Source organism: Papio anubis, chromosome 3 (assembly GCF_008728515.1).
Source record: "Papio anubis isolate 15944 chromosome 3, Panubis1.0, whole genome shotgun sequence".
NCBI classification, from domain to species: Eukaryota; Metazoa; Chordata; class Mammalia; order Primates; family Cercopithecidae; genus Papio; species Papio anubis.
The window spans coordinates 160,787,168-161,059,840 of record NC_044978.1 but is presented as its reverse complement, the minus strand read 5'-3'; the positions used below and the strand labels follow the sequence as shown (position 1 = coordinate 161,059,840).

General features: G+C 44.0%; 2 protein-coding genes and 1 long non-coding RNA gene across 3 annotated transcripts; 1 reads left to right on the top strand and 2 right to left on the bottom strand.

Annotated features, from left to right (window-relative positions):
• Positions 1-53,519: 53,519 nt before the first annotated feature.
• On the bottom strand, positions 53,520-169,917 carry SEL1L3 (SEL1L family member 3). Its single transcript, XM_031664828.1, is given in 26 exon segments — positions 53,520-54,660; positions 62,975-63,047; positions 63,129-63,231; positions 64,432-64,559; positions 70,981-71,090; positions 73,199-73,283; positions 73,415-73,505; positions 81,801-81,884; positions 84,622-84,749; positions 87,814-87,990; positions 89,801-89,863; positions 93,807-93,947; positions 96,297-96,416; positions 108,325-108,504; positions 110,592-110,803; positions 124,196-124,336; positions 125,877-126,009; positions 128,050-128,182; positions 136,518-136,576; positions 139,390-139,505; positions 139,844-139,965; positions 141,607-141,733; positions 153,686-153,796; positions 153,799-153,947; positions 169,026-169,381; positions 169,633-169,917. Coding segments are annotated over 26 exon segments (3,447 nt in total). The 5' UTR covers positions 169,798-169,917; the 3' UTR covers positions 53,520-54,520.
• A 43,367-nt stretch (positions 169,918-213,284) lies between these two features.
• On the bottom strand, positions 213,285-221,181 carry LOC116274210. The gene is made up of 3 exons (XR_004182828.1): positions 221,099-221,181; positions 219,843-220,178; positions 213,285-213,868 (listed from the first exon to the last, which is right to left on the bottom strand). It is a non-coding gene; the product is annotated as an uncharacterized LOC116274210 (long non-coding RNA).
• Positions 221,182-221,218: 37 nt separating this feature from the next.
• On the top strand, positions 221,219-236,287 carry SMIM20 (small integral membrane protein 20; the record flags this gene model as incomplete). The annotated part of the gene is made up of 3 exons (XM_009206627.4): positions 221,219-221,513; positions 234,791-234,847; positions 235,632-236,287. Coding segments are annotated over 3 exons (390 nt in total), but the record flags the coding sequence as incomplete, so codon positions are not given.
• Between the last annotated feature and the right edge of the window lie 36,386 nt (positions 236,288-272,673).

Below are 272,673 nucleotides of genomic sequence, written 5' to 3'. Positions count from 1 at the left end.
CTCTCAGCTTTGCAGAACCTCAGGCCCCATCCCACAGGCTGTAATTCGGTAGGCTGAGGGCCAGGAATCTACATTTTTAGAAAATGCCCCAGATTTCACAAGTTCTCAGGTTTTGGAAAATAAAAATAAAAATAAATTAAGGCTGAGTGCGATGGCTAATGCCTGTAATCTTAACATTTCGGGAGGCCAAGGCGGGTGGATCACCTGAGGTCAAGAGTTCAGGACCAGCCTGGCCAACATGGTGAAACTCCATCTCTGCTAAAAATACAAAAAAAATTAGCCAGGCGTGGCGGCACATGCCTGTAATCCCAGCTCCTCAGGAGGCTAAGGCAGGAGAATCTAGGGGGTGGAAGTTGCGGTGAGCCGAGATTGCACCACTTCACTCCAGCCTGGGAGAAAGAGCAAATCTCCATCTAAAAAAAAAAAAAAATTAGATTTAAAAAAAGAAAATGCCCTTGCGTAATTCTAATGCAGGTGATTCTCAAACCATACTTCCAAAAACCCTGACTCCAGCAAAGGGCAAAAACCAAGACCTTTTTTTTTTTTTTTGAGATGGAGTCTTGCTCTGTCGCCCAGGCTGGAGTGCAGTGGCGTGATCTCAGCTCACTGCAAGCTCCTTCTCCCAGGTTCACGCCATTCTCCTGCCTCAGCCTCCTGAGCAGCTGGGACTACAGGTGCCTGCCACCACGCCTGGCTAATTTTTTGTATGTTTAGTAGAGACGGGGTTTCACGGGTTAGCCAGCATGGTCTTGATCTCCTGACCTCGTGATCTGCCGGCCTCGGCCTCCCAAAGTGCTGGGATTACAGGCGTGAGTAACTGTGCCTGGCCAACCAAGACCTTTTTGAAAACACAATTTACCAGGCCTTCTCTTCTCCTTTCCTATCTTTCCCTCTCTTCCTCCCTTCCTGCCTTCCTTGTCTTTTCTTTCTTTTTCTCTTTCTACTTTCTTTTTCCTCTTCCTCCTCTTCTTCTCCCCTCTCTTCCTCTCTTCCTCCTTCTCTTCTACTTTTTTCTTTTTTCTTTTTTTGAGACGGAGTCTTGCTCCATTGTCCAGGCTGGAGTGCAGTGGCGTGATCTCGGCTCACTGCAACCTCTGCTTCCCGGATTCAAGTGATTCTCCTGCCTCAGCCTCCCAAGTAGCTGGGATTACAGGCACGCACCACCACACCCAGCTAATTTTTGTGTTTTTAGTAGAGACAGGGTTTCACCATGTTGGCCAGGTTGGTCTGGAACTCCTGTCCACATGTGATCCACCTGCTTCGGCCTTCCACAGTGCTGGGATTATTGGCATGAACCCCGTGCCCAGCCTGTTATAGGTCATTTTAATTTTTGCATTTAATTTTTCTACCCTCTTACCATTTTTTTCCACCGTGAACTTCTATTATTTTGTCATTAGCAAGACAATATAATGAAGCATAAAAAAATTTTGAAATGATACTGGATTAGGGTGGGCACTAAATTTTCTTTAAAAAATGAAAAAGAAAAGAAAAAGAAAACCTAGGCTGGGTGCGGTGACTCATGCCTGCAATCCCAGCACTTTGGGAGCCTGAGGCAGGCAGATCACCTGAGGTCAGGAGATTGAGACCAGCCTGGGCAACATGGCAAAACCCCATCTGCACTAAAAATACAAAAATTAGCCAGGCATGGTGGTGCACGACTGTAATCCCAGCCAGTCAGGAAGCTGAAGCACAAAAATTGCTTGAACTTGGGAGGCAGAGGTTGCAGTGAGCCAAGATTGTGCCCCTGCACTCCAGCCAGGGCAACAGAGTAAGACTGTGTCTAAAACAAAACAAAACAAACAAACAAACAAAAATAGCTGGGTATGTGGCAGGTGCCTGTAATTCCATCTACTCAAGAGGCTGAAGCATAAGAATCGCTTGAACTCTGGAGGCAGAGGTTGCAGTGAACCAAGATTGTGCCACTGCACTCCAGCCTGGACAACAGAGTGAGACTCTGTTTCAAAAAAAAAAGAAGAAAGAAGAAGAAGGAGAGAAAGAAAATCTTGCATGACTCCCAGGAAGCATGTCAACTGGGAAGCTGGATTTTGCTCAGAAGCATCCTTTGCTCATCTCCTTATACCTTATCTCAATAAAGGACATGTTTCTAGGAATCCAAAGAAACATCCCAAGTGATAGTGTGTACTCAGGACAGGAAGTTCCTGTGGTTTGGGGCTGCTGAGGTCAGAGCCTAGAAAGAGAAAGGGTACTAGAGGTTAAATCCGCCTCCCAGGTCTGCAGAGTGGATAATTTTCTTATTATTCTCTGTCCTTCCCTCTCTATCTCCCACCCTCCTACCCTCTCCTGCCCCACCCTCCAACACATCTCTGGGGCCTTTCTGGTCTCCTGTCAGTTTGATCCTACAGTGCTTTTCTCTTAGCGTGAAGGCCAGAGTCATTATCAGTGCTCTCTCCTGTGAAACAGAGAAGAGGAATAATCATATTTTCTACAGAAGGGTGTTGGAAGAATTAAATAGAAATGCTTGTGTGGCTGGGAACAGTGGCTCACACCTGTAATCCCAGCACTTTGGGAGGCTGAGGTGGGAGAAATGCTTGAGCCCAGGAGTTCGAGACTAGCCTGGGTAACAAAGGAGACACCGTCTCTACAAAAAAATTTTTAAAAGAAATTAATCAGGTGTGCAGCGCATACCTGCAATCTCAGCTACTGGAGAGGCTCAGGTAGGAAGATCACTTGAGCCCATGACATCTAAGGCTACAGTGAGCTGTGATCACACTATTGCACTCCAGCCTGGGTGACAGAGCAAAACCCTGTCTTAAAATAAATAAATAAATAAAATAAACAAACAAAGAAATAAATAAAGGCCAGGCACGATGGCCCACACCTGTAATCCCAGCACTTTGGGAGGCCAAGGCGGGCAGATCACCTGAAGTCAGGAGTTCGGGACTAGCCTGGGCAACACAGCAAAACCCCGTCTGCACTAAAAATACAAAAATTAGCCGGGCGTGGTGCCACGCTCCTGTAGTTCCAGCTACTCAGGGAGGCTGAGGCAGGAGAATCGCTTGAACTTGGGAGGCAGAGGTTGCAGTGAGCCGAGATGGTGCCACGCACTCCAACCTTGGTGACAGAGCAAGACTCAAAAAAAAAAAAAAAAAAAGCTTGTGAAAGTGCTTTGTAAATTGTGCGCAGACAAGCCACTGGTCCCTCCCCCTTGCAGTCATTCATTCTCTCTACAGAATCCTAGTAAGTGTGACTGTGTTCCAGCAAGTACTCCAAGCACTAGGAATCCCACGAGTCATGAGATGTACTGACAAGGCACATTCTAGGGAGAAAGACAGAGAAGTAGACAGTTCCCAGGGGGTAAGTTTTGCTAGGAGGCTGGGCAGAAGAAGTCACCTCAACTGCAGATCTGATTTATACCCGCCACTTCATCATTCTGTATGTTTAGGAGAGTTATTTCACCTTTCTGATCCTTGGGTTTCTATCTCAACAATGTGAACAAGATTTCTATTTCACAAAGTTATTGTAAGGATTAAATGAGATTTCCCGAAATCTCAGGTATTAGCATTCTCCCTTTGAATGCTTGCTCCATCTCCCTGCAGCCTCTACAATTGATTAACATTGCCACCTACTTTTGCTTCATCCTGAGTAATATGTGTGAATCGTGGAGTTAGTGTGCAAGTCCTATTGTTTTCCTAATAAACAGTAAAGCAAATGCTTAGCTGTTAGCATTTTAACAGTTCAATAGGGTTCCACCTAGAAATAGCTCGTGTGCCCCAAGGGTATAAGTACTGAGATCCATAATTAAAGCACGATCCCATTGCATGGCTTGGTGTTGGTAAGGCTTAAACACACACAATTTTATTGATTCTAAGAAGTAAGAATGGAGTAGATGAGAGGACTCAATGCATAGAAGGAAGGATGAGGGGAGGGAAGAAAGAAAGACTTCCATCGGGGGTTGGGAGGTGGCATCGGAGGATAGCCCTGGAGCCTGCAGATCACCAGCCAAGTAGAAAGCGGTTGAGGACTGAAATGGGGGAAAAGGAAGTGCTTTTTAAGGAAAGAACAAAGATCAACTGGGCTTGGTGGCTCAGGCCTGTAATCCCAGCACTTTGGGTGAAGGATGAGCCTGGGGCTATAGATAAGCTGAGGTCTGATGAAGAAGCCTTGCATGCTGTCTGGGAAATTTGGACTTGATCCTGATAGATATGGTGAAAATCAGCAGGCGTTTGAGGCCTGAATGCCACGTGTTCCAATTATAGCCCAAGAAGATCTCAGGAAAATTATTTAGAGTTGGTCAGCACAAGAGGTACGCAAGGATGCGTGTACCAAGGTTTCGAGCCTGATGCATTTGTAAAAATACCTCTTGTGCTTCTGATTCTCACTTCTTTGTGTTTTTCCTCTTTGTTCTTTAACAGAGGCTTTCAAATAAATCAGTCCGTATGGAGGTATACATTTATTTCAGCAGAAATAAGCAGTATGTTTCTGATATAAGCAACTACTATCTTAAACAGCCACAGCTCTTTGAGAAATCAGAGGCTGATGAAAGTCAGAAATCTAGGATCTGTCTTCAGTTCCTCCTGCTGCCCCACCCTCCTGGGGGAGACCAGGGTCAACAGGCCTATCCCCTGCCCCTCTCTTTTTTATTTTTATTTTTTCTATTTTGAGACGGAGTCTCACTCTGTCACCCAGGCTGGAGTGCAGTGGCACGATCTCGGCTCACTGCAATCTCTGCCTCCCAGGTTCAAGTGATTCTCCTGCCTCAGTCTCCCGAGTAGCTGAGATTAGAGGTGCGCACTACCACACCTGGCTAATTTTTGTGTTTTTTTTAGAGATGGGGTTTCGCCATGTTGGCCAGGCTGATCTCAAACTTCTGACCTCAAGTGATCCTCCTGCACTGGCCTCCCAAAGTGCTGGGATTACAGGTGTGAGCCACCGTACTCGGCCTCAACTGCCCCTTTCAATACCCATCAGTTCTAGTCCTTCCTCGCTGCTCACTACTCCTGCAGTTCCTACCCTTATTGTCTCTTATCTCAATGCTTTGTAATGGTCTATGAACCAGTCTCAATGCTGGTTTTATCTCAGTTCCTTGACTTAGTAGCTAAGAATTCTGAGTAGCTAAAGGATCCTAAGCAAAACCTTCAATCCTACTGTCTCAGTTTCCTTGTCTGTCAAATAGAGATAATAAATGAATATATCTGCCTCATGGGTTATTGTGGGGATTATGTGAGCTACTGAGTTGAAACACTTATTATACTACATGGCACACAGTAGAAGTTCAGTAAAGGCTTAGTATTAATATTATCACTCCACTCCCACCTCCCCTTTTGTTCATTAGAATGCCTAAAAAAATCAAATAAAATAATTGCCAGGCATGGTGGCTCATACCTGTAAATCCCAGTGCTCTGAGAGCCCAAGGCAGGCTTACCTGAGGCCAGGAGTTTGAGACCAGCCTGGACAACACAGCAATAACCTGTCTCTATAAGAAATAAAAAATTTTTTAAAAAGTTGGGTGTGGTAGCATGAGCCTGTAGTCCCAGCTACATGGGAGGCTGAGGCAGGAAGATTACCGAGCCCAGTTCGAGGCTGCAGTTAGCTATAATTGTGCGACTGCACTACAACCTGGGTGACAGAGCAAGACCCTGTGTCTGGAAAAAAAAAAGAAAAAAATAGAACCAGTAAGCCAGTAGTATTATTAATTGGGCATGTGGGGGCTCGCACCGTAATCCCAACTCTTTGGGAAGTCGAGGCCAGAGGATCACTTGAATCTAAAAGTTTGAGACCAGTCTGGGCAACATGATGAGACCCTACCTCTACCAAAAGAAAACAAAATTTAAGGGCTTAAAACAACAACGATCATTGAATATTATTATCTCTCAGGGCTCTGAAAGTTGACTGGGCTTAGCTTGGTTGTTCTGTCAGGGTCTCAAGAAGTTTCCAGTCAGACGGTGGCTGGGATTGGAGTCAGTGAGTAGGCGAGTCAGTCTTGCTTACTCACATGTCTTGTAGCTGATGTTGGCTGCTGACGTCCTAGGACCTTCGCTGAGGCTGTTATTCAGAAGTGCATGTGGCCTCTCCTTCTGGCCTGGACTTCTTCACTGCATGGTGCCTGGGTTTCAACAGACAGTGTCCCAAGAAAGAGAGTCAGATGGAAGTTGTATCACCTTTTATGACCTAGCCTCAGAAGTCACACAATGCCTTTTCTATTACTTTTGAAGACTGAGTTCTGATTTTTTATCTTGCCCAAATTCCTACCTAAGGGGTCTAAGGAGTCATGCCTTATAAACCATAAATTCTCATCAGAGGGGTTATTTGACCCTATATATCGTGACTTAGTTTTCAATCTGACTCTGGCATAACATTATGACACAAGGAAAAATATTTAACCCCAAAATATATTTCCATGCCATACCTTGCAATTGCCCTGCAAAGTCTCTTGGGGGAAAAATCCACATTCCATAGAGAATCACCTTTCCCCTTTGTTTTTCTTCCTTTCTTTCCAGATCCAGGCGATAATCAACTAAGAGCCAGGCACCCTTTTAGGTCCCATAAGAAATATTTTATGGCTGGGCACAGTGGCTCACTCCTGTAAGCAGACTTCAGAGAGAAAGCAGGTTGTAAAAACATTTCTTTTGCCAGGTGCAGTGGCTCACGCCGGTAATCCAAGCACTTTGGGAGGTTGAGGTGGGTAGATCACAAAATCAGGAGTTTGAGACCAGCCTGGTCAACATGGTGAAACCCGGTCTGTACTAAAAATACAAAAATTAGCCGGGTGTGGTGGTGGGTGCCTGTAACCCCAGCTACTTGGGAGGCTGAGGCAGGAGAATCACTTGAACCCGGGAGGCAGAGGTTGCAGTGAGCCGATATTGCGCCACTGCACTCCAGCACCCTGGTAGCTGGGACTACAGGCATGCACCACCATGCCCAGTTAATTTTTGTAGTTTTAGTAGAGACGGTGTTTCACTGAGTTGGCCAAGATGGTCTCGATCTCTTGACCTCATTATCCGCCTGCCTCCGCCTCCCAAAGTGCTGGGATTACAGGCATGAGCCACTGCACCCAGGCAAAAGAAACATTTTACAACCTGCTTTCTCTCTGAAGTCTGATATCTGAGAGATTCCTCTGCACAATAAAACTTGGTCTCCACTCTCCACAATCCTTTATCTTAACCTGAACATTCCTTTCCATTGATCCCAGGTCTTCAGATAAACTCAACCAATTGTCAACCAGAAAATGTTTAAATTTACCTATAGCCTGGAAGCCTCTGCTTTGAGTTGTCCCACCTTTCTGAACCAAATCAATGTATTTCTTAAATGTATTTGATTGCTGTCTTACGCCTCCCTAAAATATATAAAACCAAACTGTGCTCCGACCACCTTGGGCACATGTTCTCAGGACCTCCTGAGGGCTGTGTCATGGGCCATGGTCACTCATATTTGACTCAGAATAAATCTCTTCAAATATTTTACAGAGTTTGACTCTTTTTGTAGACATTTTCTTTCTTTCTCTCTCTTTTTTTTTTTTTTAATTGAGATGGAAGTCTCACGCTGTTGCCCAGGCTGGAGTGTAGTGGCATGATCTCGGCTCACTGCAACCTCTGCCTCCTGGGTTCAAGCGATTCTGCTGCCTCAGCCTCCTGAGTAGCTGGGACTACAGGTGTGCACCACCACACCTAGCTAATTTTTTGTAGTTTTAGTAGAGATGGAGTTTCACCATGTTGTCCAGGCTTGTGTCGAACTCCTGACTTCAAATGATCTGCCCACCTCAGCCTCCCAAAGTGCTGGGATTACAGATGTGAGCCACCACGCCCCGCCTTCATTGACACTTTCTATTCACTGGTGGGTAAATCACTAAAGCCAGCCCTTATTCAAGCGGAGTGGAAGTAAACTCTACTGCTTGATACAAGACTATCAACAAATTTGCAAATATGTTTTAAAACCACCCACGTTCACCCTCTGGTCACAATTTATTTACATTCCTCCCACATGCAAAATACACTCATGTCCTTTCAAGACCTCCGTAAGACGCTTGTACTACAACATCAGGCCAAGGTATATAGTTCAGGATCTTGTTAACTAAACTGGGACCAGGTGTGGATGCAGCTCCTTGGGTGTGATTTCTTGGGTGTAGCTCCTTGCGTATCACTCCTCTCAATCTGAAGTCCTGTGAGCTAAAAAAACAAGTTGTCTGCCCTTTACACACCCAACATACAATGACAACACAGGCATAAATTTATTTTATTTTATTTGTTGAGATGGAGTCTGACTCTGTCACCCAGGCCAGAGTGCAATGGTATGGTCTCGGTTCCCTGCAACCTCCGCCTCCCAGGTTTAAGTGATTCTCCCGCCTCAGCCTCCCGACTAGCTGGGACTACAGGCACGTGCCACCACACCTGGCTAATTTTTGTATTTTTAGTGGAAACTGGGTTTCACTATGTTGACCCAGGCTGGTCTTGAACTCTTGACCTCGTGATCCGCCTGCCTCGGCCTCCGAAAGTGCTGGGATTACAGGCGTGAGCCACTGCGCCCAGCCAACACAGGCATAAATTAATAGATCCTCCCTTTGGAAATGAAGAAAACAGGAAGCACACACAGTCACTGATCCATAGTAACTCTGAAATTCGGCTGGTTTCATGCTGCCAACTTGTTGATCAGGGTGCAATCCCCCTGCTTGGGTGTAATTCTCCATAGGTCTTGGCTCCACTTTCTGAACTCATGCTTCTGTCCTCTGAATTAGTTTGCCTTTTCTTTTTCTTTTTTCTTTTTGAGACCGAGTCTCAGTCTGTTGCCCAAGGTATAGTGCAGTGGTGTGATCTCGGCTCACTGCAATCTCTGCCTCCCGGTTCACACGATTTTTGTGTCTCAGCCTCCTGAGTAGCTGGGACTACAGGCTATGCCCAGCTAATTTTTGTATTTTCAGTAGAGACAGGGTTTCACCATGTTGGCCAGGCTGGTCTCAAACTCCTGACCTCAGGCGATCCGCCTGCCTCAGCCTCCCAAAGTGCTGGGATTACAGGCCTGAGCCACCATGCCTGGACTAGTTTTTCTTTTCTATAAAACATAGCTTTGGGTTGAGAGCAGTGGCTCACACCTGTAATCCCAACACTTTGTGAGGCTGAAGTGGGAGGATCACATAAGGCCAAGAGTTCGAGGCTGCAGTGAGCTATGATAGTGCCATGATCTCCATTCTGGGCTATAGCAAAGATCATATCTCTAAAAACAATAACAACCATAAATAAAACATAGCTCATTTTTGCAACGGAGTATGCTTCCTCCCTGAAGACATTTGAGAGCCCATAGTTTTCTCTCTTTTTTTTTTGAGACAGAGTCTCACTCTGTCACCCAGACTGGAGTGCAGTGGTGTGAGCTCAGCTCACTGCAACCTCCACCTCCCTGGTTCAAGCGATTCTCATGCCTCCGCCTCCCAAGTAGCTGGGATTATAGGTGCGTGCCACGATGCCCAGCTAATTTTTTGTATTTTAGTAGAGGTGGGGTTTCACCATGTTGCCCAGACTGGTCTTAAACTCCTGAGCTCAGTCAATCCACCCACCTCAGTCTCCCAAAGTCTTGGGATTATAGGCGTGAGCCAACATGCCCGGCTTTCTCTTTTCATTCCCAAAGTGGGAGAATTGCTTGAGCCCAAAAGTTCGAGATCAGCCTAGGCAACATAGTACGACCTTGCCTCTCTCTCTCTATATATATAACAATATGTGTATGTGTGTGTATATATATGTATATAACTATATATATATATATAAAACAATAAAAACCAAATTTCTTCTTTTTATAAGGACATCAGTCATATTGAATTAGGCCCAGCCTAATGACTTCATTTCAACTTGATTGCTTTTATGAGGACATTATCTCCAAATAATGTCACATTTTGAGATACTGGGGGTTCGAAGTTCAACATAGCTTTTTTTTTGGTCGGGGGGTGAGCAGAGAGGTGGATAAAATTCAACCCATGACAGCTACGCTCAGTTAGGTGGTTCTCACTCAGAATCTCTCAAGCAATTACTGTCAGATGCTGGCTTCAGCTGGCATCATCTCAAAGGCTTGCTTACTCACATGGCTCGTGGTTGATTCTGGCTGTTGGCTGGGATCTTGGCTGGGCTTTCAACCAGAATTCTTACATGTGATCTCTCCACATGGTCCGGACTTTTTCAGAGCAATGCAGCCAGTGACAAACAATCAGACCCTGCCCCTTGAGGGGAGAAATGTCAATAAATTTGCAGAGAGATTTTAAAATCACCACATCCTCCATCTCCTAATCCTTTCACAGTGCTGCTGACAGCAAGAGCGTGATTTTTCTGAAATGCAAATCTGACCATGCTATTTTCTTTCTCATAACTCTTTAATAGTGCCTGATTTCTTTCTTTTTCTTTTCAGATGGAGTCTCACTCTGTTGCCCAGGTTGAGTGCACAGGCGCAGTCTCGGCTCACTGCAGTCTTTACCTCCTGGATTCAAGTGATTCACCTGCCTCAGGTTCCTGAGTAGCTGGGATTACAGGCATGCACCACCACATCTGGCTAATTTTTGTAGTTTTAGTAGAGACGGGGTTTCACCATGTTGGCCAGGCTGGTCTCCATCCACTTGCCTCGGCCTCCCAAATAGCTGGGATTACAGGTGTGAGCCACCGCCCCAGGCCTCGTTTCTAATGAGATAGAGGCCAACCCCCTCAGCATGACCTTCAAGGTCTTCATTTCTGCTGTCCTCTCTACCAAGAACCACATTGATACCTGGGAGCCTGTCAACATGAGGCCTCCTTTCAGGGCATTGGAAGTCATGGAATATGATTGCTGTTCAAGAAAGGTAAATTTGCAGATAAATACAAAATGAAATTGAAGCAGAGATATGCAGTCACCCAAAAGAGACATAATGGTTTCCAGGCCCAAATACTTGGCTGTAAAACCAACTGAAAGGGCTGTCATGTCCAAATTGAGATTGTGCTTATCAGAAGCGGAGCTGGGCAGCCACAGAGGCTGGCAGCATCCACTCCAGCTTTGTCAGCAGACAGGGAGCCCTGGCCCAAGGGCCTGGCCTGATCATTCTGAAATTTCTACTATGGAAATAAACTATTTGAATACCCTAACTCATTGGGACTAACTTACTTGTTCCAAAGATGCATGTAGCCACTCTGATTATGATCTGGCTTCCCATGTATGGGAGAGAATTAGACTGCTATGATGGTCCACATACTTCTATAAATGAATAAACTAGCCTTCTGGAGTTAGTCATCAGCTTCCGAGATTGCATTAATGGGAGTCTGTCATGCTCTGCGTGCTCAGCTGTTTTCTGAGCTCATGTGGCTAAGGATAAACAAGGGTGAATGTAGGCTGGGGCAAAAGAGGCATCTTGGACACAAATTTAAGGAAGCAATCATTCTCAGGGTCTTGCAAGTGTGTTTTACTCTGTTTCCTGTTGCTGTGACATAATACCTGAAACTGGATAATTTATAAAGGAAAGAGATTTTTTTAGCTCATGGTTCTGGAGGCTGGGAAGTCCAAGATGAGGCACCCACATCTGGTGAGGGCCTCATGCTGCTTCATTGCATGGTAGAAAGCAGAAGGGGAGAGAGGGCGTGTGCTAGGGAAAACAGGGCTGAACTCCCCGTAACTAAACCCATTTCCTTGAGAAAGGCATGAATCCCTCTTAATGACCTAAGTACCTCATAAAAGCCCCACCTTCCAGCACTGCCACAGGGGCAATCAAATTTCTACATGAGTTTCAGAGGTGACAAACCATATTTAAACCATAGTAAATTGCTTTCTGAAACTTTGTGCCCTAGGTGCCTCTCTTGCCTCACCCTAGTCTCAGCTTGATACATTCAGCAAAGCAGGTGCCATGTTAGGGAATCACCATTCTCTAATCAGAGCCTAAGTTCCTAGTCCCAAAGGTGAGATTATAATCTGCTTGCTTTTCCTCTAGGCAAGTGGTCCTTTCTTTTTTTTTTTTTCTTTTCTTTTTTTTTGAGACTGTCTTGCTGTGTTGCCCAGGCTGGAGTGCACTGGTGTAGTCTCAGCTCACTGCAATCTTTGCCTCCTGGATTCAAGGGATTCTCCTGTTTCAGCCTCCTGAGTATCTGGGATTGCAGGCGTGCACCACCACATCCAGCTAACTTTTGTAGTTTTAGTAGAGACGAGTTTCACTGTGTTGGTCAGGCTGGTCTCGAACTCCTGACCTCAAGTCAGGTGTGAGCCATCACACCTGCTGGGTGGTCCTTTTGACAGAGAACTAGATTTTCCAGCTGTGAGTAAAATGCAAGCAAGCTCTAAGACAGCCTCCCAGGGACATGAGACCCAAGGAGATAGGAGGAGTAGGGGAAAGTGTAAGGGAGGTTTAGGGTAACAGTAACACTACTTTAGAGGAGTAGGGTTTATGCTGATTGGGGAAGAGATTAGTATCAATGTCCTAGGCATTCTAGGACAGTGTCCCTGTGGAGGACACTGTCCAAGGATATGGATTGGCCCTCAATCCCACAGACACAGGCTGGCTAATAGACTGGTACCTTTCAGTACCAAATATGTATCATACTTTCTCCCACCTCCAGCTCAATCTTCTATTAATAGCAAGCAAGTAACCCCTCCCTCTCACCCCTTAGTTAGCCCTGGCCCTAAGCAACTAAAGCATACGTTGGGTAACTAAGGTCATTTCTTCTGTTCCCTGGCCAGCTTTACATTGCTAATTACACAGGTAACTCCAGATCCCACTGGACAAGATATTGGGATCTGGGGGGTTATCAGAGAGCAGGGACAAGGCATCATCCTATCAGTGGTAAGACAGCCACCTCTGTCTTGAACGCCTCACATCCAGTGTAAATAGCATCCTCTTAGGCAGTGCTGGAGATGTTGCAAGCATGAGTTAGGAGTGGGATGAAAGTAAAGGACAGAGTGAGGTCTTAGATTTCCTATGCATCTGCGCTGGCCAATATTTTAGAACTCCTTTCAAATCAGTGGGTTAATGTAGTGAGGCGAGACCACATCAGGTTGGTCCCAGGCTGGTACTTGGGATTAATGTATCATGAAAGGAATAAGGGATGTGGCTGTGGTCAATTAGAAAGCCAATGGTGTTGGGAATACTAGTTGGCAGAGTTCGCACTCCCAGCAAGCGGGGCTTTCCCTTTGTCCTGCAGTTTTCCTTCTGTCTTCACCTCTCACCCTTGGCACCCTCCGATGGGCTTGGCCTAGAAAGTTACTTTGTACAGAGAAAGCAATGCAGTAGAGTGAGAAACTCTTCAGTTTTGGCAAAAGTCAGATCTGGCTTTGAATTCTCAATCTACTACTGACCATCTGTGAGGTATTGGTCAAGTTAGTTAACTTCTCTGAGCCTCAGTTTCCCCAGCTGCAAAATGAGGACTGTATACCTACCCACAAATGTGGTTGTATTTGCAAAGTATCTGACAGGTAGTAGATTCCAGTGATACTAGTAATACTGAGGTTAGTTCTTTCGCATCTTTTTTTTTTGAAATGAAAAAATCATTTGAAAAAAAGATTTCATTTTTTTATTGATTTTTACAATCTTAATAGGATTGAAGGGGAAAAGGATTGTATTAGAATTTTTGGAGAAAGCTTTCTAGTGGATTCTTTGGGCAAGAATTAATAACGATGATAGATAACATAAATGGAGTATTCACCATATGTATGGCCCTCTTCTAAGTACATTGCATGGGCCAGGCACAGTGGTTCACGCCTGTAATCCCAGCACTTTGGGAGGCCGAGGTGGACTGGTTACTGGAGGTCAGGAGTTTGAGACCAGCCCAGCCAACATGGTGAAACCCCATTTCTACTAAAAATACAAAAATTAGCCAGGTGTGGTGGCGGGTGCCTGTAATCCCAGCTACTCGGGAGGCTGAAGCAGGAGAATCACTTGAACCGAGGAGGCAGAGGTTGCAGTGAGCTGAGATTGTGCCACTGTACTCCAGCCTGGGCAACAGAGTGAGACTCCATCTCAAAAATAGCAATAATGATGATAATAATAATAATAAACTAAGTACATTGCATGAACTAAGTCATTTATTATTCTACCAGATCTGTGAAGTGGGACTACTGTCATCTCTATTTTACAGATAAAACGAAATACCAATGTCTCCTAGACAGTATGTTTACTTTCTGTATTGTTTGTTTGCTAAAGAATAGCTTTGTCCTTTTCCCAATTAAAAAAATATATATATTGAGGGGATGGCCAGGCACAGTGGCTCACGCCTGTAATCCCAACACTTTGGGAGGCAGAGGCAGGCAAATCTCTTGAGATCAGGAGTTTGAGACCAGCCTGGTCAACATGGTGAAACCCATCTCTATGAAAAATACAAAAATTAGCCAGGTGGAGTGGCACACGCCTGTAATCCCAGCTACTCAAGAGGCAGAAGCAGGAGAATTGCTTGAACCCAGGAAGCGGAGGTTGCAGTGAGCTGAGATCATGACACTGCACTCCAGCCTGGGCCACAGAAACTTTGTCTAAAATAATAATAATAATAATAATAATAATAATAAATGAAATTTTGTAACACAAAATTAACCATTTTAAAGTGAAAAACTCAGGGGCATTTAGTACATTCACAATGTTGTACAGCCACCACCTTCATCTAGTTATTTATTTATTTTTTTAGATAAAGTCTCACTCTATTGCCCAGGCTGGAGTGCAGTGATGCAGTCTTGGCTCACTGCTGCTGCAACCTCCTGGGCTCAAGTGATTCTCCCACCTCAGCCTCCCAAGTAGCTGGGACCACAAGTGCGTGCCACCGTGCCTGGCTAATTTTTTTTTTTTTTTTAGATGGAATCTTGCTCTGTCGCCCAGGATGGAGTGCAGTGGCCCGATCTCAGTTCAATGCAACCTCCGCTTCCCAGGTTTAAGTGATTCTCCTGCCTCAGCCTCCTGAGTAGCTGGGATTACAGGCGCCCGCCACCACACCCAGCTAATTTTTGTATTTTCAGTAGAGATGGGGGTTTCACCATGTTGGTCGGGCTGGTCTCAAACTCCTGACCCCGTGATTCACCCACCTCGGCCTCCCAAAGTGCTGAGATTATGGTCATGAGCTACAGCACTCAGTCTATCTAGTTTTAAAACATCTCCATTACTCCAAAGTAAAACCCCTTACCCATTAAGCAGTTTCTCCTTGTTACACACTTCCCCGTCCTCACCCACTGGCAACCACCAATCCATGTCTGTCTCTATGGGTTTATCTATTCTGGATATTGCATGTAAATGAAGTCAAGCAATATATGACTTTTTGTTTCTGACTTTTTTCACTTAGCATGATGTGCCTGTGTTTTTGTTGTTGTGGTGGTTTTTTGAGACAGAGTCTCACTGTCACCCAGGCTGGAGTGCAGTGGCACGATCTCGACTCACTGCAACACCCACCTCCCGGTTCAAGCAATTCTTCTGCCTCAGCCTCTGGAGTCGCGGGGACTACGGGCCCCTGCCACCATGCCCAGCTAACTTAGTGTAATGTTTTTATCTGTATTTGGATAAAAACATTATATTAAGACATACAACTCAATAAAAACATTATATGAAGTGAAAAAAGTTTAATGTTCACCTGGTATCATGTGTTTATCCACATTGCAGCCTGTATCAGTACTTTTTTTTTTGGCTGAATCATACTCCATTGTATGCATATACAACAACTTGTTGAGCCATTCATGGGTTGAGGAACGTTTGGGCTCTTCACACCTTTTGGTTTTTGTGAGTCGTGCTGCTATGAACGTCCATGTTCATGTACTCGTCAGAGTGCCTGTTTTCAATTATTTGGGGTATAGATCTAAAAGTGGAATTGAGAGGGTCGCGCATGGTGACTCATGCCTATAATTCCAGCACTTTGGGAGGCCAAGGCGGGCAGATCACCTGAGGTCAGGGATTCGAGACCAGCCTGGCCAACATGGTGAAACCCCTGTCTCTACTAAAAAGAAAAACATACAAAAATTAGCCAGGCCTGGGGGTGTGCGCCTGTAAGCCCAGCTACGTGGGAGGCCGAGGCAGGAGAATCACTTGAACTTGGGAGGCAGAGGTTGCAGTGAGCCAAGATCGCACCACTGCACTCCAGTCTGGGCGACAGAGTGAGACTCCATTTCAAAATAAATAAATTAATTAAATTAAAAAATAAAAATAAATAAATAAAAGTGGAATTGTGGGGTCGTGTGGTAATTCTGTGTTTAAATTTTTGAAGAACCATCAAACTGTTTTGCATGGTGACTGAGCCACCTGACATTCTCACCAGCAATGTATAGGGGTTCCAATTTCTCCACATCCTCCTCAACACTTGTGAATTTTCTTTCTGTTTTAGCACCATCCTGGTGGTTTGAAGTGGTAACCCTTTGTGGTTTCTATTTGCACTTTTCTAATAATGAATGATGTTGAGTTTCTTTTCATGTGCTTCTTGGCCATTTGCATATATTCTTCAGGGAAATATCTATTCAAGTTCTTTGCCTGTTTTTTAAATTGGGTTGTTTGTCTTTTTAAGTTGTAAGAGTTCTTTGTATATTCTGGATACTAGACTCTTATCACATAAACAATTTGCAAATATTTTATCCCAATCATAGATTATCTTTTCACTTTCTTGATAATGTCCTTTACATTTTTTTTTTTTTTTCTTGAGACAGAGGCTTACTCTGTCTCACAGGCTGGAATGCAGTGGCACAATCTCGCCTCACTGCAAACTCTGCCTCCCTGGTTCAAGTGATTCTCCTGCCTCAGCCTCCCAAGTAGCTGGGATTACAGGCCAGGTCACCATGCCTGTCTAGTTTTTGTATTTGTAGTAGAGATGAGGTTTCACCATGTTGCCCAGGGTTGTCTTGAACTCCTGGCCTCAAGTGATCCAACCGCCTTGGCCTCCCAAATTGCTGGCCTCCCAAAATGCCTGGGATTACAAGCATGAGCTACCATGCCCAGCCATTTTTTGTTTTTAATTTAAAATTTTTTATTTCTTTTTTGAGGCAAGGTCTCACTCCATCACTCAGGCTGGAGTGTAGCGACATGATCACAGCTCACTGCAGCCTCAACTTCCAGGACTCAGGTGATTGTCCCACTTCAGCCTCCCAGGTAGCTAGGACCACAGGCACGCACCACCATCCCCAGCTAATTTTTGGTATTTTTTAAGAGACAGGATCTTGCTATGTTACCCAGGCCAGTCTCAAATTCCTGGGCTCAAGCCATCCACCCACTTCGGCCTCCCAAAGTGTGGGGATTATAGGCATGAGCCACCATGCCTGGCAATTTCTATTTTTTGTAGTGATGAGGTATGGCTTTGCTGCCCAGACTCTTCTTCAACTCCTGGGTTCAAGCCATCCTCTTCACTTGGCCTACCAGAGTGTTGGTGAGGCTGGAGAATAGGGTCTGGAGGCAGGGAACTTGAGGCCAATTTGTGCTGACTTCCTACAGCTAAATCAAGGGAAAACACCAAGGTCTGGGGGCCAGGAATCTAACCCCAATTCATGAAAATTTCCCAAGGTGAAATCAGAGGGGAAACACCTGGGTCTGGGAGCAGGAACCCTAAGGCCAATTGGCAGGAACTTCTTAAAGCTAAACCAAAAGGAAAAACCCAATCTTCCCAAGCCCAAGTAACAAAGGATCAAAGGCTACTTACTCCCCTACAATTTTCCCCCTCCCCCAGGATAGAGAGGGAGAGTGCCCTGGAGTGGTCGAGGACTGAGCAAGCACTACCCCTTCATCTGCACAAGGCATCAATCTGCTCCAGTCTTGGGTTAGCCATGGGCCAATTCACCTCAGCCTTTAATTAGCCATGGGCCAAATCTTTCATCCAGATAAGACGTAGCTGATAGGAACCTCAAACGGACTACTTAACCCCCCAAAAACTTTGTAGACGGGGCCCTTGAGCTGCCTGCTTCATTCCACTCCCACCCTATGGAGTGCTTTTTCTTCTTCTTCTCCTCCTCCTCCTCCTCCTCCTCCTCCTTCTTCTTCTTCTTTTTCTTCTTCTTCTTTTCTCCTTCTCCTTCTCCTTCTTCCTCTTCCTCTTCCTCTCCTTCTTCTTCTCCTTCTCCTTCTTCTTCCTTCTTTCTTCTTTCTTCTTCGTCTTTTTTTTTTGAGATGGAATCTTGCCCTGTTGCCCAGGCTGGACTGCAATGGTACGATCTTGGCTTACTGCAACCTCCACCTCCCGAATTCAAGCGATTCTCCTGCCTCAGCTTCCGAATAGCTGGGATTACACGTGTGCCCCACCACACCCGGCTAATTTTTTGTATCTTTAGTAGAGATGGGGTTTCACCATGTTGGCCAGGCTGGTCTGGAACTCCTGACCTCATGATCTGCCCACCTCAGCCTCCCAAAGTGCTGGGATTACAGGCCTAAATCACTGCTCCCAGCCAGAGTGCTTTCTTGCTTTAATAAATCCCTGCTTTCGCTGGGTGCAGTGGCTCACACCTGTTATCCAAGCACTTTGGGAGGCCGTGGCAGATGGATCACTTGAGGTCACGAGTTCAAGACCAGCCTGAACAATATGGTGAAACCCTATCTCTACTAAAAATATAAAAATTAGCTGGGCCTAGTGGTACCTGCCTGTAGTCCCAGGTACTCAGGAGGCTGAGGCAGGAGAATCGCTTGAACCTGGGAGACAGAGGTTGTAGTGAGCTGAGATCATGCCACTGTACTGCAGCCTGAGTGACAGAACGAGACTCTGTCTCAAAAACAATAAATCAATCCCTGCTTTCGCTGTTTCATTCCTTTGTTACTTTGTTTATGTCCTTTGTTCAATTATTTGTTCAACCTGGACATCTCACAATGAAGGCTGCCTTCCAGTAATACTGGGATTACAGGTGTGAACCACCATGCTCAGCTGATAATATCATTTGATACAAAAAGTTTTTAACTTCCATGAAGTCCAGTTGATCAATTTTGTCGTTTGTGGCTCATGCTTTGGTGTCACATCTAAAACTCCTTTGCCAGCCGGGTTCGTGGTGGCACACACTTATGGTCCCGGTTAACCAGGAGGCTGAGGCAGGAGGATGGCTTAAGCCCAGCTGCAGTGAGCCATGATCACGCATGTACTCCAAGCTGGGCAACAGAGCGAGACTCTGTCTCCAAAAACAAAACAAAATAAAACCATTGCCAAATCCAACGTCATGAAGATTTACTCCAATTTTCTGCCAAGAGTACTATGGCTACTATAATTAGGTAGTTGATCCATTCTGAGATAATTTTTCTTATTTTTTTTTTTTTTTTTTTTGAGACAGAGTCTTGCTCTGTCACCCAGGCTGGAGTGCAGTGGCATGATCTTGGCTCACTGCAACCTCTGCCTCCCGGGTTCAAGAGATTCTGTTGCCTCAGCCTCCTGAGTAGAGTAGCTGGGACTACAGGCGTGTGCCACCTAGCCCAGCTAATTTTTGTATTTTTAGTAGGGATGGGGTTTCACCGTATTGGCCAGGCTGGTCTCGAACTCCTGACCTCAAGTGATCCACCCACCTCGGCCTCCCAAAGTGCTGGGATTATAGGCATGAGCCACTGCACCTGGCCCTGAGATAATTTTTGTATGTGATGTGAGGGAGGGGTTGAATGTAATACTTTTGCACATGGAAATTCAGTTGTCCCAGAACCAATTGTGGAAGAGTCTATTCTTTCCCTACTCGTGGAGAAAGATCCTTACATGATTTTGATCTCTGTGGAATATGCATGGAGGCAGGTAAAGAAAAGTCAGCCACTCCAAACCCTGGTCTGGAAACAAGCAGGGAGGCCAGGATAAGTTGATCAGCATTTCAAACAAAGGACAAGGAAGAGGAAAATTTCTAGAGTCACAGCCCTACGTGTAAGTGGGGGAGCTGTTCTGTGTTTACAGTTTTATCAAATGTAAGTTGAGTGGCACTTTCAAACTGATTTAATTTATAAAATGCAGTCGATAGAATGAATGTTGCAAACCAGGTGGTAACATTCAAATCCCATAGTTGGAGCTCAGTACATTCAACATACCCACACACAAGGCTACTCTTTGTACAAGGGAGCTGTAAAGATTTCTATCATTTAGGTAATTTACTTCTTCTGCTTACTTTTTTTTTTTTTTTTTTTTTTTTGAGACAGTCTCATTCTGTCACCTGGTCTGGACTGCAGCGGCGTGATCTCAGCTCACTGCAACCTCTGCCTCCTGAGTTCAAGCAATTCTTGTGTCTCAGCTTCCTGAGTAGCTAGGAGCATGTCATCATGCCTGGCTAATTTTTGTCTTTTTAGTAGAGACAGGGTTTTGCAAAATTGGCCAGGCTGGTCTCTAACTCCTGACCTCAAGTGATATGCTTGCCTTGGCCTCCCAAAGTGATAGGAGTACAGGTATGAGCCACTGAACCAGGCAACTTAGGAGGGTTTTTATAGAGATAAATTAGTTAAAATATGTGGAGTCCTTAGAATAGTCCTTGGCTCTATAAGTGGTAGCTATTTGCCATGATGATGATCATGATGATGAATGATGATGATTATTATTATTTTATCATCTTCATCATTATGTTCTCCTTACTCTTTAAGCAAGGGGGAAAAAAAGAACAGTTTACAATATCCACAAAACAGCAATATATCAAATAATAGTTTTTTTTTTTTTTTGGAAATGGAGTCTCGCTCTCTCTCCCAGGCTGGAGTGCAGTGGCTTGATCTCGGCTCACTGCGACTTCCGCCTCCTGAGTTCAACAATTCTCCTGCCTCTGCCTCCCGAGTAGCTGTAACTACAAGCACCCACCACCAAGCCTGGCTAATTATTTGTATTTTAGTAGAGACGGGGTTTCACCATGTTGCCCAGGCTGGTCTTGGACTCCTGAGCTCAGGCAATCTGACCGCCTTGGCCCCACAAAGTGCTAGAATTGTAGGCGTGAGACACCGTGCCTGGCCAAAGAATAGATTTAAGAAAATATTTGTTAAACCTTTAGAATAAAAATTATAAAACTTCATTAAAAGCCTTAAAGAAGATGATGATTCAATTTATCTATTTATTTTCCCCCCACCTGCACCACCAATGATGATGCAGTTTAAATGATTTGTCTAATAAGGCAAGTCACTCCTTTTTGTGTTTCTCCAAAGTTGTCTTAAGTACTTTTTGTCCCTTTGCTCTTCAAAAAAAATGTTAAGATCAGGTGAATTTACAGATGAATTTTGGGGGGGGCTTGAAATCTTTATGAGGTTGAGTTCATGCTCATGGATGAGAAGACTTGTTGTCATAAAGTGAGGGGGTCTGGAGTAGCTGAGGCCCCATGGGACCATCAGCCTTTTCCATATACTCCAAAGTACCTTGCAAAGATGATACTTTTTTATGTGAACATGATGTACAAATATTACTAAGCACCGGAAGAGACCAGAGGGCTAAAACAGGGAACTCAGAAATAGAGCCTCATACACATGGAAATTTCATTGTCTCCAAAAGTGCCATTACCAGTCTGTAGCGATGAAAAGGATTATTCAATAAATGGTACAACTACTTATGTTTACGGACAATAAAACAAAATGGCTTTTTTTTTTTTTTTTTTTTTTGGTGAGACAGAGTCTCACTCTGTCACCCAGGCTGGAGTGCAGTGCTGCAAGTTCGGCTCACTGCAACCTCCGTCTTCTGGGTTCAAGTAATTCTCTGCGTCAGCCTCCTGAGCAGCTGGGACTACAGGCATGCACCACCATGTCCAGCTAATGTTTGTATTTTTTAGTAGAGACAGGGTTTCTCCATTGTGCCCAGGCTGGTCTTGAACTCCTGGCCTTAAGTGATCCGCCTGCCTCAGCCTCCCAAAGTGACGAGACTACAGGTGGGAGCCACCGCCCCCTGCCAAAAATGCAAAATATTACAAACTTTTTTGAAATGTAGCATAATATTTTGATGATATCAGATCAGGAAAAAACCTAACAAAAGCAGAGAAAGCTCAAACCATAAAAAACAACAACAGCAACAACAAATAAGTTGAACCATATGCGTGGGAAAAACCACTACGGTTTATATCACTGATAAAGGCCTAATTTCAACAAGAAAGAAGTTTTTCAAATTCATAAAGTAGCAATAATTTGATATAAAGAGATAGATCACAGAAAAGTATACATAAGTGGTCTGAAAAATCTAAAAATACTACATTTTTGCACCCTAAGTTCAACTTCATTAATAATAATAGAAATACAAATCAATGGTCAGGTGTGGTGGCTCACACCTGTCATCCCAGCACATCAAGGCAGGACCATCACTTGGGCCCAGGAGTTGGAGACCAGCCTGGGCAACACAGCAAGACACCCTCTCAATAATTAAAAATTAATTATTTTTTTAAAAGAGAAAGAAATACACATAAAAACTATATTGAGATCCCATTTTTCACCTATCAGGTTGGTAAAAATCCAGAAGTCTGGCTTATGTTATTGTCCATGGTAGAGGAAATGACCCTTTTACAATGCTGTGGGGAGCCAATTTTTACAACCCCTATGGAGGAAATTTGACAATATCTATCAAAATTACAGTTGTACCTACTCTTTGTCCATTTCCATATCTAGGAATGCTTTCCCTAGACATCGACACGCACGTGTGCCATGATAAAAGAACAAGGTTACTCAGTACACCATTGTTGTGACAACAAAATATGGGGAAGAAGTCACTAAATATTAACCTGGTTAAATATAAATTATAGTAAATTCATATTATGAAATAGTATGGAGCTATAAAACAATAAAGAAACTCTTTTAAATATATTGCTGGTGTGGAATAATCTCCAGGTTATATAGTAAAGGAAGAAAAAACCCAAGATGCGTAACAGTGTACACTAATATTTGGATTAAAAAAGTGAAAATATTTGTTGTATTTTGCTTTTATGTGCATAATTCTGGAAGGATACTAAAGGGAATTGGGCGATTTGAAAAGCCAGAGAATAGGCTTTTTACTATATGCTCTTTTGTACCTCTTGAATTTTAAGCTATGCACTGTATGCATTATCTTTCAAAAGAAAGAGCAATATATTAAAATTGAGCACATTTGCTACATTGAAGTTAAAATTTTTGATATAATAAAAGGTATCATAAGAGGTTAAAAGACAGTGGGAGAATATATTTTCAGTACATGTAACTGAGAAAAGATTTGTATCCAGAGTTCCAAATCAATAAAAAAAAAAATCCAATATGAAAATGAACAGAAAATACAAACAAAACACTCACAGAAGAAGACACGTAAATGGCTAATTGACATAATAAGAAAGGCTTAATATAGTGATCAGGAAACTATATATTAAAAGGAGCTATCATTTTACTACAGTTGATTGGAAAATGTTTTAAATTCTGACACATTCAAGTATTGGTGAGGTTACAGAATATAGAGAACACTCATAGCTTGCTGGCAGGAATGTAAATTGGTATTACCACATTGGAGAACTCCATGGCAATAAAGAACATATGCATGCCCTTTGACATTGTAGTTGCACTTTTGGGTACATAATCTAGAAAACTTCTAGAACATTCGCATAAAAAGATACATACAAAATATCCATTGATGTATTATTTGTGTTAACAAAAATCAACAAGAAAATGAATAATGCTATCATTACAAAATGGAATATCATATAGCAATATTCCTATTCCAAGATTCCTGTATGTATCAACAAGAATAAAGTGTAAACACGTAAGGTGGAGTGAAAAGCAAACGGTTTGAAGAATATTACTTAAATAAAATTTTAAAACATTCAAATAATTCTGTGTAATGTTTGTGCTAATCTACGTATGTAGGAAGAGTGTAACAAGTACGCTGGAATTAGAAACATTAAATTCAAGAAAACGCCAGGTGCAGTGGCTCGTGCCTATAATCCCAGCACCTTTGGAGGCCAAGGCAGGTGGGTCGCTTGAGCCCAGGAGTTCGAGACTAGCCTGGCCAACATGATGAAACCTTGTCATTATTAACAATAGAAAAATTAGCTGGGCGTGGTAGTGCATGCCTGTAGTCCCAGCTACTTGGGAGGCTGAAGTGAGGGGATCCTTTGAACCCAGGAGTCAGAGGTTGCAGTGAGCTGGGATCACGCCACTGTTCTCCAACCTGGATGACAGAGTGAGACCCTGTCTTGAAAAGCAAACAAAAACAAAAACAAAACTCATGTAATCCATAAATACATACACCTACTATGTAGCCACAAAAATTAAAAATAAAACAACAACAACAACACTAAATTCAAGTCATGGTTACCTCTGGGCATAGAGGGAGGGTGAAGCTTTTCCTGGTTGTGTGACAAGAACTAGTTTTTTTCCTACCACAATAGGAGTAGGGAAGAATGGTTATGGGATATTTTTTGTGGCTATAATATTTTGTTTTATAAAAACCAATGATTGGGTGAGGTACAGTGGCTCATGCCTGTAATCCCCGCACTTTGGGAGGCTGAGGCGAGTGGATCATCTGAGGTCAGGAGTTTGAGACCAGCCTGGCCAACATGATGAAACCCTGTCTCTACTAATACTACAAAAAATTAGCTGGGCATGCTGGCATGCACCTGTAATCCCAGCTACTCAGGAGGCTGAGACAGGAGAATCGCTTGAATCCACGAGGAGGAGGTTGCAGTGAGCCAAGATCATGCCACTGTACTCCAGCCTGGGCAACAAGAGCAAAAACCCTGTCTCAAAAAAAAAAAAAAAAAAACTGATTGAAAGAAAAAAAGGAAAAGGTAACAGCTGGTTGGTGGGTACACTAGCATTTTTATTTGTTTGTTTGTTTTGAGACAGAGTCTCACTCTATCGCCCAAGCTGGAGTGCAGTGGAGCGATCTTGGCTCACTGCAACCTCTGCCTCCCAGGTTCAAGCGTTTCTCCTGCCTCAGCCTCTGAGTGGCTGGGATTACAGACATGCGCCACCAGGCCTGGTTAACTTTTTTTGTATTTTTAGTACAGACTGGGTTTCACCATGTTGGCCAGGCTGGTCTCAAACTCCCAACCTCAGGTGATCCACCTGCATTGGCCCCCTAAAATGCTGGGATTACAGGCATGAGCCACCGCCTCTGGCCTTTTTCTATACTTTTTGATGTTTGAAATAGTTCTTTAAAAATAAAATGAGGCCAGGCGCCGTGGCTCACGCCTGTAATCCCAGAACTTTGGGAGGCCAAGGCGGGCGGATCACAAGGTCAGGAGTTCAAGACCAGCCTGGCCAATATTGTGAAACCCCATCTCTACTAAAAATACAGAACTTAGCCGAGCATTGTGGAGGATGCCTGTAGTCCCAGCTACTCTGGAGGCTGGGGCAGGAGAATCACTTGAACCCATGAGGCAAAGGTTGCAGTGAGCTGAGATCGGCCCACTGCATTCCAGTCTGGGCAACAGAGCGAGACTCTGTCTCAAAAAAATACAAAAAAATAAAATGAACAGAGGAGGAATTTAGCATAGAATGCTAAGGAGCAAAGATATTTTTGCCAGGGTTTACTTTCAGTTGTACAATTTGTAAGCGCTGTGACCCTGGGCAAGTCACATAATCTCTTTAAGCCTCATTTTCCTCAGCTGCAAGACAGAGATAATTATAATAGCTAGAAGATTAACTAAGATAAACGTTAAACAATCTTATGAATGCATGATCCTTGTACATGGTAAGTGATAAGTCCCTAAGACCAACAGATGACTCTAATCCTTTAAAAGTTGAGAAAACCATGTTATCAGGCATGGGGGCATGAGTTAGCAGTTCCTGCATGCTTTCTCGATAGGAAAGAAGTTGCAGGCTTATATTATTAAGATCCACAATCTAATGTTTTGGTTAAACTATAACTACAGCATGCAAAGCCCATCATATTTTTAGGGTTTAAGGATAATAGGAAGATAGGCACAAGATGTATAAGTATTAATGTATTTTCTCACGTAAAGGAAGGTTTAATACTGTTAATATAATATGCAAGTGTCCCTCTTTGTGTCATGATTAGCATATACAGGGAGTAAAGGGCTGTAATTAGTATATTAAGTCCTATAAGCATAATAGTGACATTTGATGTGGGGAATGAGGCCATAGTCACAAAGAGTTCTCCTGCTAGATTAATGGCAGGGGGTAAGGCAAGGTTAGTAAGATTTGCTAGAAGAGGCTATTAGTGGGAGCACTGTCTGAAGGCCTTGGATAAGTAATATGGTTAGTCTATGGACTCGCTCATAGTTTGAATTTGCTAGGCAGAATAGTAAGAATGAAGTGAGTGCATGAGCAATTATAAGGGTGATTGCACCCGTAAAGCTTTAAGGGGTCTGGATGAGGATAGCCATAATAACAAGTGCTATGTGGCTTATGGAGGAGTAGGCACATGTTGGTTTCTCCAACATGATTTTAGATCGGTTTGTCATAGACAAATAGAGCTGTTCCTCATAGGGACAAGATGAGGAACGGATAGGCTATATATTCTGTTAGGGGGTTGAGGATAAGAGTAAGCTGTATCAAACCGTAACCGCCTAGATTTAGGAGTACTGCTGCAAAAACTATTGGGCTTCCATGTGAGCTTGGAGAAGTCACAGGTGAAGTCCATATAGAGGTATTTTTACTATAAAAGTCATGATACATGCTAGTCATATAAGATTATTGGATCAGGAGGTTAATAACTCTTAGGTAGTAAGTATTATTACTAGGCCAGGCATGGTGGCTCACACCTGTAATCCCAGAACTTTGGGAGACCGAGAAGGGCAGATCACCTGACATCAGGAGTTTGAGACCAGCCTGACCAACATGGATAAACCCTGTCTCTACAAAAAATTCAAAATTAGCCTGGCGTAGTGGCACATGCCTGTAATCCCGGCTACTTGGGAGGCTGAGGCAGGAGAATCACTTGAACCCGGGAGGCGTAGGTTGCGGTCAGTCGAGATTGCACCATTGCACTCTAGCCTGGGCAACAAGAGTGATACGCCGTCTCTTAAAAAAAAAAAGAAGGTATTATTACTAGCATATTTAGTGACCCTGATATCTTTTGAGTATAAATGAATGTTACAAGTAGAGGAAGGGATCCTACTAATGTGTAAAATAAAAAGTATGAGCTTGCATTGAGGCATTCTGGGTGGTTGCCTCAGCGGGTGATGATGATTAGGGTAGGAGTTAGGGTAGCTTCAAAGAGGATATAAAATATAATTAGTTCTGTGGCGGTGAATGCTATGATTAAAAAAGTCTGTAGGGAAATCAATATAGAAATATACAGCATTTTTCGTGGGGGTGATTCATTGGACAGGTGATATTGGCTTGCTAGAATTGTAAGAGGTAGGAGTCAGGCTGTTAAGATTAGAAGGGGTGATGTCAGCGGAACAGAAGAGAAGATGAATGAGAAGTTGGATGAGTTATTGTTGAACTGGTTAAAAAACAGGCTGATGAGGCTGATGAGTAGGCTATGGATAACCATGTTAATTCAGATTATAGAATTTTTAGAGAATCATGTCATTGGTAACAGTGTAATTGTTGGAATAATAATATTTAGCATTGAAGTAAACTTAGATTTTGTACGTAATCTAGGCCATATGTTTCATTATGAGATTCAATGAGATTTCAATATGAGATTGAAACTAGTAAGGCAAGGCCCACTGCAGCTTTGCAGACAGCAAATACTACGAGGATAATGGCTATTATGGATGCTAGAGTGAAATGTATAAAGTTATGAGAGTGTTTATAATAAATACTGATAGTATTATGCCTTCTAGGCATAATTGGGATGATATTAGGTGGAATTGATAGAAAATACTCCTAGTAGTGATATGGTGTATGCTAATATAATATCGATGTAAATCAAGGGCATTTGGTAAACATGGTCTATCATTATCTAATGAGTCAAAGTCATTTATTTTGACTTAAACTATTGACCAATTCAACTCAGTCTAACCCTTTTTGGGCTCATTCATAAGTCAAGCCTGGGATTAAAATGGTAACTAATAGAAGGGCTGTGCTGATTATTAGTGTCGGGTTGGTTGTTTGAAGGGCTCGTGGCAGGGGTAGTAGTAGAGCGATCTCTAAGTCGAAGAAGAGGAATTTGGTGGCTACTGGGAAGAATTTTATAGAGAAGGGGAGGGAGGTGGCAGTTACTGGGTCCAATCCTCATAGGAGTTGGATTTTTCTATATAAATATTTAGTGTGGGAGCCAAAACGCTATTAGTAGTAGTAATAGGGCCAGTGAGGTGTCGGTTACTAGGGCTAGTGTCAGGTTGATTACTCTCTTTCGGATAGTATCAAAACTAATTGATTGGAAGTCAATGGTACTGCTTATACTAAAAGAGTAGGATCCTCATCAGTAGATAGAGACGTATAATAATAGTTATACTACATCTACAAAGTGTCAATACAAGGTGGCGGCTTCAAAGGCAAAGCAGTGGTTGGATGCAAAGTGGAATTTTAATTGGTAGAGGAGACAGTGAGAAATGTTGATCCAACAATAACGTGAAGTCCATGAAAGCCTGTGGCTGTAAAGAATGTTGAGCCATAGAGTCCATCAGAAATAGTAAAGGGGGCCTCAAAATATTCCTAGACTTGTAGAAAGTTAAAGTAAATGCCTAAGGCAATTGTGATGGACAGTGCTCGAAGTATCTGCTTTCAACTACTTCTATCAGTCTGTGGTGAGCCCAAGTAATTGAAACTCCTGATGTAAGAAGTACAGGTGTATTTAGAAGAGGGACTTGTAAGGAGTTGAGGGGAAAATGCCTTTTGGGGGTCAGTGTCCCCCTAATTCTGCAGCTGGGGCTAGACTAGAGTGGTAGAATGCCCAGAAGAAACCAGCAAAAAAGAATACTTCTGAGATCATGAATAGAATTATTCCATATTGGAGGTTCCATATTAATCAGCATTAGTATAATCTTCATTTGACCAGGAAAAGGACATTTTTGAATCACTTTGACTCTCATCTCTTGACTCTCTTTAGAAGGTGAGATTTTGGTCTCAGATTTGCATGAGAAGTAACTGAACATAAAGATATAAGCTTGGCCGGGCGCGGTGGCTCAAGCCTGTAATCCCAGCACTTTGGGAGGCCGAGACGGGTGGATCACGAGGTCAGGAGATCGAGACCATCCTGGCTAACACGGTGAAACCCCGTCTCTACTAAAAAATACAAAAAACTAGCCGGGCGTGGTGGCGGGTGCCTGTAGTCCCAGCTACTTGGGAGGCTGAGGCAGGAGAATGGCGGGAACCCGGGAGGCGGAGCTTGCAGTGAGCTGAGATCCGGCCACTGCACTCCAGCCTGGGCGACAGAGCGAGACTCCGTCTCAAAAAAAAAAAAAAAGAAAAAAGATATAAGCTTGGAACTTTTAATTTTTTTTTAAATGCCTGGTATTAAGAAGCTGAGTTCTGATAAGGAGCTGCTAATTAAGTCTGCAAGGATATGGTGCTGATTAATCCAGCTGTACCTGCTGGTAGAAATCCTCTGAAATAATGAAGAGCTGTCAAATTCCTCCAGCAATGTGGGGCCACAGGTACAAGCTCAGCTCTTTTGTGTTTGTTTTCATGTAATCTGCCAGGATACCCACAGCGGCACTTACTACAGGCTTCTCAGTAGAAAGACAGAAAAAAATACACCTGACCAGTCCTTCCACAATGACTTACTGTGTACTTTCTCTGTGTCAGCATTGTACGAATGCTGGGGGTGTCTCAGAATTGACCTTGACTTAATATTGTAAAAATTCTATTGGGGAGACAAAGCAAATACCAAAGAACTAAGACTTGGACAAGATGACAAAAGTACATAACTGTTTCATGGAGTGGTCAAGTCAATGAGCCAGGGAAATTTACAGGAGGAAGGCTTCAGTGAAGGCTGAAAGGCGGCAGCTCCAGCTTTGGTGTGGACAAATGGAGGTTGAAAACAACCCACCTCCCACTTCCATGGGAAGCCTACACTTCTCTGCCCCTTGACTTTGACTTACCCACGTGACTTGCTTTCGCCCGTTGGACCTCAGTGGAAGTGACGCGATGGACATCTTCAAATGTGTTTGCACGGTTGTGCTTTCAAGCCTTTTTGCCATGAGATTGCTGGAGAGGACAAACTTTTACACTACCCTGTTATGTTTTGTTCCTGGGGGTCTGCGAATTAAAGTAACAAAAGACAGGGGAATGGGAGAAAAGGCATACAATTTTTATTAATGTTTGTATGCACATGAGTTTACAGAAAAAAATGTAAAACTGAAGCAGTTAGACTCAGGGTTTTATATACCATTTTAACAAAGGAAAGGGGCTTTGGGCTTTGAGAAGTGATGAATCATGGGGAAAAAAGTGACTAGGAAATATATGGGGAAGGTAATAGAAGACGAGTTATTTTAGCAAAGTTTGTTTATGCAGACTCATTTAGGTGCTATCCCTGATGATAAGAATCTCTCTCCTCTTGGTACAAAAGAGGAGGTTAACTTTACATGATAAATTTATATCCTACTTTTAGGCAGAAAAGGGGAGAGTAAGAATTCTTTTGCAACTACTGACTCTTAATCATCCTTATGCCAAGGTGCATTTTTTGGTGTGGCATACTCTGATCCCATTTAAGATGAACATGCCTCACTTGCCCACTGATCCCAGAAGAATAAAAATACATAGAGCAAGTGTAGATGTTGTGAGCTATGCAAAGTCAGACATAACCAGGTTCACACAAGTCTGTGTCTTTCCACAAGGTAAGACTTTTACTGATGCCATTTCGATTATAAGAGCCACAAGATATATGGAGTTCCAAAGGAGGCATTTTTTTTTAATATATATATAAATAGGGTCTTGCTATGTTGCCCAGGCTGGTCTCCAACTCCTGGACACAAGCAATCTTCCTGCCTCAGAATCCCAAAATGCTAGGATTACAGACATGAGCCACCGTGCCTGGCCAACAATTCTCTTGAGTATCATCTGTTTAATCGGTAGTCAGAGTCATAGGCACGCAGGCTCAAGTTACTCCATAGTCAGTCAATATTGCAAACCATAAATAATAATTGTATGCCTAATCAATACATAAATGTTCTAGATTAATATTTCACACAAAACAGAGTAACTTTTTTTTCTTTTTTTTAAATCATACTTTAAGTTCTAGGGTACATGTGCACAAGGTGCAGATTTGTTACATATGTATACATATGCCATGTTGGTGTGCTGCACCCATTAACTCGTCATTTACATTAGGTATATCTCCCAATGCTATCCCTCCCCCCTCCCCCACCCCACGACAGGCCCCGGTGTGTGATGTTCCCCTTCTTGTGTCCAAGTGTTCTCATTGTTCAATTCCCACCTATGAGTGAGAACATGCGGTGTTTGGTTTTTTGTCCTTGTGATAGTTTGCTGAGAATGATGGTTTCCAGCTGCATCCATGTTCCTACAAAGGACATGATCTCATCCTTTTTTATGGCTGCATAGTATTCCATGGTGTATATGTGCCACATTTTCTTAATCCAGTCTATCATTGATGGACATTTGGGTTGGTTCCAAGTCTTTGCTATTGTGAATAGTGCCACAATAAACATACAATATACAATAAACATACAATATACAATAAACATACAATAAACATACAATACAAACATACAAAAAATACACATATAAAGCATGTGTCTTTATAGCAGCATGATTTATAATCCTTTGGGTATATACCTAGTAATGGGATGGCTGGGTCAAATGGTATTTCTAGTTCTAGATCCTTGAGGAATCGCCACACTGTCTTCCACAATGGTTGAACTAGTTTACAGTCCCACCAACAGTGTAAAAGTGTTCCTATTTCTCCACATCCTCTCCAGCACCTGTTGTTTCCTGACTTTTTAATGATTGCCATTCTAACTGGTGAGAGATGGTATCTCATTGTGGTTTTGATTTGCATTTCTCTGATGGTCAGCGATGATGAGCATTTTTTTATGTGTCTGTTGGCTGCATAAATATCTTCTTTTGAGAAGTGTCTGTTCATATCCTTTGCCCACTTTTTGATGGGGTTGTTTGTTTTTTTCTTGTAAATGTGTTTGAGTTCTTTGTAGGTTCTGGATATTAGCCCTTTGTCAGATGAGTAGATTGCAAAAATTTTCTCCCATTCTGTAGATTGCCTGTTCACTCTCACGGTAGTTTCTTTGGCTATGCAGAAGCTCTTTAGTTTAATTAGATCCCATTTGTCAATTTTGGCTTTTGTTGCCATTGCATTTGGTGTTTTAGACATGAAGTCCTTGCCCATGCCTATGTCCTGAATGGCATTGCCTAGGTTTTCTTCTAGGGTTTTTATGGTTTTAGGTCTGACATTTAAGTCTTTAATCCATCTTGAATTAATTTTTGTATAAGGTGTAAGGAAGGGATCCAGTTTCAGCTTTCTACATGTGGCTAGCCAGTTTTCCCAGCACCATTTATTAAATAGGGAATCCTTTCCCCATTTCTTGTTTTTGTCAGATTTGTCAAAGATCACATGGTTGTAGATGTGTGGTATTATTTCTGAGTGCTCAAAACAGAGTAACATTTAACATGAAGAGAAAAAGGAACAGGAGAAGGGGTTAATGAACCAGTCCAAGGAGAGTTATGTGGACAAGGAGAGTGCCCTGGCCTGAGCCCAACAGTCATCAATGTCTTGCAAGAAGAGTCCTTAATGTGGGAAGAGCCTTCAGCAGCAGATGCCAGGTGCTGACAATGAGTGAAAGCAAGACAGAGTCTGTCAAGAAGTCCATTTGCAGCTGGTGACGTTCTGCTCATTTTATGGCCCTGGAGTCCTCTGCTGAGGACTGATAGTAAAGGGTTATGCCCTTAACTTGTTGGGTGTTATCTCTGTTGATTAGGACAACATATGAGCCCAGCTGGCTTGATGCCTTTTGAAATGTAAGTTAAAGTATTTTTCTAAGTTGGAATTACTTACATCAAGGGTGCTGTATACACTAGACCTACCGCAGAGCCTGGAACCCAGCCCAGCTGAGTCCAGCTTAGATGAGCTAAATCACAGCCAACCTACAGGTGCCCAAGTGAAAGACAAATGTTTGTGTCTCTGAGATTTTGTGGTTGCTTGTTCAACAGTATTATTGTAACAGTAGTTTATTCATCCATAAAATGGGGAAATGTATACCTCAATTGCAGTGGTATTATAAGAATTCAGTGAAATAGAAGCCTAAGGTCTCAGATTTCAATACCCTAAGAATGCAACTGATGCAACTGTGGTCACGTCAGTATTGCTACCTGATTTGCAATGATTCTTGTACTCATGAGGAAATTCCCATCCCAGAAGAGGGTTTGTATATAATCCTGATGTTGCTTAGTTATGGCATGCCCCTCATCACCACCACCAGCTGCTGGTCCTCACAGCTCTGCCAGGGCCCCACTCTAAGTTCAGGCTCAGCACCTATTGATCGACTCAGGCTGGTCATCTGGGGAACTGCAGTGGAGATTCACCAATAAATAATAGTGAACTTGAACTTCATGACGCAGGACAGCTTGACTCATTTATTCATATAGCAAATATCTATCATGTTCCTATTACTCGCCGAGCAGTGTATTTAGTGTACTAAGCCAGATTCAGGACTTACAGCAGTTGCTTTGACAAGGGGAATGAGGATAGAAAATATTCTCTCCCTCAATTATACTCAATTAGTGAACTCCACAGCCCGGTAGGGCCCCAGAGAGTCACAATTTAGTGAAACAGTTCTTTCAGTTTTGAAACGTTTTTAGAATGGCAGGCTCAAGAAAAGATCCTCTGGACTGGGTGCGGTGGCTCACACTTGTAATCCCAGCACTTTGGGAGGGGGAAGAGGGTGGATCACTTGAAGTCAGGAGTTCAAGACCAGCCTAGGCAACATGGTGAGACCCCATCTCTACAAAAAATACAAGAATTAACGAGGCATGGTGGAGAATGCCTGTAGTCCCAGCTACTTGGGGGAGCTGAGGTGGGAGGACTGCTTGAGCCCAGGAGGTTGAGGCTGCAGTGAGCTGTGACTGTGTCTGCACTCCAGCCTGGGTGACAGAGTGAGACCTTGTCTCAAAGAAAAGAAAAGAAAAGAAAAGAAAAGAAAAGAAAAGAAAAGGCAAAAGAAAAGAAAAAAAGGCCAGGCATGGGGGCTCTCTTCTGTAATCCCAGCACTTTGGGAGGCCGAGGTGGGTGGATCCCGAGGTCAGGAGATCGAGACCATCCTGGCTAACACGGTGAAACCCCGTCTCTACTAAAAATACAAAAAATTAGCCAGGTGTGGTGGCGGATGCCTGTAGTCCCAGCTACTCGGGAAGTTGAGGCAGGAGAATGGCATGAACCTGGGAGGTGGAGCTTGCAGTGAGCCGAGATGGCGCCACTGCATTCCAGCCTGGGCGATAGAGCCAGACTCCGTCTCAAAAAAACAAAACAAAACAAAAAAAAACACAGAAAAAAAACAGAAAGAAAAAGAAAAGATCCTCTGGTAGTTAAAACAGTAAACCCAAAACAGTTCTCCCCTGCAGCCCTCAGGGCCGGTGGTTCAGCCTGGGTCACAGCTCCCTAGGGTCAATATCCTCCCCAGCCCCTGTAAACCCTTCCCCACCAGTGGTCCTCAAATCTATCAGGCATGTCTGTGCATGAGTCCCACTGAGCAGCAGTCAGGATATCTTCCCAGAGGACATTTCAGCCCCTGTGCACATGCTAGTCTGCAAATGGCTTTCTGGGAGGTGGAGTATTCTTCGACTATTTGCAGTGCATGGATGGGGACTTGCTAGGATCCCTGCTTACAGAATAACAAGGAAAGTGTTAGCAGAAAGGAGTCCCAATCCTGACTCTAAGACAGGGTTCTTGGATCTTGCACAAGAAAGAATGCAGAGCGAGTCCACAGATTAAAGTGAAAGAAGTTTGTTAAGAAAGTAAAGAAATAAAAGAATGGCTACTCCATAGGCAGAGCAGCAGCCCCAGCGCCCTGAGGACTGCTGGTTGGCTTTTTTTTTGAGACAGTGTCTCACTCTGTTGCCCAGGCTGGAGTGCAGTGGCACGATCTCAGCTCACTGCAATCTCAGCCTCCCAGGATCAAGCAATTCTCCTGCCTCAGTCTCCTGAGTAGCTGGGATTACAGGCACGTCCCACCACGGCTGGCTAATTTTTGTATTTTTGGTAGAGGCGGGGTTTCACCCTGTTGACCAGGCTGGTCTTGAACTCTTGGCCTCAAGTGATTCGCCTGCCTCGGCCTCCCAAAGTGTGGGATTACAGGCGTGAGACACCGCGCCCGACCCTGATTGGCTATTTTTATGGTTATTTCCTGATTATATGCTACACCGGGGTGGATTTTTCATGAATTTTCTGTGAAAGGGCCAGGGAATTCCTGAAACTGAGGATTTCTCTTCCTTTTAGACTCTCTTAGGCCTCTCTTTCTTTTAGTTCCATATGGGGTAACTTCTGGAGTTGCCATGGCATTTGTAAACTGTCATGGCACTGACAGGAGTGTCTTTTAGCATGCTAATGTATTGTAATTAGTGTATAATGCACGATGAGGACCACCAGAGGTCACTTTCATTGCATCTTAGATTTGGTGGGTTCTGACCAGCTTTTCTACTGCATCGTGTTTTATCAGCGGGGTCTTTGTGACCTGTATCTTGTGAACTCCTATCTCATCCTGTGGCTAAGAATGCCCAACCTCCTAGGGATGCAGCCCAACAGGTCTCAGCCTCATTTTACCCAGCACCTATTCAAGATGGAGTCCCCCTGGTTTGAACACCTCTGATAAAAGTACCAGGTCAGAGAGTATCAGTTGTCCACTTCCTGAAGGAGAGGAAACCTGAGCTGGGGTTTGGATCATTTGGAATAGAAAGGGAAGGGGCAGAAGTTTCTGTGCCCATCTTGGGTTTAAAAAAAAAAAAAAAAACACTGACTGGGCATGATGGCTCACACCTGTAATCCCAGCACTTTGGGAGGCTGAGGCGGGCAGATCACGAGGTCAGGAGTTCAAGACCAGCCTGACCAACATGACAAAACTCCCTCTCTACTAAAAATACAAAAATTAGCTGGGCTTGGTGGCGCACGCCTGTAATCCCAGCTACTTAGGAGCTTGAGGCAGGAGAATCGCTTGAACCCGGGAGACGGAGGTTGCAGCGAGCCGAGGTCATGCCACTGCACTCCAGCCTGTGCGACAGAGCGAGACTTGGTCTCAAACAAACAAGCAAACAAACAAAAAATTGTTATACTTCAGACTCTGAAGACAGCCTGAGATGACAGAGTTAGGCCAGTGAAGTGAGTCTGGCTTCTGAGAGTTACATGATGTGGGGAACGGACCGGGATTCCCTGCTCTGGGGGCTTTCAGACTTACAAGTCCAAGATACCCTTTGGGTGGTGAAATTATTAAAACAAGCCTTCACGGAATTGCTAGAAACACTCCCTAAGTCCTAATAAATACTATTTTTTCCCCTACATTTGTGACTCTGTTATTCGTTTGCGAGGTGTGCTGTAACAAAATACCACAGACTGGGTGGCTTTTCCATGGCAACAGAAATTAATTTCCTCACAGTTCAGGAACAGATCTTTCTCTCTGTGTTCTCATGTGGTTGTCCCCGTGTGCCCTTGGTGTCTCTCTGTGTGTCCAAATGTCCTCTTTATTTTTATTTTTATTTTTTTTGGGACAGAGTCTTGCTCTGTCACCAGGCTGGAGTGCAGTGGCACAATCTCAGCTCACTGCAACCTCTGCCTCCCAGGTTCAATCGATTCGCCTGCCTCAGCCTCCCAAGTAGCTGGGACTACAGGTGTGTGCCACCATGCCCAGCTAATTTTTGTATTTTTAGTAGAGACGGAATTTCACCATGTTGGCCAGGATGGTCTCCATCTCTTGACCTCGTGATCCCCCCACCTTGGCCTCCCAAAGTGCTGGGATTACAGGTGTGAGCCATCGCACCCAGCCCAAATTTCCTCTTCTTGTAGGCCATCCTGTTGGAATAGGGCCCACCCTAAAAGTCTCATTTTATAATAAATTAAGCACATCTTTGAAGGCGTTGTCTCCAATGTAGCCCATCATACTCTTCACATGTTAATCGACATTATTCTTCCAAAATGGTTACTGATCCCTTACTAGCTTTTTGTCATCGTGTTTTAATTTGAGGGTGCAGGCAGGATCCTCATACATAACCAGTGTGGAAAACCTCCTTGCAGGCACCTGGACTTGACCTGGCTGCCTTTGTCTGTGATCCTGCCCAAACTTTCCCTTTCCTACTCTTGAAAGCTGCAAGTCTGGCATCCACAATGCCTGTCTCATGGAGGGGGAAGAATAGGACAGGGGCTTCACAAACCAGCATTCCCCTGAGACACGCTGGCACTACAGGTGCAGACAGGACGCCTGGGGTGCATCCCAGCATGGTAGGCCAGAGTCAGAGGGGAGAGATTGGGTGCCTGTCATGGCTAATTAATTAAAAACAGTGTCAGGAAACAGGCTGTGCCCATGCATCACAGCCCGCTGATTAACACCCTTCCTGATTCTGTGGGCCCTCAGCAAGATGTTCTGCCTGGCTGAGCAGCTTGGCCGTAGGAGTTGACATGGAATATGAACCAGGCCAGTTCTCAGAGCTCAATCCAGTATGTAGTCTTCATGGAAAGAACAGACACTGGAAAATAGGAGCTCTCCTTACGGGGTGCCAGCCAGCTTTTGTTTGAAGTCCCTGGTTTTCTTATGTTGACCACAACGGGAATGACCATTAGTGTTTCTAAGGCCCCAGGCTTGTCCCCTGAAGAATAATCTGGGTTTCCCTAAGTGATGCTCAAGCTGTTTACTGCTCTGCAAGCTATCAGATGGCCACTTTCAGTTTCTTGACCCATGGAGATATCAACTGACATTCGTTCTGGTGCCCACATTCTCTGGCTTTCTGTTTGCAAAGTTTCCAGAAGGCAAGTCTAGGCCTGTAGAGAGGCTGCCTCTTCCAAGCTCATTCACAGACGAGTTCCTGGGTATGCTGACCACCTGGGCACCCACGGGCCATTCTCATCAACAGCAGCCCTCTGCTCCTTTCTGTCTCCCACTGTTCCCTGAAGCACCGTAGGCACATCCTCACCCCCATGCCCTTGCTCATCAGTTCTTCCCACCTGGCATGCCCTTTCCTACCTACCGGTCCAAAATCCTGCCCGTCCATCAAGGCTCAGCCCCCACACCTATGGCTATCTTGCACTTAATATTACCAGTCATTCCCCTTGTGAAATAAAAGTAAGATCCAGCCAGGCACGGTGGCTCATGCCTGTAATCCCAGCACTTTGGGAGGCCGAGGTGGGCGGATCACCTGAGGTCAGGAGTTCAAGACCAGCCTGGCCAACATGGCGAAACCCTATCTCTGCTAAAAATACAAAAATTAGCCGCGTGTGGTGGTACATGCCCCTGTAATCCCAGCTACACAGGAGGCTGAGACAGGAGAATCACTTGTGCCTGGGAGGTGGAGGTTACAGTGAGGAAAGGTCATGCCACTGCACTCCAGCCTGAGCAACAGAGCGAGACTCTGTCTCAAAAAATAAAATGAAGTCAGGTAACAGCTCTTTTCAGTTCTCTGGTTATAAGCATCAGGGCTGTCTCCATGAAAGCTGCAAAGGAACATGAGTTTGAAGGGAAATTAAAACACATTGCTTTAGTATTTACAAATATCCTCCGTTTCATCTTGTTTAACACTTGTGCTTTTATTTAGCTTTTAGATTTGTTGGTCCTATCTCCCTAAGTGAGTAAGATGTTTGTTTTGCTGGCCACGCAGTTTCACAAACTATTGTATACATAGTAACATTACAAATAAAATTTGTACAGTTTATATCTTAGGATACAAGAACATTACAAATAAAATTGTACAGCTTCATTAAGGTACAATTGACCTATCATAAGCTGCACATATTTGAAAAATATGATTTGATGAGTTTTGGCATAGGTCTACGCCTGTAAAATCCTCACCACAATCAAGATGATAAGTGTATCCATCACACCCAGAAGTTTAAAGAGCATCCTTCCCTCCCTGCCTTCTATGAACCCCACACTTGGCCCAGGCAATCATTGGTCAGCTTTCTGTCACTATAGGTTAGTTTGCATTTTCTAGAATTATATTTAAACAGAATCATTCGATAGGTACTGTTTTTGGTCTGGCTTCTTTCACTCAGCATAATTATTCATCCATGTTATGTGTGTATTAGTAGCTCATTCCTTCTTATTGCTGAATAGTATGCCATTGTATGGATATACCATAATTTGTTTATCCAGACTCCTTGTTCATAGGCATTTGGGTTGGTTCCAGTTTGGGACATATTACAAAGAGGACTGATATGGGCCAGGTACAGGCTCATCAATTGTCCAGCAGCAGGGTGGGACGAGGGTGATCCCACCTGAGGTCAGGGGTTTGCAGGAGACCAACCTGCCCAACATGGCCATCTCTACTAAAAATAATACAAAAAAGGATTAGCTGGGCATGGTGGTGGGGTGTCTGCCAATCCCACTACTTCAGGCTGGGCAGAATCACCAGACAGGAAGTGGGAGGTTCTTGTGGTTGAGGAAATGCACCACTACCAGCCTGAGCAACCGGGTGGGGATCTGAAAGAAAAAGAAAAGGAAAAGGAGGAAGAAAGAAAGGGAAGGAAGAGGAAGGAAGGAAGAGGAAGGAAGGAAGGAAGGAAGGAAGGGAAGGAAGGAGAAAGAAAGAGAAAGAGAGAAAGGCTGCTGTGACCTTTGGTGTACAGGGGGCTATAGTTTTAATTCTCTTGGATAATTACATGGAGGTGAAATGTCACAGGTTTGTATGGAAGTGATTTGCTTAGATTTAGTAAAATAAAACACAAGGCATCCGGCTCAGCTGATTTCAAGATCAAACCAGAAACAGTTTTTAGGGATACATATAGCCCATGCAATATTTAGAGACTATATTGACAAATTATTCACTATTTGTCTAAAATTTAAATTTCATTAGTGTCCCTTATCTGACAATCCTAACTTGGGAAGTGTATGCATAACATTTAAGAAACTGTCAAACTGTATTTTCCAAAGTAGTTGTGCCATTTTACATTTCCACCAACAGTAATGAGAGTTTCAGTTGTTTTAAGTCATTGTCAACACTAGTCTTTTTAGCTTTAGCTATGATAATGGATATGTAGTGGTATGTCAATGTGGTTTTAATTTTCATTGAATAATGACGTTCAGCCTACTTTCAATGTACTTTTTCTTGCCATCCTTACAGCTAGTTTCGTGAAGAGGCTTCAGTTTATTTGCCCCCCACCCCACCACATTTTCTTTTTTTTTTAAGTATTGGATTGGGTTTTTGGTCTTTTATTATTGAGTTTTAAGTGTTCTGTGTGTGTGTGTGTGTGTGTGTGTGTGTGTGTGTGTGGTGGGGGCACAGAGTCTTGCTCTGTTGCCCAGGCTGGGGTGCAGTGGTGCCACCTTGGCTCACTGGAAGACTTACCTCCACCTCCCAGGTTCAAGAAATTATCCTGCCTCAGCCTCCCAAGTAGCTGGAATTACAGGTGCACACCACCAAGCCAGGCTAATTTTTATATTTTCAGTAAATATGATGTTTCACCATGTTCGCCAGTATGGTCTCAAACTCCTGACCTCAAGTGATCTGTCCTCCTCTGCCTCCCAAAGTGCTGGGATTACAGGCATGAGCCACTGCACCTGGCCAGTCCTCCAACTTTGTTCTTTTTTCCCCCAACATGGCTTTAGCTATTCTAGGTCCTTTGTATTTCCATATAAATTTTAGAATCAGCTTGAAAATTTCTACAAAATAGAAAAATTTTGCCAGATTTTGACTGGTATTGCATTGAATCTATAACACCAATTTGGGGAGAATTTACATCTTGAAAATATTAAGTATTTTGATTTATGCAGATGATATACCTCTCCATTTTATTTAGGTTTTCTTTAATTTTTCTCAGTAATACTCTCAGTTTTTAGAATACCAGTCTTGTAAGCCTTTTGTTAAATTTATCCCTCAGTATTTCTTACTGAGTGATGGTCTAGTAAATAGTTGTATTCTTAATTTTTCCATTCAATACTTTATTGCTAACATATCAAAACATAATTTTTTTAATGTTGACTTTGGATTTACAACACTGATAAGATCATGTAATTGTTATGGTATTTTTTTCTTTTTGTATATGCTTAGCTTTTTTTTTTTTTTTTTTTTTTTTTTTTGAGGTGGAGTCTCACTCTGTCGCCCAACTGGAGTGCAATGACGTGGTCTTGGCTCACTGCAACCTCTGCCTCCCATGTTCAAGTGATTCTCTCACCTCAGCCTCCCCAGTAGCTGGGACTACAGGCGCACACCACCACACCAACTAATTATTGTATTTTTAGTAGAGATGGGGTTTCACTATTACTGGTCTCGAACTCCTGACCCTATGATTTGCCCGCCCCGGCCTCCCAAAGTTCTGGGATTACCGATGGGAGCCCCCACGCCAGGCCAGTTTGTTTGTTTTTACAAAGGACTTCCAGTACAATGTTGAACAGGACTGACCATAGCAGACATCCTTGCTTTGTTCCAAATCTTAGGGAGAAAGTGTTCAGTTTGTTGCCATTAAGTATAGTGTCGCTGTAGGTTTTGTTATAGATATTTTTTATCAGATTGAGGAAATCCCTTAAGTCCCTTTCTCTTCCTAATTTGCTGGGGTTTTGTTTTTTGTTTTTTGCTTTTTTTTTTTTTTGAGACAGAGTCTCACTCCAGCTGTCGCCCAGGCTGGAGTGCAGTGGCGCGATCTTGGCTCGCTGCAACCTCCATCTCCCAGGTTCAAGCCATTCTCCTGCCTCAGCCTCCTGAGTAGCTGGGATTACAGGCATCCACCACCACGCCCAGCTAATTTTTTTTTTTTTTGTATTTTTAGTAGAGACCGGGTTTCATCGTGTTGGCCAGGCTGGTCTCGAACTCCTGACCTCAGGTGATCTGCCTACCTCAGCCTCCCAAAGTGCTGGAATGATAGACATGAACCACTGTGCCCAGCCTGCTATGTGTTCTCAATATAAAGGGACACTGGATATTGTCAAATGCTTTATCTGCATCTATTGAGATGAGGTTTTATCCTTTTTTAGTCTGTTAATACAACTAATTATATTGATTGGTTTTAAATGTTAGACAACCTTCATTCCTGAGATAAACTACACTAGATCATAATGTCTTCTTGTTTTCATTAATTGCTTGCTTCAATTTGGTAATATTTGGTTAAGGATTTTTGTATCTTTTTTTTTTTTTGAGATGGTCTCACTCTGTCTCCCAGGCTGGAGTGCAGTGGCCCAATCTCGGCTCACTGCAACCTCTGCCTCCCGGGTTCAGGTGATTCTCCTGCCTCAGCCTCCTGAGTAGCTGAGATTACAGGTGCCCACCACCATGCCTGGCTAATTTTTGTGTTTTTAGTAGAGACGAGGTTTCACCATGTTGGTCAGCATGGTCTTGAACTCCTGACCTCAGGTGATCCACCCGCCTCAGCCTCCCAAAATGCTAGCATTATAGGCGTGCACCACCACGCCCAGCCTTTTGTATCTATGTTTATGAGGAATATTGATCTGAGTTTTGTTTACTAATTTTGCGATATTTTGTCTGATTTTGACCTTAAGGTAACACTAACTTAATAAAAAAGTTCAGAAGTTTTTTCTCTATTTTTCTGAAAGATATTGTCAATTTTGGCGAGCATTCCATGTGACCTTGAAAAGAAAGTATATTTTCAATTGTTGGGTGTGATATTTTATAAATGTTAGTTAGGTTAAGGACGTTAATAGTGTCTTTCAGATCTTCTGTAAACCTATCTTTTTTTTTTTTTTTTTTAGTTGTTCTATTACTGAGAGAAGTGTGTGAAAATCTCTAACTTTGTAGATTTGTCTATTTCTTTTTATTTCTATCAAGTTCTGCTTTATACATTTGTCATACTTTGTTACTGGATATATATATATATTCCATCCTACTGACCTTTTTGTCTCTTGTAATACTCCTCATCTTGAAGTCTATTTTATCTAATATTAATAGCCACTGTAGCTTTCTAATTCACTACCTGTACCTTTTAATAATATGCGACTCTTTTTTCTTTTTTCTTTTTTTTTTTGAGACAGAGTCTCACTGTCACCCAGGCTGGAGTACAATGATGTGGTCTTGACTCACTGCAACCTCCGCCTCCCGGATTCAAGCGATTCTCCCGCCTCAGCCTCCTGAGTAGCTGGGACTGTAGGCGCCCACCACCATGCTGGGACTTTTTGTATTTTTTGTAGAGACGGGATTTCACCATGTTGGCCAGGATGGTCTCGAACTCCTAACCTTGTGATCCGCCGGTCTCAGCCTCTGAAAGTGCTGGGATTACCAGTGTGAGCAACTGAGCCTGGCCTCAGACTAGGTTTAAACAACAAAACTTTATTTCTTACACTTCTAGAGAATTGGAAGTCCAAAATCAAAGTGCTAGCAAGGTACATTTTATCCTGAAGCCTTTTTTCTTGGTTTCTAGGTGGCCGTCATCTTGCTGTGAGCTTGCATGGCCCCTCCTTGATGCATATGTGGGAGACAGCGCAAGCTCTCCAGTATCTCTTTTTATAAGGGCATTAATCCTATCATAAGGGCTTGACCCTCATGAACTCATCCGATCCCAATCACCTCCCAAAGGCCCTAGCTTCAAATGCTATCCCATTGGAAGTTAGGGATTCTACATTTGAATTTTGGGAGGACATAAACGTTCAGTCCATAGCAAAAATACAGTAGTCCCTCTGTATCTGTGGGGACTGGTTCCAGGACCTCCCTCAAATCCTTGCATGCTCAAGTCCCTGATATAAAATGGCATAGTATTTACACACAATCTATGCACATGCTCCCATATACCTTAAATCATCTCTAGATTACTTATAATACTTAATACAGTGTAAATGCTGTGTAAATAGTTGTTACCCTGTATTGCTTAGGAAATAATGATCAATAAAAGTTCATACAGTTGCAATACTTTTTTTTTCTTTTTTTCTTTTTTTTTTTTTTTTTAGACAAGAGTCTCGCTCTGTCACCCAGGCTGGAGAGCAATAGCATGATCTTGGCTCACTGTAGCTTCCGCCTCCTGGGTTCAAGTGGTTCTCCTGCCTCAGTCTCCCGAGTAGCTGGGATTACAGGCACATGCCACCACACCTGGCTAATTTTGTATTTTTAGTAGAGACAGGGTTTCACCATTTTGACCAGACTGATCTTGAATTCCTGATCTCAAGTAATCCACCCGCCTTGGCCTCCCAAAGTGCTGGGATTAAAGGCATGAGCCACTGCACCCAGCTTGCCATTTTTAAAAGTAGTATTTTTGACCCAAGGCTGGTTGAGTCCACAGATGCGGAACCCATGGGTATGGAGAGGACAACTGTACTATTTATTTTTAAAGGCTTCTTTCTGGCTGGTTTCTTACTGCAAAATCCAGGTAAGTCCATTGGGGCTTATCTTGTTTTCTAGCTGTGTTTGTTGTCTGCTTTAGTTAACGCTTCTGTACAGGTTTTGTCTGTCTGTTTGTTAATCCAACACAGTCTTCCTGACACTAAAGCTTTTGCACCCTTCAAAAATTGCTTTCGTACATCTCATTAAAGAAACACCAAGGCGTCTTCACTCTGTCTAAAGTGACAGCGAAAGCCAAAATGCAAAAGATTATATCGTGCACTACATTTCTTTGCCTTCAAAGACACTCAGGTTGTGGCTGATTGAATACCAATAAACACACACCAATTCAGAGGAGCAAGGCCAACTTTCGTTTGTTTTTCTTTACTTCTTGTATTTGGACCTCAGCTACCCATAGTTGAGGTAATCATTCTCCTCAGTTCACGGCACATCATAACCATTGTGTGCAAGACTCTGCTCTTGTTTTATTTTAGTATTTTTTCCTTTCCTCACACAGTCCCTCTCACAACCCGTGCCTCTGAGAACCTAAGTGGTCACACTAATGCATTTGACATATGGTTTAGATGCGTGGTTCTTAGCCAGGGCAGTTAGGCTCCCTCTACCACAGGAGACATTTAACAATGTCTGGAGGCATTTTTGGTTGTCACAACTGAGTGGGTGCTACTGGCATCAGCTAGAGAGAGGTCACAGAGATACTGCTAAACATCCTACAATGTACACACAGCTTCTCACAACAAAGAACTATCTGGTCCAAAATGTGAATAGCACCAAGATGGAGACACGATGATTTAAAACCATATGCGTATTAGAATACACCACCAGAAGTGGTGGTTCACGCCTGTAATCCCAGCACCTTGGGAGGTCAAGGAAGGCAGATCACGAGGTCAAGAGATCAAGACCATCCTGGCCAACATGGTGAAACGCCATCGCTACTAAATATACAAAAATCAGCTGGATGCGGTGGCGCATGCCTGTAGTCCCAGCTACTGGGGAGCTGAGGCAGGAGAATCGCTTGAATCCTGGAGGTGGAGGTTGCAGTGACCCAAGATTACACCAACTGCACTCCAGCCTAGTGACAGACAGAGACTCCATCAAAACAAAAACAAAAACAAAAACAAGAACAAAAAAAAGTGCGTATTCTGAAAGAAAAAATTGTGTGTGTACAGACACACAAATCTGTATATATACATATAAGCGTACATTCACACATGTACATATATAATATCCTTTAGAGGGTTGATTTTTAACTTATACAACTAGTATTGAGATATAGCTCTGATTCAGTTTCTTATTTTTTTCATTCATCAATGTATTTTTAACTTAATTAATTTATTTAATAGAGATGAGGTCTCACTATGTTGTCCAGGCTGGTCTCAAACTCCTGAGCTCAAGTGATCCTCCCACCTCAGCCCTCCGCCTCCTACTAAGTGCTAGAATTACAGGCGTGAGCCACCAAGTCTGGCTATTTCTAACCTTTTCAACATATCTGTTGCTGTGCATAAATCTAGTTCCTAGTGGCCGGGTATGGTGGCTCATGTCTGTAATATCAGCACTTTGGGAGGCCGAGGTGGGCGGATTACTTGAGTTCAGGAGTTCAAGACAAGCCTAGCCATCATGGTGAAACCTCATCTCTACTAAAAATACAAAAATTAGCTGGGCATGGTGGCGCACACCTACAAGCCCAGCTACTTGGCAGGCGGAGATAGGAGAACTGCTTGAACCCAGGAGGTGGATGTTGCAGTGAGCCGAAATGGTGCCATTGCATTCTAGCCTGAGCTAGAGTGAGACTCCATCTTAAAAAAAAAAAAAAAAAAAAATCTAGCTCCTAACTTTTTTACTGGTGCATGGTTTTCTATGACAACCATCAAGCACATCCATTCCCTTACGGATGGACACATCCAGGATCCCGGCTGCTCCAGCTTGCTCTCTCAAACAATGCTGTGTGCATCACCCTCCTTCATCCATAGCCCCTACTGGACCTGTGCAGGGTTTGGGAAGCTCATACTTGGGAATGGGTTTTCTGAGCCCTAAACGCTTTTCCTGCCATATTGTTCACCTGTTTACTCAGCCACCAGTACAATGAGACTGGAGAATTTGTTTCCCCACATTCTCAGGGTATTACCTGCATTTTTTTTTTTTTTTTTCTCCTGAGAGAGAGTCCTGCTCTGTTGCCCAGGCTGGAGTGCAGTGGTGCAAACTCAGCTTACTGTCACTGTGTCCGGAATTGGTTCCTTCTGGTGGGTTCTTGGTCTCGCTGACTTCAAGAATGAAGCCACAGACCTTTGCGGTGAGTGTTAACAGTTCTTATACTGTGACCAGAGTTTGTTCCTTGAGATGTGTGTGCAGTTTTTTTCCTTCCGGTGCGTTTGTGGTCTCACTTGACTTCAGGAGTGAAACCACAGACCTTCACAGTGAGTGCTACAGCTCTTAAAGGTGGTGCGCCCCGAGTTGTTTGTTCTGCCCGGTGGGTTTGTGGTCTTGTTGACTTCAGGAGTGAAACTGCAAACTTTTGCAGTGAGTGTTATAGCTCATAAAAGTGGCGTGGACCCAGAGTGAGCAGCAGCAAGATTTGTCGTGAAGGGCAAAACAACATAGACTTCACGGGGTAGAAGGGGGCCCCCAGCGGGTCGCGGATGCTGGCGCAGGTGACCAGCTTTTATTCCCTTATTTGACCCCTCCCACATCCTGCTGATTGGTCCACTTTACAGAGCACTGATTCGTCCATTTTACAGAGTGCTGGTTGGTCCATTTTTGCAGAGTGCTGACTGGTGCGTTTACAAATCTTTAGCTAGACACAGAGCGCTGATTGGTGCATTTTTACAGAGTTCTGATTGGTATGTTTACAAACCTTTAGCTAGACACAGAGAGCTGATTGGTGTGTTTACAATCCTTTAGCTAGACAGAAAAGTTCTCCAAGTCCCCACGTAACTCAGAAGCCCAGCTGTCTTCACCTCTCACAACCTCTGCCTCCCAGGTTCAAGGGATTCTCTTGCCTCAGCTTCCCCAGTAGCTAGAATTAACAGGTGCCCCCCCACCACGCCTGGATAATTTTTGTATTTTTAGTGGAGATGGCCAGGCTGGTCTCGAACCCCTGACATCAAGTGATCTGCCCACCTTGTTCTTTCAAGGTGCTGGGATTACAGACATGAGCCACTGTGCCTGGCCGTGTTACCTATATTGCTTTTTTTTTTTTAGACGGAGTTTTGCTCTTGTCACCCAGGCTGGAGTGTAGTGGCGTGATCTTAGCTCACTGCAACCTCCGCATCCCGGGTTCAAGGGATTCTCCTGTCTCAGTCTCCTGAATACCTGGGATTACAGGCAGCTGCCAGCACGCTCAGCTAATTTTTGTATTTTTAGTAGAGACGGGGTTTCACTGCTCCCAGGATGGTCTCAAACTCCTGACCTCAAGTAATCTGCCTGCCTCTCAGCCTCCCAAAGTGCTGGGATTACAGAGGTGAGCCACCGCGGCTGGCCATATTACCTATATTTCTAATGTTTACGATGGGTGTGAAGTGATATATTTGTATTTTAATTTGTATTTCTTTGACTTCAAGTTAGGTTGAGCAGCTCTTCATCTACTTTAAGGCATTAGATTTTCTCCTTCCATGGACTGTCTGTTCTCGTGCTTTGAATATTTTTTCTACAAGGTTCTGCCTCCTAGTTGTGGTTGATTAACATACACTCCGCACATTCTAGATGTTGATACTTTAGGTGTGGGATGTTGCAAATCTCACACCTTAATACACCAACTTTGTCAGTGGTGTTCTTTCTTGAACAGAAATTCTTTATTTTTGAAGAAGAGAAATCTGTATTTTTATGTACTGTTTAAGAAATCTTTTGTCATTCAAAATGTGTAAAATCTTCTTACATTTTCTTTTATTTATTATTATTATTTTTTTGAGATGGAGTTTCACTCTCGTTGCCCAGGCTAGATTGCAGTGGTATGATCTTGACTCACTGCAACCTCTACCTCCTGGGTTTGAGCGATTCTCCTGCCTCAGTCCCCCAAGTAGCTGGGATTACAGGCACCCACCACCATGCCTGGCAAATTTTTTTTGTAGTTTTAGTAGGGACAGCATTTCACCATGTTGGCCAAGCTGGTCTCGAACTCCTGTCCTCAAGGGATCTGCCTGCCTCGGCCTCCCAAAGTGCTGGGATTACAAGTGTGAGCCACCACGCCTGGCCAAATCTTACGTTTTCTATTACTAGCCTTGTAGTTCTGCCTTTCACAGTTAAGTCTTTAATTCATTTGAAGTATTTATTTATTTATTTAGATACAGTGTGTTACTCTGTTGCTCAGGCTGGGGTGAAATGGCACGATCTTGGCTCATTGCAGCCTCGATATTCTGGGCTCAAGCAATCCTTCCACCTCAGCCTCCCAAGTATCTAGGACCACAGGCATGCACCACCACACCTGGCTAATTTTTGTATTTTTTGTAGAGATGGGGTTTCACCATGTTGCCCTGGCTGGGCTCCAACTCCTGCACTCAAGCAATCTTGGTGCAATCAGGTGCAATCAGGTGCATACCACCACACCCAGCTAATTTTTCTATTTTTAGTAGAGATGGGGTTTCACCATATTGGCCAGGCTGGTCTCAAACTCCTGATCTCGTGATCTGCCTGACTCAGCCTCTCAAAGTGCTGGGACTATAGGCGTGAGCCAATGTGCCCGGCCAAGGAGTAGACTTTTTAAATTTCCTTGATAAACATCTAATGAGTTCATAGTTTGGTTAATTTCTAGATACTTTACGACTGTGTCACTACTGTAAATGAAATCTTATTTACATTTAATATTACTTAGTATTTAATTTTCTAGTTATTGCTGGTGTAGGAAAACACTAATATTTTTTTAATTGGCATTTTGTCTTGCAACTTTGTCGGACACTTTATTGAAACTCCAAATGACCTACAGCTTGGCATCTCCCTCAATCAGGGAGCAGAAAGAAAGACTACCAGAGTACCACTTCCCCAGCTCCCAAAAGCTGGGAAATGATTAAGCAGTAAATGAATTTGGAGCTCTCGCTCAGACTTTTCACAGCGAAGTCATTAAGAATGAAGAGAAGGAGATTCAAACCATTAGTTATGAACCCAAATGCCTGCATAAAGGAATAAACGGACTAGGTGTAAAGCAACAGGGAATGGTAGGGACTGTGGCAAATCAGAAAGGACAGACTCTAACTAAAAAGGGAAGACCTAGTTAGCCTCAGCTAATTCTTGCCATGCAACAATGAAAGCCCAGTTTTTTCACATCATTAGAGTTTTTAGGAGAAGCCCCAAATCCTTGATTTTACAATATTAGAAATTAATTGAAAAATTTAAAAATACTGAGTGGGCCAAAAAAATTGTATCTGTGGGTTGGATTTGTTTCAACCTACTGGTTGGCAACCTATGGTCTAAGAATGTCCCAAGTGGTGGGGACGATAGGGAAGTAACTGAATATCACTTCTGTACCCTACCCTCTGTTAACCCAAAATATCTGAGACAGGTCTCAGTCCATTTAGGAAGTTTATTTTGCTAAAGTCACGGATGTGTGCCTGTCACACAGTCTCAGAAAGTCATGATGACATGTGCCCAAGGTGGCCAGGGCACAGCTTGATTTTATACATTTCAGGGAGACGTGAGGCATCAATCAATATATGTAAGATGAACACTGGTTCAGTCCAGAAAGGCAGGACCACTCAAAGCCGGCAGGGGGCTTCAAGGTCACAGATAGGTGAGAGACAAACAGTTGCAATCTTTTGAGATTCTCATTAGCTTTTCCAAAGGAGGCAATCAGATACGCATTTATCTCAGTGAGCAGAGGGATGACTTTGAATAGACTGGGAGGCAGGTTTGCCCTAAGCCATTCCCAGCTTGACTTTTCCTTTTAGCTTATGATTTGGGAGTCCTGATATTTATTTTTCCTTCACACCTCCTATTTCCTTTTTCCTTCCCTCCTACCCCACATTGCCTTTATTGTGCAGGGTTCTATTCCAGCCAGCTTGGACACTAGGCTTGTGGAAATTCAGTTTAGAATTTAAGGACAGAAGAGGAAGGTTGGGGCTTGAGAAGGTGTGTGCTGGATCCAGATCATACAGCCTTGAGAAATCCCCGGAGGACAGATGTCTAAGGTGGGACACGAATTGACAATTAGCTTACCAGCTTCACCTGAACCCAGGTTTGACCCCAGAACCATGCCAGCATTTCCCAACCGCATTTGGAGCTGAGCAGACCAGGATGGATCCCATGAATGAGTCCATATGCTGGGCTGGAACCAACCTTCCATGGTGTAAGGGCTGTTGGTGGTAAGGGCTGAATTGTGTCCTGCCACCAAATTCTCATGTTGAAGTCCTAACCCCAAGTACCTCAGAATCTGACAGTATTTGAAGATATGGCCTTTTGTTTTGTTTTGTTTTGTTTTGTTTTGAGACTGAGTCTCACTCTGGCACCCAGCCTGGAGTGCAATGGCACGGCACGATCTCAGCTCACTGCAACCTCCACCTCCCAGGTTCAAGCGATGTGCATGCTTCAGCCTCCCGAGTAGCTGGGATTAGGGGCATGCACCACCACACCCAGCTAATTTTTGTATTTTTATTAGAGACAAGGTTTCACCATGTTGGCCAGGCTGGTCTCAAATTCCTGACCTCAAGTGATCCAGCCGCCTCTGCCTCCCAAAGTGCTGGGATTACAGGTGTGAGTCACTGCATTGGTGGCGCCCACTGCAGGCATTCATTAATTAGAGGCCAGGGGTGCTGTTTAACATTCTACAATGTACAGGACAACCCTGCTCCCCAACAAATGTGTGTGGGTCTTAATCCAATATGGCTGGTGTCCTTATGAGAAGAGACTAAGACACAGACACACGCAGAGGAGAGACCATGTGAAGACCCCGAAAGATGACCATCTACGAGCCAAGGAGAGAGGACTTAGAAGGAATCAGTCCTGCTGACGCCTTGATCTTGGACTTCCAGCCTCCAAAACTGTGAGAAAATAAATTTCTGTTGTTCAAGTACCCAGTATTTGGTACTTAGATATGGCAGCCCCAGCAAACTAATACATTAGGGTTTTTTTTTTTTTTTTTTTTAGAAATTGAAGTACAGAGTTGGGTGTGAAGATTTCTGGGGATCAGTGTTGGAAAATCCTATAAGAACACGAGGAAAGGCCAGGCATGGTGGCTCACACCTGTAATCCCAGCACTTTGGGAGGCTGCGGCAGGTGGATCACTTGAGGTCAGATTTCGAGACCTGCTTAGCCAAAACATGGCAAAACCCAAAATCGTAGAGGTCTATGAAAAATACAAAAATTAGGTGGGCATGGTGGCAGGGGCCTGTAATCCCAGCTACTCAGGAGGCTGGGGCTGGGAAATCCCTTGAGCCTGGGAGGTGGAGGATGCAGTGAGCCAAGATCACGCCACTGTCCTGCAGCTTGGGTGGCAGAGCAAGACTCAGTCTCAAAAAAAAAAAAAAAAAAAGGAACATGAGGAAGGCAGACTAGGGCAGAGTGAGAAGTTGCATTCAGTGAGGTTGCAACCAACATGGAGTTTTGGAGCTGGGATGCCCTGCCCTTCAGCACTGTTCCAAATTGAGGCAAGGGACCTCTGTTTTCCTACATCAGTCATTCTCAAGGTGAAGGGAGTGTGATTTTGCTCCTAAGGAGGTGTTTGGCTGTCACACTGGGAAGCAGGGGTGGCGAGTGTCCACTGCAGCATTCATTAATTAGAGGCCAGAGGTGCTGTTTAACATTCAACAATGCACAAGATAACCCTGCCCCCCAACAAAGAACCATCCAGCTCAAATGTCAATAGTGCTGAGATTGAGAAACTCTGTCTACATCAAGGAGCCACTGGCCATGGGCTGCTCTTGCAAGGGTATGCCTTTGGGCAGATCCCAGCAGCTTAGGGCAATTCCCAGTGTGGCGTGTAGCTGTGAGCTCATGTTCCCAACAGATTGGAAATGCGTGTGTTTGCCATGAAGAGAGGATCTCAGCAGAGCAGAGTCACTCTCTGGCCCCTCAGACTGCTCTTTCTTATGTTATAAAAATAATGACCTACCATAATTAGGACCTGATATAGTTTGGATACTTGCTTTGCTCAAATCTCAGTATTGAAATGTAATCCCCCATGTTGGAGGCGAGCCCTGGCAGGAGGTGATTGGATAATGGGGATGAATTTCTCATGAATGGTTTAGCACCATCCCATTGATGCTGTCCTCATGATAGTGAGTTCTCGTGAGAGCAGGTTGTTTAAAAGTGTGTGGCAAAAAATATAAAAAATAAAAATAAAAAAGTATGTAACAGGCTGGGCGTGGTAGCTCATGCCTATAATCCCAGCACTTTGGGAGGCCAAGGCAGGTGGGTTGCCTGAGCTCAGGAGTTCAAGACCAGCCTGGGCAACATGGCAAAACACTGTTTCTACTAAAAATACAAAAAAATTAGCTAAGCATGGTGGCACATGCTTGCAGTCCCAGCTACTCAGAAGCTGAGGCACCAGAACCTAGGAAGGGGAGGTTGCAGTGAGCCAAGATCGTGCCACTGTACTCCAGCCTGGGTGGCATTGAGATTACCTCAAAAAAAAAAGCTATATATATAAATGTATATATATTCAAATATATATTTAAATACATATATTCTCTCTCTATATATATAGATAGATATAGAGCTCTATCTATCTGTAGAGAGAAACAAAAATAAAATAAATAAAAGTCTGTGGCACCTGCCTCGGTCTCTCTTGCTCGTGCTCTGGCCATGTAAGACATGTCTGCTCCGCCTTCGCCTTCTGCCATGATTGAAAGTTTCCTGAGGCCTTCCTGGAAGTCAAATTGCTATCAGCACCTTGTTTCCTGTACAGTCTGCAGGACTCTGAGCTAATTAAACCTCTTTTCTTTATAAATTACCCTGTCTCAAGTATTTAGTTAACAGCAATGCAAGAACGACCTAATACAAGACCATATCCTGTAGGCTTTACATATATTATCTCTCTTAGGCCTCATAAAAAGCCCAAGAGGTGGTTTTCATCGCCCCATTTTATAGCACAGGAATCTGAGACTCAGAGAAGGTTAATCACTCACCTAAGGTTACTGAGCTTGTCAGTTACAGGACCAGAATTTGAATCCAGGACTGTCAGCCTTCAACCTCTGGCTTTTTTGCAAATAGGAGAGACAACATTTGCTAAAACAAGAGCAGCACTCATAGGAGGAGGAGGATGAACTGCAAGCTTAGCCTGGAATGAACATAGAGCCCAGATTCAGAGCAGCACGAAGCCCTGAAACAATGTCTGATACTGTGCGAACATTCCAAGGCCAGGCCTGAGCTCAGGATTCCTGGGGAGAAGCCTCCTGCCACCTTCCTATCTGCAAACGTTCATGGGTTATGAAAACTAAGCCCTCTCATCAGGAGGACTTTTCTTTTTTCCCTCCTGAAGGAGAATGCATGGACCTTTAGACTTTGTATGGTAACAGTAATTATAAAAAAAGGAAAAAAAAAAAAACACTTTCTGGTAGTCAATTGTATAAAAATAATTTTATTTACTACTGTAAATAAAGTAGTGCAAAGAGTAGTTTGGACCCACAATATTGCATTACTGATTTATTTACTACCTTAGCAGCATGTAGTATACAGACATTCTGCTCTTTCTCTTCCTCTCTAACACACACATACACAAACACACACGCACACACACACATCCCTGTACAGACTCGGGCAGGCATAAGGGGTAGGGATGAAACTATAAGCTAAAGGCTTACTTTCTGCATATTCCGTTGCTGCCAGTCTATTCTAATGGGTAATTCATGGAGAAGACTACAGTTTAGTACTAAGAATCTTCTAAATGTAATTTCATGGATTGCAATTGAAATGTAAAAGATATCCGACAATGTCATTAAATGATTCGGAAGCGCTGCGACCCTAGACAAATTCAAGGAGAAAAATGTAAACCAATTTACAAAGCTATCGCCCTCCCTGCATTTCCAGGCATAAACAATTTACTTCAAGGTGCCTTATAACTGCTAGGTCTTGGAAGTCAAAGAGAAATCTATCACTTCAGCTTTGAGGAACAGGGCTGTGGCAAACACAGGTACCAAAACATTATCTACCCTGTAGAGTAGTCATAACTTTCTGTTCTTTGACAAAGGAATGAACCACGCACTACGATTCTTAAGACACATCTTAGTGTATAAGAATCCAGATCTGCCACACGGCAAGCTGTGACTCCTAATACATACAATCACTGGAACAAAGGCTGTGATGACCCAGTAGCCCTCCCCACATGCCCTGTGATCAAGATGTTCCTTGTATGTGTTTGATGACCTTTGGGATTACCACTGCCTGATCTGGGTACTTCCTTGTAAGTTGACTTTAAAAAAAAAGGACACCAATTGCAAAATTTGCATCCAGTTGACAAGACATTTAAGGTGTTTATCAGGATCTTGCCCTGGCCCCAGCTTCCCAATATCAGCTGTTGAAAGGATTCTCTCTCATCCGAAGAGAACCGGAGTGCACAGTTCACCCACGTGGCTCCAGGTTATTAGTGACTGTGGGCTGGTCTTGGTCAGAGGCATCTGCAGCTGGAGTCACAGCTGGACTTGCAGTGGACGTGGCAGTGTCTGGGGAGGCCCGGGATGGTCTTGGAGGGGGATCGCTCGCTGCAGAGACACAGGCACAGCAGGTGCTGAATACTCAAAACAGTGCATTCAGGACGTACAACCACACCTAGACTGGCAAGCCAGGAGAGATGCATCTAGTCTAATGACTCTAACACTAACTAGCCAGGCAACTCTGGACCCATTATCTAAGTTTAAGAAGATGCCACCACATGCTGACAATCTGATTTCTAAATAAAAACCCTTCAAGAGTTTCACCTCCAACTGCCAATGCTCATCTCCCAGGGGGCATTCTAGGAAGTTCAAGAATGGGTCCCCAAACTTCTGGCTTTTCCGGATATATGCAGGAATTCTCCTTCGGGCCCCTTCCAGTACCTACAGAAGAGGTCGTGGATTCCAACACTCTTCTGAAAGAATAGGAGAGTGATGGGGAGGGGCAGGGTGTTGTAGAATGATGTGCCCTTTCTAAGGTCATTAAAGCCACTACTCTGGCAGGTGATCTAGTGATTAGAGCCCTAATGATGAGGTACAAAGACCATTTTGCAACAGTCAGGAGAACTGGTCTGGGCAAGTCTCATTTATCTGCTGCTAACAAGTGACCTTGGGATAGATACAGACGGCAGACATTTTGGTTGTAGAATGTTTGAGTCTCCTGGGCCTCGGTTTCGTCACTTGTGAACTCAGAGTCTTGGATTAGATGATCTTGAAACCCACTTTGATCCTAAGACTTACCTTCCTGATGATCTCTGAGGAAGTTAATGAAGTACTAAGGCATGTATTTTCAAGCTCAGGGAAATGTTTAAATCACCATGGTAACAAGATAAATCAGCAATCAGTTTTTTGATTTTTTTTTTAAAAAGTGCCAATGTGTAAATGTAGAAAGAATGTATAATTAGCATTGCCACCGTTTAAATCTTTGGTAAGAGCGTAGTAAAAATGTTCGACGTCTCTACAGGAAGTTAGTCATTATCTGTGTGAGGACTCCCCCTCTTCCACTGGGGGGTTTGCAATCACTGCACAAGACCCCCACAGCCCAGCCTAATTTTAAAGGGGCCTCTTTGTCTGTGCTCACCTGGAATGTGCGCTAATTTTATTACTGGCCTAGAATCAAGGTAACCAGGACAATAAGCATGCTGTTTAAAAAATTACAGAGTATATTCCAGAGCCAAATAGGAGTGATTTGTGAATTATTTGCTTCCTGGGGGACCATTTTCTGTACATTAGTGAGAATTATCAAGAACTGGCCCAAACTGCAGCCCATGGGCCAAACGTAGTCATTGCTTGTTTTTGTGTGGCTCATGGTTTAAAAACAGTTTCTACACGGTTGAACAGAAGAAGAGTAATATTTCATGACACGTGAAAAATATATGAAATTCAAATTTTGCATCCATAGTAAAGATTTATTAGAAACCCAGCCACAGGCTTTGCACCGTGGCTCATGCCTGTAATCCCAGCACTTTGGGAGGCCCAGGCAGGCAGATAACCCAAGGTCAGGAGTTTGAGACCAGCCTGGCCAACATGGTGAAACCCCGTCTCTATAAAAAATACAAAAATTAGCTGGGCGTGGTGGCACGTGCCTGTCATCCCAGCTACTCGGGTGGCTAAAGCAGGAGAATTGCTTGAACCTGGGAGTCGGAGGTTGCAGTGAGCCGAGATTGGGCCACTGCACTCCAGCCTGGGCGACAGAGCGAGATTCCGTCTCAAAAAAAAAAAAAGAAAGAAAGAAAAAGAAAAAAGAAACCCAGCCACAATGGCTGCTTTTCGGCTACAGCGGCAGAGTGGAGTAGTTGTGACCAAGACAGCTCTGAGGGCCCAAAATGTTTATTATCTGGTCCTTTACAGAAAAAGTTTGCTGATCTCTGCTGTTGTTAGGAAGAACATCTGCTTGCCGACTGACCAGATGGAAGCAAAAAGGAAAGAATATGTGGGACTATGTTGAATTCATCCTGAAATGAGAGAATGTTTGCACAAAGGCGGTATAAAGGGGAAAGCCCTAGAAATTGTATGCTATAAGTAAGATCATGCCGACTTCATCTGGGCCTCTGGATCTAGCAGAGACCAGATTCATGTCACTGAAACACTTTTCAGGAGTGGAGATACTGGTAAGATGTGAAACTAATGAGATAGGACAGGAGTACAACCTCCTCATGAAATCTCTCTGACTATAAGGCTACTGCTTTCTTCATAAGCACGACTTTGTGACATTTTACTATAATTTTAGTAGAAACCTCATTAGCTGGAAATGTAGATGACAGGAAACAGTAGGAAAAGGTTTAATTAATCTTATACATATCACCTTACTCTTTTTAAAAGAACATTAGGCTAACCACTTAGCCGGAAGGAATGAGTTGTCTTAAGTTATAAATGTATTGAATAGGTTGACGTTGGTTTAAAAGGTTACCTAGTTGTACCGAGGAACTAGTAGTTCTACAAATCTTGCTCTATATGGTGTATTCTATTGAGACATAAAGTTGGCATGATATTAGTAAGACAGGGTTCTTTCTTTGAAATAGTGACTTCTATTTTCCCCTTCTGTTCTTGCCTTTAGCTTCCTTCAGGCAGCTGGCCAGGCTCCATGATTTTTTGGTCTCAGGGGAGGTTTGTGGCCGGGCAGAAGTGGAGATGGCTCCAGACATAGACTTTACTTTAGGATTTTTTGTTTTTCAAAAGCCTGATCCATTAAGGCAATTATGCTTGGTGAACCCTCCCAAAGAGTGGACAAAGGAGAACCCTTTTGAGATGCAACAGGTGAGGAAAGGAGCTTCTTGGAGTCCTTGGGTTGTACCCACAGCAGGGCCTCTACCTTGCCCCATCAGCAATCAGAAATGAAGACTTGGGAGAAGAAAGGCTAATGACACTTGGCTTTGGCAAAGATGATGGAGTGCCCAGGGGACCCAGAAGCTGCAAAGCCAATGGACCTGGGGGAACAGTGTAGGCCCAGGGTGATGTGTGTCCTACTATCAGACTGGTGACTATCTGAGTGACCCTAGGACCACCCAAACCCAGGGACCTTTCCACTACTGTGGGAGGCATAAGCCGCAAGAAAGACTGAGCTGCCTGGTGGGATGTGAGCCAGGAGTCAAACACAAGTTCCCTTGAAGGAAAGAATATATATATTTATCTATAAATATACATGTATTCTTTATATATATATATATATATATAAAGAAATATATATTCGTTATATATAAATATATGTATTCTTTTTATATATAAATATATATGATGAAGATCAAGACATTGACTAATCTATTGAAAGTACCAATTGAGCTATCTTGGTATTTTTGATAGATTAGTCAATGTCTTTGTTGAAATGCTTTAAAAAATAGTTGAATGGGCCGGGTGTGGTGGCTCACGCCTGTAATCCCAGCACTTTGGGAGGCCGGGGCAGGCAGATCACGAGGTCATGAGTTCGAGACCAGCCTGACCAACATGGTGAAACCCTGTCTCTACTAAAAATATAAAAATTAGCTGGGTGTGGTGGTGCGCACCTGTAATCCCAGCTACTCAGGAGGCTGAGGCAGAAGAATTGCTTAAATCCAGGAGGCAGAGGTTACAGTGATCTGAGATCATGCCACTGTACTCCAGCCTGGATGACAGAGTAAGACTCCATCTCAAAAAAAAAAAAAAATAGTTGAATGGGCCAGGTGTGGTGGCTCATGTCTGTAATCCCAATACTTTGGGAGGCTGAGGTGGGTGGATCACTTGAGATCAGGAGTTCAAGACCAGCCCAGCCAACATGGTGAAACCGCATCTCTACTAAAAATACAAAAATTAGCTGGGCATGGTGGCGCACACCTGTAGTCCCAGTTACTTGGGAGGCTGAGGCAGGAGAATCGCTTGAACTCAGGAGGCGGTGGTTGCAGTGAGCTGAGATCTCACCACTGCACTCCAGCCTGGGCAATAGGGTGAGACTCCATCTCCAAAAAAAAAAAAAAAAAAAAAAAAGGTTGAATGTTTTAGAAAGAGTCTAATAGCAAAGAAAAGCATACTAAGCTTTGGTCATTATGTCTGTTTCTGAGGTAAATCAAGCTATTTATGTGTAGGTGTTACCTAGTGTCAGCATGCTTTAATTGCAGGTAAAGTGCCCCAGAGGACATACTCCTTGAGAACTAGCAGCTAACATTTGTGGTTTTGCTTTTGTTTTGTTTTGTTTTTGAGATGGAGTTTCATTCTTGTTGCCGAGGCTGGAGTGCAATGGCGTGATCTCGGCTCTCTGCAGCCTCTGCCTCCCAGCTTCAGGTGATTCTCCTGCCTCAGCCTCCCAAGTAGCTGGAATTACAGGCATGCCCACCATGCCCAGCTAATTTTTGTATTATTAGTAGAGATGGGGTTTCACCATGTTGGTCAGATTGGTCTCAAACTCCTGACCTCAGGTGATCTACCTGCCTTGGCCTCCCAAACTGCTAGGTGTGAGCCACTGTGCCCAGCCCATTTGTGGAGTTTTAAACACTTTACATGTGTTACCTCATTTGGTTATCTCAACTACAACAGGCAGTGGGTGTACTACTATTTCTACTACTTACAGAAGAGGGAACTGAGGCACAGATAGGCTCCTTCCTTTGCCCAAGGTCACATAGTTAGCTAGTGGTAGGGCCAGAATCTTAGCAGCATGACTTCCACACCAATGCTGTTAACTACCGTCCTGCACTGCTAGCCTTCTGAATGCAGGGCAATTTAATGTGGCAAATGCCATGACGTGTCAACTATATATCACAGAGCATATAAACTCAGGAGGAAAATGAAGGTAGTTGGAGCTGAACGCAAAATGGATGGACAGCTCAACTGCAAGTCTTGACTATAAATCATTACTTTTTAAAAACAACTGACTGAAAAAAATGCAAATCACAAAATGACAAAACTCTCTAACTTATAACAACAATCCTCACCCAAAGCTGCTGACGGGAGGCTCCTAACTCTCAAATCCGTTTCCTCTTTTTCACACTGTCCGTCAGCACCCATAGTTCATTATTAAGTTTGTTTCACAACACCATGGCTGCTACATGCACCCATCCCTGTCTTCCCCCAGCTGTGGGGCAGCTCTCAGGACCTTGTGCCAGCTCATCAGGGAGACACCAAGTGGTAGAAACTTGGTCTCTGAGCAGCATCACCTTTGCGGTGGCTTCTCCTCACCTCCTCCGTGCCTCGATTTCCCTGCCCCATCATCCCATCAGCTCCACTGTGCCGCTGGAGTACCTTCTTACTTAAAAAGTATTGAAAGGCCAGTCGCAGTGGCTTAGGCCTGTAGTCCCAGCACTTTGGGAGCCCAAGGCAGGTAGATCACTTGAGGTCAGGAGTTCGAGACCTGCCTGGCCAACATGACGAAACCCCGAAACCCCGCCTGTACTAAAAGTACAAAAATCAGCTGGGGGTGGTGGCGCGCACCTGTAATTCCATCTACTCAGTCGGCTGAGGCAGGAGAATCACCTGAGTCCGAGAGGTGGAGGTTGCAGTGAGCCGAGACTGTACCACTGTACTCCAGCCTAGGCGACAGTGAGACTCCGTCTCAACATAAATAAATAAATAAATAAGGTCAGGTGTGGTGGCTCACACCTGTAATCCCAGCACTTTGGGAGGCTGAGGTGGGTAGATCACCTGAGGTTGGGATTTTGAGACCAGATACTAAAAACAGAAAATTAGCCAGGCATGGTGGCACATGCCTGTATTCCCAGCTACTTGGGAGGCTGAGGCAGGAGAATCGCTTGAACCCAGAAGGCGGAGGTTGTGGTGAGCCGAAATCATTCCATTAGACTCCAGCCTGGGCAACAAGAGTGAAACTCAATCTCAAAAATAAATAAATAAAATAAATAAATAAATACAAAAATTATTGACAAATTTGCACTTTGATGAGGACTTTTTAAAATGCAAAAATAATGTACTACAACTTTTTTTTTTTTTTTTTTTTTTTTTTTTTTAGACAGGGTCTCATTCTGTTGCCCAGGCTGGAGTGCCATGGTGTGATCATAGCTCACTGCAGCCTTGAACTCCTGGGTGCAAAAGATTCTCCTGCCTCAGCCTCCCCAGTAGCTGGGACTGCAGGCATATGCAACCACATCTGGATAATTTTTATTTTATTTTATTTTATTTTATTTTAGAGACAGGGTCTCGCTATGTTGCCCAGGTTGGTCTCAAACTCCTGAGCTCAAGTGATCCTCCCTCCTGGGCCTGTCAAAGTGTTGGAATTATAGGAGTGAGTCACTGTGCTTGGCCTCCTGGTCTTTATTTCCTTATCTGGGCAAGCTACTTCACCTCTCTGCCTCAGTTTCCTCATCTGTAAAATAAAGGGCATAGAATTAAATAATTTTTATGATCTTATCCAAACATAGCCTTCTTTAGACTGCTCAAGCAAGAAGTAGGTATGTGCTGGAGAAAGCAATTGAAAAAGTTTGAGAAAAACGATGAAAATGTATGAAAGAACTATGGGGATATAGGAAAAGCAAAACATCACAGGACAGGAGAGACACGGAGACAAGAATGTGAAGAGACTAATAATGAAGGCATGGAGACAGAAAAAAGAGATGACTTCTGATCAAAGCAATTCCACCCGCCCATGAATTTTCATGGCTACCAGCTGGCATAAAATCATAAAGACAAATTTCAGTTCCTCTAACGGAATTGCATTTGTAATAATCATCACAATATTTCTACAGAGTAAAAATGACAAAGATAATTTGAAATGGAAAACACTGACAAGATGCAAAATAAATGACTATACCTGGCAACAAATTTAGGGACGGGACAGAATTTGCATGAGTGAAGTTTATTAACTGGCAGACCACGGGGCATCAAGCCCGGAAGGTTTTGATGGGTCCCTGTTAACCTCCTCAGGTAAATCAGAGAGAAATGATTTCGCAGTAGCTCCTTGCAACAGTGACTTCCTTCCCACCGTGGAAGAGACGGTGACGTGCACCCCTTTCACTTTTCATTATCTGCTACACAAATAACAGCTATGCAAATGCTCCAATGCCATGTCCAGTCCTAATCTACACATTTGCAAATGTCTCTGTTTGTCTCCATGAGTTATTATATCCTTTTGTAGCCGTCTGAGATGGTAAAAAATCAGTTTTCTTTCTCTCGAGAGACCAGAGACGTCTGTGGGTGTGAGTACCTACTATGCATGAGTTATCGCAAATGACACGACGGGGGCCTTCCTCTTACTCAGCTTATGGTCTAGTAGAGGAGATAAATGTAAGAGCTAACATTTATTGGGAAGGTTTTATATGCCAGATAAATGTAACAGCTAATGTTTAACTACAGTTGTCATTTTGATAAGTGTCTTGTGTGTATTTTTTTTTCACTTAAGATTTTTTTCATTTTATGTTCCTGGGAAGTAGCTACTCTCATAACCTCATTGTATTGATGAGAAATTTGGGGATCAGAAAGGTTAAATAACTTGTCATAAGTCACACAGCTAATGAGTAGCCAGGCCTGGACTCTAAGCCCAAATAGAAGCAAGTAAGGCTTGCTTGTCCTTAACTGCTATTCTATACTAGCTCAGAAAAATAACAATGATTAGTGGAAACCATGCTCAACTAAATGTCCACTTTACGATTCCTGCTCAGTCCCTCCCTCTGAGTCCGTGTGGCCGAGGATTTTATTCATTATGAGTGTTTGTTTATCCTCTTACACATTTGATTGCTTGACTGAAATGGAAGGGAAGACTTCATGCTGCCAGGGGCTTTGGGGCTGTGTTTTCAGGCACACAGAGGCAGAATTCTGACGGATGTATTTTCAATGGAAGAAGCTGTATTAGGTCAGTTTCTTAAGCTTTTTAAAGAAAATCCTTATTTTGAGGCTTGGTGCGGTAGCCCACGCCTGTAATCCCAGCACTTTGGGAGGCCGAGGCAGCCAGATCACCTGAGGTCAGGAATTCGGGACCAGCCTGGTCAACACGGTGAAATCCTGTCTCTACTAAAAATACAAAAATTAGCCGGGTGTGGTGGTGCACGCCTGTGATCCCAGCTACTTGGGAGGGTGAGGCAGGAGAATTCCTTGAGCCCAGAAGGCAGAGGTTGCAGTGAGCTGAGATCACACCACTGCACTCCAGCCTGGGTGACAGAACGAGACTCCATCTCAAAATAAAATAAAATAAAATAAAATAAAATAAAATAAAATAAAATAAAATAAAATCCTTATTTTGAAAAATACAATAGTAACTTTGTGGCCTCCCAACAGCCAGGAATTTCATATACCTCTAGAAGGATTCCCATCCTGTGAAAGACGACCCTAGGGATAGGAGATAGCATGACCAAGGGCACCAGGAGGGAAAACACAATTTTTCTGGTAGACCAAAAAAAGAAAAAAAAAAAACCCTGCTTTTTTTTACATATTGCTTTCGCTTTTTATAAATCTTTACCTGAGACAGACTGGAAATACTGCACAGTCCAGGCGATCAATATGGACAGCAGAAAGGTTCCCAGAAAGTAGATCTGCAAACATCAGAAGCATGAATTAGTGACTGACAAAGGCCAGAGGCCACAAGGGCGGGGCCGGTGGGAGATGAAACCTACCAGGGCTGAGTGCAGGACAGCACCCCAGAGAAGCCGCAAATGCAGGTAAAGCCAGGCCAAGGAGCAGGGGCTGAAGGATTCCTCATTACTGTGGCTCCAGCACCTGCAGACAAAGCCCAGGGCATCTTGACGTGTCAGCCAACTTTGGTGGCACGACCCAGGACTGGCATTTTCAGATCCACAAACCTACATTCTTCTGCTTTTGGACAAATGAGCACACTCAACTGACAAAGATGAGAGACAAAGAAATAAAGCCAGTGGCCAAATAAGTGGTTTGGCCTGATCTGACATTCTAGAATCCCAGTAGAAAGTTTAGAAAAAGGTCAGTTTTGTCCTTAATTAAGAGTCAAGTCTGTTCTGCTGTGGTGACAGCAAAAATTTAAAAATAAATAAAATAAAAGTCAAGCAAGACGCTGAAGCACAGGACCCACTAGAACAGTATTTCTCTTTAAAGCGCAGATGTAGGAATGCCTCCTTATCTTTCAAAAAAGCATCAGCTAATTAGGCCAGGCACGGTGGCTCACACCTGTAATCCCAGCACTTTGGGAGGCTGAGGCAGGTGGATCACTTGAGGCCAGGAGTTCGAGACCAGCCTGGCCAACATGGCGAAACCCTGTCTCTATTAAAAACACAAAAATTAGCCTGGTGTGATGGTGCACGCCTGTAATCCCAGCTACTTAGGAGGCTGAGGCATGAGAATCACTTGAACCCAAGAAGTGGAGGTTGCAGTGAGCTGAGATCACACCACTGCGCTCCAGCCTGAGTGACAGAGCGAGGCCCTGTCTCAAAACAAACAAGAGGCAAGCATGGGCTGATCAGATTGTTATTCTTTCCATTCTCGTGGAAATTTTTGGTCAGCCCTTAAACTTCAGATCAAGTACCTTCTATATCTTAAACTTCAGATACTTGAAAAGAGAAATACACTCAGATCTGGCTGAATGTTTTCTAGTAGAAGCAAACCCTGGGTTTTTTCTTTCTTTTCTCTCTCTCTCTCTCTTTTTTCTTTTTCTTTCTTTTTTTTTTTTTTTTTTTTTTTTTTTTGTTCTTTTAGTAGAGATGAGGCTCCGTCATGTTGGCCAGGCTGGTCTTGAACTCTTGACCTCAAGTGATCTGCCCGCCTCAGCCTCCCACAGTGCTGCGATTACAAGTATGAGCTACAGTGCCCTGCCTTTTGTTTTTGTTTGTTTGTTTTTTTAAATACAATTTACATTACAAAATAAGGGTAAAGCTAACTTTAACCAAGAAGCAAACATCATCTACTTGGATTTCTCAGATTCCACAGTTCTAGAGGCTCTGAGCTCACCTTTCGTACAGTTCCTGGAGAATGGAGATGTTATTAGAGTGGAGAGTTGAGTCAATTTCCAAGAAATCCAAGATATGGTGCGGGATTACAGTACCTTCCTCGATTAGCAGGGCCAGGTTAAAAAATCCCTAAAAACAAACCACAAACCAAACTCATCAACTCCTTGAAATAAAACCTAGACACACACTCTTCATCAGAATGTAAATGTTTACAACCTCTAAAATTTTTTTTAGTCTCTAGAGCCAGATGGTTTTGTCATTTTCATTGATGAATTGTTTCCCTAAATATATGCATCTGAGAAATTTATTTGCAGGAGAACCAGGAGGCTTTCAGAAGCTGCTGTGTCCCATCTGCTCCGAAGCCAGTCAACTGGGAGATCTGTCCTTTCTCGCTTACTCTCTCAAAACAGAACTTACTGGAAAACGTGCCCTTGTATCATAAATGAAACAAGAATACCGAGTCGAATGCCATGTCCATTGCCTACAGACTATGCCCTCGGTTGCCATAGCCCTGTCTGAAATCTGACAAAATGTTTCTGTGGCTAGGGCGGCTTCCCATGACTGACATCCCAAGGTGGTGCCTGCCTTGCACAGGATCACCTAAGGGCACTCATCTCAACTTTCCTAGGCTGGTGCAGAAACCTCTTCTCATGACTCTTCTTGGCACAGATCTCCACTACGGTATATTTTCCTACCTCTTCCTCTGACATCTTGTTCTTGATCCTTAAAGGTAGGACCCGCCTTATTGGGCTGTATGGATCCAATAAAATAAGCACAGTGAGATGGCCCGACCATAGACATGCTTCATAAAGGATGGGTACTATTACGCTACCTGGAGAATGCACACCCTCCATCACAAGCCGAACAGGTGGCCAGATTAAGAAACAAGCAGAAAACGATGTGGTACTTACCATTAGAACTTGACCAATTAAACTGGATTGTTGCCCTTGAAAGAACTCCGGATCGTGTTTTTTGTGTTTTGTTTTTAACTTCTATTTCAACTTTAGGGGTACATGCACAGGTTCGTCATATAGATTATTTTGTTATGTGTTACAGGGGTTTGTTGTACACATTATTTTGTCACCCAGGTACTAAGCCTAGCACCTATTTGTTATTTTTCCTGATCCTCTCCCTCCTTCCAACCTCCACCCTTAGTGTAGTGTTTATTGTTCCCTTCTATGTGCCCATGTGTTCTCATCATTTAGCTCCCACTAAGTGAGAACATGTGGTGTTTGGTTTTCTGCTCCTGCACAGTTTGCTGTGGATAATGGCTTCCAGCTCCATCCATGTTCCTGCAAAGGACGTGATCTCATTCTTTTTTATGGCTGCATAGTATTCCATGGTGTATATGTACCCCATTTTCTTTATCCAGTCTACCGTTGATGGGTATTTAGGTTGATTCTATATCTTTGCTATTGTGAATAGTGCTGCAATGAACATACATGTGCATGTGTCTGCATAACAGAACAATTTATAATCCTTTGGGTATATACAATCTCATTACTGGGTCAAATGGGAGTTCTGTTTTTAGGTCTTTGAGGAATTGCTAGTGTTTTCCACAATGGCTGAACTAATTTACACTCCCACCAACACTGCATAAGTGTTCTTTCTCTTTGCAACCTCACCGGCACCTGTTCTTTTTTGACTTTTTAATAATAACCATTCTGACTGGTGTGAGATGGTGTCTCACTGTGATTTTGATTTGCGCTTCTCTAATGACATGATCACATCGAATGGCTTTATATCTTCCCTCTGACCTTGCCTCTTAGTTGCCTCTGACAACAATCTAAATGAAAATCATCATTTACCATGTTGCATACTCCAGGACTTTCACAACCATCATATGTAGCAATCACGATAAAAATACCAGCAGGTCACATTTTGAGTGCCTGCCATATGCAAGGCATTGTTCTGTTTTTTATATTTATTCATTTAACCCTCATAACAATAAACTGATATAGGCGGTATTATCCTCCCTATTTTATAGATGAGGAAACTGAGGCACAGAGTGGTTAAACAACTTGCCCAAGGTTACACAGCTGGAAAGTGGAAGAGCTGGGGCGTCAAACACAAGAGGACAGGGTGCAGAGTCTCAAATCTTAAACTCCCCCAAGGTGCCAAAAATAACCTCTAAATAGATGAAGCGTTAAGTATCTTTAAGATGCACACACACACTCACACAACAGCAGAAAATAGACTACTTCTGCACTCTTTGAAAGGAAGGCACTCTTACAATTTGAGGTATTAAGAGAAAAGAAAAAAATGGCTTTATGAATTTTTTTTTCTTTTTTTTTGAGTGCAATGGTGTGATCTCGGCTCAGTGCATCCTCTGCCTCCCGGGTTCAAATGATTATCCTGCCTCAGCCTCCTGAGTAGCTGGGATTACAGATGCCCACTACCACGCATGGCTAATTTTTGTATTTTTAGTAGAGACGGGGTTTCTCCATGTCAGCCAGGCTGGTCTCGACCTTCTGACCTCAGGTGATCCGCCCACCTCGGCCTCCCAAAGTGCTGGGACTACAGGGTTGAGCCACTGCGCCAGGCAGGCTTTATGCAATTTTAAAGTCTCTAATCAATGGAATAATACCAAGATTAAAATAAGTGGGAAAACAGAGTAGGGGAATAGTTGTATGCAATGTAATAGCTTAAGGTTCGTTATCTACTAGATACATAAATAAAGAACTAATTATAGTTTAAATTTTTTAAAGTGTCAACATCCCAATAGATAAACAGGCAAAGAATAAGAATAGAGAATTTACAGAAAAGAAAATATGAAAAGTAAGTTATCATAAACAAGTATATGTAAAAGTGTCCATCATCACTAGTAATTAAGTAAATGCATGTTAAAAACAGTAAGAAAGTATCAACATATCATTATTCAATTAGCAAAATTAAATCATGAAAGCATCCAGTTGCTGGTAAGACTTCAGTCATCCTTCTCTACTTAACCACTGATCGGTGAGGTATTAAATGGAAAGCCCTTTCAGAAAGCAAAATGGCAGCGTGCTATCATGTAGTCATAAAACCATTTATTTATGTTTTTATTTTTACTTTTATTTTTTGAGATGGAGTCTCACTCTGTTGCCCAGGCTGGAGTGCAGTGATCTTGGCTCACTGTAACCTCTACCTTCCGGGTTCAAGAGATTCTCTTGCCTCAGCCTCCCAAGTGGCTGGGACTGCTGGTGTGCACCACCACACCTAGCTAATTTTTGTATTTTTAGTAGAGATGGGGTTTCACCATATTGGCCAGGCTGGTCTCAAACTGCTGACCTCAAGTGATCCGCCTGCCTCGGCTTCCCAAAGAACCGGGAATACAGGCATAAGACACTGTGCCTAGCCTCATAAAACCCTTTAGAATGTCTAACTCAATACTACTATTTCTCAGATTATAAGGAAAGTGTTCAAACTAAGAGAAAAGACGGAAATGTAAAAATATTCATTGTAGCACTAGCTAGAATTCCAACACAAGAGGAAACCACCTCCAAGTCTTCCTTGGTAGACTATAAATCCCATATAGGCAAGAGTATGATCTATCTTTTTATCTTCTGTCCCCACCACTAATCATTGTCTAAGACATGGTAGGACTAGATAGATATGTGTCGAATCAATGAATAAGTTAGTAAACAAAAGTATAAGCATCCACCAATAAGGTAAAGCTTAAGAAATTATAATGTATCAGTTCAACAGAATATGGGGCAGCTATTAGAGGTAATAATTAGAGACTACGTAATAAAACGCACACAGTCCTACAATGAATGATAAGACAGATTTTAAAAGTGACAGGTGGCCAGGTGCGGTGGCTCGTGCCTCTAATCCTAGCACTTTGGGAGGCCGAGGTGGGCGAATCACGAGGTCAAGAGATCGAGACCATCCTGCCCAACATGGTGAAACCCCGTCTCTACTAAAAATACAAAAATTAGCTGGGTGTGGTGGCACATGCCGGTAGTCCCAGCTACTCGGGACACTGAAGCAGGAGAATCGCTTGAACCTGGGATGCAGAGGTTGCAGTAAGCCAAAGATTGTGCTACTGCACTCCAGCCTGGCAACAGAGCAAGACTCCTTCTCAAAGGAAAAAAAAAAAAAAAAGTGACAGGCACACTATAGATAACATGACAGATGCATTTGCTTGCGGGCAGGGACTGCAAGGAAACATGAAGACATAAAGGAGTAAAACCCCTGCCATAGAATTATCTGTGCATTCTTTCGTTTATTTTTCTTGAAAAAACATCCTTCTTTGTTTTTGTAACATTGGCTTTCCAAAAAGTAAAAATAAAAATTGAAAAAAAAATCCAGGCCCAATTTTAAGTGACAGGAAATATGACCTAAGGGAGTTTATTTCTATAGCAAATGACTTTAGCAGCAACTCCTTCTTTTCAGAGGAAATGATAACAGAATAGATCATGTCCACTGAGTGTATTTGGCATTTGGCTTAGAGCTTTACACTGAACATCTCATTTAATCCTCACGACCTATGAGGCAGATGCTCTTATTACTTCCATTTACACATGAGCAAATAGAGATTCAGAGATTTAGTGACTCGTCAGGGACAAAGAGCTATGGAGTGAGAGAGATGTGGGATTTTAACCCAGGTACATGACCACTGTGATGTTGTACCTCCACTTAAAAAAAAAAAAAAGACTGGCCAGGCACAGTGGCTCATGCCTGTAATCCCAGCACCTGGGGAGGCCAAGGTGGGCAGATCACTTGAGCCCAGAAGTTCAAGCCCAGCCTGGGCAACAGGGCAAAACCCCATCTCTACAAAAAATTAGCCGGACATGCATTTGTAGTCCCAGCTACTTAGGAGGCTGAGGTAGGAGGATCGCTTGAGCCTGGGGGATCAAGGCTGCAGTGAGCTGAGATTGTGCCACTGCATTCCAGCCTGGGTTACAGAGTGAGACCCTGTCTCAAAAAACCCCACAAAACAGCAACAACAAAGAACTCCCACCAAAGATTGATACAGGGATGAGTTTCCAATTTTTGTTTTGTGGTCAGACTGTAAAGCACAGCACCAGAAATCCGTTGCAGCAGAGGGTAACAACTATCCAAACCTCCATCATGAAAATGATTCTGAGCTCCTCACAAGAGGATTCCAAGTAGCAAATGTAGAGGGAATAAGGGAAATTGAGAATCATCGTTGGAACAGCATGGTAATAATCATAACAGGCAAAATTCCTGCCCAAAATATATAACCTCAATCTACTCAAGAGAAAACAGAAGACAGACCCAAATCAACAGACATTCTACAAGCTACCTAACAAGCATTCTTCAAGTATCAAGAGTCATGAAGAGGAGAAAAGACTAAGGAACTGTAATAGATTGGAGAAGATTGGAAAGAAATATACAGCTCAATCTAATGTGGGATCCTGGATTGAATTCTGGAACAGAAGAAGGATATTAGTGGAAAAATTGGTGAAATCTACATGAAGTCTGAAGTGTAGTTAATAATACTGTCCCAACATTAATATCTTAGTTTGACAATGGCATTGCGGTTATGTCAGATGTGAACATTAGGGGAAGTCGAACGAAGGGTATACAGAACTCTCACTTATTTTTGCAACATTTCTGTAAATCTAACATTATTTTCAAATAAGAAGTTTACAAAAAAATCATTTATGGAAAAACTCTGTCACTGAAGCACAGCCCAACAGTACAAGCAAACCGCTTCCTATTGTGGACGCACTTCTAATTTCTTGAGTTTCTACCTGGTGAGTGAGTTTGATGTAATTTGGTAGAAATACCCTTTGATGTCTTTGATGTTTGGAGCCAAAGATCCAGTTTTAGGAGCTGGGCGCTTTGCTTACCATCTGATTACTTGGCCTTGAACAATTCATTACCTTTTTCTCTCTCTTTTTTTTTTTTTCCTGAGACGGAGTCTCGCTCTGTCGCCCAGGTTGGAGTGCAGTGGCACGATCTCGGCTCACTGCAAGCTCCACCTCCTGGGTTCACGCCATTCTCCTGCCTCAGCCTCCCAATTAATTACCTTTGACTATAAATAGGGTATAATAATCTCCACTCCCAAGGGATTATGTGAGAATGGCACAGGGGACACAGTAGGTGTTTAATAAAGGCTCACCTTTACGGTTAGTGTCCTCATAGAGTTGTTTGATGGGCGTGTGAAAATGGATGAACAATGCCTTTGTAAATGGTGCAGTGTATGCACACATAAAGGACTGTTAGGAAGAATTCTGGTTTTGCAAGTTCACAAATGGATGTCACCAAGAACTGGGTTTTTTTTCTGAGACAGGGGCTCGCTCTTTCACCCAGGCTGGAGTGCAATGGTGTGATCACGGCTTGCTGCAGCTTTGACTTGCCAGGCTCAAGCAATCCTCCTGCCTCAGTCTCCCAAGTAGCTGGGAGTACAAGGGAGCATCACCACATCCAGCTAATTTTTTTATTTTTGTAGAGACGGGGTTTTGCCATGTTGCTGAGGCTGGTCCCGAATTCCTGACCTCAAGCCACCCACCCCTGTCGGCCTCCCAAAGTGCTGGTATTATAGGCGTGAGCCACTGCGCCTGGCCAAGAGCTGGTTTTTATTGTGGCTGCTGTTTACCTGGGAGTCTCCATCCAGGGCGGCTTGGGCGTACATCTGCACAGACAACTCCAGGTCCTGTGACTGGTTTTGGTGGCCATAGTAGTAAAGGTCTCCCATCTTCAAATATGCTGCAGGAAATAAAGCACAGATCCATTTGTCAAGTGTTTTTTTTTTTTTTTCACACCAACATTTTAGATTAATTGGCCCATTCACATGAATGAAAGGTTTTCCTATTAGTATCTGAAGAACATCTTTATGTTTCCCTGATATGTCAAGAGAGAAACAAGCAAGAAGGCTTTTTACCCAGAGCATCCCTATATCTAGACATATTTTGCTTTCCTTTTTTTCTAAATTTTTTGTGATAGGGTCTCCACCATCCAGGCTGGAGTACAGTGGTGAGATCAGGGCTCACTGTAGCCTTGACTTCCTGAGCTCAAGTGATCCTTCCACCTCAGCCTCCCAAGTAGCTGGGATTACAGGCGTATGCCACCACACCTGGCTATTTTTTGTATTTTTTTTTTTTTATAGAGATGGGGTTTCACCACGTTGTCCTGGCTGGTCTCGAACTCCTGGACTCAAGCAATCCTCCCACCTCAGCCTCCCAAGGTGCTGGGATTACAGGCGTGAGCCACCGCACCTGGCCCCTAGACAGATTCTTCTTTGGCCAGGTAGCTCTCCTGAATAGCTCTGCACATCTCAGTCTACGACTTTGCTGCCCAATCAGCCAAGGTTGTTCTAGGTGCTTTACCTCACATCTGACATTTTGCTGTTCATCTTTGATGTCTGTTGTTGGTAATTCTTTGCTTTAGCCATGTATTTTATTTTTCCTCTGAAGAAAAACTTATGTTTAAGAGTGTATGTATCGGCTGGGTGCCGTAGCTCACACCTATAATCCCAGCATTTTCGGAGGCTGAGGTGGGCAGATCACTGGAGGTCAGGAGTTCAAGACCAGCCTGGCTAACATGGTGAAACCCCATCTCTACTAAAAAACACAGCAATTAGCCAGGTGTGGTGGTGCATTCCTGTAATCCCATGTACCCAGGAGGCTGAGAGGAGAATCGCTTGAACCTGAGAGGCAGAGGTTGCAGTGAGCCGAGATAGCGCCATTGCACTCCAGCCTGGGCAACAGAGCAAGACTCCATCTCAAAAAAAAAAAAAAAAAGAGGATATGTATTAGTCAATGTCCAAGAAGGAAAACAGAATCCATTTCAGCTGGTTCAAAAGAGGAATTTCATCATGGGGAAGCAGTTACTAGGGTGTTGGGAGAGCTGAAAAGGCAAAGGGAAAACAATAGGCAGCTGAGATCAGCAGTGAGAAGGCTAGTATTATCCCCAGGACGTGGGGGCCACAGGGTGCCTGTAATGTTACCAGAGACCCAGAGCCTGGTGCTGAGATCAAAGAGGGTGGAGCTGCCAGGCAGGGGCTGGAACCGTGGAAACGTAGCCCCTGCCAGAGACACAGTTCAAAGCAGAGAGAGAAGGGGAGAAGTACTTGGGCTTCTTCTCCCATCCTGCAATCTTCTGCCAGTGCCTCTTACTGCCTGAAAGGAATCAGAAGCCCGTGGGTAGAGGAGTCTAGGAACTGTAATTCCTGGAGGCCAGTCCCCTACCATGCAGAGCAGAGCAGAGGAATCCACACAAATGACTGGCCCAGAGAATCACTCCGTAATAGCGTTCTCTTTTACATTTTCATTGACTCAGAAGAAATGTCGGGGGCCAGGTGCAGTGGCTCATACCTGTAATCCCAGCATTCTGGGAGGCCAAGGCGGGTGGATCACCTGAGGTCAGGAGTTTGAGACGAGCCTGGCCAACATGGTGAAACCCTGTGTCTACTTAAAAATACAAAAATTAGCTGGGCGTGGTCGTGTGCGCCTGAAATCCCAGCTACTCGGGAGGCTCGGGCAGGAGAATCACCTGAACCTGGGAGGTGGAGGTTGCACTGAGCCCATATCACGCCACTGCACTCCAGCCTGGGGAACAGAGCGAGACTGTCTCAAAACATAAAAATAAAAAATAAGAGATGTTGGGTCCAAGCACTCCATGGGACAATCGGCGAGGAGCAGTGCATTGTGTGAGGCTGAGAGCAGAGTTCAGCGATCTTAATAGCAGAGATTTTTCATGTTCTTTTCTAATTATTTAGAAATACCTCACTTCACACAAAGCTGTCAGAAATTCCCTGTTACTAAAGATGAAAAACGTCTAATGCTTCAATTATGCCCCTGTTTTTCTATACATACCAAAGGAAGGTGCATCGATTTGAAAAACAGAGAAATTATAGTATCTCCAAACACAGTTAACACCCAAGTATCTCCTGGCCAGGTCCTAAGGGGTAAAGGGAAGAAAAAGTTAATTCATTAATATTTCAGCCAAGCGATCAAGGTTGCCTCCATAAAACCCAATTCATTATCCTTAACCTCAGAGCTTCTACTCTGAGAAGAATACATTTTACTTACTGGCCTCTCCTCACAGATGTGTGCTAAATTTGTCTGTGACACTTCAATTCCAGTTTCTGCTGCTAAAACATAATACAGCAAAGCTTCATGCCTAAAAATAGATGATTAATAATAAATTTCATATAGTGGTTCTTACTAATATTCACAGAGAGCTTTATATTCAAACATAAGAGGGCACAAAATAAGCAGTTTTTTTAAAAACCACAAAATCATGAGTTTTTTTTTTTAAATAAATATTGTTAAAAATACTGCATGCACTGATTTATTTTCTGTCTTAAAGGCTGAACTCACAGATAAGGCTGGGGAGCTAGTTGATGCAACAGCTACCTCTACTGGCTGAAGGGCATGTCGGATGTTGGCTTGGGAGTTGTCTACTAGCCTTCAGTCCTTGAATCCTTCTTCCATCCTCGCTTAGAGGAGATAAATGGTGTTAAGAAAAACCCCTGTGCTTTGGAGTCCTCTGTTTTATGAAAGGCTTTATAGGGCTTAGGATTCTGAATGAGTTTAATTAAAGCTGAGCTTTTGTTGTGCCTTAGAAGCTTGGCAAAGGAGAGGCAGTTTACAAGGGACTTGATATCAATGGCCAACAGACATAAGAGAAAAGAAACGTTTGACACCACTAGCAATCGAATAATTGCAAAACAATGAGTGACCACTTTCATCTGTTGAAAGATTGGTACAAGATTCATATTTGGAATAATGGCAAAGGCTTGGGGAAATGGACATACTCTACAACTACTGCTAGCTTGAGGGCCAATAAATTCAACGGTTCTGGAAGGACAGGCCGAAGGAGTCTTGAGAATGTACATACCACGTGGCCCTACAGTTCTCCCTTGTGGGGGTTTATTCTAAAGAAACAATCAGAGATATGTGCAAAGATTCTGTTGCCACAGAGTTCATGGTAGAGCTCTTTATGTGAACAACAACAAAAAACTGGAAACACAGGTCTGAACATCAGAGACTAGTGAAATTAACCCACAGTGTAGCTACTTTCAGACGTGGCCATTAAAATGATGTGTGGAAGGGTATTCAAAAACATAGCAAAATATTTATGCAAAATTTTCCATTCCGTGAAAAAAAAGCAGGGTATATAAAACGATGCACCCTATTTTTGCAAAACAAAAATATAACCGAACACACACATGTACACACATACACATGCAGATACAAATAGGCAGAGGAAAAAAAAAAACCCTAAAAATTATCACCAAAATGCTAACAACACTTATTTCTGGGTGGTGAGAATGCATGTCATTTTTATTCTATTCTTTTTACTTATTTGATTTCCTCAATTTTTTATACGTTACCCAGCTTAAGAGTAGAACTCTATTTTAACCATAAGTAGTTTCTCAAAGCTTATTTTTCATTTTAAGGAGTTGATATTAATAGCTCTTTCTTAATTTTAGCTCCACCTAGGAACTGGTTTAGGAAACGGTGGGGGAAGGTTGGGTGAGGGGGAGTAAGGGAAGCAGATTCTGAAATCATCTTTTCTAAACTGCTAAAAGCAGCTTTTGGCAGGCAATCCCTTGGAGACTGAGAGGTGCTGGGGGATCAAATTAGGATAGTTAGACCTTCAGTCAGACATGCTGCAGGTCACAAGTCACGTGGCTGCTGAGTGAGCCAATTCGCAGGCTCTGAGATACCTAAGGCAGCTGACCAATTAGCCATGACTCAGGCTAAAGAGGGACAAGGTCAGCTGAGCAGTGTCCCTTGCAGAGGCAAGCCAGATAACAAGCCCCCAAGTGCAGCTGCAACAACATCCCGAAAGAAGCTTGGGGATTAGCTAACATAGCCTGCAAAATCTATGTTTGGCGACAAGAATCCTCAGAGCAGACCCAAGGCCCCAGACAGAGGGCATGCAAGGGAGGCCCAGCAGAAAGTCCCCCTCATTCTGACACAAGGTCCTCTTCCTAAGGTCTTAGAATTGTCAAGTTTCTTCAGAGACACTTCAGCCTGCACTGGTGTCTCAGTTTCCACCAGGGATTGATGAGGAAAGGAGACAGCGCAGGCCTGCAAACTAAGGTCCAATATTGGGCCAGTGCTCTCTGTGACCATAACTGACTGAGATGTGGCTCGTGTTTACTAAAATGTAACAGCATGAGGTTTTTTCTGGCCAGGCGTGCGGTGGCTCATGCCTGTAAACCCAGAAGTTTGGGAGGGTGAGGCGGGAGGATCGCTTGAGCTCTGGAGTTCAAGACCAGCCTAGGCAACAGTAGAAACCCTGTCTCTACTAAAACACAAAAAAATGAGCTCGGCATGATGGTGCATGCCTGTAATCCCAGCTACTCGGGAGGCTGAAGCGGGAGAATCGCTTGAACATGAAAGGCGGAGGTTGCAGTGAGCCGAGATTGCGCCACTGCACTGCAGCCTGGGCGATAGAGCCAGACTCTGTCTCTAAAAAAAAAAAAAAAAAGAATTTTTTCTTAACAGCAGAAACCAATAGGCTGGTTGTCAGAATGGGTGGGGGAAATGGAGGTTGATACTCCCTGCAAGAACATTCACAATGATAAGCTTTATAGAGATAATATCTTGTGTCTAAAGTGATCTGGTGGTGGGGAAGGAAGGCAGGAACGAGTTTTATAGAAGACTTCTATCGTCCAATCACTGTGTAAACCAGGAGGAAATGTCATCGAATTCTCAAGCATTTCCACTGAGGAAACACTGAAATTCATCAGAAAGAGATGTCTAAAAAGGTATGTGATATCCGTAGAAGCACTGAACAGAAATCTACCTCTGGGCCTAGCACAGTGGCTCACGCGTATAATCCTAGCACTTTGGGAGGCCGAGGCAGGTAGATCACTTGAGGTCAGGAGTTCAAGACCAGCCTGGCCAACATTGTGAAACCCCGTCTCTACTAAAAATACAAAAATTAGCTGGGCATGTAAAATGTAACCTGCCACTTGGATATGTGGCAGGAGAATCACGAACCCGTGAGGCAGGAGGCTGGTCATTGCCACTGTACTCCAGCCTGGCAATAGAGCGAGACTCTGTCTCAAAAAAAAAAAAAAAAAAAAGGAAAAGAAAAGAAAAAAAGAAATCCACCTCTGTCTTTCATCTTGCACAATCAATCACCCGATGCCTGTACCACCACCATCCATGTTCACATCTACTGAGCAGTAAGCTCTAGGTAGGGGCTGGCCACTCAAGACCAGATTTCCTCAGCTTATTAAAGCTTCTGAGACAATGCCTCTGCAGAAACCCTGTCCACATTTAGCCTTCTAGCACTTTGCTCTTACTGTGTTTCAAAAGATGCCATCTGGCATACCATAGATGCCCTACACTTATATTCATAGAACAAACATTTACTCAGCATTTTTTAATTGCAGGAAACCCAAAGACAAGCTGCAAAACTATTGTCCTTCCTTGAATTTCCTCAAGCTTTAGGAAGTCAACCAGAGCTTCAAGCTTTATTTCCAATGCACGCAAGTAAAATTGTCCCCTAGACAGTCATTTTGACAGGGAGAGGGGATGGGTGCGGAGAGGAAGGGATTGAGAGAAAAGAAAGAATTTAAGGACACATTTGCTATCCTCCTTTCAGACCCAGCACATGCATTTCTAGAACTTTTATAATGATACATCTTAATCATCAATCCTTTGGCTGCTTGCTGTGAATTATAAATTTGAGTACCCCTGAGCAGTTTCTCCACAATTGTATTATTTTTCATGTGCTCTTTTCTGCCAATGCTTGAAGCAGCTCAGACTAGAAGGATGGAAAAAAAAAATCCTGGGGTCTCAGTGGAATTCAGGACCCAGCTTTATTGCAAAAAGGTGAATTTCTTTCACCTGAAGCTATGTGTGCTTACTTGCCTTGCCTCAAGCCCACTATAATCTGGCTAACCTCCTGGGTTAAGTATTTTTGGTATATTTAAGATAAAGGACAATAAAATGCGTAGCTTGCAGATAAAACACATGTAGGGGTAAGGCAGAGAGAAATGAAACATGACAGCTGGTCTTTCCTTGGCTAACTTCTTCGAGTGTCCGAGGACAGCCTCAGGCATGACAACATTATCTTCTGTATTACGCTGATACAGCAAAAAGCCCTTTTCTTAATCATGCTCCTCTTTGAAACTATCCCATATAAATCTTGGAACAACACGGAAAAGCACAAGCTCATCAAACTGACACATGTAATTTGAAAATAACTTCTAGAATAAATTCACTCACACAAAAATGAAAAAAGGGGATGGACTGGGACATTGATGGATGATTTAGTTCTATTACAGCAGAATAGATGGCACCCAAAAATGTCATGTTGGACTGTGAGGAGGCCAACAAACATGTATTTCCTATTTAACCCCTGGGGAGGGCTTGAAAGCTTGGAGAGCAGGAACGGATGGAAGCACTTTGCCCCAAATAGATCTTGAAAAAGATTTCCCCATCGTAATTGATACAAAACATTTCTTCCTGTTGATACTAAGAGGTTTCAAATCCAGACTGAGACATACCTTTAAAAATAATTAGCTTCTGTATCAAGATTAGCAAAGATATGGAGAAATAAAAATTTACGTATGGTGGGCAAGATAATAAATTGCTAAAACCACTTAGGAAAACAATTGACATTGTCTTGTAAGGCTGAATGTGTTCCCCTATGACCCAGAACCCCCACTCCTAAGTTTATATTCTAGAGTGACTCTTTCTATATGCCTTAGGAGATACACAAAAAATGCTCATGGCCGCATTGCTCTTAAAAAACAAAGGAAACAAAAGGCAAGGCAAGGCAGAAGGGAAAAGGAAAGGAAAAGCAAGAAAAAAGAAAGGAAAGAAAAGAAAGGAAGAAAAAGAAAAGAAAAGAAAGAGAACTCAAATATTCATTAACAAGAGAATTGGGAAATAAATTGTGATCTATTACAGCAGTGAATATGAATGACCTACAGGTACATGCATCAAAATGTGTGAATCCTATTTTTATTTTTTTTTGAGAGGGAGTCTTGCTCAGTCATCCAGGCTGGAATGCAGTGGCTCAATCTCAGCTCACTGCAACCTTCACCTCCTGGGTTCAAGTGATTTTCCTGTCTCAGCCTCCCGAGGAGCTGAGATTACAGGTGCACACCATCACACCTGGCTAATTTTTGTATTTTAGTCAAGATGGGGTTTCAGCATGTTGGTCGGGCTGGTCTCAAACTCCTGACCACAAATGATCCGCCCGCCTTGGCCTCCCAAAATGCTGAGATTACAGGCGTGCACCACCACACCCAGCAAGATGTGTGAACCTTAGGAGCATAATGTTAAGTATAAAAAAGCAGTTGAAGAATTATATATTATATAAAACAAAATCATATAAAGGTCAGAAATAAGCCAAACTAAATCCATTTCTTAGGAATATATCCATATATATTAAAAATATAAAGAGGGCAAGGGGCAGACTAACAAGAAGCTAGGATGATGGTTACTTCTGAGTACTGGCGGTAGGATGGGATTTAATCTGGGAGAGACAGCAGGGCCTTCACCAGCACTGGCCATGTTTATTTTTTTAAGTAGAGTGGTAGCTTTATGGCTGTTCATTTTATTGTCATGCTTTGGAGGTTATGTATATATCACACGTATCAATGATTACATGATAAAAGAAGACAGAAGCCACCCTACTGACTCATGCCACGTCTTCCGTACAAATGCTCGGCTCCTTTTGAACTAACCCCTTTCAGGCTCTCCCTTCTATTCACCATACACAGCTGTTTGATTTAGCATCTTAGAAACAGGCTCTGTCACGTCACTACGCTCTCCAAAATGATCAATGGCTCCCCACTGCTTCATAAATTAAATAAAAAACTATTGATGGCTCCCCACTGCTTTACAAATGCATAATCTGCCATTCAAAATTCCATAAAGTAGCACCTCTTTGGTTTCATTATATATCCGTCTCAAGTTTTACCCACATGGCATAATGTTTTGTAGACTCACTTAGAATTTTCCTATCACTTTGCTTTTGTTCCTGTAATTCCCTACATCATATATGCTGTTCCCTGCCTGGCTAAGTGGAAATTCCACCCATCCTTCAAGACCACATCATCCATTACTTCTACCATGAAGGCTGTCCCAAGCTTCCCAAACCAGGCATCTTTTCCTCGTTTGTATCCCCAGTGATCTTTACATACTGCTTATGGCCCTTGAGCTATAATTGTTCCCTCTATTCACCTTAGTTCATTCAATCAGTAGTTTCTGAACACTTTCCGGGCACCCCTGTGTTTAGGGAACTGGGATAGATGTGATCAGGCAATTGACGTGTAAAGAGCAATCATGATCCACAGAAGAACAAAAGGAAATAAGGAGTTAGGTAGGATTCCCGGGCAGAGGGAAAAGTCAGTGCAAGGGCTCAGAGATCAGATAGAATATGGGCCACATGAGAACCTGCCTGCAGAAGAGATGAGGCAGCAAATTTCCCCAAGCCCTACTTAAGGCATCTGTGGAAGCTTGTGGCCAGGCATCCTGCATTTAAGCGTACTCAGTAAAATCTGCGGAACTGAATCCAAACTCACAAAGGGTGCAGGACACACTTCAGGTCTCCTTTCTCCTTCCCCCAACTAACCAAATAACCAACCAACCAAACAGAAAAAAACCATGATGAGGCTGAGTATTCTAAGAAGGAGGGCAAGTCACAGAAATCTTAATTCATCTAGCCCTTCACAGCAGCTTTTAAAATGTGCTAAAGTGCTTTGTGATATTAAATTCAAAAGTAGGACCCAGGCGCGGTGGCTCACGCCTGTAATCCCAACACTTTGGGGAGGCCAAGGTGGGTGAATCACCTGAGGTCAGGAGTTCGAGACCAGCCTGGCCAAAATGGAAAAACCCTGTCTCTACTAAAAACACAAAAATTATCTGGGCATGGTGGTGGACACCTGTAATCCCAGCTACTCGGAACACTGAGGCAGGAGATTTGCTTGACCCCAGGAGGCGGAGGCTGCAGTGAGCCAAGATCGTGCCACTGTACCCCAGCCTGGGTGACAGAGTGAGACTTCATCTCAAAAAAGCTTCAAAACATCAAAAGTAGGCAAGAAAGCTAAGGAACTAACAAAGACTCTATGAGAGAAACAGTGTTAGACGTCTTGGGGGCGGGGTTGGGTTGGGGAGGAGTGTTTACAGGAGTGCTCTTCCTTTGGGAAAACCCCAAAAATAAACACTCCGATATTGAATGTTTAGTTCATCCTAAGAAGTTTGTAGGAAGCAGAGGGTGGGAGGTTGGGAGAGCGAGAAGCAGAGAATGAATTAGAGTCAAATTTGGGAGTTTTATGAACTGAAGTTCACTTGAGAAACAAGATAAAGCATCCCCCCAAAATTGTAAGGTACGTTTATGATGGGGAAACAGTAACTTTCTGAAAAAAAATTCTTTTTGATTGTGCAAAGTGAGGTCACAGGTAATAAACTTTCACAGGATGATGATAATAAAAATTTGCATTTGGTGCTTTCTTCATTGGCCTCATTTCTCCTACATTTTCTAATTTAAGATTCTCACTCATTGAGATGCTATCTGTTGGTTGCATGTGCAGCCATGGACTAAAAGGGAAAATGTCATTCTTTTGAACTTACACTTTAATTTTTAATTAAGGTTCAAATCAGAATGTGATCAATGCTGAGTCTCATCTAATGTCTTTGAGGCAGTGGACCGAGGACTTTTTTTAGTTATTACTGAAATATCCACATCATTTAGGCAATAAACCAGCCAAGAAAATGTGACCCAAGTTAAAACAACAATGGAATGCTAGAACTGAGAGAAAAAAATAAAAGAAAGGAGATTGGTCAAGTTGGGGGAGGGGTCCCTTATTTGTAAAATCTATGAGTAACAGCAAACAGGGAGCATTTGTGGGTCCTCATGCATCACGTTTCATCCCATAAAGAACAAGATGAGATTTGCTAACTCCACCAGAAGGTTAGGAAGAAGGGCATCTGTTTGGTTGTGCCATTGGATACTGGACTTCCAGCAATCCCAGGCTCCTAGTCATGGCAGATGCGGTAAAACATCTATGGAAGAGGTAGCCTGAACCTTAAACACTGATCTCTCTTCTTGCTAGGAACAAGGTAGAAATTCTGGACTTTCTGTGGCCTGGAAATAAAAAGCAGAGGGTCTCACCTAAGATCCCCTATGCTGTCTCCAGACTCTAAAACCAAGAGGGGCAAGCTTAAAGGAAAGAGAAATCAATGTATTTGTATATCTCTCTCAACTTGATGAGTGTGAACAATTCCCCTGGAGAACAAATTTTTGTGTATAATTAAACATGGAAATGCTATGTTTTCTAATCAACAGCCAATCAGTCCATGATACTCTGAATATCATTACTGGGAGCTGTGATTTCCCTGCAAATTGCTTTCTCAGTTGCATTTTAAGACTCCATTTCATAAGACTATACTGACAGGCAAGGAAAAAAGTTTGCTCTAACGTGGATCCCAAGCTTACCATGAACCTTCCAGGTAGGCATTGAGGCCTTTGCGAATGACATGGCCCAAGTAGCCATTTTTCTCAGCTACATGTTTTGCCCATCTGAAAAAAAAAGGGAAGAGAAAATATGCAAACTGTGGCAAATTTAATAAAATGTTTTTCTTCATATGCTCTCAATAAATCCCACTTGGGGAATATTTTGCTAGTTAGAATTTTTATAGAGCAACAAACCAGAACTGAATGTTAAGAAGGTAAAGAAAATGCATTCTGAGCTTTTCATTTAGTGCCCTTTCTTATGAATGATTAGGAGTTGTCTTTTATGGAAACAAAGACATGTAAGATATATAATGAAATATATCCACCAATATGAAAAAATACAATCTCTACCAAGAGTTCTAGTACTCTATTAAGTCACGTTTACTTGCTTATTATTAGCTTTCCCTATTTTGCTTTGTTCCCTAATTTATTAGGAGTTTATTAGTAATGACCTAGTCTGTTATAATCTTTAGACCTATAACTACTAAAGTAATAGTTTAAGAATGCATAACTAGAAAGCTAATAGAAGGGGAAGTAGAATAATTTTTAAAAATACTTGATTAGTACAAAGGAAGAGTAAGAAAAGAGATTTAAAAAAGGCCCCCCACAAAAGTGACCCCTGACAAAATCCCCGACAAAAGTAACAAATAGAAAATAAGCAGGAAAATGGTATATTTAAAACCAAACATATCCATAATTACATTAAATGTAAATGGACAAAATACACTAATTAACAATGAAAATTTAAAAATACAAAAAATAACTAAAAATACAAAATTTTAAAAATTAAAAAAATACAAATACCTAATTATATGCTGCTTACAAGAGACATGCATTGAAATTTAAGAATGAAGAAAAGTTGAAAGTAAAGAAATGGAAAAAGATAAATCATACAAACTCGAACACTAAAATCAGGTATAACTATATGATCATCAGAAAAAATAGACTTTAAGGCAAGAACCATGAACAGAGATAAAGAGGACATTGTAAAATGATAAAGGGATCAACTGCAAAGACAAAACAATTCTAAATCTATGTGATCCAATAACATAGATTCAAGATATATAATGCAAAATGGACAGAACTAAAAGGAGAGGGAAATAAGTTCACAAATATAGTTGGCGATTTTAATATACTTCTTGCAGTCACTGACCTAACAAGCAGAAAAAGAAACATCAGAAAGGACGGGGAAGCTCTGAATAACATAATTAACAAACTTGATGTAACTGATATATGTGTAGATGTTGTACCCAACAAGTTCAGAAAGTACACTCTTTTCAAGAAGCCATAAAACATATACCAAAATTGACCCTATACGAGTCATAAAGCACACTTCGACAAATTTCAAAGGATCGGAATCATTCACAATATATTCTCTCATCACAGTGAAGTTAAGCTAGAAATCAATAACAAGAGGATAACAGAAAAACCACAAAACATGAATATTCATGTCAAATATACTAAATAACAAAGATAAAAAACCAAGTCAGTCTAAGTCAAGTTTATCACCAAGGTCAGGTCAGGTGGGATTTGAACCCAAATGTGCTACGAAGAACAATCTTTCGGAGAGCCAGGGTATCAGTGTGAGGGTGGCTTAAAACAGAGGTCGACAAACTCTTTTTCTGTAAAGAGCAAGATACTAAATACCGTAAACTTCGTGGGCCACATATAGTCTCTGTTGCATATCCTTCTTTATTTGTTTTATAACTCCTCAGGAATGTAAAAGCATTCTTAGCTCCTGGAGTCATACAAAACAGGTACCAAGCTACATTTCATCTATGGGTCATGGTTTGATAACTCCTGTAAAACATTTTCAGGCGTGCAAGACCTCAAAAATGTGCCTCCCATTCACCATACCTCAGGAACCTACTATAGGATGTGCTCTACCAAAATGTAAGTGCAGACCAAAAAAGAGAAAGAAAGGGGTCTGGCAAAGAAGAGAACCAAAAAAGACAGAGATGGAGGGAAAGTAAATATCCATAATAATGACAGTTAATCTCAGCATGACAGCATTGTCCTGAACAAAGACTCCAGGACGGATGTCACCAGGAAGGTTAAATTAATATAATATGTAGATAGGTCTGGACATACCGAGAGGAAATTCAGGCACCTGGAGGAGAATTTGGAGATCAAGTACATAGAAAATGATAAGTATACAGAAAGCTTAGCAAATAAACAATAAAAAATAAGTAACAATCCATAGAAAAGAAAAAGTTGTGCAAGAAAGGAAAAGTAATCATAGTATACTATGGCTCAGTTAGAAATAGCATTTACATGGTCATAATAATGTAAGCCCTGATACTAATGTAACCAAAATGATATACTCATTGGGAAGATGAAAGATGGCAGGAAGTGTGAATGAGCTGAGTAGTGGGAGGTGGCAGAGTCAAAGGAAACTACATCTTTATCGTTCACAGTGGGACATCGTTAGACAATGCCTAGCATGAAAATACCAAGAAATAGTGGTATAAGCATGTTATTTAGAAATAGAGACAAATAAAAAATAAATAAAATCAATAAATAAATCTTTCAAAAAAGATTGAAAGTGATTCATTCTAGGGAGCAGAAAATAGAGTCTGGGGGTGGGATGAAGCGGGGTAGGCAAGGATTTCTTGTTTTGCCTTTGTCAAATTATTTTTAAATTTTTAATTAAAATTTTTAATTTTGTCTTGTCAAATTATGTGGCTTTTAAAACTACATGCATGTATAACTGGTAAAAATAAAAAACTCAATTAAAAAATGCTCAGGCACAGTGAATCTAGGATATGACTTTCCCTTCAAATGCAACGTTTGACAGTCTTACACAACAGCTTTCTCAGGATCTCTAGGGAATGTCTCCAGGTTGCCTGTGATATAGTAGAGAGAACACCACAAGGTTCCTTCCATGTGTCCGCCTTGTGCAGCCTTATGGAAATATTCACCAGCTAAAGTCTGTAATGAGAGATGAACAAACGTTGAGTCATCCTAGCTGGGCTGGTTTCACCGGAGGCTAGGTGGTAAGATGCTTTAAGCCTGATATGATTACAGGCTTATAACTTCTGATAGCTTTAAAACCAGGGCAAGCAACAATTCCAGGAAGATAGCCAATCACAGAAGCCAGCCTCTGAGATGCATGACCTTGCCTCAGCTATTCTGTTGATTAAGTTTACCCAATAAATAAGACAATATGTAATTATGAATACCATTGCCATCTCATTTGATCCTCACATAACCCCCTGCAGGCTAGATAGAAGACTAGATCAGAAGTCATACCAGGTGAAAATCCAGGCATTTGCTTTCCTAACCCTGCTTAAAACCTTTCTTCAAACTCATGTGCAAAAACTGCATTTCCAGTAGGAAGGTGAGAATTAGAATGTGACAATAAGAAAACTTCACTCACAGATGTCTTGGGAGGGTTAGCACACATTTGCTATGCATAAAAATATACAGCCACTTATGTCATCAGAGACAGGTAGAGGGAAAGAATAAGACAAACACATAGATGGGTATATTTCCACTGATTACTCTTATTTTTCTGAGGCAGTTAGCAATTGTTTTTTGAAAGCAAGGGCGTTGAAGTTAGGCAGGCTTGGTTCAAATCCCAGCTCTGCTCCTTACTAGCTGTGTGGACTTGGGCATGTTGGTTAATCTCTCCAAACCTAATTTCCTTCCACTGAAAAATGTGCCTTCAGATAGCACCTACAGTGAAGGGCTTAAATGAGATAACACATTCTCAAGGTTTATCGCAGTGTTTCAAAAAGAATAGTCTTCCAATTCTTCCCCTCCTACCCCCACATCTGCTGCTACCACAATCTTGTTCCTCCCAATAAATGCCACTTCCATTCTTCCAGCGCAACAGATGACAAACGCCCTGGAGTCATCCCTGACTCTTCTCCACCTCTCACACCCCACATTCAATCCACCAGCAAATCCGGCTGCCTCAACCTTCCAAATACACGTAGAACCCAATTTCAGCCCCTCCACTGACACCGCCCTGGTCTCGCCCACTGCCCTCTCTCACTTGGATCCAATGCATGAACCCCCTGCTCCTGTCCATGTCTCCAGTAGGCAGGATCTAGGAGGAACTTTTAAAATATAACCCATCATTGCCCCATTGAACACTGCCCAGTGGTTTCCATTTTGCTCAGAGCAGAAACTAAGTCTCACACTGGTCGGCTTCCTCCCTAGCCCTATCTCCCACCCTCTCCGTCTCTTCTGCTTTCCACTCCACTCCTCTGGCCTCCCTGCTGCTCCTCTAGCACACCAAGCCTGCTACCTTCTCGGGGCCTCTGCACTACCTGTTCCTTCCTTCCAGAATGTTCTCCCAGATATCTGTAAGATTCCTTTAGGAGTCTACACAATATCACCTTATGAAAGAGGCCTTCCCTGGTTCCCTGGTTTCCATTATAAAATAGCATTTCCCAATCTCCACCTCCTCATACTACATATATATATAAAAGATATATAAATAACAATTTATATACACATATAAACTATATAAAAATTAAAAATACATTTTTTGTTTGTTTGTTTGTTTTTTGAGATGGAGTCTCGCTCTGTCGCCCAGGCTGGAGTACAGTGGCGCAATCTTGGCTCACTGCAACCTCTGCCTCCAGGGTTCCAGTGATTCTCCTGCCTCAGCCTCTTGAGTGGCTGGGATTACAAGCATACCTGGCTAATTTTTGCATTTTTAGTGATGAGGGTTTGTGTTTTTAGAGACGGAATTTCACCATGTTGGCCAGGCTGGTCTTGAACTCCTGAGCTCAAGTGATCTGCCTGCCTCAGTCTCCCAAAGTGTGATGGGATTACAGGTGTGAACCACTGTTCTCAGCCCTCCTGAACTTGTTTTAGTTCTCTGCGTAGCACTGATCTTCACCTCCCCTCCTATTATATAGTTATTTGTTTATTTTCTTTTCCATTTGGTGGAATGAAACTTCATAAGAGCAGGGACTGATTTGCCTGCTACTATGTCCTCGGTGTTCAGAAGGGTGCCTGGCACTGGGTAGGTGTTCACCACATTTTGTTAAAAGCTCAGGGCCGGGCACAGTGGCTCATGCCTGTAATCCCAGCACTTTGGGTGGCCGAGGTGGGCAGATCACTTGAGGCCAGAAGTTCAAGACCAGCAAACCTCATCTCTACTAAAAATACAAAAATTAACTAGGCATGGTGGTGCATGCCTGTAATCCCAGCTACTCCGGAGGTTGAGGCATGAGAATCGTTTGAACCCAGAAGGTGGAGGCTGTAGTGAGCTGAGATTGTGCCACTGCACTCTAGCTTGGGTGATAGAGCGAGACTCCGTCTCAGAAAAAAAAAAATAATAATAATAATGTAGCTTAGGTTATGATTACCAACATCAACATTATTATTAATAGAGTGGACTTCCACTGTGCACTAGGGCCAGGTCTTCATACCACGAAGTGTGTGACCCTATGTTACTTAATTTCGCAGAACCTCAGTCACTTATCTGAAAAATGGACATAACCAGAGTATTAAGAGCTATTTCAGAGGAGAATTAGGATTACGTAAGAGAGCACATGGTACGGTGTTTTGCATGGTGCTTGGCACAGAGGAAATGCTTAATCAACACTTAAGATTGCCACTGTATTTTCATTATTATTAAAACTGGTTTCACACCAGGCAGTCATATCTGGACCTAGCTCTCCTTGCTTCTAGCAAGATCAGTCTCTGCTCCATCTCATGCTATTCCTGTCCTGTGTCATCTCCCACTCCTCCCTCTAGCTCAAGACCCCCTCCTCCATGAAGCCTTCCTGGCTGCTTTGGCCTTCACTGTTTCCCGGCTCCAGAGCTTCGCGTCACACCATTTGCCACACACTTGGCACTTGGCCAGATGCCACCCTTTCCTCTTCACTATCTTGTGTTCCTACGAGACGCCCTGAGCTCCTCGAGGACAGGGACTGTGTCTGGGGTTGTGTCTGGGGCACACAGTGTACCTTCAACAAATGCTTCATGATCAAGGGACCGACCAGTTGCAGAGTGGGCCTCAGGTCTTACTCACTTGATTTCTTCCAGGGACTCCAGGGAAGATGCCATCCAAATGCAGGACTCCAAGATTGTATGATGCATCTGGGTTCCCCATTTCTTCTGCTTTTAACCAGTACTTTGCTGCTTTGGCGTAATTTTTCTTGAATTTGTGGTAATACCATCCCAGGCCATTGACTGCCTGATGCAATCCCTAAATTTTGGAACAATAAAGAAATTAACTTTAGAAAAATGAAATCTAAAGAGCTCTGGAAGCATTGTGGAAGCATTCTGCCTAAGCCTGAACAAAACCTTCCCTTTCTCTTATTTTGGAGCAGATGGCATTAAAGAAAACCTAAGTGCTAGAAAACACAAGCCTGCCTCACAGTCTTCCCAGGTGGGTTTCACCCGACTGCTGCTGGGGTTCTGCCTTCCATCTCTGCAGCAATGTTAGCCCCCAAATCATTGTTCTGCTCCTGTGGGCTCTTATGCAACACGCTTGTCTATAAAAGGCCTCTGATTGCCCTGCTGCATCAACAGTGCCCTTGAAATTCATGAACGCTCAACTGAGGCCTGAAACCTGCCCCGACTGGGATGGTTTCTAGGTGATCCGCCTGCCCATCTGTTGATTCCTCTGCCCTGAACACTAACACGCACTCTGTGGGAAGCAGACGCAACATCCTACTTGCACAGCACAGGTGCTCTGTCTCTGCATGGTACCCCCAGTTCTGACAGGGAATTCAGGGTCTGGGAGGGGCAGAAGCAGAAGGGGACGGCAGTGAAGAATGAGAATCATTTAATACTTTTAAGGCCATGACTATTCCAGATCAATAAAACTGTATTTCCTCATTATTTACCTAAGCTCTGTTAAAATTCATTCAGAATAAAGCACACTAGACATCAATTCGCCACTAGGATGGTACAGAGATGCAAATTTCACACCTTCCAAGAAACCACCTCATGGCCCCATTTTATGGTCCTCTGCAACCAATGACTTCCATGACTACTGTTAAGTTATTTTTCTACTCCTGCCCTAGAGTTTCTGTTGTCAGGAGTGGGGTACATATCAGGGGGTTCCCTCTTCCTGGGTCATGTGTCCTCTTGACAACACATAGATGGAGGAACAATCTTTTAGGTCTCTCATTCCATGCTCCAACGTCCTGCTGTATGCAACTTGGAACTCCTCAGGAGACGAGAATGAAGAAGAAAAATCAGCATGGTCATTTTAGGAGTCTTCATCATGAAGGCAAATATTGGTAGCCTTGGAGGCACATCCAGATGCCAAAAGGGCTATAAGGTGCCTTGTCAAGGTGTAGATTTCTAGTAGTTTCTGCAAATCTATTTATTTGGACATCAGTATGCATGCACATATGAGTGTGCACATGTGACTGTGCATGCATTGGGCATGCGTGTGTGTGTGTGTGTGCATGTGTGTGCATGTATGGGTGGGGGCCCCTCAAAAGCAACACTGTATCCTCCATTCTGTAGAGCTGTATAGAAACTAGCCGACTTGATGATACCACTTAAGTGTAAATAGTGACAAAAGCAAAATAATTCCCAATCCTAGCAATAAACTTAATAAACAGCCCTGTTATCAATGCACAGGAACCAAATGGGAAACGGACACCACAGAGTTAACCTTCAAAGGAGTTAGGCTTCTGGTTTCCTGAATTCAGTGGCATTTATACCCATTCAATTTCCAGGGGTCCTGCTGCTTGTTATGAGGGCAGCTCCTGATTATAATTTTAGCCTTCAAACAAAATCAGCCGAATGCTATTGACTGGAAGGTGAATTCAGCTTTTGAATTTTGCTGCCCCTATTGTGGCAAGTTTCTGTATGTATTGTAACTAAAAAGTGACTAATCACTGCAGTGGGGGTGCCGTGCCTGCGACCAACCGCTCACCACCCCATTTCCACCTTAGGGCTTTGTAGGAAGAGGCTGGCCATTTCCTTTTTTTAGACGTGCGAGAGTGTGTGGGTGTGTGTGGTGGAACTGTTTCCCTTTGATAATATGCATGTGTTACCTTGGAAGCTGCTTTCTTCATCAGCTCTAAGGCAAGCCGTCTGTTCTTTTTTACTCCTTGACCCTAAACATTGATAAACAGTGACGATTACAAAGAAAATAAAACCAGACTGCACACATACAGACACATTAGTGTTGGATATAAAATACTTAAACATAAAACCCTAACTTTCTTCATTTAAACCCAAGCTTAGGGATTTCTATAGGCAGTGCTGTTTCATCATCATCATCATTATTATTTCACTTATATTTGTGGAGCACAGGCAACAAACCTCAACTTTGCAGCTTAGCAGTAATCCCTGTATCAACTGCAACCCTGTCAATCCACAGGTACTGTTGGGGGAAGCTATGAATCAGGTTAAATGGGTTTGGTCATCCTGGATGCTTTCCTCTGGGGACTACCTAATTTGCCAGCCAGATAAAGCACTTTATCTGTGTTGGACAGTCAGGAGTTACCAGGCTGTCGCTTGCAGCCTTCATCAGTGCTGGCTGGGGTCTCTGGGGTGGAACATTGTTGCTTCAGAATCAGCTCAAGAACCAGCTCCACAGAAGACAGAATGCAGCAGAATCGGTTGCCTCAGAGGTAACTAACAGAAACTAACAAGGTTCTTCCAGCAAAATCAAGATGTTCCAGGGGAGGTGGTTTGTCCACAACAGAGAGACACGGGCTTTGGGGTTCTTGTCACAAGAGAGAAACTCTGTGGAACACACTGAGATGTCTGGAGGACCACTGGGGAGATGGTGGGCTCAAGGGTAGAATGGAAAGAGGTCCTTGAGTATCTCTTGGTGTAGATCTGAAAGCAAAGATAGCCAGGCAAGGGGGAGGAGGTGGCTGTAAACCACTGCTGCTTCCAAACTCACTTAGAATTACTGATACCCCCAATCCCCATGTGCTACATGGGGTCCTCCTGGACTCAGACAACAGTTGACAGGATCGCCTGTGATTTGAATATGAGAGGGTTTTGCAACAAACACACCTGCAAACGCTATTTAGACGCTTAGCTCTATAGTAAATGGAAACAGCACTAGTTACCATTCCTGTGTTAATTAACGTTGGCCAAGCACTGTCTAAGCGCTTCATTGACCCCACCTGAGGTGCTGCTATTATATTCTCATCTGAGAAATGTGCCCTTAGTCACACAATGGGAAATGCGGGCAGAATTTGAATCTAGACGGGTGGACTCCAGAATCCAAGCTGGTAACTGCCACTCTCTATTTTCTTCTGCCTATTTCAGTTCATAACCTCCTTGTAGGATCTGGGAACCATGCAGGATATACTCGACTGGCTGTCTTTCAGGACCCCAAATAAAACTGTGAATCCAACTAAAGGTTAAATTACATATGCCAAGTTTCTACTCGACTTTAACTTGCTTATTTAATAAAACCAATGAACTGAAGCAAAGTGGAAGATGAAAATATTTTTCAGAATGGCACCACTGCTTCATTTAATTAGGGAGGAAGAGGAGAGGGAAAAGGACATAGAAGGACACTTGGAGTAACTGGACAGGGAGGAGACGAGCTTTCTGGACTTCTGGAAAAGCATCAGAAAGACCAGAATCACAGAACGTTAGTGCCTGGTTGAAGTATAATAAGTCTATCTTCTCCAACTCTTTTTTGTTTTGAAGAAATAAAACAGGGGCCCAGAGTGGTTGACTTAGCCAAAGCCTCAGAGTTAGAGCTGCAATGACAACGCCCACACTCTAGGACAGGGATGTTTATACTGTACCGGCTATCGAGTCCAAACTGGGATAACTTTTCTTGCACAAAGACGATGTACTCTACACGAATCTGAGTAGTATTGGAAGTTATTAAATGAGAGAAATGGGAAGCCTGGTACATCGTAAGTACTCAGTAACTACCCACTGAGTGAATGGATGGAGGACAGCTGCTGCTGTCAAAGTCAAAGCTTTATCCTCATGTGGATGCGAGATAAGATGGACTCGACTACCTGGAATGAACCACAGCCACCATCTTGGTACCATCTTTGCATACAAGCCCGATGCCCCCACACAGCCAAATGCACTTACTGTTCTTTGCATACGGAAAGCCCATTTTCAGCGTGGGGTTCTTTCACACAGAATACACTTCGGGAGATCTTCTAGCCAGACGTGGAAATCTTCCCTGAGCTGCTAATAAAGGGCTTCCTTCCTCCCACCCAGAGAAAACTTAGCAAGAATGCAGAACCCCACCTCTCTGCAAAAAAGCCTGAAGGTGTGAGAACGCAAACCCAGAGAAGGCATTATGTCACTCCCAGAGTCATTTATCTCTGGATTTGCCTCTCCCTGTAGATTGTGAGATCTTGGTGGGCAGAGATAACGTCTGATTTGTGCCTTTATCTTTGGACTCCACTCTGGTGGACAGGTGCTGCTCCTCTGTGCTTACTGATGTGGTCTTCTGCCTTCCTCTCTGTGTATGAGCTCCCTGAGGTCAGGGACGTGACTCATGCATCCATATGTCCCTCCATGTAGCCCAGAGCCTGGCATTGGGTCAGCCCTGAATGGAATGGTTGCTTATTGAACAAATACATGAATGCATTGACATATGGCTCAGATTCAAAGCATTTCCATGTTGATTTGACAACTGGAAAGAGAAGGTCTGAGACCTCAATTTGGAAAACACAACAACCAATAGGTTTTCAGGCTTTGATAGGGTAGGGGGGGTTAGAAATGTAGCCACAGCCATGGTTGTTAATTTCGGAGTGGCCACAGCTGTGTTCTGGAGATGGGCCTGGCCTTGTTTGAAGATCCTTGCTTTTTGGGGGCAGCTGCTTTCTTTGGGTATGGACATAAGTCTGAGAATTTCCTTACCAAAGCCAAAGCTTTTTACTTTTCTAAGATTGATGAATTGATGTCTCTGTGCTTGGGGAGGATGAACACAGACTGTGAAGCCAGACTTCCTAGATCCCAGTTCCAAGTCAGAAATGTACCAGTTGGGTGACCTTGGGCAAGTTACAAAACCTTTCTGTGCCTTTGTCTCCATATAAATGGAGAGTGATCATAATACACCAAGGTATCAACCTTGTAAGTCAGTTGTAAGGATTTAATGCATTAGTCCGTGCAAAGCAGGTAACAACCACTCAGTCAGTGTGAACTATTACTAATTTTTTTTTTTTTTTTTTTTCTGAGATGGATTCTGGCTCTCTCGCCCAGGCTGGAGTGCAGTGGCAGGATCTTGGCTCAGTGCAACCTCTGCCTCCCAGGTTCAATCAATTTTCCTGCCTCAACCTCCAAAGTTGCTGGGATTACAGGCACAGCCACCACACCTAGCTAATTTTTGTAACTTTAGTAGAGATGGGGTTTCACCATGTTGGCCAGGCTTGTCTTGAACTCCTGACCTCAGGAGATCCACCTGCCTTGGCCTCCCAAAGTGCTGGGATTACACGCGTGAGCCACCACGCCAGGCCATACTATTTTGTATAAAGAACTCGGCATTTTACAGTCCCCAAAGTCCATTGGTCCTATGATCTCATTCAATCTGTGGTCATTGCCACTGTCCCATGAGATGAGGTGACTCCAAGGACATACCTGACGGTTACAGAGGTGGGACTTTAATGCTTGTCTGCTAGGCTTTTCCCACCCCTCTCCTGTTGGCTTAAAACCAAGATCTTTATTTTCATCAGCAGGATTGTTGGGATCCAGCCCAATTACACACTATGTTTAAGCTGTAATTAAAAGAGAACTCTGCCTGGTGGCAAACTTGCAGTGCCTGTGGGGGCTGGCAGCTGAGTGCCAATCGATAAAATACGGGTATCTCCTCCAGACTGCCGCGGTTCTTGCAAAAGCACAGAGAATCCAGGTGCCAAACATAAGACTAATGATTAAAAATGAGAACAGGGAATTGCTTCTGACTCTGCCTTTTTAGCCAACATCCCTTTCCATCAAGAGTGACAGGAGCATATACTAAGTTTCTCCAATTATCGACTCCCTGTTTGCCGGCCCGCCCACAGGAAACTGCTCAGGAGTCTGATAAGAATTGCACAATTTCAGCACAAATTAAGTGATTCTTACCTTGAATAGCACAATGGCATAGTCATAGATTAACGCAGGATCCTCCGTCTCCAGGGCGCCCTTGGCATACCACTCAATTGCTGCTTCGGGATTCTTGGCCACACCTTGCTGCCCCCAGAACAGCATCTGGGCCAATCGTTGCTTAAAGACAATAGCAATTTAGAACAATGACTTTTCCTGTGTAATGCTTAACACAAGACTTTGAAAGGTGGGAGGGCAAACCTATTTTACAATGTTTTCAATTGAGAACCAAGGATTAGCTAGATATACTTTGTCTTCCAACTGGAGGCCAGAGCCATGAACGTGGACTTAGGTAAATACAAGCCCTTAATGCAAGCCAGAAATGAATGGTTCGTGTGTGTCTGCGTGTGTGTGTGTATTTACTGTACCCAGGACCAGAGCTAGCTGGAACTTCGTCAATAATCAAACTCCTCAACTGGCACTCTTTTGGGAGGTATTGCCCTTTCTTTTGGCATGTGATTGGCATGGAGGTCTCTGCACATCTGTATCATTAGGGCATCCTTCTATAGCATTGATCTTTTATCATTTGTCTACATGGCTGGGTCCACCATCAGACTGGAGGCTGGAAGCTCTTGGGAGGGAGGAACCTCAAGATGTTACTTATCTTTGCCCCTGTCCATTAGCCCCTTTACCCAGCAGAGCTCAACAGGTCATAGAAGCTGCTCAACAAAGACTTAGTGAACATAGGAAGGAAGAAGTGCCTATTGTTAAAAAAGTTAATGCAAGCTCTGGCATACCCAGGAAATGGCTCTGGCATAGTCATTCCCAGGCTGGAGTGCAGTGGCAGGATCTTGGCTCAGTGCAACTTCTACCTCCCAGGTTCAAGCAATTTTCCTGCCTCAGCCTCCCGAGTAGCTGGGATTACAGGCACAGCCACCACGCCTGGCTAATTTTTGTATTTTTAGTAGAGACGGGGTTTCTCCATGTTGGCCGGGCTTGTCTTGAACCCCTGACCCCAGGTGATCCACAGCACCTTGGCCCCCCAAAGTGCTGGGATTACAGGTGTGAGCCACCGTGCCAGGCCATACTATTTTGTATACATTCCTGTATTTGTATATCCTTCCTGTACTAGAGAGACTGCAGGCTAGGGACAGATGCCCAGGAACAGGGCCAGAGCCATGTGTGTTAACATTCCAGTCCCACATGGGTCGCTTGTTGTCTTTCCTTCTTTCTGCTTCTCCTCTCATCTCATTCTCTTCCCTTTTCCTCCCCAATACTTATAACTTCCAGCAAAGTATTTCCTGAAATGTGGTGAAGACCCCTATAGAGAGGTGGGAGACCTGTTACAAAAGAGCCTCTTGGGCCAGGTGTGGTGGGCCTTAATTCCTGCACTTTGAGAGGCCTAAGCAGGAGAATTGCTTGAGGCTGGGAGTTCAAGACCAGTCTGGGCAACATAGCAAGATCCCATCTCTACAAAATATTTAAAAATTAGCAAGGCACGGCATGGTGGCACATGCCTATAGTCCAGCTACTCGGGAGGCTGAGGCTAGAGGATCCCTTGAGCCCAGGACTTTGAGGCTGCAGTGAGCTATGATCATGCCACTGCGCTCCAGCCTGCCTAACAGAGTGAGACCCTGACTCTAAAAAAAAAAAAGAGCCCCTGTACTATCTGCTCTGTCAATGCCTGTAACTTCTTTCTTTTTTCTTTCCCTTTCCCATCTCTGGGCTTCAGCCTCCTTAGCAGCCCCAGAAGCTCTTCCCGACGCTGCTGCACTCACAGGGAGCATTAAGCCCAAGTTAAATCCTTCCTGTGGGAAGGAGGCTTCCTCCCAGTGCAATCAGCGTTCAAAGGCTCCCACGAAGGGCTCCTCTTCATAGTGAAATCAAAGCAGGGAAGCAGAGAGGGTGTTTCCCCAGCCGTCTGCCCTTTCTCGTACCTCCTAAAAGTCCATCCAAAGAGAAGAGATGTTCAAGAGACAAGGTTGATCCTTGTGGTCCAACAAGCCATAAATGACTTTCTATTGCTCTTCTAGCTGAGTTCATGGTCTTCTGGACACCTAATTTCCCCTGCACCCCAGGATGCATCGTGTTTTTCTATCTGATGGCATGCTCTCAATGCACACTGCAAGCTCCGCCTCCCGGGTATCTGATGGTAGTCTTTAGGGCTGGTCGTAAATATTGTGGCTTTCCCTCCTTCTGGGTGAGTGGCAGAACTTGAAGTCAAGAGGGGCCACGCGATTTACATTGGCCAATGAAATATCCCACTTCTGGGCAGAAGCGGTTAGCCAGTTGGTAGGGCGCTATGGCCATGGCTTGACTGCAATGGTTTTGGAAATCTCTGTCAGCTTGGGCTCTTAAGGGATTGTGACAACCATGGCCTGCCCCTGACAACCTCTATTGGACATGTAGTGTGAGTGAGAAATAGTGGCATTGTTTTAAGCCACTGAGGTTTGAGATGTTTCATTACCACGGTATAACCCAGTCTGTCATGGCAGATAGAATCTCTAAGACAGTAGCCTGCATTTTTACCTGAGCTGCTGCATTGCCTCTGGTAGCTTCATGCTTCAACCACATAAAGACGTCTCCATCTTCTTTGGTTTGTACCTTGAGTATTTCATCATCTTTTAGTCTAATTGTTTCAACATACGCCTGAGAAGGAAGGAAGGAAGGAAGGAAGGAAGGAAGGAAGGAAGGAAGGAAATATCCAAATGATATAAGCATGCAAAAGACATGACATTATTCTTAAACCAGCAATTGCTTAAGAAAAACTATATGAATAATTGAAATATGAGGTGTGCCTATAATGATATAAGGTCAAATTCTTTTTAAAGGAATGTATCACATCTTTTATATCTAAATGGTTGTTTGTTCCTATCAAAGTATTTGCCTTGTGAAGCCGAAATTATTTCCACATCTACTTCTATTGCTCTGGCTTGTTTGGAAGTCCACTTTGTGCCAATGATTTCAGAGCCAGATTATATACATGCAGCATCAAAAAGGCAAATCAATATTTTCTAAGTATAACCTTATTTTTGATTCTAACATATTGCTATCCTGCATGACTAACCTCTTTTTATTTCACAGGTTCTGCTTCAAATATCTTTTGGCTATTTCCGAAAATTAAATCTACCCTGAAAAGAAGAGGGCATGTTAACTCTGAGGATGCGAGAAAAAATGTGCTAGAGGCTTTAAAGAAGAACCCAAAGGGAAAGTTCACAAAATGTTTAGAATTTGCACACAGCCTCCCAGGTATCTGACTCCTTTGAAGAAGATAAAATTCATTTTGATGTATAAACTTTCACTGTTTATTAAAAATCCAGTCCTGTTGTTCCATGGTCTCTCCTTATACATAATGAAGTCGCTCTAACGGTGCCATGAGCGGATACTAGAGAGGGCTCCCCATGCCCAAAGCATGCCACAGGCAGATGGTGAAAAAATTGGGTCTGCACTAGTTTGGAAAAGAAGCCCCAGAGAAGAAGGAGCCAGTCCTGATTTTCTTTGTTAGTTAATTAAGAAGAGTACTGAGCACTTTGGGAGGCCAAGGCAGGAGGATCAGTTGAGGTCAGGAGTTCAAGACCAGCCCGCCCAATGTGGTGAAACCCTGTCTCTACTAAAAATACAAAATTTAATAGGTGTGGTGATACACACCTCTAATCCCAGCTACTTGAGAGGCTGAGGCACGAGAATCGCTTGAACCCCGGAGGCAGAGTTTGCAGTGAGCCAAGATCACGCCACTGCACTCTAGCCTGGGGGACAGAGCAAGACTCAGTCTCAAAAAAAAAAAAAAAAAAAATGGTACTGAGAGTCAAAAACTCATAAACTCGAGTCTGCAGCCCTGTTCCTCAGAAAGTCTCTCAGCTGCCTCCTCTACTGGCCTCGTGAAGTCAGGAGTCCCTTCCAGGGGGACTTGGGGGCTGAGACTTGGGGATCGTGCTAGGCTCAAAACCCAGCCAGTAGCCATTCCTGCTGGATAGCTAACCTGAGGAGGCCACCAAGTTAACAGTAACACTTAGAATAACGACGGCCACTACCTTTTATTGAAACCAACTATATACTCAGTGTTTAAGACATGTGTTTTTTTTTTTCTTTTTTTCTTCCACTTAATCCTCATAATAAAGCTTCCATCCATCCAGGTATCACTGCCCCCAGTTTACAGGCCAAGAAACAGACTCAGAGGGTGAAACCATGAACTCCAGGTGACACTATAGGTTGGCTTGACTCCAAAGACACAGCTCTCTGGTGCTCCCACAGGATGTCGCCCTCTAGTGAGAAGGCCCTGAAATCCAGTCTGGGCACAGACCACTCTATCTGGTCTATGCTTGGCCAAGCTTATGGCCAGTGTGTATGGAGGGCACCCCATGAGCGGGTGTTTCAGCTTAAACTCCAGGGGGCACTGTCCTGGGCGGTGAGCCTGGAATTGTGCTGAAACCTGAGCTGCCCTGATAAGGAGTTCTCAGCTGGAGGCTTTCTGTTCATCTGATTAGCAAATGAGTAGTGGAGCCTAGATTTGAACCTAGGCCTTTCTAGCTTATTGCACTGTAAAAAAGAATGGCCAAAAGATTGGGTGCCTTTGATGCAGCAGGTGCCTTGCTAAACTCCACTTATGGATGCAGAAACTGAGACTCAGATAAAGTAACTGGCCCAAGGCCCACAGGTAGTTAGTGGTAAGTTAGAATTCGGATCCCCTCAGTCTGATACGAAAGGTGCTCTTAATATTTTGTTTTGTTTTGGTTGTTTTTCTTTTTCTCCTTGTTTTGTTTCCTCCTTGAATAAAAGACATAACTCATGAAGACACAGTTCCTTCCCTGCAGTGATTGATATTTTTAGGTGTTTCTGGCAGTGATAATATATCATAAGAACCATCATGGATGATGTGCCAAGCACTGTCCTAATTGTTTTGCCCGGATTGACTCATCAAATCTTTGCAACCTGATAAGACAGTCACCATCAATATCCTCATTTCACATATGCGGAAACAGAGGCCCGGAGAGGTTAAGTAACAAGCCCAACATCAGACAGTTGTTCAAATTGAGGAGTCAAATCCAAGCCGGCTGGTTGCGGGGCCCACACCTTTTACCCAGCCTTATCATCGTGAGAAATACTCATGTATCTGGGTGGTGACGTAAATGGTGACTGTGAAGAAGAAACACGTTTGTCCTTTATTCTGAGACAGGGTCTCACTCTGTCACCCAGACTGGATTGCAGTGGCACGATCATGGCTCACTGCAGGCTTGACCTCCCTGAGCTCAACTGATCCTCCCACTTCAGACTCCTGAGTAGCTGAGACCACAGGCATGCTCCAGCAAGCCTAGCTATTTTTTTGTATTTTTTGTAGAGATGGGGTTTCACCATGTTGCCCAGGCTGGTCTTGAACTCCTGGGCTCAAACGTTTGCCTTTTGTTTCTGTGTCCTAACCTAGCCCTGCCCCACCTCCCTGCTGGAGTCACCGAGCTTTGCAGCAGGGTGGGACCGTTAAGAGCACAATTTTTCATATCAGAGGGAGGGGATCTAAATTTTAACTCACCACTACCTACCTTAGGCCTTGGGCTGGTTACTTTATCTGAGACTCAGTTTCTGCATCCATAAAATGGAGTTTAGCATGGCATCTGCTACATCAAAGGCACTCAACCTACGAGCCATGCTTTTTCACTGTGCAAAGAGCTAGAATGACCTAGGTTCAAATCTAGGCTCCACTACTCATTTGCTGTGTGACTTTGGGCAATTTCTGACCTCATAAGGTTGCTTGAGGATTAAATGAGATTGTTTGTCTGACAAAAGCAAGCAGTGGAGAAAGGATTCCCTATTTAATAAATGGTGCTAGGAGAAATGGCTAGCTATATGCAGAAAATTGAAAATGGACCCCTTCCTTATACAAAAATTCACTCAAGATGGACTAAATACTTAAATATAAAACCCAAAACTACAAAAACTCTAGAAGAAAATCTAGGTAATACCACTCAGGACATAAGCATAGACAAAGATTTCATGTGAAAATGTCGAAAGCAATTGCAACAAAAGCAAACATTAAAAAATGGGATGAATTAAACTAAACAGCTTCTGCACAGCAAAAGAAACTATCATCAGAGCAAACAACCAACCTACAGAATGGGAAACCATTTTTGCAACTTACCTGTCTGACAAAGGTCTAATATCCAGAGTCTACAAGGAACTTAAACAAATTTACAAGAAAAAAAAAAACCAAACTACTTCATTTAAAAGTGGGCAAAGGACATGAACAGACACTTCTCAAAAGAAGACATTTATGCAGCCAACAAACGTAGGAAAAAAAGAGCTCAACATCCCTGGTCATTAGAGAAATGCAAATCAAAACCACAATGAGATACCATCTCATGCTGGGTAAATAGTGGTGAGTTAGAATTCAGACCACGCCAGTCAGAATGATTATTAACAAGTCAAGAAACAACAGATGCTGGTGAGGCTGTGGAGAGATAGGAATACTTTTATACTGTTGGTGGGAATGTAAATTAGTTTCACCATTGTGGAAGACAGTGTGACGATTCCTCAAAGACCTAGAACCAGAAATAACATTTGACCCAGCAATCCCATTACTGGGTATATATTCAAAGGAATATAAATCATTCTATTACGAAGATACATGTGTGCATATGTTCACTGTAGGGATAGCAAAGACAAGGAATCAACGCAAATGCCCATCAATGACAGACTGGATAAAGAAAATGTGGTACATACACACTATGAAATATTGTGCAGCCAAAAAAAGGAATGAGATCATGTCCTTTGAAGGGACATGGATGGAGCTGGAAGCCATAATCCTCACCAAACTAACACAGGAACAGAAAACGAAACACTGCATGTTCTCACTTACAAGTGGGAGCTGAACAATGAGAACACATGGACACAGGGAGAGGAACAAAACACACTGGGACCTCTTGGGGGGTCAGGGGAGGGAGAGGATCAGCAAAAATAGTGAGCGTATGCTGGGCTTAATACCTAGATGATGGGTTGACAGGTGCAGCAAACCACCATGGCACATGTTTACCTGTGTAACAACCTGTACGTCCTGCACATGTACCCCGGAATGTAAAATAAAATATTTCTTTTAAAAGGAGATTGTGAAAGAGCTTAGCAGAGTGCCTGGGTCATGGCAAACTCTCAGTAAATGACAACTCATCATTTTTTAGGACCTTAACTCATACTAAAGTGTAAATGGCTAATTGTTGTTTAGAACGTTAACCCTGTTGGTATTTGCAGTTTAGTACAACTCCAAGCCTTAGGCTGTGGGGAAAAAGATCTAAGAGAATTTTATGCTTTAGAAAACAGAAGGACTAGAACTGGGGGAGGGAGTGTTGGGGCCAGAAACAGTTTAGGGAGCTCATCCTGTGTGCTTGGCTGTACTGGATTGATTTATTTGCTCTGTAACAACATGGCAGGTGCAGACCACCATGCTGTGAGACGGGTGAGAAACAGACAACAGAGGTGAGCAGAATGATCCAAGAGTTCACACCCAGTGAGCAGCAGACCCAGGACTTGAACCCAGGCAAATCTGGCCGTGGAGCCACCACACGCTGCCTGCCCCCGAGGTGGGGGTTGCCTTCTCCATAGTTCTGGGGTCACTACAATAGCAACCAGCATCACATCGTGGTCACATTCCTGAGGCCTTCTGTGAAAGCAGACCACCTATTAATACAAAGACTTCTGGCCGGGCGCGGTGGCTCACGCCTGTAATCCCAGCACTTTGGGAGGCCGAGGCGGGCGGATCACAAGGTCAGGAGATCGAGACCACAGTGAAACCCCGTCTCTACTAAAAATACAAAAAATTAGCCGGGCGCGGTGGTGGGCGCCTGTAGTCCCAGCTACTCAGGAGGCTGAGGCAGGAGAATGGCGTGAACCCGGGAGGCGGAGCTTGCAGTGAGCCGAGATCGCGCCACTGCACTCCAGCCTGGGCGACAGCGCGAGACTCCGTCTCAAAAAAAAAAAAAAAAAAAAAAGACTTCTGAGGCAGGGACGACCTTTAAAAGAATGGTGTTCAGTTGTCCATTCATTCAAACGGTTTTGTGGGCAGGAAAAGCCGAGAAGAAGCTGTGGACTGGGGGAAAAAAAAAAAAAAAAGAAATAACACTAGGCAGTGTGTGGGGTAGAGACAGAGCTGGTGGACACTGGCAGGCACCAAGCGTCCCAACCTGACCAGCTCTGGGATCCTCTGTGGCTTCTGGGTTTTCACTGTGATGGTTGTTGCCGTTTTATAAAATCCACATCTCTAGAATGAGCAGCTCAGAAGTTCTTATCTTAATACTGCTGACCAAGTCACAGGAGGCCCAGTGTCTGGAGACAAGGCAATCTTCAGACCATCTGGGACCAAGCCCTAGAGAAGGCTCCACACTGTCCCGGGGACGCTGACACGCCTTTCATTCCAGTCAGCCTGCAGGCCACAGAGGGCAGTGTTCACAACATATCCTGTCTGTGTGTCGTCAGCTTCAGGAAAGGTGAAGGCCAGGGTGCAGTGGCTCACGCCTGTAATCCTAGCAGTTTGGGAGGCTGAGGCAGGCATACACTTGAGCCCAGGAGTTTGAGACCAGCCTGGGCAACATAGCAAAACCCTGTCTCAAATTACAGAAAAAAACATTGTGTGTGTGTGTGTGTGTGTGTGTGTAACATTTTAAAAAATAAAACAAAGAAAACCTTAATCAATACAGTAAGTGTGGCCAGGTGCTCACACCTATAATCCCAGCACTTTGGGAGGCCGAGGCGGGCAGATCACTTGAGGTCAGGAGTTCGAGGTTAGCCTGGCCAATGTGGCCCATCTCTACTAAAAATGCCCAAAATTAGCCAGGCGTGGTGGTGCTCACCTGTAGTCCCAGCTATCTGGGAGGCTGAGGCCTGAGCCCGGGAGGTGGAGGTTGCAGGGAGCCGGGATCACACCACTGCACTACAGAGGGACTCTATCTCAAAAAAAAAAAAAATACAGTAAGGTCTGTGTTTGTTGGACAATATTTCCTTTCAAGTCCAACAGAGCATAAAGACAAAAAAAAAGAAGAAGAAAGAAGAAGAAAGGAGAAGGAGAAGGAGGAGGAGGAGGAGGAGAAGAAGAGGCAGAAGCAGAAGCAGCAGTAGCAGAAGCGGAAGAAGAAGAAGAAGAGGAAGAGGAAGAGGAGGAGGAGGAGAAGGAGGAGGAAGAAGAAGAGGAAGAGGAAGAGGAAGAAGAAGAAGATCCAGGAAAATGACGTGGGAAGGACAGGGAAAGAAAGAGAGGCAATGAGAGAAAGAAGAAAGAGGGAGAGAGAAGAGGGGGTAGGAAGAGGAAAGAGAGAGGAAGAGAGGGAAAGACGGGGGAATAGACAAGTAGTGGAGAGAGAAAGAGGAGAGGGTGGAGAAAGAGGAATAGAAGAAAGAAAGGAGGTGGGAGAGAGAGAAGGAGGGCAGGTGAGGACGAGAGAGGGAGAGAGATAAAAGAAGGAAGAGAGAAAGACCAAAAAAAAAACCCTCTAGTTTTTGCAGCTGGGGAGCAAAGCCTCTCAGCAGCCCCACATTTTCCAGAAGCCTCTGGCTTCCCCGGAGTTGTGGAATAGAACAGTTCCGCCAGCACCCCTGGGAACTCAGGAGCAGGCTCAGCTGGAGGAATAGGCAGTTGCGGAGCCTGCACTTCAACCTCCCACCTCAGGGCCTGGCAGGACCACCACGAGGAACCTGCCTCCTAGCGTGTTTAAAATCAGCTATAATGTTCGGCTCCCAATAGTGCGTGTGTTTTCTTTGTAGAAATTTAACACTTTAGAGATTGGTAAGTCGGAAGGGGAAATAGCAGCTGTAAGGGTGGAGAGTCAGGGAAGCAAACAGCCAAGATTCCCCAAATATGGGTGTCACATACGATGGTGGTGCTGCATGCAAGAGAGGCAGGGGCTCATGGCAAGGGCTCTGAGTACCTGCTGTCAACAACGAAACATGGGTCCCCTCGAAAAGCACCAGCATCAAGACACTGCAGTGACTTTCTGTTCACCACTGGGTGACCTCTGCACCCACTTCTAGCCATCTTTCCATCAGTAAACACTGAGCACCAACTATGTGTCAGGCACAGCGCTGGGCCCTGGGACACGGAGGTGAACAGATGACGTCCCTGCCTCGGGCAGCTCACAGCCTACTTGGGAGCCAGCTCTGTCCCCCTGCACACAACACCCAGCGTGGGAGCAATGGGAGAGATGTGCCTAGGTGTGACGGTGGCACAGCAAGGAGAGTCCCAGGAAGGATTCCAGAGGGAGTGACATCTGAGCAAGAATCGAAGTGGGAAGAGTCAGAAGGAAACGGGGAGGGGCATGGAGCAAGCAAACCAGTGAGCAGACAGGCAAGGTCAGGAGGTGGGAACAGCCAGGCCTGACCAAAAGTTGGGTGTTGCGAGTTTGGTTGGGGAGGTAGCAAGGAACCAGATCAAAGAACGCCTCATATGGCATCCGATGAGCTAGACTTACTCTTTCGGGTGAGTACTTCTCAACCCTGGCTGCAGGGTACAATCCCCTGAGGACTGTATTTTGTTGTTGTTGTTGTTGCCAGTTTATAAAATCAACATCTCTAGAATGGGCAGCTCAGAAGTTCACCTCTGATACTGCAGAGTTAAAGCCTGCTGACCAGCAGGCTTATTTTAAAATACACACATACATGTATCCGCATATCACATGCATGTGCCTAGGCCACACCCCACGTCACTTTCATGAGACTCTTCATGATGGATTCCGTGCAGAGATGTTCTGTAAGCCCCCAGGTGATTCCAGTGTGCAGTGGTGCACTTGGCCTGAGGAAGAGGATGGGAAGGCTGGTGACAGAAAGACCAGGATGGCTGGGGGGAGGTGGCTCACACCTGTAATCCCAGCACTTTGGGAGGCCAAGGTGGGCGGATCACCTGAGGTCAGAAAATCAAGACCAGCTGGCCAACATGGTGAAACCCCATCTTTGCTAAAAATACAAAAACTAGCTGGGCATGGTGGCACATGCCTGTAGTCTCAGCTACTCTGAGCCTATGCAGGAGGATCGCTTTGAACCCCAGGGAGGTGGTGTAAGCAGGAGCTGAGATCATGCCACTGCACTTCCAGCCTGGGTGGAGTGAGACTCTTGTCTCAAAAGTGGAAAAGAAAGACCGGAAGACCGGGGAGGAGAACCTCCATCCAAGGCTGCCAAGGGTAATAAAAGATCCACAGCCTGGGTGACCTAGAAATTTTCTCATAGTCCTAGAGGCTGGAAGTTCCTGGATGCAGGGGCTGTGCTGAAGGCTTATTTCTTCTGAGACTCCCCTCCTTGCTTCGCAGGATTTACGCCATTTCTGCATCCTCACGTGGTCATCCCTTTGTGTTGCCTGTGTCCTAATCTCACCTTGTTGTTGTTGTCTGAGACAGAGTCTTGCTCTGCAGCCCAGGCTGGAGTGCAGTGGTGTGATCTCGGCTCACTACAGCCTCCGCCTCCTGGGTTCAAGCGACTCTCGTGCCTCAGCCTCCTGAGTAGCTGGGATGACAGATGCACACCACCATGCCTGACTAGTTTTTGTATTTTTAGTAGAGATGGGGTCTCACTATGTTGCCCAGACTGGTCTTAAACTCCTGGCCTCAAGTGATCTGCCAGCCTTGTCCTCCCAAAGTGCTGGGATTACAGGGGTGGCCCACCATACCTGGCCTCTAATCTCTTTTTATAGGGACATCAGTCCTACTGGATTAGAGGTCCACCCTAACAGCCTCATTTTAACTTAATCAACTCTTTAGAGATCTGATTTCCGAGTATGGTTCCATTTTGAGGTACTGGGAATTGGAACCTCAACATACGGATTTTGGCAGGACACAATTCAGCCCATCCGCTGTTGTAGGAGCTCAGAGGGGAGGTGATGAGCAACAAATTCAGGCAGCAGCAGGGCTGCACGTGGGGAGGAGAGAAAAAGCGGCATGGAAAGCTGTTGGGGGTTGTTGACTGGTGGGATGATGGCGGATCCAAGATGACTCCCCAGGTTCTAGCATGAACAACCATGCCATCTGCTGAGGTGTTTGCAGGGAATGGAGATGAGGAGGGATGTGTTTCTTTTGCAGTATGTAACAATGACGGCAGATGGGGATTTGCAAGAAAACAGCCGGAGATTAAGGTCTGAGAATTATCATATGTGGAGGGTAGCTGAAACCAAAGGTGTAGTAGATGAGATCTCCGTCCAGAAAATGTAGAGAGAGAACAGAAGACTGGCAACCAAACCTTGAGGAAGAGCAGCTTTTGATCAGGGGGCAGAATGTGAGGACTAATCATTTGTAATTAAGCCGCAGAAACAAACAGAAGCACTAGCCATCTTCTTTCTGTCTAGCCTGAAGCAGAGTCCCACTAAACCATAAAGAAAGCGATGTGAAGGGAGAACACTAATAAAGATGAAATGATGTGAACCACAAGTTACATAAAAGAGAGAATGAAGCAAGAACCAAGAAAGCAGTTATTGATGGGTCCTTGGTTTGTTAATTAGAGGTCTGGCTTTCTCTGTCTTCTCATTTACTACATTACGCTGGTGAATTAATAGATTTCTCAACAAAAGGACATTTAAATCAACGTATGACACCGGCTTAAATTCTTAAGAAGCCATTAATTACACATTCTTAAGAAAATGAGCTATGACACAACTCTTCTAACTGTATAATTCCTATCTGTGATTCTTAATCAGGCGACTTTTCAGCTGCAAGACGGATCTTTTCTATTCATCTCCTCTGGTTCTGAGAAATTAAACGTTTTCTTTCGTAATCATAACATTTCACATGCCAAATCTTCAAAAGAAAAGGAGCTTGTTAGCAACATACCATTTCCTGTTTGCTAATTTATGCTGAATTTGAATTCTTAAAAGTATAACATACACATGTAGAACATTATTAACACATCCAGGCTTAATTAAAAAAAAAAAAAAGCAATTTTTTTTTTGGCTTGACTTCGTGCAAATTGTTTTAGAACAATTCTTTTTTAAAAAAAAACTTCATCAATTAATAAATCTATTCCTGTAAATTGAGGTTAAATTACACAGACAGAAAATACACATATATATTATAAGGGTGTGTAAGTTTGTTCAGAAGGAATCATTATTTTCTAAAGGAATTAGAATGTCTATATAGACAGCCTTTTGGTGTTTTAAAGCTTGACTCATGTTCAACATTTACTGACAGCATATATCTTCAAGTCATTTACTTCGTAACCACCCAGTAGTCACTCTCGATTTCTTTTCCAGAAACCAACCATTCCCAAACATCAAAGCTTGCATTTTCTGCATTGACGATTTCTGAGCCCAATCCAGGGGCAGAGCTGGGGACCAGTGGTCTGGTTCCCAGTCAGCCACTCAGCCTAAAATTCAACAATCCTAACCTGGCTAGGCCTATCTCTCAGAGCTGCTCACTAAGCAGGGGCAAATCATGAGTTTATGGCACTCGCCAGGCATGATGGCTCACGCCTGTAATCCCAGCACTTGGGGAGGCTGAGGCATGCGGATCACCTGAGGCCAGGAGTTCAAGACCAGCCTGGCCAACATGGTGAAACCCTGTCTCTACAGAAAACACAAAAAATTAGCCGGGCATGGTGGCAGAAACCTATAATCCCAGCCACTCAGGAGGCTGAGGCATGAGAATCACTTGAACCCCGGAGATGGAGGTTGCAGTGAGCTGAGATCACGCCACTGCATTCCAGCCTGGGGGATAGAACGAGACTCTGTCTCAAAAAAACAAAACAAAACAAAAAAAAACTACTTATAAGAAGCAACCACTTCATTGTCTACCACTATTCGATGCAGATCTGTATCAAAGGGCAGCTTTCTTTTATTCTTAGTTATCACCTTTTAGTTGGACCCTATTATTCCCTGTCCTCCAAAAGAAGTCTCGAAACAAACCATCAGTTGGTCTAATGTAATACATTATGGTCTTTTGGGAGATGCGAGTCACTGATTGTTTTGTCCAATGAATCAATAATATTTGGGAGCCTGCAAAACTGGGGGCTGAAGTTAGTGTCCCTCATCTAGTCCTTCATCTGGGATAGGGTGGAGTCTTTAATCATCACATCCTGTTGTCAGTCACCTGGGAGCACTGGGGTAATAAGGCTCATGGCATGGGCCAGACATTTCTCAAGCACCCAGCAGGGGGAACATAGCTGGGTAGGAAGCTTGCCTGTCTCCATTGTAGACATTGCTTGCTCATCACACATTGAAAAGAGCCCTTACAGCTTCCTGCCTTCACTCAATTTGACCCAATCCCACCTAACATCTTCAGACCTCAGCATCTCATAGGGTATTGGCACAAAGACAAGACACCTATGTTTCTTTTTTGCAAAATCAAAATCTGCCCAAGGCCAAATGGACTCTTCACATACCGGTCCTCTCAAGAATGAAAAGCTTTTCATGCATAAATGTAGGGCTGCCCCTGCATTCGTCCTGAGAACACAGCCAGGAAACAGGAATTGGAGAGTGCAAGAAAACTCCTCTCTCCATTCGATTATGTTCATCCTCTGAAGGCCAACGATGAAAGCAGCCACAGGTGCAGACACTCCATGAAAGCAGGTAAACAGGCCCATAACCATTCCCAGCCTTTTTTCTCTCTCATACCTGATCTCCTTGCAGCGTGTGCTGGTCAAGGGGTGTCTTGGTGGCAATATTGCTGTAGTAGGCATACGACAGTTCCCAGTCCAGGGGGTAGCTGTCAATACCCTGGTAGTGTTTGTACCCAAGATTCATTGACGACAGCCTCTCACTCCCCTGGCCTCCAACCAAACTATACAACATGCCCTGTTAGGAAGAAATTTACAAAGTGTTCATGAGATTGTAGATAGGGTCATAAAATCCTAACACTGAGAGGTCATCAGGCCCAATTCCTATATACAATCCTAGCCATTCCAGAAATATGTTAACTTGCCTTTTTTTTTTTTTTTTTTTGAGACAGAGTCTCGCTCTGTCGCCCAGGCTGGAGTGCAGTGGTGCAGTCTCGGCTCACTGCAAGCTCCGCCTCTTGGGTTCACGCCATTCTTCTGCCTCAGTCTCCCGAGTAGCTGAAACTACAGGCGCCCACCACCATGCCCAGCTAATTTTTAGTAGAGACAGGGTTTCACCGTGTTAGTCAGGATGGTCTCGATCTCCTGACCTCGTGATCCGCCTGCCTTGGTCCCTCAAAGTGCTGGGATTTAACTTGCTTTTCAAAAAAATAATAAAATGAAATGAATCTTTAGGAAAAAAGCCAATCCAGCTTTCTATTGGTTTACAAATTTCCAGCTAGCTGCCCTTCCTAACGTTAAACAGCTTAAAACGCCCTGACTTTTGCCTCTTCCTGGTACAAACAGGGATCTTTCGTGACTATTGTAGCACTATTTTGGGCACCAACCAACTGTCCTAAGTCCCCTGTTCTGTTTCAGTGATGTCATCGATGGACACAGGGTCTGGATGGCAGGCCCATGTCCCATCCTCACACTCTCAGAATGTTTGTGCTGGAAGGGTCTTTGGAGATTGACTGGTCTGACCACCTCATTTCATAGGAAAAGAGGGGCCCAGAAAGGGGAAGTCGATTGTCCATGGTCAACCAGCCACTTTGTGGCAGAGATGGGACTAGACTGTTCTCGTTATTCCACCCTTGTGGGGACTGCTTCTGGGGCTCAGGAAAACATGCTGTCATTCAGGAGCATCTGTAAGCCAGAGGTATCATAAGCAAATCACTGGAAGGGAACATGGAACCATTTGGGCACATCTCAACAGTCTGAGCCTCCCTAACCACGGATGCACAATCACCTATGCAAATCTGAAAACGAAAAGCAATCAGGGAACATTTAGCAGTACTTATTGCGATGGTTCATTTTGTGTGTCAACTCGACTGTGCCATCGGGTACCCAGATGAAACATCATTTCTGGATGTGTCTGCGAGAGTGTTTCCGGATGAGATGAATATTTGAACTGGTGAGGTGAACTACGCAGACAGCCCTCTCCACTGTGAGTGGGCATCATCCGATCTCTTGAGGGCCTCCATAGGACAAAAAGGCAGAGGAAAGAGAAATTGGTCCCTTTTTGCTCTCTGCCTGCCTGACTGCCTACTTGAGGCAGGAAGACATCATGTGTTTTTTTGTTTTGTTTCGTTTGTTTTTTTTTTTTTTTTCCTGCCCTCGGACTGGAATTTATGGCATCATCTCTCCTGATTCTCAGGCCTCCAGGCTTAGACTGGAATTACACTACTGGCTTTCCTGGCCCTCAGCTTGCAGACGGCAGACCGTGGGACTTCTCAGCCTCCATAGTTGCATGAGCCAATTGTTCGTAAGAAACCTCTTCCTATATATATCTAATCCCATTGGTTCTGTTTCACTGGAGAACCCTGACTAATGCACCATGAAAATGTAATTCTAAATGTTAGGCAAGTTGCATAATAAATTTGGATTCAAAACCAGAAATGAAGCCGTCTGGTATGGCGTTTATTTTGATGACAGACTGCTGGATGCAGCAATACTTCGCTTCAGGGTCCCAGTGACTTCACTTAGCTAAAAAGTGATGTGGGATAGTGGATAACGGTCTCCCAGCCAGAGTAATTAAAAGAATTTGGTAAGAAGCACCTGTTCTTGAAGAACTGGGGTTCTGGCAAGCCCTGACACTGTTCCTTAGCTGGTACACCAATCATCCCCTCAAGGCCTTGTCTAGAAATGGATGAAGTGCCCTTTTTCACTCACTGAAAGGAAAGGATCCTGTATTTAACACAGCCCCAGGACATTTATCTTGAGTGTAAAGATTTTTAAAGGACTCCAAGGAGCTGCAACATGTCCAGTTCTACCAGGGGCATGAGCGCATTGCGCTCCAAATATAACGCAGGTGACTGATGTTAATGGAGCAATGAAATACTCTACCTGCAACTGATCCCGAGGAACATTTAATCCAGTCTCATAAAAGACTGCGAGGTAGTAGGATGCTTTATGGTATCCACAGCAGCTGGAATCCACCAGAAAGGGGACGACAGAGCTAATTTGGTGAAGACCATCATCGCTAGAGAGTCTCTTTACAGCCTTCTCAAATATCTTCCCACCGATTTCTAATACAGATTCATTCTGGTTCCTTGGCACTGTAAATAACACAATTCAGAGCACACACAATTAATTACCATGGGATTGACATGGCTTTAGAAAAAGAGGAAAAGCCAATTAAAGCACCTGAGTTATTGATATGGTTGGTCCTGCAGTGCCTCAAAATATACCACCTTCTAGGGAGGTAAATTAAACTCTTTGGGGATGCCATGGTGTCATTCTGTAAATAGCTTTTCTTTGGCACTAAATGACAGCCTAGTATCCTGGGGAAATGATGTGCTGTATGTAGCTCAGAAATTGCCTCAAGAGAGTAATTTCCTCAGTGTAACTCATCACCAAACCAGGACCACTGAAACTTCCAGAGAGACTTTTTCCCCCTCTAAGGCTCCCTAAAGAAGATTGTGTTTTGGCCTGGCGTGGTGGCTCAAGCCTGTAATCCCAGCACTTTGGGAGGCTGAGATGGGCAGATCACGAGGTCAGGAGATCGTAGACCATCCTGGCTAACACGGTGAAACCCCGTCTCTACTAAAAAATACAAAAAAACTAGCCGGGCGAGGTGGCGGGGGCCTGTAGTCCCAGCTACTCGGGAGGCTGAGGCAGGAGAATGGCGTAAACCCGGGAGGCGGAGCTTGCAGTGAGCTGAGATCCGGCCACTGCACTCCAGCCCGGGCGACAGAGCGATACCCCGTCTCAAAAAAAAAAGAAGATTGTGTTTTATCTCACAAACAGTTCCTAGGCACTGCTCTAAAAAGTTGAGCAAAAGAACCTTATATTTAGATGCTTTCTAGACATCTTTTGTCCCCAGTTTTTCTCATGGATCTCCAAATAAAAAGAATGTGTCAACTTTTATTGAGAGCTTACAGCAGGCCAAGTACTGGGTTAAGTGTCTTATGTAAATTATGTCATTTAATTGGTACACTTTTATAAGGTCGGTACTATTTCCAGCATCCCCATTTTTCACATGAGGAGACTGAGGCCTGGAGAAGAATAACTTGTCTAAAGTTACAAAGGCTGGCAAGAGGCACAGCCAATCTGTGAGACCCACTTTGAAGGTCACTAAAGCCAGAGTTCACAGTCACCCTGACGCACGTACCCTCAATGAACAGTCAGTCAGTTGCCTTAATAGGTACCTTACCACGCGGATAGAGACTTGTTTACAAACTGCTATATGATGCTTCCTTTTACATAATTCTCCCACGAATCTATAAGCTGATCATCATTTAAGCCCAAACAAGCAAGTTTTATGGCCCTAGATGTCCTGTTAGAATCTTCTAAAGTCTATCTTCATTATTCACATCTCTTGTTAATTCAGCCAACGAATGTTTACTTTCTATTATGTGCAAAGCACTATGCTAGATGCTATGTTACAAAAGGCCATATAGGATTACAAAGATACTATTTACATTTAACTTAAGACTTAACTTTTAACTGAAGACTTATATTTAACTTAGGATGTGAGTTAAATGTAAATGTACATGTAAATAATGTTGATTTAAATGTTAAGTTAAATGTCAACTTGACTAAAATTTCACCTGCCTAAAAACTATGTCCAACATTTTTCTTTCTTTCTTCATTCCATCAAAAATCAAAATGTTATTTTTTTTAAAGCTCAGGAGGCAATGAGAGAGACTCACTCTTATCAGTCCTTCATCAGGATTGAACAGAGAAGAGTCTCCAGTGTGGGAAGGTTGGGGATGGGTTTACTGAAGGGCGATTTCCTTGCAGAGGTCCACGCTAAAAATGGAAGTCGAGATCAGAAGGACCCACAGATGACATTGTGAATGCTGACACGTCGTCAGTGAGTGGGTACTGGTGCCTGGGGACACATGGGTGGGTTGGGTGTCCCTGAGAGGGGACACTGTGCCTGTGCTTGCAGACCCTGAGCTGTGGGGAAGGATGCAGCCACCACCTCCACCAGCTCTAAGGCATCCTCTAGCTACTGGCTCCTGGAACTCCTTCCTGCCTACCTCCTGGCTCTGTTTTTGCTTTTTTGATCCCAAGTACCTGGCACAGTAGGTGCTGAAAAAATTCACTTTACTGAACGAATGGAGTTTGTTCTTTTTTCTGTATTTTTTTAAAACTCCCCAGAGAAATAACAGCTTGTTGTTAAAAAAAAAAAAAAAAATGCAGATTTGTATAAAATAAAAACAGAAATCCCCTCTCCCTCAGTCTTTCTTTAATAATGAAGATTAAAAACTATTAAAAGCTTGGTATGTAGGCTTTGAGACTTTTCTTTCATATATACAATAATTCATATCCACATCTATTTACATATCTACATACACATTTTCTTTACCAAAATGGCGTATTATGCCATTGTAGATTCTGACTCTCGACTTTCTTTTTTAAATTAACTACACATTATGAATAACTCCCTGGGGCTGTCAGAAGCTCATTCTTTCTAATGCTTCAGTAGTATTGCATTCCATAGCTGTACCATTTTCCCTACCAGGCCTCTATTTTTAGACTCCTGGGTTGTTTCCAGTGGTTTTGCTATAACCAACAACGTGGCATTGAACATCCTCGAACATTTCCATTTCCCTCTGCTAATCTGTTAGGATGACATCTGCATGATAACACCCTTTTTCACCAGCAGCCTGCAAAATCTTGTCTTGGATTTTCCCTTTGCATAGTTGAGAGAAGGCCATTCTACCCAGTCTTTAGCTGTGATAAGAACCTGGAATACACTGAATTCAGTAGACACTGTAGCACTCAGAGCTGCAAAATAAATTCCACTGCCACTTATTCATGTGTTTACTTTTAACTATGTGCTCATCTTGGATGCCCCTCTGCACATTCCCAGCAAAGCAACATTAACGTTTGTTAACGATTCATCCCTGCCTCACCTACTCTGCCAAATGCCTAACTAAGATGATGAGTTTTGCCAGAGTACCCATGGACCCACACTTTGTAGGCTCAGAGGAGGAAGAGACTCCAAACCAAATGAAGCTTCGAATGAAACACTTGCCCTGCCGACCGCTGGCACAGAACCCCAGAAATCATTAGCAGGAGCGCCCAGGTAGCTGAGATTGCTGGAGAATAAGGAGCAAAAAGGGAATCCTTCACAAAGCTCAAATCTTTAGCACAAAAAAACTTTGCAGATTGAAACACAGGCAGTTTGAAAGGGCTGTGTTATTTCTTTTGTACATGAAATGCAAAACTGCCCCCGAAATATAATCAAAGAGTATTTTCCCTGAAAAAGAATCTAAATAATTTTCTGCAGTAGTAAATACAATAAAAAATAATAATCCTAAGGTAAAACTGCTCATTTTGCACATTTGGTAAACTTTGAATTCCAACTGTTGCTCCAAAGCAAAGGCATATTGTCTTGGGTGATATTGTGTAACTGGTTATTTTAAAGTCAGTTTAATGAAACTGTTAATTTCACCCATCTGGCTTAGCATATGCATTTTTTTCTAGTCAATCTGTAACTAAAAACATGCCTTGTTTATGGAGATTAATGGTTTAATGAAGAAACAAACAAACAAAATAGAAGAAGCTGTTTTCCCATTTTCTTTCTTTCAGCACCCAAAGCTAAGAAACAAAAGCCACCACCACCATTAATTACCCCTTACTATTTTCCATGTAGCCCAGAATCATTTATTTTGCTTTTTTCCCCCTTTTTCACAGTAATACCATAAGGTCACCGTTTGTGTGCCTATCTTTAGAATAGACAGAAAGCAGAATATGAGAAGGTGGCTACTTGCTGAAGGCCCCGGAGCTGGGACCAGCGTCTGTTTGAGAATTCAGAAGGAGAAAGGCACCTCATTCCTTGTGAGAGGAATGGAGACATCAATAGGAAAGTCATTTTTAGTTTCAAGCTTCTGAAAGGTGTAACGCATCCAAAGCAGAAGTTTGAAAGGGGAAAAAAAGGAAAGGAGAAAATGTCACTTAACTATTAAAAGGAATGATCTACACCAAGTTGACTGGTTTGTAAAAACACAGGGCATTCCTCATTTGCACTCTGACCTGGAGATCCTTATTGGGCTCACGGGCTGTTTTATTTTTCTCTTTCAAAAAAAGCCTATTTGGGCCAGGCGCGGTGGCTCACACCTCTAATCCCAGCCTTTGGGAGGCTGAGGCGGGCGGATCACGAGGTCGGGAAATCCAGACCATCCTGGCTAACACGGTGAAATCCCCGACTCTATTAAAAATACAAAAATATTTAGCAGGGTGTAGTGGCAAGTGCCTGTAGTCCCAGCTACTCGGGAGGCTGAGGCAGGAGAATGGCGTGAACCTGGGAGGCGGAGCTTGCAGTGAGCCAAGATCGTGCCACTGCACTCCAGCCTAGGTGACAGAGTGAGACTTTTGTCTCAAAAAAAAGCCTATTTGTATCTTTCTATATACTGTGTAAATTTTCTTTTCTTTCTTCTTTTTTGTTTTATTTTATCGAGACAGAATCTTGCTCTGTTGCCCAGACTGGAGTGCAGTGGCATGATCTTGGCTCACTGCAACTTCCACCTCCCGAGTTCAAGCAATTCTCCTGCCTCAGCTTCCAAAGTAACTGGGATTACGGGGATGCACACCACACCTGAAAAGCTAATTTTGGTAAAGACAGGGTTTTGCCATGTTGGCCAGGCTGGTCTCGAACCCCTGGCCTCAAGCAATCCACCCACTTCTGCCTACCAAAGTGCTGGGATTACAGGCATGAGCTACAGCGCCCAGCCTTTTTTTTTTTTTTTAAATAGAGACAGGGCTTCGCTATGTTACTCAGGCTGGTCTTGAACTCCTGGTCTCAAGTGATCCTCCTGCATTGGCCTCCCAAAGGGCTGGAATTACAGGTATAAGCCTCCGCTCCCGACCCCTTATAAATTTTCTGATTTTACACATGTCATTTTCCTCCCTGTCTTCTTCCTTTCCTTCCCTCCTTCCTTCGTCTCTCTCTCTCTCTCTCTCTGTCTCTCTCTCTCTCTCCTTTCAGAGCTGTTATTCTCTGAGCAAGAAAAGCATAGCCCATTGTTTGTTTTCTTGGTGTCTGTGTATTTTTTTTAAAAAATTTATAATGTATGCTTTTTAAAAGAAGATAATAAAGATGATGGTTCTTCAACAAACAACAGGGAACACAGTTCTTAAAAGGAAACGGTATCCCGATGTTATTATGTAACATAATTGTATTTCTAACATCTTCACTCTCTGCATTTTAAGGTCTCCAAATAAACATCGCAATTGTTGGCAAAAATAAAGTCAAAAGCAAAGTAGAGCTTCGCTAGTGCAGCCAGTCACTCCTTGGCGTATTGTGTGGGGACACCTCTGCCCCCACACTCAGCACTCCAGAGCCTGGGGGCAAGAGGCAGGCAGTGGTCTTGAAGGGGTGCAGATGGTGTCAACCCAGGGAGCCGAGCCAAACCTTGGACCTGGCCCCATCTCAGAGAACCATTTGTTGGCAGACCTTGGACTTCCTTTAGCCACAGGCACCAACTCCCTTGCTCAGAGGTGCCTAGTGCAGATGAAAGGCAGGAAAGGAATAAATAGGCCTGGCCATGGGGCAGATGTCCCTGGGGGCATGCTGCCCAGTTCCCTCCTCCCCTCTCTACCTTCATGTCACCTGTTCAGTGCCTTTGTGTCCTTCCTCACTGCTCCCCACCACAACCAAGAGCCCGGCCTGCCACTGCCATCTCTGCAGCCTCTCACCAGCCCAGTCCTCATCGCCTCTCTTCTCTGGATGCCAGGGCCCCATTCAAAGGGTTTTTGAATTCAAACGGCTCGGTTTTGACAGGCAAGGTGTGACAGGAAAGTAAAAGAAGGAAATGGCCAGCACAGCTCTTCAATAATGAAAAAACACACATACTAAAACACCACCGCACTAGCATTAGAAAAAACCCAAATGCTAATGGGGCAATTTCTATGCTCTGGCAGGAGCCATTTTCCTAGAGAATTGGAGGTTCCCCAGGAAACAACATAGAGTTTGACCAATCAGAGTCCTCCTCCAGAGTCCTGAACGTGGGGTCTTGTGTTGGATGCCACCCAAGAGTCTAGACGGTGGTGAACTACGAGTCACAGCAGTACAGGAGAATCCCTGTGCCAAGCAAGAAAATCAGGATGCAGAGCAGAGGCCCTGGAATGCCCGAGGCAGCAAGGGGACTCGGCCACATCTATATGCGCTGCAGTTGGGCGCCCCAAGTAGCCCTGCCATGTTTAATTCAAAGGCGTGCCCGCTCCGGCAGGCGAGGAACGGGTCCTGTTATACATCAGAGCGGAAAACACCAGTGGGAACAGCTGCGTCTTATACCAGGTTAGCGCATCAGCTGTCAACTCTCAATAAGCCTCCCTCCTCTGCACTCCCTGGCACCTGGCACAGAGTTGTGTGTGGGCTGGTCCACGATTTTCACTGTGGTCGCCCCAGGGCCTGGCACCATGCTGGGATGCACCCAGTACACGAGTCCTGAACTGGGTTTGCAGGTATCTCGGGGCTGCTTTACATCTTGGAACCTGTATATCTCAGCAACTAGATTACAGATGGTATGAAAGCAAGAACTATGACGGCTACATTTCTGGAATTCTTTTGTAAATGAGTGTGCACAGACCTGAGCAGGATTCTGGTCTACTGCTGTTGACAGCAGAAAGCTGGCAAACAGCGTCCTGGTAGACCTGAGAAACAGAACGATGTTTACAGAAGTGTCTACCGAGAAAGAGCAGTCGCTCCTCAGAGGAAACAGGCTGAGAGAGAGTGGAGGAAATGAGGGAAATGTAGAAAGCAGCAGAGTAAGCCCATAGATCTCTTAGCAGTCTGGATCGGAGCTGCCGCTTGGCTAGCACAAACCTTGAACTTGGGTCTCCTGGAAGTCAAATTCCTCATTCCTTCAGTGATTCGTTGACCCAACAAAGATGTTTTGAGTACTAAGGTGAGATCACTTATTCATTTGGGCTGCCGCCATTCAGTTACTCAACAAACACTTATTGAGGCAAGGGTCTTAAAAAACAAACAAACAAATAAAAAACAAAAACCCCCGAAACCCTAGATACTGTTCCTGTCTTTGAGGAGTTTTTTTTTCCTGGTGTTTTTTTGGTTTTTTGGTTTTTTTTTTGATAATAGCCATCCTCATGGCTGTGAGGTATAATTTACTTTTGTGCAGTCATTTATATATTGGAGAAAGTCTGGTTTAACCGGAATTTAAAATGCAATGCTTTTATAAAGTGACATAATGTCTACGAAAGAACTTAGTGGACAGAAAGATACCATATGGACCTGGGGAATAGGTTCGCCTGAATAAAGCTCATCTTACTCTGCCTTGAGTTTCACCATTTGATCCTACACGTGTCTCCGTCGCTCACTCTGTGGCAAGCTTGTTAAGGGTGGTGCAAGAAGTGGAAGGATCCAACTTATACTTTGAATTCTCGACAGCACCTGCAACAGTGCTAGGCATAAGTTAGCTGCCTATGCCATATGTTAGTGAAGTGATCCTTCTTCTATATGACCACACATGGTGTGTTTGTGCCCCATACTCACCAAGGAACATACCTCATCCGCCCACACTCCTCAGTTTGCCTGCCTGGCAAACAGCTGTTATGTTCCCACTTAGATACCTCTCCTCACGTCATCTCTCCTGTCTCCCCAGGCAGATGGCTCTTCTCCGATGCCCTCCTTGCCACTGTGTAGGCATCCTCTTTATCAGAACTACCAACCTGCATAATGACTGTCGACTTTCCTGATTTCACAGTACAGCTTAGATGTCCTCAAAGACATCCCAAAGGGTTGAGTGCAGGAGCTCACAACTGAAATCCTAGCACTTTGGGAGGCCAAGGCAGGGAGATCAACTGAGGTCAGGAGTTCGAGACCAGCCTGGCCAACATGGCAAAACCCCTGTCTCTACTAAAAATACAGAACATCAGCCAGGTGTGGTGGCGGGCATCTGTAATCCCAGTTACTCAGGAGGCTGAGGCAAGAGAATCGCTTGAATCCAGGAGGCGGAGGTTGCAGTAAGCCAAGATTGCGCCATTGCACTCTAGCTTGGGCAACAAGAGCAAAACTCTGTCTCAGACAAAAAAAAAAAAAAAAAAAAAAAAGGGCTAGGTGCAGTGGCTCATGCCTGTAATCACAGCACTTTGGGAGACTGAGGCAGGCGGATCACTTGAGGTCAGGAGTTCAAGACCAGCCTGGCCAACATGGTGAAACCCCATCTCTACTAAACATACAAAAATTAGCTGGGTGGGGTGGTGCATGCCTGTAATCTCAGCTACTCAGGAGGCTGAGGCAGGAGAATCGCTTGAACCCAGGAGGCAGAAGTTGTGGTGAGCCGAGATCCGTCACTGCACTCCAGCCTGGGCGACAGAGTAAGACTCTGTCTCAAAAAAAACGAGCAAACAACCAAACAAAACAGGAAATAACAAGTGTTTCTGAGGATGTGGAGAAATTGGAACCCTTGTGCACTGTTGGAGGGAATATAAAGCGCGCAGCTGCCGTGGAAGACAGCATGGAGGTTTCTCAAAAAACTAAACGTAGAATTACTATATGACCCAGAAGTTTTGCTTCTGGATACAGTATATCTCCAACAGAAAATGAAAGCATGGTTCTAAAGAGATATTTGTAGACCCATATTCTTAGCAAAGTTATTCACAATAGTCAAGGGGTGGAAGCAACCCAAGTGTCCATCGATGGATGAATGGATAAATAAAGTGTGGTATAAACATGTCATGAAATACCATTCAGCCTTAAGATGAAAGGAAATTCTAACACACACTGCAACAGAGATGAACCTTGAGGACATTATGCTAAGTGAAATAAACCAGTCACCAAAAGACAAATACTGTGTAAGATACCACTTACACGAGGTACCTAAAGCAGTCAAACTCATAGAAAAAAAAGCAGGATGATGGCTCCCAGGGTTTGGGATGGAGGCAATGGGTAGATGTTTACTGAGTATGAATTTTCGGTTTTGCAAGAAAAAAGTTGTGGAACTCTGTGGCACAAGAATGTGAATATCCTTTACACTGCTGAACTGTGTACACCTAAAACTGGTTCAGATGGCAAATTTTGTTATGTGTATTCTAGCACGAATAAGAATTTTAAAAGATAAATCACAGCCCTTAAAGAGGAAAAGTGTAAATATTTGGCGACTCTCTTTTGTAGCAGAAGAATACGGTTATTCTGGACACAACTCAAAGGTGCTGACCTCACTGGACAGGAATGTGGAGGACACTCTTCCACTTCCCACTGACTGTTAATGAAGCCGAAGCCTCCCCACTCTCTACCCCCTGCAATGTTCTCATCTCTGCTTTGAAGTGTGTTGTTGGCTGAGATAGTGAGCAGATGATCCATCTAAAATCACACAGTGTGGGGGGAAGAAACACTTTCAGGTCTGAAACGTGCGTATGTAGCGGCCTGGAAGTGGAGTGCTGGCTGTGTCTATGAAGAAAAGCTGCTGGCAGGGAAGAAGATGACTCTCAGACAGAACCAGAAATTAGAGCCCATTTTCTCTCGCTCCATGATGTCATCTTATTTGTTAAAAACTCCAGAAAAAAAAATTCCACAAATTAAAGCCCTTTGGGGAAACTATGGGAGCTGATGTTTTCTTTTACGTTAGGCTAAATGACTCTCATTCAAAACACAGCCCCATTTTAATGCTATCCTGGCTCGTAGGGGGCATTCAGTCAATGCTTGTTCAGTAAATGAATGAATGAAAGGTTGTGAGTAACTTCAGAACACACCCACTCAGTTAAATTCCTTATCTTTGTTACTGCGCCTATTCAGTTCCCACAGTAAGAATTCCAAGCATCAAACATCTCATGCCTGAATCCATTCTTACAGCTTATCTCAGATATGAAAAATGTAATATGATGAGGATGTTCTAATAAAGTCTATTAATCAACAGGACAGGACAGGTCAGAGCAGCAGCAGAAAATAGAACGCAAACACAGTTCCTATTAACTAGAGTCATCTGAAGCCCGCCGGAGCCAGCTAGGGCCAGACGCTGTGGGCAGGACGAACTTGGAACGAAGGGTATTTGAGGAACTGGGAACGGCAATAGCGTCACACTCGTCTTACTATGGTTCTTTTTATAGGAGATCAGAGTAAAGACGTGCTGGAAATATAAATTCTTTTTTTTTTTTACCCTCAATTTGCAAAATCAAGTTTTTTTTTTTTTTCTCTCAGCCTTGTTAGGAAGCTGGGTGCAATACAAGACACCAGTCTTTCTCCCAGGTTTGCTGGAAGATGTTATGATAGCCCAAGCAAGGGCCCTGTGCCAGGTAGAGAGATGACCTTAAGGAGTATACGCCCTACCTCTACAGAAGGCTCCCCAGTCCTTCCAATGTGACCTAGAAAAAGAGGCGCTGAAGGCGAATGGGTCCCGGGGCTTGGTTCTAGAAATTCACCTAAACTTCCGCTCTCCCTCCCTGCTGGCTCCTAGGCCAGGGAAAGGCCGAGAGAAGAGGAAGGCAGCTGGCCATGTGCCTCTGGAAGCAGAGGATGTGGTGGCAGGGGAGGCTGGCAGGTATGGTCCCTCAGGGGAAGCTCCTTGGGGCTGTTCTAATTTGGCACCAGAAGACCCCAAAGGCAGTTTAAGCACAAACGGTGGGTCCTAAAGTGGCAAATCCAGCTTTGGGTCCCCCTCTCTCCCCACTGATGGGGGCCCCAGACTCCTAACAGAGGTCAGTGGAACAGGCTCACTGCGTGGGAATCTAGTGGTTCTGCAGCACCCATACCCAGGGAGTCTTAAGGTAAGGGGACTTCTGATTGGGATTTTTCATTAGATTTCATTGCCAGACCACCATGGAAAATAAATCATTCTAAATTCTTATAAACAAAATTTTGAGCTGCAACAATAACATGAAAACATTCTCATAGATAGTATTTACTTTTAAAAGAATGTTTTGTAAAAAGGATGTGCTCCTGTTTCCAATCAGCCAAACTATTTTTAAGTAGGATCGGAACTCGCATAAAAACAATGTTGGTGTGGATGTGGTCTTAGCCCATTTAGCCTGAACTGTCCAACATGCATCTCCCTCTCCTGTTTGCGGATCTTGGGGCACGGGGCTTCATCACCTCTGGACAGCCATCCAGCGGAAACCTGCAATTATCTCTGCCCAGTAATAAGAGCGATAACATTGACATAGCAGTGGTTCTCAGCTGGGGGTGATTTGGCCTCCCTACGGACTTGGGAGCATTTGCCAATACCTGGAGATGTTTTTGGAGAGGAGGGATATGGGGAGGGTGCTATCTGTATCTAGTTGTGGAGTCCCGAAATGCTGCTAAACATCCCACAATACACAGGACAGTCCCCAACAAAAAAAATTCTACAGTCCGAAATGTCCATATTGTGAGATTGAAAAACCCTGCTTATGTAAGGCTTACCATGTGCTGAAACTGTTCTAAGTATATTATATATATAAAATACTTATATAATAATATATATTCTATAATAGATAATACTTATATAATATATATTATAATATAACATTTGTATATTATATATTATATTATATTTTATATGTTATATAATGTAATATACATATATTATATATGATATTATATACACATATGCACACACATATACATACATATACCTATATATGTATACATATCTATATGTCTCTCGATTTATTGAAGCCAACACTAGAAGACAGACAGTATTATCATCCCCATTTTGCAGACGAAGAAACTAAGGCTCAGAGAAATTAAGTAACTTGCCCAAATCACACAGCTAGTGAATGTTAAAATTGGACCCAGGCCAGCTGGCTCCAGAGGCTACGCCACTCATTATACAACATGACACAGCCTACTTATCCTTTGTGCCCACATCCAAGCAGCTATGGAGTCCCTCAGAGCCCATCTCTACATCCTTCAGCTCTGTTCCTGTCACCATGTCCCACTCAGGCCTGCATCCTCTCCTCGAGGGACCATGGCAATACATTCCCTTCTTCCAGCTCCATGCCCTTCTAGTTCACCTCCCTGCCGTGACCTCAAAATCCCAGATCTCACTATGCCTCTTCTTGTTGCCTGAAGCCCTTCAACATGTCCCTGTCACCTGAAAGGTAAAGCCCAAACTTCAGGATGGTGTCTGAGCCCTCATTGGAATAATCACTTTGCAGGGCTTCTCCTGCCTCCCCATTGTCACGGCACCATCATGCTACACGCTGTGCTGTTACCACCTCTCAGGATCTGCTCTGCCTGCAATTCCCACCCTCAACTCTCTTATCTGGCAAACACCTGCTGGCCTTTCAAGAATCAGTCCCAGTGTCTCCTCTTACAGGAAGCCTTCCCAGAATGCCTCAGCCCTCCAGGTAGAACTGACCACTCCTTTCTTTGTGTCTCCACCATTAGCTTCTATACCTTTAATAAAATGCATTACTATTTTTCTTTGCTTTCAAGTCCATTCCTCAAGGACAGAAGCATTGTGTTACTTCACGTATCTCTGAAGTCTAGCCAAGGTACTGAGTAGTCACTGAGTGAGCATCAGAAGAATGAATGATAAAATATCCTATATGACTTGAATTCTTTGCAGGAGGGTCACTGTTGGCAAAGGAAATCTATGCTGTTAGACACTGCCATTCTTAGGCAGTGGGTGCAATGTAAGACACCAATCTTACATGAGGCAGAAGTCACTTTCTGCATCGCCCCAACTCAAGATCTGGTTCTATGCCCAGGACTACGTGGAGTTGCCTCCCACCACTAAGACAGTTGGCAACTCCCTGCTAGGATCTTCTTCACCAGGCTGAACATCTCCAGCTGCCTTTCCTCTTCCTAACAGGCACGGTTTTAAGATCCCTCATGGCCCTGGAGGATGCACTGAATTACTAAGCAAACCCAAATTGCAGTGGGCCTACAGAGAAGCTGGTGGCATCTGGGAAGTTTATGCAGATTCCTGAGATGATGCTGAAAGTGTACTTCAAATCAGACGTCCCAAGTTCAAGTGCCTGTGGGCTCACATGGGTCAGATCCATGAATGAAGTAAGCAGGAGGTGACGAAATAGACAGGAGGGGCTGTGGGTGGACGAGGTATGCCTGGTCTGAGCCTCACCTCCACAATTGTTGCCACACAGGAGAAATGCACAGTCTTGCCAGATCTTTGGTTTTTTCTTTTTTTAAAAAAGCTAGAAATTGGCATTTTCATACAAGCTTTTTAGATACACATAACTACTTTTTTTTTTTTTTTTTTTTTTTTTTTTTTAACATATACAACAGGGTATTTTCCAAATCAACTGCATCTGGGGGCTGGCTCTGGCTGCAGGCTGTCCATTTGTGGCCTTGGCTTTAAATAAAGAACTGCTTGAGCAACTCCTAAATTTAAGTTCTTGCATTTAGTGTTGGAAGTGTGCACAGATATATCGAGAGTTGTGGACATACAAGGGCAGAATTTAAATTTGAAATTAAGCTAAAACCTTAGGGTTAAAAATAACTTTAAGGCCTAAATCACCAAAGAGGGTGAGTGAAACAGAGAAAAACAAGGAGCCTTTCTAACCAGTGCCCAAAGCCGAGGCAAAGACTCAATTACCGGTCAGCAAATCCATCTCCAGTAATGCCTGGAACAAGCTGGGATGTTTGTCTTTCAGCTCCTTCTCCCAGGGGAAGGCTCTGCACATCGAGGGTCTCCCATACTTGCGCTGGAGGTCCAGGTAGGAGTTGTGGAGGTGGCCTACACAGAAGAGGAAACAGAAGACATCACACCCTTTAGCAGAAGATAAGACTTACCTCCCTAAAGCCCTTCGTCCTAAGAGGAACTAGAAAGAAGAGGCCAGACTTGCCATTACTGGATGTTGGTTTGGGTCCTTTTGGGATTTGAAATTGGCTATGATGCTTTTGCCTCCAGGTCACAAATTCAGAGCCAAGTCCATGAGAAATGTGCCAAAGTTGCTGATGGCTGTTGACTAATTCTACAGAATGAGCAGCTGGCCTCTGACTGGTCCCCAGGAGGCCAATATCTAGGCCATTTTCTTGGCATTTGAGTTGAGGAGCAAAGCACAAAGACCCCCAGGGAGGCAAGGCAGTTGAAGATGGTAGGAAAATCTTCCTAATGCCACCAAACAGATGGGTGAGCATGCCTGGCCTTCCATCTCAGGGTATGTCTCCTGATAGTACATAAGTTACCCAAGTCAGTTTCTTTCCTCTTTGGGTTATTACTATTCCTATATATCTTCCCCCTCCACTTGACAGCATCATATTTTCCGGATGATTCAGCAGTGAGAGCAGCAGCTGGAGACCAGTATAGCCTATTCTTAAATTGAATTGCAGAAGCACTTTCTTTCCACACTCACCCGTCACCATCTCTAATCACTACATGGGACCATTTCATGTGAACCCTATTGGACCGGGGCATGTCTGAGATGCATCCTTCCCTCCACGACCTGGAATGAGAAGTTCCGCTCTGGAGATGGAGAGGCATATGGGTAGGACTGAAATACTCAATTTGCTTTTGCTGATGGCAAAGGCCCCACAGGAATTTCTCTTCCAGATGGAACATATGTGAGTAACTCTAGTGCCACCATATCAAACAGCAAGATCCGCATCACAGAGAAATGTGTAAGTGCTAGATCCAAGTTGGAACACTGGCGGACCAGACAGGACCAAGTTTTGTAACTGATAAACACCCTGTGTGAGTAAAAGGATGTCTGTGCAAATATGAGCATGCATGAAGCAGTCTATTTGAAATTCATTCCTTCTGTTAAAAATTACCGATGTCTTCAAGAATGAGTCAATTTCAAGGATTTAAAAAATAAAACCGAACTCCAAACAACAAAGTCACCGTTCAACATTTCTGAAAGCTAATATTCAGATATTAATGGCCCAAAACAAAAGTGCACTGATGGGGAAACATTTCTAATGATTAATTTATTTTCCAATTCATTTTTATTTTCTTAGGCTGGCCTTATGGATGGGAATAATGCCATGCGAGGCACAAAACACTCGCTTTCATTTGTACTTGTAAACTAGATTTTTATGGTTGGAGCTATAAGATGTTTTGGTTCTTCTTGACTGTCATTGGTCTTGGTAGAATCCAGGTAGAATGTACAATTTCACCTGTATCCACCAGTGGAGGGCTCAAGGTCACACTTGTCCCGGCTGGTATGCGAGCCAGGTCATATACGTTCAATTTTAATCCCATTATGGAGAAGCCAAACATGTGTTTATGCAAATGCACAGAGCTTAAAACAGCTCCCCTGAAGCTCAACACTTACATGCTTCTTGTCTCTCGCCCCCGCGCAGTGCTGCGGATGCATACACAGATACTATTTCTTGAACCTCAGCACACCTTTCATAATATAACTTGATTTGTTCAGCAAGTTGCTTCTCAAGGAGGGGATTAAAAATCTACAAGAAGGCAAGAAAGTCAAATGAACAACAATTGTCATCAAATGTCCATCCACCTCTAGGAAAATGTGTTCGGGTTGACTTCGTTCTCCCACTGACATCTCTAGGTGGCCTGTTTGTACACATATCATCCAGTCTGGATTTGCAAAGCAAGGCCATTGATATTAATTCAAGGACATGCCAGCTCTGACGGCTTCCCTCCAGCTTCTCTTTGTGTCCAGCTTCTTAAATGTCAGAATTTCCCAGAAACTGGGACTCTTCCCTCTTCTTTTCTCTGGCTGCACTCTGTCCCTAGAAAATCACACTCACCTCCCCCTTCAATTCCCACGAAAAGACGCAAGTACTCATGATGTGCCTGCTGCATCAAAGAGCCCTCCTCCCCTCTTCTGCAGCCTCCAAGGGCTGGGTGCAAGGCCGTGGCTTCAGGACAGGCCCCCCTAGCGACTCACCCCATCTCACTTGCGGGCCGATCTACCCGTTCCTGCCTCAGCACTCCCAAACACATCTGAATTTAAGCATGTATTGTATTCTTTCATGAATTCCTTGTTTAAGATCCCAGAAGGGAGCTCCTCAGGAACAAGGGACTTAACTCTGTGTGCTTCAAAATAGAGGCTGGGACCCATTAGAGGGTCACATAGTTATTTCAGCGGGTGGTAACCTACAGAGTTTTGGTGGTGGTTTTTGTTTTTATAAAGTAGAACACAAAATATCAGCGTGCATTGAATATAGCAAGGGTATGTATTCTTAGAATAATTTTGTTTCCATTTTGTGTTTGAATATATGTATGTATATGTATACGTACTGTTCATGATATTAAGTACGTTTCTTTTTTTTTTTTTTTTTGAGATAGTCTTGCTCTTGTCACCCAGGCTGGAGTGCAGTGGCACAATCTTGGCTCACTGCAACCTCCGCCTTCTGGGTTCAAGTGAGCACATCCAGCTAACTTTTGTATTTTCAGTAGAGACGGGGTTTCACCATGTTGGCTGGTCTCAAACTCCTGACCTCAAGTGATCTGCCTGCCTCGGCCTTCCAAAGCGCTGGGATTACAGGTGTGAGCCACCACGCCTGGTCGATATTAAGCAGATTTCTCATTGTGGACAACCTTCAGATGAATTTTAAACCTACCCATCTTGCTTGCCTCAGCACCTAGTTCAGAGCCTGGCATACAGTAGGTTCTCAATAAGCATTTGTTGCACAAATGACTATTTCATTTTTTCCCCTTTTCACAAAGGTCTCTCACAGAGGCTGTAAGATATCACCCATGGACAGCAGGGCTCCCCATTTTTCCTGATTATGACTTTGTCTAGTGACCCCTGTTTTTCTCAGAATAAACCCCATAGGGTGAAGGGAATGAAAGAATGTTTCCCTTTCAGGTATCAGGTGTGGTCCTTGATCTCCTTAACACAGCCCAGAAAACAAGTGCCCTGAAGACTCCCTCGTGGGGAAACAGCCCTCTCCTCTGACCAGTCCAGCTGCGTTGGCCCAGAGCGTTGGACAGTTCCATTCAGGGGCGGGTTTTGGATGTGGAAGGCACTGTGCAGAGGATTCGGCCCTGAACACAATGCCCTTTGCGATCCATACAACTGCTGCCAACCGACCCCAGCGTGAGCCGAAGGCCTGTGTTTCTGAAGAGAGCAGCCAATGGAACCAAGATTTTAATTTGCTATAGCATCTCTTCTGATACTTTAAATAATAGCATACAAAAGAAGCTTTACCAAATAACTAAGATTCTCTCCTTTCATTAGCTTAATCGCTGGATAGGCAACAGCCTGATGCAAATCTACTCTATAATTAAACTAGTAGTTATTAAAACAGAGGAAGTAAATGGTTTCCATTTTATGAGTACTAAATGAACCAAATGTTAACAGAAATCTATTATTGCCTTTGCTGGGGGAAAAGCCTCAATATTAATGATGTTTGATGACAGAGGCAATGCATGGTCCAGCTTGGGTAAACTTTTATTAACACTGGGCTGCACACCCTGAGGCCCATACCCCTCACCCAGGAGTACTGCAATCTTCCTGATCCCCTGGGACTCACCTGGGCGGGGTGCAGACTGCGAAGGCGATAGTACTTCAGAGGTCCAAAAAACCCTTCAATGCCAGCCACATACCTGCTCCCTCCAATAATGAAGTACCCAGCTGTGTCATTATAATGGAAATCCTCCCGGAAGCTAGAGAAGAGAATGAAGGATTAAGAGAGCTCTGTGCCGGAACTAGATGACTTAAAAGGAGTCTCTTTCCTAGACTCTCCTTGACTTAACCCAAATTGCCCCAAGCTCTTCACTCTGAGTTTTAGCAGATGAGACCAGTGTGGGGCCAGGTGGACCTGGGCTAGGATCCCAATTTTGCTGTTTACCAGCTATAAGACCTCAGCCCAGTCACTTAACCTCCTCTCCAGTGCTGTCTCCTCCTGTGTCAAATGATAGTTCTTCACTTACTGGATGGTTAAGAGGATTAAGTGAAGTATAAAGATGTCAAGCATCTAGCAGAGTGCTTGGCCCACAGTAAATACTCAATATGTACTATTGATAGTGGTGGTATTGTTTGGAATCAATGGAATTGTCTGTCTGGAATTGTTGGTTTTCACTGGAAATATTTTGCTTTAAAAGAAAATAAAAAACCTTGTTGAATGAACAGAAGGTGGCTGTGGGGGAAAGCCAAAAGCATAGACTATTAGATAAGGACTGAGGCAAAATTCAGTTAGGAGGAGGAGGCCACAGCCAGCTCAGAGGATTTGGCCGGAGATGAGAGGTGAGCATAGGTGATGAGTTAGAGGACCACGCTGTCCTGAAGGGATTGAAACATCAGGAAGGAAAGAGAGGACGAAGTGGGTTGGCATTTATAAAACGCATGAAGGTGTTCCTTGCAACATTGTTTATATTCGCCAAAGATGGGAGAACCCCTGTGTCTATCAGCCAGAACTGGCCCATCCATCCAGGAGAACCCCAGTGTCCGCCAGTGGCGACTGGCCCATCCATTCAGTGTACCTTGGACTTGAGCTTTTTCACTATGCAACTAAAAAAGGGACAAAAGAACCTGGAGAGATTGCCAAAATATAGTGTTAAATAAAAATAAATAAATAAAAGTACAGGACACAGAGCATACCTTTTATCTAAGAAAGAGGGGAACAGATTTTTTTCATATTTGCATAAAGAAACTCTGGGTGGAAGTCTATACAGGAAACCAATAGAATTATCTCCCCATGGGGTGCTGGGGGGTTGGGGTGAAGTGCATGAGGGTAGGGTTGGGAGCAAGACATTTAACTGTATTTTTACAAAGTTTTGATTTTTTTAAAAAACCATGTGCATCTATTACCTATTAAGAATTTAAAATAAGGCTGGGCACGGTGGCTCATGCCTGTAATCCCAGCACTCTGGGAGGTCAAGGTGGGAGGATCACCTGAGGTCAGGAGTTCAAGACCAGCCTGGCCAACGTGGTGAAACCCATCTCTACTAAAAATATAAAAATTAGCCAGGCGTGGTGGTGTATGCCTGTAATCCCAGCTACTCAGGGGGTTAATGCAGGAGAATCACTCGAACCCGGGAGTGGAGGTTGCAGTAAGCTGAGATCACGCTACTGCACTCCAGCCTGGGCGACAACAGTGAGACTCATCTCAAAATAATAGTAATAATAATTGATAAATAAATAAAAATAACAAATAAGAATTTAAAGTAAGAATGGGAGGACAAGGTGTGATCAGAGCATACATGAACAGTGAGGGGAGTGAGGGCTAAGACAGGTATCCAGTTAGAGGTCAGGCAACAAGACGGAGCCAGGAACCACGAGGGGCAGATGGAAGCAGAAGGAAAGAAAACAAAGTGGCAGGCAGGCAGGCCGCCAGGAGCCCAGGGAGCCGAGGGAGCGAAAGGCCGGAGTGACGACATGGATGGGGACAGGGCAAGCTACCCACAGTTGGATCAGGGAAACCAGGCAACCCAGGGTTATTTCAGAACGGGGGATGGACTGTCTGTTAGCAAAGAACCCAAGCCCTAGCAGGTGCACCTGGCCAGGGAGGAGGCGTGAGATGGTGAAGCAAAGCACACAGCCTGGCAGCAACAGCCGACAGCAGCAACATCGAATGTCTAGAGATTAGCGTCGTCTAAATGCCACCAAAATGGAAAAGAAGTGCTTTAGCTCCTGATATTATTCTTTTCAGAATCTCAGTCTTGTAGGACTGTGAAGATGATGGTCTCTCCTGCCTATTTATGGAGAGGTCATAAAGTTATTATCTCTAGAGTTGTGAATTGATTCTGTTTTCCAAGATCTTGAAAAGACATGAACATTCCAACAGCCCTCATGAGACAGCACAGGGCGCTCGATGGATACAAAGCAATGCTTCTGCAGTAGGAAGCCCCCTTAACAGAGCTGCAGGTGAACGAACTCCCCAGCTTACCTGACCGTCCTCATGCAAAACCGACTGACTGACGCTCACAGCATCCGGGATGCTCACTGCCTCACTGCCTAGAGCTTACTGTCTAGAGCCTTAGTCTCCCCATTTAAAAAACGGAAATAGCAACAGTACCTGCCTGTCTGGTTGTTATGAAGATGAAATAAACTAATATGTAAACAAAGCATTTCAAACAATGTCAGGCACAGAGCAGACACCATAACCGTTAGCAACAGTGATTATCATTTTTAACCTAATCCTCTGTTGGACTTTGGCTCCCACATTTTGAGTTGCACACTTAGCAAGAATAAGACGTGTATACTCTCAAACCAGTTAATGTTGGCCTGGTGCAGTGGCTCATGCCTGTAATCTCAGCACTTTGGAAGGCCGAGGTGAGGGGATCACTTGAGCCCAAACCAGTTAATACCAATAGTATGTTTACTTTAATCGTACCATTTACTTAAATATGTAATTCAATAAAATATGAGTGGGGAAGAAAGAGTTGTTCTCGGCCGGGTGCGGTGGCTCACGCCTGTAATCCCAGCACTTTGGGAAGCTGAGGCGGGCGGATCACGAGATCAGGAGATCGAGACTATCCTGGCGAACACGGTGAAACCCCGTCTCTACTAAAAATACAAAAAAATTAGCCGGGCGTGATGGCGGGTGCCTGTAGTCTCAGCTACTTGGGAGGCTGAGGCAGGAGAATGGTGTGAACCCAGGAGGCGGTGGAGCTTGCAGTGAGCCGAGATCGCGCCACTGCACTCCAGCCTGGGCGACAGAGTGAGACTCCGTCCCCCCCCCAAAAAAAAGAAAGAGTTGTTCTTTCTATAAAAACTAGTTGATTATTTTGGGTAGACGCAACAGAGGTTACTAAAACCTTGTAACATGTCTTGAAAAAAATTGAGAAAAATCTGGATGGCTTGTGGGCTCTGATTGTTTCCACAACTGTCTTTGTTTTCATTTGGAAGAAACAGAAATTGGGTGTTGTTTACAAGTGTGAAAAAAGCCCACAGGAAACTCTAATCTCTATATTTGTACTCAAAAGAAGGCCCTATCTAGATAGATTGGTAAATGAATATATACATAAATATGTTTTAATTGAAAAAAATGTTTAAGGGAGTTATCTGTTTTAATGGATCCTTACATTAACTGAGTTTTTCAACAAAAAACAAATTACTTGGTCCCTAGGGCACTAAACCATAATTTTAAAATTGTCATTATTGTCAAGCAGTAGGGTATCTGTCCAACTTGGTCTTCGTGTACATTGATGTCTTCGCATTTTTCTCCTGCAGAATTTTCAGTGTCTGCACAAAGATTGCAAGAGATTCCTTGTACTGTGCACTGTTTGATGGTCATCAATTTCACTGACATAAAAGCTGAGCTAGACTCTTCCAAAGCCCAAGTCAGCCCCTTTTGAAAACCTGAGACATGCTGGCAAACTATCTTTACTCTTATCTGGACGTAGGAGAGTGCCCTGGTTTATTACCGCAGAGCACCAGTAGCCTGAAAGAATCACCGACGTAGTGAAACAGGCCTCGCTCAGAATTAGGAAATAGCTCCAGCTTGACGTTTCTGTGGTAGGAGAACTTAGAGCTTCAGATTGGCTGCCCCCATGCCCCATAGAGTAACCATCATCTTACATCATCTTACATGTTACTTCTTCAGGGCCTGGTCTAAATTTTTTTTTTTTTTTTTTTTTTTTTTGGAGACAGAGTCTTGCTCTGTTGCCAGGCTGGAGTGCAGTGGCGCAATCTCGGCTACTGCAACCTCTGCCTCCTGGGTTCAAGCGATTCTCCTGCCTCAGCCTCCCGAGTAGCCTGGACTACAGGTGTGCACCACCACACCCAGCTAATGTTTGTATTTTTAGTAGAGACGGGGTTTCACCATGTTGGCCAGATGGTCTCCATCTCTTGACCTCGTGATCCGCCTGCTTCGGCCTCCCAAAGTGCTAGGATTACAGGCATGAGCCACCACGCCTGGCAGGCCTGGTCTAAATTCTGACCCACTTGTTCTCCTCAAGCTACCTTACCCGTTTCCTTCCTAGCGCTCACCGCAACTTGTAAATTTAAATTTATTTGTGAATTTGTTTTCTGTTTGTCTCACCAGCTTGATATTTTAGCTCCATGAAGGCAGGGTCTGTATTCTTTGTGTTCATCATTTTATTCCCAGAGTTGAGTGCTGTGTCTGGCATGTGACAGGTGTTCAGTGAACAGGTGTTGAATGAGTGAATGAATTTAACACTATAGAGGCCTGAAGCTGTCACCTGTCATGGAGTATTATTGGCAGCCTTTCATTTATGCGTTGCACTGCCATCCCAAGCACTTAATTCCCGATCTTCTCACACTATCTTTGTAGGACAACCATCATTATGTTTACATTACAGGAACAAATAAAAAGGAGGGGTAAGAGCCTTGCTTGGGAACACCTATAACCAGTAAACTGGAAATATCTGATGTTTAGTTCACTGGCTTGGCCCACTCTGAAAATGGGGTTCCTGGCAGGAATGAGATTCCAAATGCTTGACCACAGGAACCCTCGGGGGACTCTGGACAGCTCCCTCTGGGCCTAGCTTTACCTCTGCTTATTTCTCTGAATGGGGAGGTCTCAGGAGTACAGGCAGGGCAGCTGGGGTGGTGGGGAGGGGCACTCCTGGGTCTGAGTACCACTAGCTTTTTTGGTTTGTTTTGGGTTTTTTGTTTTGTTTTGTTGTTGTTTTGTTTGTTTTGTGGCAGGGTCTCACTCTGTTGCCCAGGCTGGAGTGCAGTGGCACAATCTTGGCTCTCTACAACCTTCACCTCAGCCTCCCGAGTAGCTGGGATTAGCCCACCACCACGCCTGGCTAATTTTTGTATTTTTAGTAGAGTCGGGGTTTCACCATGTTGCCCAGCCTGGTCTCAAACTCCTGGACTTAAGTGATCTGCCTGCCTCAGCCTCCCAAAGTGCTGGGATTACAGGCGTGAGCCACTGTGCCAGGCCGGACTACTGCCAGTTTTACTAAGAAATTGCTTCAATGCTTCAATTGGGATGTAGAGTTGGTGTGTACCCCAAAATCAGTCTTGATCCCTTGATTCTTCTATGTCTATGTTTATTATGTCTTTACTCAAAATTTTAATATTTTGTTCATCATAGATTATCTGCATTCATTTTGATTTTTAAAAATATCATATTAATATGTTATTTATCATGATTACAGTTGAGTTAAATTGTGTGCCCCCTCCTCCCACCAAATTCATATGTCAAAGTCCAAATCTCCAGCACCTCAGATTGTGACCTTATTTGGAAATAGGGTCATCGCAGACGTAAGTAGTTAAATTGAGATGACACTGGAGTAGGGTGAGCCCCTAACCCGATATGACTGACATCTTTATAAAAAAGGGAAATTTGGACACAGACGCACCCATGGGGAGGATGCCATGTGAAGACTGAAATTGTGCTGCCATGAGCCAAGGAGCTACCAGAAGCCAGGAGAGACCAGGAGCAAATCTGTCCCTCGCACCTTCACAGGGAGCACGGCCCTGCCAGCCCTACGATCCTGGACCTCCGCCCTCTAAAACTGAGATAATACATTGTTGTTGTTTAAGCCACTTTGTTTTGACACTTGGTTCTGGCAGCCCATAAACGAATGCAATCCCTGAGCTTTCTGGCACCTCCTTAAGTTTTAGGCTCACTTGCCTCACCCCAGACCCAGCCCTGGATCATTCTGTGGCCACTCTGTCTCCCATTCACTCATATAAGCCTCTAGATCTCTAGGATTGAAAAGGAAAGGAAACGAAAAGGGACCTATGAAATTCAACCAGTTGTCGAAAATGTCCTGGACCTGGACGTAGGTTTCAGGGGAGAGAGGGGAAGCTCTTATTTTAGACTTCATGTCCTGAAACCAAACCTTTAATTTCTGGCCAGAGCCCACTTCACAGAACATGGAGATCTGATCTCCAAAGCAGACTCAGGGCATCTGTTTCTCCAAAGACAGCTCCCAGGCTTCGCTGTCCTTGAACTTTTCGGAGCAGATCCCCCTGCCACCAGTTATATAACAACACTCCTATGTGTTGAACGCCTTCTGGCTGATCCGAATCTACCTCGGTGCTCTTGAAGACACGTGCTCTCTCCCTAGGCCTCAGCCGCTGTGTTTCAATGTAGCCCTTAAGCCACCCGCACCCTCTCTTTGCAGGCTAATAACACTTCTTTAGCCTTTCTATGAAACTCTAATCCTTTAATCCAGCCATGAAAATAAGAATTGTTCTATGCGCCCAGGACCTAAAAGAAATCAGTCGGACTTAAATGAAAACAGGAATTTTTGTTTTAATTTTTTTTTAGTTTTTTAATGCAGATTCTGATTTAGAAACTCTGGAGCAAAGTCCAAGATTCTGCATTTCTTTTCTTATCTTTTCTTTTTTTTTTTGTTAAGATAGAGTATCACTCTGTCACCTAGGCTGGAGTGCCATGGTGGGATCTTGGCTCACTGCAACTTCTACCTCTCAGGTTCAAACAATTCTCGTGCCTTAGCCTTAAGTAGCTGGGATTGCAGGTGCACACCACCATGACAGGTGCACACCACCATGACCGGCTACTTTTTAAATTTTTAGTAGAGATGGGAATTTCACTATGTTGGCCAGGCTGATCTTGAACTCCTTGCCTCATGTGATTCACCCACCTCGGCCTCCCGAAGTGCTGGGATTACAGGTGTGAACCACCTGTAAAATGCCCGGCCAGGCCAGGAGTTTTTTTTTTTTTTTTTTTTTTTTAGTAGCATATATGGCCCTCTATTTCTGTCTCTGCCCCTCTTTGCTTCCCTTTCTTTAATAATCAGAATCCAAGAGAATCTGGGTTGTGCGGGACCCTGCATATCCCCAGCCTGTGTGGAGAGGCAGCATTCTGTCTGCTGCGGTGAAATAACAGACTCGAGGAATAAACCACTCCTCATCCCAGACAAAGTGCCTAAAAGTCCTGATACATTTTTTAAAATTATACATTCAAAATTGGTAATTTTTATTTCTGAGCTTTATGCTTATTTTTTATTTTAAGACGGAGTCTTGCTCTGTCTCCAGGCTGGAATGCAGTGGCGCCATCTCGGCTCACTGCAACCTCTGCTTCCCAGGTTCAAGCCATTCTTGTGCCTCAGCCCCCCGAGTAGCTGGGGTTACAGGCATGTGCCACCATGCTCAGCTAATTTTTGTATTTTTAGTAGAGACAGAGTTTCGCCCTGTTGCCCAAGCTGGTCTCAAACTCGTAGCCTCAAGTAATCTACCTGCCTTGGCCTCCCAAGGTGCTGGGATTACAGGCATGAGCCAACACCCCTGGCCTACACTTGCTCTTAAGCCTTCAATTTCAGATGTTCTTCGACATACAATGGGGTTACATCCTAATAAACTCATTGTAAGTTGAAAGTATCATTAGTACGAAATGCATTTATTACCCCGATAAACCCATCGTAAAGTCAAAAAATTGCAAATCAAATCATCATTGGGTCAGGCACCACCTATATACATATATTATCTACTTATGGCAAGGTATCCTGAATTCCTAATGAAGGTTGCCCCATGGTTCTGACACTATAAAATCCACATATGTGGATGTGGAAGTAAATTAAAAAATTATGAAACACAGGCAAGAAACTCAATTCTTAGCTTCTGTAACTCTTGTAGAGAATGGTTATATAAAGATGAAAAGTGACACCAATATCAATAGTTGCATACATTTCAAATCCAGATTATAAACATAAATATGAAGACTGTCTGCTTTTATGTCTTATGTGAGGCCAAAGTTACCAACCATTCTCAATAAGCAACATTAATACTTTGATTTATTTTTCAGAATCCTTCATAGAAGATAATTTTCAAAGAAAAAGAATTATAAAGTGCCATGAAAGGAAGAATTTACAATGAGATCTGGAGAGAGGACTAGTTTTTCTTGCTTAGAAAAAAAGGTTGTGGGGGAAACAGAAAGAGTTTGTGCATGGTAGGAAAAAAAGTACAAAGACTAGCTACAGGGCAGAGAATAATCCATGCTTGGAAAAGCTGAGTGAGGAGATGCGGAATAACGTCAGGGCTGAGGGCTAAAGTATGAAGATTCCTTAACCCGCATGCAGGCAAATGTTGAATAAAAAGAAAAATGGCACTTACCTAATGGTCTGATTGTGGTAGCTTTTCAAATCCTGTCCAATGCTAGTGGTTACTACTATCTATGATGGGAGAGATACACAAGAATCAGTTATGCCTCATCACCCTACATTACCTATACAGTCCTTGGTGTAAATTACTCATAATATGCGTTGGAGAGTCTTTTACCTGATGAGTTTCTGCAAAAATAAAATTAACAGTTTACTAGCCCTGTGCATATTTTAAGATTTCATACATTTAACTTCCCCAAATGTGACTTGATGTGGTTAAAAATATCTACAATGCAGTTTCCACCAAGTTTCTGATACTTCCAAACTCCAAGCCAAAGGCTCATTTGATGTATTTGTCCTTAAAAGCTCGTTGTGTAGAAAGACAAGGAAATATGTATGATACTACAAGGAGTGTTTAAAATCTTGCTCTGATTCCGTGAGAGCCTTAGGGGGAAAACAACATTGGTGTTGTATGTTCTTCACGCACTGCTGTTCCCACCTCCCTTTCCCTAAGCACTTGGAATCATCATTCTCATTTTAACAGGGACACTATTTTTTGTCATGAATGCTGTTAGCTGTCTCATATGGGCTCTTCTCATGTCTTGGACTCCAACATAAGCCTCTGGACTCAAGGGGCCACTTACACTCTGCTAGTGCCACCACAGAGTAAGTGCTAGGGTGCGTCTCAAAGACATGGCTACAACACTTGGTATATGAGAGACAAACTAACCCACCAGAAACCAACCCAGTTCAGGCATACAACATGTTGGTACAGAAAAGAAAATGACTCACGCCACTTGTTGGCCTAAACCAACCGTTTAAGTCATTTATACATTCAGTCAAGGCAGACTATGGTAGTCCTACCACAGAGGTGGATTTTGGGTGGGAAGCATTATGTGTTGTTTGGGACCTATGTATATTAGACCAGATAGAATAGAAAGAAGAAGGACAAATGGGTTAAAGTCTACACACACCAAAAAAAATTTTTTGCCCCCACTTATCTGGTCTTTCTCTCCTGCTTTACTCAACTATGTACTCCACCACTAAATTTATCTCCTTCATTAAAGGACTACTTTTAATCTTCTGCTCAAAAATCTTCTATGGTGCCTTGCAAGTTGATGTCTAAATTCCCTGATATCCAAGATTCTCCACATTCTACTCATAAAGACATATTTTTTTCCCTTCTATTAGCTTTCTATAGTCTACAAATTTCTACTGTAGTCAAACTGGTTTGTCTGCTAACCTCCAATAAAATGCTGAAATACCCTCTTCTCCCTTCTCCATCTAAATCCTGTCCAAACAGAGAAATCTTCTCGTGACACCTTCCCTAAGCATCCCAGCATAAACTGTCATCTCCCTTCTAGGAATCAATACAAATCATCTGGCAATTAATTATTTTTAAATTATTATTATTATTATCGAGACAGAGTCTCACTCTGTTACCCAGGCTGGAGTGCACTGGCGCCATCTCGGCTCACTGCAACCTCCGCCTCCCGGGTTCAAACAAGTCTCCTACCTCAGCCTCCCGAGTAGGTGGGATTATAGGCATGCACACCACGCCCAGTTACTTTTTGTATTTTTACTAGAGACAGGATTTCACCATGTTGGCCAGGCTGGTCTCCTGACGTCAGGTGACCCACCCACATCGGCCTCCCAAAGTGCTGGGATTACAGGCGTGAGCCACCGCAACCAGCTATCATCTGGCAATTAAGCTCACTTTATAACAGTCCTTTACCTCCTTAATGTTACTTCCATAAATAGTCTACGAGCAACTCGAGCATAGTGCCTTGCATACAGCAGGTGCAAAATATGATCGGTGAATCTGCTCTGATGATTTGATACTTGTCTCAGGGACAACGGCACTGAGCTGACCTTCTCCATAGGAGAAAGCAGCAACCAGGCTATTATGGCCACCATAATTCTCACATAGCTAGGAAGCTAAAATGTGGACCACCGCTATGTCACCGAACATTTGTAAGTAAACAAACACACATACCAAGAATCCCAGCTCACATTTTACAGACTCTTCTCAGGAAAGCAGCAAGGACTGACCTGATTTCTTTTCTCTTACAGAAAAAAAAGGAAATGTGATCAACATAAACACCAAGGGAAGACTGTGCATCATCTCATCCACAAGACAAACAAAATGCCTCTTCCACTTTTGTTACAGGAAAATCACAGATCGATAGGAAAAGCTGATGAGAAAACAAAGCAACCAGAAAAAGGTGGCAAACCGGCACTGCGTATATTGAGAAATAGAACTGTCTTCAATTAGAACAAGAGATTTGCCATCATCCATAAAATTCACGTTATGAGAGTTTGAAGCAGTTACGTACAATGCTTTATACTAAAAAGTAGATAAAGACACTGCATCCCACCTGAATTATCACTTATGTGTGTTGGTTATTATGATCTGTTTAATGCCAAACATAAGCAATTGCTTCACTTGCCAAAAGCAGTCAAATCATTTCTTGGCTGAACTAACCAATCCATTTCCTTAAAAAAAATGTTGTAGATCTAAAAAAAAATCACACTATATAAACACGGCCAATTATTGTTTTAACATTTATCTTCACAAAGCCTATCTCCCCAGGAGAAAAGGACTGAATTGCTCAGATCACTAAGGCTATAGAACTGCCTGTATGCTTTATTCATTCACCCTACAGTCAAAAGCAGCACTCTAAAAGTTAATTAAATGGGATGGGATTCTTATGATTTAAACTTCCATCTATAAAAGTTTGATTTAGCAAGTGTGTAGTTGTAAAGAGTCTATCATTTACCACAAATTTGCTTTTGCAGATTTTGTTGCTCCCCGGCTTTATGGCAATGCTTAACTTTAAGCGAAAATGCTCGTATGGCGTGTGATGAAGCATGCATACAGATACCTGGCCTCCGTTGAAAGAGATATCCAGTCGAAACCACTCCTTCAAAGGTACAATGAATTTAGTTTTTACAGCAAGGTCTTCCCCTTTGACAAGATGCATCTGAATATGCAAGTAGCCTAAAAGGAAAATTCGAGCATATGAAAATAACCAAAAAATATCTAAGAGTGAATGAAGTAGCTAGGCCTTTTCAACAACTGTCCTAAGAAACTACAAGACTCCCCCAAATCAAAGCAAAACCCAAACGCTCATTTATAAATGCATTTCTTTGTAAATAAGACATTGGGTTTAAGCTTCCGGGAAAATCAGTTAAATTTGCAGCCCACATTTGGAAGCCATTGCTCTTGCTGGGCTGCCACGTTGACAGTATCTTCCTTATTCTAGACAGACATATCTGTCACTAGGCAGAGCTTCAAAAAATTACAATATCATTTTAAAGGTTCTGTTTTATACTCACCCTCTTCCGTAAGAAATACAGAAGGTGTGCCGTACATCTCATTAGAGTCAACAAAGTACAGAATCCCACAGAGGTTGGCCTTGCAATAATGGAGTAAATAAAGCCACAATGAAACAGTAAACCTATAAGAGTGAGGGGGGAAAAAATTCTGCAGATTGATATCATCCAAGAACAGGTAATTATGGTTAACAATGACCAAGTAAATTGCTTTCTTTCCAATGAAGGGATGAATTTGCCTTCGCGTTCATCATGGGAGATCAGCTTGCAAAGCTTGATTTTTGAAACAAAGGAGGTAGTTATAGTAACTGCAAAAGAGAGGAGTTAGGCTTCATTGTACAGAACTAGCAGACTTTCTACCTTGCACCAAAAACTCTGTTTCTGTGCCTCTTTGAGAATCTCACATGCCTCCTATTTGAATTCTTGATTAAGGCTTACAAAGTCAGACATAGATTTTAAAAATCTGGATTTTAATAAGAGGTGATTTGATAAGAAGCTATTTTAATTTCTATGATTAAAAGAAAAAACATAATTAGAGCCTTTTAAGCAATTTTGTTCCTTTCACGGATAAAAGCCATAAGGTAGAAAAATGTAATCATCTACAAATGGCATCACTACGAGATAACAGGGACACATATATGCTATTTTCATGCTCAGATTACATTATTCAGTATCACGGTCCTGGCTGGCCAATACAGAACAATTAATCTAATTATCCCATTCCTGGACTGGGGCTATTTTAGTCAAAAAAAATATTGTACATCTGTGACTTGTGGAGTGAGGATAAAATAACAGTAGCCAACTTAACTAGGACACATTTAGCCAAGATATGTGATCCATCAATCAGTCAGAAAAGACTTGCTGAACATCCCTTGATACCGCACACAGTGCTACTGACCAGTAGTTCAAAGACGAGGAAGTGGGAATGATTGCATTTTGTATGTGAAACATGGATCGAGGTCAAAATGAATGCATTGATTTCTCTTCATTTACCCCAGTAACCAATTTACAGTTTGGGTTAAAGTGACAGTGACCCCAGGTTCTTTGCAGATACACACAAAGAATTCCTTTCTGGTCTTTATAATCTGGCCTCAAAATCAGTGGTATGATATGCAAACAGATGGTGCCACACAGCTCCCTCCTGACCCCACCCAGCTGAGCCAGCTCATGAAGGTAAGTTATTACAAGGAAGCTTAGCAAGAACATACGCTCGGTAAAGTGACTCAAGATCTTTCTACAGCCAGCAGCATGGGAAGAATTAAATCACTCTGCTAAATCCATCTGGTCTGAGGTGAACCAGGAACCATTTTCAGCATCTTTGATTCAGCAGCAGGAAAAAAAAAAAAACAAAACAAAACATATATCTGGGTCTTGCTGAAATCAATGGAGGAGATCAGAAGTTGTGAGATTTCAAACAGCTCGTCCAATCTTCCAAGACAGAAAGGCAAAGCCAAGGCTGCAATCTGTGCTGGCTTTGGCTGGCTGCACCTGAGACCTTGCAGGGCCTCAGGCTTCAACACCTTGCTGTCTACTCATGTCATGGAAGGAGGCTAAGGCAAATTGAGGATTGTTAAATGCAAGGATAATTCAAGACTCATTTGAGGTTTTCAGGTCCACCAATTCTGTCTAAGCCATGGAGATCTCAACATTTTTGCAAAACACCTTACCATGGTGTGTCCTCCTAAGGAGTTCTTCCACTAGCCTGCCCTGGTCCTCAAATAAAACAAGCACCTCCCAACCAGCTCCCTTCTACTACCCATCCTTACACTGGGTAATCCATCCGCTGGCGTCGAGTGGCCTCCAGCTCTCGGTTTTGAAACCTCGGGAACTTCTTGACAATGCCTGTGTTTTCTCCACTGGAGGCATAAGGAAAGCCAAGCAGGGCAACCACATCTGCAAACAGCAAAACGGCTCCCTTTCAATTATATCCAGAAAAACATTCCTTCCCAAATCGCATTCATCCTGAAAGCCTCTGCTGAGCTCCAATCAAACATTTAAGTGAGATACCCTAAAAATACCAGCAAACATCTGTTGAATATACGCCAAGCACCATGCTAAGCACTTTACAGAGACCATGTCAATTACTGTTCATAACAACTCCGTGAAGTAGATTCTATTATTAGTTCCATTCTGCAGACGAAAAGCCCGAGGCTAAGTTCACAAAGTTAATAAGTGATAGAACCACAATTCAGGTTCTGAACTCAGGCTTCTGTGTTCATAACCATTTCACATCCTGCCCTCCGAATGCTAAGAAAAGCATCTGAATTTGTGTTATAGCAGTAAGTTAACACTTTCGTAGTTCTCACTGTGGTCCTGACATTTCTGTAAACATGCTACATAAATTTGTTCATTTAATTTTCATTATTATCCCCAGTCTACAGATGAGAAAACAGAGGCGTGGTTGCCAAAATAGTAACTAATATTTAGTGTACACCGGCAATATGCTAAGCACGATTCAGGGATAATCTCACTTCATTTCACAACAAACTATGAAATAGGTTCTTTTATTATCCCCATTTAACAGATTAAAAACTGAGCATCGGAGAGGGTTAAATAAGAGATGGAGCTGGCATTCAAACTCAAGCTCTTTGGTTTCAGAATCCATACTCTTAAAATTGCAGGGTTTTTTTCTTCTGTGCAAACTTTTTGCAGTAAATTCAACATACTACCCTACATAAAAATTACTAACCAGATACCTTAACATTAGAAGGTCTTCCATTTTATTTCACAAACACAAAAGAATTCTTCTTTATAACCCAAAAACCATAGGGATGTTCATAACAAATCTTAAAGGGAGAACTGAGTTATTTCATCTATATTTAATACCTACCGCTTTCAACAAGGCTAAGTATGAATTTTTGGTTTTCCATATTCTCCCCAACTGAAGAAAAGAGAATCCACTTAACTCAACCTAGGTATAAGAATACTTTTCTTGGCGGGGCATGGTGCCTCACACCTGTAATTTCAGCACTTTGGGAGGCCAAGGTGGGTGGATCACTTGAGGTCAGGAATTCGAGACCAGTCTGGTCAACATGGTGAAACCCTATCTCTACTAAAAATACAAAAAAAATTAGCAGACCATGGGAGTGTGTGCCTGTAATCCCAGCTACTCGGGAGGCTGAGGCAAGAGAATTGCTTGAAGCCGGAAGGCAGAGGTTGTCGTGAGCTGAGACGGCACCACTGCATTCCAAACTGGACGACAGAGCAAGACTCCGTCTCAAAAAAAAAAAAAAAAAAAAGGGATACTTTTCTTCTGCTTAAAATGCTCCTTAGTTTAGACATTCATGATTAAATGGTGGAAACAGTCTATTTTCCTGCGTTTCTTGGAGAGAGAATCTGAGTTGATTTACGGGCAATTCACCAAATACCAATATTGGCACAAATTTTGGAGGCTTCAGCCTAGGATGCTGGACATCGCAGCTCTCATTTCCCAAAGGAAATAAAAAGTTTTATTATATAGAGAGGTACCTCTGGTTTACAACAATTTGGAAATCGCAAGATCAGTTTTTAGAATCTCAGGCCCTTGTGTATATATTTAATAGGATTAAATAAGCCAATTTCTCCCCAGTAGTCAGAAATCTACATGGTTTGTTACAGGTAGAGATGCATTTGGAAATCCAAAAGAGTGGAGTTATCAGTTTCAACAGAAGCACTTAAAACCTTTGTTTTTCAAAATGAGCTCAATTTGGGCCAACTGGACTTGCTGGTCTGTTATGGGGGTGGTGAGAGGGGTGAGAAGTGGAAGTACCGCAAAGGTTTTCTTTGGAATCTGAAGGAAAAATTCACCAAGGAAGTTGACATCAGCTCAACTTTGGTTTGGCTTCCACTATGTTGAGTGGAGCAGAAGAGACCAGATGGCCACGTTAGACCCCTAGGAAGCCTTCTGCTGGTGATGGCTGTTGAGTGATCTAGTGTGCAGTGGAAACATTTGTCAAAACAAATGGGATTCAGTTCTGCCCAACCTGACTCCAATATAAAGAAGCTTCATAAAGGAGGTTTCTCAAGTGGAAAGAGTTAAAAGTGAATGACAATGAGCTCTCCCTTGTCCAAAGACCAAAATAAAGCAGGTCAAATGGGAGAACTGGCCGCAACAGATTATGAAGGAAAAAGCTCAGACCCAAAGATCTAAAATAATTTTACAAGAACACATACTATTTGTACCCAACAAAACCAAAGTAATGGTAGTTTTCTTTCAAATCTGTAGCTTCACTACATGTATAATTTGGGGTCCTAGGCAGTTTGCCCTCAGTATGATACTGTCTTTCAATTACAATTAGAAGTAATGAACAAGAATGAATTTTGGAGCCGGAGAAAACTTTAAAATTCATCTGAATAACATAAAGGATATGTTATTTATCCCAGGATAACATATAGGTCTATTGTCTAATAACTGATTATGGCTGATGCAATGCTATAATTGACTAGTGATGTCTTGTCATGGGCAGTGGAATGCGGAGAAACAGTACCAGTGCCATCCACCACTAAATAATTAACAGGTAGGAAAACTTAGGTCCAAAGAAGTTTACTGCTTGCCTCTAGAATGTACTCATTAAAGCAGGGGCCTTACTTATTCACTATTCCATTCCCAGAGCCTAGAACAGTGTGCAGTACTTGATAAAGACCCCATAAATATTTGATGAATGAATGAATATAGGTGTGGCCAGGTAAGGATTTGAACCTGTCTCTCTTCCTCCTAGTACTGTTCACAGTTCTATAATGTGCATCACACTGTGTAAGCCAAATAATGACCTTTCTTCTTTCAAATCCTTTCCCCAAATTCATTTCTTTAGCTTATTTTGCATGAAGAGCTGAGGTTAAACAAACAAACAAAAAAAGACATAATTAAGACATAAATGTAGAATGCCAGGAAAACAGTTGATGTTAGGAACACTTTACTATTTTGCTTGTATTATTGCCTCAAATTTTAGAGCAAGAAGAGGCAACAGATATTATATGGTGCAAACCCCTTCATTTGGAGACATGAAAAGTACTGAGTGTCTTATTGAAGATTTCATAGCTGGTAAGAAGCCCTGATATGACTCAAACCTGGCTTTCCCACTGCAAACCAATGGGCTTTTCTTCTCAAAAGTCCTCCCAGAGAGAACCTCGGCTGATATTCAGTAGGTGTGCCCCTGTGCGGATATACTGGTTGCTCAAACACTGAAATATTTCTATTGTGGTTTGATACTTGATGTCACCTGGAACCTCCAAGGACCCACCACCCACCCTGGCCCCTTCTTCAAGTTAGAGCCTGGCCCAGCAGCAGCCTCTGGAGCCAGCTTCAGCACTAAGGCTAGCACCCACTGGGGTTCACCGAGGCCCCCCACCCTCACTGATTGTTAATATTTTAAATCTCATCCCCAGGTCAGGTGAGGTTAAGGGACGACTATGTAGCCCATTCCCTAATTTAGCTGAGTGATCAGAACCCTGATACGGATTCCTTGCTCGGGAAAAGGTAACACTTCCATGCAACAAAACCCCACTCCAGAGGTGCTTCAAACACACAGCAATGAAGCCACTGAGATCATCAGCCCACCCTTGGAGAAGCTGAAGATGGTCTCAATGCAAGGAATCGCAATGACTACCAGTCTGTAAGCAGAATCTGCGGGGAAAGAAGCAAAGACTTCTCAACCTGGAGAAATAAAGCCAAAGCACAGGCAGCTCAGTAACGCTTTCCAAACACAAGACATTCAAAAGCCAGTGGCCAATAAGGTGTTTAATTTTCTTTAAAGCCAAAGCCTGAGAATAAAAACTCAATTTTCTAGCAGATATGATTTAGGTCAGAACTTCCTCCAGAAAGGACACCAGGCAGTGAGGCAGGTTCCTGAGGAAGTCTGTGGAACATTTGATGACAGGAATCTTAAGAATAAAACCAGTTCTACTCCTAGTAATTTATCCTCCAAACATGCTTATAAATGTGCACAAAGATACATGTACAAGGGTGTTCAGTGAAGCCTTGTGGCTAAAAGCAACAGCATGACCATCAGCAAAAGACGGGTTAAATAAATTACGGTCTGTCAGGTGATGCAATGCTAAGGAGCTGCTGAAAAGAATGAGGTCGGCAGCATGTCCTGGTACAGAAAAATCTACTGTATTGTTAATGAGCGCAGGTCCGTTTCTAGAATCCTCTCATTTGTGCAGGAAGAGAATGGGACACAACTTAACGCTTGTATGTGCAGAGAACATTTCTAGAAGGAGACACAAGAAACTGTTGCTAATGAATTTACTTCTGGGAAAAGGACCAGAAGATTCAAGGGGGAGGGGTGTGGAAACTTACTAGTTTCCCTAAACCGTTTCACACTATTTAAATTTTTTTTTTTATTGTTACCGTGTACACGTATTACTTTTTTGTCTATGAAAGAAGAGAACAAAAGCTCTGAGCACTTCCGGGCAGGCAGATAGAAGGAGCCAGCTACATCCCAAGGCCTCCCCACCCTCGGCCTCCGAGGCTGCCCAATCCGCTTCAAAGACACAAAGTCCAGTGGGTGAAGAAAACAGGATGATTCACATCGATAAAAATTCAACTTTAAAAAAAGTATTCTTTCTAATTTAGAACCTGGGTTAGGACTGTATTAGCATATTTCAGAGAGGCGGCATAGCAAAGTCAAAAGAATCAGGAAGTCTGGACTCCAGTTAAACAAACTCCCTGAGCCTCGGTTTTCCTCTTTGTTAAAGAAAGGTTCAGAATAACACTATTTTTCCCACTGAACTATTATGAGGATTAAATGAGACAATGTGCATGAAAAGAAGTGTTTTGAAAATCATAAAGGGGAATGCAGATGCTAGGCATTAATTAGTGTTATTACTGAAAAATTCAGACTACCATGATTAACTGGAAAAAAAGGAATTAGGTCTTTTTTTTTAAATGCCAAATATATAGTTTATAACTACTAAAAGTACTATCATGACATTGACTTGAATAGTCCTGCTGTATAAACCATTTTTTCCACAAAGACAAGTCAAGGCTGGTTCCAACACTTGACTTAACTTTCAATCATTTTGTTGTAATGAAATTTTGTTATAAAAAAAAATCATACTTCCAGTCCATTGGATCTGAAGATGAGAATGCATTTTTAGTGAAAGGAAAAGAGAGTGGAGAAGAAAAAAACTACCATGTTGCCCCAGAGTTTCTTATTTAAGAGGGAAGATCAGAGAAATGTTCATAAAGCTAGACATTAGGGCACTTAAGAACCTTTCAAGAGGGTTCCTAACCTGCTTATCTAGTCTTACTTCTTGAATTGTCCATCTCACACCTGAGATTGTGTCTTGGAAAATAAACTACAGCAAGTATGCTGCTAGTCCACATTTCCACTCCATGGCAGACAGTAACTGATGGACATGGTACTCTTTCTCAGTAAGTGCAGGCTCATCCTCAGAATCCTACTCAACACCATGTTCTAGGCAGCCACCCCCAATCAACACAAGCTAGCCTGTGAGATGAAGCCTTATTGCCATCTTTCCTGTCAAAGAACGAAGGTTTGTCACCATTTCTCCATCAGGAATTTTCTTCTTTGTGTGCCATAGCTTATGCCTTCCCCTCTGCCTGAAAGCTGAATGGCCTTCCCTTCATTGCTTTTTTTTTTTCTCTTCTTTTTTTTTTCTTTTTTTTTTTGAGACAGAGTCTTGCTCTGTTGCCCAGGCTGGAGAGCGGTGGCACCGTTTTGGCTCACTGCAGCCTCCACCTCCCGAATTCAAGCAATTCTCCCACCTCAGCCCCCCGAGTAGCTGGGACCACAGATGCACGCCACCACGCCTGGCTAATTTTTTGTATTTTTAGTAAAGATGGAATTTCACTATGCTGGTCTCTAACTCCTGGCCTCAAGTCATCTGCCTGCCTCAGCCTCCCAAAGTGCTGGGATTATAGGCGTGAGCCACTGCGCCCGGCCCCTCCTTTATGAGCCATGAAAACTCTACTCATCCTTCAAGTCTCTGTCAAAATGTCACCTCCTCTGTGAAGAAGCCACACAAAGTGCTTAACACATACAGGTTGCTCAGGAACTGTTCTTCAGTGAATGAATGACTTAAAATAAATACATAGCTTCATGACATCACCTGATAGTTTAGCCTAATGAATTAAGTGTGGGATTTGGGAACCAAACTACCCAGGTTCAAACTCCAGCATCTTCATTAATAGCTGTGCAAACTTAGACAAGCTACTCTATCTCTCTGAGTCAGTTTTCTGTTTTCCCCTTGGTAAATATCCCAGTGGAATATTGGGCAAATTAAATTAAATAACAATGGGCCAGATGCTGTAGTTCACCCAGCACTTTGTAATCCCAGCACTTTGGGGGCCGATGCAGGCAGATCACTTGAGCACAGGAGTTTGAGACCAGTCTGGCCAACACAGCGAAACACTGTCTCTACTGAAAATACAAAAATTAGCTGGGCATGGTGGCACACATCTGTAACACCAACTACTCAGGAGGTTGAGGCAAGAGAATCGCATGAACCCGGGAGGCAGAGGTTGCAGTGAGCTGAGATCGCGCCACTGCACTCCAGCCTGGATGACAGAGCAAGACCCTGTCTCAAAAAAAAAAAAAAGAAAAAAAATTAGATAACCAGGTAAACCACATAAAGCACTTTGACAGTGCCTGGCACATAGCAAATGCTCTGTAGCAGTAAGTGACTGTAACTATTGGTAGCCACGTTAAAGAGAGTAGCTTTGTCCTCTTCTTTGAGCCTTCACACTCAGTAAAGAAATTGATCCATAATAGGTGCTCAATCTTTGTTTAACTGAATGAATCATGATACATGTCATAGGAGCAGTACCAATAGAGCATTCTAATGGCCAGCAGTTAGGAAGTTAATTTCTGGTTGTGGAAATTTAAAAAAAACTCAACAAAACTTCGGGGTGGGAGCTAGAAAAGTGTTAGAAATTTGAGCCAGTTGTTGAAATAGGGGCATGATTTTGCCAAGCAGGCATGGAAAGTGGCAGTGGGGGGAGGTGTTGCTTCGTGGGCTGGGGGAGTCGGGGCAGAACAGGAGCTATTCTAGGGGAAAGAAACTGCTTTAGCAAAGACATAGGGGTGGGGAATCAAAGACTTAAACCACAAAGGGGAAGCTGAGCTTACCTGTGGCTGCAAAGGAGAATCCCTGAACAGGAGAAGCCTGCAGACTTAACTAGCACAGCCCCGGTGGGTTTGTCTGGGAAGCTGTGGAGTGTGTGCAGTGGCCCTAGGGAAGGAGCACAGCCACCCCCAGCCCCACACACTCCCTCTTGTGACAACACAGCCCTGCAAGGGTATCAGTGTGTGACGTTCACAAACTGTCCTTCCCCCTTGGCTAAGAGCATTCATTCAATCAACAAATAGTCATGAGTGCAGGGCTCTATGCTCACATCAGAACAAAGCAAACAAGTCCCCCGGCCTCGTGGAGCTTGTGCTCCAGTGTGGACCAGGCAATAGGCACATAGGCAACTAAAGATATTCACTGAAACCATCCAGTGGTGATCAGGCTAGGAAGGAAAATGAAGGTGGACAATGACAGGCAGGGCGGTGGGGGTGGGCCTGCTGTCTTAGATAAGGTTGCTGGGGGAGCCATCTTGAGGAGATGGCATTGGAGCAGAGGGGTGAGTGAGGTAAGGAAGTGGCCATGTGGTGATCTGGGAGAAGAGCATCTTAGGTGGAGGGAGCAGTCACACACATGTCCCAAAGTAAGAATGAACTCCGTATGCTCCAGGAGACGCAAGGAGGCCTCCTGTTGCTGGAAGCAGTCAGGAAGGGTGTGCATGGTGGGACACGAGGCTGCAAGGGGACAGGGACAGAGTCCCACAGAGTAAGGGGCATGAGTTGATCTTAACTGGGATCAGTGGGCAATGGGAGGAACTGGGGGGTTTAATCAGGGAGTGATGTGATCAGCTTTCACTGGCTGCTGGTGGGGGATCAAGAGGGTATGATGGGCAAAACTGGGGGGCCACATGCAGGCAGTGCCAGGAGTCCAGACAGGAGGATGACGGCTTAGACCAGGACGATGGCACTCCATGTGGTGAGAAATGCAAGAAGGGACTGAATATGTGACACATACAGTCAGCACTAGGTGACTCTCAAAATAGAGTATGACAGGAAGAGAAGTCCAGGTGGGTCCCCAGGTCTGGGGCCCAAGTCACCAGCCTGCATGGCTGATTCCTTTCTTTCCGTGACTCCAGCGTGAGTCAGGCACACATGTGATTTGGGAGGGACAACAGAAATGCCCACTCCCTTCTCTCAAGGAAATAAGCCACACTAGGTAGATTCACAGTCTGCCTATGGCTACGTATGCCCCCCACACCCAGGATGCAGCAGCAACAGGTGCACCGGGGGCACGGGGCTGAGTCGTGGCACACACATGTTCCCAATGGCTACTGACTTCTCATCCGGGTTAGGTTTTCCCCGCAGGGGTGGGTAAACGTCTGCTGCATCTCCACCAAAAATCAGCCTCATGGCCTGGCTGGGTCTGGCCTGGCAAAGGGGATAAGCTGCTGAAAGCCATGTCTGGACACACGCAGCCCTCGCCTCGGGAGCCTCGGCAAAGCCGGTGGTGGAGGCCCTCCAAGCACACTTCCAGAATACCAGGGCACAGGGACTTTGACTCTTTTTATACATGAAAAGGAAAATGAAAGCAAGTCAGGGAGTACTTCAGTTCAGAGGCAGGGCCATCGTAGGACACCAGGCACTTGACACAGAAAGCCTTCCCTGAAACCCCACATCAGTGCTGGCTGAGACAGGGACCATACATGACGGGCCCCCTGTGGCTCAGCTCGGAGCCTCGCTAATGCCATCTTGTTCTGACTTGATTCTTGTTCATCAAGAAGCCCCTGCTAAAAACAAACCAGAGGCCTGGCCCCCTTCCATCCCCACAGCCCAGATCTGGAACAAAGGTCATGGATGTTTTCCATGGGGCCTCTGCAGACGCTCTTGTGATCCGTCTTTTGGAGAAGGAAGAATGTGTGCCCCTTTTTCAGTAAACAAATCACAGCCTTGTGATCAGAGCTTATTTTGAGGGTGCATGGAGCTCCCCACCATTTTCAGTGACTTTAACTCTTGGGAAAGGGTTTTCTCTGCATTATGGTTTAATTCTCACTCCTGAGGTAATGCTCGGAAGCAGGTGAGGAGAAAAACCCCACTGTGCTGTTCCTAAGCCTTGTGAATATGAGAAGAAACAACAAAAGAAGGAAAAGACGTTTCACATTTTAAGGGCATATTCAGGCACCCTAAGAACTGAGCCAGTTCGTTAAATGATTTCATTTGGAAACTTCCAGCTTGCAATTCAGTCATTCTTCAGTGAGAAATACATGATGTGTCAAATATGAAATGGAATCATTAATCCCTGCCAAAGTCAGAGGTACAGCAAACTGTGGCTGTGTGTGCCCCATGCTCTCTTCCCCTTAACAAATTAGGTAGCCCTGTGGAAGGTATTCCAGACAGATGCCTGCATGGGGCTCTGCCTGGAAGAGGGAGGCACACTGATCATCAAAATGATTGACTTGACTGCTTTCAGACATTTAACTACCCATCCCACCCTCCCCGCTATGTGCACACATGCAGAAAGGGAATTTGCTTTCATCTTCTAGATATCTTTTCATTTAAAGCACCGCACAAACGCAGAATAAGCCAGACAGACAGGGCTATTAAAACGTAGGTTAAAATTGTATAGATTACACAAACACAGGAGCGCCTGTAAAAAATGGTAAAATCTGAATAAGGTCTTGGAGTCCAGTTAACCGTATTAGATCAGCATTACTTCCCCAGTTTCGATTTTGCACTGTAGATATGGAAAATGAGGAAGCTGGGGTGAGGATACACAGGGGACTCTGTAGCCTTTGCAACTTTCTGTGAATCTGTAATTATTTCAAAATAGTTTTAATCCAGCACTTTGGAAGGCCAAGGCAGGAGGACTGCTTGAGCCTAGGAGTTGAAGACCAGCCTGGGCAACACAGGAAGACCCCATCTCTACAAAAAAATTTAAAAATCAGCTGGGTGTGGTGGTGCACGCCTGTGGTCCCAGCTACTCGGGAGGCTGAGGTGGGAGGATTGCTTGAGCCCAGGATGTTGAGGCTATAGTGAGTTATGATCATGCCACTGCACTCCAGCTTGGGTAACAGAGTGAAACCCTGTCTCAAAACAAGAAAAAGTTTTGGAATATGTCATATGTGCCAGTTCTAGGGTAAGTGGCCTCTGAGCAGCTATCATGTATGGTGACACAGGTCCTTTTGGTTTTCATTTGGTGCAGAGCTGTTTTGGGACAGTACCAAGAAATCGCCATAGCCATTATTTCCCCAAAGAGAGCCCACCAGAAATCCCATCCCAGAGGTGACAAGAAGTTGATCACTAGAGGAAAAACTTAGAGAGCATGTCCTTAAGTCCCCTTGTCCTACACCCATCCTGTTGAAGATGAGCTGTCAGGCACTTCCTGCGGAAGGGTCTGCTGCCACAAGCCCATGGATGTCCTCTGCCTGCCAAGCCTGGCTGGGAGTGGGATCATGGGAGCCTTAGCAATCCTAAGTCCAACCAGGTCTGTCCCTGGCCTGCAGGTTCTCAAGTTTTAGGCTGCATCAGAGTCAAGTAGGAAGGTGTTTCTAAAATGCCTGCATTCCAGGGCCTCCCTCCACTCCCCAGGATCCCAACTAAGTAGATGGGGCTGACGGGCCCAGGGGAATCCCAGCAGGCATCTGCACAAACATCGTGATTCTGCCAGGTGGTTCTAGGCTACAGCTGAGGAAACAAACGTGAGGGCCTCCCACTGAGGGGGCAGAAGAAGAGCTGGCAGGCACTCGGCATTCACAGAGCAAGGCGCCCACAATGGAGACACCCCCAGAGGGCGCCCTAAAGTGCACATACCTGAGATCTCCGCCCCAGGGCTTCTAATGGGAAGGGCTGCAGGTGAAGGCCCGGAGCCCCGGGATTGGTCCTGCTGAGGTTGTCACCATGTGGCAATTAGGATAAAACGCAGAATGTGAACTATATCATCATCACAGCTTCTCACTGAGAGCTGATGATGTGCTAAGCAATCACATCTCATTTAGTCCTCACGGTACTGCTCTGAAGGAACTGTTTATTATCCCCATTTTACAGATAGGAAAACTGAGGCTCAGAGAGTTCCAAGGTTACAGAGATAGAAAGTGGCAGGGCAGGAATCCGACCAGCCAGAGGTTACCATTCTGTAATACAACCTCCCTTTCCATCGGAAGTGTTCCTTTAGGTTCTCATCTACTCCAGGATAAAAACACTCTTGCTTAAAATAATAGGTACGGACATAGTGTCTCTCATGCTCAAAATTTCCAGCACTCTGGGGAGGCAGAGGCAGATCACCTGAGGTTGGGGAGTTTGAGTGACTCAGCCCACACATGATGAAACTCTTCTATACTAAAAGTACACAAATTCAGCTTTTCCTGTCATGGTGCTGGGCGCCTGTAATCCCAGCCATCTAGGAGGCTTTGAGGTGCAGAGAATTTGAACTCAGTATGGAGGGTCAGAAAAAGGCTGAGCGAGATCTCGCCACTGCACTCCAGCCTGGGCAAAAAAAAGGAAATTCTCTGAAGGGCTTCATGGGAATGGAAGATTTTTCCAAGTAATTCTGCAACAGCAAAATGCTCCTTTCCAGCTTAAAGCAGATCTAACCCTCTCAAAGTCCATCTTCCTCAGCTCCTTTGTTCTGCTGTTTCATCTTTGGTCCTGCTCTCTACTAATCTTTCTCCTCTCTTCCCATTTTAATTTTTCTCCTTTCATTCTTTCAGACTTCAAAGTTGGCACCAATGTGTCCTCCATTTCTCCCCTGCATCCCCATCACTAATAGAAGAATTTTCTCCTGCCGCTCGGGACGTATGCAGGTGGCTATCTCAAGTGAGGTTTCTAGCAAGAGATGACCTACCATTTTCCAGAGCACACTGTGGAATCCTGTTTGCCTGAAGGTTCCAAATATAACCCATGTTCCACTCATGGCACACTTGATGATCTTTGAAAGGGCGTTCAAAAGGCGGATGGTCTGCAGGAGGGTATAATTCTTTGCTACAGCATGGAGCAAGTTTTCCTCCCATTTAACATTCCAGTCTCCGCCACTGTATTTGTGAGTAATCCAGGCGCGTACTATCACTGCAGATACAGAGATGGAATGTCTGATGAAATAATCATCTCTCAAAAGTTCCCAAGTAACGCTTTAAATTCTACATGTAATTTATTTGTGTCCTGCTGGTGTGAAGATGTTTCTCATTCTTCCACCTTTTTGGTATTAATGGAATGCTATTTGAACCTCGGATGAAAACAACTGCTTCCTTAAATTGATAACATTAAGCAACTGAGAGGAGCATAAATATCAACTGAGATCAGTAGAGACGCTATTAACATTTCCCTTCCAAAGATGTAAAATAAATTGAAGTCTTGTAAGCCACGCCTGTCTAGCTTCTTTGGTATCACTGATGCTCGCTGTAAAGCCCGTCACTCCAAAGACGCGTACAACATCTCCTGAAAAAGAAAGAGCAAGTAATACAGAAAGTTTAAAAATCCTCATCATAACAGATACGTGAATCATTATTTTCCTGGGATAAAAAATATCAGTCTCCATAAAGCAATGAATGAATGCAGGAGATAAAGATGTCAAAACCACTACTGAAGAATTGGGGAAAAACCAACACACAAATACAATGGAAGATGAGGTCACATTAAACTCTCTCCCCAGACCCAGTAACATCTGCGGACTGCACCGTGAATACGCATCTACGTGGCAATAATTCCAGAGTTGGTTTTCAAAGGCAGAAGCTGGTTCACAACAAACCCAATAGCAATGGAATCTGCCTTAGAATAGGTACCAGAGACAACAAATACAGAAGCTCTAGACATTTCTAAATCCATTGTCCGACTTTGGCGGTGGGTCCGATAGTAATTAAGTCAAAGGGTGGCGCAGAGCGCAGCGCACCCTCAAGGAACATAATATGGATGCCAAATTCCCTGGCCCCTTTTCCCATGTTTAGCTGGTGCGCCTCCGCATAATATATGGACAGGCAAGAGGCTCCCATTGCCCCTGGCCAATACCCAGCAAGCCCAGACGCATGGCCACGGTTCAATTTTTCACCATGACTTTATGCTATGGTGCACCTTCGGGCAGCATCGAAATTGAACGTTTGTCATCTGGTCGCGAAATCGAGGCGTTAGTTCTATACGAGGTGCTGATATACGGGTCGCTAAGAGCCTCCCCAAATATGACTTCGGTGGATCGTATCCAAAATATCGATAGAAAAAAGGTCACTTGGACTCATCAGTCCCATTAGGTGGCTATATTATAAAACATACACACAATACACAGAAAATACGTAAGTGTTGGTGAAGATGTGGAGAATCTGGAACCCTTAGGCACTCTTAGTGAGAACGTAAAATGGTGCAGCTACTTGCGGAAAAAGCCGATAGCAGCCTCGGCCAAATTAAACATACAGAATGGACGGCATGATTGCGTCTGTGGCATGGCGACTCCAAGGCCTGTAATCCCAGAACTTTGGGAGGCTGAGGTGGGTGGATCACCTGAGGTCAGGAGTCTGGAGACTCAGCCTGGTAAACATGATGAAACCCTGTCTCTACTAATAATACAAAAACTGCGCCAGGTGTGGTGGGTGCCACTCCGTAATCCATAAAACGCCATGGAGGAACTTGTTTTGAAGCTGAGGTGGATAACAGGAGCTCAAGATCACGCCCCACTGCACTCTTAGCCTGGGGAACAGAGCCGAGACTGCATCCCAAAAAGAATTCATGATAAGGATCAGATCCAGCAACTCCCACTCCTGGATATTTTTTTTTTGATGACCCCAATCTCTTATCTCGAGTCTCTTTCAAGGTCACCAGGCTGGAGTGCAGTGGCCGGATCTCAGCTCCCTGCAAGCTCCACCTCCCGGTCTACGCCATTCTCCTGCCCCAGCCTCCCCTGTAGCTGGGACTACAGGCTTCCGCCACCTCCCAGGCTAGTTTTTGTGCATTTTTAGTAGAGACGGGTGCCCACTGGGGTGTCAGCCAGGACGGTCTCATCTCCTGACCTCGATCCGCCTGGCCCGCTCCTCTTAAAGTGCTGGGACTGCACGAGCCACTGTGGCTCCGCCTTAGCACCCCAGAAATTCTAAAGCAAAGACTTGAAGAGATATTTGTACACTCATGTTCATAACGGCATTACTCACACTAGCCAAAAAAGCAATTCCTAAGGTCCACCCAATGAGATGAAATCGGGCAGAAAAAAATGGTATATACGTGGGATGGAATATTATTCAGCCCATAGAAGGGAATGAAATTCTGATATATGCTGTAAAATGGATGAACTTTGAGGACATGATGCTAAGTAAAACAAGCTAGACACAAAAGAAATGTGGGATATTATAATGATCCACCTACATGGAAGTGCCCAGGAGAAATGTAAACTCACAGAGAGAGAAGGTATAGCCAGAGGCTACTTGTGGGTCTGGAAGGGAAGAGGAGATTGAGGAGTTAGGATGTAATGGTCTGTAGGATTCAGTTTGGGACAGAGGAACATGGAGATAGGAAAGTGGAAAAGCGGAGCAAAGCCAACAATGGGAATGCCCCACACTGCTGAACTATATACACTTACAAATGATTAAAATGGTATATTTTAATGCATGTACATGCACACCACCTAAAAGAAAAAATAATTTGGTCTCCTCTGAGGAAAGAAATAAAAACTCCTTTTTTTCAATTCTGACTTAGAACTGTAGGAGAGGGAAAGATGGACAAGACATGAAATTTGGTATCAGGGAATCGTGTCTATAAATAATGGCAATACAGGCAAAACGTGGTCAGTGTTCCCACCAAACTGTAAACAAGCCCAAGGGTGCATAGCACTGGGAGAGAATAATTTAACTGGAAGGTCTGGGATAGGCTTTATGGAGGAAATGGTATCTCAGTTGGGCTTTGAGGGATGAAGGCAAGTTCTCTGGGTAGGAGATGCTGCAAAGGCACTGCAAGGGTGGAACAGCATGGGTTTACAAGAGGGGCAGGGGAATGCAGGTATACTTAGGGAATAGAAAGTAGTTATGTGAACACGCAGGTATGAGGTTGAAAGAGTAGAGTCAGCCCCGAGAACACTCGAGTCCCAGCCTGGCTGAATGCAACTTTTATCTCTACTGATACAGCAAGAATCAACAAAGGTCTCTGTACAAGGGGGTGGTGTCTCCCTTTTAAAGCAACTGATAGTCAATGTCAATTAGAAACAAGGCTAACAACTATTACAAATGAGCAAATCAATGAAGAATCAATATCATATAAAATGCTCATCCACAGTAAGTAATGCATAAATGCAAACTGAAACTGGCACTTGAGATACTCATTTACCTACTAGATTTGCAAAGATCAAAAAGTCAGATAACGCATTGTACTGACCAGAGTGTAGGAAGCATGCCCTCCTTATGTAATGGTTGGCGCAGCAACTCTAACTCCATGAGGCCAACCGCTAATACCTACTAAATTATAATGTGACTCTACCCTCCGTGTTCAACAATTCTAGGAGCTTGTAGTCCTACAAATACACTCAAAGTTGTGCAAATGATGTCTGTGTAGATTTTCACTTCAGTACAGTTTGTAATTGCAGGACATGGGGTGGTTTTAACAACTACTGCAGGGAGCTGGTTAAATAAAAATAGTACATCCACTGTAGAGTACTACACAGCTATTAAAAGGAAGAAGCTCTCACGTACAGATAACGGAATGATCTCAAAGCTGGCTCTTTGTGTCTGTTTGTCTAGTTTTGTTTGTTTTTGAATTTTCAGGTTTTTTTTGAGATGGAGTCTCACTCTGTCACCCAGGCTGGAGTGCAATGACACAATCTCGGTTCACTGCAACCTCTGCCTCCCGGGTTCAAGTGATTCTCCTGCCTCAGCCTCCCCGGGCGGCTGGGATTACAGACACCTGCCACTACACCTGGCTAATTTTTGTATTTCTCTTTAGTAGGAGATGGGGTTTCACCTGCCAGGCTGGTCTCAAATTCTCTCTAGACTCTCGCAATCCACCCATCTCGGCCTCCCAAAGTGCTGATTACAGGGCGGTTTCACGCGCCCAGCCCTCCAGGTTTTGAAATTCCAGGTTTGCTGTAATGTAATTCACACCACACAATTCACACATTGAAAGTGTAACTTGTAATGTTTTCTAGTAGATTTATAGAGTTAGTCAACAATCAATCATTACAACAATCAATTTTCAAACATTTCATTGCCCCAAAATGAAACCCAGTACCCACTGGCAGTCACTTCCCATTTTTTGACGCTTCTTGCACAGATCCAGAAACAATTACTCTGGATTACAACATACACACACACCACACATACATATATATGTACATGTGCATATTCACTTGAATATACATATCACTGGTTGCTTACACAGAGAAGAATGAGGTGACCAGGAGACAGAATAAGAGAGAGAGATGCTGGGCCAAAGGTGGCTCAATACTGTAATCCCATACCTCTTGGGAGGCTGGCGGTGGATCACGAGGTCAGAGATCGTGAGACCATCCTGGCTACCATAGTGAAACCTCTACCTCTACTTTTTAAAATACAAAAATTAGCTGGGCATGGTGGTGGGCTCTGTGGTCCCAGCTTACTCAGGAGGCTGAGGCAGGAGGAATGGCATGAACCCGAGGTGGGGTTTCTGCAGTGAGCCAAGATTACAATGACTGCACTCGCCCATGACAGAGCAAGACTGGCCCCAAAAAAAGAGGAGGAGAGAGAGAGATGCATTGTATATCCTTCCCTAACTTTGAATCTGTACTGCTACATTTTTTTTTGGCGCAGGTGAGGAGAAAGCAACTGTCCTAAAAGGTCAAAGTGGGCTAGGCGTGGTGGCTCACGCCTGTAATTCCCAGCACTGGGAGGCTGAGGTGGGTGGGTCTACAAAGTCAAGAGATCGAGACCATCCTGGCAATGGTGAAACCCCTGCCTACAAAAAATATAAATATTAGCCGGGCGGTGGCATATGTCTGTAGTCCCAGCTTACTCGGGAGGCTGAGGCAGGAGAATCGCTTGAACTCCGGAGAGGCAGAGCTTGCAGTGAGCTTCTGCTACTCACGCCACTGCATCCAGCCCAGGAAAGAGTAAGTAAGACTCTGTCTCAAAAAAAAGGGTTCACAGTGGAAACTGTATCTTCTGCAAATGGCAGAGAGAATAGGAGAAGGGCTGGCAATTCCTTTTGACCAGTCATGGGAAACCTGTGGGAAGTGATATATAAAGAAGGGGGCACAGTGCAAACTGTCCGTGCCACCCCCCCAGGAGAGGTTTAATTGTTTTATGTTCTCGTTCATACTGCCAGATTACCGGGAGGAAACACATATAAAAACCATCTCATAATTAGAAGCAGAGAACGTTACAATGGATGAGTCTGGTGACAAGCCAGTCTACTCTCTTATTCTGCAGATAAGAAAATGACAATCAAGAGGTGACATTCTCCAACACCACACAGCTGGTGGGTTAGCAAAGGCAAGCCCAGAAACCTGGCTCCTCTTCTAGCCGCCCCCCACTCCCACCTTCCTCACGCCATAGCAAATGATATCAGTGGTGACTAATGGTCACCATTCCATGGCCGCCTGAAAACTCTAGGCTAAATTCTGCTTCCACATGAATAGGGATGCACCCAGCATTTGTCCATGAACACTGGTTTATTCATTCAGCCAGATGTGCCAAGATGTCGCCCCTATCCTCAAGATGCAAATCACAGTGTTAAGTCCACAACAGAGTTTCACCCAAGGCCAGAGATCACTGGTGCTGGTGGAAACCGAATCAGCCGATGGGTGACCAACACGCCTTATTCCAAATCAATGCCCCAAATGTTTGCCTCACTAATCCCACAAATGAGTCAAATGTCAAATAAGACATTTGCTTATTTTGTGAGACAAAAGGCAGCCCAGCGCCCAGGACATGCAGAGGTGTATTAAATATCACACTTTCTTTTTTTCCAAAGAATGACTTGAAACCTCTTCCTTGTACACCTTAAAAACTCACCCAGGCTCAGCTCTCCCACTATGATATTTTTCTGAGTGGGGATGGATGGTGTCAGATTTTTAATGCTGATGGATGCTAGGACCTCCAGTGAAAACCTCTTTTAAATAGAATGCTGGGGGAAAGGCCATTTGATTTTACTAGAAAAGTGCAGTTCATAATAACCATGTTCATTATTTTACATCTCACTGCTAAAAGTGCACCAGTCCACTTTTCTTTATTAATTAGTGCAGCACCCTGAGCATGGTTTCAGTTTTGTTTGATGGTCCATGCTTATAACATTGTGGATAATGGAGGTATATACAAGCCGGGTGCTATGGCTCATGCTGGTAATCCCAGTGCTTTGGGAGGCCAAGGCAGGAAGATCACTTGAGCCTCAAAATTCAAGTTTACAGTGAGCTATGACAGTGCCAATGCACTCCAGCCTGGGCAATAGAGTAAGGCCTTGTCCCTCCAAAAATAAAAATAAAAATAAGAAGGCATATACACATTTCACCACGTACTCTCCACAGAGCCGTCCCTTCAAATTCTGTTTCCAAAAAACTCTCCATATACTCATTTGAAGATTATTTCATTTTCACCTGTTTCAAAGTCTCAGGTACAGTAAAAGTTACCTCAAGGTATACAGGTGCTATATATATGTTATTCAACATGGTAGTCACAGGTCATATTAAGCACTTGTAATGTGGCTGGTCTGATTTGAGATGTGCTGTAAGTGTAAAATATACATTGAATTTCAAAGCCTTCGTATAAAAAAAAAAGGGCTGCAAAATACCTCATTAATAATTTTTATATTAATTATACGTTGACAATATTTGGACACACTGAATTAAATAAAATATATTAATATTCATTATGCCTGCTCTCCTTACTTTTTTATTTTTATTTTTTTTGAGATGAAGTCTCGCCCTCCCATCCAGGCTGGACTACAATGGGGCAATCTTGGCTCACTGCAACCTCTGCCTCCCGGGTTCTAGCGATTCTCCTGCCTCAGTCTCCTGAGCAGCTGAGATCACAGGCATGTGCCACCATGTCCGGCTAATTTTTGTATTTTTAGTAGAGACAGGGCTTTGCCATGTTGGCCAGGCTGGTCTGGAACTCGTGACCTCAGGTGATCCACGTGCCTCGGCCTCCCAAAGTGTTAGGATTACAGGCGTGAGCCACTGTGCCCGGCCTCTCTTTACTTTTTTAACATAGCTACTAGAGAATTTAAAATTATATATGTGGCTTGAAATTTGTGGTTCATATTGTATTTCTACTGGATAGTGCTATTCTAAATTTGAGGTCAGTTGAATTTCTTGGTTAAAAAAAAAAAAAAAAAAAACCAGATGGTAAATATTTTAGGTTTTGCAGGGACACTTTGAAACAGCCATAGGGACAACACATAACTGAATGAGTATGGCCATGGTCCCATACAACTTTGGTTACAGAAACAGGCGGCTGACTGGACAGGCCCACAGGCCTATAGTTTGCCAACTTCTTTTCTAAATTATCAAGCTTTTTTTTTTTTTTGAGACTGAGTCTCGCTCTGTCACCCAGGCTTGAGTGCAGTGGCACAATCTCAGCTTACTGCAACCTCTGCCTCCCAGGTTCAAGTGATTCTCGTACCTCAGCCTCCCAAGTACCTGGGACTACGGGCGCGCACCACCATGCCCGGGTAATTTTTGTATTTTTAGTAGAGACCGAGTTCCACCATGTTGGCCAGACTGGTCTCGAACTTCTGACCTCAGGGGATCCATCCACCTCGGCCTCCCAAAGTGCTGGGATTACAGCATGAGCCACAGTGCCCAGCCAATTATCAAGCTATTATCCCAGATAGAGTTTTGAAGAACAAAAGGTGACAGAAGATATGCTTTGTTAGGAGTTGTCATATAGGAGAAACGGGGTGAATAGCCCAACAGGGCATCATTTTATATGTGTGTAGTTGATGGGACTTGATTCTGTATTTTTCTAAGGTTCCCTGGTGGAGAGTGTTGACATTTTGCTCTTGTTTCTTTCAGAAAAGGTCTAAGTCAGAGGATAACATGAAATTAATCTAGGCAAAGAGATCAGATTTCAAGGACTGAGATGGATTGTTTGACAAGTAGGAGAAGCTTGAATGACAGCTGGAGTACAAGAGAAGAGAAACTTCGGGGTGGGGCAATATTTCCTTAAGTTAATGAGGGTATGTTGGCCCCAAAGAGGGCCTCAAAATCACCCTACGTGGCTTGTGCAGAACATGGTCTAAACCTTTCAAGAAGGTGCTTTGAGGCACCTATGCAATGAAGGAAGCTGGCATCCAGTGGCTTGTAGCAGACCCCGTGGGCAGCTGATTCACCACGAGTCGTGGCTACCTCTGCTATGCACAAAACCAACACTGATTAGCAACACATCACACTCTAAATATTGATTAAGCTGAAGTTGACTTCCTGGCTCAAGTCATGTGTGTGGTTATAAGCTGTTTCCTGCCAGGAAAATAAGGCAATTAACTTGAAGAGTTCCAGCTACAGGCATGACACGTGTCCAGCCTTCATAGGTATTTTCACATGCCAGGTTGCATTAATACAAGCTGAAAATTTATCTGCATATTCCTTTGTTTAGAAATTATGAGTTCAGAGTCTATGTCATTGTTATGTTTCCAGCTTCTAAGATAGAGTCTGACACACAATAAGAATTTGGTAAGTGTTTCTTGCTGAAATAAAGCACTGGGGCTGGGCGCGGTGGCTCATGCCTGTAATCTCAGTACTCTGGGAGGCTGAGGGGGGTGGATAACCTGAGGTCAGGAGTTTGAGACCAGCTTGGTCAACACGGTGAAACCCTGTCTCTGCTAAAAATACAAAACAAAATTAGCCAGGCGTGGTGGCAGGCACCTGTAATCCCAGCTACTCAGGAAGCTAAAGCAGGAGAATAACTTGAAACCGGGAGGCAGAGGTGGCAGTGAGACGAGATTGCGCCACCGCACTCCAGCCTGGGCAACAGAGCGAGATTCCATCTCAGGGAAAAAAAAAGCACTGGGTGTGGGCATTTCTGCCAGATGCCTCAGTGGCCCTGGGGGCACTTGCATATAAACCAAATGACTTGATCAGTTTTGAGTCCCCACTGCCTTCTTCTTATACTCTAAGTTCTCTTGTAAGGGGTCCCCATCGTTTCTCTGTTTTTCTCCCAGCCTCGTTAATTCCTTCCAAATAGCCTTTACCCTTTGGCATCTTATTGGTCCCTGGGGGTCAGGGCTTAGCTGGTGAACTGTGAGGTCAGGGAAGGTGGCACCTTGGCACCCACCTTATCCATTTGGGGCAAACTGCTCCCAGCTATTTTGTCCCTCTAGACCTTTCTGACAGCTGCCCTACATTCTAGAACCGTTTCCATTTCTCCACACCAAAAATACAAATTAATTTTTTAAGATTTCTCATCCCTCGACCCTCTGCTGAGTTCCTGTTTATCTGGCAAGTTCGCCCATGTCACTGTGATAATGAAAAAACACTGAGGTAATGTCACGTATCTGTATTTCTATGCCGGCTTTGCGGAGATAATGCCTTAAAAGCACAGTCTAAATGCACCACAACTCTAAGAAAGATATTTGGGGTGAAGGGGGGCATCTGTGTCCCTCAGATTATGCTGTTTAGGCAGCTACAATAGATGTTCCACCTTGAAAGCAACATACTGATCCATTTTGCACACAACGGAGCTGGGCCCTGAAAGATGCTTGAGACCTCAAACATGTTTATACCAGATGTGAGCCCTCATCAAAGTCAAATTTGACAATGTCATGCGCAGGCACAAAACATAGATTCTCTTATTTCTGTGTAAATGTGCATGTATTGTAAAATTTTTTTTAAAAAAGAAAGAAATGGGCCAGTTAATGTGTGTTCATGATAGAAGACCCCAAATAGGAGATCTAAATGCATTGAATTCTGCCTGGGAATCCAGAAACAGATGAATTTATGTATCTTCTGGATGGAAAACAAAACTATCAATATGACCTAAACTTCTTTTAGGATGACTGCATTTGATTCCTTTAAGCAAAATCAATAAGAAGAGATGCTGTTCACATCACCCTCCCTTGTTCCAAAGAGCTGAGGAAACTTGGCTTTGTTCTCCATCTGGTCTCCACTTGGTATTTAAGGAAGGGACAGAGAGATTGGGAAACTTTAAGTCGTTCACATCTTGCTACGAGTTCATTGGCACGTACACGTGTCTGTGGGTGGGTACGATAAGAAAACAATAACTGTTTTTCTCATTCCTGACCATTCTGCCCCATTCTTTTCCTAAGAAAACTGTGGCTCAGGAGGGCTTCCTCTTCAAACTGGCTGGATCACATTTTCCCTAGGTCAAAAAGGTAAGCAAGCGTCTTGCCTTAAAGCGCCTATGTTTGTAATTTTTGCCTACCAGATATAAGCAAAAATTCTGTTTAAGTCAACAAAGCATGCAATTAAGCAAAATGGAAGATGATGTCAATACAAACTTCAAAATCAGCATGTGCTTAGGGAAGCATTTCCCAGTTGAGTATTGTTGCTTCCTAAGCCTGAGAGCTGGCCAGAGCCACACCATCACAATCATGATCAATAATCCTGGTTGTGTAAGATTCTCCCCCAAACTATTTAATATGCTGTTTCTTCCCAGCTCACATCACACCAAGCTACCTAAAGTTGGTTTGCTCTTATTTCATTGAGTACCTACTGTGTACTGGGCACTGGGATGGGTGTGTTAAACCTTTTTTCTCTCTGGCTTCTAACTTCCTCCTCTCACATGGGACCTCATAGACTTCTCCCTTCTAACCCAATCCTCACAAAAGCCCACAGGGGGAGACAGCATCCCCACTGACATAGCTGAGGCAATGGAATGCCTTCAGAGAGGGTAAGTAACTTGCCCAAGGTCAAGCAGCTACCAAAAAGCAGAACCAAAATTCAAATCCACATCAGCTGACTCCAAAGTCAGTGACGGTGTGCCTCTTGTCTTCTAACAACACCCAAAGATGATGCCCTCAACTCACACCCTTGCCTTTACACACCTGTCACCGCCTTCTGGCTACAGGGTTGGGGAATCTCACGACTTTCCTTATTCTCATCTTAAAAGTGTTGGAGTTAAAATGCCACCATGCTGCCATGCCTTGGGTTTGAAGAAGATAGATATTGCCTTAACCACAAACACACAAACGCCAGACTCAGCCAGTTCCCCAGTATAACTAAGCCCTTCTCCAGGTAGAGATGGGAAACAAGGCCTGCCAAGGCTGAATCCCATCAACCATTCCTCACGGGCTGCACATGCCTCCTGCCCCTTGACTCCTTTCTCAGGGGAATGGCATGAGCCAATAAACAAGGTAACTGAATTCACTTTAGGCTATTTACGGCCTACTCCAGTCTATCCGTCTTCCCAGAGAATTGCCTGGGTTATTCTCTCCTACCTGTCCTCTAGCTCTGACACTTTTGCCAACAGGCAGCCAGAAGAAATAGAAGGCAAGAGGCCAACACCACGGCTTGGGAAATTTTAGCAGCTCTGGTCAGGATGAATATGGAAGCTATTGGTTGATGTGAGGTTTGGGGATGATCTCTGTTTTCAAATATTCATCATCCCTCTCCCTCAGGCTGGATAATTGCAGATCTCTTTACCTCGTTTTGATCTTCTTATGCCCTGTGTTGCACACATAGTGAGGGGTTAATGAATACTCTTAGATGGATGACCGAGGGTATGTGGTCACTTACAGAGAATCCTGTACAAGGCTCTGTCACAGCCACCGTCTGCTAACTGTCCCACATGTGTCTGTGTTGTTTTTTGTTGTTGTTGTTTGTGTTTCCTTTTGAGACAGAGTCTCGCTCTGTCTCCACGCTGGAGCGCAGCGGCGTGATCTCGGCTCACTGTAACCTCTGCCTCCCAGGTTCAAGCGATTCTCCTGTCTCAGCCTCCCGAGTAGCTGGGATTACAGGTGCACACTACCGCACCCAGCTAGTTTTTGTATTTTTAGTAGAGATGGGGTTTCACCATGTTGGCCAGGATGGTCTCAATCTCCTGACCTTGTGATCCACCTGCCTCGGCCTCCCAAATTGCTGGGATTACAGGCATGAGCCACCACACCCGGCCTCTGTGCTGTTAATGTCCTCTTACTTCTTTGTCCTCAATCTGATTGTCTAACAAGTGCAGATATCCACTCTGAACATTTCATCTCGACAGCTGACATCAATACTGGCCATCCTGAGATTTATCTTTTCATATGAGAAAATATTATACACTGGAGACCAGAGCTTAGAATGGACAAAATTGTCTTCTAGAAGTGCCATTATAGGCAGCTGGGGCAGCCTCAGGCTGGTTCTAGCCAAGCTGGAAGAAGGTAAGAGTTAATGGTGTAAGAAAATAGCAAGAGGGCCCGTTGGGCAGGGAAAGTTCTGCGTGGAGCACAGTACTCAGCACCCGCGACCTCAGTGGAAGCAATTTCATTATCCTTTGCTTTCGAGGCCCTCTCCCTCTCTGAGGAGGCTCTCTGCGTCTTGACCTTTGGTGACCTCAGAATTTTCTGGCAGCCACTGGAACCAGGGATCATCTTTTCAGAAATCTGTTTGGCATCGTTCCGTGACTTATCTTTCAGCCCTCATCACCATTATTCATGCTTTGGCAGTATCCTAGCTACAGACACAGTACTCTTCTTGAGCTGATACTGAAGGTTACTCCATCCCAGCCGACGGAGAAGGAAGGCGCCCACTCCTCAGGACCCTGACTCCAGGAAGCATGCTCCCTGTGAGGGCAGGTGCTTAAAGGCATCTATTCAGAAGCTGATCTCAACCTCCAGCCCTTGTGAACAGGCAAATAGGTGACGATAACACAAAACAGGAACTGGTCCCCAAATCACAGGCAATTTGGCTTTGGAATGCATTCCAAGGCACATTTGCTGTACACTTGTATGCACATTCATCCAAACTCAAATGCTAAACTCCACCAGCTGCCTCTGGACTACATAAAAACCCCAAACCTTTATCTCTTCATTAACGATGGCAAATATTTTCTGGCTTTACCTTTCTTCCCCACTTTAACATCCTGCTTCTATTCTGTGGCCTGCGCTTCCTGCTTTGTATATTTTAGATTACTTTAGACATGACCTCACATCCTGGCCAATTGCACAGTAGCTGCTAATTGCTAGAGCTTTGCTAATGGCCTGTACATCGATGAAGAATGAGTTACAAGCAGCAAAATCCAGAAGACAATAAGCTAGTGTGGATTAGAGCTGGGGCTCTGGAGGGAGACAGACTCGGGTTTCAAGCTCAGACTGTGTGGCCTGGGGCAACTAACTTAACCTCTCTGAATCTCTGTTATCTCGTCTAAATGGATATTATAATAGCTCCTACCTCACAGGGTTGTTGCTAAAATAAATACTGGATAATGCCTATAAACGACTTAGCACAATGCAAGCTATTGTTATTACCATGTAGGCTTTCAAATTATGAAGAGCTTTCTTCCTCTAGAGTCTGCATATTCCTGAGATCCTGCCGAGCTATGCTGATCCATCTCTACCCTGCACCTGCCCAGCCCCATTCCCCTGACCAACCACCTCCTCCAGGTAGCATTCCTTGATTGAGCAAAATGCACACAATTATGCATTTGCATTTTCTCTCTATTGTTTTATGTTTTTCAAGGGTTTCATATGGGTATTTACATTTTCCCCAATTCACACACCAAGCTTCTCCAAGATCAAGAAGCCTTACCTTCAGTAGTATCTCAGGTAGTACAAACCCAAGAGCAACATCCCTAGTAAACAGCCAGATCTTCAGAACCAAATGTGGAGACTACCTTTTAAGTCGGCCTTTTGCGTCCTTTGCAAAATGGCTCTCTTGTTTATCAAAGTCTCTTTTGTACAGTAAGCGTATCAGAAGTTCATCTGAAGGAAGTATACAGAGGCAGGAAGCACTGACATTTCCCCCCACCATGAGGTCCCCAAATCCATTCCTTCCCCATCTGCCAAGACATTCATCCATGCTCTAGTTATTTTCTACATCACAGTATTTTCTAAAATTACTCTTTCTGGAGCCCTTCCTCACCCCTTCACTATCTCACTTGAGTCTATCCATGGCATCATTTTTCCCCCTGTTCTCTTAATCCCTCTTGGTGCACACAGAACTTTCACATGAGCGATATTTGCTCCATCATCATCCGTCTCTATTCGCAGAGCCCACTTAGGCCCTCAGGCTTTGCTCTCCGGACTCTGACTTCCTGAACTGTGGTGAAGTAGTCCCCCTCCTTGCCAGGTCTTGAGATGTCCATGTGGAACTTTCCGGCCCGGCCCATTTGTACATGAATGTTTCACGCAACACTCTACAACATCACTTCTGCTTCTATGGGTAGCCAGCAGGGCCCTGTGTACAGGCATCATCTGTTTAAACTGAAATCTTGACATTTGTCATGGCAGTTTTATTTATGATCCTGTGTGCTGTAACCTTGTGGCATAAATATTAAATAATAATATCTCTTGGGTTAAAAAAAAATCATTCATGTTAACTGACAACTTCTTATGAAAATATGAAGTAAGCCCAACCACACAATTTGGTATTGGCTCATTTTGAAGTATGAGTAAAAGCACGGATTGCTCAACAGGTAGATGCACAGGCAGAATTATAATTTCCATTTTTACACCTTCTTGCTTCAAGAAATGAAACATTCAAGAAGTAAAAAACGTTAAAAGAAACGGGCTGGGTGGCAAATTTCTTCAGAATCAAGTTCTAATTCCTGCCAGTATCTCCTAAGTAGTTTTTAGCTTCCAAAAAGGAAGACGCCAAATAATGACAATGCCACATAAGTGAAATGAATTCCGGACAATGACACTGCTCATTTTTTTTTTTTTTTTTTTTTTTGGCATTCTGTGAATTTCCTATTACATCAGTTTCATGATTCAGCATTTTCCATTTCATTTATTTACAGTAATATATGGCGAGATAACCCAAGGTTTCTGCAGGATTTTGGAACATAAGGTACGCTGGGCAGGAAGGGTGTCGCCTTCTGTAAATTTACTATTGTTTAGGAGAACTCAAAACAGAAGCAAGTAAGCCATCAAAGGAACTGAGAAAATTTCTCCCCACCTTGTTCTGAGGGCTCTCAACTACTCTGGTATTTAAAATAAATTGGTTTTGAAAAATAGGTTACTGCCCTTTAGTTGATGACTAAAACAAAAGCCAAGAAGTGTGCAAATTGCAAACTGACATGCATGAGCCAAACATATTCTCTGAAATGACAATGTTCAAGACGCAGCTAAAGTCACCACTCTGGCGGTAAGCGTGTTACAGAGAACTAGATTTCTTTCCGGCATCCGCAACTTGGCTGGAGTGACCAAGGAGGAGTTGAAGAGCGCTGGAGATGCGAGGTGCGTTGGCAGAAAACCGTCCGGGCCGGGAGGACCCGGTGGAAACCAAAAGGAGGGTCGAGGCGGGTGGCGGGCGCCGAGAGAAAGAGGCGAAGTTGGGCACGGGAAGGAAAGGAGCTGAGAGTAGATTGAGAGGGAAGCCCAGAGGGGGGGGGGGGTGGGGGGGGGGGGGGTGCTGGAGACCGCGCGCGGCGAGGCGGAGAGCGAACTCCCGGCGGCGAGGCTCTCGGGTGGAGTCCAGGACAAGAAGGAGTCTCGAGGGGAACCCGACCCGGGTCTAGAGAGAGTCCGGGAGGGAGAGGAATGGGCACGAACGAGAGAGCAGCGCGGCAAGTCCGGTCCACGCGCCCCTCTCCACGCCCGGGGTACCCATCCCAGGTGCCGGGAGCGCCCGGGGCGCAGCGGCTAGGAAGAGAGAAAACTAGCAGCGGCGTCCCCGCCCCGCGTGGCGGGTGTCCCCGGCCGCCCCCACCCGCGTCCCCGGGGCCCCGCGCGGAGAGGAGGACCCGGGCAGGGTCCGGCGCTCACCAGGTAGCAGAGGAGGAGCAGCGTGCAGGCAGGGCGGCCGCCGAGGCCCGGGGGGACGCCGCCACTCGGGGGGGCCATGGCTGCGGCCCGGGGGCAGACCGCGGGCGGCGGGGGTTGCTGCTGCTGCTGCCTCGGCCACCCAAGCCCCGCGCCGCGCCGCTGCATGGCGAGGCCGCCCGGATCCGGGCCGGAACAGGTCACCTGGTGCAGGGACCGGCCCCCGCCCGAGGCGCCACCTTCCCGCCCGCCCCCGGCCGGGCCGGCCGCCGCGCGCGGGGCCACCTGCCACCACCTCCGGACCCGCCGCCGCCGCCGCCACTGCCGCTCCCGCCGTCGCCGCCCCCGCAGCCCCAGCCGAGCGCCGGCTCCTCCCCGCCTCCCAGTCCCCGTCCCCTCCCTCCCCCCTGCCCCCTCTCTTTTTCACTTTCTCCTTTTCCTCCCTTTCCTCTTTCTCCCTTCCCATCCTCTTCCTCGCTCCCGCATTCTCTTTCTCCCACCCACCCTTTTGCTGGTCGCACAGCCCAGTTCCCGCCCGTGCAATGGGTTTTTGTGTGGTTGCTTTTTTGGCCGGGGCGCCATTCCCGCAGGGCGCAGAGCGAGTGTGCCCCCTGGAGTTGTGCTGCGCAGCTGCCCGGCTCCCAGGCCTTCAGGATGGATTTTGACCCCTGCCAACCTCCACCTGTCCACCTGCGGGGTTGGGACCGCCTCCTTCCTGGCACGTTTGCAGCCCGGCTGCGCCCCACCCTGCCGGCTGGTTCGAGGCACGTTCTGGATGTTTCCCGAGGGTTTTGTGTGGTGCCGCCGCCGCCGCCACCACTGCGCTCTTTGTTTTAATTGTCCAGAGTATTGGCACCCAGGACGGGTTTGTATTTGATTTGCATCCCTGTGCTCCAGCTTCCACTTTGGACAGAAAAGAAAATGAATTAATTAGGTCAATACAGTAATACTGGAGCCCCAAATAAAAGGGGTGAGGCCCTAGAAGTGCGCAAACAGCTTTTTAAAAAACCAGGACACATCCTCGGCCTTGGGGACGCAGGTTGAGACTGGCTGCTCGCCTACCCGGGTTCTGCGGCCTGGCGGAGAGGGACCGCCGGCCGGCGGGACCACCAGCTTGCCGCCGGCTTTGGCGTTCAGGGAAGCGCTTGGCTGTGTCTAGCGGCTCCGACAACTATCTGGGCCCGCAGCTGCTGCTCTGAAACAGTTAATCCACCTTCCAAAGTTCGCAGAAGCTTTCCTTTGGCACTGGTAGATTTGTGCGGATTGGAACAATAGCCTGGGAGCCTGAGAGGCCACAGCCCTTTCCCTGTGCCACGAGCATAGGTCAAGTCACAACAGACGTCGGGGAGAGGCTAGTGGTGAGACGGGGTGCCCAGGGTGGTTTGACGGGCGTGGGCATCCCCTGTGCCTGGATGTACCCTCAGCTGCTCAGTACAGGCCTGGTCATACCGGGCATGGCGGCTCCTCAGCTGTCATCCACTTTTTTTTTAGGTCACCTAAGAGCTGTGGACCTGTGTGAGTCCCCTGGCCTTATTCCGCCTTATTCCGCCGGTTCTCAAACTTCAGAATTACCTGGAGGGATTGTTAAAACACAGATTCCTGGACTCCAGCCCTAGAATTTCTGACTCAGTTGGTCCTGGGAGGGACTTCAGAATGTACCTTTCTAACAAGCTCCCGGGTGATGCTTACGCGCTGGTTCAAACAACCCTCCTCCATTTCCAGAACTATTGGCTTTTAGGAAACTGGGCTCCTGCTCCTCCCAGCCAGCTGCCACCACATTAAAGCATTTTGGGGGTTTTGACAGACGTTCCCACTATCTCTGTTCCACTTCAGCAGAAACAAAGCACTTAACATTCTCCTGTGTGACATGGAAAACCATTTATTCTATCGAGTGTCCAAGGGAACAAAAGATTTGGTGGCTTTGTCCCAGATCCTGTCTATATCTTTTCCATCAGGTCAAAATACAGACTATACTTTTAATGTATGTGGAAGGAAAATTGTCGGCCAGTTCAGGGGGAAAGGGGCTTCAACAGGCATTGCAGCATTTCTAGGGTTGCCACCTGTCTTACTGGGCCACTGTCCGGAGTTTCTCTCCTCCCACATTGCACACAGACTCTGTTGGTCTTCAGGGAGCCAAACGGTCCCTTCTGGTGGTTTGTAATTAGGATTCATGGATTTGGGAGTTTTCAAGGCTTTGTGAGCTTTCAGGGTTTGGGTTTACCTAAGTGTAAGTAACAGAGCGCCCCATTGGGGGCTGGGCTGATTCTAACCTGCCATATCCAACCGCTCACTTCTCCCTTCTTACTCATCCCCTGTTGTGTTCCTACTGTGGATTAGGTACCACCAGAGGCCCCAGGATTCCAGAGGTAGGCAGAATGGCTCTATTTCTGCAAGGAGCATCGGGCATGCGGAAAACCTGCCAGAGTTTGGTCTTCTAAGAGGTGTGTGTGAGTTGCTCTCTCATCCTGGGCTAGAGCTGATGGGATTCACTGTTTCATCCTGTATTGGAGAGGGGGAGAGAAAACGTCAGGATTTCTTTTCACAGGGGAGTGGGACATTTTGATCCAGAAGACAGAATCAGCCCTCACTCTTGTGTCTCTCCAGCAGTTTGTGTCAGTCATTGAGAGGGCGGTGTCTGATTTCAGGAGAAAGCCCTTTATTTAAAAAGAAATATATTTTCCCGTTGTCCCATGGAAGGGTTTGAAATCTCACCATTACAATTCATCGGGTTAAATTAAGTTTTAATACTCCACTAAAAGTTGAAGGCCCCAGGGGGAGATTGGCCTCCCTTATTACTGCCTTGGTGTGAGTCAGTTTATCACATGCCCTTGGAAAGGGACCAATTCCACACCTCAACACGGGAAAGGACAAAGGCACAGAGTCCTGAGCTCATCACCGCCCGCCCCTAGGAGGAGACTCCAGAGGCCTGGAGGGAGGGGCTGGAGAAAGCACTGCATCTGCATGCCCAGGCGGCACATCATAGCATTCCAGGCGAGGTGTTCTGAGGCTCTGAATTTTTTTTTTTTTTTTTTTTTCTTTTTTTTTTTTTTTTTTTTTGAGACAGAATCTTACTCTGTTGCCCAGGCTGGAGTGCAGTGGTGTGATCTCGGCTCACTGCAACCTCCACTCCCTGGGTTTGATTCTCCCGCCTCAAGCCTCTTGAGTAGCTGGGATTACAGGCACCTGCCACTATGCCCAGCTAATTTTTGTATTTTTAGTAGAGACAGGGGTTTCACCATGTTGGTCAGGTTGGTCTTGAACTCCTGACCTCGTGATCCACCCACCTAGGCCTCCCAAAGTGCTGGGATTATAGGTGTGAGCCACCGTGCCCGGCCCAAAATGGTTTAAGATCAGTCACGTCTCAGGAACCAATGCACTTGGTCAACGATTACCTTACTGAGCAAAAATAGTTTTTATAAACCAACTGCATATACTATCTTCCGTCAGTATCATTTCACTAAAAAGACAAGGCCTTTTACTATCAAAAAATTACGAAGAGCCTAACATTCTAAGAAAAGACTGGGTTGGGTGCCACGGCTCATACTTGTAATTTCAGCACTTTGGGAGGCCAACGCAAGTAGATCACTTGAGCCCAGAAGTTTGTGACCAGCCTGGTCAACATGGCGAAACCCTGTCTCTACTAAAAATACAAAAATTAGCCAGGTGTAGTGGTGTGTGCCTGCAGTCCCAGCTACTCAGGAAGCTGAGGTGGGAGGATCGCTTGAGCTCAGGAGGTCAAGGCTGTACTGAGCTCTAATCACACTATTGCGCTCCAGCCTGGGCGACAGAGTGAGACCTTGTCTTAAAAAAAAAAAAAATGCTGTTCTTTAATCTGAATATTTTACTTCTGTCTTGTCTTTATGTGTTGTTGCATTTTGCTGTGGATCAGTAAAAACTTACCTTTGGAGTGGCTCTGTCCGTGTCGGCACTTGGAAACCCCATTTCTGTATGCTAAGGATGTCTGGGGCAAAGAGATCTGCCCCTGCAGACACAAATGACCTCCGGATTACAGGAGGTGGGTAGGAAGGCATTTTGCAGGAGTAGAGAGTGTTCCTTCCATCCACTTACCCTTCCACGTAAATCTCTGAGACCCAGGCAAATGCTGCCAGTTTCAGGGAATCTTCCCTCATGGCCTCAGGTCAAAACGCAAATGGGTCGGTTCTCTGTGCCCCCACCAGGCATCGCCTGTAACCCTAAGTGGCCATTGGCTAACTCTCCCTTATATTGGGTATGTTAGTTGGCCTGTTCTCCTCCAGTAGACTATATGCTCCCTGAAAGCAGGGGTTGCTTCTTAACCATTTCTCTGTACCCCCATGCCTTGTACATAGAACATTCTTGAACATATTCACTGAATAAAGTTGAATCCAACATCTTCCTTTTTCATTTTTTCCTCTCTTTCTTCCTCCCTTCCTTCCTTCTTTTCCTTTTTAATTCATTGTTGTCTCCCCAGTCTCTTCCCATTAGAACGTGGCTATTTCCACACTCAAGTTTCTCTGTAATTCTGCAGTCTTCTCCTTTCTTCCCCCTCCCTCCTTCCTGTAATTTCAGTTATTCAGAATGAAAATGAATGAACCGTGACATTTGCCTTTTATATCAAAATAAAAAAGAAGAAAACAAAAATAGAAGAGAGTAAAGCAAAAATAGAAGATTGCTGTCAGGCAACACACTCCCCATCCCAATAGAAATACCATGGCCTTTCTTTCTGCCAAAGGTGACCTCTGGGATCTAGACAAATCCTGCATGCCATTGTTTTATGGGCGGCATTTTCTTGTGGCCCCCAGCCATTACCTTCCCTAAATCTATTTCCTATCTCTGTTTCTCCTTGTTTCAAATTCTCCATGTTTAACAGTTACTTCTTGCTTCTTCCTTCCGTAGTACATCCCATCAGATACCATCCTCATCTCCTGATCCTCAGATCCCATCCTTTGAGCCTCAAATCCCTGACTCTGCAGACTCTCTTCCTATGGGCCACAGAGCCCTTGCCTTGGGAAGTTGTGGTAAAGGAGGAAAAGGAAGCATTTGTGTAAACTGAAAGCTTTTCCGTGTATTTTTATGGGATGCTGAAGGTCTTGGAATCACTCGGTCTGTAGCCCTGGCATGCTCCAAAATGAGCTCTATTTCTGGGCCTGTCAGATGAAATGCTGTTGCTCCTAGTTATTTTTGGCTCTTTGCCCTTCTGAATAGGTGCATATTCAGCTCAATTCTTCCCCCCACCCTGAGCTGGGGGAAAAAGCAGGCAGCTTCCCTTAGCCAAGCCCTCCCCTGTGTCAGGAGCACTTTCCCCCTTAAGCAGCAGCTACTGACATAAGCTCTCTGGACAGCCCACGACTTACTTGTGCAGTGTCCAGGTGGGCGGCAGGGAAATCCATTCTCTGGCCCTCTTGGGCCATTAAGGGAAAGCTTTGTGAGCTGAACATTTCCAGGCAGGTGCAACCAGATGTCCAGGGCCTCCTTATTCATACCCAGGTCTGCATCCTGCCCCACCACCATAGTTGCAGAAACTTCTGCCATCCTTGGGGGTATTGGGATAAGAAGCAGGGATTTCAGGCTCAGTGAGCACAGAAGTCCCTGTGTACTGGGTGTTTGGGGAAGGAAAGTGCACAGGATGTAGAAGATCAAGGGCATGTGTCCATAGATGTAAGGACATCTTTGGGACCAGGTGCAATGGCTCACGCCTGTAATCCCTACACCTTGGGAGGCTGAGGCAGGTGGATCACGAGGTCAGGAGTTTGAGACCAGCCTGGTCAGCATGGTGAAACCTCATATCTACTAAAAATACAAAAAATTAACTGGGAATGGTGGCATGAACTTGTGGTCCCAGCTACTCAGGAGGCTGAGGCAGGAGAATTGCTTGAACCCAGCAGGTGGAGGTTGCAGTGAGCCGAGATCGTGCCACTGCACTCCAGCCTGGGTGACAGAGCGAGACTCTGGAAAAAAAAAAAAAGATGTAAGAACATCTTTGATCTTTGATCTTCGAGTGAGCGTGTTGAGAAGAACATGCGTTTGAAAAATGAATAGAGTAGAGAGAAGTTAAGGGTGAATGTCCAGATCCAGTTGGGACAATGAGTAACAGAAGAGTGAATGGGCACCAAGGGAGAGAATGTCACTATAAATAATTGAAAAGAGAGTGAGTGCACATGAGAGCTTGGGGAAAGGCAGGTTGTGCCTATAATTCATAGGCATATTTTATAACTGCATCCTGCAGCTCCAATCGCAATCTTGGGTAGGCATTAACATTGATTTAGGGCTTTTAGTCCACCTGATAATATGTAATATCAAGCACAATGAAACGTCATGATCAGCTGTGATGCTTAGTAAAGTCCATATAAAATCAAGAAACACACAGAGAAGAGGCAGCTAGAACGGGGTCCTCTTAATAGCCATTTATCTCTACAGCTTTTCATGGAGAGGTTTCTTTTTCAGTTCTTATCAAGTATTACTTTGAGGCCTTCATTCATGTAATTCTCTTGGCAACCCGGAGAGGTAGACACTGTTACTATCATCAGCCTCCTTTTACAAATGAAGAAACAGAGACATAGGAAAGATCTCAGGTCCACAGCCAGGCGGTGGCAGAGCCAGTTTGGATTCTGGTAATTTTGCTCAAGGACTAGTGCCCATGTCACTACACCAAACTCTTGCTACGAAGGGCCAATGGAGAGGCAACCAGGTGCATGCTGGGGAAAAGAGTTCACATCTGGGTTTTAGGTTTAGGCCTCTGCCAGCACTTCACCAGGTGCTTGAGAACATAGATTTCTATGTCAGACACATTTGTCCAGGGCAACCCACCTCATCATAGCTGGGCTAGCTTGGGAAGATCACTAATCCTCAGGCCTCAGTCTCTGTGTCTGTAAAAATGGGACAAAATGAATCTACCTGTTTACACAGTGTTGTGAAGGCCAGGTAAGGTAGCATAGTGAGGGTGGTGGTAAATTGTTGAGCCTTAGACAAGAGTAAAGCATTGTGTGTGTATTATTCATACTTGCTAACTTCCAAAAAAGGGCCACAAGGAAAGATATAGCTCTTATAAGACCATGAAAAATTTTAAAAAGATTTATAAATACCTGTGGTGATATGTGTCTAATGATGACCCCACTCGTGAACCACAACTCCCATTATGACCCCAAGGGAAGTGTTTCCCCAGTTCTTCCCCCCGGAAGTCAGCCACCATACAGCTACCAGCACGTTGTGAGAGGGCCTAAGCTAGCCACATGGATGGAGAGAGAGGTGCTCAGTCAGCCTCCAACCATCCGGGTCAGCCCAGCCCAAACGTGAATGAGCAAACCATCTTGAACATCTGTCCCCGTTGATTCTTCAGATGACTTCAACCCTAGCCACCATCCCACTGAAACTGCATGAGAATTTGCAAGCAAGAAGTGCCCAGCTGAGTCCTGTCAGCTTACGGAACCATGGAAGATAAAAATAAAGTGTTGTTTTGAGCCAGTAAGCTTGAGGGTAGCTTGTTTATAGCAATAGATAACTGAAACAGTGCCCTGAGTATTTAACGGGCCAGTATAATCAGCTCTGAGCTTCTTACCATTCAAAGCAAAAAGGGAAGCAGAATGGATTAAGGCATTTATTATCTTGAGATTCTGTGATTTACCTTAATGCAGGGTTCATCCAACTGTCTCTTTGCAGTCAAATCAGAATGAAAATTAAACTGTCTTCCTTCCATGAGAATTTCTCCTATCTTCACCAAAACTATTTGTGCAAATTCTATAATCCACCTTGCCAGAGCAAAACAAATAATTACAGCTATCACTAATAAGAAAACGTCCCTTGTATCTGGACCAAATCTTTCAAAACTCCAGGTCAAGCCCATTTTCTCCTGTTTGGTTCTCAGCACATCTTCTCCTCTTGCCTCATTCCCATCCCAAATTAAGTCGCAAACGGGCTCGGTGACTCCGGGGTCCTTAGCAGTCAGAATTAATGATTAAAATAGAAATGCTGAAAATAGTTGAAACCGAAGCAGATTGGATGATTTATTCAAACCTTCAGGAAAAATTACTATTCAGGCCAGAATTGAAATTTAGACCTGTGGTTCATAACCAATTAGAATGCAACTCTTCCCTGATGCTACCCGCTCCTCGCCACCCCGCAAAAAAGGAAAAAACTAGATAAAATTCATGCATGACTGTCCGGGTGTCCTTTAGAACCCGCACTCTGAGATGTCAGGAACCTTGTCTGTCTTCTGTGTAGTGTGGTGTTTATGCATTACTGGTGCTTATTAAAGCTTTTTTCATTAACAGCACCTTCACAGTCTATGATAATAAAAGACATAAAAATGAGTGAATCAGTGATTCCCATTCTCTCCAGTGTGGCATCAATAAGCAGGCAAGGCTGGTCTCATTCTAGGACGTCTAAGTTGTCACATGGGGTATTTACGGTCCCCTCCCTCACTTGGGACCCACAGAGGGCACAGGCAACTCTTTGAAGGTAATGAAATTTGTCTTTCATGACTTGACCTCATTTTCTATACTCTTTCTCCCTCATTAGTCTTCACCCCTAAATTGGGCTTTGGAGGCTTCTATGCTGAGAGTCTGCGGGTAGCCTGATCGTTGGGAGACAGGGCCAGACTCAAATCCCAGCTGAGTTCCTTCGCCTACATTTACATAAACACTTTCCAGTCATCAAGACATTTCACATTTCAGTTCATGTTTGCAACAGTTCTGTGAAGGAGGCTGTTATGGGTTGAACTGTGTTCCCTAAAAGGATATGTCGGAGTCCTAATCCTCAATACTTGTGAATGTGACTTTATTTAGAAATAGGGTTCATACAGGTGTCATTAAGTTAAGATAAAGTCAGAAGGTGGGCCGAGCATGGTGGTTCATGCCTGTAATCCCAGCACTTTGGGAGACTGAGGCGGGTGGATCACTTAAGGTCAGGAGTTCAAGACCAGCCTGACCAACACGGTGAAACCCATTTCTACTAAAAATACAAAATTTAGCCAGGCGTGGTGGCACATGCCTGTAATCCCAGCTATTTGGGAAGCTGAGGCAGGAGAAGACTTAAACCTGGAAGGCAGAGGTTGCAGTGAGCTGAGATCGCACCACTGCACTCCAGCCTGGGTGAAAGAGCGCGACTCTGTCTCAGAAAAAAAAAAAAAAAAAAAAAAAGGCAGAAGGTGAACCCTCATGCAATGTGACTGGTATCTTTATAAGAAGATGGAAATTTGGGGCCAGGCATGGTGGCTCATGCCTATAATCCCAACATTTTGGGAGACCGAGGCGGGTGTATCACTTGAGATCAGGAGTTGGAGACCAGCCTGGCCAACATGGTGAAACCTTGTCTCTACTAAAAATACAAAAATTAACCGGTATAGTCACATGTGCCTGTAATCCCAGGTACTCGGGAGGCTGAGGCAGAGGTTGCAGTGAGCCAAAATCGTGCCACTTCACTCCAGCCTGGGTGACAAAGTGAGACTCTGTCTAAAAAAAAAAGAAGAAGAAGAAGAAGAAGAAGAAGAAGGAGGAGGAGGAGGAGGAGGAGGAAATGTGGACGATGTGGATGTGGACATAGACACATACACAGGGTATGACAGTGTGAAGAGCCAGAGAAAAGATGGCCATAGGAGGCAGAGACTGGAGCCAGGATGCCACAAGCCAAGGTGTGCTTGGGGCAACCAGAACCTGGAAGAGGCAGAAGGATGCTCCTCTCAAGGTTTCAGAGAGAGCATGGCCTTGCCAGTACCTCGGTGTTGGGCTCCTACCTTTCAGAACTGAGACAATACATTTCCTTGTTTCAAACTGCCCAGTGTGTGCTCATTTTTGCCAGTAGTCCCAGAAAACGAATACATAGATAGTTGTTATTTTCCCGTCCTTTTCCATCTAATGTTATTGGGCCCCTATTGTGTTCCAGGCTCTGTGCTGAACTCTGGAGCCTAGACCCAAGGCTACAGGCTGATATAAAGCAACTCAAAGTTCCCAAGCTTCTTACAAAATTTCCGTGCTCATTCTGTTGTGTCTCAGGCTCCCACCGTCGTCCTCACATCCAGGCGCCCCCCGACCCATCACCATGGTTGTATCTGTGCCCCTTCCCACAACTATCAGAGATACACAGTGCTGGGAACGGAAGTGACGTTGAACATCTGCTGATCTAACGCCCTGGTTTCCTGGTGTGCACGCTGAGATTCAGAGGAGTGGGGTAGCCAGTAGAAAGGCAGCCTTGCACCCAAGTACATCTTGCCACTCCCTGCCTCTGATCAATGCATGTTATATGTCAATCCAACAAACAACAAATATTTGTACTAAATTACTGATGACTGGTAAGCACAACATATTGTACCTCCCAGAGGTATTTGAATGTGGAACAACGGCTTAACTCAGAGAAGTGAATGTCTAATAGTGGAATGTGGTGCTGCAGGTGGGGTGGGCATGGCAGGGCAGGGAGATTTGAGAGCAAGTGTAGGGTCTTTAGCTCGCCGTTTATCTCATATCCCTAGAGCGACTTCTGTGTCTGCTAAGTATAGGACTGGCTACCCTGGAGAATTGTGGAAGTGGGCCAAGGAGGGACTTGCCCGCTTCTGTACGTTGAGAGGCCATGCAGGCTGTGACCAATGGCCTCCTGGATGCAGAAGGAAGCACTGGCCTCATTACTTGCAGGTATCACGACTGCTGTTTTAAACTCCAATACTGCTGAACCTTTCAGAAATAGATCCATTATAGGTCTGCTTTAGCCCCAGGGCTTTCACACAGGTCACTAGAAAATCCAAGATTGCACAGTAATTCAAACTCTTAGGAAGGAAAGAAACAAATTCTCTTCAGCGCTTCCTCCCTCCCCTCCCTGCTCCTGGCCTAAAAGGAAGCACCTCTTCATTTCTGTAGTGCTTTGGAATAAGTAGCTCTTACATTGAACTTGAAATCTAAATTTTTCTTCAGCTATTAATTGATAAGAGCAGCTCATTTTACTTCTCATGCTCTGAAGTAAGATTACAGTGTAAATAAACTGGGTCAGGTTTAGCAGGATGGACGTGAACTGTTCTCTAATTCCCCTTAATCTCCGGTAAAGGAATAACTAGGATTTGGACACCAACATTCAATAAGCAATTATGCTGCTCCTTCATACTCGATCTAAATTAGTCCACAGTTTCCTCAAAGAGAATCCAACCAACCTCCAAACCAGGCTCTTAAATTGCAATCTCTTTGTATTGTTCTGGCTGATGAGAGACAAGTCGACATTGTGGGAGGGGTTTGATTTGATTTATATTAATTTTTAAACTATCTGGGATCTCTCGTTTTACTTGAAACAGATCAGGGAAAAGGGGTCGGTAAACAAGGGTTTCCTCTACTGCTGATAACCACACCATGCTCAGCATTTCATGAGCCTGGCTTCTCATTTTCATAGCACATTAGAATCATTATCTAATTATTAATCTCACCCTAGAGTTCTTAGGAGCTTATGACGCCTGTTGAAGTTAATGAAGGCTTTTACCTATAGATCTGGCGTTAAATCATTGTGATTGCCTGAGTGCCCACAATATGGTAGGCGCTGACAGAGCTGACAGAAAGGAAAGAGAATTAAGCAGAATTGGAAATTAAGGAGGGGAAGAAGGAGAAGGCATGGGAAAGAAGGAGGGGCGAGATACCAAATCGAGATAGTAACTTCAAAACACCTCATTAGGAAAATGGGGCAGTTAAGAAAGAACTCACCAAGTAATCTGCTTAAACTTTAATTAATAATGCATTTATATATATTTATGTGGCACACTTTCTCTAGGGAACCCAATGTGCTTAGCAAACATATTATATAATTAACTCTCTCATATCTGAGTGAAGTGGAGAGGCAGCAGAGTTACTCCGTAACTGGTTGAGCAGATTGGTGGGTGACAACTAGATGTCTTGCTTGGGAGAGGAAAGCCCATGTGTCACTTACCGGATGCCACAAGCACATGATCTCTCTGGGGGCCTAGTACTGTAAGGCTCTGTCTTAGCACCTTCCTAGAATAAGTAGTTTTTGTTTAGATAGACAGATAATGAGGATACATAGACGGAGATAAATAGGTATGAATGATTGTAGCAATCAAGAATATTTTGAGGGGGGGGTGTTATTTAGAAGAAAGTCAAACAGGGTATATTTAAAAAAAAATACTGCCTTCAAGACAAAAGATAAAAGGAAGTATTTCAAATCAGGAATATTGATTATGGCATTAAATAAAATGAATTTGCAGAGGCCAAATGCCAAATGATGAGACATGACATTTGCTAAGTTGTGTTTAAACGCATTTTGAGTTCCTAAATTGTATCCTCAATGTACTGTTGACAGGATACCATTTAGAAAAAAAAATACCTTTAACACGAATGGTATAAATATCTCTCCAAAAAGTACAAATGCATCTGCCAAACCAGGGGAAGGTAAAAACCAAACAAAACTTAGGAAATTTAAAAATAAAAAACAAGAAGCGAAAGTGGCACCTGCTCAGATGCAGTGAGTGTGGCTTCAGCGTGAGTTAGGTGGTCACGTACTTAAGATTCATGCCTTCATGGCCTACATCCCCTTGATCAACTACGAGAACAGACTTTTGTTCACCACATCCTAAAACCAGTAAATTGGAATCTCCATACACAGAAGGACAGACATAATCCTTGGAGATATCATGGTAATTAAAACCACAACTTGCATTGCTTGGACACACATAGTAGCCTACAGGAAGTTTCAATGCTGGAGAGAGGTTTTTCAAGTCTTTTTTTTTTTTTTTCTCCTTATGAGACTGTCAGCCTGACTGGAATGCAGTGGTATGATCACAGCTCACTGCAGCCTCGAACTCCTGGGCTCGAGTGATCCTCCCACCTCAGCCTCCTGAGTAGCTAGGACTACAAGCACAGCCACCATACCTGGCTAGTTTTTTTTAAAAAAAGAAAAAAACGTGAACACAGGGTTTCACTATGTTGCTCAGGCTGGTCTCAAACTCCTGGGCTCAAGTGATCTTCCCACCTCAGCCTGCTGAGTTGCTAGGATGACAGGCACAGCCACCATGCCAGGCTCCTTATCTTTCTAAAATGAAATATGAACTTACATCAAGACCACTGTCAGGAAAGTATAGAGGGAAGGGTGGTGAGGTGGAAGGGAAGAAGCTTTTTTAAAAGCAAACAAAACCACTCTATTGATTCTTAACTCTCCACCTGATTCCTGACTACTTTCCATATTTATTTTATTCTACCTTTTTAGGGGAATTTTTTTCCCCTTTTTTTTAAGAGAAGGAACTTGGCATGTGGGGTAGATTGGTTCTAGCCAATACTCCACAAATTATCAATCAAAGGCCCTTAAATAAGTTTCTTGACCCATCTGAGCTGGCTTTATTCATCGAAAATAATGGTAGCAACTTTCAGGATTGTCCTGAGGATTATATGAAATGGTGGCTGAGAAAGTGCTTTGCAAATTACACAGATGTGTGGGGTTATTGGTATCAATTTTGGACAGGGATGAAAGTCTTCCAGCTCATTGCACAGACACTTCTGTGAGTCAGGTCTTCATCCCCCTGCCCTCTTCCAGACAGACATCTCATGCTACTGCCACTGGAAAGTTCCCAAATCACACTCCAGTTTAAAAGACGTTGGTCTTATTTTATTACTTTCTTTACCCTTTGGAGTAACCCAAGTTTAGCTGGCTAATTTCAACATTAGTCAGGGATCAGTCTTTAGCCTTAATATAAACCAACCGACATTTTCCTGCTTAATCCTCCTGCTTTAAGTAGCACAGAGCCACAAAGACAAAACAAGATCCCTCTTTCTGTGTTCCTTCAGGGGCTGTAGGTAAATTCTCCTTCACAAGATATACATGCAGGCTGCCTGGGGGGACTTTTCTCTAGAGCTTTCTGATATTCAGACCAACTAAGGTTTTCTAACTCCATTCACATTTTTAGTATACGTTATGGTCTGAATGTTTTTGTCCCTTCTCTGCAAAATTCATTCATTAAAATCCAATCCCCAAAGCGATGGTGTTAGGAGCTGGGACTTCAGGAGGTGATGAGGTCATGAAGGTTCTGCCCTCATGAATGGGATTACTACCCTTATGAAAAGAGTCTCCAGAGAGCTTCCTCCTCCCCTTCCACCATGTGAGGACACAGTGAAAAGGCACCATCTGTGAACCAGGAAGTGGGCCCTCACCAGATACCAAATTTACTGGCACGTTGATCTTGGACTTCCCAGCCTCTAGAACTGGGAAATAAATTTCTGTTGTTTATAAGCCACCCAGTCTATGGTATTTCATTAGGGCCTCCCCAGTGAAGACAGTAGATACAGTTTATACTTTCTAATCTAAAATACCAAAAGCTTTCTCAAACCATGGAAGCCATGGTGATATTTTTAGGTAATATTTTATTATTCTCATTATGAATTTATTCAAAGATTCATATCCTTATCTACATAAAATATCTATTACATATGTTATCTATAGCTATATGAATTATATCTCTACATCTATCTATATAATGGGTTCAAATTCATCTATACCTAATCTCAACTACCAGATTTAAATTTATGGTGTTTAGTGTTTCTGTGAAGCATCTTGCATCTCCAATTATATAAAAGAAACATCTGAGGACCTAACCAATTTATCTAAATAAATAGGCCAAATATGCCAGGCATAGTGGCTCACGCCTGTAATCCCAGCATTTTGAGGTCAGGAGATCGACATCCTCCTGGTCAACATGGTGAAACCTCATCTCTACTAAAAATACAAAAATCAGCTGGGTGTGGTGGCACGTGCCTGTAATTCCAGCTACTCAGGAGGCTGAGGCAGGAGAATCGCTTGAACCAGGTAGTCGGAGGTTACAGTGAGCTGAGATTGCACCACTGCACTCCAGCCTGGCGACAGAGGGAGACTCCGTCTCAAAAAGAAAAAGAAAAAAAGGAAAAAAGGAAAAGAAATAGACCAAATACTGGGAAAGACCTGATAGCCTCAAGGTGAAGTCACACTCCTCAAACCATAACACCAGACCCCCAATTGCAATCTCATTAAACCTCACCACAGTCTGGTGAGGGATTCAGCGATTGCTTTTAGTTTTATTTTCAGAAAAAAATACTGTGAAGATCCAAGGAGATCTGGCCATTTTTCAAGGTCACACACCTATAGCATGGCAAAAAGGCAGGAAGCCGAGTATCTTCAGCCCACACGTTTGCAGCAGCCCCAGTTGGATGGTGATTTCTGTCCGAGCAGAGGACGCCGGGCAGTCAACCCCTGTCAGAGAGCTTCACTCTCTTGGGAAATTTTGCAAAGCTTTTCCAATTCCTCCAGACTACAGTTAAGCATCCAAATGATTCTATTCTAGCTTTTAATACCTTCCCATCTCCCACCAAAACTGAGGTAGGAGAAATATTTAAAGTCTCAAGAGCACAGGGAGCAAACAACCGTTTCCTTTTTTGTTCCTCTGCAGATGAAGAAATAGCAAAGCTGTTTTTGCATTTCAAACTTTAAATTAAAAAGTTGACTTGCAGAATCCTGAGCTCCACTTTCCTCAGTGAATGGAATGAGGTCTGCCCCTCAGTGGGGAGGTTCTAGTGAGGCTGGAGTGGAGGCATTTCCATGTACATGCTAGGCGTTTCAATAGTTTGGAAAGCAAAACTGATTTAAGGTTGAAAACCTCTAACCACATGGTATAGAACTTTTTTCTTATTTAAAACATCCTCGAATTATTGGCCATGCTTGTTTTTATTCCACAAAACCTTCTATACCAGGTGTACTAATTATGCATCCTCTATACAGTGTTCAAAAGTAGGGAGGATTTTGTCCCCCAGAGACATTTGGCAACGTCTGGAGATACATTTGGTTGTCACAACTGGGGATGGGGGAGATGTGTGCTAGTGGTATCTGGTGGGTAAAGGTCAGGGATGTTGCTCAACATCATGCAAGGCACAGGGCAACCTCCACAACCAAGAATGACATGGCCCCAAATGTCACGAGTGCCAAGGTTGAAACCCAGCTCTATGACAATCACAGTTACTATTCAGGACAGTTTCCTTCCCCCTTCCTACACTGTGGCCCCCAATTCTGCCCCTGCGAGGTTTATTGCTATCTTAACATGCTATGAATTACAATAGCTTGACCCCAAAAGATTTTTCCAGACCTTTTAAATCTCTAAATGTTGAATATATGGAGTACGAAAATGCTATTATGATGTATTTTATTATTAGAATTATAAATGGAGTCAAGAGCATTTACATTTTGAATTTATCTATATTTAATCCTGGTTGTAAATCGAAGGCCCGGCACGCAAAGGCCACACATCACCTCTCAGGAGAGAGATTATGCCAACTTGGTTGGGTGCCTTGTGTTCTATTAAAGTTGAAACCAGGCTTCCCTGTCAGACTGTTATGGCTAAACACGTTCGGATCTGCAAGCAGCAAGCACAGGCTGTTCATTGTGTGCAGAAGAGAGAGCCGAGCCGGGCTACTGGAGCGTGTCCCTCCGCCACCCCAGCACCCTCCCCATTATCCACTCAGGACTGGGAGGCCAGCCTGCTCGGCAGCTAACAGCTGTTGGGGGACACCTGTAATTGAGTCAAGATGCCAGCCGGGGACTGTGTCGAGGCAAGAACAAGAAATTCTACAGCACTTTCCAGTACGCTTCTGGGTATGCTTCCACAACCCACACCAAAAAACTGGGTCCTTCCCAGTCCTCCACCGATTCTTCCACGTGGGTCCGCTTTGCTGTTAGGATAAGGACAACACTCCGCAGGGGCCCACAAGGTACTGCCCACACCCTTTGCCCTACCCCGTCCTCCCACGCTGACCTTCGTGCTAGTCATCATGTGCATTATGCTTTCCCACCACAGGGCCTTTGCACGAGCTGTTTTCATTTCTTTTCCACCCCCGCAGCCCACTTCACTTAGGTAAGGCACTGGCTCATATACAGATCATCACTTCCTCAGTCATCATTCCCCAACGACACTTCCCAGACCTCCCTGATGAAGGCAAATCCTTCTAATATACATTTCCACTGCACCAACTTGTTTCTTCAGAGCACTCCCACTGATGTACTTTTACAGTTGTTTGTGTACTTAATTAAATAATGTCTGGTTATGACATATCATTGTATCCTAAGCACCAAGCACAGCACTTGGTGTATAGTAGGTGCTGGGTAAGTATTTGTTGCCTGGCCATTTAATTTTTTTAAATGAACAGTTTTTTTTTAAATGAAAGAACAAATGAATGAATGAAACTATTGTAAGATCTGAAACCTGGATCAAAGTCACAGGTATGAAACTGTGCGTGTGCTTGCGTCTGGCTAACCATTCGGATTGTCAGTTTAGGTTATTGAAAGGAACAGAAGAGAAATCTTGTCTATAAAACACGGAACGGAGAAAAAAGTGGATACCTCACTTAGAGCGTCATTAAGTTAGAGAACAACTCCCACACTCTGCTCTAAGATGAAGCCAACATCCAGATTCTCACTGCAAACTTGGCTCCCCTAGAATTCTCTGTTCTTCCTTCCCCTGTGCCCGCTGCTTTCTAAACGTGAAATATCCACAGCTGCGCCGTTGCTTTACTTTTTGTTTTCTTTTTTCTTTTTTTTTTCTGGCGAGGTTAACCTTCCTTCTTCAGTTGTCTGTTGTGCAGTACCCAAGAGGCCAACATTACCGTTTGAGATATTTAAATATGACTTTGAGAAACGAGTCTGTCTTAGATATAAAAGCCCACAGTCACCACGATGAACATGACTGCAATGTTTAAAATTCCTAAATAAAGAGATGCAGCACTTTCTGCATATTCATTGCTGACATGAATATTATATATGATGCCTGTTTTTGTAAGCATTCAGATAAAGCAGTAGGAGAGAATGTGGATTTACTTATTTTTATCAATGGAAACAACTCCACTTGACCAAAGGAAGAATTGTTTCCTCTAGTACAAAGAGCAGTAGGTACACGGAAGGCAATTCCGTGTATTAGTCTCTGAGCAAAGCTTTATTTTTATAGGATTGTGTCATTTTATGCACAGTCCCCAAGTGCCTTGTCAGTGACAGCCACTCATTAAATCATTTAAACTATCATATAAAAATAAAGATGGATTTTAAGCTACACTGAGCCAGGCAGTAGGTTAGCAAATACTGATTGCTCCCCGTGGGGTCCCAAGTATTCTTTCAGGTGATGGAAGTACATATGAAAGAAGTACATGGTCTGTTACCTTTGAAAGGACTTAGGGACTAATCAAAGCCACAATCAGATGAACCTCTAATCAAAGTAAAATTATCCAGATAAATGCTGTCTTTTCAAATTGGATTGAAGGTCAGCAGTGAATCAGTCTTCAGACTCAGCCAATAAGGTGGCAGGCACTATGCTGGACAGAGAAGGTACACTGTTCCATCAGTGGTAAACAGTTTAGCAAAAGGTTAGAAAGTCATGAAACTGAAAGAAGAACCTCCAAGAGGTCAATGTGGTTGATGCACAACTGAACTCCTCCAACTTTGTGGCAGTTGAAGGCACAAGAATAAACTTGGTACATCTTCCACAAGATTCATTTCCTCTTTTTGGCAAAAAATTCTACAAATTTTCAACATGGAAATGAACATGAGTGTCTCGTGGAGAAGAATAAAAATAAATCTGAAAATGTGGAACAACAAAGAATTCCTGTAGACTAGAGATGGGAGTGCAGGTTGGTTCAACCACTCTGGAAAGGTCTTTGAACTATCAGAGAGTTGAAATACGTTGAAATATGTAAAAACCATCATCCAGTAATTCACTTCTAGATATATATGCCCCAAATTCATGCTCACATGTACCAACAGATATTTGTAAGACTGTTCATGGCAGGTTTATATATAATAACAACGGGATACAACTTAAATGCCCATCAACAATGATATACATAAATAAATGTTGGTGTACTCATATATACATATATTGAGTATACTATACTATTGGCATACTACACGGCATGAAAATGAGTAACCAAAGACCACACAGGGCACCACAGATGAATCTCACAAACATTATGTTGAATGAAAGAAACCATATACGAAGGAATTTGTAGTGTTTGATTATATTTACATAAAATTCAAAAACAGGCAAAACCAAATAATAGTATTAGCAGTCAGAAGAGTGGTTGGTTTCCTTTGAGGAGAAGATAGTGAAGCATTTGTTTATCTGGAAGTTATACATTTTGTGATAATTTCTTGAACTGTATGTCTATTTTCTGTGTACTTTTTAGAAGGTACGTTATACATAATAATATTTCAGTGATTAAAACATCTTCTCTAAAGCATGTGACCTTTTGAAAATGAAAACACTATAATTCAAAGAAATATATTGCTTGTCAGTGGGACTTCTGCCCCAGATTTGCTGAAATACATGTTCATCCTTTGTCCTTAAGTTCAAGAGCCACTGGCATGGGTGGTGGGAGTGGGAAGAAGCAGTTTTCATCTAAGATGCTGGTCAGGGATTATCATATAAGATCCAGGAGCTGGAAGACAGGTGGCAATTGACCAGACTGTTTTTCCAAGCCCAGGGGTGACTCCATCAGGGACATTATTTTCTGGGGATTGTGCCAAATATAAGCATGAGACCAGGGGTTGCCTGAAAAAGCTAGAAACAAGTTAATCAGAGGCAGAAATTGGAGTTAAAGAGAGAAGCCAGAGAGCAGAGCCAAACAAATGGCACCAAATGACAGATATCACTGGTGTGCAGTAAAGGGGAAGCAACTGGAGACACATTGAGGAGGAGTCCGGGAGCAGGCTAGAAAATAGAAAGAAGGGTTGAAAGTTGGGGGTTGGGTGGGACAAGGCGCTGCTCTCCCACACTGCCATGTTACAGCATTAAGACTCCGAGGAGTCAGAGAATTCTGAATTTGAACCTGGACTTCCAGGTGTTGAAGAAGGTCTATTTGTCAAGGTAGGAGGATACGACACATTTTGTTTAGCTTGCTGTCTTGATTTATAACTTCCAAATATTTGGTTGTATGGCAGGCTGGTCTCCATTTGCACTCTTGCCCCAGGATCTGAAAATATCAGATATTTTGCTAGGGTCCTACATTCTTCATTTAGGAGAGACTGCTTCTGTGGCAGAGAGTACATTCTGACCACTACTCTAGTTCATCAAGATTTCTTCGGAACACGGATTCTGACATATCAATGTCACTTTTAGCCGTCCTCCGTCCTGTAGCTATGGGCAAACCCCACATCGAGAAACATAGTTTCTAGTTCATTTATGCCAGTGAAAATGCTGAACAGGACAGGAGTAAATCTTCAGTCTTGTAGGAGCACATTAGATATTTCCCTAAGATTGATGTCAACCCATTCATGCACACGCTGTGGGGGCAGCTGTTTGACCAACACAACTACCTAATCAGTTCTGTCCTGCCAATAAGGATATGATAAAAAGGTTCTCGAATACTGCTGCAGTCAGTATACGTGGGGTCATGGAAGGCTGCTGACCTCATACGTGGGGACTTCTGCAGAGAAGAGATGGAGTGGCTTGACAAGACTTGCCGGTTTCTAGAACTCACTGTCTCTCTCTCTGGCTCTCTCTTTTTTTTTTTTAATGTGATCCTCTACCCTATGCTCCACAACAGACTTTGTGAGAGCAGTTGAATTTGGCCTCTTAATAAAGGCAGAGGTGAGCAGTACAGAAGGTAATGAGGCAAACCTTCTAGGTAGTCTTCCAAGTTTCTGGCCTGATGGGAAAGATGGCAATGACTTTGGAGAACCAAAAGTCAAGGGTCAGCAAGCTTTTTCTGTAAAGCACCATATCATAAATATTTCAGGTCTTGTGCATCAGTCTCTGTTGCAGCTATGCAAGTCTGCTGTGAAATCAGTCCTAGTGCAATGATCAGCCATAGACACCACGTAATGAATGGTCATGGCTGTGGTTCAATAAAACTTTACTGACAAAAATAGGTAGTGGGTCAAATTTGATATGGCTATAGTTTGCCAACGTCCATTTTCAAGTATAATCACTCCCTGAGACTAAGCAAAGGACATCAAGAAATGGGCTAATCTTCTGAGTTAGTAAGTAAAACAATGACAACACCATGTGTCATATTAAAGATGGCCCTCGTTGTGCTGCCCTACTCTGCAGCTCAGAGACCATCAGAAGAATCCAAGTAAAACACCAATCTCCTTGCACCCTTCCTAACCTGAGAATCTTCTGGGCTCCTGTTTACACTGGCTTTGCCTAAACACTCCTGCTTTCTTTCCCAGCCTCACCCTTTGTCCCTGTCACATACACCATGCTGTCCAGTCATACAGAGCTCTTCTCTGATCCCTCGTTAGCTGTGCAGAGTCATGCCTCCAAACCTTACCCCGTGTTGTTCCCCCTGCTGAAAAAACTCCCTTGTTGCTTTCAAACTCTTACTCATCCTTCAAGGGACCATTCAAATGTCTCTGCCTTGAAGTTTGCCAGGCACCCTTAAGTTGGGTTAATTTTCCTTCTTCCATGTTCTCATAGCACTTTGTACAGAACCATACTTCATCAACACAACTTCAGAGTGATCCCTTCTAACTCATCTCTAATAGTTTAACCTTCTTGTGTATAGTATTTAAGAAATCTGTTTGCTCCTTTCTCACTGGGATGTGAATTCTTTTTTTTTTTTTTTTTTTTTTTTTTTTGAGACGGAGTCTCGCTCTGCCGCCCAGGCTGGAGTGCAGTGGCCGGATCTCAGCTCACTGCAAGCTCCGCCTCCCGGGTTTACGCCATTCTCCTGCCTCAGCCTCCCGAGTAGCTGGGACTACAGGCGCCCGCCATCTCGCCCGGCTAGTTTTTTGTATTTTTTAGTAGAGACGGGGTTTCACCGTGTTCGCCAGGATGGTCTTGATCTCCTGACCTCGTGATCCACCCGTCTCGGCCTCCCAAAGTGCTGGGATTACAGGCGTGAGCCACCGCGCCCGGCCGTGAATTCTTTTCAGACACAGGCTACACCTTATTAATCTTCGCCCACCCCAGGGTTAGCACTGACTCCGGCACAGAAAGGATGTGGAGCACATGTTTGCACAATTGTTTCACTCATGGCAGAATCTGCTCGTGCTCACACCACTGGGGCTCCGTGGAGTGATTCACAGTTTAGATTGTCTGCTATTTTTATAAGACACTTTCAGCAGCTTAATAACCGGCTCTTCCTGACAAGGCATTTGGGAACTGTGCATAAGTGACAGAATAATATTAAAATCAAATCAAGTTCACAGATAAATATACAAATCTCTGCTCCACCTACGTGATATGCCCCCTACGAATCACAAAAGATAATTGTTTTAGTTGATACAGCTGTTGTGTGTTTTGTACAAGGATTTTCTCTTTCGAAGACATCTCATGAAAATCTCATTTTCTTATGAAATATGAGACCATGTTACACCTTTTCCCTTTTTAAATACGTTTCCTACATCTTGTTGATTTGATCCCCAGTTCCATTTAGAACACTGAAGGGGTAATCTACGCAGTGGGACCCCAGTGGCCTCAAAGTGTGGCTGCAGTTTTTCAAAGTGCCTCGTCGAAGATCGTTCGTAGAAGTAAATCTGGGCAAGATCAGGTTCATGAAATGACACAGGTCCCTGGGCCTACTTCTACATTGTTTATCCAAGGAGAAGGTCAAATGTGTGTTTAAGATGGACACCCTGTTATGAGTTGAAGCCTGCCACATCCTCAGGTTTCCTGCAACACCCACTTTCCAGATACTGCTCTTCCTGCAAATGAGTAAGACAACAGGGCAAACAGAACTAGGAGGTGGGAGGGGCAGATGTGCAGTTATGAGGCCCTCGCTCCCTCTAAAATGTGTGAGTGGTGAACCCTCACTTCATCTAAAACTTCAGACGGTCTCATATATTTTTCTTTATTTAGTCCAAGAATTCTTGGGGAAACACTAGGCTTGTAAGAATCTTCTCAGGCCAGGTGCAGCGGCTCACACCTGTAATCTCAACATTTTGGGAGGCCAAGGTGGGAGGACCACTTGAGCCCAGGAGTTCGAGACCAGCCTGGGCAACAGAGCAAGAACTAATCTCTCTCTAAAAAAAAAAAAAAATTTAGCCACACAGGGTGGTGTGTGCTTGTAGTCTCAGCTGCTCCGAAAGCTGAGGTGGGAGGATTTCCTGAGCCCAGAGGTTAAGGCTGCAGCAAGCCATGATTGCACTCCAGCCTGGGCGACAGAGCAAGACCCTGTCTCCAAAAAAAAAAAAAAAAAAAAATACTGTAACAAACAAAAAGAATCTTCTTGGCTGTCAAATCCCTGGTTGGGTAGTGGCATCACTGTTTCTTTCCCTGCATCTCAGTTCCTTCTTCCCTGGTCTCGCCCGCTCCTCCGGAATCTGCCTACGTGGACTCCCACATTAGCCTGAAGCACTCACAGGCAAACTCCTCGAGGTTAACGGGGCCACGAAACAAGAGAGAGGAAAAGAAGTGGTCAAAATTAGTTTCTTTTAGGCTGGATTGATTTCCTCTGGGCCCTGGAATTGGCAGGACATAAATAGATAATCAAAGATTTTTACTTGCCCAGGTAGAGATTATATAATCAGAGGCTGCTTCTTCCTTTGGTTTTTTTGAAACTTCACTGGAAGGAAATTCTCCTTGAGTTCTCAATGACATCGAGCATTCCTCCTCTGCTTTTACTAGGAAATCTTCATTCTCTTTAAGCCAACAGCCTTCAAAGCTAATCAGGTTATTCTATGTAAGTTAATATACACACTGGGGCTTTAAAAATACATCTTTTATGATCTTTGGTGTGTGTGTGTCTTGTGTGTGTGACAAGAGAGATCATACGATGGCACAGATAACCCATTTCAAAAATAACCTTTTTTCTTCTTCAGGATCCACTGAACCCAGGAACATGACCCCCATCCCTGTCCACCGCAGAGTTCAAAGATGAGCAGGTGAACCTTTCAACTCCTATTAGCAGAAGGAATGATTTCTTTCCAGTCTCCCCCATTTCAGCCCCCATTGCAGTGACTCCCAACTCTGCACCTGGCTCCAGAGCCCAAACTCTTTTTTCCACTCTCCTCCACCTACTTATGTCCCAGGCATCTCCAGCTCAACTCATCCAAGCTGATCGTCCCCTCTGTTCCACGCTCAGCCCACCAGACCTGCTCTTCCTCCAGCGTTTCCTGCGGCACTGTAAATATTTCCAATCATCCACATGAGAAATCTGCTGCCCATAGCAGCCAGGAATTCTTTTCTGCCAGGGGAAACAAGTCTTTTGTGCCCACAGCCACTAGCTCAGGCCCATGACACATTGGATCAGCCAGAGAAGCCTGGCCCAGCAGGGCGCGTCTTTCTTGCTTGTCTCCACATCTGAGCACTTTTGTCTGCTCCATTCCCTCCCCTCTTGACCTAGTTTGGCCCTTAGCTTCTTCCTTGGACTTCTGTAAACACCGGGTGGAAGTGGGCTTAGAGCATCGGGTCCCGGTCCGAACAACCTGCGTTCAAGTCCTGCCTCCACCCAGTCTTAGTTTCAGGACGTGAATGACATCATTTCACCCTCCCTCTGCCTCAGTTCCCTTATCCTTAAGTAAGAACAATGCCTAGCTGGGCGTGGTGGCTCATGCCTGTAATCCCAGCACTTTAGGAGGCCAAAGTGGGCAGATCACTTGAGATCAGGAGTTCGAGACCAGACTGGCCAACATGATGAAACCCCATCTCTACTAAAAATACAAAAATTAGCCAGGCGTGGTGGTGGGTGCCTGTAATCCCAGCTACTCGGGAGGCTGAGGCAGGAGAATCACTTGAACCCAGGAGGCAGAGGTTGCCATGAGCCAAGATCGCTCCATTGCACTCCAGCCTGGGAGACAGGGCGAGACTCCGTCTAAAAAAAAAGAAAGAAAGAAAGAAAAGAAAAGAGAAAAGAACAGGGCTGGCAAGTTTTTGCTACAAACGGCTAGATAGTAAATATTTCTGGTATTGAAAGTCAAGAAGCAAAATTGAGGCTACTAATAGGCATTTATAAAACTAGAGAGAAAATAAAGATCTACAACGTTTTCGCTGGTAGAATTCAAAATATAATAATAATTGGAACTCATAGAGAGAGTAGAAAGGTGACTGCCAGGGGCTGGGAGTGGGAGAATGCTGAGATGTTGGTCAAAGGGTACAAACTTTCGCTTATAAGATGAGTAAGTTCTGGGGTTCTAGAGTACAGGATGTACTCTAATTAATAGTTAATAGTACTGTATTGTAAACCTGAAATTTGCTGAGAATAGATCTCTAGTGTCACCACCACACACACAAAAAATAGTTACTATGTGAAGTGATGGACATGCTAATTCAATTGTGATAATTATTTCACAACATATACCAAATCGTCATGTTGTATATCTTCAATATATACAATTTTAGTTTGTAAATTGTACCTCAATAAAAACAGAAAAAAGTATTATTAATTGAGGACAATTTTATTCATTTATTTACAGAATAGTGGTGGGGTCTCGCTATGTTGCCCAGGCTGGTCTCAAACTCCTGGCATCAAGTGATCCTCCTGCCTTGGCCTCCCAAAGTTCTTGGATTACAGGGGTGAGCCTCTGTACCTGACCAAGGACAATTTTTTTTTTTTAATTCAGGCCTACTAATGAGAACAACAGAATTCTTTGTGAGGAGGATAACATTTTGTTTAATTAGGGTTTGAACTTAGTATTCCCTATCATCAAAATCAATTTAAGTGTTACATCTGTAAAAATCATTCTTAGCTCACCTGCCAAGCAAGAACAGGTGGTGGGCTCGATTTGGCCTGCAGGCCATGGTTTGCCCACTCCAGGGAAAGAATAGAAGTGATCATGCTAAGTGCTTAACACATCATGACTACCCAAAGGTTGCTAGCCACTATAATGATCTCTCACCATCCTACGCACCTTCACAGGTGGCTTCAGACGCGTACACTCTCAGGGTTTTCTTAGGCTGTCTCATACCTGAGCCTTTGCCCAGGCTGTGCTCTCAAGATCCCACGTCCTTGGAAAGGCTTTCCTGCTCCCCTCCCTTCTTCCACATCTTTCCATCCCTAAGGGACTCCCTTAATCCCTCTTCAAGCTCCTGATCCTTCCAGAGCCCCCCATCCCTGCTTCTCTCCTATTTGATTATTCTTCTTCCCCCTTTCAACTTCAAGGTGACACCACGCATCACTCATGATGTCTCCAGCTCTGTGCTTAATTGTACTATGTGCTCAATAAATGTTGGCTGTAATGAATGAACCTCCTACCTGCAAATGGAAGACTCAGCAGAAGCCCTCCTTCATTGCTTCACTTCCCAAGGAGCTCTTTGTTCTCAAAGCATCTGAAACATTTGATCCTCATTGGTTTTCTTATAAATGACACATTATAGAATAACAGCTAAGTGCCTTGGCCCTGGTTACAAATTCCAGCTCCATCACTTCCTGGCTTTGCGGTTTTGTACAACTTACTTAACTTGTCTGAGCCTCAATTTGTTGGTAAAATGGCGATAATAGTGGTACCCACCTCATATGCTGTTTGCAAATTAGATTACATAAAGCATACAAAGCACTTAGCACAGTAAATACCCTACAAATGTCTGTTGCTTTCTTCACAATTATTGAGCAATCGCCATGTTTTAAGCTCTTTTATTTTTTTTTTCTTTTGAGACAAGGTCTCACTCTGTCACCCATGTTGGAATGCAATGGTGGGATCACAACTCGCTGCAGCCTCGTGCTCCCAGGTTCAAGCGATCCTCCCTCCTCAGCCTTCTGAGTAGCTGAGACTACAGGTGTACATTGCCACGCTCAGCTAATTTTTTTTTTTTTTTTGTATATTTTGTAGAGACAGGGTCTCACTATGTGGCGCAGGCTGGTTTCAAACTCCTGGCCCCTAGTGATCCTCCTGCCTCAGCCTCCCAAGGTACTAAGATTACAGGCGTGAGCCACCATGCCTGGCCATTAATTTGTTAATTTCTCACACATATGCTGTGAGGCAGGTACTACTGTCATACCCGTTTTATAGATGAGAAAACTGAGGCAGAGACATTGTTTGTGTAAGGTGACACAGCCAGTGTGGCAGAGCCAGGATTCAAACCAGGCCATCTGGTCTAAAGCTGTGCTGCTAACCCGTGTTGGTATCTTGTAGAGATATGCCTCTTCAGCAAGATTTTAGGCTCTTTGAGGGTAAGGAATGTGTTGCGGAATTCTTCATACCCTTCCTAGCGGCCGGCACAGCACCCTGCATGTGGTGCTCCTTGATACAGATCTGCTGATTCATGTACTCATCCCTCCATCACCCTAATGCGGAGGAGGGGCAGAGGGTTCTACAGAGATTTCCTCCCACCCAGGCCTGACCGCCCGTGAGCATCTTTGTGTCTTACAGAAGGGGACAAGAAGGGAAGCAGAAAAGGGGGAAAATACATGAAAAGAGTGCAGGTGGGGTGTCTGGGGAGAATTTCACCTGCTCGGAAGGCGACAGTGGAATTAGAGTCGACCTCAATGAACTCCTATTTCTTCCCGGTAGAGCACCAGCCCCATCGTCAGTGAGCGGCTGTGAGGACACCAACCAGCACCGGCTGACTCTGCTGATTGTCTGTAACATGCTTGTCCCTCTTAATCAAAGTGATGTCATCCTCTGATTTCAGAAAGTGAAGGATAGCAAAATTAATCTTGGCTCAAGTGGGTTTCTAATGGCCGTGGGCCGCCGAGGGGCTGCAGGCCTACAGGCCTGCTGCATTTCAATGATGTGCACTGGGATTTCTTCGCTAACAAGGGTGCCATAAGTCTTAATTACCCAGAACCAAGGCCTCACCTTGCTGTGTGTCCCCCGGGAGCTCCCTGTGAAGTCAGTGGGAGCTTTGCCTGCGGTTCAGCCCGGTGAAAACTTGCCTGCAAATGTTTGCAAATTACCTCGTGCACCTCTGAAGGAAACAGGAGGGAATTATTTATTTTTAGAAGGTTGGTGCAGCCGTGCCCCTGCCTCGCCTGTCACATACCTCTGTGTTACTCAAATCCCACTCCCTTCCCTCTGATTAATTCTGAACCGTGGGTCTCTTTTCTTTATGGTTGATGGATACACCTCCTAGGTCTTGCCCTCAGTCAAACTGCTGGTAATGTCCTGTTGCTCTTTCTCCTTCCTTAGGGGGCTCTCTCGAGAAAGCCTAATGCATTTTCCATTAGAGGAACTGATTTGTCCTTTCCTTTCCAGCAATGGAAAGCAATCTCCCCCATGTGGAGGATGTCAAGAGCCCCTAAATGGCTATTCCTTCTCTCTTCGGCTCTTCCTGCCTGGACTGAGGCACCCACGCCCCCGCTGCTGTGAATACTGCCCGTTAACAACACATCTGTTCCCTTCTCCTGAGACTCGCCCTGGGAGAAAAGCACCACTCACCTGGAAAAGCCGGGGAGGTTTGCCTTCCTGCTGGGGCCAGTACAAAGGCTGGCCCGCTTGCCTCGCTCAAGAGGGCAATCTGTGTCCCCATACACGCCCCAGAGCTCCCGCAGGAGCAGGCTGAGGCCAAACCTCCTCTGAGCCTGTCCTGTTTGCGTTTTCCTCACACCCTTACAGGTTTCACTTGAAAGCGCTCCCTTAAGAAATTGCTTGCCCAAGGAGCCCCGTTTCTGGCTTAGCGTCTTGGCAACCCAATATAAGCCGCCTCGCTAAGCCATCCTTCCCACTGCAAGCAGAATAGTCTTTTCAAACTGCAGCCTGATCATGCCACTTCCTTTCTTAAGCCTTCAATGCCTTCCATTGTCCAAACTCCGGAGCTTCGGTCTTAATCCCCCGAGACCTGGCTCTCCTTCCATCTTCACCCTCACTTCCCAGAGAGGTCACTTCCTCCAGAGATGCCTATCCAGACCCCCTACCATAAATACTGTCGTATTGAGACTGCCCGCTTGCTTTTCTTTCTTCTCCTCTATCTTCTCCTCTAGACTGCAAATTCCTCTGAAATTCCAGACACCTACTATGCATGTAGCACATATGAGACCTTCAGTAATTATTTGTTGATTAACAAAATTGAACTGATGAATGATTGAACTAGATACTTCATACATGTTTAATAATAACAGCCAAATGCCAACTTCAAGTTAATATTATATCAACATTTGCCTCCTTGTGATTTATCTAAAGTTCTTGTAAGTAGCAGAAGTCACTGGGAATGTATTAAAATAATAACATGTTTTAACACATACATATATGCAGGTTGATTAGGGTGTCCAGTACAATCGATGTACAGATGTTCTCTGATGCTTCAGGTTTTCATTTCTTTTGGACACTTAGTTTGTCAATCAAAGCCTTCCCAGCCCCCACTGACCAACCTCTGAATTTCAGCAATTCTCTGTCGAATATTAAATACCTTTGCCTTCTCTCTGCATGTTCCCAACAACAACAACAAACAAACAAATAAACAAAAAACCTGCAATTTCAAGTGCCAGAATAGTTCTTCTTATCGGAGAAAGAAAGCCTTGAACATCAGTGAACCATACTTAAAATCTGCCATTTCACTGCTGACTTTTCAGAAAAGCATTACCCTGCAAAGAAGCTGCTCTTGGATGCAAGCCTCATGATTGCCAGAGTCATCGAATGTTCGGACTTGCCTAGTTCTCACTTTGGAATTGGGCATATCAGCCAGTAGAGTGCATTAATTCTCGGCATGACCATAGACTGAAACACAAGCAGCATTAACAAATTACCAGTGATAGATATGCAAATGGGCCAAGGACAAATATTAAAACAGCCCTATCTCGCTTTGCCGCTACCTCGTCCTGTCCAAAATTCATAGAATTATTAATCCTCCTGGAATGCTTAGTAGTGCGTATAGGGTAATATTCTTGAGGAAGCTAATAATTATCTCTTGTTAGCAAGATCAGCTTACTACAGTCTTTCACTGCAGGGACAGAAAAATATTGTGACTTTGTTATGCTAAACGAAACACAGTGGCAGGATAAATTAGGACATTTAAACTAATAATAATAATAACGTCGCACAGCTATAGTTCACCTCTACATATAATTGATAAAATTAACAGAAAACAGGCACGGTGACAATAGAAGAATATGCATTATGAATGGTTGATTGAGACACAAAGGGACAAACTTCTTCTGTTGCTTATGTTATTATAGCTAATATTTATTACGCACCCACTGTGCAAGGCATAACTCTTATCAAGGACAATGATAATACTAAATTATTACTTGTCAACCATAGTAACTTCATTATGTAACCAGGCAGCACTCTTATTAAGGCTTTGGAATCTATTAAAAGTTTCATTTTGAAACAATGAACCAAGAGGAACAAATTTGTGAATTGTGGATCTGCAATATTAACCCAAAGACTGAGCCTTGGAGAGAAACAAAATTCTAAAGAAAAAAATTAATTTCTGCCAAAGAAAATCTAAGAACATAAGTTAGCTAGCCCTACCAGCTGCCTCTGACTGTGCTGTAACAGAGATGAGGCAAATATCTAATTTCGCGGAAAAAATTTATAGACTAGACTTTGAATCAGGCAGAGTCCAACAAGCCTTCCCTGCCCAGTTTTCAATCAAATGGTGTAATAAACAGCAATGTCCTCACATGTCCAAGATCCCCCTCTCTGATCTCTGGATATCACCTTCCCTGATATATCCAGACATAACTCACCCACTGCATTTGCTAGTTTAATTTGCTTAGTGGATGTGGTAGACTGTTTACAAAGTTGGCTGTAGTAAATCCTCACATCAGGTCTGAACATCTCTTTGCAACGTGACTTCATACTACTTCCCATCAAGTGATGGAATCTATTTCTCCTTGCCTTGAATCTAGGAAGGCTTTGCAACTTGCTCTAAGCAAAAGAATACAACGGAAGTGATATTTTGGCAACTTCCAAGCCTAGTCCTTAAGATACCTTGTAGCTTTCACTTCTATCATCTTAAATCACAGGGCCACCAGGTAAGGAAGCCAGAGGTATCCATCTTGAAGATGAGAACTCGCGTGGAGACAGGTGGCCCAGCCAATAGCCAGTACCAACTGCCAGACACGTTGGCCATCCTGAATGATGGTTCCAGTTACACTACTAGGTGACAGTAGCTGCAGAAGTTACTCCAAAAGAGACCAAGCAGAAGAACCACCCCATTGAGCCCAATATAAATTGCTGACCCTCAGAATTGTGAACAAATAAAATAGTTATAATTTGAAGCCACTCAATTTTGGAGCAGTTTGTTACACAGCAATTGGTAACCACACATGAACAATGTGATAGACACTTTAGAATTTTGCGCAGTACTTTAAAGGAATGACTCTACTCTTACTCCTACACAACACCAGCCTCCAGGACTGTGTTAACTTGTGAAGCTAAGGAATTCTCGTTTCTTTCCCCTTCATCTCTCAAAGCAATTCACACTGAGGCTGAACTGTGCAACCTTCCTTTGCCGAGGGATTAATAAAAAATTGAAGGCTCAGAGATGCTTCTTCAGCGGTTGACTGATGGTTTGTTTACAGTGAGGTGGGTGGACAGGCAACCCCAGCTCTCCTCCTCTGTCTAGGTGAGAAACTGCCACAACTCTGGCACCACCGCCAAGACCCTGAGGCCTAAGGGAGGGCCTCTGGTGACTGGGACCAATGAATGGTGTATTATAATGCCAGCGCTGGCTGAGGGCAGTGGCTCAGGCCTGTAATCCCAGCACTTTGAGAGGCTGAGGTAGGCGGATTGCCTGAGGTCAGGAGTTCGAGACCCAGGCCGGCCAACATGGCGAAATCCCGTCTCTACTAAAAATCCAAAAATTAGCCAGGCCTCGTGGTGGGTGCCTGTAATCTCAGCTACTTGGAGGCTGAGGTGGGAGAATCATTTGGACCCCGGAGGCGGAGTTGCAGTAAGCCGAGATCACACCATTGCACTCCAGTCTGGGTGACAAGAGAGAGAATCCGTCTTAAATAATAATAATAATTATTAATAATAATAATAATAATGCCAGGGCTCTCCAGAGGAACAGTACCAACAGAATGTGTATCTGTAATCTGTAGGGTAGGCTGGCAGGCTGGAGACCCAGGGAACAGTTTCAGTTTGAGTTCAAAGGCAATAAGTATATTGAGAGAATTTCCTCCCCTTCCAGGAGATCAGTCTTTTTCCATTAAGGCCTTCAACTGATTAGAGGAAGCTCACCTACGTTATGGAGAATAATCTGCTTTATTCCAAGTTTACTGTTAATCTTATCTAATGTTGGCCAGGCTAGTCTCGACCTCCTGCCCTCAAGTGATCTGCCTGTCTCAGCCTCCCAAAGTTCTGGGATTACAGGTGTGAGCCAACACGCCTGGCCACCTTTAATAGCATCTAAGAGAGTTAGTGCTTCTGGCCTGCTAGTTGGCTTGATTAAATATAGGGGTTTACTCCAGACCATAGTGTCCCTAGCATGCTTTTATACCTTCACAGAAACACCTAGAACAATGTTTGATCAAATTTCTGGGTGGCCTAGCTAAGTTTACACACTACTTTTATTATTATTATTATTATTATTATTATTATTATTATTTTGAGATAGGGTCTCACTCCATTGCCCAGGCTGGAGTACAGTGGCATGATCTCTGCTCACTGCAGCCTCACCCTCCAGGACTCAAGCAATCCTCCCCTCTCAGCCTCTTGGGTCGCTGGGACTACATGACTGGCTAATTTTTTATCTTTTGTAGAGACAGCGTCTTGCTATGTTGCCCAGGCTGGTCTCGAACTCCTGGAATCAAGCTATTCTCCAGCCTTGGCCTCCCAAAAGTTCTGAAATTACAGGTGTAATTACTGTGCCCAACCTGACACATGAATTAACTATTACAGATGGTTTTATGAATTGAATTGTGTCTCCTCAAAGAAAGATAGGTTGAAGTCCTACCCCCAGTACTTCAGAATGTGACCTTATTTGGAGATAGGGTCTTTACAAAAGTAATCAAGTTAAAATGAGGTTGTTAGGATGGGCCCTAACCCAATATAATTGATATCCTTACCAAAAAGGGGAAATTTGGACACAGAGATAGACACGCACAGAGGGAAGATGATGAAGACATACAGGGAGAAGGCAGCCATGTGACTGGTGTAATGTGTCTACAAGCCAAGGAAAGCCAGGGGTTGTCAGCAGAGACCAGGAGCTAGAAGAAGCAAGGAAGGAGTCTCCCGTGAACATTCAGGGATGGCATGGCCCTGCTGACATCTTGATTTTGGACTTCCAGACTCTAGAACTGTGATGCAATAGATTTCTGTTTCAAGCCATCCAGTTTTGGGTCCATTGTTATGATAGCTCTGGGAAATTAATAGGGGTGGAGAGCTCAGAATCTTGTTTCCAGGTCTGAGAGGAGACCACAGGCACCTGGCCCTCCGGCAGGGGGAGGAGAGGGAGCTGAAGAAACCTTAAGTGGGTCTTCCCTCCTTGAGCTCCTGACCTCACAACATGGACCTTTGACGAGCCCCGGGAGACAGGTCTGAGGGGAGTTGGGAAAGTGTCTACTTCCTCCCAAAGAAGCAAGGTTGCTCCTTAGGTACATGGATCACCAAGTAGGGTGGGAGGATGGAGGTTCTTGGCTGTGAATTTGTGAGTGGAAGGGCCTCAGTCCAGGTATTTGGCTGCTGGTCCTTTGTCCCGTTACAACAGCTCACTCCATAGAGGAGAACCCTGAGGAGCAGTCCAGCAGAAGTCACACTGAGCCCTGAAAATGGGCTCTGGAGCCAGATAAACCTGGGTTAGTTCTGGCTCTGCCAGTCACCAGTTCATAATAATGGCTGGCTTTTTATGGAATGTTGAGCACTTCAGGTACGTGGTCTCATTGACTCATTTAAACAACTCATTTTGCAGAAGACAGACTAAAGCTCAGAGAGGTTAAATGAGCTCCCCCAAATCACACAGCCAATGAAGATTCCAATCGAGGTAGTCTGACCACCAATTCCCCATGCCCAAATTCTTAATCACCATTGCTGATAAAAGTATGCTAGGGACACTATGACCTGGGGTAAACCCCTATATTTAATCAAGCCAACTAGCAGGCCAGAAGCACTCTCTCTGTTAGATGCTATTAAAGGTGGCTCAGCGTGGTAGCTCATACCTGTAATCCCAGCACTTTGGGAGGCTGAGAAGGGTAGATCACTTGAGGGCAGGAGTTCGAGACCAGCCTGGCCAACATTGTGATATCCTGTCTCTACTAAAAATACAAAAAGTCGGGCATGGTGGCGTGTGCCTGTAGTCCTAGCTACTCGGGAGGCTGAGGCAGGAGAATTGCTTAAACCCAGGAGATGGAGGTTGCAGTGAGCTGAGATCATGCCACTGCACTCTAGCCTGGGCAACAGAGTGAGACTCCATGTCAGAAAAAAAAAAAAAATGTTATTAAAGGTACAGAAAAAGCTAGACTGGGGCCTTGTCCTGGAGGTATTGATGGTCTAGTTGACAGGAGGACACCCACTTGGGGATAATTATGACTGTCATTGCCCCCGTCTTTGGGAATATGGAAAGTTTAAGTTTATCCACAGGGAGGGCTTTAGCTACTGGGGATCTCACCATTTTTAATGAGTTGGCATTTTGCTCTCCAAATACATCGGCAGGTGAATGCATTTTATCAGATTTCTACAACAGATAGATAGCAACAGAGTTGAAAACTAAAGGAAGTTGGGCCCCTGCTCAAAATACTAGGCAGCAGGCCCAGATTGTAGCTAATCAGTACCCTAGGCAAATCACTGATTAATTCAGACTTGCTTCCCCTCATTGTGTGTCTTCTTCTGCATCTGTGCTACCTACCTGACTCAAAGGAATGGGCAGGGTGAGGGCTGGTAGGTAGAAGTGCTGTGATGGTCAGCAACCAAAGACCGTGTGATATTAAGACAGTACATCAAGAGATGGCTTCAACATTAATCACAAAGGAGAAATCATAAGACTTGTATCCTGGAAACAGAATGGCCTTGGAATGAATATTAAGAAAGGGCAACACCCTGGTATTAACTGCCTACTGTCTCTGGGTACTTGCCTGTCCAAAGCAAACAGTGGAGCAAACACTGATAGCCTCTGGGGCCAGAGTGTGTTCAGAAGACAGTGTTGTTATATAAGGCAGGTCCTGGTGTCAGATATGCCGAGAACTGGCTGTGTCACACATCTGTGGGGTTAGAGAGTCAGGAGCTGCGTCCAAAAGGATCTCCTCTGTGTTGTTTCATAGATGGGGAGGGTAGGACTCTCTGGCTGCAGGGGGTAGGTAGCTGCAATTGTAGGCAAGATTGAAACTTGCATAGGTTCCTGGAAGCATTGCCTTGGATGACTATATTGGTTTTCTAGGGCTGCCATAACGTAGTACTAAAAACTAGGTTGCTCAGAACAATAGAAATGTTTCTGGAGGGTAGAAGTCTGAAATCAAGATGGCGGCAGGGTTGGTTCCTTCCAAGAGCTCTTAGGGAGTGTTTGTTCTGTGCCTCTCTCCTAGCTTCTGGTGAAGGCTGGCAATCCTTGGTGTTCCTTGGTTTGTAGACACATCACTCCAGTCTCTGCCTCTGTCTTCATATGGCGTTCAAACAGTGAGCCTTTGTGTTTAAATTTCCCTGTTCTTATAAGGACACCAATTATATTAGATTGGAGCCTGCCCTAATGACCTCCTCTCAAATTGATCACATCTGCATAGACCCTATTTCCAAATAAGGTCACAATCACAGGCACTGAGGATTGGGGCTTCAATATATCTTGTGGGGAGGACACCATTTAATCCATAATAATGACCCTGATGGAGCCATTAGACCCCACTGGATTGAAAGCATCTGAAAATTGGGCACAGTTTTATTCATTTCATATCCTTATTGCTTAGAACCATGCCAGGCAAATAGCTAGTGCCCAGTAAGTGCTGACTGAATGCAGTCTTTGGCTTTACTAATTCTTACCTGGGTAGTCTTTGGCAAGTCTCTTAGCAATTCCGAGCCTCAATTTGCTCTTCTCTAAAATGGGTATAATGCAACATGCAGGTTGGTGGCCAGATATCAGGAAGTCACTACACATAAAATGCCTAGCACATAGCAGGTGCTGAGCAAATGGACATTTTTTTTTTTTTTTTTTTTGAGATGGAGCCTTGCTCTGTTGCCCAGGCTGGAGTGCAGTGGTATGATCTCTACTCACTGCAACCTCCACCTCCCAGGTTCAAGCAATTTTCATGCCTCAGTCTCCTGAGTAGCTGGGATTACAGGAGCCTGCCACTATGCCCAGCTAATTTTTGTATTTTTAGTAGAGACAGGGTTTCACCATGTTGGCCAGGCTGGTCTCAAACTCCTGACCTCAAGTGATCTGCCTGCCTCGGCCTCCCAAAGTGCTGGGATTACAGGCATAAGCCACCATGCTTGGCCGGAAATTTTTATTTTAAAAGGTGATATGGTTTGGCTCTGTACCCCCTCCCAAATCTCATCTCAAACTGTAATCTCCACAAGTCAAGGGAGGGACCTGCTGGGAGGTGATTCGATCATGGGGGCAGTTCCTCCATGCTGTTCTTGTGATAGTGAGTGAGTTCTCATGAGATTTGATGGTTTTAGAAGTGTTTGACAGTTCCTCCTTCAGATTCTCTCTTTCTCGCCTGCTGCCATGTAAGATGTGCCTGCTTCCCCTTCCACCATGATTGTAAGTTTCCTGAGGTCTCCCCAGCCATGTGGAGCTATAAGTAAATTAAACCTCTGTTCTTTATAAATTATCCAGCCTCAGGCAATTCTTTATAGCAGTATGAAAATGGACTAATAAATATAAAAGGAAATTTCAAACTTTACATGCTACCCTCTAGTTTATATTTCTTTATACCATATTTATTTCATCATATCAATTCTTTAAGTTTTTTTTTCAAAAACCCTAATACATATTAGGCTAATCTAACCATATTAATCAGAAATGCATTCAGTTCACGATAACACAATCTTCATTTAAACTCGTTCAAAATTGCAGGGTGGAGGGCATTTATTAGCTCACACAATGCCCTCACATAATGCCCTGCTGTTCTGGCATCAGGGAGGGCTTGATCCAGAGTCCAGACAATGCTACTCAAATTTGCCCTTTATCTCTTGGACAGACCTTCATCACATGGCTACTGGTGGCCTCACTGAATCTTACCAACCTAACAACCCTGGGGAATAGAGGTAGCCTTTTCTGATTGCAACCTCAGAAGAGATCCAAGGAAGATACTGATTTGCTTGACTTGGATCATGTGCCTATCTTGGAACCAGCCACTAAGACCAAGAGCATAGGATAGGTGCATTTGCCAGTTCTGGGTCATGTGAATAGGGAAGGGCAGAGTCAGGCTCCTGTGGAATGGGTTCCCTCCAGAAATAAAAGGGCTCTATTTCAGAAAGACATGCTGGAGAGGTTTAATAAGAAATGCCTCTGGCCCTTGAAATGGCCCACAGGACAGAAGATAAATGAGGCTTAAAAAACATCAGGTTTCTAGAAAAGTACTCAGTATAATTTCTGCAAAAATAAAAACAGAAGCTGTATCTTATAGACAAGAGCTTGCTGCTCCAATTTTTAAAAATGCCTCACTGCCTTTGTGGTCCTTACACCTACATAAATTATTACTAGCGATGGGGAAGGCTGGCCTGAGTCACGTGGACTGAGAGGGCCTATCATTACGTCAGCTGATAACACAGGGATGTCCCTGCAAGGGAGACTGGAACATGGCCAAGTGAGGTAACTCTTTATGGATATACCTAGGTCCCACTTCACGTACAAATGGGGTAAAGTGGGAGTAAAAGCGAGTTTAGTGGCAGGAATGCCAACGTGCGAGGGGCCCTTCCATTGAGAAGAACCCTGTTTAAATCCACTTAGGTTCATGTCACAGTAGTTTTTTCTTTTTTCACTTGTTAGTTTTATACTCTGATTTTATGAAAAATACCCCGTAACTCAGGTTTAATTTCCCTGGGGGAGATAGCTTTGAAATAACTATTAAATCTCTTTTTCCCTCTTTTTGCTGCACTAAGCAAACTAGGAAATATTTTCCCTGAGGACAACAGCCCGGTCATTTGTGCAATAATCATTTTAATGCTATTTGTTTCTTCTTCCTTTTTTAAAAAAAAAACTTTCCAACAGTGTTTGCATACAGCCCTCCCAATTTTATATTTCTACATTTTCTTTTTTATGAGTAAGACAGATGACATATTCATGTTTAGGATTTTGTGGGAAATTCAACTTAATTTCATGGCCAGGGGTAAATGTGAATGACTCATTGATGAAATTAGTAAGCCCTTTGCACAGCAATTGAAAATTTATCTATCTGGCACATTCATTTCATTGTCACACAACCACAAGAGGCATTATCCTCAGTTTATAGATGAGGAAACTGAGTTTCAGAGAGATGAAATCTTGTTAAGGTGCCACAAGTAGATTTGAACCCAAATAACCTGACCCAAACAAAAACAATCAACATTTCCTGTTTAAACCCCTTGTATGCAGTGTGCTATTTAATCTCAAAAGAAATCTGTGAGCTAGGTTATGATTAACATCTTTATTTTACAGAAAAAATTGAGGTTTTGAGGTTTAAATAAATTGGTAAGATTCAAACCCAGATCTGCCTTATTGCAAAGCTTTGTCCAAACACAGAACTTTTCCCGAAGCCTCAGATAGCTTTGAAAACTTCAAATCTGGTGGAGGTAAGAAGTGAGGGCTGGACCCGAGGCCACGGAAAGGAGAGCAGCCAGATCGAGCCCCCTGCTCGGGCTGAGAAGCCTTCGCTTCCCAAGCCAGCTCTGTGGATGAACTATTTGCAGGCCTTGTTCTTTCAGAAGAGCTGAGGCAGCCTGGATGGAAGCCCAAATGCCAAGATGAAGGTGCCCGACTGACAAAATGCCAGTGTGAGCTGTTGCCTGCTGGCTTCACCCACTGAAAACTTGGGGACCCCCATGTTCACAAAGGCACTGCAGACAGAAAGAAATGTCTGGTAAGCAGAGAGGTCTCAGCAAGCCCAATTATCCACTGCAGCCAATGATCGTGATTGTGGTACATACCCAGCCCTACCACGTGGGGGGTGGCCCGATGCGGACATGGAGGCGCCAGCTGGTGCACCGCCAATTCTTCATCAGCAACGAAGGGCAGCCCTGAGATCTCTCATCCGCCCCAAGCACCCTCCTTTAACCTGCTTTACATGACAAAATTTCCACTTACAAGTTAATCAAAACCCTGACCATGAATGAGAAAGAAAAAAAAATACCCCGTTAATTAAAAATCTCAAAAGATGCCAATGGTAACAGTTTGCAGATGCTTTCTTCTTCTGCTAATCCTACAGGAAAACCAGACATCAGTGATCAGTTTAAGAATCACAGGTGCTGTGATTAGGCCTGAGAGCATTTAGCTGTGACAAGTGGAATGAGAAAGATTTTTAATCTTCCTGAAATCCCAAGCTTTGAAAGTAATTAAATAATTAATGAAAAGCAGGGCTTCCCCTTCCTTCCCAAGAGAGGTTAAGTTCCCAAGTCTCTTCCCTGTGCAATACTGTCTCTTAAATGCATAGACAAAACATCTCCAGTCATTCAACAAATATTTATTGAGCACCTGCTCTGTGTCAAGTACTCTGAAAGGTGGTGGAGACACAGCAGGGAGGTTGACAAAGTTCCTGCACTTACCTTCTAGAATGAGGGATAATTAACAGGTAAATGGGTAGCTTGAGGGTGTTGGAATAAAAAGCAAGATGCATACAGCGTGAAAAGGGGGAGGACCCCTTTAGACCATGTGGTCAGGTACAGTCCTACGAGGTAGTAGCACTTGAATTGATACTTAAATGACAAGTGTCTTTGTCTTCTCTTGCTTATAACTGAATACCTGAAACTGGGAAATTTGTAAAGAAAAACACTTCTTATGGTTATGGAGGCTGAGAACTCCAAGATCAAGGGGCTGCACCTAGGGTCTCTGCAGTTTCAAAGCGGCTCAGGGTATCGAGTGGCAAGGTTGCCGTGTGTGCTAGCTCAGCTGTCTTCCTCTTTTTAGAAGATCACTAGCTCCATTCCCATGATAACCCATTAATTCATGAAGAGATTAATCCATGCATGATCCAATCACCTCTGAAAAGCCCCACCTCTCAATACTGCGACGTTGGGGATTAGCTTTCAACATGAGTTTTGGAGAGGACAAATATTCAAGCCATGGCAACAAGTAAAGCCAGGCCAAGAGCACAGAGCATTTCAGGCAGAGGAAACTGTAAGTACAAAGTCCTGTAGGCTGCATCAGACTTGATGTGCTCAAGAACAAGCGGAATACTTGTGTGAGGTAGAGAGGTCGGCAGGGACAAATCCGCTAGAACCTTCTAGGACATAGTAAAATGTCTGGATGTTATTCTAAGTGATTGAGAAGGCTTTATTACTATTTTGTTTCTTTTGTGACAAGGTCTTGTTCTGTCACCCAGGCTGGAGTGCAGTGGAGGAATCATAGCTCACACAGCAACCTTGATCTCCCAAGCTCAAGCGATCCTCCCACCCTCTCACCTCAGCTTCCAGAGTAGTTGTGGTGGCACAGGCATGTGCCACCATGCTTGGCTAATATATACATATATTTTTTGGTAGTGATGGGGGTCTCAATTTGTTGCTCAGGCTGGTCTCAAACTTCTGGGCTCAAGCAATTCACCTGCTTCATTCTTCCAAAGTGCTGGGATTACAGGCATGAGCCACCAATCCCAGCCTGAAAAGCCTTTTATTGGGGTGTCTTAACAAGGGATCATAAATCAGATTTCAATTTCTAAATGTTTGCCCTGGCTACAGTGTGGGTAATGTTTATGGGGGTGGGTGGTGGGCAAGGAAGAGAACAAAAATATTCAATGGGACCAATAGTCCATATAAAATAATAGTGCCTTTGATAAAGTCCCCGTGACATTTTTTATTGACCTTACACACACAAGCACACTCATGTGTCACTTAACAGGGATACATTCTGAGAAATACATCCTTAGGTGATTTCACTGTTTTCTGAACATCAAAGTGTACTTACCAAACCTACATGGTATAGCCTACTACACACCTATGTTATATGGTGTGGCCTATGGCTCCTAGGCTGCAAACCTGTAGAGTACGTGATTGAACTGAAAACTTTAGGCAATCATAACACAATGGGAAGTATTTGTGTACCTAAACATATTTAAATATTAAATTAAAAGGTATAGTAAAAATAGGGTAATCTTACGGGACCATCATCATATACGTGGTTCGTTGTTGACCGAAACATATTATGTAGTACATGACTGTAGTTGTTATTTTCAGAATGGATTTATATGAGACAGGGTTTTTGAGAGAGATAAAACATAGATGGATGGATGTATAGACAGAGATGAGAAGGGATTGATTAGGGGAATGAGCTCACACGATTTGGAAACTGAGAAGTCTCATGCCAGGCATTAGCAAACTGGAGACCCAGGGCAGCTGGTAGTGTGGCTCAGTCCCTGCTGAAGGCCTCAGAATTAGGGAAGCTGATGGTGTTACTCTCAGTCCAAGACAGCAGGTCTGAGAACCTAGGGAACCACCAGTTCAGGTCCTGGAGTCCAAAAGCTGAAGAACTTGGAATTCTGCTTCCAAAAACAGGAGAAGAAGGGTGCCCCAGCTCCAGAAGAGAGAGAAAAAATGTGTCTCTCCTCTGCCTTTTTGTTCTATCTAGGCCATCAGCCAATTAAATGGTGCCACCCACAATGCGTGAGGGGAGATCTTCCTCACTCAGTCCGCTGCTTCAAATGCCAATCTCTTCCAGAAACACCCTCACAGACACAACCAGAAATCATGCTTTACCAGCTATCTGTGTATCCCCTGATTCAGTCAAGTTGACACCTAAAATTAACCATCACAGGATTTCTCTATTGCTTGGCAGAGTTCCATCATTTCAGACTTTCTAGTATCTTAAAGTAGTACTCTTAATAAATGGATGTATCGTTTTACCCTTCTAGGAGCTAAGGACTGGCTCAATTGACTATAAAGAATTGAGAATGTCAGCTGACCAGGCAACCAGGGAGACGCTTTCCTGACTTCCACTGTGCACACGGGCTGCATAATTGTGTCTGTGAAGTACTGAAGAATGTGCTTGACCTGTAACGTCCAAACGTGTGGCCACCATTCACAGATAGTGTCCTTTGGGAATGGTGTGGGTATAGATGGGGAATGGTCAGTCCTACGAATATGGGGCTATAAGACAGCAAGGCTAGAAAGTATCTGTGCTTTGATTATTTAATTTTATTTATTTATTTATTTATTTATTTATTTATTTGCACTAATGGTTTGCATTCACATTGAGGAACTGAGACTGTTTTTCAGACTTTTGGCCTGCTGATGACCTTATGTTCATAAAAGGATAGAAGTATAAGAAGTTGTTTAATATAAAACATACTGAAATTTTATTTTCTGTCTCCTCGGATATAAAGTTTCCACTTATCTTAGGTTTAAGTACCTACTCCTCCACAGAGAGGGACCTTGTGCACATAGATTGATATTCTCAGGATGAAAGCAGTACCTTCTACAACTAGGGACTCAGAACAGGAAGACGGTGCTTGTTCCTGATGGCATGTAAATCTAGATTCCCTTCTAGCTGGAAGGAGGCAGGCCAGAAATTCAGAGTTGTAGGTCCTTGGCTTGGGTGGATGTGCTACAACGTGAACCATAAACCTCCATCACTTAGCTTGGCAGATAGAAAATTGGAATTTTGGAAGAAAGTTTCGCATCAGGCACTCAGACCCAATAAATACTCCCACTCCTTGCAGAGCTACCGAACACGGCACTCCATGTGTCAGGCTACCCAAGGATGCTAGGAATGTGTTGACCGGAGCCGCCACCATCAGCACTTGCTGATGACCCTTTGTGGTACCACCACTCACTTTCTGTCCTGCGTTCTTTCCTCTTCCTTCCCTTTTGTTCTCCTGCCTAGTGACACACCAGTGCAGATTGACTTGGTGCCCTGGTGCCTGCTATGGACTGAATGCTCATGTCCTCCCACATTCATATGTCAAAGCACAATCCCCAATGTGATGGTATTTGGAGATGAGGCCTCTGGGAGGTGATCAGGTTTAGCTGTTGTAAAGGTGAGCCCCCCGTGACTGGATTACTGCCCTTATAAAAAGAGACACAAGCGAGCTTTCTCACCCTCCTTCCACCATGTTAAGATACAATGAGAAGACGGCCATCTGGAAAATAGGAAGCAGGCCCTCACCTGCTGCAGGCAATCATAACACAATGAGAAGTATTGTGTTGGCACTATCTGGTCCAGGAGCAGCTGGACCTCCCAGAAAGACATGGGGTCGGCCTTCACCTGGATCCTGAACTTCCCAGCCTCCAAAAGCATAAGAAATAAACATCTGTTGTTTAAGCCATGCAGCTTATGATAACTTTTTATAGCAGCCTGAAGCTACTAAGATGGTGCCAAGACTGTAAGACGGCACTAGAAGAGAGAGAATAAAAACACAGGCTCTTAAGCGGTCCAAATCCTGGCTCTGCCACTTGTCCACTATGTGGTTTTGGGCAAAGCTGAATCTCTCTGTGCCTCAGTTCCCAATCTGGAAAATGAGACGTCTATTCCACCAGGGTAGGGATGAGATGAGATCATGTGTTCAGTTAGATGGGATCAAACACATGGTAGAGGAACTTAATATGTGTTTATTGTTATTATAGCTGTGGCACTGAAAGAGTTGGGTTAAATAAAATGCAATCTCATGGCCGGGCGCAGTGGTTTACGCCTGTAATCCCAGCACTTTGGGAGGCCGAGGCGGGTGGATCACGAGGTCAGGAGTTTGAGACCAGCCTGGCCAAGGTGGCGAAACCCTATCTTTACTAAAAATACAAAAATTAGCCAGGCGTGGTGGGCATCTGTAATCCCAGCTACTCAGGAGTCTGAGGCAGGAGAATCGCTTGAACCCGGGAGGCAGAGGTTGCAGTGAGCCAAGATCGGTGCTCTCTATCCTGGGTGACAGAGCAAGACTCCGTCTCGAAACAAAAAAAAAAAAAATGCAATCTCTCACCAGAAGTTGAAAATCTAGCCTGTGAGATAAAGAGACACTTAATTGTAATATGTGGCACTTCGCAAAAAGTGACAAACACTATTATATAATCAGTATATGGAAAAAAACACCATGAAAGCTGCAGTAGATTAACAAGAGCTGCAAATTCCTTATCACTGCTTTCATCAAGAGCTTGAGTTCCCCTCCTCCTTGAAACTGTGACCTGTTGACAAACAGAATGAGGCTGAAACAACTCTGGGTGTCTTGCAAGGCAAAACCATGAGAAAGCTTGCAGCTGCTTCCTGATTCTCATGGGGCACTCCCTCTTGGATCCGAGCTGCCATGCTGGGAGATGTTACCTATGGGGGCTCCAGTTGACAGCCCCAGTTGAGCATCCACTGTTGGCCATAGGAGTGAACCATCCCGGACAGTCCAACTCAGTCAGCTCCCAGGTGACTTCAGCTGTTCCAGTGCCCAGCCACACCTTGTGATGCAGAATGCCCAGTCAACCCACAGAACTGCAAGAGATGATACAATTGTTGTTTTCATCTTTAAGCACTAAGTTTTGGATGGTTAGTTATGTAGCCATAGATAAACCAAACAGGAGTTTAGGAGAGGAGAGTTCTTTTCAAGTCAAGTGATCCTGGAAGGGCTCCTAGAAGACATGGGATTTGAGAATAACCTTGGAGGGAACGTCTGTGACAAGAGACTCACAGGAGAAGATCATTCTAAAGAGAGGAATGAGTTAGAGCAGAAGCCAGAGTGGGGTAAAGGTAGGCTGCAGGCGGCACCTGGCAAATGGACCAGAGCTGCCTAAGCAGGGTGCTGGGAGAAATGGGCTAGAGCCAAGCTGAGACGGTTGCTCGTTCTAAATCATGGTGGCTTTGGGGACAGGCTCTTTTCATTGCCAGGAAGGAAAACTCATTCCTGCTCTTCCAGGTAAAGGGGCTTTATGGGAAACAATGGGATTTTATGAGTTGGGAGATAAGAATCTGTGGAAAGAATAAAAACTAAAGAGCAGCTGGACCTCCCAGAGAGATACCGGAATTGGAAGTTGCTCAAGATCCCCCAGTGGCCGCCTATCACAGGCACAGCAAAATCCTAAGCCCTTCACATGGTCTGTGGGGCCCACAGCATGGTGCGCTTGCCCTGGCTACCTCAATGATCTGATTTCCTTTCACTGCCTCCTTCACTCACTCTGTTCCGGCCACACTGGATTCCTCACTGATGTTTGAACAGCATACTCTGGGTTCGGCACTTTTGCACTCATACATCTTGCCACCAGGATTGTTCTTCCAGATATTTACATGGCTCCCTCCTCTTCACTCAGGTCTCTGTGGTCTCCTCAAGGGTGACTGCTTCCTCCTGCCACAGTGCTCTTGCCTGCTCTATTTTTCTTCCCAACACAGTATTATTGCCTTTTTAAAAAATCTGGCTCGGTGTGGCGGCTAACACCTGTTATCCCAGCACTTTGGGAGGCCAAGGTGAGCAGATTGCTTGAGCCTAGGAGTTCAAGACCAGCCTGGGCAACATGGTAAAAAACCCAACTGTAAAAAAAAATACAAAAAATTAGTCGGGTGTGGTAGCGTGCACCTATGCTTCCAGCTCAGAGGCTGAGCGGGGAGGATGGTTTGAGCCCAAGAGTTGGAGATTGCAGTGAGCCACGGTCACACCACTGCCCTCCAGCCTGGGTGACAGAGTGAGCGAGACCCTGTCTCAGGAAAAAAAAAAATATATATATATATATATATATATGCGCCAGGTGCAGGGGCTCATGCCTATAATCCTAGCACTTTGGGAGACTGAGGTGGGTGGATTGCCTGAACTCAGGAGTTTGAGACCACCCTGGGCAACATGGTGAAATCCATCTCTACTAAAATACAAAAAATTATCTGGACATGGTGGTGGGTGCCTGTAGTCCCGGCTACTCGGGAGACTGAGGAACAAGAATTGCTTGAGCCCGGGAGGCAGAGGATGCGGGTGAGCCAAGATCTCACCACTGCACTCTAGCCTGGGCAACAGTGTGAGACTCTTGTTTCCAAAAAAAAAGAAAAAAAAAGATATATATATAATTATCATTTGCCTCCCCAACTAGAATATATGCTCCATGATAGCAAAGACTGTATAATGCTTAGAAGAGTTCCTGGCATATAGTGAGTGCTCCACAAAAATGGTAGAAAATAGTGAATGAATAAATGAATCCCAGGCAGTCGCAGGGCTTGAGGTATCTTGTTACTTCTCAGCAGGAGGAGTTTGTGGATCTTCATTTTAATTCTCCTCCAGTGTTCTCTGCTTCCTGTATTCCCAGGCAATTCCCACCCCATCTACTCGCTAAGAGCTTTCTTCTCACAGCTCCTGCTGACTCATAACCACGGCTTACTCACAGCTCCCCTCGAGCTGCTACTGTGTTTCTTTGTGCATCTGTCCACCGTCTGTTCCTTCGGCTGACCTCCTGATTCTCCCTGGTTTTCCAGTTGAAGTTCCAGAAACAGAGAATCTGATTAGGTCAGCCCATTCTCCATTTAGGCAGAGGTTCTGACCTTTAACTCTGGTCTGGGTCAGACATCCACATGGCTCCATCAGCTGTGACCACAGGCACAGAGCACAGCAACCTAGATACAGAGAACCATTGTCTCACTCAGCAGAGGCGCATGGATGCAGTGGGTACCTTTAACGACCTGTTGACAATAACTTGAGGCTTCTGGTCAGGGCAGTGATGGACCAGATCTATGTCTTCAGAAGGTAATTTTAATCACCCTGTGTATTAGTCTGTTTTCACGCTGCTGATAAAGACATACCCAAGACTGGGCAATTTACAAAAGAAGGAGGTTTAATGAACTTACAGTTCCACATGGCTGGGGAGGCCTCACAATCATGGCAGAAGGTGAGGGGCACGTCTCACATGGCAGAAGACAAGAGAAGAGAACTTGCGCAGGGAAACACCCCTTTATAAAACCATCAGATCTCATGAGACTTATTCACTATCATGAGAACAGCACAGGAAAGACCCATCCCCAATTACCTCCCACCAGGTCCCTCCCACAACACACGAGAATTGTGGGAGCTACAATTCAAGATGAGATTTGGGTGGGGACACAGCCAAACCATATCACCCTGTGAATAAGACAGTTTACTGATGGAAGAGGACACACAAGACCAGTTAGGAAGCCATAGGAAGGGAGAGCTGATGAGGACTCAAGTCAAGCCAAGGTCAATGACAGTGAGGAAGAGTAGGAGCAAGTGGGCCTTGAACCTGAAGCTGTCCACCAGCCAAATGATGCTGGAGTTCAGCAGAGCAAATAATCTGGAAGTCATAAAGGCATGATTTAAAATTATGGGGTGCAGAGCATAGCAACAGATTCGCTGAGATGGACATTTGGGGAAATCTCTTACATGGAAAGAGTCAAACAAAGAAGAAAAACCTATATATACTTATATAGATGGGCAGAGACTCAGCAAGTCACAGAACCCCATAAAAACAGAGAAGCATTTTCCCCACTTACTTTCTTATTCTCAGCAACACCAGCCCAGAGGTTCTGCATGAGATTCCACTCTGTTTCAAGCCCCAAGCTTCAAGTCTGTTTTTCTACAGCCAGGAACATTATTTCTTGGGAATCCACAACATTCTAAAAATACATTCGCTAGGCTGCAGTGCCACAATTAGTAAAGCTGCTGTCCCAGGAAACCCTCATCATCATTTTGCTTAGATCAGAGAGCGGATTAACTTTGATGTCTGTCTGAACCCTGTGCGATACACCACTGGCGGTCTGCTCCCTGCAAGCATTCAATCTTCACATCCAAGGGAAGAGGAGAAAGTGCTGGAGAGAAGCCCAACCCAATTCTTTCCCCAGTGATTGAGATGAAAATATGCACCCTAGGGCTGCCAACATATCTGACTTGCATCCTATCTCCCTACATCCCTGGAGCTCTCTCTCCCTTTGCACAAATACGTTCCCCCAAACTCAAACCTCCTTTGCCTTTCCCAAACATTAGCACAGTGATGAAGCCCCAAGTGCTTTCATCCATGCCATGTGTAGGAGGTAATTGTGTTAATTTTTGTATCTGTTAGCACTCCTGGTGGCATGCCACTGAAACTGACTCCAATTTAAGTCCAAAGGAAGTTTATTGGAAGCATGTGGGGTGGCCTGCAGAATATAATGAACACTCAAGAATCAGATTGCAAGGGGAAACAACCAGGGAAGCTCCAGGATTACAGGCAAGTGGGAGGTATACGACAATCACATCAGAACATTAGCAACGGAAGACAGCTACTGCAACAATGCTGTCCATCTTTGCATCACTATTTTCATGGTCCTTATTTCCGGGAGAAAAAGTACAATTGGACCAAATGATCCAGTTGGATCGTCCCCACACTCAGGCAACACAGGCTCCCTGACATCACAAAGCATTGTAGATTGGTGGTTAAGAGCAGTATCTGGAACTAGCCAGGCTGGGTTTGAATCCTGGCTCTGCCATTTACCAGCCACGTGACCAAGTCATTCTCAGTATGCCCCAGTTTCCCTCTCTGAACATGAGGATACCTAACCCTAGGTATTGGTGAGCACTCAATGAGCAAACCTGTGATACTGACTATAGAGGGCAAGTGTTCTACTAATCTTGATGTTAGTATTGATTAGGAATACACAAGGCCCCTGAAACTGCAGTCCATCCAAAAAGGCCAAGATGAGAGGTCATTCTCCAAAAGACATCAGGAGCTTTTATTAAGGGAAACTGGGTGGCCAAAAAGCAATTACAATCCTCTGCTACATCTTATCCCTCCACCAGACTGTGGACACCACGAGGACAATAGATTCTGCTGTTTTCCTCACAGTTGTATTCGCCAGCACCTGAAAAGTGTCTGGCATGTTGTGCCTGGCTCAATGAACCACTATTGAATTCACAAATATTGAATGATTCCTACTGTGTTCCCAATCAACTAGTCCAATGTTTTGCGTGGGAGTAGGCACACAGTAAGTATTTGCTGATTTAACTGATAGGTCAGTGGGAAAAGAAAAACTGGAGGAGTGTGGTTTTCTCAGAAATGGGGAAAACATTGGAATCAAAGAGATGAGCTTGCATTTGGCAGGACTTGGTGGCAAGTAAGTGATAGGTAACTGTTTTCTGGTGTGTTGATGTCAATTATCTATATGAATGATCTAGACAACCTAATCATTTCTGCTGGTCAACTAATGCCTTTAGATCATCATCAAGGAGATGAGAGAAACCATGAGTCACTTGGCACATCACCTTGGAACGGAGAAGCTCATCTGCCCCAATGGACTTGTCTCTGTCTTAGAGGCACTCCCGGTACCTCACCAGGATGCCCTATTCTCCTGGCAACCCTCCTTACTGGCTTGCAGGTGCCTGTGAGTAGGGCTTGGCTGGCCATCCTGCCAAGCTTGCTCATGGAGACAGCAAGATCTCATGGAGGAGCATATCAGGTCAGACATCACAAGAGCTAAGACCTCGGACAATGCTGTGTGACCTCAGGAGAGTTCTGGTCTCTGGCTGTCAGTGACCAGATCTATAAAATAGAGTAATCCTTGCCTTGCAGCTCAGGGAGGTGTTACCCAAGTGGAGTCACATCCTCAGAGATTTCATCTGGAACTCCTTCTGTTGTAAAAGACAGAACCCAACTCAAACTGGCTTCAGAGAAAGGGGGACCCTATTGCTCATGTTACTGAGCAGTCTAGGGGTAGATCTTCTTTGAGATACAGCTGGCGCAAATCAACATTAGCATCTGATTTCTCCCCATCTCTCAGCCCTCCTTCTGCTGTACTAACTTCCTTTTCAGTCCCTAAATGATGGCCCCCAGTAGCTCGAGTCTCATTCACTCAAGTTCAAATCCAACTTTCCAGTAGCTGGGATAGACTATGGTTGGCTCAGCTTCGGTCATGTGGCCAGGAGGATGCAACTACATTGGGTGTTCAGGACTGATTCCCAATCAGTACTAACTTCAAGACTGAGTCCTGGGTGCCAACCAATCCCTGTGATGAGGAAGCTTGGTCAGGCCCTTATGCTTAACTCTCAGAGCTGGGAAGAAGTAGGATGAGGATGGGGAGCCCTAGCTTATCTCATGGACTAAAAGTGGGAAAAAAGTGGGTCCCAGAAAGATATCTGGGGTACTATTCACAGAAAAAAGGGAAGTGGCCACTGGGCTGATACAATGAAGATGCCCACTACTCCTCGGTATTTTCCTTCTTTTTTTTCAGAATCTCACTCTGTCACCCAGGCTGGAGTGCAGTGGTACGATCTCGGCTCACTGCAAGCTCCGCCTCCCAGGTTCCAGCTATTCTCCTGCCTCAGCCTCCCAGATAGCTGGGCCTACAGGCATGTGCCACCACACCTGGCTAATTTTTTTGTATTTTTAGTAGAGACGGGGTTTCACCATGTTGGCCAGGCTGGTCTTGAACACCTGACCTCATGATCCACCCACCTCGGCCTCCCAAAATGCTGGGATTACAGGCGTGAGCCACTGTTCCCGGCCCTCACCTGGGTATTTTCTATCGTGTGATATAAAGCCGGTGTCACAGGTTCCCTCTGTGTTATGAAGTCTTCTGTCCTCACCCTAACAAGCTCCTGGAAGTGCCCGAGGAGCAGCTGCCACACTGCAGTCATCTGTCTTCCTCCTCTGAATTTCTGTAGCCCGCAGGACCATAACACGTGTCGGCAGCAGGCCATGTCGGTCATTAGTTATCTTCTTATGGATATATTCTATCTCTTCATCTATGTGACAGGATCCTGGAGAGCAGCGGTCACATCTTATTCATCTTCGTGTCCCCTTAGCACTCTGCCTGGTGTTCGGGGCATGGCAGATAGTCCATGAATCTGGGGAGAGATTGGATAACTGATTTACATGCTTCTGGAGCCACAGAGGTAGACGGTAGCTTGATGAAAAGACAGAGGAAACCTGTCCTCTCCAAGCTATTTTGAAACGCTTGTAGATCTGTCGTGGCCTAAATAATGCTGCTAGGGTCAAGATAGATATCCTCTTTGCTCCTCAGGCCCAGCTGCTGGCATGATTCCTGCTTATAAAGGCGTGGAGGCCCAAGGAATCTGGGTCTCAGCTGCGCAGTCTCCCTGTGCAAGTCACAGTCAGGCACAGCCCACCTGTAAGGGCAGTGAGGTGCAGAGGGCAGAGGATGGCAACTTGAGGAAGAGGAAACAGGTATCTGTCCTCAGTGGCCCCCACCCAGACAGTATGGCAGTGCTCCGTGGCCCCATGGATGGAACCGGACGCTGGCTCTCTGCCTTGGCCAAGGCATCCCAGCACAGGCAACAGGGAGAGGATGGGATGGAAAAAGAGAGTAGCTCGGATGCTGAAACAACGTTTCTCCTAGGCTAGTCTTGGTGCAGAAGCCCCGGGGCTCCGGTTTTAGAATCCCCCAGCAGACCCTCTCGGGCCAGAGATTTGCCCCTTTGTCCCTCATACGAACAAACCTCCCTCAAGAAGGACGAGTGAGTCGTCCAAAGCCGCGCAGCGGAGCCGCGGTTCCCTCTCCTGTAAACTAAGCCGACTGACACAAGGATTAATTGCGCAAGCGACAGAGAGCATCCGGCGCACGGCGGACAGTCGCTAAATAAGAAATTAATGGGGGATGGACGAGAAAGCTGGCTGGTTAAGAAGGGGATGGTAAAGGAGGTCTGGAGGGTGCTGGGTGGAGGTGCTGAAGGAGGAACCGGGCCGAAGGAAGGAAAGCAGACAGAACAGGGCCCGCAGGAATCGAGCGCAGCAAAACAGCTCCAACCTCAATCCAACGCCAGCACCTGGCCAGCACAGCACGGAAGCCCGGGGAAGGTGGAGGGCGGGGTCCGAGGCTCCGCCTGTGACCCCACCCCTTTTATGGCCCCGCCCCTTCCAGTCATGAGGCCCCGCCTCTGAGTCCACCCCTTCCTCGCTCCCCGCTTCGCCCCTCCTCCTCGTCCCTCCCCCAAGGCCCGGAAGCGAAAGCCTCTCAGCCTCTTCCCAGCGGGGTCACGGGCCGGCTGTCGGTAGCCAGGTTTCCGAGAGTGCGGGGCGGTCGGCGGGTCAGGGCAGCCCGGGGCGCAACGCCATGTCCCGGAACCTGCGCACCGCGCTCATTTTCGGCGGCTTCGTCTCCCTGATCGGCGCCGCCTTCTATCCCATCTACTTCCGACCCCTAATGAGATTGGAAGACTACAGTGAGTGATCTCTGACCCCGTGCGGTGACCTGACCCCCCCACACACATCTCCCCCTCCGTGAGCTCCACGTGGTGCCGTGGAAAGAACTTGGCTCGAGGGTTAGGGAAAGCCAGGTTCGAATCCTGCCATGTGCAGCTTTGTGACCGTGGACAAGTTGCTCAACCTCTGGGACCCTCAGTCTCATCTGTGAATATTAATAGCTACATCATCTATAGTAAAGTGCCGAGCCTCCTGTGAGACTCAGGTGGTCATGTATATGAAAGCAGTCCTCTCATAAGTCAACGCTAAGTACTAGTTCATATTTACAGTTAAAATTCACTGCATGCCTATTATACGTCAGGTTAGGCATGTGTTGGATCGTTTCATTTGCACAAGCTCACCTTGAAGTATGTACGTAAAACATACCCATTTTACAAATAAGGGAACTGAGGCTCAGAGGTTTTATAACCTTCCCAAGGTCACACATTAAGTGACAAGGCAAATATATCCTACCCCAGGCCTCTGTCCGGAGTCTTCTTGGAGCATTTAGGCTGGAAATGGTGACTGGAGGAGCCAGATGGAACCCTGATCCTCCTGAGCAGAAAGGTGCTTTTACTGCACTTCATTTCCACTCCCAAAGATGTTTTTTGAGCGGGACTGTTTCAAACCCAAATGTTAACCTGGGGCTTTTAGTTTTTTCTCTTCTTTTTCCTCAAATTGTTTTTCCGATTCTGCTGGTTTCCTTCGTTTTAAGCCGGTTGCTCACATGGTAATGGTGAATATCCTGGGAGTAATTTTCCTTCTTAATCATTCCAGTCCTATCATTCTAAAAGCCAAACTCTTCTTCCTTGAGACCTATATCTCAGCAAGGATTAGCACTTTCATACATCTGAAACCATCTGTCAGAGAGAAAATATTAGGCATTAGAGGCTCATTTTTGTTCACCAGGAAACTCGAATCGTCTTGAAGATGGAAGAGGGCCAACCCTGCCCTTTGGGAATATTAACGGACACTGAAAGCTTGGCGAATTGAAGGCGAAAGCTCCGTGTAAACGTTCTGCCCATTGCAAATGTTACAGCAGTCGGTTTCTGGAGGCAGAGCATTTTAAGTGCCCACTCAAGATTTCCTTGTAGCTTCTTCTCATTAGCCAAGACTGAAATGGCCACTGTGTTCTGCCTTTCAGCTTATCTGCATGCACCATGTGTGGGAGTAAGGTGGGCTGTGTGATGCCCTGCGGGATCTGTTGCCACCATCCTTCTTCACTGGACGCCTGCCCCAGCGATTATATTAAGGCCACTAGAACTTGGGACAAAGGGTCTGCTTTGCATCCCATTGGAAAAGTCAGTTCTGCAAACTAGAGCTGTTGGTTCTTATCTAGGAGTGATTTTGTCTCTCAGGATATTTGGCTCAATCTGGAGACATTTTTGCCTGTCACAACTTGGGATGGGGGTGTCGAGTGTTGCTACTGGTTTCTTGTGGATAGACGCCAGGGATACTGCTAAACTTTTTGCAGTACATACAAGACAGACCCCCATGACAAAGAATTACCCAGCTTAAAATTCGAGTGGTGCCTTGGTTGAGAAACCCTGCTTAAGGTGAGATGGTCAAGATGTGGGTGTGTACTCTGTATCCTAGTAACAGTCTTTTAGGGATACTCCAGAATCTGTGGTTGTCTGAATGTCTTGAGACAGACAAATCAGGTGATGTTCATCTGTGGGTGAACATTTAGTGAATGTAACTATAATATCTGCATGTTTAACTGGAAGGCAGTCTGTGCCTTCCCGCTTTTCTGGTCCTTTTTTTTTTTTTTCTTTTTTTCCGCTGTCACCCAGGGTGGAGTACAGTGGCCTCATTTCAGCGCACTGCGGTCTCCTCCTCCCAGGTTCAAGCAGTTCTCCTGCTTCAGCCTCCTGAGTAGCTGAAATTACAGGCGCCCACCACCATGCCCAACTAATTTTTGTATTTTTTAGTAGAGATGGGGTTTGGCCATGTTGGCCAGGCTGGTCTTGAACTCCTGACCTCAGGTGATCCACCTGCCTTGGCCTCCCTAAGTGTTGGGATTATAGGTGTGAGCCACCATGCTCAGCCTCTGGTTCCATTTTGATTAATTTGGCCAACTCTGTTCTGGGGATCATAACTGATTCTTTTTTCTGAGACAGAGTCTCGCTCTGTCGCCCAGGCTGGAGTGCAGTGGCATGACCTTGGCTCGCTGCAACCTCTGCCTCCCGGGTTCAAGCAATTCTTGTGCCTCAGCCTCCCAAGTAGCTGGGAATCAGGTGTGCACCACCAGTCCTGGCTGATTTTTGTATTTTTAGTAGAGACAGGGTTCTGCTATGTTTGCCAGATTGGTTTTAAGTGCTTCACCACAAGCGATCTTCCTGCCTCAGCCTCCCAAAGTGGTAGTGTTACAAACTGACTGCTGTAACATTTGTAATGGGCAGAGTGTTTACACAGAGTTTTTGCCTTCAGTGCCGGCAACTGATTCTTTTAAACAGGTAAATATTGCTGAACAGGTAATATTTGTGGGAAGTTTACTGTATGTTTGGCACTCTTGTAAGCACTTCCTATGTATTAACCCATTTAGTGTTGATAACAGCCCTTTGTGGCAGCTGCTATATGATCATCATCCCCATTTTATATGTGGATAAACTGAGGTGCGAAACAGTTAAATTACTTGCACAAGGACCCACAGCTGATGAGTCACAGATCTGGGACTTGAATTAGTATCCTTAATCCCTAAACCAAGACAGCATACTGCTTGTCTAAGGGGGCAAGAAAAGGCAGTAGGGGAGATGAGTGTCTACATAGCCTACTAGATGAATGACCCTCATCTAAGTTACTTCAGCTCTCTGAGCCCTGCCTGTTTCCTCATCTGTAGCAGTGTAGTTCACTGGATTGAATTTACAGGGTTTGGGGTGAATTAAATGAGGTAACAGGTGTGGAACACCTAGTATAGTCTTATATTAGACATTTCATTAAAATGTTTACAAAATAATGAGCCACAAGGGCAGGAATGTGAGACATGGAGATTTTAGCAGGTGGATAGGCCTGGAGCTGGCTGACCTCGCAGTAAACTGGGGTGAGGTGTTCATTATCAGGTCACGGAAACCCACTGTGTGGTTGGAGCTTCAGCTCATTCCAACACATTCAACTAGCATTTATTTAGCATCTCACTCTCTTTTTTAGAAGAAACCTGGATTCTGGCAATCGCTAGCTACCTGGCACTGTGCTGGGTGTGGGCTGCACCTAACCAAACAACATGGTCAGTCACTTCCTTCTATTGTGCTCTTCCCACCCTTGTCCTGTCCACCTCGCTCCACCCATTCCTGGGACTGAGCTGCTTCCATTGTGCCCCACCTACTGCCCATTCTCTACCTAGCAGCCACAATGGTCTTTTCTGGTGACTTTTGGTTGCTGGTCTCTATCTTATTTGCATTTGTGGTCAGAGAACATGGACTATATGATTTTGATTCTCTGACACTGGTCAAGATTTGCTTTGGGGCCTGGTACAGGTCAGTTTTTGTAAATATTGCCTGTGTGCTTGGAATGGTGGCTATTGTTGGGTACAGAGTTCTGTATCTGTGTATGTTAATTACAGATCAAGCTTCTTAATTCTGTTTGAATTTGGACGTCCTGCGGCCATGTTATTAGGTGCGTACAATCTAGAATATTCTGGATAATTTTTTCTAAGTATTATTATATAAGAATTCTCTTTATTTCCACTGTTCTTCCCCATCTCTATTTTATCTGATTTTATTGTGCTACCGGATTCCTTTCTTTTTTTGTGTTTTTTTTTTATTTTTGAGACGGAGTTTCGCTGTTGATGCCCAGGCTGGAGGCAGGCTGGAGGCTGGAGTGCAATGGCGCAATCTTAGCTCACTGCAACCTCCGCTTCCCAGGTTCTAGTGATTCTCCTGCCTCAGCCTCCCGAGTAGCTGGGATTACAGGCGCCCACCACCACACCTGGCTATTTTTTGCATTTTTTAGTAGAGACGGATCTCACCATGTTGGCCAGGCTGGTTTCGAACTCCTAACCTCAGTTGATCCACCCACCTCAGCCTCCCAAAGTGCTGGGATTACAGGTGTGAGCCATTGTGCTCAGCCCAGATTTCTTCTAATATTTTCCTGGCTTATCTGTTTCTCTCCTCATATATGCAGCCTTTGTCCTTATGTGACTATCTTAGAACTAACATAAACTAGATATTTTAATCTGACCCGTTAATCTCTTTTAACTATTAGACTTGATTAATTTTAATTTATTCTATTTACTGACATGTTTGCATTTATTTTTCTCACCTTATTTTGTGTTTTCTTTTTTTTTTTTTTTTGAGAGAGAGAGAGAGAGTCTTGCTCTGTCACCAGGTTGTACTGCAGTGGCAAGATCTTGGCTCACTGCAACCTGTGCCTCCTAGGTTCAAGCAGTTCTTCTGCCTCAGCCTCCCAAATAACTGGGATTACAGGCGCGTGCTGCCACACCCAGCTATTTTTTTTTTTTTTTCTGTATTTTAGTAGAGATAGGGTTTCACCATGTTGCCCAGGCTGGTCTCAAACTCCTGAGCTCAGGCAATCCGGCAGCCTCAGCTTCCCAAAGTTTAGGATTACAGGCATGAGCCACTGTGCCCGACCTTCTCTTCTATTTCTATGCTTCCTTTTTTCTTCTTTTCTGCCTCAAGTCTTCTTTATTCTTCTCTTCCCTCTACTAGTTTGAAAGTTTTAAATTCTATTTGTGTTCCTTTGTAATTAAAGTTTAGAGTTAGCCAGTATCTTTACCCTTGAACAATACAAAGTCCTTATAATGCCTTAGCCTTTGTCCCATGCACCTTTCATAATATATTTGTCCTGCCTGGTGCCTATCACTCAGCAAATCAGTTAACACCAGGACTATTGTATCTGGTCACTGACTGTTTATCTTCACCTGCGTTCTTTACCTACCGACCCTTCTTACATCTCACTCCTTTCTAGCTTCAGTTTTCTTCCTTCTGACATACATCTGTTACTACTTCTTTGGTAAGAATTTGTAACTGGGAAACTCTGTTTTTGTCTGTTGGAAAATGTATAGAACTGCAGATCTTCTCCTGTGGTTTTTGAAAAGTTTGTTATCACATCATCCACATTTGATCATCTCACTTGCTTAATTACAGTGCTCCAATAACCCTTTGGTGTCTTGGAAGTCCAGCCAGCGGAGGGTTATTGAAGTATAGTTATGTGCTGCATCATATTTTGGCCTGCGATAGACCACGTGTATGACAGTGGTCCCAAAAGATTATCATGGTGCTGAAAAATTCCTGTCGCCTAGTGATGCCCTGATGATCCCGACCCTGTGTGGGCCTACGCTAATATATGTGTTGTATCTTAGTTTCTCACACAAAAGTTTAAAAAGGAAAAAATAATAAAAATTTTAAAATAGAAAGATGCCTATAGAATGAAGATATATAAAGAAAGAAAATATTTTCGTACAGCTATACATGTTTGTGCTTTAAGCTAAATATTATTATAAGAGTCAAAAAGATTTAAAAATTAAAAAGTTTACAAAGTAAAAAAGTTAGCTGAGGTTCATTTATTACTGAAGAAAGAAATTTAAAAAAATAAATGTAGTGTAGCCTAAGTGTGCAGTGTTTATAGAGTCTGCAGTAGTATATAGTAATGTCCTAGGCCTTCACATTCGCTCACCACTCACTCACTCACCCACCCAGAGCAACTCTCAGTCCTGCAAACTTTATTCATGGTAAATATCCTTTATGGGAATACCATTTGGAAAATATACAGTGTTTTTACTGTACCTTTTCTAGTTCAGCTATATTTAGATATACAAATCCTTACCGTGTTTACAGTTGCCTGCAGTATTCAGTACAGTACCATGCTGTACAGGTTTGTAGCCTAGGAACAATAGGCTATATCACATAGCCTGGGTGTGTAGTAGGCTACGCTGTCTAGTTTTGTGCAAGTACACTCTGTGATGGTCGCACAACAATGAAATCCCCTAAGGATGCATTTCTCAGAATGTACTCACACAGTTGAGCAACAGAGGACTGTATGTTATTAAGAGCAGTGATCATATTCACTTTTACAAGCATCACTCAGATTGATTATATGTGAACTAGAAGCTGGAAGGGTCAAATCTGGGGACAGGAAGGCCAGGTACAGGAAGGCTGTATTTCCTGTGACCTCAGGGAGAGGTGACTGTACCCTAAACCAGAGTGGTGGCTATGGGAGTGGAGAGAAGTGACTGCATTTGGGAGCCACATTTAAGAAGCAAACTGGTGGGTGTGGTGGCCCACATCTGTAGTCCCAGCAGTTTGGGAGGCTGAGGCAGGAGGATCGCTTGAGCCCAGGAGTTCAGACCAACCTGGGCAACAGAGCGCAACTCTGTCTCATTTGAAAAACAGAAAAGAAGTAAACTCTACAGGGGTTTGTGGCTGATTAGCTATAGGGCAAAGAAGGAGAATGGCACCCAGTGTTCTGGCTCCAGCAGCTGAGGAGATGGAGATGCTGGTCATTAGCAAGAAGGAATTGGTTTTAGGGGTGAAAAGACAAGTTAGTTTGCTTTTGGGCATTTAGGTAGCTTTTGAGGTTGAGGTAGCTGATGTGCTCTTGGAGATTTCCCATGGACAGTGAGTGGGCTATACCGATCTGGGGCTGAGACTCTGGATGCGAGCTGCAGCTGGAGATGGAGCATCATCAGTATGTGGCTGGGAATCAGGTCTCTGCAGTAGGTAAGGGTTCCCAGGCAGCGTTCAGAGATTTTAAGGGGCAAGCTGGCCCGGGACAGTGTGCTGGGGAACACCAGTGTCAGAAGGGCTGAAGCACAGGCGGTCAGAGGAGGAGAAAGGCCCACTAAGGAGACTGAGGAAGAGTGGCTAGACAGGTTTCAAACCAGGAGAGGTGTCAGTTACAAGCCCCATAAAGACAGCTTTTCATGAAAAGGGAGTGTGGTCAGCAGGGTTAGGCTGCTTAGAGACAGTAAAAGAGGTAAGTGAAAATATCTATTATATTTAACACAAAGAGGTTAAAAGTGATTGGTTATATTGTTAAACATGCTTTCAGTGGTTTGGAAGTAGGCAGAAGGCAGGTTGCGGTGGATTGAAGAGTAAATAGTGTATTAAGTTGGCTATTTATAGATGTTTGGCTGTATGGAGAGGAGAATGGCAAAGTTTCCAGCAGGTCACAGGGTCTGGAAAAAGTTTTGTTTTAGTTTTGGCTGGAAGAGATGGAGGGCCAAGAAAGTCTTAGACAGAGAAAGCTGCTAGAGAGAGAAGACAGTCCACAGAGTGGGAGGTGGCATAGGATCCTGAGCTCAGGTAGAGGAAAGAGCTGTGGACCAAAGGCAGGGCACCTCTTCCACCAGCTCAGGAGGAAGGATGGCGTGGATGCTGCCATAGGTTTTATGTTGGCAAGTTGTGGGCACTTCAGGTGGTGGCGTCTATTCCCTTTCTGACACAGGAAGTCAGGTCATTTATGAGTAAGAGGCACCAACTCTAGGCCATCCTCTCCCTCCTTGGAGCACTGTCTTCCCTGGGCGTCTCCACTGTGGAAGGTCCTCCTGGATTTGCTCTTTTGCTCCTGCCTTTCAGCCACTCCTGTTAGCCTTTCTTGTTAGGCCTTCTGTCCTGACTGTCCTTCATACATTTCACACCCCAGGATTCTGAGACTACTGGGCAGAAGGCCATCAATTCTTGGATGGACAGGGCAGAAGCCTAGTCCCTGAGAACTGGGTTACTCGTAAAAGCAAGACTTAGGGCCGGCAACTGGCAAGGCAGTCCATGTAGAGCCAAGTGTCAGATCGGTTCAGGCCCTTCACCTCTGCCAGCATGGGTATGGGGACAGGTACGTTCCAGGGTCTCTGCTGGAACAAGCATACAGGCAGCAGAAAAGAAGGGGAAGCCTGCTTAGGTGAAACAATGCCAAGGAGATCCACGGTTGCAGAGCAGGCAGCCACTATCACCAGACTGCCTTATTGGATTTCATTTTGGCATTCAGCATGATCTTCAGCTCTTTTGTTAACTCAGCAAGGCTTTCCTGAGTGTTCTGTGGAGCACAAGGTCAGTTCTGTACATGATACCTCAAGTACTGAAATGAGCGCTGGGCAGATGATGGCATCAGTGGGTCAGTGACCCAAAACCAGAAGGCTGGGTACAGTTCTGCTGTACTTCTGGAGGGAGTCCCAGACGCTTTTTAGCTTTCACCGTGTTGGCATAGTGTGTTTGGTCTGCAGGGGTCACAGTTAGGGAAGAGTACAGATGGCTAATCTGTCTTTGTTTCCTAGAACTAGACAGTGACCCTGAATATGGCCTTTTACAAATAGCATGCATTTGAGGCCAGCCTGTGAAATTAGACAGAATAAGATATTTTCTGTGATCTTGTTCATTTGAAATTTTAATTGGATGTTCAGAAGCCTAAAATCATAGGGTTTTGCCAGAAGGGGTTTGAGCTCATTTCCATCCCCTCATTTAGTGACTTGTCCAAGGTTACTCAGCACATTAGTTGCTGGGGGGACACTAGACCCTAACTCCCTTGACCTTGCCTGTACTTAATGCCCTGACTCACGATGCCTTGAGACAGTGAAGAATGTTCAACAGCCAGCCAAGTGAAAGGCCACAGGGGAGAGCTATGAGGCCTCAGTGCTGCTGCTTCTCGGTCCTGCTGATTTCTGCTGCACCTTGCTGCCCCGGCCCGAAAGGATGCTCTGCCTAGGCAGCACAGGGTACTAGAAATCACCGGATGCAGAAAGAATGCTTACCTTGTAAGAACATTTTCCCTATGACATGCCAGGCACTTAGATAGAATATGCTTTTCAGTCCTTTCCCCATTATAATTGAATGAAATGCGCAGGCTGACCTGATCTTGTTTTCTAACTGGCATTACACAGTTCCCTGGATTCAGGCAGGCTCCAGTGAGGAAACAGACTTGTTGACACTGTTGGGAGGAGTGCAGTGCTTCAAGTGCCCACTTGGTCCCCTTCAGCCAACTGGGTCCCACTCGCTCCTGTGGTCATTTGGTTTCCCCCTCAGTCCCAGGTTCTTTCTCATCACACTTGCTTCTGCGGTCATATGGCTTCCCCTGGGCCCCTGGTTCCCACTCGCCACCAGTGAACCTCCAGTTCTGGAATACCCCAGAGGCAGATGGCGTCTGTGTCTAGGTACCAGCAGCAACATGGCTGCCCTGAAAACTTTTGAAAGCAATTTTATATTTGCTACTTTTTAAAAGATCGCTTCTTTGAAATAATCACCATGGAAGAGTCAAAATGGTGTTGGACTTTCCTATGCATGTTGTACAGTTATGTGGTTTTTGTTAGTTAAGAAAGAAACTCAAACTTGGGGAAGCTGAGGCAGCAGAATCACTTGAACCTGGGAGGCAGACGTTGCAGTGAGCTGAGATCACGCCACTGTACTCCAGCCTGGGTGACACAGCAAGACTCCATCTCAAAATAAATAAATTAATAAATAAAAGAATCTCAAACTGACGAAAGATCCAAGAACAGTGCAGTAAATTCCTATATTGTCCTTCACCTTGATTTACCAGTTGTTAACATTTTGCCACATTTGCTTTCTCCCTCATATATAACATATATAGATATATACAGATACAGTTATATTTCTATATATTATAATTATTACTGTTATTTTGCTGAACCATTTGAGAGTAGGTTGAAGACGTTGGGAGCTTTCATTCCTAAACACTTCAGCCTGTATTTCTGAAGAACGAGGACATTCTCTTACATAATCACAATACGGTTTTCCAATCTAGGAAATTTAACATTGATGCAGTGCTGTTACAGTTTGAGCATTTCTAATCTGAAAATGGAAAATGCCCCAAAATCTGAAATTTTTTGAGCTCCAAAATGACACAAGTAGAAAATTCCACACATAAGTACTTAATATAAATTTAGTTTCATGCACAAAATTATTAAAAACATTGTATAAAATTATCTTCAGTCTATGTATATAAGATGTATATGAAACAAACGAAGTTAATGTTTAGACCTGGATCCCATCCCCAAGATACCTTGTTATATATATATATGCAAATATTCCAAAATCTGAAAACAATCCTAAATCCAAACCAATTCTGTTCCCAACCAATTTCAGATAAGGGAATATATTCAACTTGTATGGAATATACAGCCCACGTTCAAATTTTGCCATTTGTCACAATTCAAATTGTGAGTTGCTTTTATTTTATTTTATTTATTTCATTTATTTATTTTTCTTTTTTGAGACAGAGTTTTGCTCTTTCACCCAGGCGGGAGTGCAGTGGCGCGATCTCAGCTCACTGCAACAGCCACCCCCCAGGTTCAAGTGATTCTCCTGCCTCAGCCTCCCAAGTAGCTGGGATTGTGGGCACCTGCCACCATGCCTGGCTAATTTTTGTATTTTTAGTAGAGATAGGGTTTCGTTATGTTGGCTAGGCTGGTCTTGAACTCTTGACCTCAGGTGATCCGCCCGCCTCGGCCTCCTAAAGTGCTAGGATTACAGGTGTGAGCCACTGCGCCCTGTGGAATTGCTTTTATTTTAACTATTTATTGGCAGGAGGAAATGGGGAGGTAGGTTCCCAAGGTCATACACTGCACCAGCTTTCATTTGCTTTTTTATTTTAGGTTTCTATCTGCTGATCCTCCACTAGAGCACCCTCAACCAGTAATCCTGAGACTGCTGAGGGAGTTGGGGCTCGGGTATCCTGCAGTAGTTGCATTGTTGTGAATGTTCAAGTAACAAGTCACACAGTCAATATATTTCCCGGTGTGGACATTTAATATAAGGATATGTTTTTGTTTTCAAAGACTTAAACATTATTAGGTAGATTCTTTTACTACCGTACAAAAAAAAATCAGCCAGTCTGCATGTATTACTAGTTTTAATATTACACTTTGGCCCCTGGACTAGAGATAACATCCTCAATTAAAATTACAAATCACACCACTGCCTTAGCACCAGGGGGCAGAGTCGGGCTTGCTGAGACTCTGGAGTGGGGAGTTTTTTTACCCAGTGTGCCATAGTTGGGTTTAAATCATTTCTCTCCTGATAGAAATGTACTCACTAGTGAAGTTGGTAATACGTTTATCCTGATTTGTTTACATAGTTAAACCCCTGACTTCTGCCATTACCCTTTTCCTGAGGTTTATATACATTTGCTGTTTTCCAAAGATAGGGAAATAGAAACTCACTGTCAACCTCAATCAAGATGCACTGCTAAATCGTGAGGGACTAGTTTCCGTTTTCCTTTTAGCGTATTCTGCATTCACAAATAAAGTGTCTTTGTGTTATATCATGAATTTACATAAGACTGCTTTGGCCTTAGAGTATTTATAAAACATTAATGGATTAAAGAACCAGGGGATGTAGATAGGACGCTAATACCTGGTTATCATTTGGTAGAAACTGGCTCAGCAAAGTGGTTTAAATTTCCTGACCAAGCCAAAATACAGAGGTGGTTGCATTAGGACAAGGATTATAAAGAGATTATGGTCTATTTAAAATAAATCTTCAGCCTTGCTTCAGCCTCATTAGCAATTAGCAAGAAAGTGTGAAGACAGGGATTTCTTTCTCTTCACTTGGTTCTCCATTGCATCATAAGAGGTTAGAACACAATTAGGCATTCTGTCCTTGCCACCAAAAGTCAGCTTCCTTTGATGCTTGGCAGTCTGCCAGCTTCTTTTGCTTTGCAGTACCTGCCTCTGGAGAACGTGTTTGGTACACCAGGATGTCTGATTTTATTAAATCTCTAAGTCTAGAATGCTTTCTGATAATTATTTTTTAAAACTCAAATCTAAAAAAAAAAAAAATACTCAAATCTTCCCTCTTCCATAGTATCAGAAAATAGACCTTTTAGTTATAGAAAATTATTTCTATTTTTGTTCCTGGCAAGGCTGATGACTGTGGGCTTTTACATGTTGGCATCTTCCAAGAGCATGTTCAAGACATCCATGCTCTGAGACTTACATATCTATAGGGTGGTGGGACTCAGTTCTACAATGATTTAATGTCTTCAGAAATGAGGACACCTTTTGTGTTGAGTTATTTCAGAAAGTCTAACATTTTAGAGGCTCCATAATATCCACTCTAGATGGAAGAAATCTTTTGATATATCTTGAGAGAATCTTGGTTGCCATTTACCTGCTCTTTTTCAGAGAGGAACAGTGAAACCATCAGGCCACTTGTTGCCTATAATAGGCCTGAGTATCCTATGTGTTCTCTCCATCCCCCTTAGACTTGGATATCAGGATTCCCATAATCCCCGTTGTCCAGTATTTTATTTGCCACAGCAAAACTTAGTATTGATAAAACTATCAGGTCGGTCATTTAGGATTGACTTTCTGTCTGTCACATGACTAGAGAAGCAAGTTCAATGAATATTAGATTTGGCCAAACCCTGTTTCTTGTACCTTTATGTTTGTGTAACTTTATGAGAATCCAGAGGCCAGAGTAAAGAAAATGGCCTGATACTAAATAAGAACTAAATGTGGATTTAAAGAAATAATCAGCCTGATTAAAACAAAGGTCCGATTACGACATTTCGTCACTATAATTTAGTTGTAAACGTCCTTCAGCTCTAAGACTTTCTCCTGAAAAACTGCCATTTGTTTGTCAAGAGACTTAAAATAATAACTCTTTGTTTTCACAGACCTTGGGTTTATTCTAAACCACTTAGAAAGACGTGTCAGAGTGCTTCAAGCCCACAGATATGAAATGCCCAATTTCTCTTGGCCCTTGCCTGTTGGACATCTCCAAAGAGACGGGCTTAGTTGCTGTCGCTACAGTGCGCTTACTAATTGGCACAGCACCTGCAATCAATTAGGGAAGCTTCAATTATCCAAACCAAAGCCACCCACCCAAAGATTAATTTTCTGCTCTATTTCCTATCAAAAACATAGCATATTTAGCTCTGAGTCTAGTCCTTCAGTGGAGTGCATTTTAGACATATAAACTACATCGTTTTCTTCATTGTACTTGTTGCTCCAATTCAGCAGCTTTTCCCTCGTGATATCACACCCACCAGTTCTTTCAAAATTGTTCCTTTTTTGTTGTTGTTTTCTTGTCTTTCCAAAATGCTGAGATCACAGAGAAAAGATGTTAGTTGGGGAGCTTTTCTTTTGAAGTATGGATTCCTTTATTCTTTTGAAAATACCCAATCTCTTTTGCATTATAGGATCTAACTTCCACAACCTAAAAGCTCTGCATAATAGCATATCTGAATTTAACAGCACTCCTAAATACTGTTTTCTAATTGTCCCATGTAAATACAAAGATGTCTCTCTCCCCGCCCCACTTCTAAAGAATGATGTTTCTCTCGTGTTTCTCAGAGAGGGAGCAAGCCATAAATCGGGCTGGAATTGTTCAAGAGGATGTGCAGCCACCAGGTAAACTGAAAAAAAAAAAAATCAAAACCATATCTCATTTGTACTACTGTGTTGTGTGGTTAGTGTGTATTTGCCTTGGCATGGAGAGTAGGAAAATGCCTTTTAGCTTAGAGACAAGATTGTGATTTTGCTATTTATTTCTCAACGGTTGCCATTTATAGATGCCACCCAAGACTTCATTCTAATATTTCACTCCAGAATACTTTTTGCATGTTTGCCAGGTTCCTCTTTTCCATTTTATAAGTGGGCATAAAAATGTTAACAAGTGCACGATTAGATATGAGACACGAATAGCTGTTTGGCCGACTTATTTACCAAGCACCTATTTAAACACTCCCCTCATGGGAAAATAGTGTTTACTTGTCAGCTATTTGAATTGATGTGGGGTTCTGCTTTGCACAAGGGCTAAAAAGCTTCCTTTATGACGGAATGGTTAGTTCCTTTAAGAGGATTCAAGTTAGCCAGGAATGAGAGGTTTCTCATTTATTAACCAAACCTCTTATAATCTGTGGCAACATTCTTTTTTATTTGTTTATTTTTAACTAGGCCAGATGTAGGTCTTCCTATTATGGGGTACAATTCCTGAGCCATTTAAAAGTCCCTTATGGCTGCCATGGCTTCCTGGCCATTTAATGGCAGGGTTCCGGCAGCCTGCTCGCACCATCTCAAACTACACTGTAAATTGCACAGCTCAATTCTGATGTCGTTTTGTTTGTTTGGGGTGGAGGAAAGTGGAAGGACATTTAAAAATGAATCCTGTTTTTGTTCCTGTGTCTTTCCATAGGGTTAAAAGTGTGGTCTGATCCATTTGGCAGGAAATGAGAAGGCTGTCACCAGCTCTGATTAAGAAAGGAGATTTCTTCATGCTTTCAATCCTGCATGGGGTATAGTCAGTCACCTCACCAGAGAATGACGGCTGGAGAAGAAAACTCCGTAATACCATAAATAAGAGTGTTTGTAATAAAAGACTGTGCACAAGGATTAATATTTCCCTTCTTAAGTATCCAAAGAACTCTGGAACAAATTATACCATTAGGAAGGTTTTCGTGATTCAGTTGATTTTCCAAAAATGAAGCTATCTCACCCAGCTGGGTTTGGAGCAATCTGCTTATTATTCTGTCGTTACCACTTACTCAAGCGAGCTGTGATATGAATACAAGCAACCAGTGGGCTCGGGAAGGTCCGGGTCTATTTTGCCATCTTCCAGATAAGAGATTTCAGTAAAAAACTGCCATGCTGAGCTGCCTTATAGAGCTCTTTGAAAATGTTCAAGTTGATAAAGCTCTTTGAGGACAAGGTACTTCGTGCACCTCATGCTGAAGATTGCACCATGTTGGAACATAAATATGAAGCAAGTCAAACTAGATGCATACACTTGTGTAGAAATCAATAATCAATTAATAGAAGTGAAAAAATAAACATTAAAATGATTTATTTCTACTTTGCAGTGGTGTCTTTTTGTAAATCGTCTTTCGTAAAGCAGTTAAATTATAGTGCCGAGAAGTACAGTTTGACTAGATTATATTTGACTAGATATCTGTGTGCGATTCATCTCTTTGTACTCAGGTAAACATTTTAGAGGCAAATAACAAGTTTGTTAAGACAAATATTATTGAATGGTGATTCTCTACCAGGTTCCTCACTAGGTGCTGCAAAGATGAAGGTGAGAAGACAGGTTGAGTATCCCTTATCCAGAAAAGCTTGGGAAAAGAAGTGTTTTGGACTTGAGATTTTCTTGGATTTTGGAATATTTGCATATATATGATGAGACATTTTGAGGATGGCACCCGAGTCTACATGAAATTTATTTATATTTCATATACTTTATACACATAGCCTGAAGGCAATTTGATACAATATTTTAAAATAATTTTGTGCGTGAAGCAAACTTTTGACTAAAACCATCACATGAGGTCAGGTGTGGAATTTCCCACTTGTGTTATATTGGTGCTCAAAAAGTTTCAGATTTTGGAGCATTTCAGATTCCAGATTAGGAATGCTCAACCTGTCTTCTTTCCCTTCCTCCCTCCCTCCCTCTTTCCTTCCTTCCCTCCCTCCCTTTCCTTCCTTCCCTCCCTCCCTTTCCTTCCTTCCTTCTTCCTTTGCTCTGTCTAGCCTCTTACTAGATGATATGCTTCTGAAGTGGCACACTTTTTCATTTTTATATTGGAATGTCTTGCATATTACTGTAGGCTGTCTATGAACTGCCTGATGACATAATTTTATTATTGTGAACCTGGAATTTTCTTGACAGACAGCTGGCCCAATTATGTAATTACTGTCAAGAAGACATAAGGTTGATAGTTCTAAAACCAAAGTCAACATTTTTGGTAGGCATTCTCTAACATTTAATTGACTTACAGTTCACAATCCAGTAAAAGAAGTTGACTCATGAGTGGTACATTTGACCACTTCTTTTTTTTTTTTTTTTTTGGAAAGGGCACCAGGAAGTTATATAACTTAAAGTCAAACATTCTGTGTGAGCATGATTGAGATTTCTTTATGACCGAAGCGAGCATGTGGTACCATCTGCTTTGGAAGATGTCCAGGCTAAAATGACTGTGTCTGAGTTCTGTAGAGAAGAACTATGGGGACTCGATTGACTGTCTTTGATGGAACAGACCCAGATTTATCTCCTGAGTGGAGTCTTTGTCCCGGGCCTGTTCCTGCCCTCAGCTCACCTCTTTACAGAGATAAAGGGGCTATCTGTCCTGCTCAGTTGCCTTGACATTTATAAAAGGATCACTCTTCATGTTGCCAGAGATGTTAACTTCAGACTCTCTGCTGTCCACACGTGACAGAGGCCAAGTTGTAAGAGATGCTATTTATGAGGACTGACAGAGGGCCTTGCAATTTATCCATGAGTTTCCCAGGTGTGCCCCCAAAATGATGACAGAGCGCTTGAAAGAGGGGGTCCTTAGTCAAATCCATTTAGGAAACAGAGTTAAAGTTGATTTTGTTTATTCTAATTTTTCTGATTTCCAAGAAAGGCATAACATTTCCCAAATATATTTGATCACAGGACAGTTTTTATAGATTATCTCTTGGAAGTTGGGAACAAGCAGCAACTTTTGGAGGAAATCTTTATGTCAGAGATTCTTAAACTTTTTACTCTCAGGACACCTTTACACTCTTAAAAATCAAGAAGTCCAAAGTGATTCTGTTTATGTGGGTTACATCTATAGATACTTACTGTATTCAAAATTAAGACAAATTTGAGAAATGTTTATTAAGTCACTTCAAAATATTAATAACAAACTTATAGGTTAATATGACATTTTTGTGTGAAAAACTTATTTTCCAAGACAAAAAATAACTTGCAAATCTCCTTAATGTCTGGCTTAACAGGAATAACTGGATTCTCACATCTGCTTCTGCATTCAATCTGTTGCTCTATCACACATCACGTGGCCTCTGGAAAACTCCTCTGTACACATCCACAAGAGGACGAGTGTAAAAAGGGCAAAAAAGCTTTAGTCGTTTTCTAAAAATAGTTTTGACCATACAGACCCCCTGGAAAGGTTTCAGAGACCCCTAGTGGTCCCTGGACCACACTTTGAACCCACTTTTTTTCCCTCTTTAGTCAGGACTTTTGAGAATTGTGTATCTGGATTGTGTTGATTCCTTTAAGGAGTTACTTGTAATGAACGGTGCTTGGGCATGTCCATATTCAGGGTGGTTAGAAGCGGAGGGGAGAAACTAAAGTTTCTTACTGCTATTACTGCAATGAAGTCTGGATCTTCATTTTCAATGTCAAATAACATCCCCTTTAGGAATACTTGAATTTACATTTTTAAATCTCAGAACCAGAAATAGCAACATTGCTGAACACTTGGGACTTTTCTCTTGTGAGATTTAATTGTGTAACTTGGTTCCCTCTTTGTACTGGCTGTCAGGAAGCTCAACCACATTTATAGATTAGCTTTTATTTTTATTTCTTTTTATTTATATTTATTCAGACAAGGTCTTACTCTGTCACCAAGGCTAGGGTACAGTGGCTCAATCATGGCTCACTGCAGCCTAGACTTCCCAGGCCCAAGTGATCCTCCCACCTCATTCTTCCAAGGAGCTGGGACTACAGGCTTGCACCACCACACATGGGTAATTTTTTTTTTTTTTTAATTTTTCGTAGAGACAGGGCTTCACCATGTTGACCAGGGTGATATCAAACTTGGGTTCAAATCATCTGCCTGTTGTTTTGGCCTCCCAGAGTGCTGGGATGACAGGTGTGAGCCACTGCACCCAGCCTGCAGACCAGCTTTTTAAAAAATGTTGAAGACCTTGTGGAATGTATCTTGGCCATTACCTTACATTCACTTCATCCCCCAAACCCTACCTCCCGCCCTTATTTTCCTTCCTGCTTTTCACTTCAGTTTTCTATCTTACATTGCATGTTAGACCCCTTATTTTAAAATGAGGCAGGGCATAAATAATATGTATTCACTAAAATAATCACTTACACTCTGGTAAGGAAAATGAAGTAAGTTCACAAATAATGATTAACATAATGTAGAATACTAAAAGTGCCTTTAAAGAGGTCAGAGTATCAACTAACACTGGACATAGGCAAACCCCATGTTCCTGCAGTCCTGCTTCTGGCTATGCAGCAAGAGTGCATCCACAAGTTTACCAAAAGACATGTTCTAGAATGTTCATGGCAGCACTGGAAGCTACCCAAATGCCCATCAGCAATACAATGTATGAAGAAACTGATGTATTCACAGGATGGAATAGGATACAACAGTGAGAATGAACAATACAATCTCACCAACAATACTGAATAAATTAAGCCAGTTGCAAGAGTACACACTTTCAGGTTCTAGTTAGATGAATGAATACAGGCAAAATTAAACCCTACAGGTAGGGGTCAGGGTAGTGTCTCTTCTGGTTTTTTTTTTTTTTTTTTTTTTTTGAGACGGAGTCTCGCTCTGTCACCCAGGCTGGAGTAGCTGGGACTACAGGCACACACCACCACACCCGGCTACTTTGTGTTTTTAGTAGAAACGGGGTTTCATCATATTGGCCAGGCTAGTGTCAAACTCCTGACCTTGTGATCCACCTTCCTTGGTCTCCCAAAGTGCTGGGATTACAGACATGAGCCACTGTGCCTGGCAGGATAGTGACTCTTCTTAGGGAGGGACAGGTAGGGACTGGGAAGGGCACAAGCAGGGGTTCAGGGTGCTGTCTGTTGGGTTCTATTTTTTTAACCTAGGTGCAGGTTACATTGGTGTGTTGAGTTTCTGAATATTCATTGAAATGTACAAATATGTTTACTTTTCTAAATATATGTTGCACTTCATTAAAAAAGTTTGGTTTTTTGTTTTTAAGTGCAGAGGCTGGGCGCAGTGTCTCATGCCTGTAATCTCAGCACTTTGGGAGGCAGGCAGATGGCTTGAGCTCAGGAGCTCGAGACCAGCCTAAGCAAATGGCAAAACCCCATCTCTGAAAAATACAAAACAAATTAGCGAAGGTTGGTGGCATGGGCCTGTAGTCCCACCTACTTGGGAGGCTGAGGTGGGAGGATCGCTTGAGCCTGGGAGACGGAGGTTTCAGTGAGCTGAGATCACGCTACTACACTCCAGCCTGAGCGACACAGCAAGACCCTGTCTCAAAAAGAAAAAACAAAGAAATAAAGAAGAAGAAAAAAAGTCCAGAGATACATTTTAGAAGAAAAAGAGGTTGCATCTAATTGTAATATCAGGGAACTTTCCATGTTGTTGTTCAGTGGCAGGAAGGATGGTAAGATCATGTAGAGTTTGGGTGAAAATTAGGAATACTGTATGTAAGGTGCCTATGATAGTATCTGGAACATGGCAGGGCCAGATAAATGACAGCCAATCATAGATGGAGTAGCTGACACGAACAGAGCTATGGGAAATGAGATTCAGACATCCAGTGGGTGACAAAGGTGCAGAATTTGAGAGCTGCTTTGGTTTGGATATAGGTGTTGATGGGGAGATCACTATACCGTGGGCTTTACCTGTCCTGTGCACCGCTGTATCCTGCCACGTGGTGTGGACTTGGTGTAGAGTGGGCACTTGGTCAGTGTTTGGAGGGATGGAATGATTAAATGATCAACTGAAAGAATGAGTGAATGGAGGAAGGGAATGTAGTTTAGGACATGTGGCAGACTCCCTTAAATGTCAAGCTGGTATTTCTTACTTAACTTAGGAGACATGAAGCATTTTAAGTAGAAAGTGTTCTGAAAACTTTAAAACAAAACCATCATGCTTTCCCCAGAGCAGTTCTAATGATAGTTGTAGCTGGAGCAGTTCAAGGCTGTTTGTTAACTGTCCACAAAAAGCTAAATACAGAAATGAAGAATAAGCATTTAGAAATTTTTGAATCTGATAGAGCAAAACTCAGGCCTCCCTTTTTTTTTTTTTTTTTTTTTTTGTATTGTCAAATTTCTAATAACATTACTTTTTAGTAAACTTTACAACGGTCCACCATGGATTGGTAGCTAGAAACAAACAAAACTGTGCTCGGCCCCAGGTAGTTTGAGAAGCACTAACCTCAAGGATGGATCCCAGATGGTGTTTCTGGGTCCATGCCAGTCCGAGGCTCACAAGTCCTGTGTGCTCAGCCGACTGAAAGAGTTCCCTGCCTCCCAGAGGCTCCTGTGTTCTGAAGCATCAGCAGATGAAAACCCCTTGTTTCTTAGCCCTGGACGGGACTTCATGGACATGCGGTTTCAGTCTTCTGGTCTTCACTCACACCTGCTGCGTGCAGTGAGGCCTTCTGCCATTCATTCTACCTGTTGGTAATAAAGCGTAGAACTCATTGCGTCCTCTGTGCATGGGAAGACAAGTGGAGCACCCAGGAGGCTGCAGTGCTGGTCCATGGACCGTGCCTGGGGGTGGCATTCACTCTCCAGGGAGCTCTCCTCCATGGAGCCGGGATCTCAGCCAGGAGATGGCAGCCAGGTCATCCTTCCTGGGATCACCAGCTGATGGTAGCAGCTGAGTGACCCTCACTCTTAAACACTTCGGCTCTGCTTAGTGGTCTTTCTCTAGCAGTGATCACCTGAGCACGCTGAGAAGAAACAAGGAGTCACTGCTCCCCAGGAGACCTGAGGAAGCTGAATATAGAGACTCCAAAGTCTTCTCCTCTCCCTAGGAGTCTCTCTGTCACCACACATGACTACAATAAGATACCAAACAATGAGGTGAGTTTTCCAGACTCTTTTGGTTGCAAGTGACAGAAAACGCAACCCCAAATGGTGCAAAAAAGGGTGTTTACTCATATGATTAAAAACTCCAGAGTCACGATCATTTTTTATCATCACAATCAAACATGAAATGAAAAAAGTAATTATATCCTTGTCAGTGGTCTTAAAATGTCTACATTTTTTTCACTTCCGAGACTGTTTCATAAATTGATAATCTTATTTTTTTAAAAAAAGAACTTTGTGTACAAAGATGTTCATCACAGGATACTAACAACAATTTGGAAACATTTAAGTCTAGAACTATGGTAAATGTGTTTGATGATCTATGAGAGTCATTTAAAATTATGTTTAAATTTTACTTGTACATATTTTCTTTTAAAATATTTTTAAATAAGTATGTATTATTTATAATGATGTGCATATATCCTAACTACTCCTAAAAGTATGTTTACATGTACATGTGTGTGTTGTACAGTGTTAGGGATCTCAAAACATTACCAAATACTTGTTCATTCATTAACTTATCTACTTAAACATTTACTGTGTTTAATCAATCTCAAAATTGATTGATGAAAATCAACCTAAAAAAAGGGCTGGGCGTGGTGGCTCACGCCTATAATCCCAGCACTTTGGGAGGCCGAGGCAGGCAGATCACTTGAGGTCAGGAGTTCAAGACCAGACTGGCCAACATGATGAAATCCCATCTCTACTAAAAATACCAAAAAAAAAGTTAGCTGGGCATGGTGGCAGGCACCTGCAATCCCAGCTACTTGGGAGGCAGAGGCAGGAGAATTGCTTTAACCTGGGAGGCAGAAGTTGCAGTGAGCCAAGATCATGCCATCGCACTCCAGCCTGGGCAACAGAGCAAAACTCTGTCTCACGAAAAAAGAAAGAAAGAAGAAAGTCAGTAAAAGTAATTATACCCAGAGCCTTCAAGAAAGAGTCGTGCTGGGTATCCTAGATAGTCACAGGCTTGGCCTGTCCTGGTAGACATTTTTCAGCTCTCTGTGCCCAACATCTTTTTCCCTCTTTCATGGTCACATCTACTTCTACCCTCCACTCCCACTTTTGCTCATCCCTGACCCATTCTATCTCCCTGCTTGGGTGGAGCTGACTTCACCCCATGCTCCAGGAAGAAGCATGTGATCCAAGTTTGGCCAATCAGAATACTGTGCAGACTCCTACCCACATGGATTGGATCCAGGATGAGCATGTGACCCAAACCAAGCTAATCAGGTCTAGCTAGAGTTAATGTTGCCTGCTGGCTTTGTGGTCAGACTGGAGGAGCTCTTGTTCACCAAAATTTGGAGCTGTTGGCAGCCATCTTGCCACCATGAGGGCACAGCTAGTTTGAGACTAACATCAAAGCAGAAGGGAGATATTCAGGCCTCCTGGATTCACTTGTGTCTGAAGCAAAGATATCTCTGAATTTAAAAACAAAGTCAATAAGGTCCCTTTTTGTACCAATTTGGATTTTTTGTCACTTGCAATCAAAAAAGTATTGACAAGTGTCTTAGTTCATGTTGTGCTGCTATAACAGAATGCCTGAGACTGGGTAATTTATAATGAACAGAAATTAATTGGGCTCACAGTTCTGGAGGCTGGGAAGTCCAAGATTGAGGGGCCAGCATCTGGTGAAAGCCCCCTGCTGTATATCATCCCATGGTGAAGGCAAAAGGGCAAGAGAATTTGGGTGGGGGACAGAGAAGGGGGCCAAACTCATCATTTTATGAGGAACCCACTCCCAAGATAACTAACCCACTCCCAAGATAACTAACCCACTCCCATGATAATGGCATTAATCCATTCATGAGGGCTCTGCCTAATCACCTCTTAAAAAGTCCCACCTCTCAACACTGTTGCACTGGGGACTGAGTTTCCAACACATGAACCCTAGGAGGCACATTCAATACTCAGCAACAAGGCATCTCCATTTTGTATTTTATTTTAACTATTTTTCTGAAATGTAATCCGCATGGCATATCTGCCTTAAATAAAAGATGTTAAATATAATTTAGTCTTCTCTTTATGACTTGGGCTTATTGTTATTACACAGTTGTGCCTAAGGGCTGTTGGGGTGGGTCAGACAGTTACCCCTTCATTCTGTGATGGGGGACATTTCTGTGCTTGTGAGATTACTGGCTTTTCTGGTTTTCTTATCTCTGCCCTGTCTCACAGCTGTAGAGAGCAGATTCTGACTTCCTCTGATTTGCTCTTTCTAGTCTGCAGTGAGATTGGAAAGCAGTTAGCCAAAATGCTGGAATCTGGCATCAAATGAAAGCAAATGCTTTTAGTGCGGGATTAGAGGCTCTGGTATGGATAAATTACAGTGTTTTGTGATGTTTTGGCTGCCTTGAGGTTTTTTGGTATTTGCTTTCTGTTTTTGCATTGTTCTGGATGGATGAGGTTTCCTGATATTTCTGTTGGTTGAGTTTTGTTTTTTGGAGGTTTTTTTTGTTTTTTGTTTTTTGTTTTTTGTTTTTTTTTTACTGTAACAAGATTTTCACCACTAATGGATTGTGCAGTGTGAACAAACCAGCTAGAGTTCAAACGTTTTATAACTTAGCAAAGTTATTCAGTTTTCTTCAAAGAAGGAAGAGTATACCACAGCAGTTCTCTGAACATCAGGCTAATCTGTCACTTGTTTTTCTTCTTTCCTAAAACACCCCCTTTATTTTTCAACTTCTAATATACCATGCACTGTCTTGCAAGGGGAGAAAAAGCATGGTTGTATCAGAGGAAGCAGTGCACTTAAGGCAGATGTGGAATCAATTTGGGCAAATGTGAGTTGCCAGCGTCTGTACTTTTCTGCTAGTATCTGTGCCCTGGAAAACATCAGAGCCACTTAAGCCTCATAAATGGGATGCTGGTAAACATGTATAAGGGGCACACAGCTTGCCGCCTTTGCTGGGTTGAGTGAAAACCCAAAGGGGCACACTCCCTCTGAGCAATCCTAATGAAGACAACTCTGTTTAGAAAAACATAATAACCAACGTCTGGTTTTGAAATTACTAGGAAAATGGCAGCTCTGGTGCTTCATCTTGTGAAATAAGCAAAATCTGCTTTCTAAGATGCTATTTTTTTATTTTTATTTTTCCTCTCCCTCGATATGGACTCACATTACAGACACAAAGTGCCCGAGCACAAAACCATTCTTTGGTTTTTATAATCAAGAGAGCAGCACCGGTTTTTGATGGTCTCTGCCCTTTGAAAGTTAGGTCCGTGGGTTGTGGAACAAGTTAGGCAGTGGACTGAGAATCCCCAAAGGGTTGATTCCATTTCTTCAATGACTAAATGTGTGACTCCTTGTTCAGGTTCAGCTCCCCATTAACTCTGCACCAGCTCTTGCCAGACACAGTGGTTTTCAGGGACAATGTGAGTAATTGTAGGGAGTGAGTGTCAGAGGCCTTGCTACAGCTGGTCCCCAAGGCCCTGGCCTCCTGGATATGTTTTCAGTAAAGGAACAGGAAGACAAATGAGAGCAGTTGCTTCTCTAGTCTCTAGAATGCCTAACACTATCACACAGATATGGCAGGTATTAGGAGCTGAATTGTGTCCCCTCAAAATCCCTATGAATGTGACTATATTTGGAGATGGGGTCTTCAGAGAGGTAATTAAGAAAAAAACAAAACAAACAAACAAAAAAAACAAGGTCATTAGGGTGGGCCCAAATCCAATGAAAAGAAAATTAGGACCCAAACACACCAAAGGATGACTGTATGAAGACACAGAGAGAAGACAGCCATCTACAAGCCAAGGAGAAAGACTTTAGAAGAAACCAATCCTGCCAATACCTTGATTTTAGACTTCCAGCATCCAGAATTGTGAGAAAGTGAATTTCCATTGTTGAAGCCACCCCGGTTGTGGTTCTTTGTCATGGCAGTCCTAGCAAAGGAATACAGTAGGTGCACGGCAATGTCTGTTGGTAACAATCACAACACAAGGTAGCCATGCCATTTCATGGGAAATGAACAGTACACACTTATAAAAAGCCAAAGGGGGAAGTGATCCCTCAAAGTTGGTAACATCAGAGGAAGCCTTTTGTGGAGGAAAAAATTTAAAATTGGTCTGGAGGCCAGGCACAGTGGTTCATGCCAGTAATCCCAGGTGGGAGGAATGCTTGAGCCTAGGAATTGAAGACCAGACTGGGCAACCTGGTGAGACCCTCTCTTTACAAAAAATAAAAAAAAAAATTAGCAGGTGTGGTGCTGCATGCCTGTAGTCCCAGCTGCTTGGGAAGCTGAGGTGGGAGGATTACTTGAGCTTGAGACGTCGAGGCCACAGTGAGCCATGGTCCTGCCACTGCACTTCAGCCTGAGTGACAGAGTGAGATTCTGTCTTAAAAAATAAAAGGCCTGGAAATAATTGTAGTGTTTACCTAGCTGAAGAGAAAAGGGTGTCCTACAAGGATTGAAGATGGACAGAGGGATGGAGAGGTGCAGGAAGGCACTAATGGTGTTCTGAGGGCCGTGCGTAGATACACTGGGCTGACGTTTCCTCCACAGGTTTATCTCTGCCCACCTTCCCACAGGGGTAAATCTGAGGAAGACGTTCAGCCTCTAGCTAATGCCATGGTCCTATGAAACAAAGAGATTTCATTTTAGAGAAACATTCACAGAAGGTGATAGAACAATTGTTGAAAGTAAGTAATCCCAGCACTTTCGGAGGCCAAGGCAGGCAGATCACTTGACATCAGGAGTTCCAGACCAGCCTGGCCAATGTGGTGAAACCCCGTCTCTACTAAAAATACAAAAATTAGCCAGGCATGGTGGCGGGTGCCTGTAATCCTGGCTACTTGGGTGGCTGAGGCAGGAGAATCGCCTAAACCCGGAAGGCGGAGGTTGCAGTGAGCCGGGATTGTGCCACTGCACTCCAGCCTGGGCGACAGAGTGAGACTCCATCTCAAAAAAAAAAAAAAAAAAAAAAAGGTAAGAACTCTGAAATTAAGACCACCCAAGCACAGATCCTGGCTCTATTTACCAACTCTATGACGTCAGAGGAACTCCTTAATTTCTTTCTAATTCAATTTTCTAATCTCTAAAATGAGGAAGCCCCTTTCCTCCCCTTCCTTCTTTTACTCAAAAGAAAATAAAATGAGGATAACGCCTCCCCACTCCATACCCCTCTTTGAAGAGTCCATGAGCAATAGGGGAGGAGCATCTGGTGCCCGGTAGACGGGTGCAAGGGATGTTGGCTACACCCAGTCCCAGCAAGTGGTGACTCCCTCCCACCTTCAGCTCAGGCTAAAATCCTCGCATCATCCTTTCTCTGCTTTTCCTCACACCTGAGGACCAATCTGGCAGGAATCCAGGGACCTCGACCATCCGAATCCACACACTGAAGCCTTCTCATCACCTCCACCGATATCCTCACCACCTAAGCCCCTGGCTGCTCTCACCTGGATTTCGATGACAACCTCCTGACAGAACTGTGCTTCTACTTTGTCCCTGTAATCGACAGAATTCTGTGACAGCTGTGTGTCTTGGCCTCCCCTGAGTGTAGGGGGAACTTTGAAATCCCATGGATGTTCCATCCATGATTAAGTTACTAATTGGCTGACTTTGAGGAGTATCCTGGTTGGTCTCTACCTAGTCAGGTGAGCCCTTCAAAGGGACTCGGTCCTTTCTGAAGGAAGCGATTTGAGCTATAAGAGGAATTCCGTTAGGCTTCTTAACTGTCTATGGAGGGGGCCATGTGGCAACGACCTGAAAGTGGCCTCTAGGATCTTAGAGCCATCCTCAGACAACAGCTGGCAAGAAAATGGGATCTCAGTCCTACAGCCACAACAAAGGATTGGATTCTGCCAACAGCCAGTGAGCTTGGGAGAGGATCTTGAGCCTTAATTTCAGTCTGGAGAAACCTTGAGCAAGGACCCAGCTAACCCATGCCTGGACTACTGACGCAGGAAACTGAGATATTGTATGCTGCTAACCCTGTGGTAATTTGTTATGCAGTGTGGATTACTCGCACATCCCACTTCAGCCCATTCTGTGCACAGTAGTAAGAGAGATCCTGTTAGAACACAAGGCAGATCCTGTCTCTCTTCCTCCCAGAAGCCTTCAATGTCTTCCATTGCTCTTGCAAGAAAAGCCAAAGGCTCAGAACATCTTCCGTGATCTGAGCTCTACCACCTCTGACTTCAGATCCTATTACTGTCTGTTGTTCTCCCTGCTCAGGATGCAATGGCCTCTGGACTATTTCAGAAATTCATCCAGCATGTACATGTTTCCCCCTCAAGGAGTTCGTTCTCTGCATCTGGAGTTCTTTCCTGCCAGATATTCCCATGGCTCATTCCATTGCCTCCTTCAAATCTGTTCTCCAAGAGGCTCCTTAATCACCATATTTAAATTTGCATTTACATTTAAATCACCATAGTTAAATGCCCTCAACCCAGAAACTGCCACTCCTGATTCCCTCACCTTCTTATAGCACTGTATAGTTTACATATTTAATGTGAACATTATTCTGTAACACTGTATAATTCACTTACTTATTGGGTATATTACTGTGTCTTTCTTCACCTGTTAGAATGTACATTCTACAAGTTCAGGAATCCATGTCTCTTCTGTTCATTGATGTATCCAAACCATCACAACAGAGCTTGGTCATTAGTACTTGTTGAACGAATGGATAGATACTCATCATGAATTTTAACAGTGAGATGCTTTCTGTTTTGACTCTCTGGCAAACGTTGTTGATGTCCCACCCACATCCCCTCCACCTACCCTGGAGGTCATTTAAGGGTAGGTAGAGGGGATGTGAGTGGGACATCGCCCACTAAGAAGATGCATCCTGGGTGTCTCACCATGTACTCATGGGGCACATCAGAATTGCTGGGGAGTTAACCCCAAGTGACAACTTTCAACCAGCTGGGATGGAATTTGATGGAGAAACACCCCAGCTTCCTTGCCCCTTGTGGGACTGAGCCTCAGTTGTGCACAGCGGCACTCCACTGACTTAACTGACTTTCTTCTCTTTCCTGTCCCTCCTCCACCTTTCTGCATCACCTCCCAAATAAACAACATGGAACGCTAGCCTCATTTCAGTCTCTGCCTTCAGCCCAAAGGAACCCAGACCAAGCTAGTCTCCTGGTTTGAAGTATTAGGATTGCAAGCCGCATTCTTAGAACTAGGCTTTAAGACTGACTAGTAGGTGAAACCTCAAATATTTACCCTGAGGAAGCTCGCAGAATTCACTCACTTAAGAATTTTAGAACCAGAGGGACTATAGAACTCTTCGCCCAGTAGATCTCAAGACTTCTTGGGGTGGGTTATGGATGGTGTTCCTTCAAGGTAGTAGGGAAATCTAAAAACTGTTTTCAATATTCTGAAAGGCTGAGAGAAATCATCCATTTGCCTATGACAAAACCGTGTGAGCTAAATGTTAACATTCACTGTTGGAGGTTGGAGGCATATCACCTTCTTGTAGTATATTATTCTGATCAAAAGCTATTACAGTGGTGGATGTGTGATTAATTTTTACGAAGAAGCAAGACAATGTATTAATTAATCAAAGGCACTGGTGTTTGAAGGAATCTATACGCAGAAACTTTCTGTGTAAGCACATTTAGAAACCACTAAACTAATCCAATCCCCTCATTCTACACAGGAGGCATCTGAGGCTGGGAAAGGCCAAGGGGCTTGGCCAAGGCCGATGGGCTGGGAGTGAAGGATGAGGCTAGAACTTGGGCCTCAAGACTCTCGGTTTCGTGTTCTCCCTTTACACTGGAATGGAATGACATACTTTGGGGAATACGGGATTGTTGTTTCATCTGGAGAATATTTTGATAAAGCCAAAATTTTCCTTAAAAAGCATAGTGAATAGGATTTTATCCATTAGAAGATAAATTAGCTGCAATGAAAAAATGCTGAGTATTTACAATACCAAAAGAGCTTCTCTGTGGGAAACAGCCAGGTGGTATATGAAGAATAGTATGAAAGACGTATTCATTCATTCTGGAAGCAGTGTGATGTAATTACACGCCAAGCATGGGACCTGGCATGTAGTAGATTCTTAGTGCCTAATTCTTCCATCATGGACCAATCACGTGTCCCCTTCTGGACCTCTTTCTCCTAATGTGTAAAGAGTGAGGAAGGGGAGGTCTTGATCTACTGGGAAGACCCCATATCAAGTTTCAACTTTGCCATGGGATCTTGGGTAAGTCCCTCCATCACCCTGAGCCTTGGTTTCACATCTGTAAATAGCGGATTGATTATAAGCTCTCTATAATCCCTTTTAGCTAACAATTCCAAGTCTCATGGCCTAGATGTTCCCACATACCCCTTCCAGCTCTCACAACCTCTGATTTTATTGCATTTGGAATTGATTTGTTTTTGAGATTGATTTTTTTTAACCTAAGTAAAAATAAAATGACATCTTCCTTTCAGTCTAGCTAATCCTAAGCAAGCAGCTCAGAGAAGAGCAAAGAAGTGTCAACTAGACAAATAGAAGTGAGGGCAGCCTCAGCAGGGGATGTTCTAAAACCTGTTTCCTTTCAGCCAAAGGTGATCTCTGGGCAATTACTCTCATCAGTGTGACAGCAGGTAGGAAAGAAAGACCAGGGCCTTGCTCTGACAAATCCAAGAAAGCTTTCGAGCAAGAGGGATGTTCAAACATGGACTCCTTCAAAGCCTAGTTCTTAGCTTCCCTTTTGAAGGGATAAGATTGTTTCAGGGGGTGTGCTGTTCTGACCATGGTCTTTCCAGAACTGTTAGCAGGACCCCATGTCACCACAGCCACCTGGTCTGTCTCCCAGTGGGTGTTCCAGGGGCATAAGCTTTTGAAAGAATGTCACCTACAATAAACCCTGCATTAAATCAAGATTTAATTCTTGATCTGTTTTGCAACATATGTGTGCATATATATGTGTGTGTGTGTGTGTGTGTATATATATATATGAGGATATGGTGGTAAAACAATGCAATTGATTTCTGTTTTAAGCAGAACTTTTAGAAGTTTTACATCCACATGATCAGGCACCCCAGACAGGCAGGTACATACACTGGCAAGGCCACCCTTGTGAGATCATTTTTAGAATTCCTCTCTCAGACTTGCTTTCGGAATTGAAGGCACAGTTTTTGGACTTTCTTCAATGACAGAGAATCAAGGCATTTTAGGGGTGAATTTGAGTTTTGAAAGTAGTTTTAAGTCATTTCGAGGAAAGATTTCTGTATAAGGTGGGTTCTCTGACTGCTTAAAAACAGGCAGAAGAATTCTGCCTGATATACAGAGATGGAATGAGAAAATTAGAAAATCACCATTTTGCAACTCCTAAAGAAATAATTGATCCAGACAGTGATCATCAATGAACATGTTAGATGAAAGGTTAATGAGGAACTTGACCTCAGAGGGATCAAGCTGTCACTGCCTGAACCAATGATCAATCTTAGCATCATTGAAATTAGGACATTGTGTGTCTCCTGCTGTAATGCAATATGTAGCACAAAGTCCCACCCGGAGGTGTTTCTGCCAAAAATGCCAATTGTGCTCCTAGAGCTGGCTTCCATTCACAGGGAATATGGAGGAATGGAGGAGTAGTAAAATGACTTAAATGCCACATCAAAGAGGCAAAGACACAAATCCAGAGTGTGGGAAATTTTCCAGGACAACAGACCCAATTTCTCTAAGTCAGTGGTGTGAAATAAAGATGGCACTGGGGCTATTCAAGATTAAAAGAATGAAGAGTCATAACTATCAAATGGAATATATGGGTCTTTTTTTTTTTTTTTTAAACAAATCAGCCAAAAAAGGAATTTTTACTTTTTTGTTTGTTTGTTTTTGAGGAGTCTTACTCTGTTGCCTAAGCTGAAGTACACTGGTGTGATCTCAGCTCACTGCACCCTCCACCTCGTGGGTTCAAGGGATTCTCCTGCCTCAGCCTCCTGAGTAGCTGGGATTACAGGCATGTGCCACCACACCCAGCTAATTTTTGTATTTTTAGTAGAGACGGGGTTTCACCATGTTGACTAGGCTGGTCTTGAACTCCTGACCTTAGATGATCCACCCACATTGGCTTCCCAAAGTGCTGGGATTATGGGCGTGAGCCACTGCTCCAGCCTAGAATTTTTACTTTTGAGGCAATTAGGAAATTTGCATATGAACCAGGCATAAGACAATATTAAAGAATTATTGTGAATTTTGTTAGGTGCAGTCATGACATTGTGGTTTTATGAAAACAATATTCACATGTTTTAGAGCTGCGAAAATTGCAGCTCATTGAAAAATGCAGGGATGAAACGACCTGATGCCCGGGATTTGCCTTAAAATACAAGAGCCATGAAAAAGAAACAAGGAGAACTTTTAAATGGATAATGATAAAGTAAATGTCACAGATTCTTGATAATTATTGCATCTGGGTGATAGGTAAATGGGGCTCCATAGTACCAGTCTCCCTATTTTGGGTAGAAATTTTTTAAAAATAAACAATAAAAAGGGAAGTAGTGGGGACTTAAAAGCTGGTCATTCTGAAGGTGGGCATCAGAGCACAGGCCCATGATGGTCCCTTGTCTTAGTCCATTCCTGCTGCTATTGCAAAATAACTGAGGCTGGGTAATTTGTATGAGCAGAAATTTATTCTTTACAGTTCTGGAGGCTGGGAAGTCCAAAATCAAAGCACCAGCAGATTTAGAGTCTGCTGAGGACACTCTGCTTTCAAGATGGCACCTTGTTACTGCACCCTCATGTGGTGGAAGGCAGAAGGGCAAAAGGGCATAAGCTAGTTCCCTCCAGCTCTTTTTAAGGTCACTAATCCCATTAGATATCACACTGGGGTTTGAGTTCCAACATGAATTTTAGTGGGACACACACATTCAAACCATTGAACCCCCTTTACATGAATTAGTACATATATCTTTACAAGGGAAAGAAAAGGAGAAGAAGAGGTGGAGACAGGAAAGGAAGAAGGCAGAGGAGGAGAAGGAGGGGGAAAAAGGAGAAGAATGAGACACATCTGTATATATACTAGTATGTAATGATCTCTAGGAGATAGAATAATAGGTTTAGAGTGCTACCATTTAAGGAAAAAAAGGTAGGGAAGAGGAGGTAAATCTACCTTTCTCTGGAAAGATGCGAAAAAACCCAGCAGTTGTCACAAAAGAGAGAAGCTGGTAGCTGGGCTGGGGTAGGAGGGAAATTGACTTTGATGCCATATACTGGTTTATACCTTATACATTTTGCACAATATATATGTATTACCTCTTTAAAATGCAATTTTAAAGAAAAACAAAACAACAACTGAAAAGAGCTGGGCATTCGTTCCTCTATTGGTAAGTAGAGCATTTCTAGTCTAGATCAGGTCCTAAGCTTTGAAATACTTTAGGTTTGTTGAGGGGATGTTCACCTCATCTATACCTTTCTTTTTCAGGAACCACCTCTCACAGAAAGTGTATGCTGAAGGGACGGGCCCAGGTGGCACCATTCTATGCCCAAACCATGACTTGGCATACAGTTAATGGCCCACCCTATTCCAGTATGGCTTCAACAATTACATCTGCAACCACCCTGTTTCCAAAAAAGGGCTCACTCTGAGGTACTCAGGGTTAGGACTTTAACATATTTGGGGGGGAGTACATTTCAACCCGTCACAAAGAGCAATACTTCATTGAACTAGGGAACTAAAAAAATATATTATCTAACCATAATATAGCAGAAACTCACATTGGAAAAAGACCCAGCAATCATAAAGCTGCAACTTCTCTAAGCCTAGTAGTTTAAGGGTCTAGGAGTCAGAAGCATCAATGAAACTAGGAGATGAAGACCAAAGGAATGTTTGATGAGCCCACCGTGAGGCTGGTTAAGGCTGAATGGAGGAACCAGTCTCCTGCAGACCAGGAGCCACCAGGATTTTCATATTTTAGTTCTTTCTTTCTCTTTCTCCACTCGCATACACATGCACGCACACACACACACGCTGGTCTCATGTTTCTTCCTTCTTTGAAAAAAAAAGAAAAATTCTTAAAATTGTGATGAAATATGTATAATATTTACTATCTTACCAATTTTTTGTTTTTTTTGAAACGAAGTCTCGCTCTTGTTGCCCAGGCTGGAGTGTAATGGTGTGATCTCGGCTCACTGCAACCTCCACCTCCCGGGTTCAAGCAATCTTCCTGCCTCAGCCTCCTGAGTAGCTGGGATTACAGGCGACTGCCACCATGCCTGGCTAATTTTTGTATTTTTTAGTAGAGATGGGGTTTCACCATGTTGGCCAGGCTGGTCTCGAACTCCTGACCTCTGGCGATCTGCCCGCCTCAGCCTCCCAAAGTGCTGGGATTACAGGCATGAACCACCATGTCTGGACTACTTTACCAGTTTTTAAGTATGCTGTTCAATAGTGTTAAGTACATTCACATTGTTATGCAGATTTCTTTTCATCTTGCAAAACTCTATACCATTGAACAGCTCCTCCTTCCCCTCTCTCCTCAGCCCCTGGTGATGACCATTCTCTTTTCCTTATGAATCTGACGTGTCTATGAACCTGACTATTCTGGGTACCTCATAGAAGCGGATTCATGCCAAATGTGTCATTTTGTGACTAGCTTGTTTTACTTAGTGTAATATCCTCAACGTTCATCCTTGTTGTAGCATGAGTCAGAATTAACCTTCCTTTTCGGCTGAATAATATTCTATTGTATGCATATACCACATTTTAAAAATCCATTCATCCATTGATGAACCTTTGGGTTACTTTTAGCTATTGCGAATAATTCTGCTACGGACACAGGTGTACAAATATCTCATTGAGATGCTGCTTTCAATTACTTTTGGCATACCCACAAGTGGAATTGCTCAGTTATATGATAATTCTATGTTTAATTTTTTCAGAAACCACCATACAGTTTTCCATAGCAGCTGCATCATTTAACATTCCCATCAATAGCACACAAGGGTTCCAGTGTCTTCATGTTCTTACCAACATTTGTTTTTTTGATAGCAGCCATCCTAATGGACATGAGGTGGGCTCTCCTTGTGGTTTTGCATTTCTATAAGTCATGTTTCTTCTTGGCTTGATCCTTTATCTTTAACCCTGTTCTCTTGCTATAGCCCTGAACAAGTTTGTCAGTTTTTTAAGGGTTTTGTGTTTTTCAAGTGTACCGAGATACTCATTGTTGGCTTCTCTTTACAAGTTCTGGAGACCAAGAACTTTTCTGATAGACATATTGTAAAGTTTCCAATTCCAGACAGTCAGTTTCTGACATGAAGCAGTGCAACAGGTAATCAAAGAGTGAAGATGGCAGGGCCAATTCAATCTAGCTCTAGCGTGTATGCTCCTCAGTGATGTGTTTGCACAAGGTTTGCCTTCTAGTGAGTATTTGTGGAGATTTTAGGTATTACTTTTGAATAGGGATTCCTTTTATATTGGGCAGAATTCAGCAATTTCCAGGGACAGAGTCCCTGAAGGGTGAATGTGTTCTTTAAAACGTCACCGCCCCTCCCCGCCATAAAAATGTATCACTAAGGAAAGGCCATGTGAACATAAGGGAGAAGAGGGCAAGCAAGTGCAAAGACCTTGAGGCAGAAACTTGCTTGGAACTCCACCCAAACCCCAAGGTTAAGGAGGCCAGTGGGACTGCAGAGCTGCTGTGGGAGATAGGAGAAAAGGGTTAAGGGGAGAGAGAGAGAGAGAGACCGTAACCATGGTGATGGAAGGTTTATTTGTTTGCTAGGGCTGCCAGAGCAAAGTACCACAAACTGGGTGGCTTCAAACACACATTTATCTCCTCACAATTCTGGAGGCTAGATGTCTGAAATCAAGGAATTAGCAGGCTTGGAGGAGAATCTTTACCATGCCTCTCCTGAGCTTTTGGTCGGGGCTGGCAACCCTTGGCATTCCTTGGCTTTGTAGATGCATCTACATCAACCCAGATGTAGATGTATCTGCCTGCGTTTTCACGTGACGTTCTCCCTTTGTGCCTCTCTCTTGGTGTCCATGTTTCCTTTCCCCCTTATGAGGACACCAGTAATATTGGGTTAATGACCTACTCTACTCCAGTATGGCTTCACGAATTCATCTGCAACCACCCTATTTCCAAATAAAGGCACACTCTGAGGCACGTATTTGACGGGGGGAATACATTTCAACCCATCACAAAGAAGAATACTTGGTTGAATTAGGGAACTAAAAAATGTATTATTTAACCATAATATAGCAGAAATTCACACCAGAGAAAGATCCAACGATCATAAAGCTGCAGCCTCTCTAAGCCTACAAGTTTAAGGATCTAGGAGTCAGAAAGATCAATGAAACTAGGAGATGTAGACCAGAGAAACACTTGACGAGCCCACTGTGAGGCTGGCGCTCATGGTTCCAATGTGCCTGAGGGTCTGTTCTCTGTCCAGTGGGTTGGAATGTGGCCCAAAAAGATAGATGGTAAGAACAAGGGCTCTGAGCTGGACCACCTGGGTACAAGTCCAAGTGCTCTCGTTCACGGCTGTGTGATCTTAGGCAGGTTACCTACCCTGTCTGTTTCTTTGTTTATCTGAAAATTGGGGAAAATAATAGAATCTGTTGCAAAGGGCAATTGTGAGGACTAAATTTGTCAATGTAGAAAAAGAGCTTAGAATGGCACTTAACAGCTAGTCGCGGCCCCATGGTTGTAATTACTGGGGTAGAGCTGGGGAATAGTCCTGCTCCAACGATCCTCTCCAAGCACAAGGATGGTTCATTCAAATGCAAATGGAAAAGAAGTTGATGAAGATCCTATTTTCAGAGGCTTGGGTGGAGTTCAGGGAACCAGTAAAGGATGGTGAAGCAGGAGGGGACTAGCAGGAAGCCAGAAGGGGCATGGGGAGGAAGTGGAGTTAGCTGGATCTGGTGAGAGCCTGGGGAATGAGGCGCGTTACAAGCACCATAGCTGCAGTGAGAGGAAACAGCTGCTGCCAAACCCAGGCTTAGCAGAGAGGGAGTGGGAGTCATGGAGCCTTTTTTCCCATTTTCCAACTTCCCATCCCTGCTGCTGATTTCCCAGTGTTCATTCTCCACTGACTGAACCCATCTGGAAATCAAAGGGCAGAGCAATCTAGCAGATTCTAAGTCCTAGAAGGGCAGAGCATGGATCTGAGGAGTAAGCAGAGAATGAACAGCGTCCCCTTCCCCCAACACTGATCTTACTGGGGGATCCAGGGCAACACCATGAAAGTGGTATTCATTTCCTGAGCCATATCACCTGGGAAGGGAAGGTGCAGCAGACAGTGCTCATCCGAGTTCTAGGTGTTTCCTACAGTCACGCTGGGGCTACACTAGTGCGAGCCAATGAACTATGAGCAGAAATGACAGGTGGTCAAAGCAGTTAGGAGCCAGCGTGCCTCCTCTACCCCTTTCTTCCTCTCACACAGTCACCTTGGAGGCTGCGTTTAAAGGTAGCACGACTTCAAGATGGAGGAGGAATGCCCAGCTTGCACCAGACTTGACAGCAGTGGGAAGAAAAGCTTGATTGGGTGAAGCCTCTGAGATGTGGGGCTGTGTCTGTTACAGCAGCATGGCCCGTCATGCCCTGGCTGATGCAAGAGAGGACCTTGGCCTGCAGCTGTCCTAGGCAGTGGAGAAAATGTCCCTGCTGAGACTTGGAAATATGTTTGAAATAATGTGAGAAGAAAAAAATGCCCTCACCCACCTCCATGTCTGGGGGCCGCTGGAGGCTGACTGTACTTGGTTCCGAAGGGTCCTAGCTGTGTCATCTGAGTGAGTGGGTCTGTGGGAGAAAGCAGGTAAGGGGAATTAATGGAGAAACTAGACTGAAAACACAGCACAGGGGCAGGGGGTGGTGAGGTGAGGGTCAAGGGAGGCGGCGGAGGGGGGTGGGGGCGGTGCAGGAGGTCAGCCAGGCTCTGAGGCAGGGGAGGGGTGAGGGGTGGGGGAAGGACATGGGGGAGGAGTACTTCTCACTGTATCCCCAGACCGGCAAAGGCTCTAATTAGAAATGATGTGTTTCAGCAATGGAACATTTTTTATTTTAAGGAGCTGAAGTGCTGAGGTAAGTATTATACCCTTTGATGATCTGTTTGTGTGGTGAACATCAAAGAGGAAGGAGGCTTCCTTTCTGAAATTTAAATGTAAGCCTTCACCTTTCAGTGTCTTGCTGGTGTTTTAAATTCATGCCTAGCACATCACAGGGCTCACAGAGGGGCTGGAAAGAAGCAGAGGCCAGACCTGTGAGCCAGGCCTGGAGCAAGTCCAAGAGGCAGTCCAATGGTAGTAGCCATGGGGACAGCTGGCACCAGGTAAGGGCAGAGCCTGGAGTCCAGCAGTCAGTAACGGGACACCTAGCCCTGGAAGCCCAACACAGACAGAGATTAGAACCCGGAGAGCCATCAGCAGGGAACCCACTGCCTCAGTCACCCTTGGCCTGGACTTGGGGCTGAGCCTTTGGGTGATGGAGTCATAGCACCCTGATATGGCCAGCAGGAAATGGCTGAGGTGGAAAAAGTAAGGTGAGCCAGAGAGAGGCACCCAGGAGAGGAAATTCTCAACTGTGCATGGGAGCTGGGCTGTTTCCTCTCCCAGGAAGATGCATGGCTGAGCGGGCGGGACTCCTGGTCTCCTAATGGGGACATTGTGAGCGCTGACCATCACCCTACATGACCATTAGAACCTTGATTCTCCACTGGCTGCATGTGGGGAAAATAGGAAGCTTTAGAAAATATTGATGCAGGGCAGGTGCGGTGGTTCCCGCTTCTAATCCTGGCACTGTGGGAGGCCGAGGAAGGTGGATCATCTGAGGCCAGGGTTTCAAAACCAGCCTGGGCAATGTGGCAAAACCCCGTCTCTACTAAAAAAAAAAAAAAAAAATTAGCTGGGCGTAATGGCACATGCCTGTGATCCCAGCTACTGGGGAGGCTAGGGCAGGAGAATTGCTTGAACACGGGAGGCAGAGGTTGCGGTGAGCCGAGATCGCGCCATGGCACTCCAGCCTAAGTGACAGAGCAAGACTCCGTCTCAAAAAAAAAGAAAAAAAAAAGAAAGAAAATGCCGATGCATAACCCACACCCCAAAGCACTTCAATCAGAACCCTGAGGGGGGTTATAAGCTTCCCCCACTCCCCGCCGTGATTCTAAGGTGTAGCCAGGGCTGAACACTGTTGCTTGAGAACAGTGGTTCTCAAAGTGTGGTCCCCACACTAGCAGCATCCGTATCACCTGCCTGCTGCTGTGCTCTGGACTGAATGTGTGTGTTCCCCAAAATCCATACATTAAAGCTCTCATTCCCAATGTAATGGTATTAGGAGGGGGCTTTGGGAGATGATTAGATCCTGAGGGTGCAGCCTGCAGGAAGCGGATGAGAGTCCTTATAAAAGGGACTCCAGAGAGCTCTCTTTCCCTCTTTCTACCACAGGAGGATATCATGAGAAGACACCTGGCAGCCAGGAAGTGGCCTGCACCAGACACCGAACCTGCCAGTACCTTGATCTTGGACTTCTCAGCCTCCCACACTGTGAGAAGTAAAAGCGTGTGAGTTAAGCCACCCAGTCTAGGATATATTTGTTACAGTAGCTTGAACTAAGACACCTGGGAGCTTGTTGGAAATACATATTCTCAGGCCTCACCCCAAACCTAGTGCATCAGAAACTCTGGGGATGGGGCCTGGCAATCTGTGTTTTAACAATCCCCAGGGGGTTGCAAGTACAGTGAAGCTGGGGCACCACTGCCTCTCGCCCATGCCGACTGGTCATCTCTTGGAAGCAGCCATCCTAAGGGGCACAGCACCCACTGACGTTTGCTGAGCGCCTGCTGTGAAGCCAGCGCTGTGCTGAGCACTTCCATGCTTTCTCTTGTCTAATAATCCTCCCAGCATATCCAAAATGGAGACACTATGATCCCCATTTTACAGAGAAAGAAACTGAGGTTTCTAGATGCTGCCCAAAGACTTACCAGCTGGTCAAACAGGGAGTCAGGGTTTTCTGGGTTTTCTACCACGTCTGACTCCAGAGCTCCAATGGTCCTAGCTATTCTATGAGGCAGGGACTTTATTTTTCTCTGACAATCTGGAAATACCCTGAGCTGGTGATGGTGCAGAAAAAGGAGAGGATGGAACCGCTAGGCTGCTGTGGGCTCCTAGGATCTCCCTTCTCCTCAAGCCCCTGCTGTCTCTAAAGAGAAGCAACACTCTGTGAAGCTCTGGGCAGGTTGCTAAGAATGACTAAACCATTGTGCTTCTCCCTGACGGACCGCGCCTTTGAAAGTGAGCCAGCTGTGTCTTTCATCTCAGCCAGTTTCCCTCCCAGCCTCGCTGCCACCCTGCACTATTTGGAACAGGTGTTCTGGGAGCCAAGGAACTCTGCACGCCCCTGAAGGGCTCCAGGCCCCCTTTGCCCCCTAAGTAACCTTAGCATCGTGTCCTGAGAAGTAAAAGAGATGAAAGATGATGGCTTAGAGATGAAAGATGATGCCTCAGAGCGTGGGGAAGACCTGGGAAAAATTCCTGTCACTTTCTCCACACACTGAACGCACAGGGAGGCAGCGGAAGGGCTGGTAAGAGGGTGGTAGGAATCCACCTCCTCAAGGAACTCCTATCAGCACTGTATTATTACTCGGGGTTCCCTAGAGAAACAGAACCAATAGCGGAATACATTATATATATATATATATATCTTCTAGTGAAAGATTTATGATAAGGAATTGGCTTATGTGATTATGAAGCCTGAAATGTCCCAGGATCTGCAATCAGCAAGCTAGAGACCAAGGAGAGCCCATGCTGTAATTCCAGTCTGGGTCTCAAGGCCTGAGAAACAGGAGGGGAGTGAGGTGCGTTACAAGCACCACGGCTGCAGCAAGAGGTGTGAAGAGAGGTGAGAGGCGTGAAGAGAGGTGAGAGGCGTGAAGAGAGGTGAGAGGCGTGAAGCAGAGGTGAGAGACCCAAGAAGAGCTGGTCCTTCAGGCCAAGTCCGAAGACAGGAAAAGACCAGTTCAAGCAGTCAGGCAGGGGTGTTCCCTCATACTCAACCTTTTTCAGGTCTATTAAGATCGGTAGCTGATGGGATGAGGCCAACCCATATCAGACAGGGCAATCTGCTTTACCAAGTCTGCTGATTCAAATCTCATCCAGAAACATACAGATGCACCCAGAATAACGCTTAGCCAAATGTCTGGGCACCCCATGGCTCAGTCAAGTTGACACTTAAATTCACCATCACACAGATCATAAGAGTTTTCCTGTGGGACCAGTTTTCTTGATCTCAGCGCTGTTGACAATTTGGGCTAGATGATGTTTTGGTGTGGGAAGCCGCCCTGTGCACAGTGGGATGTTTAGCAGCATCCCTGGCCTCCACCCACTGGGGGCCAGTAGGCCCCTACTCCCCAAGTGTGACAACCCCAAAAATGTCTTCAGACTTTGTCAGATATCTCCTAGGAGGGGGGCTAGATTTTGTCTCCTCATTGAAAGATATCCACTGCTGTAGAGCTACAGGCTGAGAACCCACTCCTTTGTCTAAGTGACATTTGTCTGCTCATTACTAGCTCTCAGCCTGGCAAGGGGTTGCTCAGGGCAAAGCAGAATGGGTGCTCAGAAGATTGGCGGTACTTCATTAGCACCTCATGCAAGTTTCCTAAGGGAATCAGGTGATGATGTTACCACTAGATCACAGTGACAGCTCAGAGGTCTGTGTTTTGGAGGAACTTGGTAAAAGTCAATTCTGGTGGATTTTTAGTCGCAAGGATTTCCCTGGGGCCATGATCTATGCTACCTCCCCCTCCTTTCCTCTAGTAATGGACCCCAGACACTGGTTACACAGGGAGATATGGGATCTAAGTTGAGCCAACCAGAGCACTTCCTGCCTCTGCCCCAGTGACTGGTCCTAGTGGTGGTCAGGTGACCCAAGCCAAGACAATGCGGGTCCTTCCCAGGTCTTACGCATTGGAGCTTGCAAAGAGAAGTGGCTTCTCTTCCTGGCTGAGGCAGTATTAGAGTGTGAGTGCAAAGTTTATAGGCAATTTGTCTATTGTATGAAGTAAGCTGGTCTGAGAGTGAGGAAAATGGAGAAGAGAAAAAGAGTGTTTTGATAATGTTGGAATTCCTGCTTCCAGGAGCTCCTAAGCCATTTTCCTGTCCTGACCTTTCTGTGGCTTTATTACATAAGACAATAAATGCCAGCTTTTGCTTAATAAGTTGTGCTATTATGATTTATAATAAGATATATTTATATAATCTTTGTCCAGGTTTCCTGGCATGTGGCTTCTAAAATCCTTGGAATCTCCAAGGTGATAAGAGTGTCTTTTGTATGCTAATAAGATGACTGGTGGCTCGGATCCCCAAGGTAGCTCCAGGATGGGGATAGGTCACAGAAAACACCAAGGCATATTAGAGGGTTGGGACTTTCACGCCCACCCGCCAACCTCCAGGGAGGGGAGAGAGGCTGAAGGATAAACTGACCACCAATGGCCAATGATTCCATCAGTCATGCCTATGTAATGAAGCTTCTGTGAAAACTCAAAAGGACTGGGTTCAGGGATTCAGGGCTTCTGGCTAGTTGAACTCACGGAGGTTCCTGGAGGACGGTGCGCCCTGAGAGGGCGTGGAAGCGCCGTGCCTCTTCCCACGTGCCTTGCCCCGTGTATCTCTTCATCTGGCTATTCATTTGGATCCTTTAAAATATCCTGTGTAATAAATGGGTAAACAGAAGTCAGGTGTTTCCCTGAGTTCTATGAGCAGCTCTAACAAATTAATCAAACCAGAGGAGTCATGGGCACTCTGATTTATAGCTGCTTGTTCAGACATTGCAGAGGCCCGGACTTGTGACTGGCATCTGCAGTATGGAATATCTTGCAGGACTGAGCCCTGAGCCTGTGGTAACTGATGTTATCCAGGTAGATAGTGTCAGAATTGAATTGAATTGAATTGCTAGAGGACACCCAGCTGGTGTCTGCCAGAGAATCTGCTGCAGAACTGCTTGCTGGCTTGTTGGTGGAGAAAGCCCCCACACATCTGGTCACAGAAGCCTCTGTGTTGTGTTGTGCGAGTATAGTAGGAGAAAAACTATTTTTTCCCCACACATAAGTATATGTTAGATTTCTTTTGCCTACATCAAGAGAGGCTTGAGTTATATAAGGAGGGAATGAGGACAGGCCTGGGATTAGGGTGAGGCAAGCGAGGTACTCGGGGCCTCCAATTTAAGGAGACTCTCACTTAAATGCCAACCCTGGGCAAGGGCAGGGTTGGCATCCGAGGTGAATGCCTTTTAAATTTTGTGTTCTTGTCACTTGTCTGGCCTCATACTTCCTGGCCCTGGGTGGTAATCACAGCATTTGGCCACAAATGGGAGTCTTGACTTTCTGTAAAGTGCTTTGGGGAACTCAAAACTCTAATTGTCCACTGACTCCTTTGTTTGTTTGTTAAAGAAACATTGAGTACTTACTGGACGCTCAATGCCGTGATAAGTGCTGGAAGGGGCAGCAGATGAGTTTCTGTCTCTAGGAGGCGGACAGCCTGCAATAACTTGAGTGATGTATCTTAGGGAAGGGGAAGTATGTTTTGCAGTGGGCATGTGTAGCAGGAAGACCTGCGAGTGGATGCTGGAGCTCAGGGCTGGAGCAGAAATACAGTTTGGATTACAGTGTGTGTGCGCGTGCGCGTGTGTGTGTGTGTTGGAGACTGAAAAGAAATCCCAGACAGAGGGCCAGCACATGCTGAAACATTCTCCATATTCACTCAGCAGACACTGTTCAAAGCCTATCAGGAACCAGGGGATGGGTTAGCCTTTGGGGAAAATCACCACCTTACCCTCAAGGAATTCACCCTAACAGTGAAGGAACCAGACAAGTTAGCCAACCTTGACCATGCAGAGTAAGGCATTCTATGGAAGTACAGAGCCAGGCACGCAATTCACCCAGAGTGGGCAAAGGAAGGCTTCCAGGAGGGCCGATACTTACTCAAGCTGGGTCTTGAAGGATGAGGTGGTATTAGAACAAGTCAAAGAAGAGAAATCAGGGCAAGCTAAAAAGAGACCAACCAGCAAAAGGCACCTGGCCGAGAAGGTGAAAGAATGCAGTATGATGCTTTCCATGATGATTAGGTCCCCAGGATAGCCCATGTGATCCAATATGGCCCTGAAGTACTATACATTTACAAAGAAAAACAGTAGAAATAATAATAAGTGGAGTCACATCTACCTCATCTTTCAGGAAGTCCCACGCACCAGCTTTTCTTCCAGCACTGGAACAGATAGCTGTTTTTTTAGCTGAGCACAGGATGAAGCAGTTGGCTTGCATTTAAGGATTTGTGCTGCATGAAAAAATACGTATCTTTAAACTAGAATGAAATTCAGTGCACCAAGATTTTGCACCATTAGAGTCTGAGAAACTAGAAGAAATTGATGTGGACCAAGGCAGCTCAGATAGCACAGTCCCTCCAGGGCATTGATAATTGAGGAGAATGGCAGACAACTGCCTATACTTTTAATTGTTTCTCTCCATCTCTCTCTGATTACATAGATTTGAAAATTCACATATAACTCAATAGTACTATTTGCAGGGAGCAAAGCCTCTTAGGAGAATAGATACTGGCACCAGAATGCCTGGGTTTGAATCACAGTTCCACTTTCTAACTGAGCGCCCTCGGGCAAATTACTTCTCTTTGCCTCAATTTCCTTATCCATAAAATAGGGATAATAACACTGTTAGGAGAAATAAATGAGTCGAAGTATTTAAAGGGCTTAAGTGCTTTTTAAATAAGAGTTGTTTCATTGTTTTTATTGGTTAAATAGACTTAGAGCACCAGTCTTACCACCATTTCAGACTCTGTTTCTGTGGGAAAGGCAGGAGGAAGCCTGTTTCCCACCCACAAAGGCAATTGCTGAAGGGCTGATGGGGTATAGGGAAGATGAAGGAGACCAAGGCTGGGGTGAGCAGAGTTGAGAGGGGGGCAGGGAGTATGAATCTCAGGCTGAGAGCTCACTCCCACACCACCCCTGCACCAGACCTCCTGTACAGATCTCCAAGTGTGCACCGTTCCTTGGTGCTAAGGAAAGCAAAGGGAGGACTGAAGTGGGCAGTTGAGGCCAGACAGCCTAGCGACCACCAGCAACTCTTCAACTGGCCCATGGCTGGCTGGGGCAATTTTGCCTAGAAGAAAACACGGAACGCTTTGTCGGGGCTGGCCCAAGGTAACCGATGTGAGACAGGTTTGTCTCTGATTGGCTCCCCAGCCCCACAAATCCTCTGATGTCCTTATTTCCTTTCTGTCTGGTCTTAGCCCCGCAAGCCCAGGGTCTTTGTCCCAGGAACTTAGGCCCAGCTGCCCCACACATGTTCTTCCCCCTTCCTAGGCCATCATGGCCCCAGCTGAAATCCTTCTTTTGCTCTCATACTTCTTCAGTCCACAACTTTACTACCCAAGGAGTGGTCCGCAACCCAGCAGCCTTGGCGTCACCTGAGAGTTTGTTAGAAATGCAGAATCCAATCAGGCATGGTGGGTCACACCTGTAATTCCAGCACTGTGGGAGGCCGAGGCACGTGAACCATCTGAGCTCCAGCCTGGGCAACATGGCGAAACCCCATCTCAGTAAATACATACGTACATACATAAATGCGGAATCCTACTGAATGGAATCTGCATTTCTCCAGAGTCCCCAGGTGACTCGTGTGCATGTGACAGTTTGAGGAACACTGGCCTAAGCCTATATGATGGCTTTCTCTTCAGACTGCCCTCCCATGGCCCTCATTAACCGCCTGAGAATTGACTTTATCAGCCGTACAGAGAGAATGGTCCTCCTATGATTGTTCTGATGGGTTTTGGGATTGGACTTGACCATCTCTCATGTTCAGTTCTCTGGCAGCTGTTCCCTACCAGTCTTGAAAACACTCCTCTCCTTTGAATTTCCCACAGCAGCACATACAAATTTTACTAAAGGCTTGGGCTGGCCAGGCGGGGTGGCTCATGCCTGTAATCCCAGCACTTTGGGAGGCTGAGGCGGGCAGATCACAAGGTCAGGAGTTCGAGACTAGCCTGGCCAACATGGTGAAATTCCATCTCTACTAAAACTTAAAAAATTAGCCAGGCATGGTGGCGCATGCCTGTAATCCCAGCTACTCAGAAGGCTGAGGCAGGAGAATCACTTGAACCCGGGAGGTGGAGGTTGCAGTGGGCGGAAATTGAGCCACTGTACTCCAGCACTCCAGCCTAGGTGACAGAGCAAGACTCCATCTTGGGGGGGAAAAAAAAAAGGCTTAGGCAAGTACATTGCAGCACAGCCAAAACATTTTATATATATACACACACACACACACACACACACACACACACACACACAAAATGCCTATATATGTGTGTATATACATATATATATAATGTCTAATTATTTTTTAAAATCAAGGTATTATGTCTGAGTTTAATAAGTCAATAGAGGCTAAAAAGTACATCAATGTGTCACTTCATGACAGGGATAAGTGCTAAGTGCGTTACTGGGCAATTTTGCCATGCGACCATCACAGTGTACTTACACAAACCTAGATTGTATAGTATAACCTATTGCTTCTAGGCTAAAAACCTGTGCAGCATGTTACTGCACTGAATACTGCGGGCAGTTGTAATACAGAGGTATTTGTGTATCTAAACATATCTAAACAGAAGAGGTATAGTGAAAATACGGTATAAAAGATGTAAAATGGTACACTTGTACAGACACTTACCATGAATGGTGCCTGCAGGACGGGAAGTTGTTCTGGGTGAGTGAGTGGGTGAGTAGTGAATATGAAGGCGTAGGATATTGCTTTATAAACACTGTAGACTTTATAAACACTGTACACTTAGGCTATACCTAATTTATAAAACTTTTTTATTCAATAATAAATTAGCTTACTGTAACTTTTGTACTTTAAAAAGTTTTTAGTTGTTTTAACGTTTGACTCTTGTAATAACAGAGCTTAAAACACAAACACATTGTATACCTGTCCAAAAATATTTTCTTTCTTTATTGTATCCTTAGTCTAGAAGCTTTTTCCTATTTTAAACAATGTTTTCTTTTCAGAGATAAGGTCTCACTTTGTTGCCCAGGCTGGAGTGCTGTGATGCAAACATAGCTCACTGCAGCCTCAAACTCCTGGGCTCAAATGATCCTCCCACCTTAGCCTCCCAAGTAGCTAGGAGTACAAGTACACACCACCATGCCTAGCTAATTTATTTTTATTTTTATTTTTAGAGACGAGGTCTCTCTATGTTGGCCAGGCTGGTCTCAAACTCAAGTAATCCTCAAGTAATCCTCCCACCTTGGCTTCCCCAAAAGTGCTAGGATTGAGCCACCATGCTTGGCCAACACTTTCTTTTTTTTTTTTTTTTTTTAACTTTTAAAACTTTTTTCTTGAAAACCAAGACACAAACACACACATTAGCCTGGGCCTACATGGTCAGGATCATCAATATTACTGTCTTCTCCCCCAACATCTTGTTCCACTGGAAGGTCTTTGGGGCATTAACGCACATGGAGCTGTCATCTCCTGTGATAACAATACCTTCTTCTGGATAACTAAGGAGTCCCTGGCTGAGGCTGTTTCACAGTTAACTTTTTTTAATAAGTAGAAGGAGCATACATTAAAAGAGTGAGAAAACATATAGTATAGTAAATACATAAACCAGTAACATAGTCATTTATGATCATTTTCAAGTATTATGTACCGCAGCAGTCCCCAACCTTTTGGGCACCAGGGACCAGTTTCATGGAAGACAGTTGTTCCACTGGATGGAGGGAGGAGGATGGTCTCAGAGGCATTAGATTCTCATAAGGAGTGTGCAACCTAGATCAGTCGCATGAGCAGTCCACAATAGGGTTCTTGCTCCTATGAGAATCTAATGCTGCTGCTGATCTGACAGGAGGCAGAGCTCAGCTTCGCTTGTTTGCCCACCGCTCATCTCCTACTGTGTAGCCCAGTTCCCAACAGGCCACAGACTGGTACCAGTCCATGGCCCTGGGGTTTGAGGATCCCTGATGTACTATACATCATTCTATGAGCTTAACTTTTATACAACTGGAAGCATGGTAGTATCACCACACCAGCATCACCACGAACACATGAGTAATGCATTGCACTACCATACAAAGGCTATAACATCAGTAGGCAATGGGAATTTTTCAGCTCCTTTATGATCTTATGGAACCATCGTCATATATGTGTAAGTCATTGACTGAAATGTCATTATGCAGCTTATGACTGTACAAAAACAAAGAACAATAATCCCTTCATCTCCATGTTTTAGACAACCATTCTTTTAGGTTTTTCTTCTACTGTAAATACAGTGCCAATTCTTGATTATCTCTTGGCTTTCTATTTTGGTACATGAAGATTTAGCTCTTTAAAAATGCTTTATGCCCCTTTGTCAAATCTCTAAATATAGTTTTATCACAATTTCTTAGTCAAAGCAATATTTAATGCTTTCAATATTCAATGTATCCCTAAAATCAAGAAACTCAAGCCTTTCAGTTTGAGCAAATTTTCTTGCCTTATTTCTGTAATAATTTCCTCCTCTGCACTGGATTCATTATTTCCTCCATCTCTGGGATGACTATTCATCTCATTATATCATATTAGTTTCACTCACTACAGAGACTTCCAGTGTCCCAGATAACATATTTACTTTTGTGCAACTCTTTACATTTCTGTAGTTAATAACTGCATTATTCGCTGACTTTTTTTGAGCCTGTGACTAAGTTTCCCATATCCCACTATGGCTCTGTTTAATGTCTTTTTATACAATTTCCCACTTGGTCACATCTGCCAGATAATTTATTGTTGTTATTTCTCACCTTTCTCCTCTCAGACAGCCTCCCATCTTCCTACTCCCTAAACCCACTGCCCAATTACAGTCCTGAGATTTTTCTTCACCCTCCTTGCAGGAATGCCCTTTGCCTCTCTCCTGTGGCTCTCACTTTTTAGATCTTCCTCTTTTTGACTAAGAAAAGAATTAACTATTGCTAATAGCTCCTTCATTTTGACTAAGAAATATCTTCCAGTAACTTCAAGGAATATAGAAATAACTGTTTTGAGACTTTGAATATCTGAAAATATCCTACTATATGTATATTCACAAGTATTGATAGTTTGGCTAGGTATAGAATTCTAGGTTGAAAATTATCCTTTTTCTTATAATTCTGAAGACATTGCTCTATTGTCTTTAAGTTCCTAGGGTTGCTGTTAAATGCTATCCTTAGTCCTCTTCCTTTGTATGTGACCCTTTTTTCTCCTCCATCTCTCTCTCAGGAAGCTTTTAGTGTTTAGCCATTTCACAAAGATGCATTTGTTTTCACCCATTGTGCTGGGCATTCAGGGGGTCCTTTTGATCAATAAGTTTATGAGATTGGGGAATGAGCTTCAGTATGGGCTAAATTGTCTATAGAAAAAATATAATCACTGGTAATTTAGAACAGGTAAGTGCTATGTTTTGAGCTGAGACTTAGAGAATTAATTTAGAACTAGTAATAGAAGGAATTAGAGGTAGATATACCACAGATAAGAAAATCAATTTGAAGCTCATTTTTCAATATCTGGTTTACTCAACAAATATTATGCCTTCTTTACAAAAACTGCTGTTTTATGTGTTTGGGGGGCATATGAAGGAGAATAAACAAGATATTTCCCTCAAGGAAAAATTCATTAAAGAAACAAATCATAAGAATAAAATATATTAATCAATTTATATGAACAAGTAAATATATATAATACATAATACTTACATTATTATATATGGGTAAATTATCTTATATTATTTCTTTAGTAATTTCCACTGTATTATAGTCACTATTTTCTCTTTCTCTGGAATTCACTGGAAGGTGATCCTTCTGGGTTAACATTTTTATTTTTTTTTAACTTTCTGATAAATATATTTGACTTTCTCTTTTAATTAATTTTAAATTCTGGCCCTCATATTTTTAATTTCCTAGAGCTCCATTTGGTGTTCTAATGACCCTTGATGCCTGTTTTTATTTAATATCAAGGATCTCAAAAGCTCATTGTAAGCTCAAAGACTATTAGAATGTCGGTGGTCAAAGTGGAATAGGATAGTTGTCAACTAATGGGCCTTATTCATGAGTGGTTAAGGGACTAACTGATTCTTTCAATAGGGAATACCTAATCTCAGTATCTGTAGACCTCTTGTAAACACAGGAAATAGAAGAGGACTGGGGATAACACTATTCAACAGATTTTCATTTTCCCCCTGTTTTTAGTTCAGCATCTTAGCCCCACCCTCCTCTGTGCCTGGTGTCCTTGAGTCTAGGTCTTCTCTGATTCATTTTTTCTAGAATTTATATCTCACGTTCTACACTGGAGATGGGGTTGAGGGTGGTTGCCTAACTGGTAAAGCAGGAACGGGGACCTAGAAGGTCTAACTGCTGCTTGTTCATTTCTTCAAAGATGTCTCTACTTTATTCAGCGTCACATCTTCCTTTTTGCACACTCATGCCTCCCATTCCAGGGTGAACAAATGGATTCGATTCTCCTCAGTATCCCCTCAGACAATCAAGTTTACCCTCCCTGGTTCTGCCAAGAGGTTGGTCATTCCTCCTTCAATTTCCTCCATCTATTTTCTCATATTGTGGTTCAGGGTCACAAAGGGTCTCCATGCTGCATCAAAGATGTATTTGTTTGATGGTTTTCATCTTGTCGTTTGAGTATGATTTTTGAGAAAAGAAGGAAGTGCAAATGTCATTTACTCAGCCATGGTAAAATTCAGCAAGCAAGTTAAATGTTGCTTTTCTTAAAGCCCCTCAGCAATCTGTGTTGGTGGGGATTCCAGCTTGGCTGTGTTTTCTCCTAAGATGCTGGCTTCCTGCTGTGGCGTTGACCTCTTTTTCCCCTTAACTCCTTACAATTCTCTCAGCCCTCCACTTCCTCTGCTTCTCTTGATTTTCTCATACAGAGAAGTTCAGACCTCCCTTTGTTCAGCCTCTTTCAGATTTTGTCCAGAGTCCTTTCTTTTCACTCAGATGGTGTATTCGTTTGCTGTGACAAATTGAGACAGCCAGATGGGAAACAGTCCCCAGAAAAACCCCAACCAGCATGCACACTGGAGGGAGTGTGCACTGGGGTGGAGCCACAGAAGTTCACAGGGCGGAGCCTGGCCCCTTTGCTTCCTGGGTGGTACCTGGGATTCAATTTGCGAAGTGGAAAGCATATACTAGCAGGATTCTCGCTCTGGCTTTGTGGACGGAGGGTGCCTGTTTCCCTTTCTTTCTTTCTTTTTCTTTTTCTCTTTTTTCTTTTTATTTTTTGGTCCTTTTCACCCAATAAATTCTGCCCTCCTCACCCTTCAAATTGTCTGTGACCCTAATTTTTTGTGGCCATGTTACAAGGACCCCCATCTTTAGCTGAACAAAGGAAAGAGTCCTAAAACAAAATTACCACAAACTGGGGTGGCTTAAAATGACAAAAATGTATTCTCTCAGTCCTGGAAGCTAAAAGGCTGAAATCAAGATGTCAGCAGGGACATGCTCTCTTGGAAGAATCTAAGGAAACGTCCTTTCTCCCCTCTTCCTATCTTCTGGTGACTGCTGGCAATCCTTGTCATTCCTGGGCTACAGCTGCATCACTCCAATTGCTGCCTCTGTGGTCACATGGCCTTCTTCCTGTAGGTGTGTCTGTGTGTCTCCAAATCTTCCTCTCCTTATTAGGATGCAAGTCCCATTAGAGTTAGGGCCCATCCTAATCCAGTATGATCTCATCTTCACTTGATTACATCTACGAAGACTTTATTTCCAAATAAGGTCACATTCTGAGGTTCCAAGAAGATGTATATTTGAGGGAGACACTATTCAGCTCACTATTCAGCAAATGGTTTATATGATGTTCTGCTGAACAAAGAGCAGTTCTCTCCCTAAAAACTCCTCTTATAGCTCTTAAGATAAATTATATGTTTCCCCCTCACCACAATAACTCTTTAATCTTAAGCGTATTGGGTTTGTTTCTCCAGTGATTCTTTTTTTTTTTTTTTTTTTTGATGGAGTCTCCCTCTGTTGCCCAGTCTGGAGTGCAGTGGTGTGATCTCAGTTCACTGCAACCTCTGCCTCCCTGGTTCAAGTGATTCTCCTGCCTCAGCCTCCTGAGTAGCTGGGATTATAGGCGCGCACCACCACGCTTGGCTAATTTTTGTATTTTTAGTAGAGACAGGGTTTCACCCTATTGGTCAGGCTGGTCTCAGACTCTTAACCTCATGATTCGCCCACCTTGGCCTCCCAAAGTGCTGGGATTACAGGCATGAGCCACTGTGCCCTGCCTTTCTCCAGTTATTCTTAAGTGGCATTAGCTGGGTATTGGTGCATGAGAACTAGTTGCATTCTCACAGTGCCTAGTCAGTGCTATGTACATAGCAGGTACTTAGCAAATATAAGAAAAGAAACTTTTGATGTGGTGTTTGCTCAGTGCTCTGGTGGGAAAGTATCTCTACGAACTGATAATTACCTTTCCAGGTATTTTGCTCTTTATAGTTCTCATGGACAACCTTCTGTGGATCCTCAGTAATCACTAAATACAATTAACACTCAGCTCAATATGTAAAGCCCTTCACCATCAGTGTGGGGGCCTCCGTAGTCTCACCTCTCTTTTAGCCTTTGCTGTCTCTGTCCATGCTCCAAGCCACCAGGCTCTTTCTTGGCCCAGAGTTTTTGCTTGGCTATACCTCCTGCCTGACTGGGTCTCACTTCCTGTATCCCCCAGCCTTCCCTCCTGCTAAACGTTTACTCATCCC